The 288,358-nt window shown below is 41.9% G+C and overlaps 5 protein-coding genes across 15 annotated transcripts; 2 read left to right on the top strand and 3 right to left on the bottom strand.

Annotated features, from left to right (window-relative positions):
• Positions 1-61,157: 61,157 nt before the first annotated feature.
• gnpda1 (glucosamine-6-phosphate deaminase 1) lies at positions 61,158-80,594 on the bottom strand. Of its 3 annotated transcripts, XM_041192895.1 has the most exons (8): positions 80,525-80,594; positions 77,627-77,724; positions 76,154-76,303; positions 74,212-74,313; positions 70,031-70,213; positions 65,237-65,421; positions 64,249-64,423; positions 61,158-62,572 (listed from the first exon to the last, which is right to left on the bottom strand). In XM_041192895.1, exons 3-8 carry the CDS (start codon positions 76,275-76,277, stop codon positions 62,478-62,480), a joined length of 864 nt encoding a protein of 287 aa, XP_041048829.1. In that variant the 5' UTR covers positions 76,278-76,303; positions 77,627-77,724; positions 80,525-80,594; the 3' UTR covers positions 61,158-62,477. The 3 variants fall into 3 exon arrangements, with proteins under 3 accessions (XP_041048829.1, XP_041048830.1, XP_041048831.1); XM_041192896.1 differs by lacking the exon at positions 77,627-77,724 and having other exon boundaries at positions 80,525-80,591; XM_041192897.1 differs by lacking the exons at positions 77,627-77,724; positions 80,525-80,594 and having other exon boundaries at positions 74,212-74,335; positions 76,154-76,276.
• Positions 80,595-101,627: 21,033 nt separating this feature from the next.
• On the bottom strand, positions 101,628-140,673 carry LOC121281083 (E3 ubiquitin-protein ligase RNF14-like). 6 transcript variants are annotated; one of them, XM_041193733.1, is made up of 9 exons: positions 140,561-140,673; positions 136,950-137,110; positions 132,073-132,234; positions 131,802-131,950; positions 122,234-122,752; positions 118,898-119,126; positions 110,329-110,501; positions 108,086-108,216; positions 101,628-105,969 (listed from the first exon to the last, which is right to left on the bottom strand). In XM_041193733.1, the coding sequence occupies exons 3-9, from the start codon at positions 132,224-132,226 to the stop codon at positions 105,897-105,899; spliced, it is 1,428 nt and encodes a 475-aa protein (XP_041049667.1). In that variant the 5' UTR covers positions 132,227-132,234; positions 136,950-137,110; positions 140,561-140,673; the 3' UTR covers positions 101,628-105,896. The 6 variants fall into 6 exon arrangements, with proteins under 6 accessions (XP_041049667.1, XP_041049666.1, XP_041049668.1 ...); XM_041193732.1 differs by lacking the exon at positions 140,561-140,673 and adding an exon at positions 140,256-140,405; XM_041193734.1 differs by lacking the exon at positions 136,950-137,110 and having other exon boundaries at positions 140,561-140,660.
• An 85-nt stretch (positions 140,674-140,758) lies between these two features.
• LOC121280855 (heat shock 70 kDa protein 4-like) lies at positions 140,759-206,885 on the top strand. Its single transcript, XM_041193152.1, has 19 exons — positions 140,759-141,160; positions 158,517-158,574; positions 163,949-164,089; positions 164,998-165,120; positions 165,224-165,323; positions 166,864-166,997; positions 169,245-169,489; positions 171,982-172,058; positions 175,393-175,544; positions 180,274-180,380; positions 184,287-184,420; positions 186,189-186,382; positions 187,000-187,101; positions 192,553-192,708; positions 194,164-194,289; positions 198,230-198,337; positions 201,291-201,410; positions 202,950-203,111; positions 204,345-206,885. Exons 1-19 carry the CDS (start codon positions 141,054-141,056, stop codon positions 204,546-204,548), a joined length of 2,550 nt encoding a protein of 849 aa, XP_041049086.1. The 5' UTR covers positions 140,759-141,053; the 3' UTR covers positions 204,549-206,885.
• Positions 206,886-211,858: 4,973 nt separating this feature from the next.
• On the bottom strand, positions 211,859-222,510 carry ccng1 (cyclin G1). 4 transcript variants are annotated; one of them, XM_041193995.1, is made up of 7 exons: positions 222,436-222,510; positions 220,658-220,930; positions 219,271-219,524; positions 218,357-218,435; positions 218,176-218,274; positions 216,689-216,887; positions 211,859-215,407 (listed from the first exon to the last, which is right to left on the bottom strand). In XM_041193995.1, exons 2-6 carry the CDS (start codon positions 220,928-220,930, stop codon positions 216,690-216,692), a joined length of 903 nt encoding a protein of 300 aa, XP_041049929.1. In that variant the 5' UTR covers positions 222,436-222,510; the 3' UTR covers positions 211,859-215,407; position 216,689. The 4 variants fall into 4 exon arrangements, with proteins under 4 accessions (XP_041049929.1, XP_041049928.1, XP_041049931.1 ...); XM_041193994.1 differs by lacking the exon at positions 222,436-222,510 and adding an exon at positions 221,836-221,947; XM_041193997.1 differs by lacking the exon at positions 222,436-222,510 and adding an exon at positions 221,857-221,869.
• Positions 222,511-241,297: 18,787 nt separating this feature from the next.
• On the top strand, positions 241,298-283,625 carry LOC121281313 (cyclin-I-like). Its single transcript, XM_041194200.1, has 7 exons — positions 241,298-241,629; positions 254,990-255,146; positions 267,062-267,196; positions 272,034-272,108; positions 278,259-278,399; positions 279,412-279,642; positions 282,907-283,625. Exons 2-7 carry the CDS (start codon positions 255,033-255,035, stop codon positions 283,306-283,308), a joined length of 1,098 nt encoding a protein of 365 aa, XP_041050134.1. The 5' UTR covers positions 241,298-241,629; positions 254,990-255,032; the 3' UTR covers positions 283,309-283,625.
• Positions 283,626-288,358: the final 4,733 nt, after the last annotated feature.

Genomic DNA, 288,358 nt, shown 5'->3' with positions numbered 1-288,358 from the left:
ATCTTCAAGAAGACCTTCCGTGCTTTTGTTCATGGTGAAAGGCAAAAAAAAGCAAAATTTAGGACATTGAAAATTGTTTTCTTTGGTGCAAAGGTATTTTTTTCTAGTGTTTCTGTGTCTTGATTTTTACCTTTTGAGTGTTTTCAGGATTTATTTTGTTCTTTTCCCATTGTATGGACTTTTCTGGTCATTTTGTTTTGCTATTTTAATCTTCCCTATTTTTAGGCAGCACCTCTTGTTCTTTGGTGTGGTTTAGTTTGGATCAATTGTTTCATCTGATTTGTTTTCTGTTGAAAAGCAGCTTCAGTGGGGGGAAAAGCACAATGGGAGTTGGTGCTAAGCAGGGGAGAGCAGGCACTGCTGGCACCGAGCAGAGGGGAGCAGTGGTAATTGGCATCCGGCAGAGAAGAATAACAGGAGCTCATATTCAGCAGGTTACAGTGGGTAAAACAGGAAATAAATAAATATTTGACATGGAACAAGTAAGAAATGGGAAATTAAATGAATAGGGATAAACAATACTAGAAATCATAAAAGGGAAGAGTAACAGTAAAAACCCAAATTTGAAAAAAAATGACTGCTGAAAGGACTTGGAAAGAATGTGCATAGAGACGGTAGTTTCATTTTTAAAGGGTTGTTGCTTGAGCAGAGAAGACAATATAGGGAAGTCAAGAGAATCTTTCTATGTGAGATCAAAGGAGATCTTTACAATCCTGATCAATAACACTAGTGTTACATTCAGGAGACAAGTTAAAAATCTATCCTATAGAAGGCACAATAGGGTAAATTGTATGTGATCTTTGAGAAACTGTTTAATAGTCCATGGAATTCAGCAGCAAGGGCAGAATTTTCACCTCACCAGGCGGGCACATGCCCAACCCGCTCAAGTGCGAAATGACGTGCTTTGACATCGGATGAGCGTCCCGATGCCAACAAACAGTCGGGCGATAGTTTGGTCAGTTGGCGCACACGAGAATTGGCAGCACACCCACCGACAACTAAAAGGCCTGTTAAGGCCATTAAAGTATCAATTTAAGTTAAATTTTTCACTGCCCGTCCAACCTTACGGTTGCCAGGTAGGCGTAAAGGCCAAGCGGCCTTTTCAATTTTTTGGAAACCTCATCCACGGGCGGGATGAGATTTTCAACATCAAATAAAAATAAAATAAAATGCTTTAAATTTCACTTATAACGTGCCCCTATTCATGTGACAGAGTCAGATGAGTGGGGACATGTTTTATAACATTTCTCACATCTTTATTTTCAAACTCTTCATCTCCCTGAGGCAGCTGTACCAACAAGAGCTAAATTCTCCCTCAAGATTTTCTTCGGCAACATACTCTTCGGCCACATTGTTGGGCAGGCTCGGCAGGGGCAGGCAGGAGCAGCCGGCCAGCCAACCGCCGCCCATGATCGAGGCTGGAAGGCGATTTCACGCTGGCGGGCCAATTCGGGACCACCCAGCGTGTAAGGCGAGCAGCGCGCTCAACACTGCCTGTGCGGGGGAAGAGGGAGGAGAGTGAGTGGGACAAGCGCAAACATCGCGCATGAGCGCAAGTGCACACTTGAGAATCTCCATGAGGTACAGAACTGCCTCAGGGAGATGAAGCTTTTTCAAAAAAAAAAGATGTGAGAAATGTCATAAAATATGTCCCCTCATGTGACTCTGTACATGAATAGGGACATGTGTGAAGTGAAACTTAAACCAGTTTATTTTATTTTTATTTGATGTTGGAAACCTTATCCTGCCAGTGGATGAGGTTTCCAAAAAATGTAAAGGCCACTTGGCCTTTATGCCTACCTGACAACCATAAGGTTGGATGGGCAGCAAAAAATGTAACTTAATTTATCATTTAAAGGCCTTTAATTATCGGCAGGCACACTGCCGATTCCAGTGCGCACCCACCGACCAGACTATGGTACAACTGTGCGTTGACACTGGGACACTCACCCGACATCAACAGGCGTCAATTCACACTCGAGCAGGTTGGCCACACACCCACCAAGGTGAAAATTCTGCCCTCTAAGCTTAGCAGTCAAAGGCACCGATCTCATTGTTGGTAATTTCTTTCATGTTTCACCAGAGTGAGCATGGTGGCCAATCAGATGGGGGACAGCCAGTATTTTCCAGCAATTTGATGAATAGGTTAAACACAGTGGCAATGTAAAGACTTAAAATGGGCTTTTATGCAAAGTTTAAATATGGCACTGATCTAAAGTGCTACTTCCACCAGACCTATCTCTTCTCGGTGGAATTGGTCAGCTTGCTTTGTCTGAAACCACACTGTTAAGCCATTACTAATCTGAGCACAGGTTTGCTGAGCTTGTTTTCTAGACGCAGACAGGCCTATGTGCAAGCTAATGCAATGATTTGCTTATAATCATGTGAGTAAGTAAATAATCTATGAGCAATAATCTTGCCAATACCTGGTCAAAGCCATGTTATGTTTAAATAACACAGACTGGGTGACCGCTTTGCAGAACACCTTCGGTCTGTCCGCAAGCATGACCCAGACCTTCCTGACACTTGCCATTTCAACACACCACCCTGCTCTCATGCCCACGTGTCTGTCCTTGGCCTGCTGCAGTGTTCCAGTGAAGCCCAACTGAAACTGGAGGAACAGCACCTCATCTTCCGACGAGGCACTTTTACAGCCTTCCGGACTTAACATTGAGTTTAGCAATTTCAGACCATGAACTCTCTCCTCCATCCCCACCCGCTTTTTCATCCCCTTTTTTCAATATTCTTTTTCATTTTTATTTTTTATCCATTAATTTTTAATTTTATTTATTTTCATTTTTATTCATTGTTTTATCCCCACTTTTTATCTTATTTGCAATCTTTTTTCCCACCACCGTCCCCTCCCCCCACCCCACCACAAGGGCCATCTGTCACTTGCTCATGTTGTTCTTTCCAGAGTGCTTACCCTTGTCCTGCTAGTGTCACATTCTGCTTTCTGACCTTAATGCCACCACCTCCTATAGCCAGTACCACTACCATGGACACCCCTTTGTCTTTTTGCCCATGATATCTCTGGCAATCTCTCCTTTGCCTCCACCCATCACTGGCCTTCTATCCAGCTTCACCTGCTCCATCCCCCTTAAACAGTATAAATTTCAACACATGTTTGCTTCTCTTTAGCTCTGCAGAGGAGTCATACGGACTCGAAACCTTAACTCTGTTTTTTTTCTTTCCACAGATATTGTGAGACCTGCTGGATACTCGTTACTCTTTCGATATACCCTGAGTCTCACACACACACACCCCAAAAAAACTAAAAATAGGGAAACTCTGCCAAAGGTTAAAAGTAAATGGCTCAAGGGAAAAGGAAAGATGGTGGAATCATTGAAATAGCACCTGGGTTACACGTTTGGCCTCTTAGCATTGATTTGTGAAACAGTCAGTGACTCTTGCACTGCTTCTCAGGTGGACTCAAGGCACATTTGCAGGTACACAATTCCAACACATAGAGCAACCTAGGAGCAGTTATATTCACTTCTTGCTGTGGACTGGTTCTGGATTGCAAAAAGGCTGCTATCTTCATTTCACAAGCAGTTGGTCCTTCTTCTCCTCAAAGCAAAACCAAAACCAACTTCTAAACACAGTTCTCCAGGGATTTTTTTTTTCAGAGCCATAAACTGTCATGTGACCCCTTTATACACACGCCACCAGGGTCAAGAGTTTTCCCGCCTCTTTAAAACTGCTTAATTACCTTTCCTTGTACATAGATGTCTCTTCCAAGAAAGCAATCAGAGTTTTTGCATTAACCCTTTAAAGAACAGTGTCTTTTAAAACACAAATTCCTCCAGGATGTCCTTAGTCCTTGAGGATGAAGCATTTTCTGTGAGTAAAGTGTTCATCTCAGTGATCATCACTCACTTACTCCATAATTTCACATTCTTTTGTACCATTCAAGGATCCCAATGAAATATCTACTCTGAGACAATGCTGCATATGTCCAAGAAAATCTGGGCCAATCTCTCTTAATTTTAATTTTTCCATCCATGTGTAATATAAATCAAATAATTCTGCCAAAAGATTAAATGTCAGAAATATTTTAACTGTTAATCAGCTCCATCTTATAACATATATTCTATTCTTTTAAAAGGCAGGTAGAAAAAATGTGTGTGTTTTATTTAAGTTTAGAAACCATGGCTACAGCAACATTTGATGGGTGCTGCACATGGATTGAAGCTCTTAATAATGCTCACTTCTATTGTGACTTCAAGCTCTTGAATCACTCAACTAAACCCAACTCACTAAATAACTGTCCGAATTCTACGTGTAGTTTAAATTCCTTATTTTACATTTGAGGCTACATGTGATAACCACAAGTACAGCTAATACACTGTTTATCAAGGTGACTGATGTAATCCTGGGAATGAAGCACTCTCCCAACCAATGTTAACACCAGAAAGTCCTAGATCAGCATCAATATGAGTTAAAGTAAAGAGAAGGTGGAAATAAAATGGCACTGAGCAAGGAAAAGCCATTTAGCCCATCAAAAAAGTTTCTTCCTTAAACCCCCCAAGCTCTCCCATTCACTCAACTAAACACACTTAATGTCAAATATTGCTGAAAGCAGAGTCATTTGTCGAAGCTTTTCGTCTTGTACTCATCAGGACAATTTGCAGGAAAATATCAATGACAGGGGAAATAACCTACTTATATTATATGAGAAGAGAGTGCTAATTAGTTGGCAAGTGGACTTTGATTGGTAGAGGCATTGCCATGGAGACTGCACCAGTTGATGGTGACTGACAGTTAACTGACAAGCATTGTTTGAAATTTAAGCCAGGCAGCTTAACTCTGATTGGTCAAGATAGTGCCCTGGAATATGAATAGCTGTCATTTATTTTGTTTAGCACTCTCTTCTCACACAGTATAAATATATTGTTTCCCCTGACATTGGTGTTTTCTTATGAATTATCCTGATGAGTGCAAGATGAAAAGCTTCAACAAATGTCTCTTTTTTCAACAATACTCAAGTTCTGTACTACCAAACAACACTTAATCTCCCTAAGTAAGCACTGAAAAGATTCTTCCAGCTTCCCAAAATGTAATTCAAGAAAAATCCCCAATATCTAATCTATATTGCAAGGACACAAGAAAAGCAAATATCATCCAGTCCTTTGACAGATAATTATCCAGTAACCCCAGAGGTAATTAAGAAAAATTCCAAAATATATATCCGTCCATTTCCATTATGTGAATTTCCATTACATAAACCTGATCAGTTGCCCTCCACGGTTGTCAGGCACAGCTCCTACGGCAGAGGAACCATCAAGCATGATGGAGTATTTCATCTCAGTTGTCCCAAAACCCCTCAATCTTATTTCCAAAGAGATTCTTCTACTTGGCCTACTGTAAGGTTTAGCTCATAGCATCAGGAAAGCACTCACCACAATACCAGTGTGACATTTTCATTTCCCACACCAGCCACCCTTAAGGATTGTCTGAGTAAGATTACCAATTTATGTAATTAGTGTTGAATTATGAGTAGTTAGTGCTGTGAACAAGAACACAGAACATGCTTCTATTTAATCAGCACAGACTTATTGTGCATGCTATTCATTACACTATGTCCTCAACCATTCTGTTCCTGCACCAATTACCTAACTCAGTGCATCGGTTGCGAATCAGGGAGACTCACTCAAAAAGGCCACAGTAGGTCAGAAAGAAAAATGAGAATTACATTCTGCTGCTGTGGAGGAGGGTTAAGGTCCTTTTGTTGGGGCAATGTAGAAGCTTTACTCTGAATCTAAACTGTGCCTACAGCTTAATTGGTGTGCTTGATGTAATGCTGGGTGCAGAATTAATCCCTAACACTCCCAAACCTTATCTTGATTGGCATCAGAAGAAAATCACAAGCATTTTTAAAAATAAATGAAAAGTCAGGGTATTAGCATTAGGAAATCAAGATATTGCCTGATATGGGCCTAAACCAAACAGTCAATTTTCACTAAATATATATGCTGAGGTCAGATTATCCTGAAACTAGGCGACAAAATTGGAATAATCAATAATCTCTAATTATCAACATCGGATCGGACATCAAATTGGGTAATCTGGGTCACAAACTAGTCCAGATAAAAATTTGAATTGATTAACTGGAGCAAATCTGATCAGCAATTTCGATGTCATTCGAATCTTCATGAAATCAGAGCCATTGACACGGTTTACTTCAGAGACGATGTTGGTATTGCAGATGTACAAAGTGAACGTGTAGCAGGCGACAGACACTACGATCACAGTGGATAATGACTGAGTTAAGTCAAAATGGTTTGTTTGAATAGATTAGACAACCATGATGCAATACTGCCATCTATAGGCAAATAGATGTATCCATCCCTGTCGGTGTACAGACTGATCCACATCTGCGACCAGTTTGAACTGGCCTCAGGAGCCAAGGTAAATCATGGGAAGAGCGAGACTATGTTCTTTGGGAACTGGGCTGACCGATCCTTTGTCCCCTTCACTGTCAGGGCTGACGGCCTGAAGGTGGTGGGGATATGGTTCAGAGGGACCAGGGCACGCGTTAGAAACTGGAAGGAGCGAGTGTCTATGTGAAAAGGAAACTGGGCATGTGGGAGCGACGCTCCCTCTCCATTGCGGGTAAGAACCTGGTCATCAGGTGTGAGGCACTCTCGCTGTTGCTGTACGTGGCGCAGGTCTGGCCCATTCCACACTCATGTGTGGTGGCGATCATCCGAGCCATCTTCCGCTTTATCTGGAGGTCGAAATGGGTCGTGTCCGCAAGGACACGATGTACAAGCCTCTAGATAAAGGGGGAAAAAACGTGCCCAACATCGCCCTCATACTGATGGCCACCTTTGTGTGTGGCTGCATCAAGCGGTGCGTAAACCCTCAGTACGCAAACACTAAGTGTCACAACATGCTGATGTTCTACCTGTCCCCAGTGTTATGAAGGATGGGTCTGGCCATGCTGCTGCGGAATGCTCCAAGTAGTTGGACCGTGTCGTAACACCTGTCCCTTGTGGAAAAATGTATGCAGAGAAACACCTTTGACCACAAGTCCATCAGGCAGTGATCGGCACGTAACGTCTTAAAGGCCCTGAGGGAAAAGGAGAGGGTGAATCCTGTGGGATGGTTCCCCGAGCAGACTGTCAAAGTCATTTGGCAGAATGCCTCATCGCCAGAACTTTCCAACAAGCACCAAGACGTAGCTTGGCTGGTGGTAAGAAAGGCCCTCCCCGTCAAATCCTTCCAACCTGCCAGGAGTCTCACCCTCTCTGCATGTTGCCCTCGAGGTGGCTGTGGTGGGGAAGAGACCGTTGTTCACCTCCTTGTAGATTGTGTCTTTGCGAAGAAGGTCTGGAGAGAGATGCAGTGGTTTCTGTCGAGGTTCATCCCGAGCAGTTCTGTGACACAGGACTCTGTGCTCTACCGGCTGTTCCCAAGGACACACATCGAGACAAACATCAACTGCAGCTGGAGGATCATCAACTCGGTAAAAGACGCTCTTTGGTCTGTCCATAACTTGTTGGTCTTCCAGCGCAAAGAGTTGTCCCCGACCGAGTGTTGCAGACTGGCACATTCCAAGGTCCAGGACTACGTGCTGAGGGACACACTAAAGCTTGGGGCAGCTGCCGCAAAGGCACAATGGGGAAAGGTCGCTGTCTAAGACCTTTCTGCCACAGTGCACCGAGGGACTGGGAACTGTTGAGAGCCCCTCGGGCTGTACAGCTCAAAATGAATGTCTGCCAATGATCGTAATATTCATTGTTAGTACTGATACACCTTGTGATTCATGTTGTAAAAGTTGAACCTGATTGTATTTTTACGATAACAAAAACAAAAAACAAAAACAAAAAACAAAAAACAAAAAAAACCAAAAAAAAACAAAAACAAAAAACAAAAACAAAAAACAAAAAAAACAAAAACAAAAAAACCAAAAAAACTTCTTTGGGCAGGAGTCCTCTCCCCATTCAACGGATCCTTTCACCCACCTCCAATATTCTCCCTCCACCTGGACCCCTCCCTCTGGATTCTTACCTTCTCTTGATCTTTTCATTGAGAACTGTCGGCGTGACATTAGTCGTCTCAATTTCTCTGCTCCTCTCACCCATTCTAATCTTTCTCTCGCTAAACTTACTGCACTCCGTTCTCTCAGGTCCAACCCTGACATCGTCATCAAACCCGCTGACAAGGGTGATGCTGTTGTTGTCTGGCACACTGACCTCTACCTCACGGAGGCTGAGCGTCAACTCACAGACATTTCCTCCAACCTCTCCCGGACCATGACCCCACCACTGAACATCAAGCCATTGTTTCCAGGACTGTCACTGACCTCATCTCCTCTGGGGATCTTCCTCCCACAGCTTCCAACCTGATAGTCGCCCAACCTCGGACGGTCCGCTTCTACCTCCAACCCAAAATCCACAAGCAGAACTGTCCCGGTAGACCGATCGTGTCAGCTTGCTCCTGCCCCACAGAACCCATTTCTCATTATCTTGACTCCCTTCTCTCTCCCCTTGTCCAGTCCCTCCCCACCTACATCCATGATTCCTCTGACACCTTACGTTACATCAACAATTTCCAGTTCCCTGGCCCCAACCGCTTCCTCTTCACCATAGACGTCCAATCCCTCTACACCTCCATCCCCCACCAGGATGGTCTGAGGGCCCTTAGCTTCTTCCTCGAACAGAGGCCCGAACAATCCCCATCCACCACTGCTCTCCTCCGTCTGGCTGAACTTGTTCTCACACTGAACAATTTCTCCTTCAACTCCTCTCACTTCCTCCAAATAAAAGGTGTGGCTATGGGCACCCGCATGGGCCCCAGCTATGCCTGTCTCTTTATGGGGTATGTGGAACATTCCTTGTTCCAGTCCTACTCCGGCCCCCTTCCACAACTCTTTCTCCGGTACATCGATGATTACTTCGGTGCTGCTTCGTGCTCTCGTCAGGACTTGGAAAAATTTATTAATTTTGCTTCCAATCTCCACCCTTCCATCATTTTCACGTGGTCCATCTCTGACACTTCCCTTCCCTTCCTTGACCTCGCTGTCTCAATCTCTGGTGATAGACTGTCCACCAATATCCATTACAAGCCTACCGACTCCCACAGCTACCATGACTACAGCTCCTCACACCCCGCTTCCTGTAAGGACTCCATCCCATTCTCTCAGTTCCTTCGCCTCCGTCGCATCTGTTCCGATGATGCTACCTTCAAAAACAGTTCCGCTGACATGTCCTCCTTCTTCCTTAACCGAGGTTTTCCACCCACGGTCGTTGACAGGGCCCTCGATCGTGTCTGGACCAACTCCCGCGCATCCGCCCTCATGCCTTCTCCTCCCTCCCAGAAACATGATAGGGTCCCCCTTGTCCTCACTTATCACCCCACCAGCCTCCGCATTCAAAGGATCATCCTCTGTCATTTCCGCCAACTCCAGCATGATGCCACCACCAAACACATCTTCCCTTCACCCCCACTGTCGGCATTCCATAGGGATCGTTCCCTCCGGGACACCCTGGTCCACTCCTCCATCACCCCCTACTCCCCAACCCCCACCTATGGCACCACCCCATGCCCACACAAAAGATGTAACACCTGCCCCTTCACTTCCACTCTCCTCACCGTCCAAGGGCCCAAACACTCCTTTCAAGTGAAGCAACATTTCACTTGCATTTCCCCCAACTTAGTCTACTGCATTCGTTGCTCCCAATGCGGTCTCCTCTACATTGGAGAGACCAAATGTAAACTGGGCGACCGCTTTGCAGAACACCTGCGGTCTGTCCGCAAGAATGACCCAAACCTCCCTGTCGCTTGCCATTTCAACACTCCACCCTGCTCTCTTGCCCACATGTCTGTCCTTGGCTTGCTGCATTGTTCCAGTGAAGCCTAGCGCAAACTGGAGGAACAACACCTCATCTTCCGACTAGGCACTTTACAGCCTTCCGGACTGAATATTGAATTCAACAACTTTAGGTCTTGACCTCCCCCCTCCATCCCACCCCCTTTCTGTTTCTTCCCCCTTCTTTTTGTTTTTTTCCAATAAATTATATAGATTTTTCTTTTTCCCACCTATTTCCATTATTTTAAAATATTTTTAAATCTTTTATGCTCCCCCCACCCCCACTAGAGCTATACCTTGAGTGCCCTACCATCCATTCTTAATTAGCACATTCGTTTAGATAATATCACCAACTTCGACACCTATGTGTTCTTTTGTTCTGTTGTCTGTGACATCTTTTGATGATCTGCTTCTATCACTGCTTTTGCCTACAACCACACCACCCCCCCCTCCACTTCTCTCCCCCCACCCAACCCCACCCCCCCCCCCACCACCTTAAACCAGCTTATATTTCACCCCTTCCTGGGATTCGCCTAGTTCTGTCGAAGGGTCACGAGGACTCGAAACGTCAACTCTTTTCTTCTCCGCCGATGCTGCCAGAACTGCTGAGTTTTTCCAGGTAATTCTGTTTTTGTTTTGTATTTTTACGATGGTGATTTTGAAATGGTTCAAAATGTTGTTGAAGATTTATGAATAAAGTATATTTTTGCAAAAAAAAAGATGCATCCATTTAGGTCATACATAGGGCTGGATTTAACGTAACGCATTGCCACAGGAAACATGGCCACTGAGCTCCGTTAATTATGGGACAGGCCCGACATCAGTCTCTGGACGGTGGAAAAACCTGCCCCAATTAAATCAGAGGGCAGAAGGAATGGATGCTGGATTCCTGGGACACCCCCTGTGAGATGTCATTTGGGCTCATTTTAGTGGTGGCTCAAGGATTAAGTGGGGGCCACACAGCTTTCCTGTGCCCTCAGAAGGCCACCCAGCAGACCCCTGCAGCCACCTGAGTGGCTCCCGCCCTATAACCAAGGAGCCTGGCATCAGGCAGAGGGGTAGCTGTTGAAAGCCACACCCTGCCTTTGCCTTCGGCCACCCTCCCGCCTTCCTCTCCCTCTACTCCCCATCCCATTATCCCTACACCGCCTTCACTCACTTTTGATCTGGGATCGCCCACAATGATCCTGGGCCTCTGGTGGGTGTATTGCCTTCAGGTGCCACCTCTCCTGCTGGTGCCAGCAGCATGAGAAACTGCCGACCGGTGATTGGCCGGTATCTCTCAGTGGGTGGGACTTCCCCCACTGGAGACCTCAATTGTGGGGAAGGCCCGTTGGTGGCCATTTAAGTGTATAAAAGGCAATTGATTCCATCAGGCCTCCCCAGGGAACTGACAGTGGTTCTCTGCCAGTTCTCCGACTGGTTGGGTGATACCGACTTCAGCCCAACAGAGTACCAGCTAGTGAATGAATGCTTAAGAATACTGTCTGGGGGAGGAGTGGCTCATTGTCAATGCTACTCCCTTCTCATTCTAGCTTGTTGCTGCTGTAAAGCTCAATTCTGTCAAGGAATCTTCCGATAAAGTATTCTTCCAAGGAGCTTAGGTCCAGCATTTTATGGAAATCTATGTGTTTCAATGAAGCCTGGCCAAGGGAACCTTATGGAGCATGTCCATTACACGTAGTCTGTGTAACTACAAAGTGGCTAAGGTCTCAGTTTACATAGAAACATAGAAAATAGGAGCAGGAGGAGGCCATTTGGCCCTTCGAGCCTGCTCAGCTATTTATTATGATCATGGCTGATCATTCAACTCAATAGCCTGCTCCCGCTTTCTCCCCGTACCCTTTGAACTCTTTCGCCCTAAGAGCTATATCTAACTCCTTCTTGAAAACATTCAATGTTTTGGCCTCAACTACTTTCTGTGGTAGCGAATTCCACAGGCTCACCACTCTCTGGGTGAAGAAATTTCTCCTCATCTCAGTCCTAAATAGTCTACCTCATATCCTCAGACTGTGACCCTTGGTTCTGGAATCCCCCACCATCAGGAACATCCTCCCTGCATCTACCCTGTCTAGCCCTGGTAGAATTTTATAGGTTTGTATGAGATACCCCCTCATTCTTCTGAACTCCAGCGAATGTAATCCTAACCAACTCAATCTCTCCTCATATGTCAGTCCCACCATCCCAGGAATCAGTCTGGTAAACCTTTTCTGCACTGCCTTTATAACAAGAACATCCTTCCTCAGATAAGGAATCAAAACTGCACACAATATTCCAGGTGTGGTCTCACCAAGGCCCTGTATAATTGCAGCAAGACATGCCTACTCCTGTACTCAAATCTTCAAATGGTATGAAGGCCAACATACCATTTGCCTTCTTTACCGCCTGCTGCATCTGCATGCTTACCTTCAGCGACTGGTGTCCAAGCTCTCATTCTTCTTGTGGAACCCTAGATAAATAAGAGAATGAAAGTTACTGAACTTGGAGCAGCACCACAGCAAACTCCCTGTCCACAGACGCACAATCTCAGCCTGCTTTAGAAATTGAGGCACGAGGCAATTTCCACCTTCCTAATCCAGAGTGCTAAGACTAACTGTAGTGCAGTTACCACATCCCTGAGACTGGCTGGTGCAAAACAGACTGGGCCTCAAACCTAGAGCTTCCTACTCTGAATGGCTCAAAGCTAATCATTATGGAGCCATTAGGGGAGCCATTCTGTTTATATTTTCAAACAGGCTTTGACTTCTGGGTTACAACACCCAGAACATTATTAGGCAAATCATATTAGGGCATATCTGGTCTGTAGTTTTCTTATCAATAATATTCTTGTCAAAATTTTCAAATATTTCCACAATATATTCTCGTGGGTCCAGCATCACCAGACCATTGTGTGCAAGCTACGGTGACAGCCAATGCCCCTGTGGTAGCACTCCTGCTTAGAGTTCCTCTCCGAAGGCTTGAGTATGTAATTTAGGCTGACACTTCAGTACAGTACAGTACCGAGGGAGCACTGGGCTTTCGAAAGGTGGCACCTTTCAGATGAGATGTTTAAAGCAAGGTCCGTCTGCCCTCTCACATGACGTAAAATATCATGACGTTATTTCAAAGAAGAACAGGGGAGATCTCCTGGTGTCCTGGCCGATATTGATCCCTCAAGCAACATTCATAAAATAGATTTTCTGGACATTATTGTGTTGCAGTTTGTGGAAGCTTGCTGTGAGCAAATTGTCTGCAATGCTGCTTGCATTACAATAGTGATTGCACTTCCAATTTACTTCGTTGGCTGTAAAGCACTTAGGGACATCATGAGGTCATGAAAGGAGCTGCAAGAATACAAGTATTTTTTTCTTTTTAATATCATATATATTTATTTTCTTTTTTTATGGAACGTGACTGAAAAATATCCTCTTGAGGTGAGGCACAACTTCAGATGAACAACTGGCGCATTTTTCATAAAAGACATGAACAAATTGTATAGAGATTTCACAGTTAGAACAGTCACCACCTAACAGCATTATGGAAAAATAATAAAATCACAACTTAATGCAGGGTCACTTTTTTAGCTAAACTATTCAAAGCTAGCTGGCCCAGATTAGACTAAAATGTAGTTTCTGCCTGCTAGTGCATAGTTCACTTATTGATTCTAAGAGACAGAAAGTCTTTTGAGATGAGGGCGTCAGTCCACCAAACTGTCATTTAAAACCATCATGTTGTGTGAAAGATTACTTTTCTTAATCACGTCCAGTTATGAGAATGGAATAGAATGATGCCTGGCCTCTCAGATCATTCAAGGGAGCCATCTTCCATGAATTGCTTGTGATTGCACATAAAGATCCAGCCCTTGTTTGCTGAATAATACTCCAAATCACTAAAGTAACCAGCAAGGTTTTAAACTGCTGGCTATTAAGTATTGAGGCACTAATGTTCACAGCACAGAGGCAGAACATTCATCCAACTGTGCCTGGCCAACTCTTTTGTTGGAGCAATCCAAAATGAAGTCAACAATCCCACTGTCTCCCCATATCTTGTGTCCCCCTTGTATTTTCCACTGCTTCAAATATTTATCGAAGTTTTCCATAAAAGATAAAAGGCTCTTGTTTCAACTACTCCAATGTTGCAGAAAATATTCAGTTTAATATTACAGAAATATTCTAAACAACTAAATAAATCTAAAACAAAAAGGGAGAACTCCACATCATGAAGACAGACTGTAACAATCCAACAAATGTTTTATAACTGCAAGTTAATCTCCTTTGGCACTGCTCACAGACACATAGACAGGCAAAATGATAAAAATAGGGCAGGAAACAGCAAGGTCCTTCTGGAAGTACTCGTGGCAGTAAGGGAGAAAACTTAGCCTAGCTGGAGACCAGTTTGCTTGGTGAGATGGACTAGAGTCAGAGCTGGAATACTCCTGGTAAGTTTCATGGAGTGGAACATCAGAGCGGTCATGCGCTTCAATGAGAAGGAAGAGACAGATTGGAGTTGCACAAGAGCTGGAGGACTCTGAAATAGAGAGGAGAAGAAGCTCTTGAGAAAGCAGAGGTGGTGATGGGAAACATCTTTGGGTGAGATGAATTAACGAAACCCGGTGACTTCTTTTAAATTCAAAGTAAATGCTTTCTGCCTCTATAAAGTTTCTACCATCTTGTAACTACAATGCTGGGATTTTCTGCAGGAGCCTGTTAAAAGAAAAATCACATTAGTCATGTTGAGTTATTATTTCTATATAAAAGCCGGGACTGATACAGTTAATAAAAAGTCCATTTCTATTAGAGGCGTATAATTGACTCAATCCCATATGCCAGTCAAAAGATAAATTTCCAGCAAGAAAAACAAACCATTTTATATTCACAGTGAACCTTACTGCAAGGGTTTTTAAATGATGAGATTAAAACACAATGATCCTCAAAATCTGGTAGAGCACATTTCACAACAGCTGAGCGAACATGATCCAATACTCTGCTATTACAGAAGGAAGAAAGATCCTTGCTAATAAATAGAAAGAGCACACGTTAGAACAAAAGATGAAGGTTTTCATATTCATGTCCATTTGCAAAGAATACCTCTGTCAATTCTGAGAACACAGTAATAATAATTACATAATTGTCAGATTAATGAATCAATATGAAACTCTTTCCCTCCATGAATCTAACCCACAGGATTGGATTAGAATTGTGCAGTGCTCATGTTGGAAATACAAGGTTATGATCCAACAATATAGTTTTGCTGTTACCAGTTACCTTCCATGTTGAGTCGCAGTAAATATTTGCTAAAACTTTGCAACAGTAATTTATCCCAAGAGGCCTTTCACATTTTATAATTGTTTTGCATTCTTCATGTGATTGGTGAAATGGATTCTATCATTTAAAGAAAACTGCTCTGCTGTAACGGCCTAATATTTTTCATAATCAACTACAGGCTTCCATACAGAGTGGGCCATAAGGTTTTCCCCCCACTGAGGTCAAGTCACAATTCATCTTCCATTAAGATGAGTCACAGATTAATGGCCAATGAAATTCAATAATATCTGAACTCCAATCAAGGACAAGTTATGGTTGAACTCCCATTGAGATCTTTGATTCCCACCAACATCAGATCAGTCACACTCCCAGTCTTGGGATCAGTTCAGCTCCCATCAAGGCTGGGTTAACGCCCATCAAGATCAAGTCACAGTTTAGTTTCTGCAGTGTGTTGCTAAGGTAACAGGAAGGTCTGTTCTGCTGTTGCTTTGGAGCCCATACTGTGAAACAGTTTAAACGATTCAGTTGGGATGATGTTGGTTACAGAACGTGTCTGTTAAAAAAAGTCTTCACAGTCTCCCATATGTTAACAGCGAGTTTTTATCAACCACTTGTAACTATATACAACCATACAGTAAAAGGTAGAGGCATGGAGCTATCTCCATCCTAGGTCTTGTCACATCTCAGGCCAACACCAGACTAACCCTAGGGGGAGGATTTCACTTTTGTCAGGTGGGCATGGTGGGCGGGTCTGGGGGCATACAGGAAAAGGTCTGCCACCCATGATCGGCACACTGGCTGGCCAATTAACGGCCAGCCAGCGTGAAGCGTGCGCTGCAATGCTCAGCGCTGCCAGGGTGGGCGTGGGAGGAGGGCGAGAGTGGAGGTCTGCGCTTGTGTGTGGGAATACACGCTGAAAGCTCCCTGAGGACGCAGAGCTGCCTCAAGGAGCTGAGGAATTGGAGGAACAAAAAATTAAGATTGAAAAGATGACATAAACATGTCCCCACATGTGACTCAGCCACATGAAGAGGGGCATGTTTAACATGAAGTTGCAAAAGTTTTTCCACTTTTTTTATTTGCCATTGGAAACCTCATCCTGCCCTTCGGTGAAGTTTCATCAAAAATGCAAAGGCTGTCTGGTCTAATCACCCACTCGCCAACTGAATGGTTGAGTGGGCAGCGAAAAATACAAATTAATTACCTTCTAAAGGGCATTACCAGGCATCCTAAATGTCAGCGAGCTGCTGCCGGCCATCATGCGCACCCGCTGACTGAAAGATCGCGAGAGTGCACAAAGACATCAGGACGCTCGCCCAATGTCATCGTGCATGATTTTGCACCTGCCTGACTAAAATAAAGTTCTGCCCTAGGTCCAGGTCATGTGTCTTCTTACATCACTGTGTGGGCATTACTGCACTCAGTCCCACATTAACCCTGTATGTACCAGACACTTCTACTACAGACTCCTGAATGTTTGCATATGTATCAACGTGCAACTTTGACTAGAAGATTCCGTAAAAATTCTTCAGTCAGCATCTGCAGAACAGACTGCAGAGGCAGGCTGCACAGTTATCCATAATGAAATAGAATTAAATTAAAAACCTTTTGTGATTTCATTTTATTGAAAGAGTTGAAGGAGATTTTATTTATAAATCTTTTTATCTTATGTGAAGCTGTTTTTGGCAATAAGAAATGTGTTGGTATGTTTGGGATTCAAATACATACCTATCTCCACCAAGATTGGATCCCAGCTTGATTTCCATGCAAATCAAGTCAAGATATTTCAAAAACTGTTCTTCATGTTCTCTGGCATTGGCAGATGTATAAACTAAACAGATATTTTACAAAATTTTAGTGGAAACCTTGAAATTAATTCTACTGCTTTCTTGCTTGTGTCACATCTCATTAAATGGCCCAAATGTCCGGGCTAAGATATTAGGCTATATGGGCTGTATTTAATGGAAGCACTGGGGGTCTTGACCACTGGCTGGAAAGCCAGCAGGACCCCCACATTGTCCCTTTTAGGAATGGCCTGCCGAATTACGTGCCTCTCAGGCACTTAATTGGAGAGCGGTGGGCCTTCCCCGCGATAAAGAACCTTCGGGCCAGAAGTCCTGCCCGCTAAGAGCTACCAACCAATCAGAGGCTGGCAGCCCTATCGAACAGCAGCGCCACCAGGAAGGCAGTGGCTGCTGCTGATACAACACGCACCTGAGGACTAGTGTCACCACTGGATCCCAGGTAACAGGTGAGTGATGGTAGTTGGGGGGGCATGGAGTGAGGGTCACGAGGGACGGGGGGGGGATGGGGATATGGAGCAAGGGCAGGGATTTGGCTTTTCCCGGGTCCCTCGATCAGGCATGGGTTTGCTTGACATGCTGCCCCCATAGCATGTCCCCCTCATGCCACTGGTTTGATAATCTTTTAAATGAAAACCAAATCAACAAAATTGGGATAAATCAGGCACAGCCCCTAATTCAGGTCAGCTGTAAAACCAAGAACAAAGTTTAAAGGAAACTTACAAACTTTAAATCAAAATGTGATTAAAGGGGTCAACAAAACACCCCAGTCCCCGCGGTGCCCACCGAGCACGGAAGGCCTCGAGAGTGCCAGCAGACACCGCGTGCTCCTTCTCCAGGGACATCCGGCAGCGAACGTAGCCACAGAAGAGGGACAAACAATCGGGTGGGACTCCCCCGTCGATCGCCCGCTGCCTGGACCTGTTAATGGCCAACTTGGCCAGGCCCAGGAGCAGGTTCACGAGGAGGTCCTCCTCCTTCCCGACCCCCTTCCGCACCGGGTGCCCATAGATCAGGAGCGTGGGGCTGAAATGCAAACAAAACATCAATAAAAGGTTTTTCAAATAACTAAAAAGCCACTGGTTTGATTACCGGTGGCATCAGGATGAGGCCCTTAAGTAGGCATTAATTGCCACTTAAGGGCCTCAATTAACAGGACAGGAAAGGGCTTCCTACCATGGACTTAACTGGGTGGAGACTGGAAGGCAGCAGGATCTCCATCCACCGTACTCCTGCCTGTTTAAATGTGCCCCTGCCCCCCACCCTCCACTCCAGCAAATTGGCCACAGACGTGGGCATTATATTCCATCCCATGCCTGATGTTTTCTATTATTTGGGAGTCAATACAGTAAATCAATTTAAAAGATTCCTGAATGTATATAGGCATGTCAATATTTAACTGACCAGAACGTTCACATACTTTTATCCTAAATTATATAAGCAATAACACACCATCTAATAAGGATTACACAAACCACTTTCACACATGGCTATTTCCATGTCAACTTTAAATCTTTTGCATAAATAAGAGCTATTTGATGAGGCTTTGGAAAGAGAAACAGCAACATGAAAGAGAAATGTGTTTGTGTCGCTTTGATGGACACAACGTAGAGATCTAAACACGAGCCGAAACTAACAGCTGAATCAAAGACTCGGTGAAATTGGATTCGCAGCATGAAATGATTCATACAGGTTAGTGTTGCAACCTTAGCTTCTACAGACCACGTGATTTAAATTCCAAAGTTCACTAATCCAGTAGTATAATTCCATTGGCAAGAACAAAAGCAAATTCTGCTCTGCATTTTCATCTACTTTTCATCATTCTACATTAGTAATATACAGAACAATCATCGTGTCTGCAGTGATATTATTTAAAAACTCCTTATTATAGAATAGAGGTTCTGACATTAACCCATCATTTGTCATAATTGGTACTTGCATCCTGTGCAGGTAATTAATCACAGCCAGAATGCACAATTAAAAAGTCACCAGTTAAAACAAATTATTGAGGGGCCAACCTGACAAAAAAAAATCACCTTCTAGCTGGTGTGGCAATAATTTGTGCTCTCTATAGAAGGAATTCTAACTCTTGGAAATAATGTGGATCAGCTACCATTATTCACCTTGCCCAAATTTCCTTTCCACTGACTTCAATCAGTCTTAATCCTGAAGGCAATGTCTCTTGCTGGGATTCAGTCCCATAAGCTTTGGCTGCCCTGTGATACCTCACCCAAGTGACTGTAATACTAGATAGGGGTGTCAGCCAAGTAGCAAACTATGGAGGGTACCGCAGTCAAGCCTGATCCCGTCCTCACTTGATACTTGCACGCATGCACATCCCAACAGGGTGATTGAATGACAATTAGATCTGAGAAGCTTCATTGAAGCTTCAACAACTACCATTTATATAACTCTTTTAACATAGAAAAAATTCCCCAAAGCAATTCACAGAGCCACTGGGTGGAATCCTGTCAGATTTGCACTAAGTGCAGTAGCGTGTGGGTAAAACAACAGTTTACCCGCCAGCTGCAATGTCAACTTTTCACGCTGTATCATCCCAAACCCGTCGCGTTAATTATACATTCCCAAGAAACCTGTCATTTCCAAGACGGACAGGCTCTCAGTCCCTCGCCATGCCATCACCTCACCACTTCGTCATGCCAGGCACTACGTTTGGAGTACTGCCGCACTCAGTGTTTGCAGCCCAGGACTGTAGCAAAGAAGACATGGCCCTGAAAGGCAAGAAGACTGCAGCACTCGAGCGCCTTTTGGACACCATGGAAGCCCACTGTGATGTCCTCTACCTCCGCTTTGGCCGCAGGAGGGGCAGCTACATTACCACACCGGCTTGGTAGGCGATGGCAGTGGTGATCAGTGCTATTGTTGCGCAGAAGAGGTTGGCCATCCAATGCAGGTGGAGGATGAATGATCTCATCCAGGCAGCCAGGGTACGGCAACCATCTCATCACTCTAAACTCACACACTCAAGCCCATCACACATTTATTGGCATCTCATTCACTGCCAACTCAAGGGACATCACCGCTAACTCTCATACACACACCCTCACATCTCCATCTGGCCTCATCTCCTCTGGAGACTCCCTCCTCAGACCTCACCATCTTGAGGCCACTTGCACAACTCAACATGTGCCCCCACACATACTTTGGGACACCCTCCTTCCCCAGTACAGCTCTCATCCTGCAGCCTCTTCCCTTGCCTGAAGCCATTTCTTCCTCTTCCCCAAGCAAGCCCTGGACCTGCAGCTGTTGAAAGCTTAAGTTTAAAACACTAATCTCAGATGCACATATGGCTGATCTGGTAGGTAGACCCCTACCCATGAGCCCCCCAAAAAGTGTCTGTGAAGCCTGGCATTGGTGACTGCGCGTGCTGATCGAAACAAGGTAGGCAAACAAATCTTAAAGTCCCATGCGAAACACAGCCTGCTAAGTGCACATGTGAAAACTGAAACACGTCGGCATGTTTTCCCGCCGACATGGGCAGACGATCCAGCGGGGTTGGAGGTGGGGAATGAGTCTAGCAGGCTGGCCTTATAATGATATGCTGATGTATTACAATGAGGTTCCCGGCGTCTGATGCCAGGGAACACAGCGCGCCATCAGCAGGCAGAGTGGACAAACCCAAACTGGTTTCACAATGTCGTGAAACCAATTTTTGGCCTTCTTGGTATATCGTCTGCTCACGCCACCGAATAAACCGACTCCAGTAGGTATGGAAACTCCCAACCATTATCAAAGAAAAAAGCACGCTAAGCTAAAGCTAGAGGCATTAGAAGGGATGGCCAAAAGCTTGACCAAAACGATTAATTTTAAGGAATGTCTTAAAGAAGGAAAGGGAGGTGGAGAGGTTCAGGGAGGAACTACCCAAATGTGGGTTTTAGGCTAATAAAGGCAGAATTTCCTCTGTTGTGGCTACAAATGGGGATAGACAAGTGATCAGAGGAATGGAGAGTTTAGAAGGGATGTAGACATAGAATAGGGTAATTGCATGAAGGGATTTAATCACAAGAATGAAAATTTATTTATAGCTATAGTGTGTTGTTCTTTTTAGATGACCAAACTTGTTTGGTACAGCATGAGCAGTGTACCAGTGTGTCATGCGAGATTTAAGGTTCGTGGCCCGGATTGTAGTCCTGAGTATTTTTGATCAAGTGTTTTACGCTGACGATGACAGGATGCATGATGGGGAAACAAGAATCCAAAGGAGCCTTCTTATTTGTGAATGTTTTTTTTTAACTGAAGATAGCATTTCACGTTCAGTTTGAAGGTGAGAAGTGTGCATCTAAGATTAGTGTTTTAAACTTAACATCAGTACAAGGGCATGAAAACAGAGCTGGCCAAAGTGAACTGGGAAGTGAAAAGATCAGACAGCAGAGCAGCAATGACAGATATTCAAGAAGCTACTTCATCATATTCAGCAAAGAGACATTACTGTGAGACAGAAAGACTCCTGGAGAAGGATGCACCATCCGTGGTTAACTAAGCAAGTTAAAGGTAGTATCAAAGTGAAAGAAAATACATAGTGGCAGATTAGGAGATTGGGCAGATTTTTAACACTAACAAAGAATAATTTAAAAATAGTAAGAACAGAGCAATTTAAGTATGAGAAAACGCTAGCTTGAGATATAAAAACCAAATAGTAAGAGTTTATAACAGTGTTTAAAAAAGAAAAGAGTAGCTTCAGTGAATGTTGGTCCTTTAGAGGGTGAGACAGTGTACTAATAACTGGAAACAAGAAAATGGTGGAAGCACTGAACAAATATTTTGTGTCAGTCTTCATTGTAGAAGACACAAAAACCATTCCAAAAGTACTTGATAAACAAGGTGTAAAAGGGACAGAGGAACTTAAAGTAATCAGAATAACCAGGGAAAAGGTACTGGGAAAGCTATCAGAACTAAAGGCTGACCAGTCCCCAGGACCTCACAACCCGTAACCTAGGGCCTTAAAAGAAGGGGCTGCAGAAAATGTTGATGCATTGGTTGTGATCTTCCAAAATTCCCTAGATTCTAGAAAGTTCCCGGCAGACTGGAATATAGCTAATGTAACACCTCTGTACAAGACAGAAGGGAGACAGAAAGCAGGAAACTATAGGCCAGTTGGCCTAATATCTGTCATATAGAAAATGCTAGAAGATGGGTATCCCTTTTAGAGCCCAGATCTATTGAAGTTGAGGCTGCCAACAGTAACTGCCATACTTCAAGTTCAACTCCTATGAGCAGCTAGTGCTCATTGCTCATGTGCCAGGAAACCACTGGAAAAGCAACAACAGCAGTCTCACAAACAAAATCATCACTTGTCTAAGCAATATTTCCACTGTGGTAGTACTTATCCACACCAGACAGGATGCACCACTGCTGAAAAACAGTGTAAAGTTTGTGGAAACCTCAACCACTTTGCTCACATTGTCGCTCATCAGGAAAATCAACTGTTAAGATGAATACTGCCAGAAGAGCACCACTTACAAATGTGGCTCACCAATCTAGAGGTGAATGTCTTTGAATACACTTTTGTGCTCTCTTCCAGACACAGCAACCAGCCACATGTGACAGTGACCACTGGCTGCTACAAGAACATCTGTCAATGTCATGGGAGATAAAATATTCAGCAAACTTCAGGACTGTCCCATCTCCACAAAACAGAGAATACGAAAATATTCCCCGACAACAGTGACACACCGCTGAAAGTTCCTGGCACTTTTAAAACACCAGTCACATTCAAAGACACTAGAATTAATGTTGTATTCTATGTCATATCTGAAGAATGTGACACATATGATTTATAACAGGAGAAGGCCATTCGGCCACACAAGCCTGCTCTGCCATTTGACAAGATCATGGCTGATCTGATTGTGGCCTCAACTCTACTTTCATGTTTACCCCTATAACCTTTCATGCCCTCGACAATCAGGAATTTCGGTAACTCATGCTTAAAAATATTTAATGACCCTGCCTCCGCTGCTCTCTGGGGGAGAGAATTCCACACGCTAATAACACGCTGAAAGAAAATAAATTCTATTGATCTCCATCTTAAATAGGAGATCCCAACTGTTTAAACTGTGTTCCCTAGTCTTAGTCTCTCCCATAAGGAGAAACATCCTTTCAGCAGCCATCCTGTCAAATCCCCTCAGGATGGTATATGTTTCAAAAGATCATATGTCATTCTCCAAAACTCCAACAGATACAGACCCAGCTTATCTAACTTTTCCTCATAAAATAACCCCTTCATCCCAGGAATCAGATGAGTGAACACTCTCTGAATTGCTTCTAATGCAATATCTTTTCTTAAGTAAGGATACTGAAGTTATACACAGTACTCTAGATGTGGTCTCACCAAAGCCCAGTACAACTGCAGCAAAACTTCCCTATTTTTATATTCCATTTGTAATGAACTCTGATACTTACCTTGAGTTTAGATCAGGAGTTTGGGGTTCAGGAACTACAGTTTTCGGCGAGCCTCGAGACTTCCGCACGTGCACCAATGCTGCAATTCCTCCATTTTCATGTCTTCAGTCCGGGAACCAGCCTTGCTCACTTGCGCAGAAGAGAAAGAAGAAAAGTGAAATAGTGCAGAACTGTAGGTCAGGTCACCTGAAGAGTAGCACCATTGCAGAGAATGTGTCCCAGGGAGCAGGTCTTGCGGAAAGGGACAGGCAGAATGCCTCAAATGAGAAGATAGTGGGCAGGAACGGGTCCCAGAAGATGGTCCCACATAAATGATAAGGACAGAGATCAGAATCAGATACTGTTAAAAAAAAAGTTGAGAAAAAGCAATAGGCTCCAAATCCAAGAAGGAGAGCTGCGGGGAGCAGATCTGAAGAAAAGTGAGCTCGAAAGAAATCTAAAGATCCAAGATGGCAGCCAAAGGTTGTTGACTCTGTGCTGTGGGCCATAAGGGCAAAGGTATCCTTTGGAGCAGTGTTCTGCTTGGCATGGCCAAAGGACCGAAAGTGTGCTTAGAAGATGAAGCTTAAGTATATGCAGACATCCAGGAGAAAAGAATCTCAGAAGGCAAGATTGAAACCCTGGAGGTGAATTCTGATTGAAGCCGCCCGAATGAATTTGATGTGTGGGAGAGCATTCCCAGGCTAGTTTCAAGCATGGAGATTGGAAACCCTCATGAGAAAGATAGGGTTTCCGTGAGACCATTTGGTTCAAAGTGTAACAAGCATCTGGGTGCGTTGTTGAGAAATTCATGGAATCTGTTTTGGTGGCATTTACTTTGGAGTGTGGCGTGTCCAGCTACATTTTGCCAGTTGGTTCACATGTACCGCATACTTACCCTGAATATTATGGTATATGATAGATATGGTCAATTGTTTTATCCTTTAGAATGTGTATGTGTTTGTAAAGAGATAGCTGAGGTGAAGGAATAGTGAATATTTGAATCATTTTCTTGTGTTTATATTGAGATTTTTCCAGCCTTTTTGTCTGGTGCAATACAATTCATTTTTCTTATTTAATAAATGTTTTATTCTTTGTGTTAAAAGCTCGTAAGCAGACTCCTGTGTACTTGTTCAGTAACTTGTTCCATGGTTTCTAAAAAAAATCTAAGTTAGGATCTATCAAGCCAGGTTTCACTGTGGGATCTGACTTGTCCAGATTTAACATCAGTTGGGATTGTAACATATTCCCCAATAAATGACAACATTCTATTTGCCTTCACTTGCTGTAATTGCATACTAACATTTGAGGTTCATGTACAAGGACACCCAGATCCGTCTGTACCACCTATGGAGAGCTTTTTGAGCTGTAGCTGCTGAGCTGGGGGGTGGAGCTGTTTGAGCTGTTGGACTGTTGAGCTGGAGCTATAAGATGTAGCAGCTGGATCTATAGCTGGAGCTGTGGCTGAGACAGAATGCAGTTTGAACCAACCATCCAGTCAAGCCAGAAAAGTCTTGGGCTGTAAAAAGCAGTTTTATTCTGAAGTTTGGATTTCACAGCAGAATGGAAGAGAGTTACAGGTCATATGGTATGCCTTTATTGAAGGTACAGCAGTTTGCCTTACTGGAATTTTTTAAGTTAACCATCTATAAGGGAATGTTGCCTAGAAGGTGTTTATCTGTGGGTCTGACTAAGTAGAGAGTCTTTTGGGGGAAATGTTTTGGCAGACTAAATTTAACTGTGTATCTGTAATCTTGAGTGCTTAAGTTTTCTTTTAGTCTTGTTAATCAAACTTTTACTTTTAATTTTTAAAACCCTAAAAGTATTACTGGACTCCTTACTGCTGAGTTCCCTTCTCATTTTCAGAATACAAAAATAAAAGCTATGGCTTATAAGCCAAGTTTCCCTCTGGGAGTTGGTTTGCACAGCGGTTAACATCGGCTATGGTTATAATACAAGTTATAAATATAGATTGTAAATAGTTGAGTCCCCAACACTGATCCCTGTGCATTCCACTAGTTACAGCTTGCCAATCTGAAAATAATCTCTCTGCTTCCTGTTAGCTAACCAATCCTCTATCCCTGCTAATACATTACACCCTACAAAATGAGCTCTTATTTTGCATAGTAGCCTTTGATGTGACACCTTATCAAATGCCTTTTGGAAATCTATGTACACAACGTCTACAGGTTCCCCTTTATTCATGCTGCTTGTAACTTCCTCAAAGAGCTCTAGTCAAACATGATTTCCCTTTCACAAAGCCACGTTGACTCTGCCTGATTGCATTAAGATTTTCAAAGTGCCCTGCTATTACCTCTTTAATAATAGATTCTAGCATTTTCCCAATGACAGATGTTACGCTAACTGACCTGTAGTTCCTGCTTTCTGTCTCCCTCCTTTCTTCAATAGAGTATTTACATCTGTTATATTCCAATCTGATGGAACCTTTTCAGAATCCAGGGAATTTTGGAAAATTACAACCAATGTATCTGTTATCTCAGCAGCACTTTTTTTAAGACCCTACGGTGCATGCCATCAGGTCCTGGGGACTTGTCAGACTTTAGTTCTAATAGTATTCTCAGTATCCTTTCCCTGGTGATTGTAATTGTTTTAAAGTTCCTTGCTTCCTTTCACCTCTTGATTTACAAGTATTTCTGGGATGTTATGTGTCTTCTACAATGAAGACAGACACAAACAGCAAGATTTCCTGGCCCTGCCCACCGCCAGAATCGACCAGTCTCGCTGAAAGTAAATGGACTTTTAGTTGGGTCGCTGAATCTCCCACGGCAGGTCCCACCATGACAATGCTGGAAAATCCCAGCCAAAATAACTGTTAAATGCTTCTACCATTTCTTTATTTCCCTTTATTAAATCCCCAGACTCATTCTCTAGAGGACCGATACTCACTTTAGTTACTCTTTTTCATTTGAATACTTGTAGAAGCCCTTACTGTCTGTTTTTAATATTTGTAGTTAGCTTTCTCTCATACTCCAATTACTCCCTCCTCATTTTTCAGTCATTCTTTGCTGATTTTTAAATTCTGCCCAATCCTCTGACCTACCACTGATCTTCACAGAATTGTATGTTTTTTCTTTCAATTTGATACAATCCTTAACTTCCTTTGTTCACCACAAATGTTGCAGCCTTCTCATCCAGTCTTCCTTTCTCACTGGAATGTATTTTTGCTGGGTTTATGAAATATCTCCTTAAATGTCTGCAACTGCAACACTAGTGGTCTACCCCTTAACCTAATTTCCTAGTTCACTTTAGCCAGCTGTCTTCATACCTTGAAATTGCCTCTATTTAAGTTTAAAACACTAGTCTTAGAACCACACGTCTGACCTTTAAACTGAATGTGAAATTCAGTCATGTTATGATCACTGTTACCTAGAGGCCCTTTTACTAATAGGTCATTAAATAATTATGTTTCATTGCACATAACCAGGATAAAACTAGCCTGCTCTCTGGTTCATCCTAGAATGTGCTGCTCTAAGAAATTGTCCCCAATACACTCTATGAACTCATCTTCCAGGCTACATTTGCCAATCTGATTTGACCAATCTATTTGTAAATTAAAATCATCCATGATTATTGCAGTAACTTTCTTACATACCCCCATTATTTCTTCCTGTATACTCCATCTTAGCTACTGTTAGGAGGCCTATATTCTACCCCCACAAGTGACTTCTTACCTTCACTATTTCTTTCCAAACTGAATCCACATCTAGGTTTTTAGAACTAAATTGATCTCTCACTATTGTACTAGTATCATCCTTAATTAACAGAACTACCCCACCACCTTTTCCTAGCTTCCTATCCTTCAGAAATGTCAAGTACCCTTGAATATTCATGTCCCAGCCTTGGTCACCTTGCAGCCAAATCAATGTAATGGCTACCAGATCATACATATTTATTTCTATTTGCGCTGACAATTCATCCATTTTGTTGCAAATGCTACACACGTTCAGATAAAGAGCTTTTAGTTCTGTCTGTTTATTATTTTTGAAAACTCTGGCCTTATCTGCTGGTGCACTCTTACATTTGTGCACTCTGCCCCTTCCATGCTCTGGTTATCGTTACCCTTATTGCTACTGGATTTAACACCATCAGGACTACACAACTCCACTGAAGCTGCAACTCAATGATTTTACAACCAAAACTGCATGAAAGAGACTACCTCTACTACATGTGAGGGTAAACATGCTCAACAGTTTCTACACAACAACAGGTCTGCACATGATTGCAGTCACAAATCCAGTTCCTACACTTCCAACAACATTCCTGAACTGTAAGCTGACTGCTTCACAGTATCAGCAAACCGAAAGGTGTTACATGCAAGCTGCATGTAGACCTTAATGTGCCTCCAGTCACACATCAACATAGATGAATACTGTTTCATATAAGAACGCAGATGTGGAAGGAACTTCAGTGCTTACTTAACCTTGACATTATTGAGAAAGTTCAGGATGAGATTGGCCCTTGGGTCTCATCCATATAAGTCTACAAAAAATCCAAGAGCAAGTTGACATGCGATAGTCAAACCAAGCCATACAACAAGAAAGACACTTGACACCAACAATAGACCATATCATAGAGGAAGTAAATGCTACAAGACGCATCACTAAACTTGACCTCAATGCAGGCTACCATCAAATCGAGCTTACAGAAGAATTGAGGTATCTTGCAGTATTCTCCACACACACTGGACTACAAGAGGCTGACCTTTGGAATTAACTCAGCACCTGAGGTATTTCAGGTGATTCAATCTGCACTTAAACGACTTGAAGGCACGCTGAACATCATTGACGACATTCTCATCCAGAGTGACATTAAAATTGAACTTTAGACACATTTACATACAAGCCTACAATGTCTTACAGAATGTAACTTCACCTGTTCAATGAAAACAGAAACAAATCCTTCAGTCAAGTGTTCAACAATGAAGGTGTATCATCTGATCCACAGAAAGTTGAAGTCATTGCAAATGCTGCAGATCCTATGAACATGCAGGAAGTCCAGAGTCTGGTCAGGCTCCTCACATACTGTAGTCATTTCATTCCTGACCTCACTACACTGTCTGTCCCCCCTATGCAATCTGACAAGAAATACCATGAAGTAGAAGTGGACTAAATCACATAAAGCTGTACATTTGATCCAATAGTCAAAAAGTTGCACAATTGCCTACTTCGACCCAAGACATATACCCAGCTCATCGTGAATGCAAGCCCAGTTGGCTTAAGTGCATTTCTCATACAGAAGGACAAGACAGGTCACCTATCAATGGTCAGGAGGGCAAGTAGATCACTTATGCCTGTTGAATAATGTTATTCACAAACAAAGAGAGAAGCACTCTCTATCACGTACAGTATTTTATACTTTCATCTCCACTTATATGGAAGCAAGTTTGAAGTGATAGATGATCATAAGTCACTAGTAAGTCTGTTCAACAATCCCATAGCAAGCCACCTGCTCAAATGGAGATTTGGATATACAAAATACAAAAGCATGCACTCTTTGTTGAGAATCAGCGAGGCAAGCTCAGCCCAGCAGGCTATCTTTTGCACGATCCTTTGCCGACAATCGATCCTACTCGTCACAAAGCAAAGGTTGCCGAGCAACACCTCAACTATATCAGCATAAATGCAGTGCCAAAGTCACTAAAATTAACTGGCATTAAAGCTGCAACAAAGCAAGGTGAAGTGGTGCAGCTATAGAATCACAAAACTGGAAAGATGCGATTGAGAGAGCATCTATAAACAAAATCGCTTGTACACTACAAGGTCTTTATAATGTTCAAAATGAACTCACAGTTGTAATCATGTCTGGTCTTGTGTTACACAGCAATTGTATGTGATTCCACACTCATTGAGAGAACATGTTGCAGAAATAACAAATGACGGACAGCAGGGAATAGTCAAAACGAAGTAACTCCTTCGAAAAAAGGTATGGTTCCAGGAATTGACCACATAGTGGAGCACAAAATCAATCAGTGTTTTCCACATCAGGCAACCACAATGTCAAATCTTCAGAATCCACTCAACATGGCAGCTACGGGCCCATGGATTGAAGTTAAAGTTGATTTTGCAGATTTGCTCACTGGCAAACACCTGCTTGTTGCCACTAACAACTACAGCAGATTCCCAGTCATAGAAATAGTCACTGCTACCTCAGCTAAAGTAGTCATCTCAAAGCTTGACCAGATTTTTGCTTTGTTTGGAGTCCCTCAAACAGCGAGACGCGATAAAACACCATTCACAAGTGTTGAGTCCGATTCAGGCATCAACATTTCAGATGAAGAACATAATTTAACTTAAGTAAAATGAGACAACACCTGAAGTCACACATTGATATCCTACTCGTGAACAGCAACGTCCACCATACTTAAGCGATTATTTTACAAGGAAAGCTACTTTCAGCCGGTGAACAAATCTTTCATCTCATTATACACAACTGAGTACAAAGTCTGCACCACGTTGTTAAATTCATACAAAAAGACTGTAAGACTGCAAGACTATAAGCTTACAAGCAAATTCTTATCAACCTCAGATTGGCTTTCAACATTAAACACTCAACTAATCATATAGCTGAACAGGACACGTAGCACTTAGCTCAAAAGACTCATGGACACATAAATTGAAAATTGCTCATGTGAAAAACTTAATATGACTAATATTTTCTTTTGCTCCGAAGGACAGTCATACGGGGCTCAAAGCATTAACTCTGTTTCTCTCTCCACAAATGCTGCCAGGCCTGCTGAGTTTTTCCAGCATTTTCTGTTTTTATTTCAGGTTTCCAGCGTCTGCAGTATTTTGCTTTCATAATATTGTCTTTTGATGTATTTGCACGTGTGAGTTCCATGTTTAAGCAGAACAATGAAAGTAAAAATGCATGCAAGAAGTAATGTTTGCATACTTAATAGTGAAAGTTTGGCATAAGTCTGGCTTCAAATTAGCTAAAAGAAAGAAAGAGGTGGAAAAGATTATTGACATAATAAGATCAGTGTTACTGGTGAAGATGAATGTTTAAGTTATGTTTAAGTTTATTGTTTACATTTTTGAAAATGAACCATTGAAACACGATGTGAAACAAATTGCTCTTTCTCATTTGGGACTGATGTAGTGCATTGTTCATTTGAGGTTATCATACTTGTTTGGTAGAGCATGTGTGGTGCACTGGTGCATCATGCCAAAATAAGGGTTCATGTTGCAACAGTGGTTCACATTGTAGTCCTGAGTATTTTTGATCCAGAGTTTTACAATGGCCATAATAAAAGCAAAATACTGTGAATGCCAGAAATCTGAAACACAAACAGAAAATGCTGAAAAAACTTAGCAGGTCTGACAAGTAACTGTGGAGAGAAAAACAAAGTTAACGTTTTGAGTCCACATGACTCGAAAGAAGGGTCATATGGACTCGAAATGTTAACTGTATTTCTTGCTGAGTTTTTCCAGCATTTTCTATTCTTTACGATGGCCATTTAACTTTCACTTTTAATTTCCATCCCTGCACATCGTCATTCCTCAGAGAAATCTATCTGAATCCTTCCATCAAATTTCAGCCTGTAGCTCACTTTTGTCTACATAATGGCAGAGGCTGCATTTAAAATAAATTGTTCTCTTACAGATAGGATGCTGTAGAAATTAAAACCCTTACAAAGGTTTCAGCCAGTACTTCATTTCTGGCTATCCATTATTGAATATAACAAGATTAAACTGATCAATAATTTAAGCTAACCAACATCTATTAATTCAAAGGATTGCCAATTAACTGTTGATTCACAAAGTCTCTTTGTAATTTAATTAAATATTGATAAGAAACTTAATGCCACTGCCTGATGAATTCAACAGAATACTAGAAAGGAATATTTTCATGTAATAATTTCCCTTAATTTCATGTTCTTTGTGCTCATAATATAACCTTTACTTTTCTAACTTGAACCAGTGTCAAACTTGCTTTGGCGTGGGCAATATTCATCTACAGTTGGATTCAAACAGTACATTCTTGACCACAACCCTTAACACAGGCAGAACAGGACTCGTAGCAAAAGCACAGCCAATATCAACAATCGCCAATTATCTTTGTGCAATATCTATTAATTTTTCCAGAGAATTCCACAAGTGCATTTAAATTTATATTTTTTATCAAATATTCATGATGATTATTTCATTTCCCTTCTGAATTTTGACCTTTCTCAAAGCACATATGCACAAGTGTAAAAAGATTGATTTGCAGTAAATGTATAATTCTCACCACTGTAAATGCAAATCCATTAGTGATTCATCTACCTACTAAGCCCAGCTGGTTTATGTAATATAACATCTTCAAAGAGTCCTAAACTGCTCATGTTGTTGCAAACAGGATGTTTCTGAGTGCATTAGTTACAGTATTGTAACATAAATTATATGGGCTCTTCTTAAAAGAGAAATACATTATATCTTTCGCATTTTCTTTTACTATAACATTATGAATGCTCTCCTGCATTACAATGATGACCATTCTTCAAAAGTATCTCATTGGATGCAGTGCACTTTGGATCTCTCAAGATCACGAAAGGCACTTTCTTGCTCATTCATGTACAATTAAAATTATTTTTGTACGTGGTTTTTGGAGAAACTGACTGTACAATATTATGGTGTTGTTAGGTTTGTTCATTCAGCCACTCACTGAGTTAACATTTTCTTCCACTTCCTCATAGTGAAACATCCCTTGTTGGGTGGCTAGAGCATCACACCTGTTTGTTTACCAGCCCTCTCGATATGGCTCAAAGGGCTTGGTCTGGGGAAGGATTGGAGAGGAGAAGAGAAAGCAGGAATATTACCTCTCAAACTGTGGCCAGAATACTGCCGTCGGCGTGCGGGAGCAGGCCCAACACGCTGACGTGTAAAGTGATGCAAGATGACGTCGGGCGTGCGTCCCAAGGTCATCACGTGTCATTTTGAGATTGCATTCGGCGAGCATGCACCGGAGGCAGCTGTGTGCCCGCTGAACTGTCAAAGGCCTATTAAGGCCATTAGGAAAGTAATTTAACTCATTAACAGCGCTGCCCGTCCAACCTTAACGTCGGCGGGCAGGCAACAAGCCTAAGCGGCTGTCGCCTTTTTCAGGAAACCTCATCCTCGGGCGGGGTGAGGTTTCCTGAAGGTTTAATAAAATCAATAAATAAATTTTGTGGAATGCACAAACATGTCGCAGCTCATGTGACACTGTCACGTGAGGGGACATGTTTAAATAATTTTTAAAATCATTTATTCAAAAGTTTCATTACCAACTTAATCTCCCTGAGGCAGCTCCGTGCCTCAGGGAGATTGCTGCGCTCTTTCTCGTGCATGTGCAAAAGAGCACAGGACCCAACTCTCCCTCCTCCCGCTGCCCGCACAGGTAGCGCTGAGCACTACCGGCCACGTAATACACTGGGTGGGCCTTAATTTGCCCACCCACGTAAAATGGTGGTGCTCAGCTGATCGCAGGCAGCGAACGGCTCCGCTGCCGCTCCCGCCCGCTCCTGCCCAGCCCGCCCAACATGGGCAAGATGCAGCCCTATATATTTATGCTAATCACCTCCCTCATTCCTGTCACTGGATCAGCTATGCCAACACAGAAGAATTCCTGAATTCTGTTCAACTGGTGCCCCAAAAACAAGGCTTAGAACATAAGCAGATGGGAATGTGGAAATACAGATTACTTAGCAACATGCATTTAAGGAAATAATAACCAAATAAGGTACTCATCTTCTTAGGCAGTCCCTCAGGATCAAGGATGACTTGCTTCCACTCTGATTCAATGGGCTCTGAAATGGCTGATAAGTCCAATGAGCAATCTGCACATCTACCGCATACAGGGCAGTTTGTCTTAGAAGAATTAGGTAGATGAATTGTTTGGAGGTTTGTATGCTACCTCCAACACTTCGATTTCACCTCTGCACATTCCCAACAACGTTTCTCGATGTGTTCATTGCCATCCCGCATAAGGCTTCTCCTTTTTTGTCGGTCACCAGCCAGGGTCTCCCATGAGTCAGTGGGTATGTTTCACCCCTTCAGAAATGCTTTGATTAAATCCCTAAAGTTTTTGTTGTCCTCCTGGGAGTCTCCTGCCGTGACCAAGTTCCAAGTAGAGCAATTGTTTCGGAGGTCTGGTGTCAAGCATACGAACAACATGTCCAATGAAGTGGAGCTGGTTTTGAGTGATTAGTGCCTTGATGCTGGGCAAGTTGGCTTGGGAGAGTGCACTGCTGTTGGACCACCTTTCTTGCACTGGATTTGGATGATATTGTGAAGGCAAAGCTGGAGGTACTTCTCAAGTGCTTTGATGTGCCCATTGAAGGTTGTCCAAGTCTCCAAAGCATTTAGGAATGCAGGGATCACTGCTGCCCAGTGAACCATGATCTTAGCCTCAGGTTTGACATGCTAGTCCTCAAATATTCTTTTCCTCAGTTGGCCGAAGGTGAGCTGGCAATTAGGGGCCATGATGAATTTTGCCAGGTAAGGTACTAAAATTAGGATGGTGTGCGAAATTGCAACATCTGAATGGAGTGAGTTTGATTAGTCTCTTAGTCTTGCCTGTGTTTCATATGTTTGTAGAAGAGATAGGAACTGAGCTGCGTGTCAGAATTGAGATTGTATCTTAAGGTGATAGTTTCCTACCCCCAACACCCAATGTACTCTGATGTTCAGCAGTCCCAGACTTGTCCCAATTTCCTATCCTGAGCTATTTGTATGGGCTTAACCTCTGCAGGCTTAACGTCTGGTAGGACCTAAGGTCTGTGGAATGGACAAAAAATGAGGTCAGTCATGTCTCTTGACCATGTATTTGTGTGTCGAAAGTCAGATATCCAAAACTCAGTATGCCAATAGAAAATCCCAAGTGGACTTCAGTGTCCTGGGGGGCAGTTTTAAATGTTCTAAAGAGGCCTACCTGAAATTAGCCCCCTTTACTATATCTCACTGGACCACGTTGAGCAAATACTGAGCTGACTGGAGACGTCTGCAGAATCATTTTGCATATGATCCAATGAAGCAGCCAGCGGAGGTGTTTATCCCTTCAGTCTAGAATGGTTTGATCCCAGAGGAGAAAGGGAGATGTTGTGTTCCCAGGTGGCTCATTAAAACATTTTCTTAACAAAAATGGCAAAAAACATTTTGCATCCTGATGGAGGTTCTATGCTTTAGGCGAATTGGGGTCACAGATTGTAGAAATATAACAAAAACAGCATGAAATAATTAGTACTGCTTTTTAATCAGAGCAGTCGGAGATATACTCAAGATACTGCTAATACGTAACGATCCGTGACAAAAGCAGACATTCATTGGATTCCTATAATAGAAAAAAATGCTTTGAAATAGGAAAAGAAAAATCCTAATAAAAGTTTGATATGTATCCAAGACTGAATTGAAAGATTGAAAAATATTTACATTGCTTATCATCTTATTTGTAGTCATTACGACTATTTAAGTGTTAAATCTACAATAATTACAGTTACCACACAACCATTAGAATGTCATTTTCCACTTTTGCTTATGTTAATTTACTGCTGATGATAAACTAAGCTATCAAATTAAACACATTTTTCAATTAATTATTCTAAGCAGCTTACATACTGAAAAAAAGGCCCTTGGCCCCTATGTACAGTCTGTGCTCAAATCCCAGGAATGTTAAGCAGAAGGGCAAAAGAATAGAGAAAGAGATGACCAATGTGTTTACAAACTTCAAGGTGTTAACTCCAAGGCTGTTCATGAACACCAGAGCTTGAAGAAAGGAAGATGCCACACAACTGATTGTGTTATTTTGCCAATAAAAACTGGAAAATGAAACTGCTTCCACAGGGAGTGTTTTGGTAATTGAATTAGCTTTGGTAATTGAATTAGTTTTGGTAATTGAATTAGTTCTACTGTTACAGAATGTTTACATTGCAGGGCAGATTTGGTAACTGTGGGACAGCTATTTGCATAGGATTTAAATAAGTTCATTTACTTAGAAATCACCAGGGTGACCTTACAGCAAATGCACATTTGCAAATCTTGTACATGAATGGCCATCTCATACAAATTCTTCCTAGGACCTCCCCCAAAGTCAGCAAGACAGGAAGTGCCCTAAACATCAGAGGAGAAACAACAGGCCTGATGTAAATACTGCCATGGGGAACCAGTTAGAGTTACCTACATCACCAATTTTCTTTCAGAGGGACACATTCAAAACCCCATTCAAATGCAGTCGTGCCTGGTTGCTTATGCTAGTGATAGCACTAATGGTCTTCTCACCACTGAAGATAATGCTATTATTTTAATGGTGCATAATCTTGTAGCGCATTTTCAATTCCTTCATTGCAATGAGCTTACAGACTCAACTGTATTGCTTTGTGGAGGCAACAAGTGGAGATAAAGGACTGCAGTGGAAGTCAATCTCAACACCGTCTTCAGCATTTACTTCTGATCATTTGAGAGAACACTGCAGGAGACCTAGGTCTTAACCTCTGGATTACCCTCCTTACACTTCTCAGCATCTCTACCTAACTTTCTTCCTTAGGGACACTCTGTAAAACCGACCTCTTTGATCAAGCTTTTGATCATCTGTCCTAATATCTCCTATGTGTGTTGGTGTTGTACTTTGTTTCATAATGCTCCTGTGAAGTGCCTTGGGACTTGCTATATGTTGAGAAATAAATGCAGGTTCCCCAACCCAACCTCATATCTTCGATTGACACTTGACTAGATACAGGTGGGCTGACTGGAATAGGCAAGGGAAAAATAGAGGCATAAACTGCAAAGTAATTATTAATAAAAAGCAGGCACCCCTGTCAGAAGTTGGGAATCATTAGGACTCTACTCAGAGAAAAACCTAAAATAAAATGGAAACAATGAATAAATACCGTTCTGATGGATAATCTGAGCCGCCACCCTGCAAGCAATATGATCGGAAAAACATCAATGTGTGCTGTCAGCACTTTTTCTCTGTGTGATCACACCCTTTTAAAGCTACTTCCACAAAATATTGGTTCAGTAGGTCATACTGACAGAGTTAACAATTTATGGATGCCAAAGTGCTGCTGCCTCCATGAAAAAAGTGTTTGCAAAACCTTTTCCTCATTTAGCAAGGATGTGACATTAACATCTCAATGACTTAATAATGCATTTTACACTAAGTTGTATCATTGGGTTGTGTGCTTACCAAGCAATAAAGTGAACCAAACCCCTCCCCACGTTTATTCTCATGTTTGCAGTATTATATTGTCTTTTGTACATGTGCTGTGATGATGTCATCACTCTAATGTACACAATGTTATAATATTATCTCTTATGTATGTATTGTGAATCACGCTCAAGTGTTAAGGGATATGGAGTGGACAATAGTATAGTGGATAAGTTAGTGGACTAATAATCTAGCAAAAATAACTTCAAATCCTGCTCGGTCAGTTTTAGAATCTTTAAAAAGTCTGGAAGTAAAAAACTGCTACCAATAAATTGTGAGCATGTAACAGCCGGATTATTCTAAAAACCTAATTGGTTCACTAGTGTCCTTTAGGGAAGGAATCTTGCTGCCCTTAGTCAACCTGGTCTATATGCACTCCAGTCCCAAACCAATTTGGTTGACTCTTAGCTGCTCTCTGAAGTGGCTTAGTAAGCCAATCAATTATATCAAATTGCTCAGAAGCGGTCTACTACCACCTTCTGAGGACAACTAGGGATGGGCAATAAATGTCAGCTTTGCCACCGACACCCACATCCCAAGAATCAATAAAGAAAATTAGTGCAATCATTCCCTTCGGCATTGTCATGATGCTGTTTTTTCATGATTGATTTAAGGAGTTTCCTATTCAAACCCAACAGGAAAAACAATGTCAAAGTTGCCTCAATATTCTTAGGATTTTTTCTATTCCTGTTTATCTTTTAACGTTTCTGTTTTACGTTTTAATTTATTTGTATAACTCCAAGCTTTAAGAATATTTGCCCGAAAAGTATTGTTCCATTGTGAGAATGGATCATTTTTTTGATTTAACAAACCCATTGCTGGTTAACTAATGGATTTTGGTTCGGTTCTACCTTGGTTTGGTTGTCAGCACTCTCACCTCTAAGTCAGAAGGCTATAGTTTGAAGGCACACTCCAGGTGATGATCTAGACAGATCCTCCGTTGCATCACTGAAGGACAGCAGCGCTGCTGCAAGTTCCATTCTTAGCCTGAGATATTAGCCAGAGGCCCTCTCAATTCTGGTTGCTCTGCTTTGAGAATGACAGAAAGTGCTCCAGGCATTGTGGCCAAAATTTCTCCCTCAGTACTAATAACAGATTGACTGATCAGGTGACCATTTCATTACTGTTTGTGTGATCTTGTTGTATGTAAAATAGCAGCCACATTTGCCTACAGCAAGAGTCACGACTCTTTAAACCTTTCTTTGTTTTCTAATGTATTTTTCTAATGCATCACGTCATGGATCTTTGAAAGATTCCCACTTAGCCTCAACATTGTGCAGAACTTCATGCCTGAGGTAGCCTTTCACTGAGAGCTTACATAAGACAGCTACCATCCACCAATAGACAGCTCTATAGCCTGGGCAAACTTCCACCAATGTATAGCTATCTATTCCTGAGACAGACTCACTAAAACTACTTGAAGATTAGTTAGCATCTGTCAACATGTAACTGTTCAGCTTTCCAAACAGGAACTGTAGCATCTCCTGGCACTTTAAAACTCCTGATTAACACCAGTTATAATGAAAACTCCAGCTTTGTCATATTTTTGGAAATAGTGCAAATCACTGCCATAGTCGAAAAAGATAAGGTGTAAATGCATGAGAATGCCTGGGTGATATCATAATCTACTTACAGTACAAGCAGCAATTTGGAACTTGAAGCTGGCTCAAAACTACGTTGCTTAAAGAGGAACTGTAACTTATAGAGCTGTTACCTGATTATAAATGTTAAGAAGGGACTACATCTGTAAACTTGAATTATTAGCATCAACGTTTCTTCCTCTCTCCCCAATGTGCCACCCACCAACCCCTTCACCCCCAATCCCCCTTCCTCCCCCACCATAAACCCCACCACTATCCCTCCCCCCCAAATTCCTAACAACATTTCTGGATAAAGGAATGCCGGGACAGAAATTTTGTTGTAGAGCTTCTATTCTGCTGTGACATAATGAAGTTCCATTCCAATTCGACCATGAAAGGGAGAGTGCAGCACACTTACAACCACCGACCTATGAAGATATTACCGGTCCAGAACTTTACCATTGAAATGGAAGAGTATCTCTTTTTCAGTTATTTCAAATTATACAGCAATTGAGTGGAATGCATTTCTCCTTTAATTGGCTATTACAATTGCGAAAGAGTCAAAAACAGAAAATTCATGATCAATGCTTGTTAAATCTTGATTTGCATATGTAGGTGTTTCAGTTTGTTGCCTTTCAAATTTACATTTTATCAATAAAATGTTTAGACACTTTCCAGTCCTTAAGTAACACGGTTGTTGAAAATCTAAGCTTCTTTGATGGGCAATAAAAATAAAACATGCCAATAGGAATCCTGTGGCAAGAAATTAAAATTAAAAGAAATGCATTAAATGTCAATTTTAAAAATATTTAAAGAACTTAAAGGATGCATTTAACTGTAGCTCTACAGTCCTGGACCTGTATGATAGGTCCAGCCTTTCAATACACAGAAAATTCAGATTCTCCTTGAGAATGCCTGGTTCTGATCTGAATTCTCAAAACCAGGGGAGATTTTATACACTAATATTTCACAGCTCACCATCAAAAGTTAAATATTTTCAGAGCATTGAGGAGTGAGTGTCCGCATACTGAGTGCATTTTTAAAAAGCTCTATGTATATTGTAAGGACTTTCACATGTGCTGGAGCAGTTTTCAGACTAATGAGCCTCAATGACGGCAGCGCCCAGCACACATGTGCAAAAGACAAGGCAGAAGCCTTTACCACCATCTTCAGCAAGAAGTGCCGAGTGAATGATCCATCTCGGCCATCTGCTGAGGCCTCTGCCATCACAAAAGCAAGTCTTCAGCTAATTCACTTTACGCCATGTGATACCAAGAAATGGCTGAGTGCACTGGATACTCCAAAGGCTATAGGCCTCAAAAACATCCAGACTACAGCACTGAAGACTTGTTGGTGACAATTTTCAACTACCTGTGCATTTTTTTTTGCATCAAAAGCAACTTGCTGTGCGTTAGACCATTCCATTTCACATCTTTCTTCAACAATTCATGTATTGGAGATAACACTGTTGCAAGCTCAGGCAGAAATCGCGAATAGTATTGGACCATGCATCGAAAAGATCTAAGCTAATCTTTTGGTTTCACAGCCTTGACTCTACCTTCTCTTTCCTTGATTGTAGTCCCTTTTCATTGATTTTCAGGACAAGGAACACAACCTTAGCTTACACAAAAGCACACTTGCTTATTTTTCTTATTAATTTACAGGACGTGGGCATCGCTGGCTGGGCCAGCATTTATTGCCTGTCCCTAAAAGCACTTGAGAAGGTGATGGTGAGCTGCCTTCTTGAACTGCTTCAGTCCCTGTGGTGTAGGAGCACCCACAATACTGTTAGGGAGGGAATTCCAGGATTTTGACCCAGCGACCGTGAAGGGACGGCGATTTAGTTCCAAGTCAGAATGGTGAGTGGCTTGGAGAGGAACTTTCAGGTTGTGGTATTCCCACGTGTGTGTTGCCCTTGTCTTTCTAGATGGTAGCAGTCGTGGGTTTGGAAGGTGCTGCCTGAGGAGCCTTGGTGAGTTCCTGCAGTGCATCTTTTAGATGGTACACACTGCTGCCACTGTTCGTCGGTGGTGGAGGGAGTGAATGTTTGTGGAACGGGTGCCAATCAAAGGGGCTGTTTTGTCCTGGATGATGTTGAACTTCTTGAGTATTGTTGGAGCTGCACTCATCCAGGCAAGTAGAGAGTATTCCACCACACTCCCGGCTTGTGTCCTGTAGAGGGTGGACAGGCTTTGGGGAGGCAGGAGGTGAGCTATTCACCACAGAACTTCTAGCCTCTGACCTGCTCTTGTAGCCACAACATTTATATGGCTAGTCCAGTTCAGCTTCCAGTCAATGGTAACCCCCAGGATGAGATATTGGGGGATCCAGTGATGGTAATGCCATTGAATGTCAAGGGGTGAAGGTTAGATTCCCTTTTGTTGAAGATGGTCATTGCCTGGCACTTGTGTGATATGATTGTTACTTGCCACTTGTCAGCCCAAGCTTGGATATTGTCCAGGTCTTGCTGCATTTGGACATGGACTGCTTCAGTATCTGAGGAGTCGTGAATGGTGCTGAACATTGTGCAATCATCAGCAAACATCCCCACTTCTAACCTTATGATGGAAGGAAAGTCATTGATGAAGCAGCTGAAGATGGTTGAGCCGAAGACACTACCTTGAGGAATTCCTGCAGTGATGTCCTGGAACTGAGATGATTGACCTCCAACAACCACAACCATCTTCCTTTGAGCTAGGTATGACTCCAACCAGCAATTCCCATTGATTACGGTTTTGCTAGGGCTCCTTGATGCCACACTCAGTCAAGTGTGGCCTTGATGTCAAGGGCAGTCACTCTCACCTCACCTCTAGTGTTCAGCTCATTTGTCCATGTTTGAACTAAGGCTGTAATGAGGTCAGAAACTGGGTCACCCTGGTGGAACACAAACTGAGTGTCAGTGAGCAGGTTATTGCTAAGCGAAGGCTGCTTGATATCACTGTTGATGATTCCTTCCATCACTTTCGTGATGATCTGATGTAGACTGAAGGGGCGGTAATTGGCTGCATTGGATTTGTCCTGCTTTTTGTGTACAGGACATACCTGGACAATTTTTCACACTGCCAGATAGATGCCAGTGTTCTAGCTGTACTGGAACAACTAGGCTAGAGGTGCGGCAAGTTCTGGAGCACAAGTCTTCAATACTGTTGCCGGATTATTGTCAGGGCCCATGGCCTTTGCAGTATCCAGTGCCTTCAGCCGTTTCTTGATATCATGTGGAGTGAATCGAATTGGCTGAAGACTGGCATCTGTGATGCTCGGGACCTCCGGAGGAGGCTGAGATAGATCATCTGCTCAGCACTACTGGCTGAAGATTGTTGCGAGTGCTTCAGCCTTATCTTTTGCACTGCTGTGCTGGGCTCCTCCATCATTGAGGATGGGAATATTTGTGGAGCCTCCTCCTCCAGTGAGTTGCTTAAATGTCCACCACCATTCACGAATGGATGTGACAGGACTGCAGAGCTTAAATCTGATCTGTTGGTTGTGGATTCGCTTACCTCTGTCTATCACTTGCTGCTTATGCTGTTCGCCACGCAAGTAGTCCTGTGTTATAACTTCACCATGTTGAAACCTCATTTTTAGGTAGGCCTGGTGCTGTACCTGGCATGCCCTCCTGCACTTTTCATTGAACCAGCTTTGATTCCCTGGCTTGATTGTAATGGTAGAGTGGGGGATTTGCCAGGCCATTAGATGACACATTGTGATTGAGTACAATTCTGCTGCTGATGGCCCACAGCGCCTCATGGTTGCTCAGTTTTGAGTTGCTAGATCTGTTTGAAATCTATCCCATTTAGCATGGGGGTACTGCCACACAACGTAATGGAGGGTATCCTCAATGTGAAGGCGGAACATCGTCTCCACAAGGACTGTTCAGTGGTCACTCCTACCGATACTGTCTTGGACAGATGCATCTGCGGCAGGCAGGTTGGTGAGGATGAGGTCAAATATGTTTTTCCATCTTGTTGGTTCCCTCACCACCTGCCACAGACCCAGTCTAGCAGCTATGTCCTTTAGGACTGAGCCAGCTCAGTTAATGGTAGTGCTGCCGAGCCACTCTTGGTGATGGATGTTGAAGTCCCCACCCAGAGTACATTCTGTGCACTTACCACCTTCAGTGCTTCCTCCAAGTGGTGTTCAACATGGAGGTGCATTGATTCATCAGCTGAGGGAGGGCGGTACATAGTAATCAGCAGGAGGCTTCCTCGCCCATGTTTGACCTGATGCCATGATACCTCATGGGAACCAGGGTCGATGTTGAGGACTCCAAGGGCAACTCCCTCCCAACTGTACACCACTATGCCGCCACCTCTGCTAAATCTGTCCTGCTGGTGGGTCAGGGCATATCCAGGGATGGTGATGATGGTGTCTGGGACATTACCTGTAAGATATGATTCTGTGAATATGACAATGTGATCACTAAGCCTTTTTAGAACACTTGAAGGCCATCTTCTTTGTTGCAATCAATATATCATCCTGATTCCACAAGCAATACGACAGTCCTTGCAAAATTTTATGCTTTATAGTTCTGAAGATTTTTGAAGGAGACGTCACACCATATGGCAGATTTATGTACAAGTATAACTTCATGTGTGTCTTTATCAAAGATCCTGTTGACTCTCCCAATCTACACCAAGCATGGAGCAAATTCAGTTTTGTGAATATCTTTGGCCTGTTAACTCTCCAAACAAATCTTGAGAGGTCAGGTAATGGATACTGCTCATTATCCACTGCCGCATTGATTGTGACTTCATAATCCCTGCATAGAATACGGTTTTGTTTGACTTGGACATTACTACAATTGGGGTTGCCTAATCACTGTGATCTGTTTTCACAAACACAACATCTCTATCTACTTCTTTAATTCTTCCTCAATGTGGGTTCTGAGACTTTAAGGAACTGGCCTAGCCTTGCAATATATTGGCTTTGTATAAAGCCTAATTTGGAAGTGTGATTCCAATTATACCTTCATAAATGTCTTTGGAAATATAGCTACAGCTATTCAATAGCTGATTAAGTTTATTGGTCAACTTAACTTGAAAAATATGCATCCAGACCGACTTCAGCTCATAAAGCAAGTCTTTGCATGTTAACATTGGTTTGCTGACATTTCTCACTAAAACAATGGCCAATTTGAAGGGCTTGCCCTTATATTGGAATTGCAACCCATTTGTCCACATGTTTCTAACACTACACCAGAGTGGGTTTTCAATTGAACTGTGCTCTCAGTTATAGGTCTGTCACTGAATTTGCTCTTGTACATGTCTCTACTCAGGTTTGAGCAATCTGCAGCCGGATTGTTGTGCATGTTGATGTATTGATTTACCAACAGCAATGTACATGGATCTCTGTCATTTGAGTGATTGTGAGTGACAGAAATACCATACATCCCTACTCCTTGTCCCTTAAGCACTCTGAATTCATTTCACGATTGTGAACTCCAGGCTTATGATGTTGCTGTTTTTCAATACCATTGGAATGAGTTCTCTTTCCTGCTTTGGCTTTCCCTCTGCAAGCAGTTGTAATATGCTCTGCCTTCTGACAATTAAAGCATTTGTCATTTCTGTATGGACATGCTTGTGAAATATGGTTGCCATTACAGCGATAGCAAGCCACTAAACCTCTCTCAACAGCATTCCTCTGATCAGATCTCCTGGCTTTAGACTTGGCAGAAGCCTTCTGACAGCGGACAGAAGTTGTATTAGTCACTTGCTTTAGACACATTGTGGTGCTACCCAGTCCAACACCAGGAGACTTAGGAACAGGCTTCGATCTTTTATGCAAGCATATGCAGGAAGAGTCAGCCTCAGGCAGTCCAAGACTGAACTCTGCAGATTACAGCAAAATCACCCTTTTATACACAGTTAGTCACATACACATACAATCATATGCTAAACAGATGTCCATTTCCTGTGTGTACACGTACTAGGCATTGTTCTCATCAATGCAAGACCTCCAATATCTTGCTGATTGTGGAGTCTAGGGCCACATCCAGACTCAACACCCACTCCCTGGCCTTGCCCTTTGTCCTAGCAGCTTATTTGTCTCATTCCTTACTCTGTCTAGAGTACATTAACAAATATTCAGTTCTGCTCTTTTTTGCTTATATTTTATTTTTACTAAAAGACACTTCTAACTAAAGTCGTTTAACTCTTTCGAATAATATTCCCAAGAATTCTTTGATATCATCTCCATGGTAAACGCAATCTTACACGCTAGTTCAAATAAAAGATTTTCTGTGTTTAGTAAGTTCAGCTGCATTCTTTCATCTATCATTCAACACACAAATCTGTCTCATAATCTGTGCCCTAAGAATGTACCAAAGTTGCAATGTAATGGTAAATCCTTCAGTTCCACAATGTGCTCGCCAAACGCTTCACTACTTTTCCAGTTTCTTGTTCCAAATTTGTAGCTTTCTGCTATCTCTAGTGGTTTAGGAGTAAAATTTCCCTCCAGCTTGGTGATAATTATTTTGAATGGCACAACTTTTGCCTTGTTGAGAGCAAATTTGTTGGTGTGACATACATTTGCAGGCCAATCTCTGTTTGCAAAATTGCTTTCTTCCACACAAGAATTGCCGTATTCTCAGTCTGGGCTTCTTCACTTTCACCTTTGAGTTATAACGTATTACTAGTACTGAAGAACATGTCCGCCCTTACAATGTATGAATGGAAAGGTTCTCAAACTCTATCATACATTCCTAACCTTCCAATGTATCCCATGGGTGCAGCCATCTTTGCCCTGTTTTCAGATGTAACAGTGATCCAGTAAACCCTTCACCGTGGCTGTGCATAACAGTGATACGGAAGCTAAATCAGCTTAATCTGAATAAACTCACAAAAGCCAGTGCAGTCAGTAGTTGAATCAGATGGACACTGGGAGGTTGCAGAAACAATGGGCCTGAGCTTCTTAGGAGCGGCAGTCAGAATCGGATTGTCATTCCGTTCCCATTTCCTTACCCAAGATGTTTTTCGATCCCATCTCGCCTGACCTTCTGACTCAGGCCGGGCGAGATCTGGGCACTGCAGCTCTGCTGGACCCAAGGAGGCCACGCACCCCCTCTCACAGCACAGGCTGCCATTAACCAGGTCAGTTAAAGGTCCAGCCAAGCATAAAGGTCCATGACAGGCCAGGGAGAAGGTACGTGTATAAGGTAAGTGGGTAGGATTTGGCAGGGGGGTGATTTTGGTGGGCAGAGGGTCAGGTCCGTCCACCGGGGCGGGGATGGTGGGTTGGGCCGGGCTTTGGGATTGCAGGTCAGGCCTTGGGGGCTGGGGGGAGGGGGGAGGGTAGTGGGGAGAGTTGGCTCAGGTTGGCCTTTGTGTGGGAAGGGCGATTGAGAGTCAGTCGGATCTGGTTGGGATGTGGGGAAGAGTCCCCGTGGTGGTGGTGGGGAATCCCACTGTTGGGGGGTGGGGAGGGGGGGGTGGGGGAGTGGTCAGGAGGGCAGGGGAATCCAGTGGGGGAAGTAGTTGGGGAGGGTGTGTGCTGGGGGAAGTCTCCTGCGGGGGTCAGGCAGGCATGGGGAATCCCATGGTCTGTGCAACAGTTACCCAGGAGTTAGAAGAGGTTTTAATTCTTCTAACTTTTTCTGGGTAACTATTGATGGAATAAATTGGAACTATCCGAAGTTTGCGATTTAAATCGCATTTTTGGATGGTTCCCAGTGCAGAGCAATTGCCCAGGGGAAGATTACATTTCCAGGCAATTACCATGCAAACTTTACTGGGGAACTTCCAGGGAGTGGTTCCCCAGTGCACCTTTGGGGTACCGCACCCCCCCCCCCCCCCCCCCCCCCCCCCAATACAATGCCCTGGAGCTCAGAAGTTATGGTCCAATGAAACTCTGCACAATCTCTTCGAAAACTTTCACCATCCTAGCAAGTAGGTCATTGGGAGCTGATATATTTTGTTCCTCATGGTCTCTCCTGTCATTTGCTGCAAAATGTTTCGCACTGGTAAACTATTTTGTTGCCAAAATCTGTTATATATTGCGAGGAACTTGTAAAGAGAGACAGACACCAAGACAGCCAGAACACATATTCTAATGATGTAATCACACACTGGACATCCTCATTACATAGGAATACATTGCATTTTACATCACTCCAATCTGCCAGCCATGGCTCGGTTGGCAGGAAACTCATCTCTACATCAGAAGGTTGTGGGTTCAATCCACACTTCACAACTTGAGCACAAAAATCAAGGCCGAAACTCTAGTGCAGTACTGAGGGAGTGTTGGAGGTGGTTTGTTTTGGATGAGACATTAAATTGAGGCCCTGTCTGCTCTCTCAAGCAGACATAAAAAGTCCCATGACACCATTTCAAAGAAGACCAGTGAAGTTAGCCTTCAATTAGCATCACAAAAACAGATTAACTGGTCATAAGCACATTGCTGTTTGTGGGAGTTTCCTGTGGATAAGTTGACCACTGCACTTCCTACATTACAACAGTGACTGCACTTCAAGGAGGCTTAATTAACTTTGATAAAAACAAAAAACTGCAGATGCTGGAAATCCAAAACAAAAACAGAATTACCTGGAAAAACTCAGCAGGTCTGGCAGCATCGGCGGAGAAGAAAAGAGTCGATGTTTCGAGTCCTCATGAAGGGTCATGAGGACTCGAAAAGTCGACTCTTTTCTTCTCCGCCGATGCTACAAGACCTGCTGAGTTTTTCCAGGTAATTCTGTTTTAATTAACTTTGATATGGTCATGAAAAGTGCCTCATAAATGCAGATTTCTCTTTATTTCAATCTCTACCATTCTAATGCTTTCCAAACCCTCTTTGCTGAATAAATCAATTGAAAGTTCCTCACAAGATGCATTGTTTTGTGTCTGGGAGCATGCCACCCATTACTCTGGGTGTAATCCTGTATCCTCCTATTGTTTTTGAGTTTTGTGTTTAAGCTAAGGGAGGTCTAATGGCACAGTGATAGTGTCTGAAGCTCTGGGTTCAAGTCCCACTTCAGGGCTTGATGGCCATGGAAGGTCAATGCATAATGTATCCAAACTGGTTGATTATCAGCCTGTAAATCCTTCCAACATGCCTGATGGCTGGCAGTAAAGTGCGGGAGAGTTTCCTGGTCAGATATACTGCAGAAGGCAACGGCATACCACTTTGCCAAGGATAATCGTGGGCCAATCCAATGGAAGTCCATGGTTGCCAATGCCTGGGTATGGTACCTGAAGGACGAAGATTTAAAGTAAAAGTGCTGGTTATTGCCACAGGAAGGAACAGATGGCAATTTGGTCAATGTAAATTCCTTTCCAGGGTTGGATGCAATTTGCATAACTTGTTATTTTCACCATTTATACTTGCTACTTCTTTAAAAATATTTATGTGTGAATGCAGGATTTTTCACCTTCTTTAACTGCTTCTGCCTTCCTTTTAATGTACATTTTTATGCCATGTTACTTTACTGCGATATCTTTGCCTTACATTTGCACTTTTCTATAAGTCCTTGCAACTTCTTCAGAAGCTACAATCAGGTATGCCGAGTGGCCAAGACCACACTTACGTTTTCATTTCCAACGACTTATGTAACACTTGGCGCTTCTTTTGTATAATTGCAGCCTTCCATCCCAATCAAAAATCTGCTTGCGCCCCCAATGATGGAGGTTGCCAGCACTTGGATCACAAAAATGTGTTCGCCACAAGTGAGTTAAACTTTCCAATGTTTAGAAATGGATAAGTGGTTTGTTTACTGTATTAAAAGATTGCTACTGCAGCTGTGTTGCAATTGGCTGCAAGTTCATTGTTACTAAGGTAGCATAGGTTTCAGAATTGCACTTTGCTGTAATTTTGTTACCAATTTGTTAGCAACAACAACAAAAAACACATTTAGCCAATTTTTCTATACAAGAAGAATGTTGCACCAATTTTTGCTGAACTATGGCTCATTTTGGAGACTGTACCCACTTAAACCTGAGATAAGTTCCAATTTGATTCAATTGATGCCCATTATAATTAATTGGAAGAAGAGGCTTTCATCCCATCAGTCTGAATTGATTCAAACAAATCCTGGTAGATTTTTTTTTATTCTGTCAAGCTTTAAGGCACTTAAATGCTCAATTAAATGTGCAAAGTATTGTGTAGTTTTAATTTTGTGAGCCTCATATTGTGACTCATTGTAATGTCCTTTTCTCACAGCATTATTCTATGGAGGATGGACTGAGATTTCCAGATTAAGACTGCCATCTAGTGGTCAGGCCATACATTTCAGCAAATAAATAGAATTTCTTTATCCAGATGGGCTGGAATTATTTCTATTTGGGTTTCTAATATTATCTGCAAGAGCTACAAGCAGGAAGGTCATCCGACAAAGGACAACAAGCAGGCTAAGTTCTGCAACCTGTGTAGAGGGGCAGGCAACCTCTACATGGCCTGCCCAAACGCTGCCTCAGTTGTGCCCAGACAGCGAGAATCAAGGAAGGAGAGACATGCTGATGGAATGATGAATGGGATTACCATCATAGAGACCTGCAACCCTCCAGCCACCAAGCCCTACAATGAGCAGAATGGGACAATGACTTGCTCCGAGAGGGACAAAAGGGAGGAAATGAATGAAGCAGCAGACTGCCAAACACCAACACTGTCCACCAAACCTCCCATTGCTCAGCAGACAGAATCAGTGGAGGAGCAAACAGCAGTGGGGCAACCAGGGGAGTGGCAGCTGGTGGGGAAGACCAAAATGAAGGAGCCAAGAAGGAACCAACCCATTTCCCAGACCAGCAGCACGAGGCAACTACCATCTGACACAGACGACAAGGGCTGATGCTCTTCAGACAAAGAAGAATGAGGGCGGCACCTACAGAAGAAATGGCAAAAGCTCTAGAGAGCTAGAAGAGGAGATACCCAAGCTCCAAAACATTGGAGATGGCGAAGAGGCCAGCTCACCCCAACCTCAAACGGAGAGCAGAGTGCGCTCCAGCTCCAGGAAGCTGGGAGCAGTGAACAATGCAGTGCATCCCAGCTCCAGGAAGCCAGGAGCAGGGAAGAGCTCATTGCATCCCAGCTCCAGGAAGCCAGGAGCAGGGAAGAGCTCATTGCATCCCAGCTCCAGGAAGCCAGGAGCAGTGAACAACGTAGTGCATCCCAGCTGCGGGAAGCCGGAAGCAGTGAAGCATTCAGTGCAGCATCTGCAGGAAGCTGACAATACCCTCAAGGGAAACAGATGGGAAAGATTTCTTCAACAGGGAAGTGTCCAAACTTTGTTCTTTGCATAAACCTTCCAATGTCACAGGGGTGGAACAATTCTAACGGGGTGGGCCAGGTCAGTTTTCTCAGCCCATCACAGGTGAGACAATTAGTGTACACTGTGGGTGTATAGGAGCAGACCCAAGGACTGTCGAAGGCAACAGGTCTGGTAAAGATAAAACATTTTAAAATGTTAATAAAGATCGCTTCCATTGACATGCGTAGTGTTAAATCTACTGGCATATGCATCAACCTTGGATTCCCTTGCCAAGGTTACAGCTGACCTGCTGTTTTTACAGGAGTATGTGGTATTGCACCTTGTCTCCTACAGGCAATGGTTGTGATGATGGTCCCATGGGCCACCGATCTTGTTGAGAAGAAATGATTCACGTTCCTCCAGCTTGGATAGTCTGCTGCCGGGAGGCAACTTTGCCATCTTCGAAGTTAAGGTGGTAGTGGGCGGACACCTCCTCATAGCAGGCGTAAAGTATAAAAATGGTCCGCTCTGGTTAATTAACGTGCCCCCAGGCTCAAAACAGCGAGCAGCATGTCATCCTTCAGCAGCTCCCACTGCTGCTGGTGACGTCCATGTCAGTTGTCCTGGCCAGTGACTGGCTGGACGATCCGGCAGGGACAAAAGCAAACTGGACACCACATCCAGACTCCTGGTGTAAACAATAAAAGATGTCAAGCTGCGCGATGTCTTCAGCAATCCTGCAGATGGAGTGCAGCGTAGATACACCTGGTTCCAGCCAGGTGGGTCAGTCCGTTCCAGGATAGACTTCCTGGGCAACATTCTCCCCTCGTTGGCGGGGTGGGGGGGGGGATTGGGGCGTGGGAGGAGGATGTACAGGAGCGGGCGTGGACAGGCAGCCCTCCAATTGGCGCCCCCAATCGGGGGTGTGCCACCATTTTAGGCCCGCCCAGCGTGACGTCCACACGGAAGCGTTATGCGCTCCCTGTGCAGTGGGGGAGTATGGCAAATGTGGAAGTGCGCTCTTTCACACGTGTGCGAAGGAGAGCTCCGATCTTCCTGAGACTAAGTGCTGCCTCAGGGAGATCAGTTCCCAAAGTGAAAAAATTATTCTGTCAAAAATTTCATTTACCACCCATCTCCCCTCATGTGACAATGTCACATGAGTTGGGACATGGACATAACTTTAAGTAAAAGTGAATGTTAATTTTTTAATTCAGTTATGGGCAGGTCCGCTAATTGGTTTAATTATTTTCCCAATGGCCTCAATAGGCCATTGACAGGGGGGCAGGTACACAGCTGGCTCGGCTGCTCCCCCGCCGACCTGAAAATGCAAATGACGCGGGGTGACATCGGGAGTTCCACCCAACGTCACTCTGTGTCATTTTACGCGTTGGCGAGCAGGCCCCGCCCCCCGCTCTCCGACACAAAGATCTAGGCCCCTGTTTATATCCCGCACTTCCACGACCAGGACCACTGACATCAAGCCAGTGTTCTTCTCTGTTCACTGCCTCCTACTAGCCTACTATCACTTACAGGAAGACCTGAGGGTTGGCGGGAGACATGGAAGCTGAACGTGAGTTTGTTAACCCCAGAAAACACCGAGAAACTCAAAAGGGATTAAAAAGGTTGGTGAACCATGAGTCCCCGGTGCACTGGTGGGTAGTAATCAATGCCAACATCAAGAGGTTCTTCATTCCAATGGAGAGGGAGTGTTGCTCCCACATCTCTATGGTAAAACAAAAACTGGAGATGTGGGAGCAACACTCCCTCTCCATTGAGAGTAAGAATTTGGTCACCAGGTTGAAGCACTCCTGGTGTTGCTGTACGTGGCGCAGATTTAGCCTTTCCTCACTCTTGCGCCATGGCAATCACCCAAGTCATCTTCCACCTTATCTGGAGGTCAAAAATGGATCGTGTTCACAGGGACAGGATGTACAAACTTCTGGATAAAGGGGGAAAAAGTTTACCTAACATCACCATCACCTTTGTGTGTGGCTGCATCAAGCTGTGCATGGACCCTTGGTATGCAAACATCAAGTATCACTACTTGCTGAGGTTCTACCTGTTCCCAGTGTTGCCAAGGATAGCCACATTGCCCAGAAATGCTCCAAGCAGTTGGACAGTGCCATACCACCTATCCCTCATGGAAAAGCTTATGAGGAAAAACACCTTTGACCACAAGTCCATCAGGTAGTGGTCTGCATGGAATGTCCCAGAGGCCCTATGGGAAAAGGAGGTGGTAGATCCTGTCAGATGGTTCCCTGAGCATTCTGTCTAAGTTATTTGGCAGAATGCCTCATCGCCAGAGCTTCAAAGGAGCACCAAGATGTAGTATGGCTGCTGGTGAGAAAGACTTTCCCCATCAGATTCTTCCGACATGCCTGGAGTCCCATCCTGAGGTGGCTGAGGTGGGGAAGAGGCTGTTGTCCACCTCCTTCTGGGATGTGCTTTTGAGAAGAAAGTATGAAGAGAGATGCAGTGTTTTTTGTTGAGGTTCATCCCAAGCAGCTCTGTGACACTGGACTCTGCTTTAAAGGCTGTTCCCAGGGTCACACTCCAAGATAAACATCAACTGCAGCTGGAGGACCATCAACTCGATGAAAGATGCTCTTTGGTCTGCAAGAGACTTGCTGGTCTTCCAGTGCAAAGAGTTGTTCTCGAATGAGTGTTGCAGTTTGGCACATTCCAAGGTCCAGGACGATGTGCTGAAGGCTACACCAAAGGTTGGGGCAGCCACTGCAGAGGCAGAATGAGGAAAAGTTGCTGTCTAAAGCCTTTCAGCCACAGTACACCAAGGAGCTAGAAACTGTGTAGAACCCTTCGGCTGCATACCTGACAAGGAATGTATATGGTAAATATCAAGAGTATTGAAATTTTATTGAGGCACCTCTGTCAACAATCTGTCAGAGTGGAACATGCTCTATGGAGACAAGTTGAATTCTATTGCATGTTCAGTAATTTTCAAGTCAAAATGTTTTGTAATGTACTTTTATATATTTTATGCATAAAGTATACATTTGGAAAAAGCTCTAGGAAACACAAGACTGATCTGTGAATGAATTTGTTTCACTAGCTGCTCTTACTCTGGTAAACTCGCTGTGCTTGTTTGTCAAGGTAATAAGCACTTGTTAAAACCACAGATAAGAATGGTGGATTGATGACAGAGGTGCTTTTATTCATTAGTCTAATTGTTTGAAATGAAGACAGCAAAACAAAGCTAGCTTGTTATCAATCGGTAACTTTAACAATGGTTGATCACCAAAATTATACTCAGGAGTTGAAGCCCAAGAGAGGAGGACCCTGGGACAGGCAGTCAGCAACACCTAGAGGAGAGTGTGAGAGGAGAACCCCGAGCCAGGCAGCCAGCAGTACCTAGCACCTAATATCTCAGGGAAACATAGGTTCATTGGTTGGCGAGAAACTGCTGTTAGGCACAGTCATCAAATAGCTGAGAATTAGAAAAATACATTCTTTTTAAAAGGGGCTACTTACATGTAAGTAAGAAACACAAGCAATGGGGAAATAAAGTTGTCGAGGCCAGATAAAATAAAGTAGCAAAAGTAAACCTAAGTAAAATAAAGTTAGCACAAGGGAAGTAAATTGAAGCCATGGCAGGACAGCTCGGTCATGTGGAATGTGTGTCTTGTAATATATGGGAAGTTGTGGACGTTATCTGTGTCCTTGTCGGCCACATGTGCAGGAAGTGTCACCAGCTGCGGAACCTTGAGCTCTGGAGTCACTGTGGCACATCCGCAAGGCTGAGTGCTATGTGGATAGCACGTTCAGAGAGGTGGTCACACCCCAGCTTAGGAGCCTGAAGGCAGAGAGGAAATGGGTGACCACCAGGCAGTCCAAGAAAATTAGGCAGGTAGTGCAGGAGTCCTTTGGGGTCCTGCTCGCCAATCAGTTTTCTGCTTTGGATACTGGTGAGAGCGTTGGTTCCTCGGTGAAGCGTAGTCAGGGCCAAGTCTGTGGCACCACAGGCAGCTCTGCTGTACAGGAGGGGCAAAAGAAGAAGGGAAGAGCAGCAGTAATAAGGGATTAATTAGTTAGGGGAACAGACAGGCGTTTCTGTGGCTGTAGATGTGACTCCAGGATGATATGTCGCACCCATGTTTCCAGGGTCAAGGAGTGGCTGGAGGACATTCTTCTGGGGGAGGGTGATCAGCCAGAGGTCGTGGTCCACATTGGTACAAAGACTTAGGTAGGAAAGTGGATAAAGTCCTGAAAGCAGACTTTAGGAAGCTAGGAAGGGGATTGAAAAGCAGGACACCTAAAGCACTAATCACAGGATTACTCCTGGTCCCACGTGCAAGCGAGTTTGGAAATAGGAGAATTGAGTGACTAAACAATTGGCTGGAAAGCTAATGTAGGAGGGAGGGAATCAGATTTCTGACGCATTGGGACTGGTTCTAGGGATGGTGTGATCTGTACAAGTTGGACAGTCTACACCTGAACAAGTCTAGAGTGAATATCCTCTCAGGGAGATTTGCCAGTGCTGTTGGGGGAATTTAAACTAGATTGGCAGGGGGATGGGAACCTGAGGGCAAATGCAGAGCAGGAAACGGGAGTTGGAGAATTAGTGAGTGACTCTCAGCACAGGAATTTGGCATTGTTAAAAGGTATATATGTAAATCCAAGAAGCATAGTAAATAAAGCCGATGAGTTGAGGGCACAGATAGACACATGGCAGCATGATATCATCGCTATAATGGAAACTTGGCTTACAGAGGGGCAAAAATTACAGCTGAACATGCCTGGGTATAGAGTTTTCAGGCAGGATAGAGAGGGGGATAAAGAAGGTGGGAGTGTAGCATTATTGGTTAAAGAAACAATTACACCTGTGAGGAGGGATGATATACCAAATGAAGCATCAAACGAGGCCATATGGGTTGAGCTCAGAAATAAAAAAGGGGCAGCCACACTGGTAGGAATGTAGTATAAACTCCCAAATAGTGGAAGGGAATTTGAAGAGCAAATATGTAGACAGACTTCTGAGTTCAAAAACAATAAGGCAGTATTAGTTGGGGACTTCAACCACCCTAATATCAATTGGGATACACAGCAAGCCCAAAATTCTTGAACAGTATTCAAGAGAACTTTTTTAGCCAGCACATAACAAGCCCATCAAGAGGGGGCGCAATTCTAGATTTAGACTTAGGAAATGAAGCTGGGCAAGTAGAGGAAGTAGCAGTGGGGGACCATTTCGGAGATAGTGACCATAATATAGTTAGATTTAGCATCATTATGGAAAAGGTCCAGATAGAACAGGAGCAAAAGCTCTAAATTGGGAGAAGACAAATTTGACAAAGCTGGGAGGTAAGCTGGTGAAAATGGACTGGATACAGCTACTAATAGGGAAAACAATGTCCAATCAGTAGGAGGCATTCAAAGGCAAGATTCTACAGGCACAGTGTAGACATGCTCCCACAGAGAATAAGGGTGGTCCTGCCAAGTCTAGAGCCCCCTGGTTATCCAGAAGCATAGAGGCCAAGATAAAGTAGAAAAAGAAAGCTTATGACAGTCACAAAAGACTTAACACTGTAGAAAGCCTAGGGGAGTATAGGAAGTACAGGGGTGAAGTAAAAGTGGAAATTAGAAAAGCAAAGAAAGGATACAAAAAAATATTGGCAGGTAAAATCAAAGAAAACCCTAAGATGTTTTACCGATACATTAAAAACAAGTGAATAACTAATGAAAAGGTAGGGCCTATCAGAGATGTACATGGTAACGTGTGGGTTGATGTAGATGTGGGCAGGGTACTTTGTCTCTGTCTTCACTAAGGAGAGGGATGATGCAGACATTCTTGTTAAAGAGGCAGAGTGTGAAATATTAGATACAATAAGCATAATGAGAGAGGAAGTACTGGAGGGACTGGTATCCTTGAAGGTGGATACATCACCAGGGTCAGATGGATTCCTCACTGGATAAAGGTAAGGTCCCAGCGGTTTGGAGGTCTGTGAACATTGTACCATTATCGCGAGCAATATGCCAGAAAATTATAGACCGGTCCGTCTGACTTCAGTGGTGGGCAAATTCTTGGAAACAATTCTAAGAGACAGGATAAGCTATTACTTAGAAAGGCACAGATTGATCAAGGATGGTCAGCATGGTTTTGTTAGGGGAAGATCGTGCCTTAACTTGATAGAATTATTTGATGAAGTAACAAGGAGGATTAATGAGGGTAGTGGAGTGGATGTTGTCTATGTGGATTTCAGTAAGGCATTTGACAAGGTCCAACATGGCAGACTGGTCAGGAAACTGATATCTCATGGGATACAGGGAAAGGTGGCAGGTTGGATCCACAATCCGCTCAGTGACAGAAAACAAACAATATTCGTCGATGGATGTTTTTGCGAATGGAAAATGGTTCCCAGTAGCATTCCACAGGGCTCAGTGTTGGGGCCCTTGCTGTTTGTTGTATATATTAATGATTTAGACTTAAATATGGGAGGCACGATTGGGAAATTTGCAGATGACACAAAAATTGGCCATGTAATTGATAGTGAAGAGAATAGCTGTTGACTCCAGAATTATATCAATGGTTAGATTGAATGGGCGGAGAAGTGGCAAATGGAATTCAATCTGGAAAAGTGTGAGGCAATGCATTTAGGGAGGGCAAACAAAGCAAGGGAATACTCAATAAACGGGAAGTTATTGAGAGGGGTTAAGGAAGTGTGAGTAATTGGACGACATGTTCATAGATCCTTGAAGCTGGCAGGACAGGTGGACAAGGTGGTCAAGAAAGCATATGGAATGCTTTCCTTTATTGGGCGAGGTATTGAATACAAAAGTAGGGATGTAATGCAGGAACTGTATAAAACCCTGGTTAGGCCACAGCTGGAATTGTGTGCTCAGTTCTGATCACCACATTACAGGAAGGTTATGATTGCTCTGGAGAGAGTGCAGAAGAGATCTACAAGAATGTTGCCAGGGCTTGAAAATTGCAGCTATGCGGAGAGTTTAGATAGGCTAAGGGGTGATCTAATTGAGGTGTACAAAATTATGAGGGGCCTAGATAGGGTAGAAAGGAAAGACTTGTTTCCTCTAGCTGAGGAGTCAATTACCAGGGGGCATAGATAAAAGGTACAAGGATCAGAGGGGGCATGTGGGCACTTGAAATTCACTGCCTAAGTTGGTGGTTGGGGCTGAAACGCTCAAATCATTTAAAGGTACCTGGATCTGCATGTGAAGTGCTGTAACCTTCAAGGCTACAGACCAGGTGCTGGAAAGCGGGATTAAAATGAGCAGCTAGCTTCCTTTTTCTCTTTTTGTCCGGCACAGACACGATGGGCTGAATTCCCTCTTTCTGCACCATAACCTTTCTGTGGTTCTATGGTCCTAAGATCAGTCATGATCGTATTGAATGGAGGAGCAGTCTCGACAGGCAGTATGGTCTACCCCTATTTCTTGTGTTAATGCTGCAAGGCATGAGAGCTATGCATAGTGGCCAGTGAACCATGAGCTCTGCTGACCAGAGCGAAGATCAGGATCAACTCTATGGGGAGTGTATCCACTTTGAGCACAATCAGGAAAATGGGCACTGTTTCTCTGAATTGAACGTATGATTCAAGTTTTCAACCAAACTCACTTGCATACCGTCAACCGCAAGATTTCGTGTGAATCAGCACAACAGAGCAGCGTGACCTGGTGTGATCAACAAGTGACACTGAGAACAGAGACATTCGCAACTCAAATATCTGGGGAAGGATCGTACAAAAAGTCAGTTTGAAAATTTTACCTTCAGTGTGGTGTTCAAGATTAAAAGATAAGAGGACAGGCCTTTCTTTTTGGAGAAAAATGTCAATGTGGCTTAAATTATCTGATGAATTGATTTATTTAATGCACAGCAGTACTGAGTGATTTAAATCTGAGTATTGTATCAATTGATTTGGGAAAGTGCTTTGATCTGATTAATTGATTGATTGAAATTCAGTTTTAATTTTAATTTAAATCATAAGTTTTAAAAGCAATGATGAGTGTTTTGAGTTTGTGCACATTGATTTTAAACACTGCATTCATCCAATTGATTGATTTAAATAAAATTTAATTTAAATCATGCAAAAGTTTTAAGAGCAGTGATGACAATGTTCAATCTGAGCAAGTTCTCTCTGCCTGTAGCTGACTGATTCAAAGATGTTGATGAATGGCCACAAGTGGCATTTCAGACCTTTGTATGGAATCTCCAGGCTGTCTCGATGAGGCTGAGGTAGAATGAGGGAGCCTGAGCGCATGTCTGGATTGCAGCCCGGCACCTGGAGGGAGGCGGAAGAGGTGCTGAATGGGTCCACATTGATCACCAGAATGATAGACCATTATCGGAAGCTGACAAGATCAGGAAAAGTGGGGAATCTGTCAGGCTCAGGTGAAGCAGGGCCCAGCAGTCTGTAGTTGAGAACTGAACCCCCCTCTACCAATCTGTATTCAGCAGCAGCTCACTGGAATTGCTCACCATACAGTTTTAGATTGATAAGGTGAATAGCGACTGTCAGGTAAATTGTAAATTGTATGGGGACTATTACACAGCCTTGCTAGACCCCCGGTCTGGATTTTGAAGCCTTATGTTTCTGATCTCCTACTCAAGACAGTTTCAGTCACATCATCATGAAGTGGTTGCAGGATTGTGATGATTTCTTGGACATCCAAATCTCTGGAGCACAATCCACAGAGCCTCGTGATTTACTGAGTCAAAGGCTGTAGTCAGTTCAATCAACTGCCCTCTGGTGCGAGTGTTAAATAATGCCTAGATGAAAAGTTAATTAACCTTGGTTGCCTTTGTGCCAAAACTAAACTGACCACTAATGACATAGCTGATCTACAGTGTGTGGTTGACTGCAGTGTCATTGCCCATTTTGCACCAGATTTCCGAGCCATTCTTGATCTCTTCATCATACAAGAAACTCAGCCTGTCCTTGGAAGTTACCAAAACCAAGCTCATATATCAACCCACACCTGGTCAGTCAAATATTCCACCTCCCATATATGTTGAAGGATAGACTCTGGAATATGTTGAGCACTTCCCATACCTCAGCAGCCACCTCTCTTAAAAGGTCACCATTGAAGAGGAGATCCAAGACTGGATTAGCTAAGCCAGCTCATTCCTCTACAAACTACAACAAAGACCTCTGCAAGTCAATTAAAGTTCTTGTATACAAAACAGTTGTCACTAACTCCTGTACTGCAGTGAGACCTGGACTGTGTATCAGTGGCACATAGGAACACTAGGGAAATTCCATCAGCAATGCCTCCGCCACATCCTCCGGATTCAATAGGAGGACCGTCGAATAAAACCTAGTGGCCTTCTTTAAGTCAACTCCACAAGCGTTCAGCCAAAACTCCTGCAATATTAACTACGATGGACTGGATACTGTGTCTGGGTGTCTGAAAAGCATCTCTCCCACCAGGTCTTCCTTCTCAACTCTCAAATGGTCAGCCTTCCAGGAGAGGACAAAGAAAACACTTCAAGAATACTCTGAATCTCTCCTTGAAGCACAGCATTGACACTGATGACTGGGAGGAGCTTGCTACCAATCATTCAATATGGCAACAATTTGTCCATCAAGCTGCATGATGCTTTGAGTCACAACATCTCAATGATGAGGCAGAGAAGAGGCAGAGAAGCAAACGAAACAAATCCTGCAGTCCAAATCCCACTAACTTGTGGGACCTCCTGTCCATGTGCCAAAGATCTATAGGTCAAGAAAAAGGCTGTTTGGTCACATGAAAAACCATGGCAGAAACTCGTGGCCCTCTGTGGACATCATTCTCGACTCGGGGAACAGCCGATGATAATTTTCAGATTATGCCCTATGGTGAGGGACTGATTGAAAGCCAGGCTTCTCCTTGGGAGTAAACCCTCAACTCCACCCTAAGCAGAGATAATTTCAAGCAACTCTCAACAGTCTGACACCAAGACGTGCAATGGTTAAGCATGCTCAAAGAGTACTTGTATGCTACTAAAGCTCCCTGGCATCTGACTCCAGCAACATGGTGATGGTGCAAAACTTGGAGGTGTAAATATATCTGCCTCTCTGCTAAGACCAGCCAGAAGTCTGACATAGTGCAGTGAGTCAGCAGAGCCTGACATGATGTCTGCAGAGATGAGAAGATATCTGGTGAGAGCACCAGTGGGGTATCATTTCGATGTTCTCCATCAAGAACACATGACTGACCTAGCCTCAGAGTCTGCTACAGAGATTTGTGAGTCCAGGAGCTTATCTCGCAATTTCACCAATTGGCTAAGGCCATGGGTTACCCAGCAGGTTCCCTGCAAGAGGGAAAAAGTCAAGGCCCCCCCAACTCAATGGAGCTTCAGGCTTCTGCAGTTTAGGCCTTAGGAGGCCAGCTGGAGGTTGTCATAGGCCCTCATTGCAGCTGCCAACACCCCACCCAACACCGTAATTGGTGAGCATGCAGTGAACTCCAGACTGGTGAGGTGGCTCATAGGGTCCATGTGGCCGATTATTCCGCCTCTTTGGGACTAGCCCAATTCTACCCAAGAACCTGAAGAGGTGCTAAAGGATCCAATGGCTCCTATTATCTGCTTGGTGGAGACACAGGCCTCATGAAATTTCACCTGTCTCCGCAAGAAGGTAGGACTCACTTCCAATTAACCAACCATTAGATTGATCCCCTTCCTCAAATATATGAGCTACATCTAAGTTTCATTTAATAAACGCATCATGTACTGACCCAATGTGCATGGTATCCACGTGTAAGGTTTTCAGACGGACATCGCACATTATCTGAACATGAAGGGAATGGAATCCCTCTCTGTTCAGGTAACTCTGAATCCTCACTGGTGACCTTCAGGTCACATGAATGCCAGCGCCTTTTGAGAAAATAACAAATTTTTAAATGGCACCTTTAACCTAATAAAAGTAACAGAATAAACATAATGTAGGGCATTTCACAGTGCTGATACAAAGTAAAATTTGACATCCAGTCACAGAAGCCGGTATTAAGGCACTTGGCCAAAAGCATGGTCAGAGGTAGGGTGTAAGGAGTGTCTTAAAGAAGAAAAGAGACATAGAGGTGCAACACGCCTCAATGTGTCCTTTGGAGGTTGCCAGGAGAGGCACAGAGAGAAGCCACAGACTTATTTAAAGAGAGACAAGCCTGGAGTGGAGGCAGCAGAACGGTAAGGTCGAAGAGTGCTAATGAGTTGGGGTAAGGAATGAAATGAGGTACGATGATAGGAGGAGCCTAGAAAGGGTAAAGAGGAAACTGAAAGAGAGAAAATAAAAGGGAAATAATTATTGGGCTCGGGTCTGGATTGGCAGCCAATACATGCACACCAATGGACATGGGGAAAACTTAAGTAATGCTACCAGAATTCATATATTCTAGTAACAGACAGGGAAAAGAGAGTCTATGGTTAAAGTCAGAGGCCTCAAAGTGGGATCGAGTTTGCACAGATGGGGTGGAGATAGTATGGAATATCAATAAACTGTTCAAGCTCAGAGACAGTTGTGGCAGACATTTGAACTCTAGAAGCTATTTGAAGAGTAAAGTATTAGGGGACATATAGAGATATTACTAGTTTTGTTTGCTAACATGCCGGTGAAACGTCATGGAACATTTTACTACATTGGAGGTGCCACATAAATACAAATTATTGCAACATGGTCATTTTTTTCCCAGAAACATCATTTTCTAAAGTGTTCTGTAATTCTGGATCCTAGTGTCCTTAATACTTGCATCTGGAAGGCTTTGGTCTCACTGACCATTAATTGGTTCAAAATATAGATTAGGTGAAATGCTAAGTTAGAGCTGCTTTTTAAAATAGTGTACAATACACTGATGTCCATGTTGTATTTTTTAAAAAAGACCATCCATTAATTCAAGGAACAATAACACCCAAGAGGTTCTGCATTGTAAGTACGGGATAAAGAGACTTCACTGGTGAATGGTTCAGCACAAAATGATTACACAAGTAAATAACAGTGGAAAGTAACAGACCTATTTTCAAGTTGAAAGGCAATATTTTTATTGTTCTCCAAAAAAATGAAAATATGACTTCAGTAACTGGCTTTAATTGATACATTAAATCAACTTGGTTTGTCCATTTTTGTTTGTAAATTGGTTAACTTTCCAAGTTTGTTTACAACAAAGAACTGAAGAACTTATCCCTGCAGCAAAAATGCCAGACTATTAGTAGACTGTATCCTGTTCAAAATACCTTAACAGTATAATATAATCCCTTTAACACATTAAACTCTAGGAACAAAAATCAAATGCCCAATAATAGCTGAGAGAGGAAGGCTCCCCATTCCATTGAATATTCTATTGTGGTTAAATATTCTTCTGTTTAAACTTGGGAACTTCCTGACACAAAACATTCTGCAAATGAGCACAAAAGTAAGCTCAGAAAAGAGAAGTCTCAACAGGCAGGTTAAATGTTATTACTTTACATGAAAACTTGTGAATATAAGGAACAAAGTAGTGAGGAGAAGCAATGAAGCTATGTAGTATGAGTAAATGCTAGAGGACGGGTATGGGGCAGAAATAGCAACCGAAACATGAGAAATAGGGTCATGTATAATGGTTTTCAAAACATCAAGACTGGCCAGATGGTCTGCAGTTGTGCCTTTCAGTCCTGTACATTAAACATACCATACGCAGTGCATCAGAAGTTATTAAAAAGACTGGATAATCTCAAGCTTGCACAGTGACTTTGAATGAAAATGTAAAACCTTTTGAAATAGGTGCAGAGTAATTTTACAAATAGAGTCAACATATATTAAAATAGAAACAATAACACTATTCAGGCCACCATAGGGAAGTCCTCAGTACAACAGGATGACTTCTGCACAAAGTTTTAGTTTTAAAAAAATTTGCCATGGCTTTATCCTATTTAGGTGGTTTCTCATATTTGGATCATAAAAGAAAGGTTTTTTTTAAATTCCAAAAAAAAATTTCAAAACATACTAAATAGGGAGTAGTCAGGTCTGAACTGCAGGTTACAAGTGTCCACAATCCAAAAATGAAGCATTTTAAAAGTATACATTTTCATACATGTCAAGAATATTCTTCTCATCACCACCCTCTTTCTTGAAATCCTTACGCTTAGATCAGCAAAGTTTAGAGGAACTGGGCTCATTTCTCAGTTGACTTAAGATTCTCTCCCTTTCTGCCCACTCCATAAAAATAACAGAAGTTTTCATTTGAGAACACAAGTATGAGGAAGTATCGTAAAGATTTCATAACCAGTCGGGCTAAGTTTCCTTCAGGCATTAATTCAGAAGAAGTGATTCACATGGAAAGTCCTGCAGCTCACGGTCCTCATTCTGCACAATTAGTATTCGTCATCTTCACTGCACCAGTTTGTTTTATACTGTATACTGGATCTACAAGCTTATTGTGAATATGCAATAAACCTGGAAAAGAAATAGAAGCAAAACTAGAGGGATATAGGAGCAAGACAGAAAAATTTAGCCGACAATTTGCATTTATACAGCACCTTTAATGTAGTAAAACATCCCAAGGCATTTCACAGAAGCATTAGCAAACAAAGTTTGTCAACAAGTCACATAAGGAGATATTATGATAGGTGATTAACAGTTTGATGAAAAGGGTGTGTTTTAATGAGCATTTTAAAAAGGACAGTGAAGCAGAGGTGGAGACGTTTTGAGTTTTGGGCCTCGGCAGCTGGAGGTACAGCTGGCAATGGTGGAGTGTTGAAAAGCAGGGATGCAGAAGAGGCTAGAATTGCAGGAGCAGAGATCTCAGAGCATTGTGGAGCTGGCGGTAAATACAGAGATAGGGACAGGCAAGGCAATGAAAAGGTTTGAAAACAAGGGTGAGAATTTTAAAATTGAGGTGTTGCCAAACAGAGTACGAGGATGATGGGCGAACTGGACTTTAGTGCTAGTTAAAGTACAGGCAGCAGAGTTTTGGATGACCTCAAATTTATAGGGGTCAAGATGGGAGGCCAGCCAGAATAGCATTGGAACAGTCGAGTCAAGAGGTAACAATGACATGTATAGATACAACCGTACAGAAAATGCAAAAAAAAAACTAATCATGACGATTAAACTACAACTCCGAGAAAATAACCCATTTACTATAGTTTAATTGTAAACCTCTGTTATTCCAAGTGTCACTTTTAATTTTAACCAGGACTTTTTCCTGCTATATCCCTCTCCCCATAGAAGCAATTCACAAGCAATTAACCAATAATTTCACAACTGAAGTCATGTGGTTAGGCTGAACAAACATCTTCCACAGCAACAAAACCTTCCATTTCCATTTTTCAAGATTACTGATTATAAATGAAGGAACTGAATCCTCAAACATTGACTTCCCAGCCTTAAAGGATATGAACATTTTTTTTTATTCATTCATGGGATGTGGCCTTCACTGGCTGGCGAGCATTTATTGCCCTTGTTCAGAGGGCATTTAAGAGTCAACCACATTGCTGTGGGTCTAGAGTCACATATAGGCCAGACCAGGTAAGGACAGCAGGTTTCCTTCCCTAAAGGACATTAGTGAACCAGGTGGGTTTTACAACAATCAGCAATGGTTTCATGGTCATCATCAGACTTTTAATTCCTGATTTTTATTGAATTCAAATTTCACCATCTGCCATGGTGGGATTTCAACCTGCATCAGCAAAGTATTACCCTGGGTCTCTAGAATACTAGTCTAGTGACAACACCACTATGCCACCACCTCCCCCAATTAAAAACAAGAGGCCACAGATTTAAAGTGATTTGCAAAAGTAGCAAGTGTGACGTGAGGAAAAAGCTTTTTCACACAACGAATGGTTCAGGTCTGGAATGCACTGCCTGGAAGTGTGGTGGAGGCAGGTTCAATCAAGGCATTCAAGAGGGCACTAGATGATTATTTGAATTGAACCAATGGGCAGGGTATGGGGAAAAAGGCAGGGCAATGGCACTAGATCATAATGCTCTTTTGAAGAACTGGTACGCAAATGATTGGCCGAATGGCCTCCTTCTATGCCATTAAAATTCGGTGATTCTGGAGGTTATTACGATTGATTACCTTCACTGAACTTCACCAAAGGCTGAAAACTCTAGTAAGGATCAACTACCTTTAAAATATTGGACTGTTTTTACACGGAGTTCCAAGGTGGCATCTTCATCGCACACAAAGATTGTTTTTGGATGCTGCTGGAAAGCAGAGACAGTCCACATGTGGTTTACACCATCTTCTACTGCTTTACACAGAGCCAAAGCTTTATGCGCTCCTGTGATAAGAATCATCACCTACAAAAATGAAAGGAAATTCATTGAGCACCTACCATAAGTTAACAGTGACCATTACAGAAGGCTAGAAGTGAGCCTTTAAAAATTATTACATTGATCTTTTTGTAAGGAAAGAACAGGAGGTAACAAAAGGAGGGCTAAGGTTGGAGGAGAGCCATAGAAATAATGCAGGACAATGATGTTGTATTGGAATTCAAATGCAATGCAGTTTAGTAGGACCCTTTTCTCTATCGCTTGCACACATGCTGCATTGTGACTGGACCAATGCCTACTGAGTTAAAAAAAATTCAAATATTAACTCCAAAGACAAATTTCTTTCATGTAAAATCCACGTGGACAACAAAAGATTCAGAGGGAAGGTGAGAATTTTTGTACAGAATAAATGCAGTAAGTTGCTATGCGTCCAAAGCAGGACCAATAAAATTTTCAAAAAGAAAACAGATATACACTTGAAAATTAATAACAATGCAGGATTATTGCTCAAGAGCTTGGGTTTGGGACAAACTGGATTTCTCTTTCAGAGTACAAATAGGCCAAGTAACCTCCTTCTGTACAGAGATATTCTATGATTTGAGAAAAAATAATCCAGTTCTGTATTTGTAGCAGGTCTTCAAAGCTGCAATACCAACTGACCAATCTTATTCAGAGGGGAAGCAAGGAGTGAGGGTGATAAACAAGTAACTCTCAAGCAGTGCAAAACACATAGCCATACACGGGAGGCAAACTTGGCGCAGTGAATACATTGTTCCAAAGGGTTGCTTTCAAAACTAAAAAAAAAATAGGAACCATGCAAGTTAACTGACATTTCTTTACCTCTCTAGCATCCATTACAGTCCCCACCCCAACAGTCAAAGCCATGGTAGGGACTTTAGACAAATCTCCACCGAAGAATCTAGCATTGGCCAATATTGTATCCATTGCCAATGTCTTCACTCTAGTGCGAGACACCAGACTGGAGCCTGGTTCATTGAAAGCAATGTGACCATCTGAACCAATGCCTATTCAAAGCCAAAGAAAAAAGTATGAACAAAATGTAATAATAATATTTCAACAGAGTTTAATGGCAGCATCATCCAGGGTCAATCCTGTATATCAGGGATTTGGGACAATTTTAAACCAAGCACAAAACTGGTCCCAAATTCAGTTTGCTTCAAAGTGAGGTTATAAAGATAGAGAAGTGTAGAGAAATAGCAATGCCATACTGCTCCAGTAGAAAGACTCGAATACTGCTCATAATAAAAGGAAGAATTACACTGCATCCAAATAATGTTTACCCTGGATATTCAGAGCAGATAAATATTTAATCACCCCAATACAGACATTTTCCCTTTGACAATCACAAGAACACCTTAAACTATTTTAAAAATATAAAAAACAGATTTATAGGTATCATTTAAGTAACACCAGCTTCAGGAACAAGATATTAATTCTATATAGGAGTTATCTGAATCTCTGTAGTATAATGAAAAGGTTAAGTTCACAGACACGGAGTGCAATTGGTACAAAGTGGTATTACTGTGAGTTTGGTGAGTAAGGGAGTTAGGAGAGAAGAGCAGGGAGCTGCTCTTTTCTTTCTCTTTCTCTATCTTTCTCAGCCTCCAGGAGACCAGGAGTTGAAAAGCTAGACGAGAAAGCTGAGTTTGAAAAAATCCAAGACTGACATCACAGGAGAAACAAAGTCAATGGTTCATGAGAAACTGATGTTAGGGAATGTCTTTAAGTAGCTGAAGGTTAGAAAAATGCATTATTTTTAAAAGCACTAACTACTTAGATTTTAGTAAGAAACACAAGAAATAAAGAAGTTAAGTTATGGTCAGGTAAAATAAAGTAGTATAAATAAACCAAATTGAAAATAAAGTTAACATAAGGGAAGTAAGTTGAAGCCATGGCAGGACAGCTCGGTCATGTAGAATGTATATTGTGTAATGTGTGGGAAGTTGTGGATGCTACCAGTGTCCTAGACGACCACATGTGCAGGAACTTGAATTCTGGGTGTCAGAGCTCGAGCAGCAGCAGGAGTCACTGTGGCGCATCCACGAGGCTGAGAGCTACATGCATAGCACGTTCAGAGGTGATCACACCATGGCTTAGAAGCCTGGATGCAGAAAGGGGATGGGTGACCGCCAGGCAGTCCAAGAGAACTAGGCAGATAGTGCAGGAGTCCCCTGGGGTCCCGCTCATCAATTAGTTTTCCGTTTTGGATACTGGTAGGGGCATTGCTTCCTCAGAGTGCGGTCAGAGCCAAATTTGTGGTATTACAGGCAGCCCTACTGTACAGGAGGGGAGAAAGAAGAAAGGAAGAGCAGTGTGATAGGGGATTCATGAATTAGGGAAACAGACAGGCGTTTCTGTGGCTGTAGATGTGACTCCAGAGTGGTATGTTGCACACATGGTGCCAGGGTACAGGATGTCATGGAGCAGCTGCAGGATATTCTTCTGAAAGAGAGTGATCAGCCAGAGGCCATGGTCCACGTTGGCACCAGTGACTTAGGTAGGAAAGGGGATGAGATCCTGAAAGCAGAATTTAGGGATCTAAGAAGGAGATTGAAAAGCAGGACCTCTAAAGCAGTAATCTCAGGATTACTCCCAATCCCACACGCAAGTGAGATTAGAAATAGGAGAACTGAGCGATTAAACACGGGCCTGCAAAGCTGGTGCAGGAGGTAGGGCATCAGATTTCTGAGGCATTGAGATAAGTTCTGGGGAAGGTGGGATCTGTACAAGCCAGACAGCCTACACTTGAACAGGACTGGGACAAATATCCTTGCAGGGAGATTTGCCCGTGCTTTTGGAGGGTGGTTTAAACTAGATTGGGGGGATGGGAACCTGAGGGCAAATACAGAGCAGGGCACGGGAGATGGAAATTTAGTGCGTGACTCTGAAAGACAGAAGAAAAATAGGTTAAAAAGTGTACAGCACAGAAACCTGGCAGTGTTAAAAGGTATATATGTAAATTCTAAGAGTATAGGAAATAAAGCCAATGAGCTGAGAACACTGCCTGATATCATGGTAGCATGACATCATCGCTATAATGGAAACTTGGCTTAAAGAGGAAAAAATGGCAGCTCAACACCCCTGGATATAGAGTTTTCAGGCAGGATAGAGAGGGCGATAAAAAGGTGGGGATGTAGCATTCTTGGCTAAAGAACCAATTCCAGATGGGAGGAGGGATGATATACAAAATGAGTCGTCAAATGAGGCCATATGGGTTGAGCTCAGAAATAAAGGGGCAGCCACACTGCTAGAAGTGTACTATAGATCCCCAAATAGTGGAAGGGAGTTAGAAGAGCAAATTTTAGGCAAATTGCTGAGTTCAAGAACAATAGGGAAGTAATAGATGGAGGTTTCAACTACGCTGATATCAATTGAGATATGAACAGTGTGAAAGGCACAAAATTCTTCAACTGCATTCAAGAGAGCTTTTTTTAGCCAGCACGTAACAAGCATCAAGAGGGGGTGCAATTCTAGATTTAGTCTTAGGAAATGAAGCAGGGCAATGGATGAAGTAGTAATGGGGGACCATTTTAGAGATAGTGACCAAAATACAGTTACATATAGCATCATTATGGACAAGGACAAAGACAGAACAGGAGTAAAACTTCTACATTGAGGGAAGACATATTTTACAAAGCCGAGGAGGTAAGCTGGTGAATGTAGACTGGATACAGCTACTAGTAATCAAAACATTGTCAAATCAGTAGGAGGCATTCAAAGGTGAGATTCAACAGGCACAGTGTAGGCATGCCCCACAAAGAAAAAGGGTGGTTCTGCCAAATCTGGAGCCCCTGGTTATCTGGAAGCGTACAGGCCAAGATAAAGCAGAAAAAGAAAGCATATGACAGTCACAAAAGCTTAATACTGTAAAAAGCCCAGAGGAGTATAGGAAGTACAGGGGTGAAGTAAAAAATGATATTAGGAAAGCAAAGAGAGGATACAATAAAACATTGGCAGGTAAATTCAAAGAAAACCCAAAGATATTTTACCTGTACATTACGAGCAAGAGAATAACTAAGGAAAGAGTAGGGCCTATCAGAGATCTACAAGGTAATTTATAGGTTGATGCTGAAGATGCGGGCAGGGTCCTGAAGGAGTACTTTGTCTCTGTCTTTATTAAGGAGGGGGATAATGCAGACATTCTAGTTAAAAAGGAGTGGGAGAAGCATAGTGAGAGAGGGAGTACTGGCGGGACTGACATCCTTGAAGTTGGATAAATCACCAGGGCCAGATGGATTATACCCTGGGCTGTTAAAGGAAGCCAAGAAGGAAACAGTGGATGCTCTGAGATCATTTTCCAATCATCACTAGATACAGGTGAGGTACAGAAGATTGGAGGTCTGCGAACGTTGTACCATTATTTAATAAAGGTGCGAGGGCTAGGCCAAAAAATGATAGGCTGGTCAGTATAAATTCAGTGATGGGCAAATTATTGGCATCAACTCTGAGAGACAGGATAAACTGTCACTTGGAAAGGTAGGGATTGATCAGGGATAGTCAGCATGGTTTTGTTAGGGGAAGGTTGTGTCTTACTAACTTAACGGAATTTTTTGAGGAAGTAACAAGGAGGATTGATGAGAGTCGTGCATTGAATGTTGTCTACATTGATTTTAATAAGGCATTTGACAAGGTCTCACATGGCAGACTGATCAGAAAAGTGAGGTCCCATGGGATACAGGGGAAGGTGGCAAGTTGGCTGCAACAGGACAGGAAACAAAGGGTAATTGTCAATGGATGTCATTACAAATGGAAAGCGGTTTCCATTGGCGCTCCACAGAGCTCAGTGTTGCTGTTTGTCATATATATTAAGATTTGGATTTAAGTGTGGGAGGCATGATCAGTAAATTTGCAAATGACACAAAGATTGGATGTGTAACTGATAGTGAAGAGGATAGCTGTTGTCTCCGGAATGATATCAATAGTTTGAGTGGGCAGAAAATTGGCAAATTGAATTAAATCCAGGAAAGTGTGAGTTAATGAACTTGGGAAGGGCAAACAAAGCTAGGGAATACTCAATAAATGGGAGGTTATTGAAAGGGGATAAGGAAGTGAGATAACTTGGAGTGCACATCCAGAGGTCCTTGAAGGTGGCAGGACAGGTGGATAAGGTGGTAAAGAAAGCACGTGGAATTCTTTCCTTTATTGGACGAGGAATTGAATACAAAAACAGGGATGTAATGGTAGAACTGTGTAAAATGCTCATTAAGCCACAGCTGGATTTTTGTGTACAGTTCTGGTCACCACATTACAGGACGGACATAATTGATCTGGAGAGTACAAAAGGAGATTTACAAGATTTAAGGTGGTTGGTAGAAGGATTAGCGGGGACATGAGGAAAAACATTTTCACCCAGAGGGTAGTGGGCGTTTGGAATCCATTGCCTGAATTGGTGGTTGAGGCTGAAACATTCAACTCATTCATAAAGGTATCTGGATCTGCACCTGAAAACATGTAACCTGCAAGGCTACAGACCAGGTGCTGGAAAGTGGGATTAAAATGAGTGGTTAGTTTCTTTTCTTTCTCTTTTGTGGTTGGCACAGATACACAAGGCTGAATGGCCTCGTTCTGCACTGTAACTTTTCTATGGTTCTATGGTTCTATATTGTACAGTACCACCAACGAATAGCTCGATTCCTCCTGCTGCTTTAATTTTCTCCTCAAAAGCATCACACTCTGCCTCCAGGTCAGGAGCATTTCCATCTAGAATGTGCATATTTTCAGCCAATATGTCAATGTGTTTAAAGAAATTGTTCCACATGAAGGAGTGATAGCTCTCAGGATGGTCCTTTGGAAGACCTGCAAATAAAGTGCAACACATGCATAGTCACTAAGTATAACCACTGATCAAATGCACTGGCCCAAAATTCTAACATTCATGAGCATGATCCTTCCATTGTTACTCCCACATTAAAAAAGAACACAAGTAAACATTATGGAGTGCCCTGGAATTTTGCAATATCTCAAAGCTGATTTCAACACCAAGACCAATTAAATTCTGCCACGAGAAAACGCATCTGTCCAGCAATAGAGGTGTTCAGATTTGTTAGTCACAGCAATGTTATTCCTAAGTCAGCCTTACTGAGCAGTTTCAATGCAACTTGGGGGCAACTTTTAATCTCCATCCCTCCCCTTTCAGAAGTGCCTGGCCTCTGCTGAGACATTGTCGTCAGCGGTCCCTCAGAATCAAGGATGACGTCCATCAAGCTTGGTGAGACTTCAGATGACTGAGGAGCCCAATTCTGGATCCACGTGTTCTTCCGCAGTGCGGGCATGGTGCTGCACAGGGGAGTGGAAATTGCAGCCCCAGGTTCCGCCCCGCTGTCAAGTCGCTGAGCCTCAAAGTGGCTTGCACCTTGATGGACCAAGCGGTGCCATGCTGAGTGATCAACAGCATTCTCCTCTCAATCAGTGGCGTTAATGCCTCCATGCTTTAGGGTGACCTTGGGCGTATCCTTATGCCTTTTCCTTTGAGTGTTGGCCAACAGAGAGCTGTGAGAAGAGAACCTGCTGTTCAAACCAAGCTCTTCAAACTTGGTTGCTTCCAGGCAAAAACAAGCCTTACCACCATGGACATCCACGACCTTCAGTTTGTAGATGGCTGCTGCGTGATGGCTCACTCTGTACAGGGAATGTAAAGGACACTAGACCTCTTCAACACCTTGTATAAGAGGCTTGGCCTGTTCTTAAACATCGCCAAGATAAAGGTCCTTCACCAGCCTTCCCTGGGCCAGTGAGCATCACCCGTGCCATCCCTAAAGATGGGAGTATGTGCAATGGTTTGAAGGCAGTTTTTTGGGCATCTGGACGCAATGGCCCATCCATCGGAGTTGATTCTGCAGGAGCAGGGCTTCAATGCTGGTAGACACAGCTTCATGGAGGACGCTCGTGTTGGTCTGGCGGTCCTCCCATTTGATCCCAGGATTCAATACAAGCACCGCTGATGGAAGCTCTCAAGGATCTTGTTGTGGTTTCGGTAGACAGCCCATGTTTCGCTGCAGTTAAAGAGGGTGGTCAACACAACAGCCTTATAAACCAGAATCTTTGTTGACTTGCAATGATCCCGGTGTCAAAGACACATTGGCGTCACTTGAAGAAGGCAGCACTGGCACAGTTAACTCAGTGTTCGACTTCCTCATCGATGGTAGTCCCTTAGGAGAGGTGGCTGCCAATATAAGGGAAATATTGCACATACTCCCATCTTTAGGGATGGCACGGGTGATGCTCACTGGCCCAGGGAAGGCTGGTGAAGGACCTTTATCTTGGCGATGTTTAAGAACAGGCCAAGCCTCTGATACAAGGTGTTGAAGAGGTCTAGTGTCCTTTACATTCCCTGTACAGAGTGAGCCATCACGCAGCAGCCATCCACAAACTGAAGGTCGTGGATGTCCATGGTGGTAAGGCTTGTTTTTGCCTGGAAGCAACCAAGTTTGAAGAGCTTCCTGTGCAGGTGAAACAGACTGCTGACACCTGGTGGTAGCTCAACTCGGATGAGGTGGACGACGACAGTCAGATAAATGGTGAACAAGGTCGGGGCGATCACACTACCTTGTTTAACCGTAGTCCGGATGTGAAAAGTGTCAGTTTCAGATCCTCCACTCAGGACTCCATAGAGCTTCACGAATTAAAGAATCAAACGCCTTGGTCAGGTTGATGAAGGCAAGGAGCAATTCTTGATTTTGCTCCCGACATTTTTACTGGATCTGTCTAGCCACAAAGACCATTTCCAAAGTACCCGGGATAGCTGGAAGTCACACTAAAGCAAAGCGAGTAACACAGATAGGACCAAGCTATATCCCAGTGTCTGTGGCACTGCATGTTGACAACTCTGCCATGCTATCATTGTGACCAATTTTATTAGGTTTGTACATGCTTCAGCATTTCCCGCTATATGTAAAAAAATTTACACAATAAAGGTAAAGTTGACCTTCTACAGACTAATCCTGAACCTTAGTTTTCCACAAGATTTGTTACCCTTCAGATTGGAATTTACAAATTTTCCATATCAAATTCATGGAAATCATTCCCTAAATTCAGCATGAACAAAACTGCAAAATGGTGACAGACATTTTATCATTGACATTGATATGTATCCAGTTTACAGTGTACTGCATTATTAATACAGTATTTATTACACAAGACCTTTTGAGTTCCTGAACATTGGACCTTCTACAGCTGACTGAAAGCCAAATGTAAAATTGCTGTGAAGACTTATTTTTAGCAGGATCTGGTGGCACTGGCAGATAATAATCCAATTCCCTTTTAAATGCCTTGATTAGACCCTCCTCCATTACACTCCCAGGCAGTGCATTCCAAATCTTAACCATTCACTATGTGAAAACATTTCTCCTCATGTCTCCATTGCTTCTTTTGCTAATGACGTTAAACCTGCACCCTTACATTCTCAAACCTTCCACCAGTGGGAACAGTTTCTCACTATCTACTTTGTCCAGCCCCCTCATGATTTTGACCACCTCTAACAAATGTCTACTCTTCTCCAAGCAAAACAGTCTCAACTTCTCCAATTTATCCAAGTTCTTCATCGCTAAAATCATTCTCGTGAATCTTTTCTGCACTCTCTCTAATACCTTGACATTTTTCCTAAAGTGTGGCACCCAGAACTGGATGCAACACTCCAGCTGAGGCTGAACCAGTGCTTTATAGTTTGTATTCTATGCCCCTATTAATAAAGCCTAGGATACTGTATTCTTTATTAACTGCTATCTCAATCTGTCCTGCCACCTTCAATGACTTATACACATATACACCCAGGTCTCTTTACTCCTGCACCCACTTTAGAATTGTACACTTCATTTTGTATTGTATCTCCACGTTCTTCCTACCAAAATGAATCACTTCGCACTTCTCTGCATTGAATTTCATCTGCCATTTGACTACCCACTCCACCAACACGTCAATGACGTGAAATCTGCACCCTTACCTGCTCAAACCTTCCACCAATGGGAACAGTTTCTCACTATCTACACACGTCCACTTTCTTTTGAAGCTTACACTATCCTCCTCACAGTTCACAATGCTTCTGAGTTTCGTATCATCTGTAAATTTTGAAACAATGCCCTGTGCACCAAGGTCTAAATATTAAGATTAGAAAGAGCAAGGGTCCCAGCACCAACCCCTGGGATACTCCACTACAAACCTTCCTCCAGTCCAAAAAACATCCATTAACCAACTACACTGTTTCCTCTCACTCAGCCAATTTTGTATCCATGTTGCTCCTGCCCCTTTTATTCCACGAGCTATAACTTTGCTCACAAGTCTATTGTGTGGCCTGTATCAAACGTCTTTTGAAAGTCCATGTACATCACATCAAAAGCATTATCTTCATCAACCCTCTCTTTTAACTCTTCAAAAAATTCTGACAAATCCATGCTGGCTTTCTTTAATTAACTCCCATTTTCCTAAGTAACTATTCATTTTTTTCCTGAATTATTGTTTCTGGAAGCTTCCCCACCATTTAAGTTGAACTGACTGGCCTGTAGTTGGTGGGCTTATATTAACACCACTTCTGGAACAAGGGGGTAACATTTGCAATTCTCCAGTCCTCTGGCACCATCCCCGAGTCTAAGAAAGGCTGGAAAATTATAGCCAGCCTCCTCAATTTCCACTCTCACTTCCATCGGATCCTTGGATGCATCTCATCCGGTCCTGGTGCTTTATCAACATATTACATTAAATAAATACAGATAATGAATAACTTTTGGTTTCAGGACCAAAGTCAGTTTGTTCAGAATTTTTTTTAAATACATAAATTAAAAGTTGTACTGCACTGCACTCACCCACATATTCATCCATGTTGAACGTCTTCACATATTTGAAAGACAGATCTCCATTCTTATAATACTCAATTAGCTTTTTATAGCTTCCCAACGGAGTGCCTCCTGCGGGAATATATTTAAAAAACTACTGCACATGAATTCTGCAGGGTTATACAGCAACAAAACAAACTAAATTCAACAACCACATTTATTGTCGTCTCACCCAATATTACGGAACACTCACACAGATCAGTTACTTAATCAGAGGTGAGCTTTGAAAGAAGAACTCATGTTTTTTCCAGTCTTTCATTGGATGTAGGTATCGCTGACAAGGCCAGCATTTGTTGCCCATCCCTAATTGCCCTTGAGTGGCTTGCTAGGCCATTCCAGAGGACAGTTAAAAGTCAACCACATTACAAGGCATCTGGAGTCACATGTAGGTCTGACCAGGTAAGGATGACAGATTTCCTTCCCTAAAGGACATCTGTGAACCAGATGGGTTTTTACAGCAATCGATGATAGTTTCAATGTCACCATTATTGAAGCTAGCTTTCAATTCCAGATTTTATTACTTGAATTTAAATTCCACTAGCTGCCTTGTCCGCAGAGCATTAGACTGGGCCTCTGGATTAATAGGCCAGTGATATTACCACTATGCCACCATCTCCCCCAAATGGCAATGGATATGGATACAGACTTGTGTACATTTTGTAAAATATACACCATCCCTTATCGTTAAGCTTCATTTACAGAACTTTAGAACTTAAAAAGTAACACCAGTACACAGACTAGAACCTCTGGTTAGAGACAACAGGGGTATGGATTTTCAGTGCGGGGTCAGGAACCCGATGCCTGGGTAAATTCCGAGCTGCGTCGCTCTTGCAACGTGATTTTTAAATGTAAATGGCCTATTTGGGCAGGAGGCCACCGGGGGACAGGAGCTGCCTGCCTGGCACCTGTGGGAAAGACAGGAAGCATCCCATGTTGGTGGCTGCCGCTGCCTCACCGATCAGACCAGGCAGCTCCTGGGAAGGTGGGAAGGCCATGGAGGTGAAACAAGGCAGACAGTGGCCTTGCGCAACAAGGTAGGATCAGTACTTGGCCCCATGGGTTTGTCTCAAAGACAATTACAAAGAAATACATTTGAGCCCTTTGGCAAACCCAACAGTTGTGTACTGATGGGTCACCGTAAAAATATATGGAAACTGCATTTGCGAACAGGACCTTAAGGACTCTTAATTGGCAGTGAGCTGCTGTCTCTCTCATTCGCCCTTCCAAAATTTAAGACTGACCTGGAGGCATTGGGATCCCGAGATGACCTCCAACACCACGATTTTCAAAGTGCACCTGCACTGATGCTGACCCGGTGGCCCTTTGAAAATTCCCATCCTGGGAGTGTGACTGCTCTAGTGACTTGTGAAACAAGATGGTTTAAAAACTGCACTTGAAACCAGAAGAAGATAGGACTGAAGTCAGAAAGCAAGTTCCTAAGTAAGTATCACAGGATGGCACATGAAGATGCAATGTGCTGTACTACTTGCAGGCTTCTGGCCAAAAGTACCACTTATGATTGTTGTTTTTTTGTAATAGAGGGAAGAAAAGAGAGAAATATTGCACAACTGTTTGTATTATTCTGTGCTGACTGGCTGCAACAGAACATCAGAATACAAACATTTGAACTCAGAAATCAGCCTTCAAAGCCAAATAAGATTGATGGAATAACAAGACATCTGGATGATGAGTGTTTTTTTTAAAACATTGTCAATAATACAACACAAAACCACCCATAATTGAGCACTAATTTGGCAGCACCACAGAGAAAACCATAATTTTCTGAGTCAATGGGCATTGCTAAACATTTACCTGGGCACTAAATTTGACCCTGAAAGTTTTAACCGGGCTAAATAATCAACAGTACAGACTCAGTTCATAACAAATGTCTTCCATTGTTCTTGTTACATACCAGTTGGCAAACCCAGGGTGAAGTACCTGCCTGGACCAGGGTTGAACTTAATGATCCGATTCCTGATGTATTTTGCAGCCCATTCACCGACTTTTACGTGGTCCTCCAATATAATCAACTTCATCGCTGTTTCTCATATACTCAAGGAAACTATAAAAGAAAAACAAAGCACTTAGCACTAAATCTTTAAACATGCGATGCTGCCTTAATGAGGTATCTGGGTTAGGCCTAGATCCTGCAGCAAGTCCAAAGGCTCCAGTGCCCTGTTGGCCACAGTATAATATATTCCTTAAAATATGTAAACGACAGAGACATTATTTTAAGCTCATTAGCTGGACAAAGTGTCTGAAAATATTTTCCCCCCTTTAAAAATGGACATTCATAAACTAAAAGTCATTCACATATTGTGTGGATGGAGAATATTATTTTTGTTAAACAACAGTAGAATGCATCTAAAAGTTATTATGCAATGGAATGTTTGCTGAACATAATTTAAAGGCAGTTCATTATTTCTGCCGTGTCCATCATTTTATTCACAACCGCAAGGGTTTAGGGTTATTAGCCAGTTCTGTTGTTTTTTCAAATCACATACAGCCTTCAAAGTCTAAGTGGTTCCACCTGGAAGGGCACCAAATATAAGTGTTTTCTCTAAGAGAAGAAAGCCACCCATATTCATCCTGAACCAACAGGGAGGGTTAACTAACTATTGTAAATCTTTGATTTGTACAATATCAGTAAAAATCAACTTCCAATTTTGGTTTCCTCCCCTTCCACTGTGAGGTTTTATTGTAAATTAATTATTTAATCAATTAGTAGATAATAGGCTGTCTTATATGATGACAGTCCAAAAACTTACAGAGAAAATAAATGAGTTAGCAGGAAAGGAGTGAATTTTATTCTACTTAGTTGATGTTATTCCTGCTGGTTAACATGAAATATACTGCTCCCCTTTCCTGATAGGGGCAGCATTGAGTGAGTGGGGATATAATCACCGCATCAAACAGCCCTGCTGCTTCCAACCCACTTGTACCAAGTTCTGATCCCTTGGCTCAATGGATCAACAATGATGACTGCAGAGGACACAATTATTTCAAATAATAGTGAAGGCTGCAACTGTACAGACAATAAAATTAGGGATGGCCAATAAATGCTGGCCTTGCCAGCAATGCTCATAACCTGAGAATGAAATGAAGTACCATTCAATGGGTCACACTAGCAAGAGTAATTTTGAATGGCATTCGCCCAAAGATTTAGGCTGAAACTTTGTGATCCATGACTTTATCCTGGCTATGTGCCATCACAGCACGTAGCTACATCGATACATCTTCTGCCTAAGTGTCAGGAATAATCACAAACCACATACAATTCTGTCTGCCATTGGGCTGAAGAATGTTTGTGTATCAAGCTGAACATACATGTCTCTGAATAAAAAAGATGCGAGTATTGAAATTCTGCCACTCAAAAATACCTTACCTCATATGGACTGACACACTGTACCTTCACACTAACCCTAGAATTGGGTTTAGCTGAAGGAGTCATGTAAAGGAAGACAAGAGACGGGTCATCAGAGTCTGTTGACAGGAAACAATTAAATGGATAAAAAAAGCAATAACTTATATTAATATAGTATTCTAATGTATTGAAATGTCCCAAGGCACTTCACAGGGACATTATAAAATAAAGTATTACAAGGAGATTTTAAGTCAGATGAATGAAAGCTTGGTCAAAGAGGTAGGTTTTAAGGATGTTCTTAAAGAAAGAAAGCGAGGCAGAGAGGTTTAGGGGCGTAAAGAGGGAATTACAAAGCTTGGAGCCTAGGCAACTGAAGGCACGGCCACCAATGGGAATGCATAAGAGGCCAGAATTGGAGGAGCACAGATATCTCGGAGAGATGTGGGGCTGGAGGAGATTACAGGTACACGTTTTTAAAACTGGGTGCTAGCCAGAATTTAGCACTCTTTCTTTTAAATTCCTAAATTTGATTCCCTATGAAACCTACTGTTGAAAATGGTGCCAAAAAAACGAGTAGGAAGTTGCACGCAAAACAAGAAAATCTGATGAAAATTAGCAGAAAGATTCTTTCCTGTGAGAACACTGGAAAGTAAACTTCACATAAACAAACACAAGGGAAATTAATATCCATAAGAGTAACAGGAATCATAGATTAATAGGGCTCTGAACCTGAAAAAAAAACTACATAAAAAGGTGTTTAAAAATGTTTAGCACTGCTTTTAAACAAACAAAAATCAACCATTGATGAATAAACCAAACTGCTCCCTCTGTGGGATTAAGCAAAGAATTGCTGTTGGCAATGGCACAACAGATCTAAAGAGGATGTTCAAGAGAGCACCTGTACACAGTATGCCATGACCAAATTTGGTTTTGGGTGGGGATGGGGGTGTGGAGAGCAGAAGACAACAAAAACAAAAGCCAAGAAAGGAGGTTGTTCCTTCAGAAGTACTTGTCTGCAGGTATCATCTGAAAGCAGTGTGACCTAGCAGCAGTGAAGTACACTCCCAAAACAAGAAATAAAACAAGAGCACTGCATATCCATACTTCAAAAAAAAGACACAGAAGTGCGTGTGAATTCTTAGTGACAGCAAAGAATTTGCTCTTTATTAATTTCAAAAATGTAAACCAGTGGTGTCCAAACTTTAGCCCATTAGCCAGAGGTGGAATCTAAACGTTGGCAATCCAGGCTACAAGGCCCAGGATACTCAAGCTCATTTGCAACTCCACTTCTTTGTTGTTAGTCCATTTATATTGTCTCGGCTGTTCTTAGTGCTGTCGGCTGGTTAATCCAAAAGCACAAGACCTTAACATGAGCAACTTGAGGTATATGTAAATGAATGAGAACAATGATTAATCTTTATATGTCTACCCTTAGGCTGGATGGTACAAACCCTCGTGACCCAGGAAGTAAAAAGCCTGTGCACTACTGCAATGGACGGTCTAGTAAACACCTCGAAATTCTTTAAACTCGCCTTTCACACCAGGTACAATTATGCTGCAGTAGGCTTGGATGCAAAGCAAGATGGGGCACACGTGACACTCACACTCCAAAAACTTAAGAGGGGAACTCGGGCTTTGAGCATAGTCACTACTTCCCACCAGCCACAGAAAGGAGCTCCTGACTCCATCCTTGGGGGCACATCGCTACGAGGATGCCTTTTGTGTCTCTGCGATGTCCAGGGACCGGCGAGCCTGTACCTGTGCAAATAAAAGTCTTTACTCTTGAAAATGTATCCTCTTGCCTGTGCGTGGAAGCATCTCACCAGTCCCCACATCCCCTGCGAGCTCACCAGCTCTGCACCTTCTGTGCTTCCCGCCTTTGGTACAGTAAAGACACAATGTAGCAAGCAGGGTGTGTGCAAGCAGGGTGTGTGCAAACACCACGTTTCATTGATGCCCTGGACGGGCCGTACTGATCCTGCAAGTTCCCTCCAGGGCCGGGTGCCCTCCACCTCTGCTTGTCCCAAATCCGCTAAAATCGCCTCGTTACAATGAGGATGCTGTGAGTACACTCTAACCCGCGGAGCTACCTTTACACCCCAAAGCAAAGCGGACAGCGCCTGGCTGCAGGCACACAACACATTGCTGCGGGGTGGGTGTTGCAACACGAGACATTTCACGGGTTTGCAGTTTCGACCTGAGTTGACAGACTTTGCATGTGGAATGCAATACATATCCTACTGGTTCAGGCTGGAAGTTGCAGGACCCACGAAGAATCCGAGTCTAAAAAGTGGCAAAGTATCCTCTGAATAATGATGGGCAATCAAGATGAAGTGAAAAGCAACAGTTAATGCTCTACATAAACCACCGCCACGAACCTCAACAGATACATTTTCTCAAAGGTATCGTTAAAAATTACAGCAGGTATAAGTGGCAGACGTTTGGATTTCTCGCTCTTGCAGGATAGGGGCAACGGAAGGTTAAGCAGGACGATAATGTTGTCGCATTGCTTGGGGTGGGGGCGGTGCGACCTCGCTTTACAACACAAACTGAACAATTCATTAAACTTCTGTAGCCCGAAAATAAACCCTGGTGCAGCTAAGCCGGCTCTCTCACCATGAGCGCCAGGCGAGCGAACGCAAGTCAAATTCAATCCAGTAAAATCCCAAGCAAGGATTCTGGCCAAAATATGAACCTGAGGATGATTCGACAGTTTGCTGGGTTACCGCGGAAAAAGGAGCCACTCTAACAGCTCAAGGGGATGCAGATAGTGTACCCACCGTCTTCCTGACTCCCCAAGACTTCCAGTCACCATGTAACTTACTCACCCAGGACAGGGAAATCACCCTAGACTCACATTTATATTTGCAGCGTGTCCGCAGATTTTATTTTAAAAGAGCACCTCCAGCAAATGCTTACCTTCTTCATTAAACGGTGCTACCTTATTCTCACCCTAGCGCGGAGAGATCAGTCATATGATTTTGCTGCCGGTCAGATGATCGGAAGAGAATTAAAAAAAAAGAGGGAAATCAAATCTTCGATACGACCGTAGGAAAAAGCACCGACTCTTCCTGAAGTTTGACGCAAAGCTCCACACAATGAATATTCCAAATCTGTAACAGAGTGCTATCAATGGTCACGAAAACGTACGGTAGTTATTGAGCTTTGTGTTTATTTATCTCGTTGCAAAATAAGTCGGATTTTAAAAAATGGGTTTGCAATACGTCTCATTGTTAAAAAAGGACTCCCAAGAATCCCTGACATTGACCCTGTGATCTGAACTCCTAATTCAAATCAGCTCTCACAAGAAAGTTTTTAACCTCAAATTCAGGTTAATCACTATGCAAAATGCTGCAGCATGGGTAACAGAAAGTTCTGTGGTAACGTACTTAAGCAACGAATTTTAAACAGTGCAATAATGATACATGTAGTCAAAATATGGATTTAGAAATAGGGGATATTTGTGGGGTCTTTTTTCAGTTCCATTCCTTGATATGGTGACTTACAAGGCAGAGCTGCACAGTTGTTGAGCCCTCTACACCTTACCTAAGTGGCTATTCTTCAATTGACTGTTCTCCGGCAGTCTCCTAAACAGTCATTGTTAATAGCTAAGGCCAATCTTTACATCACATGGTCACTGAATCACTTGGGAGACGACGCTACTGTTGGACCAGCTTTCCTGCCACTGGGATTTGAAGAGTCTTGCGAAGGCACCGCTCATGGTACTTCAGTGATCTGAGTAGCCAGCTCTAAGTTGTACAAGTCTACGAAGTGCACAGGAGCACAGTGATCACTGCTGTTAGAAGAATAAAAGTAAGGGCACCTTACTCATTACCGTAATCTCAAGTTTGAAACAAGTACTCTTCTTCAGTCAGCTGAATGCTGAGATATCACATCCAAGGCGATAATGGATTTTCTCATCTATGTCTACTTTTGTTGAGAGGAGGCTCACAAGTAATTGAAAATGATCCACGTTTTCCAGGATCTCGCCATTGATCTTAATCAATGGAAGGAAGTGTTTTGCAGTGAGAGCTGGTTAGAAGAGAATCTAAGTTTTCCGGGTACTTAGTGAAAAGACCAATTTCTCATGGACTTCAGAGAAGGAGTCAATAATGACCTGGAGCGCTGTTTCTGAGTGAGTGCGCACACAAGCATTATCTGCATAGTGGAGCTCAATGACGGAAGTTTTGCTTTATTTGTTCATGGGATGTGGACTTTGGCTGGGCTAACATTTATTGTCCATCTGTAATTGCCCTTGAGGAGGTGATGGTGAGCTGCCTTCTTGAACCACTGCGGTTCTGTGTTGTAGGTACACCCACAGTGCTGTTACGGAGGGAGTTCCAGGATTTTGACCCAGCAACAGTGAAGAAATGGCGATATATGTATATAAAATTATGAGGGGCATAGATAGGGTAGACAGGAAGGAACTTTTCCCCTTGGTGGAGGGATCAATAACTAGGGGGCATAGATTTAAGATAAGGGACAGGAGGTTCAGAGGGGATGTGAGGAAGAATTTTTTCACCCAGAGGGTGGTGAGAATCTAGAATTCACTACCTGAAAGGGTGGTAGAGGTAGAAACCCTCAAAACATTTAAGAAGTATTTAGATGTGCACTTGCGATGCCATGACATACAAAGCTATGGACCTAGTGTTGAAAAATGGGATTAGAATGGTTAGGTACTTGTTTGAACGGTGCAGACTCGATGGGCTGAAGGGCCTTTTTCTGTGCCGTAGATCTCTATAACTCTATATTTCCAAGTCAGGATGGTGAGTGGCTTGGAGGGGGACTTCCAGCTTGTGGTGTTCCCATGTGTCTGCTGCCTTTGTCCTTCTAGATGGTAGCAGTCATGGGTTTGGAAGGTGCTGTCTAAGGAGTTTTGACGAGTTTCTGCTGTGCATTGTAGATCATACACACTGTTGCCACTGTGTGTTGGTGGTGGAGGGAGTGAATGTTTTGGATGAGGTGCCAATTAAGTAGGCTACTTTGTCCTGGATGTGTCAAGCTTCTTGAGTGTTGTTGGAGCTGCACACATCTAGGCAAGTGGAGAGTATTCCATCAGGCTTCTGACTTGTACCTTGTAGATAGTGGACAGGCTTTGGGAGTCAGGAGGTGAGTTACTCGTCGCATGATTCCTAGCCTCTGACCTGCTCTTATAGCCACAGTATTTATGTGGCTAGTCCAGTTTAGTTTCTCATCAATGGTATACCCCAGGATGTTGATAGTAGAAGATTCAGCAATGGTAATTCCATTGAATAACAAGGGCGATGGTTAGCTTATCTCTTGTTGGAGATGGTCACTGCCTGGCACTTGAATGGCATGAATGTTACTTGCCATTTGTCAGTCCAAGCCTGGATATTGTCCAGGTCTTGCTGCATTTGGACATGGACTGCTTCAATACCTGAGGAGTCGCAAATGTTGCTGAACATTGTGCAATCATCAGTGAACATCCCACTTCTGACTTTATGCTGGAAGGAAGGTCACTGATGAAGCAGTTGAAAATGGTTGGGCCTAGGACACTATCCTGAGGAACTCCTGCAGTGATGTCCTGGAACTGAGATGATTGACCTCCAACAACCACAAGCATCTTCCTTTGTGCTAGGTATGTCTACAACCAGAAGAGAGTTTCCCCCCTGATTCCTATTGACTCAGTTTTGCTAGAGCTCTTTGAAGCCACACTCACTCAAATGCTGCCTTGATATCAAGGGCAGTCACTCTCATCTCACCTCGGGAGTTCAGCTCTTTTGTCCATGTGTGAACCAGGCTGCAATGAGGGCAGTAACTGAGTAAACCTGGCAGGACCAAAACTGAGTGTCAGTGAGCAGGTTATTGCTAAGCAAGTGCCGCTTGATAGCATTGTTGATGACCCCTTCCATTACATTACCGATGATCGAGAGTTGACTGACAGGGCGGTAATTAGCCAGATCGGATTTGTCCTGCTTTTTGTGCACAGGTCATACCTAGGCAATTTTCCACATTGCCAGGTAGATGCCACTGTTGTAGCTGTCCTGGAACAGCCTGGCTAGGGGTGTTGCAAGCTCTGGAGCACAAGTCTTCAGTACTGTTGCCGGAATATTGTCAGAGCCCAAAGACTTTACAGCCCAGTGCCTTCAGCCATTTCTTGATATCACATGGAGTGAGTCCACGAGATATCAAGTTGGAGTGATTTTGGTTTTGGATTGAAGACAGCATAAGTTGAACAGTTTCCTGTCTGTTCAAGATGCCTAGCATTGAGGCAGTCTTCGCTCAAAACCAGCTCCATGGGGCAGGACGTGCCATTCATATTCCTGACACCAGACTGCCAAGGCAATTCTCTATTCAGAACTTGCTTACAGCAGGAGGCTGCCAGGAGGACGGCAGAAACATTTTAGGGATACCTTCAAAGTATTCCTGAAGAGGCCAAACATCCTTGTCGACTCAGAAAAGTTCCTGGTTTGTCACCAACCAAAATGGAGATGGTTCATTCAGGAAGACACGGAACACACCAAGAGACTTCGTCGGGAATAAGAGACATCGGAAAAAGAGCACAATCCTTCAAACATATCATCTCTCCGACCCTCCAAACACCACCTGCTCCCGCATGTGACAGAGTCTGCAGATTGCACATTGGACTTAACAGGACCAGGAGTGATGTCCTAGGGGGAATATTTGCTACAGTGGTTGGGGAGGATCTAAACTAAAATGGCAGCGGGATGGGAACCTATGCAAGGAGTCAGAGGAGGGGGAATCAAGGACAAAAACAAAAGACAGAAAAGGAATAAGAAAAACAATAGGCAGAGAAATCAAGGGCAAGAATCAAACAGGGCCTCAGTGAAAAATAGTGGGAATGGGACAAGTAATGTCAAAAAGACAAGCCTTAAGGCTTTGTGTCTTAACGCATGAAGCGTTCACAAGAAAGTGGATGAATTAGAAAGAGCATCAGATCCAAGGAAGAGGCATACAAATTGGCCAGAAAAACAACAGACGTGAGGATTGGGAGCAGTTTAGAATTCAGCAAAGGAGAACCAGGGGATTGATTAAGAAGGGGAAAATAGAGTATGAGAGTAAGCTTGCAGGGAACATAAAAACTGACTGTAAAAGTTTCTGTAGGTATGTGAAGAGAAAAAGATTGGTGAAGACAAATGTAGGTCTCTTACAGTCAGAAACAGGGAAATTTATAATGGGGAACAAAGAAATGGCTGACTGACTAAATACATACTTTTGTTTTGTCTTCACAAAGGAGGACACAAATAACATACCAGAAATGTTGGGGAACACAGGGTTTAGTGAGAGGGAGGAACTGAAAGAAATCTGTATTAGTAGGGAAATGGTGTTGGGGAAATTGATGGGATTGAAGGCTGAGAAATCCCCAGGGCCTGATAATCTACATCCCAGAGTGCTGAAGGAAATGGCCCTAGAAATAGTGGATGCATTGGTGGTCATCTTCCAAGATTCTACAGACTCTGGAACAGTTCCTACAGATTGGAGGGTAGCTAATGTAACCACACTGTTTAAAAATAGAGGTAGAGAGAAAACAGGGAATTATAGACCAGTCAACCTGACGTCGGTAGTAGGGAAAATTCTAGAGTCCATTATAAAAGATTTAATAGCTGAGCATTTGGAAAACAGTGGCAGAATCGGACAGAGTCAGCATGGATTTACGAAAGGGAAATCATGCTTGACAAATCTACTGGAATTTTTCGAGGATGTAACTAGTAGAGTTGATGAGGGGGAGCCAGTGGATGTGGTTTATTTGGACTTTCAGAAGGCTTTCGACAAAGTCCCACATAAGAGATTAGCGTGTAAAATTGAAGCGCATGGGATTGGGGGTAGTGTATTGAGATGGATAGAAAGCTGGTTGGCAGACAGGAAACAGTAGGAATAAACAGGTATTTTTCTGAATGGCAGGCAGTGACAAGTGGAGTACCGTAGGGATCGGTGCTGGGACCCCAGCTATTCACAATATACATTAATGATTTAGCTGACGGAACTAAATGTAATATCTCCAAATTTGCAGATGACACAAAGCTGGTTGGGAGGGTGAGCTGTGAGGAGGATGCAGAGATGCTTCAGTGTGATTTGGACAAGCTGAGTGAGTGGGCAAATGCATGGCAGATGCAGTATAATGTGGATAAATGTGAGGTTATCCACTTTGGTAGCAAAAACAGGAAGGCAGATTATTATCTGAATGGCTATAAATTGAGAGAGAGAGGAATGGGCAACAAGACCTGGGTGTCCTCATACACCAGTCACTGAAGGTAAGCATGCCAATGCAGCAGGCGGTAAAGAAGGCAAATGGTATGTTGGTCTTCATAGCGAGAGGATTCAAGTACAGGAGCAGGGATGTCTTGCTGCAATTATATAGGGCCTTGGTGAGACCACACCTGGAATATTGTGTGCAGTTTTGGTCTCCTTATCTGAGGAAGAATGTTCTTGCTATAGAGGCAGTGCAGCGAATGTTTACCAGACTGATTCCTGCGATGGCGGGACTGACATATGAGGAGAGATTGAGTCGGTTAGGATTATATTCGCTGGAGTTCAGGAGAATGAGGGGGGATCTCATAGAAACCTAGCAAATTCTAACAGGACTTGACAGGATAGATGCAGGAAGGATGTTCCCAATGGTGGGGGAGTCCAGAACCAGGGGTCACAGTCTGAGAATATTGGATAGACCATTTAGGTCTGAGATGAGGAGAAATTTCTTCACCCAGAGAGTGTGAGCCTGTGGAATTCACTACCACAGAAAGTAGTTGAGGCCAAAACATTGTATGTTTTCAAGAAGGAGTTAGATATAACTCTTGGGGCAAAAGGGATCAAAGGATATGGGGAGAAAGCGGGAGCGGCCTATTGAGTTGGATGATCAGCCATGATCATGATGAATGGTGGAGCAGGCTTAAAGGGCCGAATGGCCCACTTCTCTTATTTTCTATGTTCTTATGCCATCCCAGAGTCCATCGAATTGGAGTGGAAGCAAGTCACCCTCCATCCTGAGGGACTACCTTAGAAGAAGACTGAAATATCAGACAATTTTGTCCTTCCCTAATCTGAGGACATTGAGATCAACTGTAGTGTCATTATAGCACCCTTGTCAAGGTCAGTTAACTCAGCAGCGGACAGTGGACTCTGTCATCTGGTCCATCTGAACCGACTGACCATCACTCGCTTCACTCCTCCAAGTCAGCACTCAGCCGCTGCAGGAAAGCGGCCACTGGGAGTAGATGATGTCCTTCCACTGACTGGAACTTGTACCCAGGACTTAAGCGGCAACTTGATTGAAACATATAAGATTCTCAGAGGACTTGACAGGGTGAATATCGAAAGAATATTTCCTCTTGTGGAAGAATCTAGAACTCAGGGTCACTGTTTCAAAATAAGGAGTCGCTCATTTAAGTCACAGGTGAGGAAAAAAGTTTTCTCTCAGCAGGTTGTGAGACTTTAGAATTCTCTTCCTCAAAAGGTGGTTGAGGCAGCGCCCTTGAAAATCTTTAAGGCAGATATAGATAGATTCTTTATAAACAAGAGGTGAAAGGTTTTCGGGGTAGGCAGGAATATGAGGTTAAGATCAGATCAGCCATGATCTTATTGAATGGCAGAGCATGCTTGAGGGGTCGAGTGCCTAATTTTTATGTTCGTATGTTTTCTAATCTGCATGGCTCAGTCACTTACTATTAATTTTTCTAAGATATTCTAAATGGTGGCCTAATTTTCTCTCCTTAAGAGCAAAAATAGTTTAATGAGGAGCTGGCATATTTGTTCCCTGTCCCATTTTAGAATAGGTATCCATCAGGTTAGTTTTATCTCTAAAGGGTACGAAGGTTAAACTAACTGCTACATATCTGTTGACTCATTGTAGATAAACAAGAGCATTCTGTAGGGGTTACGTTTGGCCCATTCAAGAAATGGCTAACATGGTAAGAAGAGGATTGAGCTAGGAACGGGGGAATGCTAATTTATGTCATCCGAATGCCGAGCTAGGAACTGCAAAGTTGCAGGACAAAGATAGGTGACAGAGGATCCCGAGAGGAAACTGGGGACAACCCTTCAAAGCCACCTTAAAACAATTGGTGGGAACCATGATACCCCTAAAACCTCTCCAATAGCTCCATCATTTCTGCCAGTGGCATTCTACTATTCCATTGTGATTATTTTTCTACTGTATCTACCTTTCAAAAGCATAGTGAAACGCATATATTGCTGACTGTCTTAAGCTAAGTGTCCTGATGGTTCAAGACATTGATGCACTGGCACATGCCATAACTGAACTGGAGAATTTGAGCTTGATCCTGCATATCCTCACATGGTCAACAGTCAATACCATCTGTTGCACCAGAGAGAGGAAACAGAAGCAAGAAAACCTCTTGCATCATCTAGAAGACAGTACAAGTGCAATCTTCACAAGAGGCTAAGGGCAGGTCTGCCTTCATTATTATGTAATAATTTATAGTAGCCTGAAAAATGGGGAGCAAAATGTAACTTTATAATTAAGATTCTTGCATCACTTAAATATGTGCATCAAACATAATGTATATGACAAGTGTCCATATCATACAAACATATGAATTAGGAGCAGGAGTAGGCCACTCAGCCCCTCGAACTCAAGCCTGCATCACCATTCAGTAAGATCATGGCTGATCTGAATGCAACCTCAACCCCCATTCCTGCCTACTCCCAATAACCTTTCACCCCCTTGCTAATCAGGAATCTATCTAGCTCTGCCTTAAAAATATTCAAAGACTCTGCTTCCACTGCCTTTTGAGGAAGAGAGTTGCAAAGACTCACAAGTCACTGAAAGAAAAAAATCTATCCTCATCTCTGTCTTAAATGAGCGACCCCTTATTTTTAAACAGTGACCCCTAGTTCTAGATTCTCCCACAAGAGGAAACATCCTCTCCACATCCACCCTGTCAAGACCCCTCAGGATCTTAAAGGTTTCAATAAATTTGCCACTTATTCTTCTAAATTCCAGTGGATACAAGCCTAACCTGTCCAGCCTTTCCTCATAAGACAACCTACCCATTCCTTGTATTAGTCTGGTAAACCTTCTCTGAACTGCTTCTAACGCATTTACAGCTTTTTTTAAATAAGGAGACCAGTACTGTACACAATACTCCAGATGTGGTCTCACTGATGCCCTGCACAACTGAAGCATAGCCTCCCTATTTTTTAAATCAATTCCCCTCACAATAAATGATAACATTCTATTAGCTTTCCAAATTACCTGCTGTACCTGCATACTAACCTCTTGTGATTTATGCACTAGGACACAAAGGTTCCTCTGAATCTCAGAGCTCTGTAATCCCTCACCATTTAGAAAATGAGTTTTGTTTTTATTCTTCCTGCCAAAATGAATGATTTCACATTTGCCCACATTATACTCCATTTGCCAGATCTTTGCCCACTCACTTAACCTATCTATGTCACTTTGTACCCTCCATATATCCTCTTCACAATTTAATTTCCTACCTATCTTTGTGTCGTCAGCAAATTTAGCCACCATTCCTTTGGTCCCTTCATCCAAGTCATTTATATAAATGGTAAAAAGTTGAGGCCCCAGCACTGGTCCCTGTGGCACACCACTGGTCACATCCTGCCAACCAGAAAAAGACCCAACTTATGCCAAGTCTTTGCTTCCTGTTAGCCTTCTGGAAATCTAGGTATAGTACATCCACTGGTTCCCCTTTATCCACAACACATGTGGCTCCTTCAAAGAACTCCAATAAATTAGTTAAACATGATTCACTTTTTATAAAACCTTGTTGACTCTGCCTGATTACCTTGAATTTTTCTAAGTGCCCTGCTATAACAACTTTAATAATAGCTTCTAACATTTTCCCTACGACAGATGTTAGGCTAACTGACCTGTAGTTTTCTGCTTTCTGTCTCCCTCCCTTTTTGAATAAAGGAGTTATATTTGCTACTTTCCAATCTAATGGAAAATTAAAACCAGTACATCAACCATCCTACTAGCCACTTCTTTCAAGACCTTAGGGTGAAGTCCAAGCAGACATGGTGATTTGTCAGCCCGCAGCCCCAACAATTTGCTCAGTACCACTTCCCTTGTGAGTATAATTTTCTTGTGTTCCTCCCTCCCTTCCATTTTCTGATTTACAGCTATTTCCAAGTTGTTACTTGTGTTCTCTATAGTGAAGACCAAAGCAAAATACCTGTTTAATTTGTATGACCCTTCTTCAGAGCTCTGAATAAGGATCATATGGACTCGAAACACTAACTCCGTTTCTCTCTCCACTGATGCTGCTAGACCTGCTGAGTTTTTCCAGCATTTTCTGTTTTTGTTTCAGATTTCCAGCATCTGCAGTATTTTGACTTTATCTACCTGTTCAATTCATCCACCATCTCCCTACTTTCCATTATCAATCCCCAGACCACTCTCTATAGGACCAATGCTCACTTTGTTAACTCTTTTTTTATTTAAATATCTATAGAAACTCTTACTATCCATCCTTATGTTACTAGCTAGTTTTCTCTCATACTCTAATTTTTCCCTCCTTGTTAATCTTTTTGTCATTCTTTGCTGTTCCTTATATTCTTTCCAAGCTTCTTTGCAGTATTATATGCTACATGTCTTTGCGGAATTATATGCTTTGTCTTTAAGTTTGATACTGTCTTTAACTTTTTTAGTTAACCACAGATAGTGGCCCTCCCCTTGGAATTTTTCTTTCTTATTGGGATGTATATGTTCCATGTATTCTGAAATATCTCTTTAAATGCCTACCACTGAACTTTTGTTGACACATCCCTTAACCTCATTTGCCAGTTTGCTTTAACTAGCTCTGCTTTCATGCCCTCATAATTGCCCTTATTTATGTTTAAAATACTAGTCTTGGGCACACTTGTTTCTCCCTCAAAATGAATGTAAAATTCAATCATATTATGATTGCTGCTACCTAGGGGTGCCTTCACAAGGAGATTATCAATTAACCTTATCTCGTTGCTCAATGCCAGGTCTAGTATAGCCTGCTCTCTGGTTGGCTCCAGAACATGCTGTTCTAAGAAACTATCCCAAAAACATTCTGTGAACTCTTCATCTACGCTACCTTTGCTATCTGATGTCTATATGTAGATTAAAATCCCCCATAATCATTGCTGTGCCTTTCTGGCAAGCTCCCATTATCTCTTTTTTTACACTCTGAACTACTGTGTAGTTACAATTAGGAGGCCTGCACACCACTCCCACAAGTGACTTCTTGCCTTTATCATTTCTCATCTCAACCCAAACCGTTTCTACATCTTGGTTTTCTGAACTTAGGTCATCCCTCTCTAATGTGATAATACCACCATTAATTAACAGAGCCACCCCTCCACTTTGCCTAACGTACTGTCCTTCCTATTTGCCACGTACCTTTCAATATTCAGGTCCCAGTCTATGCCATCCAGTAGTCATGTCTCTGTAATGGCTATCAGGTACCTCGTACCTATTGGACAAGGTCAAGAGCTGAGGCTCCTCTGTTCCTGAACATAGGATCCCTCTACCTGCCTCACTTGCAGTCACACCCTGCTGACCCTGACCACTGACTGGACTTGAGGTACTTAATCTACCGGGTGTGACCGCCTCCTGATACAAAGCATCCAGATAACTCTCCCCCTCCTGGATAGTGCAAATAGAAATAAGTAAGTACAATCAGTTCACCTGTTTTGTTTTGAATGCTACGTGTATCTAGATACAGAGCCTTTAGTTTTGTCCTTTTATTGTTTTTGTAGCGCCTAGCCTTATCTGCTGATTTACTCTTAGAATTGTGCTCTCTGACCCTTCCTGTCACAGTCTGTTTATCATTTCCCATATTAATGCCTGTCTGTCTTGCCTTATCTCTACTCTGGTTTACCACATCTTCCCAAATTTGATCCCTTGCCTCCACTGTTCAGCATCATGAATCATCCATCACACTTTAGTAAGTCAATAATCTCTTCCCATTTAATATCTCCTTATGTGAGCTGGTGTCAATTTTTTTTTGTTGGTTGCTGGAGGAACTCCGGCTCACCATTGATGAGCTGGAGTCCAAGCTCCGGACGCTGAGGCACATCCAGGAGGGGGAGAGTTATCTGGACGCTTTGTATCAGGAGGCGGTCACACCCGGTAGATTAAGTACCTCAAGTCCAGTCAGTGGTCAGGGTCAGCAGGATGTGACTGCAAGTGAGGCAGGTAGAGGGGTCCTGTGTTCAGGAACAGAGGAGCCTCAGCTCTTGACCTTGTCCAATAGGTACGAAGTACTTGCTCCCTGTGTGGATGAGGAAGAGGGCTGTAGGGAGGATGAACCAGCTGACCAGGGCACCGTGGCACAGGAGGCCATTCAAGAGGGGGGAGCAAAAAGACAAGTGGTAGTTGTAGGGGATTCTATAATTAGGGGAATTGATAGCTTCCTTTGTAAGAAGGATCGAGATCCCGGATGGTATGTTGCCTGCCCGGTGCCAGGGTGAGGGACATCTCTGGCCGGCTTAAAAGGATATTGGAGAGGGAAGGGGAGGATCCAGTTGTTGTGGTCCACGTCGGGACAAATAACATAGGTAAGACTAGGAAAGAGGACCTGTTTGGGGATTATCAGGAACTAGGAACTAAATTAAAGAACAGGTCCTCAAGGGTTATAATCTCCGGATTACTACCCGAGCCACGTGCGAATTGGCATAGGGACGCGAGAATAAGGGAAGTAAACATGTGGCTAAAGGAGTGGTGTGGGAAAGAGGGGTTCCGTTTCATGGGGCACTGGCATCAGTATTGGAACAGGAGGGATCTGTACCGTTGGGATGGCAGGATTGTTCTTTGAGGAGAGATTGAGGACACTGGGCCTATATTCTCTAGAATTTAGAAGAGTGAGAAGTGATCTCATTGAAGTGTACAAAGTTCTTACAGGGCTCGACAGGGTAGATGCACAAATTCCCTGGCTGGAAGATCTAGTACCAGGGAACGCAGTCTCAGAATAAGGGGCAGGTCATTTAAGACTGAGATGAGGCGGAATTTCTTCACTCAGAGGTTGGTGAATCTTTAGAATTCTCCACCATAGAGGGCTGTGGAGGCTCATTCATTTAGTTCAAGACAAAGATCGATACATTTCTCAATATTAAGGGAAATGGGTACAATGCGGAAAAATAGCATTGAGATCAGCCAAGATCTAGTTGAATGGCGGAACATGCTCGAGGGGCCGAATGACATACTCCTCCTCGTATTTCCTATGTTCCTAGAACATCTCATATTTACTTTGATTAAATATTTTGTGAAGCAACTAAAGAATCAATGGTTCTGTATTGTCCATACGATTAAGTTTTCAAGTAAAGCTGCATTTCACATTATCTCTCCCTCTTTCAACTATTAATGAATTAATTATACGCACTCTCTCAATAACAATACCAGTTACACTACTGGCATTACACCTCATTATAAAGATCCAAGTGATAGTTCTCTATAGCATAAATCCCATCATAATACATAGTATCTTTGCCTTTTACATGCAACAGTAGCTGAAAGAAGAAACATAGTTTTGTCCAAAAAAGGTACTTAGTGCAATCTTGAGCTATAAAATGCATATTGCAACCTCCAGCATATTGTAAAGATGGGTTTCGACTTTTCTGAAGATAAAACTTGAACAAGTTCCAAAGGTTCATGAAAATGCTGCAATAGGAGGTGAGGCCAAGCCATTCTAATATTATTCATTTAATTAGATAGTATGCCTAAACCAGAACAGTTTAAAACATTATCACAGCAGGTACTTCAAGTCTGCAATTCTCCACTGGACAAGTTCATAATTTTGGCTGTTTCATTAAGGATAGGCACACAAAAAATGATTCCGCAGGAAAGGAGGCTACAGGAAGGTGTGTTTTTTCATATTTGGACTTCTGGTCTTTGTCTTTTATCCCTGGCACTCTATTTCTGTAATTGGCAGGAAGTTAAGATGAAAAAGCAAAGGTCATTGGGATCAGTGTTTAGCACGAGGTTAAACTGTGAAAATGTGATTATCTTTTACCAGGTGGATTTTGAAACAAATATCTTTGATTTTCCTTTCAACAAAGCGAGCGAGAAAGAACTCATCTTGTTGAATTTTTAAATTATCTTTCTTCTCATCTTTATCTTTTTGTGGCTCATTCCACTCTGGTCATAAAGGAATGTTTTCTGTAATAACGGAAGCTTTGAGTGAAAGCTCCAAAATTCTGTACTAAAACTCTTTTAGGAAATTGATTAGTCAGTGGTATGATTTCCTTTTTTAGTGATCTGATTGGCCACTGGTAATTCTGTGCCCCTTTCCACCAATTAATAGTGGCTATGCCAAGCCTGACAAGTTTAGAAGTCATTACTAATTAAAAGCTGATTTGTTGTGGGTTTTTTCACTCATTCAATAACTGCAAGGTTTGTTCTGACATTGCTAATATTCGCTTATTTTAATTACCTATAAATTTATGCTTCAGTGTTGAACTCCATTCATTGACAAACTTAGCCATTTTTCTCTTTCATCTAAGTTTGGAATTCTAGCATGAATTTATCAGACACAACAGCATATCTTAGTGTGGCTTCTAGGTTTTTGTCCAGCTGGTGCGAGCAGTACTTTGACTTCATCAGAGTTAAAATGTTTGTACATTTTAATGCACTTTAATCTGTGTATTCGTAATATTTGTTCAATTATTTTATAAACCTTTCAGGAAACTTCATCCCTCCTGTGGATGAGGTTTCCTGAAAAACGCAAAGGCTGCTTGGGCTCTTCACCTGCCCGCCAACCTTAAGGTTGGATTGGAAGAGTTGTTAACAAGTTTAATTGCTTTGTTAATAACCTAAATAGGCCGTTGACAGTTCGGCGGGCATGCCGAACGAAATATCGAAATGATGCGCGATGACATCGGGACACACGCCCGACGTCATCACGCATCATTTTACACTTCAGTGTTCGGGCCCGCCCCCACATGCTAACGGCAATATTCTATCCCAAGTTTTAGCGCATCCCTCAGCACATAATCCTGGACCTTGGAATGTGTCAGTTTGCAACACCTGTTTGTGGACAACTCTTTTGCACTGGAAGACCAAGAAATTGTAGGCAGACCAAGAAGCATCTTTCACCAAGTTACTCCAGCAACAATTGATATTTGTCTCAAAGTGCGTCCCTGGGAACAGCCCATGGAGCACATGGTCCTGCATCACGGAGCTAATCAGGATGAACCTCGACAAAACCCACTGTATCTATTTCCAGACCTTCATTTCAGAAAGAGGTGGGCGACAATCTCTTCCCCACTGCAACCGCCTCAAGGGTAGCATGCAGAGGTGGTGAGACTCCAATATATGTTTTTGACTCCCGAAGTAACAAACACAAATAAAAGACATGCAGCTGGAGTAAGTATTTGGAACACAATACAGAACATATAGGCCTCCTTCAAGTCATCATGACTGATGTTCTCTCCCAATCACTAGTTTCTGCCTTTGGCTCTTTTACTATATTAGGCACCTGCCGTTGTGGGAGATCAGCTACTATATGGTGTACAGAGTTTGGCATTCAAAGTGATCTCAGGAAAGGTTTGAAAGTTCATGCTTTACATTGTTCTGATGTTCCTTAATGCATAATAACAAATTCAGTTATTCTCACTGCTCTTGAAAATGATTAAATTTAAGGGTTTCATCCTTAATATTTTCCAATACTACACCAAAGTGGAGAATATTTAAGAGGCCATGTCTGATAAATTGAATTTTTTGAGAGTTGACTAAAGTAGTGGACATGGGAATGTCTCTATATGTTATTTATATGGGCTTCCAGAAGCTGTTTGATAAAGTTCCTCCTAACAGACTGTTGGCTAAAGCAGAAGGCAAATTATTGATTTGATTAGGAAGTTGGTTGACTGGCAGGAGAGTAGGAGGTCTTGTGATGGAGTGGTAGAGTTCCCTGCCTCTGAACTAGAGCTTCGGGTTGAAGTCCCATTTCAGGACTCTATGCCATAGAAGGAGCATTCATAATGTGGCCAAACAGGCTGACTATTGGCCTGTAAATCCTTCCAACATGCCTGATGGCAGGCAGGAAGAGCTGCAAAGTTTCCTGGTCAACTATAATGCAGAAGGCAGCGGCAAACCACTGCAGTACTTTGCCAAGTATAATCATGGACCAATCCAAAGGAGGTCCATGGTCACCTATGCCCTTTTAGGGCATGGTACGTGAAGGAGGAGGCAGGACAATAGGGATGATGGATAGGTACTTTAATTGGCAGGTTGCAACTGGTAGATCTGTGTTGAGGCCTTGAATATTCACCGCATTTATTAACAACTTAGATAATAGGATGGAAAGCCATGTATCCACTTCTGCTGATGACACAGGTAACATTGTAAGCCGTTTAGTTGGCAGCATAAAATTGTAAGGAGATATTAATTAAGTGAATGAGCAAAACCAAGGCAAATGAATTCAACGTAGGCAAATGTTAGGTCACCCATTTTGAATCTAAAAAGAATAGAACAGTACTTTCTAATTGGTGAAAAGCTCTAAACAATGGAAGTCCAAAGAGACTTGGGGATCCATGTACATAGATTGTTAAAATGCCATGTACAGGTGCAGAAATGGGTAATGGAATGCTGGCCTTTACATCTAAAGGACTAGAATACAAGAGGATGCAAGTAATGCTTCAGCTATACAAAGCCCTGGTTAGACTCCATTTGTGGTCTGGGCACCATACTGTAGTAGTAGGGTATGATACATACAGCATTAATGTGGGACTGAGTACAGTACTGCCCACACAATGATGTAACAAGGCACATGTCCCAGAGCCAGGGTCAGTCTAGAGATGGACAGGGATTTGTAAAGAGTTAGGATGAAGACAGCTCATTATCTGTACCCTCTACTGTATATATGTCATGGTTATGAGTTGTTAATAAAGGCTTGCTGCTAATATACTCAAGTCAACGAAGCCTACTTCATGGTGTCCAATGCATGATTCTTCACAGTGGCAGCGTCTGGATCAAAAACACTTATCCTCACAAGAATTCAGAAAAACTGATAAAGGACACCTTCAAAGGATTCTGAAGTGAAACAAAATCCCAACTGAAGCTGGAGAAAATTCACCAGAAAGAAAAAGCTCCAGAGAGAGAGGAGCCTGAAGCAAAAAGGTATAAGTTTTACTCCAGCTTAAGACTCCATTGAATTTCCATTGGAAGTCCAGCTTCAGCTCTCAGCCTGCAAGGTTGAGTTTTTTCTTAAATTTCCAGGCCTGAGAAACCCCTTTTTATTCATTCAGTCAGAGGCGCCATTTCAAAGAAAGCCATCATTAATCCCAATCCCGAACTCCAAGTCTTGCCATGTGGCTCTCAAGTTCGGCAGAGAAAAAAATAATAATTTTGTCTACTTCAGGTACCTCGCGACCTTCCGATTTCCTAAACAGCAAGCCTGTGGATCTATTCCGGGTCCCGACTCACACTATACCATTAATTAAGTTGAGTCGGCGGCCAGCTCTTAACCCTGTATGTACCCACGCAGCCATTGCACACCCTTTGCCTTCGGGCAAAGGTGCACTACAGCCATTCTGGAAAGCCCACCAAAAACCAGCAAGCATGGGAAGATCCATTGTTTGGCAATGAAGGCGACACCATCTTGGAAGCCTGTAATCTCTTAAATCTGTACCCACACTTTTAAAATCTTCAAAATGAATCACAAATCCAACTCACCAAATCGGTTTGGACCAACACAAGGGCCAAATCCAACAGGGCATTTGGCATCCTTGAGAAGCAATTTTTCACATTACTTGAGTACATCAGGCCTCAGTAAAAAATCGGAGGAACACCAGATTAATGCATTTTTTACTGATTTGGTGATCTTGTAAATCACGTCCTGATGCAAGGCATTAATGAATCCGAAACCAGCCTCGGGGAACTGTTAACAGCCTTTGAAGAATATTTTAATCTTCAGCCTGAGGAGAGTTCAGAGCTTAAAAATAGGCATAAGAAATTCCCTGGAAAATGGCCGACAGGCAAAAGACAGCAAAAAGGGTACAATTCTAAATGGGGTGCAGAGGCAGAGAAACCTGGAGCTATATCATTGAAGGTGTCAGGGTAGGTTGAGAAAGCAGTTATTGAAGCTTATGGGATCCTGGACTTTATAAATAGGAGCACCAAGAACAAGAACCAAGAAGTTATGATAAACCTCTATATAATACTGGTTCGGCTTCAACTGGCATATTGTGTCTAGTTCCGGGCACCGCACTTTAGGAAAGATATGAAGGCATTAGAGAGGGTACATAAAAGATTTATGAAAATGGTTCCAAGGATGAGGAATTTCAGTTATATTGATAGATTGGAGGAGAAGATTAAGAGATTTGATAAAGGTATTCACAATGATTGGTCTGGACAGATTGTATAGGGAGAAACTCCCGTTGGCAGAAGGATCAAGAACAAGAGGACACTGATTTCAGGTGATTAGCAAAAGAAGCAACAGCAACATTAGGAAAACATTTTTTATGCAGCAAGTGGTTAGGATCTGGAATGTACAGCCTGCGAGTGTGGTAGAAGCAGATTCATCATGGCTTTCAAAAGGGAATTGGATAATTATCTGAATAAAAAGCAAATGCAGGGCTGCAGGGAAAAGGCAAAGGAGTGGGATTAGGTGAGTTGCACTTGCAGAGAGCCAACACATACATGATAGGCTGAATGGCCTCCTGGACTGTAACCATTGTATGATTCTATAACGCAGGCATATGTAGTTAGATTGCAAATCAGATCTCATTAAATGACGGAACAGGTTCGAGGGGGCTAAGTGGCCTTCTGTTCCAAGTACCATACTCCCAGGGGATTCCTGCATTGCCTGCCTTTTCCTGCTCATCCACCTGCTGGTCACCCACCCTCTCTCCCCTGAACTCCCTTTAGCTGCAGGGTGAGCAACTCCTGAATTTGCTATCCACTAAATTACTCAGCTTCCTCCAGCACTGCAGTGACACAGTCACTCTTTAAGGTGTTGGCGGCACTTTGTGCATGTGGCTTTCTCGGACCCACTCAATATTTTGCCGTTCCCACTTGGCAGAGGAAGTTCAGACAATGGGCCCCAGCTGTACAGCCATGTTAGCTAACAGTTATGTAAAACTGCTGGTTTAGTTTTAAAACTACTTAACTGTTTAGCTAACACTTGTTATGATCTGGTTAGGAACTGTTAATGGTTAAAAAAGAAATTTGAACACCCAGCAATGAGCCGACAGATTTAACATTTTTTTAAAAAAACAAACTTTACTGCATATCAAAACAAATTAAACTAAGTGAGCACTAGTAAAGTAACACTACAGGTGGAATTTTATGGCCCCAACACCAGGGCAAGAGTGCAAGTTTGTACTGGAAAAGCTCAGAGCTGCCTCAGGAAGATGAAGAGTTCTGAAAACTAACAATTAAGATTTTTGAAATGGTAAATAAACATGTCCCCTCGTGTGACTCTCATATGAGCACGGACATGTTAAACATGTATTAAAAGTTTAAATTTTTTAAAAACTCATTGGTTGAAACCTCATCCTGTCAGTGGATGAGGTTTTGCCAAAAATGCAACGGCCACTTGGCCTTTTCACCTGCCCGCCAACGAAAAGAAATCCCATGGGAGGTCAATGTGGGTCTGTACAACAGTTACCCAGAAGCTAGAAGTGGTTTCAATTCTTCTAACTTTTTCTGGCCAACTATTGGTGCAAGACATTCTTGGATGGTTCCCAGTACAGGGCAATTGCCCATTGGGCCTCCAAGCGATACTGTGATTATTTAGTTATTTACTGTTTTGCCTTGATTTAAATTACTTAGCAACTCCTTCCCTCAACTTTATTGAATGCCCACTGTTTTACAAGAGTGTTACATTTCAACTTTATAATATACTATCTATAATATTTGAAGACTATTTAGCTGTTGTCACCAGATTTAAGATATTCCCAGCGCTGTGTAGGGTCCTACACAAATTTGTTGCTGTTCATGAATATGGAATTTAAAACAATCAACTGAAATGTCCACTTGCAAACTTATCTGTGTCACAATGTGATACGTAGAGTATGGGACAAAGAAGCACTTTCCACATACACAGATCTGAGTTGTTTGTGGCTGAGGTTAAGGTGTGCAAGGGATGGCCAGAGTTAGATTTGATGGTCCAGGAATATGTTGAGGTGGATTGGGAAGGACTCTGGTCAGGTAGTGCAGTCATTCTTGATTGTGGCACAGTATTCCACAACAAATCCAATGATTTTCATCTACAGAGACAGTGTGCTGCAAGAAGAACACTGACATTTTAAAACATGGTGGTAATTAAAATTAAAATGGTTAGTGCTTAAAAAAATTGACAAGCACTGCAAGATAAGGATCTCCTGAAATTGTTTAGGGTAGCTAAGTTCATGTGAAAGCAAACTGTAGTGGTGTATGAGACCACTAGAAATGAATGAGGAGCGCATACGTGAAGATGAAACAAGTGGAAAGGATTTTATTAGAGCCAGTCAGCAATTGGAAGCTTATGGAAAGATATAGATACGCAGGGCTGAATTTTCCCCCCTGTTGGGGGGGGGGGTGCGGGAGTTGATGGGCAGGCACTTGTGGGCATGCTTCTGATCGGTGCCCCCAATTAGAGGCACAGTGCCATTTTACATGGGCAGGCCAATTAAGGCCCGCCTAGCGTGACGTCTGCAGGGAAGTGTTATGCGCACCCTGTGCGGGATTCCTAAAATCGAGAGTGCGCGCATGCACACGAAAGAGCACAGTCATCTCCCTGAGGCTAAGTACAGCCACAGGGAGATCGGCTCTACGTGCAAAAATATCAAAAATAAAATTTCCCTTAGTGTCACATGAGTTGGGACATGTTCATAATTTCCAACAAAACTTTATTAAAATTTTTTAACCCTACATGAAACCTCATCCCACTTGTGGATGAGGTTTCATGTTTTTTCTACTTACCACCGGGGCTCCTGGCCTGCCCCCCAACCTTAAGGTTGGACGGGCGAGTTCACTAATTACTTTAATTGATCTGTCAATGGCCTCAATTCGCCATTGACAGGTCAGCGGGTGCGCAGCTGATTTTGCTGCGCCCCCACCTTCCTGAAAATTTAAATGGGGCGAGGTGACATCAGGAGTTCCGCCCAACGTCATCCTGCGTCGGCAAGCGGGGCCTGCCCGCCGATGGTAAAATCCTGCCCATAGTATGAGTTAGCAAGGTAGTGATGGTGAGAAACAGCAGAAGGGAACGAGAGGAAAACAGTACAGGTCCTTGGAATAATACGTGACGAGACAATGAGAATGGCTGGTGAGTTGCAGGAGTTAGTAAGAGGTCACTGGATGGAGTGAAACAGAAGTCTGTGACAGAGAGCGGGAGGAAGTGGGTAGGAAAGAGAGATGAAGAAAAATCCTTCCCCTCCATCCACCAGGTTTTAAAAAGGTAGCATTGAGCTGGAAAAGCCTGGTTAGGTATTTATGAACTTTTAAAAGGCACAATACTTTCAAAAGCAATTTAAAACTGGTCCCTATCCAGGAAAGGCAGGATTTCCCATTTTTTTTTAGTGGGACAGAAAGAAGGGGCCCTGCTACATAGATAATCCTGTATCAGATATTAGAGGCCAAGTCAGTCTTGGGAAATAAGCACAGCACCTTCACTGGTGGGAGGTTGTAATTACAGTACAAGTTCACACTGGCAGTTTACATTATAAAATTAGATATTGGAATTTATTGAAAGACTATACAAGATTTTTAATACATTATTAGTCTATCTCCTTACGGCATTGCACATAGTAAGTCAAAACCAAGTGTGGTCTTCAGTGAAGTAACATATACTTGAACCCTCCCACAAGCAGGAGCACTGCAACTGTGCCACTGGGTGGGACGAAGGTGTGATCATTGTGACAAGTTTACATAGCTTCTCACCATTATAAACTTGGAGGTAATTTATAATGCACAATGTTGACAGGAAATGTATATAAACATGAGTTTTAAAAATATATTATGGATCTAGTTCAGAGCGATACAACTTTCTATTGTGGCAATCTTATGGAAAAACCCCTTTCCACTTTATGATAAGCTAATCAGCCATTTCAAAATCAAATCCAAAATATTCGTAAAATTTACCAAAGAATAAAGCCTAAGCCAATACATCCATCAATTGTTTATTCAACAGAACTGTTAACCTTCATCATATCCTTTTATACAAGAAGAAATTCAATTTTAAACATCTTATATATATATTCTTGCAGTACTGTCTGAACACTATTTCACAGCAGTAATGCTTTTTGTTGTAAAACAATATCTTTCTTTGAGGATTGTATTTTTAAAAAATGCTAATCCTGAAATTATGCCCACTTGAATGAACTTAAAATCAATTGCAAAAAACTGTAACATTTCCCAGTAACATTTTTCTTGTGAGCTGATCTAATTTTAACCTCAGTCGTCTTGTGTAATAGAGCTTGCCACGAAAAGTAGAACTACATGTGTAAAAGCAGCTGTTTTAATGGAAGACCTGAATTGTATCGGGAATGCAATAAGAAAGTTCTTAGTGAATGGTTAGAGGAAAAGTTTATTTAAAAAAAAAAACCACAGGGACCACAGTATTTACCAAAGATTGTACCAATCTTAGGGTTAAATGGCATCTTAAATTGAGGGTGCTTCCACCATTTCAGCTTTGCAAGTAACCAATAACCAGTATTGTGCATGTTCTTCCTCCCAGTAACTTAACAAACCTCAGTAATTGTAATCGAAACATAATGCATCAGTTTGGATGTCACTGCACATTAACTACAAAGGATGCCTTATCAAATTAGGCCTAAATGACCTACATTGTAAAATGATAGATATGTTCCATTGGTAAAATCCTAAGCAAATGCAGAGGTCACTGAGTTGGCCGGGGAGGGGTAGCGTGCAAGAAAAATACTAAATGTTCAAATAAGTTCAATACATTTTATTGCATTGTCGAATCCCTGAAAGCTCAGGTGCTTTATCATGTCCTAGGGTAACAAGATACGATTAATAAAACGCAGTAAAATCTGTCGAGTGACTTCCTTCAGGATGGACTTTTAAGCAGGAGAATTTTTAATACAAATCCAGAATTGTCATTAAATCAAAGTAAGGGTGTTAAGAGGGCAAATGGGTCACAAACATGTGGTGCCATCAATCATAACCCACAGTAGTTTGTGTTTACTATGCTTTATCTTTTTCAAAAAGTATACCAATTTACAAAGTGATCAGAGATGTACTTTTCAATAGCTACTCCTATAAATAAAGCTGCAAACAAGAAACTTTAAAAATAACTTGCTGACTAAAAAAAGGCAACTTGAAGCTCTATAGATATTTCCTTTATCACAGAAAAACTCATTGTTGAATGTTAACTTCCAAAATTCACTGCCGCTGCATTAACATTCAGTATACATCATTTTTTATGTCATATCATTGATATGAGACAGTAAGCTGCACTGCATGACATCATATTAATCAAAAACAATAAGTTAACTGAGGTTTAATGCACCCAATGAATATCTAGTGGAAGAAAACCATTTTTCAAAATTACATCCAGTAGGCATGTGGTTAACTGTAAAGATAACTGCAAACATTTTAGTGTTATTCAGAAGATTACCAGAAGTCACAAAAACATTTTATTGAATTATTTCTTGAATTTCAAAGAATATTTCTTCTCCATGACACTTTAAATGAGTCTTACATAAGGGAATATGATGGCAAAACAGATTAAGATTGCACAGTTTAATTGAAAGAAATACTTTCCTTGTAAGAGTTAATAGACTGACTTTATGCAAGAATATCTAGGAAGCACAACAGAAATGCAGCCCAAAGAGCAGTCACCTTGTGCACAAAAATGCAGCAATTTAAAAAAAAGTGTTCATAATATGATGAGCTGATCATTTCAGGCTGATCCACAATTGCAATCATTCATTTTTAAACCAACAATTCTATTGTTCCTTTCCACCATCCACTTGCCGAGGAGAGGGACTAGCAGACTTGCTTCTGGACCTTTGATTACATCACTTGAGCCAGCAAGGCCAACAGGCTTGGCAGGCTGCAGGACCATACAACAATTTTACTCCCTTCATGGACAAAAACTCCAATCTGTTCAGGATCTAGTTCCCTTTCTTCAACTGACCAGCATCCTGACAATGCTGTAGTATCATATTTGCACTGAATTTCTTGAATCAGCACAGGATTGTTTCATTAAAGCATATAACAAATGGGTCATCAGAAAACAAAGGGAAAACCCAGGGACTTCTGCAGAAGCATGTGTATCAAAACACAGCAGAAAGATTGTTGATTTGTGAGTCCTAAAATCCAGTTCAAGCAGGCTGAGGTAAATTGCTACTTTAAGAGACTCAAAACCTAATTCATCCAAAAGAGATCAAATTGAGAGAATTTAAAAAATCAAAATTCTTTCAAAATCTACAAGACATAATTATGAGCAATCATTAACATGGATATCCATTTTTATTAATTATTTCTTGACTGTTTAAACAGAGTTGAATTTGCTTGGAGGAGATTGTTAGCCTGTTATAAGCATTAATAGCCATTTATGAAATTTAATGTGACTTCTTGGTTCTATAGATGTCTTTATTTTTAAAGAAAACTGTCACTGTATACTCCAATATATTAAAAATCTGTGGTCTTCCGTATTTTATTTCTAAGCTCTACTATAAGCAGCTTTTAAGTGTGAAGGGCAAGAGAGTGTGAAGAAACTATTCTTGTTCACATTCCTGTCTACAATGTTCAAATTACAACTACAATTAATAAGTAGTCCTAGTCTACAAATTCTTGTACATTATTCTTGAAATAGGTACAGGTATCTCCAAGAACACCTTCTTACAGTGATTCTCTGTTAGTCCCCATTACCATGGGACATAACATGTGCATGTTTAGAGGAAATAAAGTAAGAAGTGCTCCAGTGACTGGCAGGGTTTTAGGGTGAAGTGATCAAGATGCACACAGAGAAATAGCAGGATGAAGGCTTCACATTTACCCCACAAAAAAGATGCTGAGGCACTCCAGAAGTAAAGTGCATATGAATGAGTTGCCAAATAGAGCAAAAAATGATTTCCTTTTCATGAAGGGGGTTGTGGTGGTGGGATGGCAGGCAAGAGAAAGCAGAATAAAATATGGGCCAAGCTTAATTACAGGAACTTTAATGCTACCTTTTAGCTTCAAACTCTAAAATGTCTGTTTCTTCCTGTTTTAATGTGTAATAAATATTGATTTAGTCACTTGGCTTGGGCAAGTGAAGGCACCAAATAGCTGCAGCTTTTGCAGTTTTTTGCATCAGATGATGAGTGTTGCCTTAAATATTGAATGAAATCCAAAAAGCTGTAGGGCTCTGGGTGGCTGCTCCATTATTACCATCTCGCACTTTCTTGCATAGTACAAATATAAACTTTTATATGCCTCTTTTCTCTCTAACTACCCGTCATCACCGTCCCCCTACGACTCAAACCACATCCATATTGCTGAAACCTGAATGTAAAAACATTAGGTAAATACCGCGGATGCTGAAAATCTGCACTAAAAACAGAACATGCTGGAAATACTGTTTCTCTGCGCGTAGCTAACTGATCAGCTGAGTTGCTGTTTCAGGTTCTGATGATAGTTCATCTACTTGAAACATTAACTGTCTCTCGATCCAGAGATACTGCCCAATCTACTCAGTATTTCTGGCATTTTCTCTTAATGTAAAAAAAAAAAATCAGGATTGCAATAAAACCCGTGTCCATTCCAGTGTCAAAACTGAAAATACCTCAATAAAAGCTCCACACAGTTTGAGCTGTTGCATCAAATAGGGAAACTACATTCAGAAATGATAGCAAATGTTGACTTACATAACTCCATGATTAAGTGGCCCATCAGGATAAAAAGTTTGGACATCAATATCCTAGCGAATAGGTTAAGAGCCACAGTAAGAGGCCCACAAACAATTGCTACTGCGGATGTGATCTGAATGTCCAAAATTTGTGGAAGGTGGCGAGGTGGTGGTGGAGAAACATTTTTATAAATTGAAAAATAAAGATAGCATTGATATTTCTCTATCGTCAACTATTTTTGAAACTGGCTCCCAAAGACAAGGGTTTTCAATTTTACTCAACTACGTAAATACTTTCCTCTGAATGCTGTCCAAGTTAAATAAAACATGATCTTCCTCTCAATTTTGTCAGCTTAATTTGCTCAAATATATTGTGTGTGTATAAATGTTTAAAGCTGAAAACAAACATCCCTAGAATACTATATATTCTGAGGCATATGTCTCATCATGGCCAACGATAAGTGCTAAAATCATCGCCAGGGGTTGTTTCAACTATGATTGATGACACTGAAGATAATAGCTGCATGGTTAACACACAAGCTTTACGTAATGATGATTCAGCAGCTTCAGAAAACAGCTTAAACAATTCCATCGTCATCTTCATCACTCAAGAAATCCTCTTCTGCTTCAAACTCAATACCTTGGAAAAGTCTGCAAAATAACAAGTATTATTACAAAGGGCACCTTATTGAATTTCTTTTGAAGCTTGACCTACCTGTATCGTTACTTCAATTTAGTGTGTGTGAACCATAACTGCAAGAATTATCACAGCAACTTTCGTGATGTAGGACAGGACTCAAATGCAGGCCCAAGGCAGAATGCTGTAAGAGTCTTCTGAGAAATCAGCTCTGGTAGTCAAATAGACAATGATTTTCGAAAAAAAACTTTTGTCATCAAGCAAAATCAACTGATAATGCAAAGGAAGTTTTATGTCTCAAGTACTTTATCCAGAGAGGAAAATTGTAAATAGAACATGGGAAATATTTTGACACATCTGTGGGATGCAAGCAGAGACTGGTTTCTGGGAAATTACATCTAATCAAAGCACACAAATGCTACCTTCAAACATGTCTCTGAAGAATGTTTTCCAAATTCCTTTCAACATGTGGAAGTTCATCATCCACCCCACTATAAACCCATGAAAATATAATTTATAATCAACACATTCTGAAAAAAGAAAAAACTCGTCAGACTCACCCATTTTATTTTTCTATTGCAACAGGACTTTCATTTTCTCTTCTGGGTAGCTTTGCCCTGTCTACTACTGTTTCTTTTGTCTAGCCTTGGCCCCCGACATTTCTTGGGCCTCTACGTGCACATCATAATACAGGATTCCACAGATTCACTGCTCATTTTCATATCTGCATGTATAATCTGTTAATCCCTCCTCTACATTGTCAGATTCTCCATGTAGAACACTCCACACATGCAGTAAAATTCCATATCACTATTTCACTAGGCACACCACAGGACACTGATGTACAAATATTTTCATTTTGCGCCAACTTCACCACTGCTTTCACAAGTATTAACTGTTAAATTACTGGGGACTTTGTGACTGCATTTTATGTTTAATTCTTATTTCAAAGAAATTAGAGCTTCTCTATGCCATTCTGTCACCTTTCCTATCCTTCTCCCAAAGTGTCAGTGAGCACCCCTCCTCCTGTGTGAAATGCCATGGAACCTTCTTCTAAATCAATAGATGCTGCATCATTGCAAGTTATTGTTTCTGTCCCTAACCTTCACGGGATGCTTTCATATCGACAGCTTGGCTACTGTTCTGGTTGCTCTATTTTCAGCTGATCAGCCACCACAAAAATCCTGTTTGGCTGCACTCTATATACATAGCTTTGCATCCACCAATGCTACTAGATCCAGCTCCAAGTTTCATGTTCTCAAATCGCAGGTTCACAGTAATTCCAAATTGACACCACTATCCATGCTTGGACATCCAAGCCCCTGAAGTCCTCCTTCTTTCTAGTCCATCCACCTTAGAATCTTTCTACTTGCTACTCATCCAAGTGCTTCCACTGAATAGCATATCTCTGCACTTATCATAAGCAATTCCAAAATGCAATAAATTATATATTACATAATGTAATAGCCTGTTATAAAATGGGTACACCCTGCAAAACAATAAACACCAGATTTACTGTTTTCTTTTTCAATTCTTGTTACAATGCAGCTTGAACTTATATTAAAAACAAAAACAGAATTACCTGGAAAAACTCAGCAGGTCTGGCAGCATCGGCGGAGAAGAAAAGAGTTGACGTTTCGAGTCCTCATGACCCTTCGACATGAGGACTCGAAACGTCAACTCTTTTCTTCTCCGCCGATGCTGCCAGACCTGCTGAGTTTTTCCAGGTAATTATGTTTTTGTTTTGGATTTCCAGCATCCGCAGTTTTTTTGTTTTTATCTTTGAACTTATATTAACCTATTATTCACTGATTTCATGGTTATATTTGTTACATAAGCAATCATGTGGCAAACAGAAAAAGTAAATAAATAAGTTAATGTAGGTTGAAGCTGTGTTACAGCAAGGAATTTAATTTTAAAAATACCAGCACATTTGGTGAATTACAAGACTTGCTGCAGTTTGCATCATTTTGTGGTCGAGTCAATCTGCACTGTCTGAACAAATACAGTCACTGTTCAGTATCACATGCAGCAAGCCACCAGATAAAGATAAACATGAAAGCCTTAACATTATAAGCAATCTAATGTTTAAGAATACATCAAGGCAAAACTATTAAAAAAGAAACTCACTCATTGAAGCAGGGTGACGAGGAATCACTGAAGTGACTATATGGATTTACTTTCGAAAGTGGGCATATGCAAAGCCAACAGAAATACTGCTTACAGCCAGTGCAAGTCATCTTATTGCATCCATTCACCTTCTGGAAAGGAACATAAATAAGATCCTACTGCAGCAGCCCAATGACAAAACATTCCATGATAAGCTATTTTATACAGGGCCTTGGTGAGACCACATCTGGAGTATTATGTGCAGTTTTGGTCATCTTACCTAAGAAACGATATTCTTGTCAAAGAGGGAGTGCAACAAAGGTTCACCAGACTGATTCCTGGTATGACAGGATTGTCGTATGAAGAGAGATTGGGCTGAATAGGCCTGTATTCACTCGAGTTTAGAAGAATGAGAGGGGTTCTTATTGAAACGTATAAATTTCTGACAGGGCTGGACAGACTGGATGCAAGGATGATGTTTCCGCTGGCTGAGTGTTCTAAAACAAGGTCACAATCTCAGGATAGGGGGTAGGCCATTTAGGACTAAGATGAGGAGAAACTTCTTCACCAGAAGGTGGTGAACCTGTGGAATTGTCTACCACAGAAGGCTGTGGAGGCCAAGTCACTGAATATACTTAAGGAAAAAGATTTCTGGACTCTAAAGGCATCGAGGACTATGGGGAGAGAGGAGTATGGCGTTGAGATAGAGGATCAGCCATGATCATGCTGAATGGTGGAGCAAGCTTGAAGGGCCGAATGACCTACTCCTGCTTCTATTTTCCTACGTTTCTATTTTATTCTACAATGCTATCGACAATACCTTGACTGAGGTTTCAATTCTGTTAGTCTGTTTGTGTGTCCTAACATCTGTTAGTTGTTAGAACACACAAACAAAGAGGAGTAGACCATTCAGCCCCTCAAGCCTGCTCCACCATTTAATAAGATCATGGCTGATTTAATAGTAATCTGAAATCTGCATCCCATCTACCTCTGATAACCTATCATCCCCTTTCTTACCAAGAATCTATCCACCTCTGCCTTAAAAATATTCAGAGACTCTGCTTCCACTACCTTTTCAGGAAGAGAGTTCCAAAGACTCATGACCCTCTGAAATAAAAAAATTCTCATCTGTTTTAAATGAGTGACCCCTTATTTTTAAACAGTGACCCCTAGTTCTAGATTCTCCCACAAGAGGAAACATCCTCTCCACACCCACTCTGTCAAGACCCCTTAGGATCTTATATTCTAAACTCCAATGGATACAAGCCTAGTCTGTCCAACATTTCCTCAAGACAACCCATCCATTCCAGGTATTAGTCTTCTAAACCTTCTCTGAACTGCTTCCGACGCATTAGAACTGTAGCAGCAGAATTGATCATCATGAAGCTCCAACAACATTTGAAGTTTATAGACATAGGAATGATATAAAACATGATTTCTGTATAAGAATTTGTATTTATATATCATCCCATGACATCCCCAAGCACTTTACAGCCAAAAATGTACTTTAAGTGGTCACTGCTGGAAAGCAGAGAATTTTGTTCCTTTATGGAGTGCCAACAAATGATGCCAAGCAGGTTTTATTATCCACCTAGTTCCCAATCTCAACTTTGTCACTGCACAATAATGATAAATATGGTTCAGCCATTTTTTTTCCTTCCAGCCTTAAAGGGAAATGATATCCTTGGGCTACTCCACCATACTTTAGTAGCTGATTCACTGCTGTCTTAGTACCAAAGCATAGGTATCATGCTTACACGGGCATTCAAGTAGACGTATCTGCCCCTGGGGATTTCTGAAAATGGATTTCTAACAATGATCATCCGCAGTTTTTTGTTTTTATGATCAGAAAATGTTTAGCTTACATAGTAAAAAAAAATGCACAAAATTTAATTTTTCTATTTTTCCCAATTTCTTTTTACCAAACAATGTAATCAAAGGAAAATACATAACAAAGAAGAAAAAAAATTACCCAACCGGGCTAGGCATTCAAACCATGACTATTCATGACACAGCAAATTAAAACGAAAACCGTGAATTCCATGAACAAGAACCTTAGAAATATATACACTGTACATGAAAACCATTTAAAACAAGTGCGAAAACTATCAACTTACATCAATTTCTGACAAGAATTTTTAAAATTCTAAAGACAAACTGCAAACTGAAGTTCGTAAAGATATAAGGTCCAGTGATAATCATCACATACTGTGATAGTTGTAAAATTTTGAATTCAGTGTGTGCCTTCAGGCTGGTCAACTAACCTGTATGTTTGTGCCACAGCGGGGACATGGCTTTGAGTTCTTTTCAAGCCATTCCTGACTGCAGAACTCCTCCACTGCTTTCTGAAGCACTCGGCGGCCATAAGACTTTTCCAAATGCTGTTTGCCAGATTCATCGGCCTTCAAATACTCATCACGCAGCGCAGCAAGTTTTTCTGAAAAAATTCCCAAGGAAGACTGAGAAACAAAGTAACTAGCTAGCTCACAAACAACAGATTTCTTTCCTCGTACTTCCTGCCAGTCTAACAAAAGTTCAAGTGTGAATGACAGTGGAATTAAAATTCTAGCATGTCCTAGTGGTTAAGTCTATTGCTCTAGTATTTCAGTTACCAGAATGAACATTATGTAGAAAACCATTTAAATTGACAAATCACACAATTAAGCAGTCAACTCAAACAATGCAATCATTTATTCCAGTCTTCTCCCGTAATCTAAGATTGTGCATGTGGCCTTCTTACAGATCATCCTTACTAAATTGCACACTTGATGAACAATTTACCTCTTCCATGTTCTGTTAGGTTTGTAAATGAATCTTTCAGAGCTAATGTACCTCAGCAAAATTAAGGCTCTTTAAACAGTATAGTTTATTGAAAATGATTAAATCAAACTCAAATCAATAGCATTTCTAAAAAAAATCAATTTCAACCTTAATATTTAACTGTTTATATATTAGGTAACTACCAATATTTCATATCTAGTTCCACATGACACCTAGATGACTGAAGTTGATCACCTAAGTTACTATTTTCCATCCCAATCCAAACCTAAAAAGTACTGTTTCATTCTTTCACCCCCAAAAACAATGCATCTGTACTTGCCCTGCTAACTGAAGTTTTCCTTCCCCACCCTTCTGTTGGGGTTGTGTTGGCCTTAGTCCGTGTGGATTTCGGCCCGCTGACCCTGATGCAGCTACAAGCCAATATCTGAAGCCTTTTGCCCTGACTGTTGATTGATTTTTTTCCACTATTCCCACTTTTGCAGTGCTGGAGGCAAGTTGTAGAAGAGACAAAAAAAAAGGACGGAGTTTGGTGGAAGGGAGGCAATTTAATCGGGTGGGGATCCCACCACATTCCCACCCATTTAAGGGCCTCATCCTGCTGCCATTGATATTCACCCTGTGGCAGCCAGGGATTCACCATGCATGGGAAGCCCAAAAGTAAACACTGGTCTGGGTAGCTTGCGGAGTTCCGGGGGGGAGCTCATTCAAAGGCTGAATGCACCTGATGAAGGTACCTGCCATCAGGAAGGGACCCACTGAGAACCACCCCCCCTCCGCTTGCTGCCGAGCTTCCTCCCGTCATCACTCACCCGTGCCTAGGTCTATTGGCAAATCTGGGCTTCAGGTTGGTGTGGTACCAGCACAACTGCCAATGAAGACCTGCTGGTCTTTGATTGGCCAAGGTTTCTGCACGCCCTCACCCCACACCTCCCAGGTCCTTGATCCTGTGGAAAGGCCACCACTGTCCAGTTAAATGCCTCATTGACGCTTAATGAGGGGGGCCTTCCTGAAAAGATGCAACATTGGGCTCTTGCTTGCTCTCCAACCAGCGGGCAAGACTCCAGTCGCCTTCATTAATTATCACCCAAAGTTTCCATTAGTTAATCCAGCACAATTTGCTGGAAATTGACACAGAATTGCAAGTGCAAATTACATCTTTTGCACTGGTTTAAAATATGTGCTGGAAGCTGGGTTACCATTCCTAAAAATATCAAGGATTTTTTAATGCTAGGGAACAAAATAAATAATTAGGGCAGGATTTTACGTCCATCAGGCGGGCGCGTGCCCAATCTGATCAGGTGTAAAATCTCACGCAATCTTTCAGTCAGTGGGCATGCAAGAGAGTCAGCAGCGCGCCTGCCAACAATTAAGAGGCCTATTGAGGCTCTTACAGTATTAATTAATTTGTATTTTTCACTGCCCCCTCAACCGTTTGGTTGGCAGGCGGGCGAATAGGCCAGGTGGCCTTTGAATTTTTTATGAAACCTCATCCACGGGCAGGATGAGGTTTCCACCAGTAATTAAAAAAAACGCAAAAAAACTTTTCCACTTCATTTTAAACATGTTCCTCTTCATGTGACGGAGTCACATGTGGGGACATGTTTATATCATTTATTAAAGCTTTATTTTCCTTTGCACAAATCTTCAGCTCCCTGAGGCAAATCCGTGTCCTCAGGGAGCTGCCCTGCGCATGCGCAGCCTTCTGCACTTGCCCTGCGCATGCGCAGCCTTCTGCACTTGCCCTGCGCATGCGCAGCCTTCTGCACTTGCCCTGCGCATGCGCAGCCTTCTGCACTTGCCCTGCGCATGCGCAGCCTTCTGCACTTGCCCTGCGCATGCGCAGCCTTCTGCACTTGCCCTGCGCATGCGCAGCTTCTGCACTTGCCCTGCGCATGCGCAGCCTTCTGCACTTGCCCTGCGCATGCGCAGCCTTCTGCACTTGCCCTGCGCATGCGCAGCCTTCTGCACTTTGCCCTGCGCATGCGCAGCCTTCTGCACTTGCCCTGCGCATGCGCAGCCTTCTGCACTTGCCCTGCGCATGCGCAGCCTTCTGCACTTGCCCTGCGCATGCGCAGCCTTCTGCACTTGCCCTGCGCATGCGCAGCCTTCTGCACTTGCCCTGCGCATGCGCAGCCTTCTGCACTTGCCCTGCGCATGCGCAGCCTTCTGCACTTGCCCTGCGCATGCGCAGCCTTCTGCACTTGCCCTGCGCATGCGCAGCCTTCTGCACTTGCCCTGCGCATGCGCAGCCTTCTGCACTTGCCCTGCGCATGCGCAGCCTTCTGCACTTGCCCTGCGCATGCGCAGCCTTCTGCACTTGCCCTGCGCATGCGCAGCCTTCTGCACTTGCCCTGCGCATGCGCAGCCTTCTGCACTTGCCCTGCGCATGCGCAGCCTTCTGCACTTGCCCTGCGCATGCGCAGCCTTCTGCACTTGCCCTGCGCATGCGCAGCCTTCTGCACTTGCCCTGCGCATGCGCAGCCTTCTGCACTTGCCCTGCGCATGCGCAGCCTTCTGCACTTGCCCTGCGCATGCGCAGCCTTCTGCACTTGCCCTGCGCATGCGCAGCCTTCTGCACTTGCCCTGCGCATGCGCAGCCTTCTGCACTTGCCCTGCGCATGCGCAGCCTTCTGCACTTGCCCTGCGCATGCGCAGCCTTCTGCACTTGCCCTGCGCATGCGCAGCCTTCTGCACTTGCCCTGCGCATGCGCAGCCTTCTGCACTTGCCCTGCGCATGCGCAGCCTTCTGCACTTGCCCTGCGCATGCGCAGCCTTCTGCACTTGCCCTGCGCATGCGCAGCCTTCTGCACTTGCCCTGCGCATGCGCAGCCTTCTGCACTTGCCCTGCGCATGCGCAGCCTTCTGCACTTGCCCTGCGCATGCGCAGCCTTCTGCACTTGCCCTGCGCATGCGCAGCCTTCTGCACTTGCCCTGCGCATGCGCAGCCTTCTGCACTTGCCCTGCGCATGCGCAGCCTTCTGCACTTGCCCTGCGCATGCGCAGCCTTCTGCACTTGCCCTGCGCATGCGCAGCCTTCTGCACTTGCCCTGCGCATGCGCAGCCTTCTGCACTTGCCCTGCGCATGCGCAGCCTTCTGCACTTGCCCTGCGCATGCGCAGCCTTCTGCACTTGCCCTGCGCATGCGCAGCCTTCTGCACTTGCCCTGCGCATGCGCAGCCTTCTGCACTTGCCCTGCGCATGCGCAGCCTTCTGCACTTGCCCTGCGCATGCGCAGCCTTCTGCACTTGCCCTGCGCATGCGCAGCCTTCTGCACTTGCCCTGCGCATGCGCAGCCTTCTGCACTTGCCCTGCGCATGCGCAGCCTTCTGCACTTGCCCTGCGCATGCGCAGCCTTCTGCACTTGCCCTGCGCATGCGCAGCCTTCTGCACTTGCCCTGCGCATGCGCAGCCTTCTGCACTTGCCCTGCGCATGCGCAGCCTTCTGCACTTGCCCTGCGCATGCGCAGCCTTCTGCACTTGCCCTGCGCATGCGCAGCCTTCTGCACTTGCCCTGCGCATGCGCAGCCTTCTGCACTTGCCCTGCGCATGCGCAGCCTTCTGCACTTGCCCTGCGCATGCGCAGCCTTCTGCACTTGCCCTGCGCATGCGCAGCCTTCTGCACTTGCCCTGCGCATGCGCAGCCTTCTGCACTTGCCCTGCGCATGCGCAGCCTTCTGCACTTGCCCTGCGCATGCGCAGCCTTCTGCACTTGCCCTGCGCATGCGCAGCCTTCTGCACTTGCCCTGCGCATGCGCAGCCTTCTGCACTTGCCCTGCGCATGCGCAGCCTTCTGCACTTGCCCTGCGCATGCGCAGCCTTCTGCACTTGCCCTGCGCATGCGCAGCCTTCTGCACTTGCCCTGCGCATGCGCAGCCTTCTGCACTTGCCCTGCGCATGCGCAGCCTTCTGCACTTGCCCTGCGCATGCGCAGCCTTCTGCACTTGCCCTGCGCATGCGCAGCCTTCTGCACTTGCCCTGCGCATGCGCAGCCTTCTGCACTTGCCCTGCGCATGCGCAGCCTTCTGCACTTGCCCTGCGCATGCGCAGCCTTCTGCACTTGCCCTGCGCATGCGCAGCCTTCTGCACTTGCCCTGCGCATGCGCAGCCTTCTGCACTTGCCCTGCGCATGCGCAGCCTTCTGCACTTGCCCTGCGCATGCGCAGCCTTCTGCACTTGCCCTGCGCATGCGCAGCCTTCTGCACTTGCCCTGCGCATGCGCAGCCTTCTGCACTTGCCCTGCGCATGCGCAGCCTTCTGCACTTGCCCTGCGCATGCGCAGCCTTCTGCACTTGCCCTGCGCATGCGCAGCCTTCTGCACTTGCCCTGCGCATGCGCAGCCTTCTGCACTTGCCCTGCGCATGCGCAGCCTTCTGCACTTGCCCTGCGCATGCGCAGCCTTCTGCACTTGCCCTGCGCATGCGCAGCCTTCTGCACTTGCCCTGCGCATGCGCAGCCTTCTGCACTTGCCCTGCGCATGCGCAGCCTTCTGCACTTGCCCTGCGCATGCGCAGCCTTCTGCACTTGCCCTGCGCATGCGCAGCCTTCTGCACTTGCCCTGCGCATGCGCAGCCTTCTGCACTTGCCCTGCGCATGCGCAGCCTTCTGCACTTGCCCTGCGCATGCGCAGCCTTCTGCACTTGCCCTGCGCATGCGCAGCCTTCTGCACTTGCCCTGCGCATGCGCAGCCTTCTGCACTTGCCCTGCGCATGCGCAGCCTTCTGCACTTGCCCTGCGCATGCGCAGCCTTCTGCACTTGCCCTGCGCATGCGCAGCCTTCTGCACTTGCCCTGCGCATGCGCAGCCTTCTGCACTTGCCCTGCGCATGCGCAGCCTTCTGCACTTGCCCTGCGCATGCGCAGCCTTCTGCACTTGCCCTGCGCATGCGCAGCCTTCTGCACTTGCCCTGCGCATGCGCAGCCTTCTGCACTTGCCCTGCGCATGCGCAGCCTTCTGCACTTGCCCTGCGCATGCGCAGCCTTCTGCACTTGCCCTGCGCATGCGCAGCCTTCTGCACTTGCCCTGCGCATGCGCAGCCTTCTGCACTTGCCCTGCGCATGCGCAGCCTTCTGCACTTGCCCTGCGCATGCGCAGCCTTCTGCACTTGCCCTGCGCATGCGCAGCCTTCTGCACTTGCCCTGCGCATGCGCAGCCTTCTGCACTTGCCCTGCGCATGCGCAGCCTTCTGCACTTGCCCTGCGCATGCGCAGCCTTCTGCACTTGCCCTGCGCATGCGCAGCCTTCTGCACTTGCCCTGCGCATGCGCAGCCTTCTGCACTTGCCCTGCGCATGCGCAGCCTTCTGCACTTGCCCTGCGCATGCGCAGCCTTCTGCACTTGCCCTGCGCATGCGCAGCCTTCTGCACTTGCCCTGCGCATGCGCAGCCTTCTGCACTTGCCCTGCGCATGCGCAGCCTTCTGCACTTGCCCTGCGCATGCGCAGCCTTCTGCACTTGCCCTGCGCATGCGCAGCCTTCTGCACTTGCCCTGCGCATGCGCAGCCTTCTGCACTTGCCCTGCGCATGCGCAGCCTTCTGCACTTGCCCTGCGCATGCGCAGCCTTCTGCACTTGCCCTGCGCATGCGCAGCCTTCTGCACTTGCCCTGCGCATGCGCAGCCTTCTGCACTTGCCCTGCGCATGCGCAGCCTTCTGCACTTGCCCTGCGCATGCGCAGCCTTCTGCACTTGCCCTGCGCATGCGCAGCCTTCTGCACTTGCCCTGCGCATGCGCAGCCTTCTGCACTTGCCCTGCGCATGCGCAGCCTTCTGCACTTGCCCTGCGCATGCGCAGCCTTCTGCACTTGCCCTGCGCATGCGCAGCCTTCTGCACTTGCCCTGCGCATGCGCAGCCTTCTGCACTTGCCCTGCGCATGCGCAGCCTTCTGCACTTGCCCTGCGCATGCGCAGCCTTCTGCACTTGCCCTGCGCATGCGCAGCCTTCTGCACTTGCCCTGCGCATGCGCAGCCTTCTGCACTTGCCCTGCGCATGCGCAGCCTTCTGCACTTGCCCTGCGCATGCGCAGCCTTCTGCACTTGCCCTGCGCATGCGCAGCCTTCTGCACTTGCCCTGCGCATGCGCAGCCTTCTGCACTTGCCCTGCGCATGCGCAGCCTTCTGCACTTGCCCTGCGCATGCGCAGCCTTCTGCACTTGCCCTGCGCATGCGCAGCCTTCTGCACTTGCCCTGCGCATGCGCAGCCTTCTGCACTTGCCCTGCGCATGCGCAGCCTTCTGCACTTGCCCTGCGCATGCGCAGCCTTCTGCACTTGCCCTGCGCATGCGCAGCCTTCTGCACTTGCCCTGCGCATGCGCAGCCTTCTGCACTTGCCCTGCGCATGCGCAGCCTTCTGCACTTGCCCTGCGCATGCGCAGCCTTCTGCACTTGCCCTCCTCCCGCCCCTACCCCAACAACGCTAAGCATTTCAACGCACCTTTCATGCTGGCTAGCCGTTAATTGGCCAGCCAGCGTGAAATTGTGAGCGACAGTACATTTCATGGCTGCGCCCGGGCCCGCCAGCCACGCCCGCCCAAGGGAAAATCCTGCCCTTATTTTCACAAACTTTGCCTGATTGCACTGTGTCATGGAAGATTTTACATTTGTGACAGATCAAACGAGTTTAAACAAAGACTTGAAACATGACTTCAGTTCAGAAAACTAGCAAATTTGCATATGGATTGCGATTGCAATCAAAGCAGAACTTCTTGCCCACTGTTTTAATTGTTGGTAGGTATTCGTTTAGGGAAGAAACTGTTCACAATCACAGATGCTACAAACCATATCTATGCTTTTTGTCATAAGTTTGACCCATATAACTAGAAAGAAAATTTACTTATAAATCGCAATTTCGGGGCTTCATGATGCCCTGAAGCACATCAGAGCTTCTGAAGCATAGGCAATGCTGTTTTGTAAGTAAACATAGCAGCCAATTTGCTGTCTGTGGGATCCTACTGTGTGCAGTGAGATAAATGGTCCATTTAATCTATTTTTGGAGATGTTGATTGTTTGCACTGAATTAACTGCAGTATTAACAGCATATGTGAAGCTACAAAAATGTTCCAACATCCTTCCACAACCCAGCTCTTTGTCTCCACTCAACTATAGTGGTTAGCTAAAACATTTATATATGATTATTTGTATTATTAAAAATTCAGACAATGAACTTGCCAAATAAAGAAATTAGTAATTAGATGTTAAATAATGCAGATTTTGTAGAGGTTGGAATTCTCAATGGCTGCACTCAAGACCAGCAAACTTACCCCACAATTCAAAAATATCTGAAATAAAAGCTATGTTTCTATGAATAGCACTATATAAATTCAAGTTTATTTGCACTTTTGCACTTCCTCTCAAATCCTTGACTTCCGTCATCATATTTTATGTCAACTCTTTCCCCATTATAAATTCTGATTCCCACATATATAACTGGTTTGCTAAAATAAATTCTTCATGCAGTAATTACAGAATTTGGCTGCTGAAAGGCTTTGTGTCAACCTGTAGATCCTTCCGAAAATTTTCCGAGCTTCCATCCACCATCCTGTGTTCTCCATGTGCATTTTAGTTTTTTCGTCCCAATGTGTGTGTTTTATCTCCCATCTGTCTTTTATCCCACATCAAACCCAACTAGTCCATGGGCAGTATTGATGGTAACCTACAATTCCCCAGTGTCACAGAGTTAAAATTATCATCCTTATGTTTAACATCATGGTCTCAGTTCCCCCTCACTCCTCCCAATCCCTGCAACTTCCTCCACCACCTTCCCCTTTCTGAACTTTCTTTTCCTCCAAGGGAAAGGCATGGGGCAGTGGGGGCAGGGGAAACAATTTAATTTTGTTGCCTTCAAGACAGAAAGCAGCCAGGAGTTAAGGGGATACAGACAGGAGAGTGCTTTGTTTCCCCATCCCACAATAACCCATGTACACTTCAGAATATCAGTCACCATCCACCCATTAAAACATTTCCAAAATAGTGCCTGTTTACATAAATCCAACAGGACATAGACCAGCATAGTGCATTATAACTATTCTTAACCTTTTTTAAAGTGAAAACATGGCCTTACCTGCTTTTAATCTACATGGGGAAATTCCATGATAAGCCATTTCACATAATGCACAAAAAGCATAACGACATCCTGGACAGATGCCCATGGTGTTTCCAGGCTCAAGCATCACCACTGACTTGCAAACAGTACGAGGACAATACACTACATCTGTCATTAGGTCCAATGTAGACTGAAGGAGAAGGCGGTCGTACCGTGCAAATGTCTCCTCCCTGACCAGCTCTTTGACCTATAAAGATGCAATATTTTCAAATGCTTAATTTAGATTCCAGAAATTGAAAAATCTAATGAAACAAGTTTTATTTATTATTTTTTCTATCTTCTCAATGGATAAGACTTCTAAAATGGACAAGATGATTCAACCGTTTCTTAGATAATGAGATTCCTGCAGATTATTTTTTTCTAATTTTCTAAAAACGCTGCTTAGATGAAATTTGGAAGAATTAACCAGTATTTCAAAATACAAACGTTGACAGTCAAATGCTAATATTCCAATAAATTGCTAATGTTCCAATATTAATGGAATAATCAGCCTGAATATAGAATTTCTGACAAAGTAGCAATGTTTCCATGTGGAAAGAATAAAATATTTCTTTCTCTTTTTGTAGTCTGATCTAGCTCTTCAGCCAGTATTTGGGAGTGGTGATGAATGCAGTAAAAGGAGATAACTAAATATGAATTAGATTAGCAAGATGGTCATAATTAAATTTTAATTTTGTCCATAAGAGAGCTGTAGATAACTGGTTAACCATTCAGCCCAAATGGTTCCTAGCCCACCTGCTTGCTGACTTGCACACCAAAGCTCTTGTTATCCATCCAGTGCTTGACAGATCACCTGCCCCGAGTACACACTGATCTGTCTGCTGGTCAAGCTCAGTTGGAACTAAATTGCAATTGAAACTTTCCAAGATTTGTCAGTCAGCCCAAAGGTGGTCACAGGTTTGAGGAATGTTGTGCAGAAGAGAGCTGGATGTCATGGAAGCTGACCCAATAGCAAAGAATAAAGTACTTAGGGCAGCATATAGACGAAGACAGGAGGAGAGAAGGGAGCCAAAGACTGATCCTTTCAGAATGCTGGAGGTGACCATGAAGGAGTGCCAAGATAAATTTTGCTGGAGATGTGTTAGGGAAAAGTGGAGTGGAATCACACAAGAGTAATCCCACAGAGCTGAACAAAAGAGAAAAGGCCACAGGAGGATGGTGTGGTTGACTGTGTCAAATGCTGCAGAGGCCATGAGTACAGTAAGGATAAATGTTATCTGTGAGTCACAAGGGAAGTGATTTGTAACTTGTGCTAGAGTTGACTTGGTGCTATGCGCAGGGTGAAAGCTGAACTAAGGGAGTTAAACAAGGAGGTTGAAGGATGCACAGAGTGCTGGGAAGTAAACGTAACTTGGAAAGAATAGTGAAGATACAGGTGAAGAGGAAGCATAGTAAGAAAAATTGTATTTTCAGCAATACATCTAACCTTGATTTGATATTTTTATACTAATGAAAGAAAATTACAATTAACTTTAGTGCTTTTAAATATGTTTTTTTTCCTGTTCTGTGTGTCAGTGCATCTCTAGCACTGGTTGAGGGATGCAGGGAAAGGGAGGAAAATGAGACTTGGCTTACTCTGTAAATCGCCAACCTATGAAATGTTAAAAAATTCTAGAAAACATGTTGGGATTTATAGCCTAACTTATTGACTTTCAACAGATTGAGATATCTCTAGAAAGCCCATGAGCTCTTTTTAAGCACAAAAGTGTTGTTTAGGTACATACTTTTGGGTTTAGATCTTATAATCTTTTTAAATTTGTCTCAATTTAGGAACAAAGTTAAATGGCAGACAAAAGCAGCAAAAATATTTTGAGCAATTGAATTGGTTTCTCTTCTTTCTTTCATTGGTAAATATTACTGATGGCCAATAATTAAAAAAACTTTACGTCTGCAGTAATTCATTGGTTGTTTGTTTTTTTTTACCCAATTTCACTGTTTAATTCAAAAGTTTCCTTTCATTCATTTGAATCTGCAAGATGCCAGTGGAGCGTATGAGCACAGAAATTTACACAAGTTTCAATAGTATTGGACAAGTACGAGGTGAACAGCGACAGTGATTCAAAGCGTGGTCCAGAGTAGTCAGAACCTTTTTATCAGTTATGTTCAAGAGTCCCAAACAATATGTTGCCTCCTTAGTGCTATGGTGCAAGATGTCATGAAACAGGTTGAGAATTCTGGAAAGGGAGACAGAGCAGACAAAACAATAACAAAGTGCACTTGAGTTAGTGTGAAACAGGTCAAGAAGGTAGGCACTGGCTTGAATAACAAGACCTCAAGGTTGATAATCCACCGGACTGTTTCTATTCCATGGATAAATTAAGGAAAGGCAACATATAGCTGCAGAGTTGGTCCAACAAGAAGGTTGATATTCTCAGGTCATTGTAGGGATTTCTGGAACAAAGTATGTTTATGCAGAAGAGATGACTCACCTGAAATGAAATAACACCTTTCCACTGTCCTTGCAGAAAAGGTAAATAGAGCAGTGGGGGACAATTTAAACTAATGTGGCAGAAGGGTGCGGAAAAACTTAGAAATTTGAGACTAGAGAAAAAAAGTGACTGTGAAGTGGCACGAACAATCAAAAAAATTAAACAAGCAAACTAGGAAGAAGAATGGAGTCTGGATTGAGTCATATGTATGTGCATTCATAAGACTACTTCCTGGATCATAATGTTGTTAATCCGGCAAGGAAAGAACCTTGATTTCATTCTGGGAAATGAAGATCTTAGGACACAATCTGTTCTACCCACCAGTGCCTTTCCAATATTCTTCCAGTACAATGGGTCATGCCACTGCCCTGTGTTTCAAGTTCCCATATAGCAAACCATTTCTCTCATATCCCAGTAACTGAGGATTGATTACTTTCATAAGCTCTTTGTAGTGTTGTACTAGATATTTACCAACCCATATTTATCTCTTCAACTAGATGTTCAGTTATGAGTTGTAGCTAACTACTGAAGACAGAATTTGAGTCAATGAGCACAAGTTCAAAACACAGTTTAGAGCTGTGATGTGTGATAGCTGAGATGTTACAAATGAAATATAATGACTGAAGATCAACATTTGGAAATGCATGTGCACAAAGGATAGACACGTTATGAACTTCATAGCAGTTGGGGAGGGGGGGGGGGCGGTGGGGTCAGTCAATTCCTGGCTCATTTTAAGGCTAAATGCTATGAGTTAAGATGCTAGCAACCAGACCACTTTCATGTTTCTGCTCAATAGATTCATACTGAAGAAATAAATTGATCAATGAACAGTTAATTATGTAGCTTAAAATTCAAAAGACCTTACTTGAGCTGGTGTGGCAACAGAAGTACACTTTGGCTCAGGACAGTTAAGGCACTGAACATTCCCATCGCGGATCTGTATCTCAAAATATTCTTTCAAACAACCCTTACAGTATACATGCATACACTCCTTGAAGTACATGCAGTCAATGCCCAGTTTTTCATAAAAGCATACACTGCAGGTGAATATCTTGCTATGAAAGGCTTTCTGTTGCTGATTCTGATCAAAGTCCAAAATTTCACGCAAAACACAAGACCATGACTCCACATCCTGGATAGCTCTCGGGTCAAGAGGAAACTCTTTCAAGTTCTTCAGTTTGTTCTGTGATCCAAATTCTTTATCTTTATTATTATTAGAAGTGTCATCAGATTTCTCATCAATGTTTCTTTGGATTTCTAATGGAGACTTGATTAGTAAAAAGGAGAGTGTCTCTTCTTTTAAGAATTGCATCCATGAAAATAGCACTACACAATTGCCATTGTCTTTCCAAATTCTATCCAAGCAAGCACAAAGTGCAGAGAGCTGTTGGGAGACAAATAAACAGGTTATCAAGCAACATAAGGAACAAAATAATGGCCCGAATTGAGGTCAGCAATGAAGCAAGATGCTCAGCGCTGACCTCAAAAGATAGCTGTTAATAAAGATTAAAACTAGTTTGTAAACCTTCGAGCCTGCTCCATTATTGAACAAGTTCATGGCTAATCATCTACTCCAGCTCCATCTTCTCATACTATTTGCATATCTCATAATACTCAAAAATCTATCAACTTCTGTTTTGAATATATTCAATGACTGAGCAACCAGAGTTTTCTGGGGGTAAAGATTTACAAAGATTCACAACCTTTTACATGAAGAAATTTCTCCTCATCTCAGTCCTAAATGGCTAACTCCTTATTCTGAGTCTGTGACCCTGTGTTCTAGATCTGCCAACCAGGAGGTGAAATATTTTCTCAGGGTCTAGTCTATCAAACATTTTATTTAAAATGGATTTTTTAAAAATCATCATTATGGAAAAATTTGACATTCTACAAATGTAAAATTAGCTTTTCAGGGCCAGTGAGTATATTTAGCAGTAATCATGAAATTAGCACACCTTCAAGATCCCAGTTACACTTCCTTGAGCAAAGTGTAAATTGCAGCAATACTAACAGCATGAGTGGAAGCTGTTCATAGCTTCATAGATTTCCCAATGATTGCAAATTTGCAGAGGTTGGGGGAGGGCCTCACAAGCACACCCTCTGGAGAACCACTGACAGGAACATCTTGATATCCATGTTATTTTGTGCATGTGCTGATATTAGAAGATTTAGCAGATGCCATCACTTTCTAAATTGTAACGATGGTGAGTAAGGTTCTGTTGTCGTTACTACTTAAAAAATGCAGGCTGCAGAATTAACATTAGAATTACAACAAGACAAAAGCAAATCTTTCTCTGCATACATACCAATGCACTACAAGGCAAAAGGATACATTTTGGTGAATCCCTAACATAATACTTTCATGTATTATTAAATCCATTTAGGGGTTCTCTGGATTACACAGAAATTCCAGCATAGAAACATGCTGATAAAAACAAAAAAACTGCGGATGCTGGAAATCCAAAACAAAAACAGAATTACCTGGAAAAACTCAGCAGGTCTGGCAGCATCGGCGGAGAAGAAAAGAGTTGACGTTTCGAGTCCTCATGACCCTTTGACAGAACTTGAGTTTGAGTCCAAGAAAGAGTTGAAATATAAGCTGGTTTAAGGTGTGTGTGTGGGGGGCGGAGAGATAGAGAGAGAGAGAGGTGGGGGTGTGGTTGTAGGGACAAACAAGCAGTGATAGAAGCAGATCATCAAAAGATGTCAACGACAATAGTACAATAGAACACATAGGTGTTAAAGTTAAAGTTGGTGATATTATCTAAACGAATGTGCTAATTAAGAATGGATGGTAGGGCACTCAAGGTATAGCTCTAGTGGGGTTTTTTTTATATAATGGAAATAGGTGGGAAAAGGAAAATCTTTATAATTTATTGGAAAAAAAAAGGGAAGGGGGAAACAGAAAGGGGGTGGGGATGGGGGAGGGAGCTCACGACCTAAAGTTGTTGAATTCAATATTCAGTCCAGAAGGCTGTAAAGTCCCTAGTCGGAAGATGAGGTGTTGTTCCTCCAGTTTACGTTGGGCTTCACTGGAACAATGCAGCAAGCCAAGGACAGACATGTGGGCAAGAGAGCACGGTGGAGTGTTAAAATGGCAAGCGACAGGGAGGTTTGGGTCATTCTTACGGACAGACCGCAGGTATTCTGCAAAGCGGTCGCCCAGTTTACGTTTGGTCTCTCCAATGTAGAGGAGACCACATTGGGAGCAACGAATGCAGTAGACTAAGTTGGGGGAAATGCAAGTGAAATGCTGCTTCACTTGAAAGGAGTGTTTGGGTCCTTGGACGGTGAGGAGAGAGGAAGTGAAGGGGCAGGTGTTGCATCTTTTGCGTGGGCATGGGGTGGTGCCATAGGAGGGGGTTGAGGAGTAGGGGTGATGGAGGAGTGGACCAGGGTGTCCCGGAGGGAGCGATCCCTACGGAATGCCGATAAGGGGGGTAAAGGGAAGATGTGTTTGGTGGTGACATCATGTTGGAGTTGGCGGAAATGGCGGAGGATGATCCTTTGAATGCGGAGGCTGGTGGAGTGATAAGTGAGGACAAGGGGGACCCTATCATGTTTCTGGGAGGGAGGAGAAGGCGTGAGGGCGGATGCCCTTTCTGTTTCCCCCTTCCTTTTTTTTTCCAATAAATTATAAAGATTTTCCTTTTCCCACCTATTTCCATTATGTAAAAAAAAAACCCCACTAGAGCTATACCTTGAGTGCCCTACCATCCATTCTTAATTAGCACATTCGTTTAGATAATATCACCAACTTTAACTTTAACAATTATGTGTTCTATTGTACTATTGTCGTTGACATCTTTTGATGATCTGCTTCTATCACTGCTTGTTTGTCCCTACAACCACACCCCCACCTCTCTCTCTCTCTCTCTATCTCTATCTCTCCGCCCCCCACACACATACCTTAAGCCAGCTTATATTTCAACTCTTTCTTGGACTCAAACTCAAGTTCTGTCGAAGGGTCATGAGGACTCGAAACGTCAACTCTTTTCTTCTCCGCCGATGCTGCCAGACCTGCTGAGTTTTTCCAGGTAATTCTGTTTTTGTTTTAGAAACATGCTGTTTATCCTCCACACAAGTATACCCATGTATCTCCCTTTCCTTTAACAAACTATCCAATTTATTCCTAAAAATTGATAATCACAAACTTACATACTGCATTCCACAGCCTTACAATTCTGTGTAAAAAAAATGGTTTCTCCTGCTCAGTCTTAAATCTCATGTTTAAGAAGAGTAAGTTAAGAAAGTGTATAGGACACTTGGCTTTGAATGTAAAATCAAGGAAGTCAGGCTAAAATCTTTACAAATCACTGATTAGGCCTCAGCTGGAGCATTGTGTACATATCTTGGGCACCACACTTTGGAAAGGATGTTAAGGCCCTGGAGAGGGTACAGAGGAGATTTGTCAAGATGATACCAGGGATGAGGAACTTCAGTTACGTGGAGAGATTGGAGGAGTTATGATTGTAAAAAACAAAAAAACTGCGGATGCTGGAAATCCAAAACAAAAACAGAATTACCTGGAAAAACTCAGCAGGTCTGGCAGCATCGGCGGAGAAGAAAAGAGTTGACGTTTCGAGTCCTCGTGACCCTTCGACAGAACTTGCGTTCGAGTCCAAGAAAGAGTTGAAATATAAGCTGGTTTAAGGTGTGTGTGTGGGGGGGCGGAGAGATAGAGAGACAAAGAGGTGGAGGGGGGGGGTGGGGGTGTGTGGCTGTAGGGACAAACAAGCAGTGATAGAAGCAGATCATCAAAAGATGTCAACGACAATAGTACAATAGAACACATAGGTGTTAAAATTAAAGTTGGTGATATTATCTAAACGGATGTGCTAATTAAGAATGGATGGTAGGGCACTCAAGGTATAGCTCTAGTGGGTTTTTTTTATATAATGGAAATAGGTGGGAAAAGGAAAATCTTCATAATTTATTGGAAAAAAAAGGGGAAGGGGGAAACAGAAAGGGGGTGGGGATGGGGGAGGGAGCTTACGACCTAAAGTTGTTGAATTCAATATTCAGTCCAGAAGGCTGTAAAGTCCCTAGTCGGAAGATGAGGTGTTGTTCCTCCAGTTTGCATTGGGCTTCACTGGAACAATGCCCCACAGAACTCATTTCTCGTTATCTTGACTCCCTTCTCTCTCCCCTTGTCCAGTCCCTTCCCACCTACATCCGTGATTCCTCTGACACCTTACGTCACATCAACAATTTCCAGTTCCCTGGCCCCAACCGCTTCCTCTTCACCATGGACGTCCAATCCCTCTACACCTCCATCCCCCACCAGGATGGTCTGAGGGCCCTTAGCTTCTTCCTCGAACAGAGGCCCGAACAATCCCCATCCACCACTACTCTCCTCCGTCTGGCTGAACTTGTTCTCACACTGAACAATTTCTCCTTCAACTCCTCTCACTTCCTCCAAATAAAAGGTGTGGCTATGGGTACCCGCATGGGCCCCAGCTATGCCTGTCTCTTTATGGGGTATGTGGAACATTCCTTGTTGCAGTCCTACTCCGGCCCCCTTCCACAACTCTTTCTCCGGTACATCGATGATTACTTCGGTGCCGCTTCATGCTCTCGTCAGGACTTGGAAAAATTTATTAATTTTGCTTCCAATCTCCACCCCTCTATCATTTTCACATGGTCCATCTCTGACACTTCCCTTCCCTTCCTTGACCCCTCTGTCTCAATCTCTGGTGATAGACTGTCCACCAATATCCATTACAAACCCACCGACTCCCACAGCTATCTCAACTACAGCTCCTCACACCCCGCTTCCTGTAAGGACTCCATCCCATTCTCTCAGTTCCTTCGCCTCCGTCGCATCTGTTCCGATGATGCTACATTCAAAAACAGTTCCTCTGACATGTCCTCCTTCTTCCTTAACCGAGGTTTTCCACCCACGGTCGTTGACAGGGCCCTCAACCGTGTCCGGCCCATCTCCCGCGCATCCGCCCTCACACCTTCTCCTCCCTCCCAGAAACATGATAGGGTCCCCCTTGTCCTCACTTATCACCCCACCAGCCTCCGCATTCAAAGGATCATCCTCCGCCATTTCCAGCATGATGTCACCACCAAACACATCTTCCCTTCACCCCCCTTATCGGCATTCCGTAGGGATCGCTCCCTCCGGGACACCCTGGTCCACTCCTCCATCACCCCTACTCCTCAACCCCCTCCTATGGCACCACCCCATGCCCACGCAAAAAATGCAATACCTGCCCCTTCACTTCCTCTCTCCTCACCGTCCAAGGACCCAAACACTCCTTTCAAGTGAAGCAGCATTTCACTTGCATTTCCCCCAACTTAGTCTACTGCATCCGTTGCTCCCAATGTGGTCTCCTCTACATTGGAGAGACCAAACGTAAACTGGGCGACCGCTTTGCAGAACACCTGCGGTCTGTCCGCAAGAATGACCCAAACCTCCCTGTCGCTTGCCATTTTAACACTCCACCCTGCTCTCTTGCCCACATGTCTGTCCTTGGCTTGCTGCATTGTTCCAGTGAAGCCCAACGCAAACTGGAGGAACAACACCTCATCTTCCGACTAGGGACTTTACAGCCTTCTGGACTGAATATTGAATCCAACAACTTTAGGTCGTAAGCTCTCTCCCCCATCCCCACCCCCTTTCTGTTTCCCCCTTCCCCTTTTTTTTCCAATAAATTATAAAGATTTTCCTTTTCCCACCTATTTCCATTATATAAAAAAAAACCCACTAGAGCTATACCTTGAGTGCCCTACCATCCATTCTTAATTAGCACATTCGTTTAGATAATATCACCAACTTTAATTTTAACACCTATGTGTTCTATTGTACTATTGTCGTTGACATCTTTTGATGATCTGCTTCTATCACTGCTTGTTTGTCCCTACAACCACACCCCCCCACCCCCCCTCCACCTCTTTGTCTCTCTATCTCTCCGCCCCCCACACACACACCTTAAACCAGCTTATATTTCAACTCTTTCTTGGACTCGAACGCAAGTTCTGTCGAAGGGTCATGAGGACTCGAAACGTCAACTCTTTTCTTCTCCGCCGATGCTGCCAGACCTGCTGAGTTTTTCCAGGTAATTCTGTTTTTGAGTTATGATTGTTCTCGTTAGAACAGAGAAGAAGGAGGAGACACCTAATAGATGTATTCCAAATTTTGAGTGATTTGATAGAGCAAGTAGGGACAAGTAGGTCAGTAACCAGAAGTCATAGATTTAAAATAATTGTCTAAAGAATTAGAGGGAAATGAGAAGAAATATTTTCACACAGTTATGATCTAGAACACTACCTGAAAGGGTAGGGGAATCAGATTAGTCAGAAATGTTCAAAAGGCAATCGGTTATACATTTGAAGAGAGCCACTCTGAAGGATTGAGAGGAAAAAGATTGAACTAAATTGCACAGCTTTATCAAAGAGTCAGTACATGCACATTTGAAACAAATGGCTCCCTTTTGTGCCACGTAGCATTCTTTTGTATATCCTTTTTTCTAGACCCATAATCACTGGAAACACTTTTCCTTACCTATTCTGTTCTACCTAGGCATAACTTTAAATACCTCCAGCAAATCACTCCATAATCACCTCTGTTCTACTGAAAATAAACCCAATGGAACTCTGATTGGAGTGCTGGCTTCTACTCTCTACAGAATTTTAAAAACGCATATTAGAGTTTATGGATATCTATATTCTTGCTCCTTAGTGCCTCAGATTCAATAAGTATTTCTCATTTACAACACTAGCTCATTTTTGAATAGTATTTTGATACCCTGTGATTTAATGGAAATATTTTTGTTTTCCCCCTGTTTCTATATTTTTTTTCCTTTCATCCTCTTCCAAAGCTAGTAACTCCTTTTTAGCTACAATTTCATTGTTTAGGTCACCCTCATGACCATTGTTCACATACAAGTATAAAACCTGCATTTCATGTCTACTTCCCGCTCATGGTGGATGAGCAGCAAAGGAATTGAGAAGGAAAGAATCACAATTGAGCCTAATTCTGCCGTTATTGATGTCCAGCGGATATTGAAGAGAAATCAGGAGCAGAGATTGACGCTGATATTTCCTTCCATAAACCGGGGATGGCAACGCCTACTGTAGCAAGCCATTATTACCATGAGATCATCAGTTCAACAGGTACAGTACTTGGAATTGAACCTGTGACTATCTTGATTTTTATGGCTTTAATAACATATAGCATTAATGAAGTAAGTGATGAAGCTGAGGCAGCTGGGGGCAGGGATGAGAGAGCAGAGACAAAGGCTCCTTTCTGCCAATCGAAAATAAAGGCAGAGCCTCAAGACAAAACAAAGAATGAAACTACATCAAGCTATTAAAGTTACTGATGGAGCTCTTCTATTCAACTTACTAAATTTAAGAAATCTGCAGGAGACCTTTTTATGCTGCGTTTCCGCACCCACTCCACCCCACCCCCCCAAACACCCTTTATCTGGTTATAAATGGAATGTTTCAATTGTGTCATGGATTAATTCTCAGGCAGACAAATTACATCATCCATTCATTTTCTAATCTCATGCAGTGGAATAGTTCATACCAAAACAGCATGAACATCATAACATTGGCAATAAATTTGGAAAGAAAATCCAGTAATTTTATTTGGGAAATAAAAGAATATTTAGAGAATTTTTAAGAGAAACATTGGCTGTCCATAAGACCATAAGATGTAGGAGCAGTAGGCCATTCGGCCCACTGAGTCTGCTCCACCATTCAATGAGACCATGGCTGATCTGATAATCCTCAATGCCACTTTCCTGCCTGTTACCCATAACCCTCGATTCCCTTACTGATTAAAAATCTATCTAACTCAGCCTTGAATAGCTTAACAACCCAGCCTCTACAGCCCTCCGCAGTAAAGAACTCCACAGATTCACTACCCTCTGAGAGAAGAAATTCCTCCTCATCTCTGTTTTAAATGGACAACCCCTTACTCGGATTATGGCCTTTGGTCCTAGATTCTCCCACAAGGGGAAACAACCTCTCAGCATTTACTTTGTCAAGCCCCCTAAGAATCTTATATGTTTCAATAAGGTCGGCTCTCATCCTTCTAACCTTCAATGAGTTTAGGCCCAACCTACTCAACCTATCCTCATAAGAAAATCCTTCCATATCCGGGATCAACCTAGTGAACCTCCTTGCCTCCAATGCCAGTATATCTCCTTAGATAAGGGGACCAAAATTGTTCACAGTATTCTAGGTATGGCCTAACTAGTGCCTTCTATAGTTTTAACTTTTATAGTTTTAATTATACTTGGAGAAACGCAGTTGGACTAGCCATATAAATACTTTGGCTATTAGAGTGGGTCAGAGGCTAGGAATCCTGCAGCAAGTATTTCACCTCCTGACTCCCCAAAGCATGTCCACCATCTGCAAGACACAAGTTAGGAGCGTGATGTTATACTCTCCATTTGCCTGCATGAGTGCAGTTCCCATAACAGTCAAGAAGCTTGACACCATCCAGGACAAAGCAGCCTGCTTGATTGGCACCACATCCACAAACATGCACTCCCTCCACCGCCGACACACAGTGGCAGCAGTGTGTGCCATCTACAAATGCACTGCAGGAACTCACCAAGGCTCCTTAGACAGCACCTCCCAAATCCACAACCACTACCATCTAGAAGGACAAGGGCTGCAGACACATGGGAACACCACCACCTGGAAGTTCCCCTCCAAGCCACTCACCATCCTGACTCGGAAATACATCACTGTTCCTTCACTTTTTTTTTTTAAATTCATTCACGGGATATGGGCTTCGCTGGCTGGGCCAGCATTTATTGTCCATCACTAGTTGCCCTTGAGAAGGTGGTAGTGAGCACTGGTGCTACACTGTTGCTGGGTGAAAATCCTAGAACTCCCTCCCTAACACCACAGGACTGCAGCAGTTCAAGGCGGCAACTCACCATCATCTCAAGGGCAATTAGGGATGGATGATAAATGCTGGCCTAGCCAGCAACGCCCACATCCCATGAATGAATAGAAAAAAAGAATGGAGGGAGAAATGGAAAATTAAGAATTTTCTACTTAAAAGAACTGGTGGCTTTTACTTCACATTCTAAACATCAGAAGAATTCACTTGAGCATTAGTACAGGGGATAGTAAGGTGGGTGGCCATCACAGTGAATCTCTCCACAAAAAAAGTAATATTTAAGTTCAACTACTTACCGTAACATCTTTTGCAATACATAGCATTGACATTTAATTTAAAAAGTAACATAAATACATTACTGTAGTTCCAGAAAAACAAGATTCTTTGTAAATAAAATGACAAAGTGAAAATAAACTTTGCTTCCATTTTAATTTCCCCACACGAGTGTCGAAATATACTTTGTTGTCTTCCGAGTTGTTGTTTTAACTGTACCCTTCTAATAACCCTCCCCATTTCTTTAAATGTTCTATTTTATTAAAAACAAGAATCAGTCACAAACCTGAGTTTGGAAAAGCCACTTGCAGCTCAAGGTATATTTAGGAGCTGAACACGATGGATAATCTGGTGGAAGTTCGAAGTTCAACAAAAGAGGAGGCAGGAAAGAAACTACGTATTCAATCAGATCCTTTTTATTCTGCTTTTCATCACCTGAGTTAAGAAAAGTTAATTATCATTTTCAGGATTAACTTTGGTTGTAATTTTGCTAATCCATTATGTATTTCAAACATACAATTACAGATAGGGACTTTTAAAACGTTATTTCAACTTACCATAAACAATTACTTTGAAGTTTGGTGGCAACTCCAAACAAATGCTCATTTCTCCACCCGGAACAGATTCTGCACGTTTAAATTCGTCCTCCTCATAAATACTAGCAAGAGCCAGCAGCTCATCTTCTTGCTCTTCTTTATCCCTGGTGGACATCTAGATTCCTGGGAATTGAGTAAGTTTTTAAAAATGTTGACTGTTGCCAATTAGCTCCTTGTGAGTTGCAAGTAGCTACCTTAAGATCATATTTTCAACCCATTCTCACTTTTAGTTCATGCGGAATTGCTAATTGAAAGGATAAGACAGATTTGGTTGGAGAGTTAAGAGAAAACTTCCCAAGAAACAAATCAAGCACATTTGTGCGGGAAAACAGTGCTAGTAAAAACCCCTCTTGGTGAGATGACATCACAATCAAGTTGTTGCCCCTCCCCCCAAAAAAAGGATTTTCATAGGTTAAGTGAGTGAGTAAGAAGGTGATAGATGGAGTATAATGTGGCAAAATGTGAGGTTATTGACTTAGGCAGGAAGAACATAAAAGCTGTTTTTTTTTTTAATGGTGAGAAAACTGCCAAATGTTGATGTTCAGTATTGACCCTTTTTACAAGAGGGCTGAAGTACAGAGCAAGGAAGTCTTGCTGCAATTTTAATGGGCTTTGGTGAGACCACACCAGGTGTACTGTGTATAGTTTGGGTCTCCACACCCAAGGAAGGGTATAATTACCACGGATGGGGTGCAACAAAGGTACACTAGAGTTGTTCCTGGGATGAGAGAATTGTCCTATTATGAGAAATTGAGTAGAACAAGCCTACATTTTCTGGAGAGTTTAGGAAAATGGGAGATGAGCTATTGAAACATAACATTCTCAGAAGGCTTGAGAGGCTAGATGCTGAGAGGCTGCATACCCTGGCTGGAGCATCTAGAACTATGAGGGCATAATCTTAAAATAGAGGATCAGTTATTTAGGACTCAGATGAGGAATAATTTCTTCAGTCAGAGGGTTGTGAATTTTTGGAAGTCTACCCCAGAGGGCTGAGAATGCTCAGTTGTCAACTATATTCAAGGCTGAGAACGATAGATTTTTAGACTTTAAGGAAATCAAGGGATATGGGAATCGGGTGGAAAAGTAGAGTTTAGTTCAAAGATAATCCAGTTTCTTATTAAATGGCAGAACAGACCCTAAGGGCTATACGGCTTGCTCCTATTTCTTAGGTTCTTAGAACTTCTACAAAAATAAAACGTATAGAGACAATTTCCAAACAGATCTACCATAATTCATTCATGCAGCAAACAAAAAATAAAAGTCAACACTTTTGCTGATTTTGCACAAATATCAATTGAATCCTAGATCAGCAATCCTATACAAGCAAAGTGAATAGGAATGATTTTGGTTCTTTGGAATTCTATACAATGGGAAGTGAAAAACACAGCAGTTTCAGCACAGTGTTCCTTAATAGTGTGGGCAGAGGTTTGAATCTAACTTTGCTTGCTGGGTAGAAGGCTATTAGAAAGGAGATTGTCCAATCTTAATTTGGTCCTAATGGATATGTGTAGATATCAAAATAACAAATAGTGCAGTTTTAATTGCTTATTTCACCAAGAAAATCTGACAGGTTGGCTGCTGGACAAAATTAAACCAGATTGGCTTACTAGGTGATGCTCTATATTTAGTTTGTAGAGAAATATTTACTCTATTTCCAATATAAGTTATCTGATGTGGCTTTATGATGGCTTTGTTGAACAATATAAATCATGCACACTTTTAACCAGGGTGTCCATTCTGTTAGCCAATCTCAATCCTGGTGTCAGAGATGTTACAATTCTTCTCGACACCCATGTGGTAGGGAGTGGAATGGAAAAAGCACCAGCCCAGGTTTTCACTCTTCGTTTTTACGCCCAACAATCCCAAAAGGAAGAGGGTAGACTGACATCAATTTTGATGCCACTGCACAACACTCCCCACACCACAACCTCACCATCCCAAGCCAACACCAGCATTTGTAATTAAACATCACATATAAACAAGTACTGGTCACTTCAACATCTTGCTAGAGTTAGACTGGCACACATTCGGATAGATTTCTGTTCCAGCATTAATGCCTAATTCTGACATGGTAGCAAACTGAAATAGTGTTCCACCCTGCATCATTGACATCTTTTTCTCTAATGTGCACACATTATATTGTATACATGCAAATCTAAAGCTAAACCAGTGGGAAAAATTGGTCCAATGGAATTGTGTAATCAGAAATGAGTTTAATCCACTGAAATTTTAGGCTTTCGTCAAGTGCATATTTATTGCCTGTACGAGCCATTAACAATGCTGCCTGTATGAGCTTTTGTTAGCCATTAAAATGTTAATAGGCAGATATGGTTCAGAAAAATTCTACTGAATCAATTATCATCACATCTTTATGTTTGAAATCTAATGAAGCTGCTTCATCAGTCAAATTGGTAAATATATTTGCCAATGCTGAACAATGCCAGTTAAAACCTGTTATAGAGGGAAAGATTGCAGATGATTTTCACTGAATGATTATGGCTAGCACAACAAATTTGCACCTGAGACAGGTTATTTTCCTGCCTAAACAAAAACAAAAACAGCATTACCTGGAAAAACTCAGCAGGTCTGGCAGCATCGGCGGAGAAGAAAAGAGTTGACGTTTCGAGCTGTCCACCATCTGCAAGGCACAAGTCAGGAATGTGATGGAATACTTGCCTGGATAAGTGCAGCTCCCACAACACTGAAGAAGCTTGACATCACCCAGGACAAAACTCTTTTCTTCTCCGCCGATGCTGCCAGACCTGCTGAGTTTTTCCAGGTAATTCTGTTTTTGTTTTAGATTTCCAGCATCCGCAGTTTTTTTGTTTTTATTTTCCTGCCTACATGCACAGCTCTTTATGTCCAGAAGCAGTCTGCGTAAAAATGCAGCAAGACCTGGACAATACCCAGGCTTGAGCTGACAAGTGGCAAGTAACATTCACGTCAAACAAGTCCCACGCAATGACTATCTCCAGCAAGAGAGAATCTAACCACCCCTTGACATTCAATGGAATTACCATCACTGAATACCCCACTATTAACATCCTGGGGGTTACCATTGACCAGAAACTGAACTGGTCTAGACATATAAATACTGTGGCAATAAGACCAGGTCAGAGGCTAGGAATCCTACACGAGTAACTCACTTCCTGACTCCACCAAGCCTGTCCACCATCTGCAAGGCACAAGTCAGGAATGTGATGGAATACTTGCCTGGATAAGTGCAGCTCCCACAACACTGAAGAAGCTTGACATCACCCAGGACAAAACAGCCCGCATAATTGGCACCCCATCCACAAACATTCACTCCCCCCACGACCAATACACAATGGCAGCAGTGTGCACCATCTACAAGATGCACTGCAGGGACTCAGCAAGGCTCCTTGGACAGCACCTTCCAAACCCATGACCACTATCACCTCGAAGGACAAGGGCAGCAGACACATGGGAATATTACCACCTGGAAATTCCCCTCCAAGCCACTCACCATCCTGACTTGGAAACGTATCGCCGTTCCTTCACTGTCAGTTGGTCAAAATCCTGGAACGCTCTCCCTAACAGCACTGTGGTGTACCTACATCACATGGACTGCTGTGGTTCACGAAGGCAGCTCACCACCACCTTCAAGAGCAATTAGGGATGGGCAATAAATGTTGGTTTAGCCAGCGATACCCACATCCCATAAATTAATGAAAAACTATTGGGAGTGAGGTCAGATGACATGCAATCTATTTAAATATATGAATGTGTGTTTATTTTTCAGAGTATTTCAAAATGCATTGCTTTTGAGTAGCTGTCACTCCCCATAAAGAACATGTGGCAGAACTGCAAATGGTGTAAGAGAATCTGAAAGTAACAAAGATAAAGAATAGAAAGATAGTCAATGGATTATATATAAAATTGAGATTCTATTACTATCAGAAGTTCATTTTGATTTTAATTACATGTGACAGTAAAACAACACAATTTTAAATGTAATAATGCCCCTGTTTTATGGAGTTGTGTATTCACAGGATATGAACTTTGGCAGGGTTGGCTCAAAAGGTCAGGGAACTGTGGGAAGGATCTCATACTGCTGGAAACACTATATAACTGAATATTGAGATCATTTGGACAGGTCCTGGGATTAATGAGAAGGAAGGATCTGTGAGGGCAGGATCAATTCTAAAGGGTGAGAGAGCATGGAGAAGAGTTCAGTTGGACTGAGGAGGAATGGAGTTGAGAATTTTGGATAGTAAATATTCCAGAATCAGGGTTGCTAGGATCTAGCAGCATTTGAGGGTATTGTGTAACAGCTTTATGAAGGAGGACCACCAAGAGAGTTAGATTTGAAATTCATTTGATTTTGTTTCTTTTTTTTTTTACAGGCCGTCGGACAACAACCCATGCCCCAGTTCCTTTCAGCCTACTTTCCCAAATGTTCCATAGTCCTCATTGTGTCATCAGGCACCCAACCTTCCCCTACCACTTATTTCATTGGCAGCTGGTTCCTGTCTTTATGCTTTGCCTTAAATACAAATATTGCATCATTAGTGAGATTGCTGGCTTCTACAGTTTTTAATACATAAATTTAATCAAATGTTACTTCATAAAACTCAACGTCCTTTGTTCATCTAGTTTTAAACAAAGGAAAGTTCCTAAACATGAAAAAGGTTCACAAGAAAGATTTTACTGACTAATTGTGAAAAGAGAAATCTATGCACCCAACAAACTTCGGTGACACCTAGAAAGAAAAACAGAAAATACAGCTTTTGTTATTTTCAGCTGTTAATAGGGCTTCTTTGTTTGACTGAGCATTTCACAACAGGAAACTTGTTCATATATTAAATGAGGCCTACCTGAAATAAATCTTTGAGAAGTCAATCTTCAGTGCAATTAACAGTCTTTTGGAAAAAGCAACAATGCTCTCCCAGGATGAGGGGACCCACACTTCTACTCCTGATCATGCACCGACTGCATGCCAGGGAATTTTTGCTAGTGACATCAGCTCTGAATACACCTAAGAACATAAGAAAACATTCTGCCATTCAACAAGGTTGTGGCTGATCTGATGTTGGCCTCATTTCCACTTTCCTCCTTGTCCTCATTTGATTCCACTATTGTTCAAGATTCTGTCTACCTCAACCTTGAATTTATTCAATGACCCATCCTCAATAGCTGAGGTAAAGAATTCCTAATATCAATGGCCCTCCAAGATTAAAAAATCTTTCTCATTTCTGCCTTAAATGGGTGACCCCTTAATCAGAAATTATGCCCTCTAGTTTTAGATTCTCCCACAAGGGGAAATATCCTCTCTGGATCTTCCTTGTCAAGTCCCCTCAGAATCTTACATGTTTCAATAAAGTCATTCTTCTAAATTCCAATGGGTATAGGCCCAACCAGTTCAACTTTTCTATGTATAACAACCACTTCATCTGAGGAATCAGCCTAGTGAACGTTCTCTAAACTGCTTCCAATGCAAGTATATCCCTCCTTAAATAAGGAGACCAAAACTACACACCATTCTATATATGGTCTCACCAACACCCTGTACATCTGTAGCAAGACTTTTCATGCTCCTCCCCACCCCCCCCCCCCCCCCCCCCCCGCCCCCTGCTTTTGCAATAAAGGCCAACATTCCATTTGCCTTCCTAATTACTTGCTGTATGTGCATGCCAACATTTTGTCTTTTATGTACAAGGATACTCAGATCCCTCTGTACTGCAGCATTCTATAGCCTCCCTTCATTTAAATAATATTCTCCTTTTTTATTCTTTCCAAAGCAGATAACCTTCCATTTTCCCACATTATACTCCATCTGCCAATTTTTTGCCCACTCGCTTAAATCACCTATATCCCTTCGCAGACTCCTTACAACTTGCTTTCCTGTCTATCTTTTATCACCAGCAGATTGGGCTAGAATACACTCAATCCCTTATCCAAGTCATTACAGATAGATCTCCATAGAGACCAATAACTTTTAAAAGGAGAAATTTAAACTTCCAGTTGCAGTATTAGCTGAAAGGGTATCATGTCAAGAATTTACATTTAAAAAACTTTTACTGTATCAAATGACTAAAAAACACTTCTCACTAAACATAATTTTGTGTAGGCAACTTATACTTTAAACAATACAAATAAAGTTACTTGTTACTTATCACTCTCCCCAGAATATCAAGTCTCATAGCAAACAGTTCACAGTTGCTCCCAGCTTCTAGTAGGTTTCTTCCTTTGTACTTTCCCAGCTGAGTAACTTCTATTTCTAGAACTGTCTCTCACTGTAAGGGTACACAGCAATTTCTTCTTCTAGAAGAATCTTCCAGCATCTTTTAATTTCTCAGCAACTCTGTCTTCAAACCAAGCATGGGCTCCTACCCACATTCTATTGTTCACCACTCAATCAACATTTTCTCTGCTTAGGGTGCAGGCCAAGCTAATTCTATCTTTTCTTATTCTCTATTTCTCAGTTGGCCGTAGACCACACAAGATGAAACCGCAACCCACTCTGTGATATTTCTGGGTTTATAGGGAAGCTTGTAACCTGATCTCAAAATGGCTTCCTCACCCTCTTCCCCATGGCAATGGGAAACAAATTAGCTTTGTATTTAAGTAGAAATGTTAATTAATCATCTCTAATCCTAACTCCCTTTCATCGTGAAAGGAAAGAGATAGTTGTGCTGTAAACTATTTTCAACTTAATAGCTATAACATCTTTCTGGGGCTTTGGGAGATGCAGGGTTTTCTATTGTAGATTTATGTACAGCTGTCATTGTCCCCAGGTGTAAATACCTTGCACCTTCCTCCTGGGTCTTCTTCTCATTTCTAACATTTAAACCACTTGGGCTTACTGTCAAGCAGACGCCAGAAAAAGTCACATGACCCCTTTCATTTACTCGAAATTTAAAGGCACAGTCCCAAACTATAACACTCTTACAAACCAAAATATTTTTTTCTTAAAACATAATAGTCTTCTACGCCTCACAACTGTAACAATGGTAATTGATGGATACCCCAGCAATGATCTTCGTGGGACCCCACTAGTTACAGTCTGATAAGCTGAAAATGATAAATTTATGCCAATGCTATTTTCGGTTAGTTAACTAATCTTCAGTCCACACTAATATATTACCCACAACACCAGGAACTCTTAACTTGTGCAGTACTTTTTATGTGGCACCTTACTGAATGCCTTTGAAAATCCAAAAGCACTATGTTTATTTGTTCCCCTTTAGCCAGGTCTTCAAAGAACCTGAATAGATTCGTCATTCATGATTTCCCTTTCATAAAACCATGTTGACTCTATTTGATTGTATTAAGGGTTTCCAAATGTTCTGCTACCACCTCCTTAATAATGGATTCCAGCATTTTCCCAATAACAGACGTTAGGCTAATTGGCATATAGTTTCCTCCTTTCCGGAATAGGGGCAGCTTTATGTAGTATTCAAATCCAATGGATTTTGCAAAATGCTTGGTATTTTAGAAGATTACAACCATTATATCCACTATCGCTATAGCCACTTATTTTAAGATCCAAAGAATGCAGGTTATCAGGTCTAGGACACTTATCAGCCTTTAGTCCTATAAAGGCTGACACATTCAATCACAGATCTGATTGAAAGCTTTGTGCAACATCTCTGAAGTAAATTACCAGCCCAAGCATAGGCTTTTGCGACAGGCTTGAAGATAACTCTTTAACGAAATTAAGACATAAATTTACTTCAATTACTTAACTGTGAAAATATAATTTTAAAAGAATATTTTGAACAGTATTTCAGTTACTGAAAACAAATAGCAGACAACTGATGAATATTAAGTCCTTCAAGAGCACTTTAGCAGACTTTGAGGACGGAACAAGCTGTGAGCATAAAAAGGGAACCAGTAGATGTGATGTATTTGTGTTGGGCCTTTTCACTGCTAAATTATAAATGCACACACAAGTGCAACCAAAACCTATGACAACCAGGAAGTAAACAGATGGTGCACAAATAAAGGTTCGTATTACTCTAACAAACAACAAAAAAAAACCACACAGGGTCATTGAACTCAATTCCAAAACACCAGCAAAAATCCAGGAATCTTTACAAAATGTGACGATAATTCAATAATCCTGGTACGTCCATGGCAGCACCTCACCGTGATTATAAACAGTACACCACCAGACTCACCATAGCAACCTCCCTGCAAGATCGCCCAATACACGCCATCCGATTTTTGGACATTTACTTTCCTAATAAGGAGCCTCCCCTCACATTTTCGTCGCCTCCCGTTGTGTCCCAGCCATCTACTGCTGCCGCCTCACGTGTTGCCAGGTGGAACTCACCAGAGGCTGATACTAACCCAAAATAACTCCCCCCCACTTCACGCGGCCTTCTCAAACGCACCACAGCACCTCCCCTCATCGCAAACATAATCCCTGAATGCTTTATATTCACACGGGAGACAAAATAGCACCAAATATCGGTCTTATTACCGGCATAGATAGGACCGAACTGTGCACCAAACCACCACTTCGCTTCCAAATCCCTTCCCCACCACCACCACCGGCTCAGCCCTCTTGACGTAGACCACACAAACCTCCCCCCCTTTCCACTGACGTGTAGGGAGAACGCCGTTATACGTCATCACGCAACAAAGCTCTACGTCATTGTCGTCAACCTGTGACGCCTGAAAGAGCCCAGAGACCGGCATGAGGGGCTAATTCTCGCGATATTGGAGCCGGCCAGCGGTGCACGAGAATCTATCGCAGTGAGGGAGAGAGCTGAAGAGCAGCGGCGGCGGTTTGTGCTCTTCGTTCACAGGGAGAATAGGAGGAAAAAATATATAAAGATCAGTATCAAAGAGATAAGGCATATTTGTTGGACGTCAGTTACGTTTAGGGGAAAAGAGGTTGCGGGTAAAGAAACAGTCAGGGCAGGCTAAGTGTGTAATCGAGTTTATCCGCAGTCTGCGCTTTTATACTGGAGATGTCGGTGGTCGGCTTTGATGTTGGTTTCCAGAGCTGTTATGTGGCTGTGGCGAGGGGCGGCGGCATCGAGACGGCCGCCAACGAATATAGCGACAGAAGTACCCCGTAAGTAGCAGCCGAGACGCCGGCCCCCTGTGTGTGTTCTCATTTTTTTCGGCCAGGTGCAGTGAATGTGCCGGTTGCTTCGAGGCCTAGCTTCCATCCGCCCCACCCCCCTCTCGCTCAGCCACGCGCGTAGCTGGCCAGGGGAGGAGGCACTGACTGACTGACATCTTACTCATTGCCCCATGCCCTTCGCCTTCTAGAATTTTCTTTCCAACTTCCTTTGATCAATTGTACTAATATTGTTTCTATTTTTTAAAAAATATATATATTAGAGGCATCCGGCTTATTTATAGAAAGCACGGTTGTATTTCAAATCAACAGACTTTTTAAAATTATTGCAAGTTTAAAAGTGAGTTGTACTCTTAAGATTGTTGCGATATATCTCACCTGCATTGACAATATACTAAGGCTTTTTCGTGCGTATGCGTGTGTGTGTGTGTGTGTATGGGGGGGGGGGGGTGTTGGTGGTGCCGATTGGGACCTGTTTTTTTTCTCCAAATCAAGCATTTTGATTTTTTTCCCCCGTACCCTCGAACAGATACTCCACAAATGTATTTTTTATATGTTTCCAGTTGCTGTCCAGTCCACATTCTCATTGAGTTGCAGTAATGCACTACTTAGTGTAATTCTATGTAATGGCATTTTGTGTGCTGGGAAGGTAATGTAGCATATAAGATTAATGACGGTTTCAACAGCATTTAGCAAATCCTACTTCGGAATCATTGGCCTGATCTCTCTTCCCCCAGTGAAAAGTCATTGCCCAAAGATGCTGCCTTACCTGAGTATGTCTGGCAATTTTTGTTTTATTTCAAATTTTAAGGGTCCACAGTATTTTACTTTTGACTTGTAAGCTAGGCAGAAAAAGATGACACCTTTTCTCCCTCTCTTCCTACCTTGCTTACTACCTTCCTTGCCATCCCTCAAAGGATGAGATGAAGATGTACAATATTTTATTGTTGCTCTAGTATAGCATTGTACTACTACATTTCTTCTAAAACCATTTTTCAACTTATATTTGTGAAAATCAGTAGTTTTCCTCAGACTTTCACTCTTGCATACTACACATCAGCCCTCACGCTAAACCAACCTGTCAGATATTGCAGTACTCCCGCTAAGAAACTGCAGCTCACTGCATGCATTAATTGACATGACATGAAGGAGTTAATCAATATTACATTAGCTATCCAACATTCTGTCTTCTAATGTGGTTTTCTTTTTAACCAGGTTTTGCCTGTCTGGTCTGCAGTCAATCTAAGTTACACAATTTGCTTGTGTTGGCTTTACCCATACCATTCATCTTTTAAAGACACAGATTTTCTTTTCGCCAGTCAAATTTAATTTTATGGGTTTTTCTTCGTAACTTCTCTCTCATCATTGGTCTTGTGCCATGCTGTAAGATGTTTTCAGTCTGTCTTTGCCTTTGTCAGCTATTTCATGAGCTGTCCAATTTAGTAGACATTCCAGTGTTTTTTTTTCCCTACAGCACTGTAAATTGGTCCTTCTCAAGTACGTGAAAGGTCTTAAGAAATCTGATTTTGCCACTCTTTCAGGTAGTGCATTTTAAATCCTAACAATTTTGTGGTGGGTAGGGTGAGGTTCAAGGGGCAGGAAGAGGACAGCCTTTTTAAATCTAGGACTGACTGACTTGCCAGAGGAAGTACTTTTCTCCATATGTTTTATGCATCTTTTTGAAAAGTGGCTAATTAAGATTGCATGCAATAGGGTCAATAATGTGCATTTATAAACACCTTGTTTTCAAATATCATTTTGGTGGCATGGAATGTGCAAGCGAGGACTGGGAAAGTAGGTGGAGATACATGGCACAAAACCCTGACTCTTCAGCATTTACTCTGTGCAAACCAGAAGGCTATTCAAATCCAGCTCGCCACTATATAGTAAGCAATGATATCACAATAGGACTTTGGGGAGATTAGTCATGAAAACTTGACCTACAGGACTTTTGAGAGAGATTTTTGTTTGCTAGTCAAAAGCAATACAAATTTCTATGGGTTTTCCTCTGTGTTTTTGAAGGAGGATAAAAGGACAGATTCAACTGAGATATGCTTGCACCTGCTGTTAACCCACACAATCATGCCTACAAAGCCAGTCACTTCTACCTGGGTGACTGCTTCATCTGTAAAGCATTAATGGATTGTCATCTGGAATTTGACCTGCAGCCAACCATCTCCATAATAGAGTTGGCTCTGGCAATGAAGGCCACTGTAATGCTAAACATCAATGTTTCAGACTCTATCCAAGCTAACACAGGACGTAATTCAATTCACAGTCTACAGGTGCAACAAGTAGGTCACTCTTGTTTTATCTTGTAGCGCCTACATCATGGAAAATTGACAATGAGAGGGCACTGCAAATTTCCTACATCATCAGACTTCCCAAGGCATTATTAATGGTGCCAGTGCGGCTACTCAGACCCCTACACACAAATGTAGTGGCCTTCATAAACTGCAAAGACTTGCATTCCATCAATGCACAGATGGTTCGTGCACATAAACACAGGATCATGCAGGTCAATGCCAACTTCCCAGGTAGTGGTTATAATTTTCTTTTCAGATAATCCTCCGCCTGGGCTGTTTGAAAGAGAAAACAGAGCAGAAGAATGATTCTTCAAAGAATAAGGCCACTCTTTGGAACTTCAGTTTGCGACACTATTGCAATAGTCACAAACATGCATTCAGCTGACAGGAAAATTGAACATATAAGTTACAGAGATCCTATAGCAGCACATCAGATCTGACAGAGTTTGGTTCCATATTATAATACAGCCCACAAGGGTTTCCAAGTTGCCTGCTGCATGCTACCCAAACTGATCAACCAGATGAGATAGAGAAAACCCATCGTCACCCTAGAACAAAACAAGACCCTGCCAATTTGACGGACAGTGTCTCCGCTGAAGCAACTTTGCATCAAGACTCATTCTAATGCTGCCCAGCAGAATTTGCAAAATGGCCTCCTCAAACTTAAGGACTTAAAGGTTTTGTGGCCCTTTTCCTGTCCTGGCTTGCTCCTCTTGTCTTCCTTGCCACCATATACTGTTAGCAGAGAATTAATGTTCAGATGTTGAAATCTGAAGATGACTCAGTGATGTCCAAGTGCCCATCCTGATTCCTATTATGGGTGAGTAAATGATTTGCATCATTCAATTATTTTTATTAGGAGCTTGTTTTCTGAACTCACCTTTAGAGATTGGAAACAATAATTTGATGTCTGTCTTCATGCCAAAAAAGAGCAACTCTCCTTTAATCCCAGCCAAGATCTCAGTTTAAGCATATAATCATGGCTGACCCTAAATGGCTGGTAGGCTCAACTGTTCCTAATCTTTGCCAATGCAATGCTCTCACAGCTGCACTCAAATGTCAAGTCGGGCATCTACTCCTGCGTTCCAGAAGTGTCCTTATTCTTGGGTTATACTGATTAATCATGTCTTTTTGTGATCGTTCCCAGTCTTTGATATAAAGTAGCAATAAGATAAAATGACTGGATTTTGTGCATGATCTAATCGCATTCTTTATACTTATACTGCCTTATATTTATCCGTGGCAGAGATCCATCTGCCATTCCATAACTTGTCCCATCAAATGCACCAGTCTTAATTTATTCATGGTATTAAGTTTTGTGACATTGCTGGATATACTCTTTTGTGATGCAAAACCGAGAGATTCTGTCCTTACTAACTAAAGTGCTTTTTGTTACTTAATGACACACATTACTTTTTCAACTTCCCTCTGGAGCAAGGGTGGAATGTAAGGATGGAAAGTCATCTGATGGTCGCTGCCTACCATCTGTTTTTCAATGTGTTAATAATTCATATTTGCCTACACTGGAAACATGGGTGGTTGTTTTGGTCCCTACCTGTACTGTAAGTGTGCTTTCCAAAAGAAAATTCTCTCTACATAAAAGTAGTCCCACCATGTATTTTTTTCTGTAGTGGCTGTGATTTTAAACATTGTACTTCCTTTGTACAGTATTTCATAATGTTCACTGCTACCTCCATGTCGGTTCTTAAATGCCAGTTCTTCATTTTGGACTCCCTCTGCTAAAGTTTCTGGAGCTCACACATTCCTAATATCTTTAATTTTGCTTGATTCTTTCAAAACTTTGGAACACATTGCCTCAGAAAGCTGTGGAGGCAGGGTCATTGAATATTTTTAAGGCATAGATATATTCTTGTGAGGCAAGGGAATCAGAGGTTATCGCGGTAAATGGGAATGTGGAATTTGAAACACAAACAGATCAGCCATGATCTTGTTGAGAGAGCAGGCTCAAGGGGCTGAATGGCTTGCTTGCCCCTATTTCACATGTTTGGTTTTTTTAAAAAAATGAAATCCCCAGGAACTTTTCTTACATTGCTGCTAAATTAATGTATAAGGTGATTACATTTGAATTTGTGCTTGACAACTCACATACCAGGAAAAGGCTATACTGAGGAATACTTAAATGTAGGTATTGTTGGATTATGGAATAAGGAAATATTAGTGAAAATTAGAAGCATTATCTAATGGTTGGAATCATCAGTCTCAGTCTGGAGAAAAACCATTTGCAGTTATTTTTGCATAATTTTTTTTTACAGATAATGTAAGTAGAGATTAAAATAAATATTCATTCTGTTACATAAACATGTGCTGAATTAAGATATTGGTGCTTACTATCCTTTAAGCAAGTGCATCAAACCTCCCTGCCAGATTTATCTAGGATAAATGTAGATGAGTTTTTGATATTAAGCTAGTGATCTTAACATTACCTGAGCAGAAGTGAATTATGGTGACTATTTTGTGACATTTTAAACCTAATATGGGTCTTCTGTCATCCATATTCAGTAGCACAGTATGTAAATTTTATATGTTCCAACTGTATTAGCAGCTAAGTGAGGAGAAAACAACATGAGCATAAGGCATAGGAGCAGGAGTAGACTGTTCAGCCTATTGAGCCTACTCTGCCATTCAATAAGACCATGGCTGATCTGATTGCTGTCTCAACTCCGTTTTCCTACCTGTCCCCCATAACCCTTCACTCTCCCGTTTATCAAAAATCTATATGTCAGTGCTGAACAAATTCAATGACTCAAACTCCAGTGCTTTCTGGGGGGAAAAAATTCCACAGACTAATGACCCTCAGGAAGAACATGGTTTCCTCAACACTTTTTTAGGGAGACCTCTTATTTTTAAACTGTCTCCTAGTTCTAGTCTTCTCCACAAGAGAAAACATCAAGTCAAAACATTATTATTGCTCCTCAGTTGACCCCTGTCCATATATACAAGAGTGAAAATTATTCATTTCTATATTCGTCAGGACAGACATAACCAAATAATCTGTAACATTTTTCCCATGCGACTTCTTTTGGTGTCTCTTTATCTGTATATGATCCACAGATGAATGGCCCTCCAGTGGTGATACTGAGCTCAGTTCTTGTAGTATTGGTAGGTCAGCAGAGTTCTGTTGCCACGTAGTCTTACTAGGTTATCTGCTTAAAGTAGTTCATTGGAATTTTTTTTTCCTCTGTCCAAATCAACACAATTGTTTTGGAAACAGTTCATCAAACATTATCCATCATATATTTAGTCTATGGTTGCATTAGTCTTTCATCTTTTAAAGCTGGTATTTAAAGGTATTCAGTTATTGGAAAATGCTCAGCATTCCATTGATTCTTGTTTAAGAATTAGCCATGATTAAACCCTAAAGTGTCTTTTCAAGCTCTCAAGCTTAGAAATAAAAAAGTAATTTTAGATTAGCCAATGTACATGCCACGTCGTCTAAAGCAGATTGGAAAGATCATAACATCAAAGAATGGTTACAGCACAGAAGACCATTAGGCCCATCATATCTATGCCACTCTCTGCAAGAGCAATACAGCTGGTGTCTCCCATCCTTTCCTGCTAGCTGTGTAAATTGGCTCTCTTCAGAAGTTTATCCAGTTTGCTTTTGAAAGTGCAGTTGAATCATCTTCCACCACACTGAGGCAGTTCATTCCAGATCCTAGTCACAGGCTGCCTAAAAAAAGTTTTTCCTCATCTCACCATTGGCTCATTTGACATTCACCTTATATCAGTATCTTCAGGTTCTCAACCCTTCCACAAATGGAAATAGTTTCTCTCCATCTTCTGTGTCTAGACCCCTCATGATTTTTAACACCTCTCAAATCTTCTCATTCCTAGGAGAGCTTCTCTAATCTGTCCAAACCTTTTTTTTTTTTGCACCCTCAAATCTTCACATCCTTCCTAAAGTACAGTTCTCAGAATTGTACACTTTCTACTCCATTTGAGGCCAAATGCTGTTTTATGAAGGTTCATTATAACTTCCTTGCTTTTGTCCTTTCTGCTTTTTTAACCAGTTTCTCAACCTGCCCTACCAGCTTCAAAGATTTGTGTACATATACCCCCATGTCTCGCTGCTCCGGCAACTCATTTAGAATTGTAGTCTTTATTTTTTATATTGTCTCTCTTTGTTCTTCCTTCCATATTTATATGCTTTGGAAAACTTTTGGATTTCCTTTTTGTTAACTTGTCAGTTTCTGCTCATACTCTCTCTTTGCTGCTTTTTTTCACTTTTCTATCTTCAGTCTTGCTATTCATCAGAACTAATTCTGAAGAGTCATATTCGACTCAGAATCTGCTAACTCTGTTTCTCTGTTATGTGACAGCCTTTTGGTAAAGCTGAGTTATTTAAAAATCCCAGGGGGAAACTTTAAACAACTGTCATAACCTGTATTTTTAAGTGATATGTTTGAGATGCAACTCTAAATTCAGGAATCTGACCACCAGTTCTCAAGAGGCTTTATATTAAACTAAGTGAAACATTTTGTTAAATTTATTCAAGTTTAAAAAAATACACATGGCTACAAATTATTTCTATTATAACTTTTAACAAATTCCCAAACTAATCTCCATTGAGGCAACAGCAACCCATAGACTTAACCAGACACCAGGCAAAGCATTTTCACCATATGAATTCAAAATGAAGTTATTTTCACTTTGGTTCCTGTGGAGACAGTTGTAGGCTAAAAGCTACTTTGATCTTACATTGCCTCTGCTCTGCACACACACAACTGCTGAAGTTATACCTAGAGCACAACTCACTGAATATAAATTATCATTGTATCGCCAGCTTCTTTGACCTCCCTTTTCTAACAAAACCCTTTTCATAGTACCAATTTTATTCGTAACATAAACATATTGCTTGGTCTCTGCTAGCTAGGTGCCAGATTTCACTCGCCTTCTTGAATGGTCTATTCAAAAAATGTAAATGCACCCTACATCTCTTACATCTCAAAACTAGTACACATCAAAGCAACCAGACTAGCTGGATTTAATATAATTAAGGCACACCCACAGACTAAACCTCTATTTTAAAAGAAAAATATTTCCCAATAATATGCACATTAATAGCTTCATGATACTCTGCACAGATGCTACCAGGCCGGCAGCACTTTACTTTTATTTATTTATATATGGTTTCAGTAGAGTTGAGTTTCTTAAGACGTTCACTTAGTGTTCAATTGATTCCCAGTTTACAGTTAATGTACAGTTTATTTGCCTCCAGATAGGCCCTTAATGCTGACTCTTCAGCTTTTCTCCATTTTAAGTTTATTCAATCTGAGTGTTAAAGTAACACCTTACAGTTACAAAAATGCAATAGTTACTTTCAAGGTCAAAAATCACTGAAAGATTGACTTAGATTGATTGGCCATTATCCAAAACCACACAGCAATGTCCTTTGATTTCCCACTGTGCTTATCTGGCAAGCAGGTTGAGCGCAGATAATTCTCGATTTGGAGTGTTTAATCTAATGGGGAATATTATCATACCCTTTATTTTGGAAAAGGCATTGTTTTATTTTAAAGGGAAATGCCACCTTGATTTTCTTCCCCTCCCATTCTGTTTTAAATGAGCCCTATCTATTTCCATTACTCACTTGCAGACTAAATCCATCCTGTTGTGTTTCAAGCCATATTATGCTTTAATATATACAAGTCCCAACATTGCATTTTTCTCCATCATTTGTTTTGCTTCAGGAACCATATTCTGGGAATAGGATATCGCTGCAGTACTGCTGTAAATTCTCTGAAAAGTTTACCTTCGTAGCGTAACTACTGCTTTACAAGTTAGCTACAAAGTCTTCAAACCTAGAATGTACTGCATGAAGAAAAAAGGTAGCAGTGTGCATTGTAACTTTTGCTCTTTATGCACCATTGCACTTGGTTCAGGACACTCAAAAGGTATCGTGATATATTGTTAAAATGAATACCAATAAGTTACAGTTTCCATCTATTTAAGACTTTTCTTGCCACTCTTTCCAATCTGATCATTTCTGCCACTAATGCTGTCTGCTCAAGATTTGGAGTCCATCTGAAGATGGCCGAGACAGGGTTAATAATCTGCTAGTTTGAGGAATACTGTCGATTTCTGCTGGTCATGAACAATATTACTATTATTATTGCTCTCGGATCTCTACAAGATCATGGCTTGGGGCAGAAATTCTATCTTTTGGCTGTTTGGCAGGAAGGTTAACACTGGGGAGGCAATGGCATAGTGGTATTGTTGCTGGATGAATAATGCTCTGGAGACCCAGGTTCACGGCAGCTGGCAGAATTTGAATTCAATAAAAATCTGGAATTAGAAGTCTGACGATCATGAAACCATTGTCGATATTATAAAAACCCATCTGGTTCACTAATGTCCTTTTAGGGAAGGAAATCTGCTGTTCTTACCTGGTCTGGCCTACAGGTGATTCCAGACCCACAGCAGCAGTCTTAAAAAAAAAAATGAAAATCTCAAAAACTAAATGAAACCAGATGGGCGTCGACCTAGGCACCAGAAACAACAATGGCACACTTGGCCCTGCCGACCCTGCAAATTCCTCCTCGTGCCAAAATTGGGAGAGCTGCTTCAGCTCTCACCACTGTCCTGTCCCACCGACAAACAGACCCAGCAGAAGTGGCAGCACAGTGGTATACAGTCGGGAGAGAGTTGCCTTGGAAGTCGCAACATTGACTCTGGCCCCCATGAAGCCTCAGGGCATCAAGTCAAACATGGGCAGGGAAACCTCCTGCTAATTACCATGTACTGCCCTCCCTCAGCTGATGAATCAGTATTCCTCCATGTTGAACATCACTTGGAGGAAGCACTGAGGCTGGCAAGAGCACAGAATGTCCATTACCAAGATTGGCTCAGTAGCACATCTACTGGCCAAGTCCAAAAGGACATAGATGCTAGACTAGGTCTGCGGCAGATGGTGAGGGAACCAACAAGTGGGTAAAACATACATGATCTCATCCTCACCAACCTGCCTGCCTCAGATGCATCTGCCCATGACAGTATCGGTAGGAGTGACCACTGCACAGTCATTGCGAAGACAAAGTTCCGCCTTCACATGGAGCGAAGTTCTACCTTCATATTGAGGATATCCTTCATCGTGTTGTGTGGCACCACCACCGTGTTAAATGGGATAGATTGTGAACAGATCGAGACTGGGCATACATGAGGCACAGTGGACCACCATCAGCAGAATTGTACTCAAAATCTATAACCTCGTGTCCTGGCATATCCCCCACTTTACCATTACCACCAAGCCAGGGGATCAACCCTGGTTCAATGAAGAGTGCAGGAGGGCATGCCAGGAGCAGCACCAGGCATACCTGGTGTTGCTATAACAGGACTACTTGCATGCCAAACAGCATAAGCAGCAAGTAATAGACAGAGCTAAGCGATCCCACAGCCAATGGATCAGATCTAAGCTCTGCAGTCCTGCCACATCCAGTCATGAATGGTGGTAGAGAATTAAACAACTCACTGGAGGAGGAGGTTCCACAAACATCCCCATCCTCAATGATGGGGGAGCCTAGCACATCAGTGCAAAAGATAAGGCTGAAGCATTTGCAAAAATCTTCAGCCAGAAGTGCCGTGTGGATGATCCATCTCGGCCGCCTCTGGAGGTCCCCAGCATCACTGCCAGTCTTTAGCCAATTCAATTCACTCCAGGCGATATCAAGAAATGGCCGAAGGCGTTGGATATTGCAAAGGCTACGGGCCCTGACAATATCCTGGTAATAATACTGAAGATTTGTGCTCCAGAACTTGCTGTGTGCCTAGCCAAACTGCTCCAGTACAGCTAGAACACTGGTGTCTAGCCAGCTACAACACTGGCATCTACCCAGCTCTGTGGAAAATTGCTCAGGTATGTCCTGTACACACAAAGCAGGACACATCCAACCTGGCCAATTACCACCCCGTCCTGTCAGTGCACTCTTGATCATCAGTAAAGTAATGGAAGGGGTCATCAACAGCGCTGTCGAGCGGCACTTGTTCAGCAATAACCTGCTCACTGACCACCCAATTTGGGTTCCACCAGGGCCATTCGGCTCCTGACCTCATTGCAGCCTTGGTTCAAACATGGACGAAAGAGCTGAACTCTCGAGGTGATGCGAGTGACTGCCCTTGACGTCAAGGCCACATTTGACCCAGTGTGGCATCAAGTAGCCCTAGTAAAACTGGAGTGAATGGGACTGAGCGGGAAAACTCGCCACTGGCAAGAGTCATGCCTAGCACAAAGGAAGATGTTGGAAATCCGTCATCTTGGCTCCAGGACATCACTGCAGGAGTTCCTCAGGGTAGTATCCTTGGCCCAGCCATCTTCAGCTGCTTCATCAATGACCTTCCGTCATCATCATAAGGTCAGAAGTGGGGATGTTCACTGTGCAATCATCAATGTTCACCATATGCGACTTCTCAGACACTAATGCAGTCCATGTCCAAATGCAGCAAGACCTGGACAATATCCAGGCTTGGGCTGACAAGCGCTAAGTAACATTAGCGCCACACAAGTATCAGACAATGACCATCTCCAATAAGACACTCAGTGGTATTACCATCACTGAGTCCCCCACTATCAACATCCTGGGGGTTGCCATTGACCAGAAATTGAAACTGGACTAGCCATTTCAATACTGTGGCTGCAAGAACAGGTCGGAGGCTAAGAATCCTGCTACAAGTAACTGACCTCCTGACTCCCCGAACCCTGTCCACCATCTACAAGGCTCAAGTCAGGAGTGTGATGGAATACTCCCCATTTGCCTGGATGAGTGCAGTCCCACAACACTCAAGAAGCTTGACACCGTCTAGGACAAAGCAGCCAGTTTGATTGGCGCCACATCCACAAACATTCACTCCCTCCACCACCAACGAGCAGCAGCAGTGTGTCTGTGAGATGCACTGAGGAATTCATCAAGGCTCCTTAGACAGCACCTTGCAAGCCCATGACCACTACCATCTAGAAGGACAAGGGCAGCAGATAGATGGGAATACCACCACCTGGAAGTTCCCCCACACAGATTCATTGATGATTACAGCACAGAAGGAGGCCATTGTGTCTGCAGCGGTCAGCAAAGATCTGACTACTCTCATCCCATTTACTAGCACTTGGCCCATAGCCCTGGAGGCTATGGCAACGCTCTTGAATATCTAAATGTTTCTTAAATGTTACGAGAGTTTCTGACTCAACTCCTTTTCTGGCAGAGAGTTCCAGACTCCCACCACCCTCCTGGGTGAAAATATTTCTCCTCAACTCCCCTCATATAGTCATAAAGGTGTACAGCACAGCCCATCGTGTCCATGCCGGCCATCAAGCATCTATCTATTCTAATCCCATTTTCCAGCACTTGGCCCATAGCCCTGCATACTGTGGTCTTTCAAGTGCTCATCTAAATAATACTTTAAATGTTGTGACGGTTCCTGCCTCTACCACCCCCTCGGGTAGTGTGTTCCAGATTCCAACCAACCTCTGGGTGAAAAATATTTTCCTCAAATCCCCTCTAAATCTCCTGCCCCTTAACTTAAATCTATGCCCCCCTGGTCATTGACACCTCCATTAAGGGGAAAAGTTTCTTCCTATTTACCCTATCTATGCCCCTCAATTTTGTATACCTCTATCAAGTCCCCCCTCAGCCGCCTTTGCAACCCTGGCTTATCCAGTCTCCCTCTTCATAGCTGAAATGCTTCAGCCTTGGCAGCATCTTGGTGAGTCTCCTCTGCACCCCCCCCCCCCAGTGCAATTATATCCTTCTTATAGTGTGGCAACCAGAACTGCACACAGTACTCCAGCTGTAGCCTAACTGGCGTTTTATACAACTCCAACATAACCTCCCTGCTCTAATATTCTATGCCTCAGCTAAAAAGGGCAAGTATTCCATATGCCTTAAGCTACTTTATCTACCTGTGCTGCCTTCAGGAATCTATGGACATGTACACCAAGAACTCTCAGATCCTCTGTACTTCCTAGGGTCCTTCTGTTCATTGTGTATTCCGTTGCCATGTTAGTCCTCCCAAAATGCATCACCTCACACTTCTCAGGGTTAAATTCCATTTGCCTCTTATCTGCTCATCTATATCGCCCTGTAATCTAAGGCTTTCCTCCTCACCAATTTTCGCGTCATCTGCAAACTTATTGATCATACCTCCTATATTCATGTGTAAATCACTAATGTACACTACAAACAGTAAGGGTCCCAGCACCGATCCCTGTGGTACGCTATTCGTCACAAGCTTTCAATCGCAAAAAAAACCTTCGACCATCACCCTCTGCCTCCTGCCACTAAGCCAATTTTGAATCCAATTTGCCAAATTGCCCTGAATCCCATGGGCTCCCACCTTCTTGACCCTTCTCCCATGCAGGACCTTGTCAAAAGCCTTATTGAAGCCCATGTAGACTACATCAATTGCACTACCCTCATCTATACAACCATTCACCTCCTCAAAATTCATTCAAGCTTGTTAGACATGATCTCCCCCTGACAAAGCCATGCTGACTATACCTGATTAATCCCTGCCTCTCCAAGTGGAGATTAATCCTGTCCCTCAGAATTTTTTCCAATAGTTTCCCCACCACTGATGTTAGACTCACTAGCCTGTAATTACCTGGTTTATCCCTACTACCCTTCTTGAATAATGGTACCACACTCACTGTCCTCCAGTCCTCTGGCACCTCTCCTGTGGCTAGAGAGGATTTGAAAATTAGTGTCAGAGCCCCTGCAATCTCCTCCCTTGCCTCACGTAGCCTGGTATACATCTCATCTGGGCCTGGGGATTTATCCACATTTAAGCCTAATAAAACCACTAATAATACCTCCTTTTCAGTGTTAATTTGTTCAAGTATATCACAGTCCCCGTCTCTGATTTCTACACTTATGTTGTCCTTCCCCATGAAAAGTAATAATTTAAAACCTCACCTACGTCCTCCAGCTCCACGCACAGATTGCCACTTTGGGCCCCACTCTCCCTGGTTATCCTCTCGTCCTTAATGTATTTATAAAATGCCTTGGGATTTTCCTTTTATCTTGCCTGCCAGTGCTTTTTCATGCCCCCTTTTTGCTCTCCTAATTACTTTAAGTACACCCCTACACTTTCTATACTATTCTCAGGCTTCTGTTGTTTTCAGCCCTCTGTATCTGCTGTGAGCCTCCTTTTTTTTCCCTTATCCAATCCGCTATATCCCTTGACATCCAGGGTTCCCTGGACTTGTTGGCCCTACCCTTCACCTTTTATGGGAACATGTTGGCCCCGGACATGCTCTCTTTCCTTTTTTGAATGACTCCCATTGGTCTGATGTAGGCGTTCCTACAAGCAGCTGCTTCCAGTCCACTTTGGCCAGATTCTGTCTTGTCTTATATTGAAATCTCCCTACCTGCAATTCAGGACCTTTGTTTCCGGTCCATCATTGTCCTTTTCCATAACTACCTTAAATCTTAGACTTATGGTCATTATCCCCAAAATGCTCCCTGACTTCTAGCACTTGTCCAGCTTGATTCCCTAAGATCACCCTTCTTAGCTTTCTACCTCTTACCTTAAATCTATGCACCCCCCCCCCCCCCCCACCCCGGTTATTGACCCCTCTACTAATGGAAAAAGTGCCTTCCCATCCACTCTATCTATACCCCTCATAATCTTATACACCTCTATCAGGTCCCCTCTCAACCTTTGCTACTCAAAGGAAAACAACCCCAGCCTATCCAATCTTTCCTCATAGCACAGACCCTCCAGCCCAGGCAGCATCCTGGTAAAACTTGCTTTGGCTAATAAAGGCAAGTATCCCATATGTTGCCTTAACCGCCTTATCTACCTGTGCTGCTGCCTTCAGGGATCTGTGGATATGCACACCGAGGTCTCTCTGATCTTCGGTACTTTCCAGGGTCCTACCATTCATAGTGTAATTCCTTGACTTTTAGCCCTCCCCAAGTGCATAACCTCTCACTTTTCCAGGTTGAATTCCATTTGCCGCTACTCTGCCCACCTGACCAGTCCATTGATATCCTCCTGCAGTTTACGGCTACCCGCCTCGCTATTTACCACCATACTAATTTTCATGTCATCCACGAACTTCTTGATCATACCCAATACATTTAAGTCCAAGTCATTTATATACTGCACAAAGTCACTCACCATCTTGACTTGGAAATATGTCGCTGTTCTTTCACTGTCGCTGGGTCAAGATCATGGAACTCCCTCCTTAACAGCACTGTGGGTATACCTAGACCACATGGACTGCAGTGGTTCAAGAAGGCAGCCTTCTCATGGACAACTAGGGATGGGCATTAAATGCTGGCCCAGCCAGCGAAGCCCACATCCCGTGAATGAATAAAAAAGACACACTTGAAATTCAGCACTGTGCGCTGATGGAATCGGTGCAGAATATTGTTACCTCTAGTAACTGGCACCTGAAACTCCATATTGTATACAGAAATGCATATTAAATACTTAACCATAATTTGCTGAATGTCAGTTCAGTAAATTTATAGTTAATGCAAGTTGTTAAGCTATCCAGAATCTCGAGCTGTTTTTAGTCTTTTTTTAATTGGAATTGCTGGACACTGGCATCTGCAAAATGGCTTCTGCTGTGAGAGATAAATCTGACTCCATTGGCCTGTTGGCAGCCACTGGGCCTGTCTACTACAGATAAGGAGCTGGAATTTTCATGGTAAATGCCAAAATCAGATTTGCTGACACATTACCAGGTAACAGCTCAATACTCTTTTTTCAGCCTTTCTGTGCTATCACTAACCAGTGGGGCCCAATATAGTGCATCTGTGTTATCTTTATTCTTTCCTGGGATGTGGGCATGGCTGATGAGGCCAGTTTTTGTTGCCCATCCCTAATTGTGAAGGTTGCTATCTTGAATCGCTGCAGTTCATCTGGTATAACTACAGTTGGTGCTTTTAGGGAGTTCCAGGTTTTTGACACAATGATAATGAAGGAACAGTGAAATAGTTCCAAGTCAGGATGGTGTGTGCCTTGAGGGGAACTTGTAGATGATGTTCATGTGATTCTGCTGTCTTTGTCCTTCTAGGTGTTAGAGATCACAGGTTTGGAGGTAATACACACTGCTGTCAATGTGGGACAGTAGTGGAGGGAGTGAATATTTTAAGTGATGGATGGTGTGCTGGTTAAGCAGGTTGCTTTGTCCTGGATGGTGTCCAGCTTTGAGCGATGTTGGAGCTGTACTCCTGGGATCAGTGAGCCTATCGGCAGCAAACGTGGCAAAGAAACAACCAGTGATTGAAGGAGCTTCTTGCAGAATCTGTTACTTTATCATAATCGAGGTGACTTTTCTCTTGTCGGCCCTGTGATTGTTTTTTTGGGGGGGCTCTCAGGTGTGAATTTGCTCGCCACCTTTCTCCACAACTGCCCACACACACACACACCCCTCCTATTTTGAAACTTGCAGAGATGTCCTGGGGCTGAGATGATGGGTCTCCAACAACCACAACCATCTTGTTTTGCACTGGGTATGACTCCAACCAGAGAAGAGTTTTCCCCCTGGTTCCAGTTGACTTCAATTTTGCTAGGGCTGCTTGCTGCCTTGATGTCGAGGGCAGTTGCCTTCATCTTGCCTCTTGAATTTAGCTTTTTCTGTCCATGTTTGAACCAAGGCTGAAAGTGAAGTCAGGAGCCAATTGACCCTGATGGAACCCAAACTGACCATTGCTGAGCAGGTTTTTGCTGTGTAAGTGCCACTTGATAGGACTGTCGATGACACCTTCTATCACTTTGCAGATGATTGAAAGTAGACTGGGGTGTGAATTGTCCAGTTTGAATTTGTCCTTTTTGTGGACTGGGCAAGTTCCTACTTTCAGGTAGATGCCAGTATTGTAGCTTGGTTAGTGTGTGGCTATTTCTAGAGCTCAGGTCTTCAGTGTTACCAACAAATCAAATTGGCAAACGTAGCCTTGACGGTGAGTTCATGGGATTGTGTTCAAAACAGTTTCTTGGAATACATTCTGGAAACAACAAACTCTTTTAGACCAGTAATGTGTAATGAGACAGGATTAATTAATGATCTCATAGAAAAGGATCCTTTTAAGCAAAAATGTTGATAACACGATAGAATTTCAGATTCAGTTTGAATGTTAGAAACTTGAGTCTGAAATTAGTATTTTAAACTTCAACTAAGCAAGGGTAAGAAGACAGTTGGCTAAAGTGAAATATGGTGGGTGGGATAGGTTAAAAGGTAAGACAATAGAGAAGCAGTGACAGGCGTTTAAGTCGATGTTTCATAACTATTAACAAAGATGTTTTCCATCGAGAAGGATTTACTATCTGTGGCTAGCCAAGGAAATTAAGGATGGTATCAAATTGAAAGAAAAGAAGTTCAGTGCTGCAAAGATCACTGGTAGGCTAGGAGATCTGGAACATTTTAGAAACTAGCTAATCATGACTAAAACTAAAATAGAGGATGAAATTAAAATGAATAAACCAGCAAAAAATATAAAAACAAGTACATGTATAGAAAAAAGGAAGAAAGTAAAGATTGGTCCCTTAAGAGATGAGACTGGGGAATGAATAATGGGAAACAAGGAAATGGCAGATACTTTGAACAAATATCTTGTATCTGTGTTCACAGTAGAAGACTCAAAAAGCATCCCAAGATCTTAAATCAAGAGGCAAAAGGGAGGGGCCCCAAGGGTCAGTGTGGGACCCTTGTTTTTCCTGATATATACCTTGGCGAAATTTTAAAATTTGTGGATGATACAAAACTTGGAAAAATTGTGAATTGAGGAGGATAGTTGGTGGAATGGGCAGAAAAGTGGCAGATGAATTTTAGTGCAGAGAAGTGTGAGATGATTAATTTTGGTAGAAGAATCCTGGAGAGATGATATAAAGGACACAACTCTGAAGTGGGTGCAAGGGCAGAGGCTGCAGATGCTTCAGCCATGCCTTTTGCACGCTTCCCCATGAGGATGGGGATCATTGTGGAGCCGCCTTCTCCCGCTAGTATGCAAATCAACACAAACACAGTATAAGTTGGCATCCAGGAATAGTTAAATTATAACACTCTCTTTGCTTTAAAATTGCAGGTCTTGTGTGTCAATGGGACCCAGAAATCGTTCAGTTGGAGCTGCTGCCAAAAGCCAGGTAGGAAGAGCTCGGTGCCTCCTTCTTTACAAAGAGTTTAAAAAATTCCAAGAGAAAGTGCTTTTAGCATATAATTGCAGCATAACTAATGTAGCTGTTGTCCTGGGTGTATATGTCAACCAGTGTTGTAAGTAATATTGTGATTCTCCCTCCCCATGCAAACCCCCTGCCCCTGTCCCAAATCCAAGAGAATTAAGTGGAGATTACTGTGAAATCTATCAAGGATCGTCTTCCCTTGTAAAAGTTTTCTATCCAAATCTATGAGATGACATTAAAGGGTGATAAAGTATCCTGAATCTTTGGGTCATCTGAGAGCCACAATTAATGATATAAGAAGAGTCATGATCTTGTGTTCTGATAGCAGGGAGAACATGCAGTTTGTATGAACCGCACTCAGCATTTTCTGAAGCCACTGATCCTAATTCCTGGTTGATTTGAACCAGGTAGGTTTAACCATAAGTGTTGACCTTCACACCGGCAGACATGTGCTACCAGACAAAGGTACCATCAACTGTTGTAAAAACCTGTCTAGCTTACTGATGTCCTTTAGGGAAATCCTTACCTGGTCTGGCATATATTTGACTTCAGACCCTCAGCAATGTGGTTGACTCTTAACTGCTCCCTGAAATGACCCACCAAGCCATTCAGCTCAAGAGCAATTAGGGATGGGCAACAAATGCTGGCCTCACCAGCAACACCCATATCCCATAAAAAAAGAAAAATTAGAGAAGCAAGCCAACTGGCAAAACATAATGGACAACACGAGCAGAAAAGTACTCTGAAATGTTGCATTAGTTGTAATTCAAATATACAGTTGCACATTAATTTAACTGTACATTGCCATTCTATTTTTGATTAGAACTTATTTACCTTTTGCATATGGTAAACATCTGCTTAAAAACAGACCCATAGAAATCAGAGAAGAAGGTAACAATACAGAGTGGCATTTAACCATAAGAATTAGGAGCAGGCATCGGCCATTCACCCCTTTGAGCCTGCTCCGCCATTCAAGAATATCAAAGGTTGTGGCCTGACCTCCCCTTTTCTGCCTTGCCCCCATAACCCTTGACTCCCTTTACAACCAAAAATCTTCTAATTCAACTTTGAATATATTCAATGACCTAGCCTGCACTGCTCTCTGTGGAAGAGAATCCCAAAGACTAACTATCTGTCAGATGAAATTCCTCCTTCTTAGTCTTAAATAGGCGATCTTTTATCTTGAATGTGTGACCCCCCTAGTTCTAGATTCCCCCACAAGAGAAACACCCTCCTAGCATCTACCCTCAGATGCTTATATGTTTTAATAAGATCATCTCTTGTTCTTCTAGACTCCAAAGAGCAAAGGCCTAACGCAAGTAATAGGAGCAGTAGACCGTATGCCTGCTCTATCATTCAATACAATCATGGTTGATCTTGGGCTTCAACTCCATTTTCCTGCCCACTCCCAAATCCCTTAATTTCCTGTGAGACTAAAAACCTGTCTATCCCAGCCTTAAATGTGTTCAACAATGAAGCATCCATAACCCTCTGGGGGAGAGAATCTCAAAGATTCACAACCCTTTGAGTGAAGTCATTTCTCCTCATCTCAGTTCTAAATGATTGGCTCATTCATCCTGAGACCCTGTCCCTGTGTTTTAGACTCCCTAACAGGTGGAAACAATCTCTAAACATCAAACCCCCTCAGAATGTTGTAGGTTTCAATGAGATTGCCTCTCATTCTTCTAAACTCCAAAGAATATAAGCCCAATTTAGTCTTTCAACCTTACATCACCTGCTCAACCTTTCCTCACAAGAGAAACCCCTCATCCCAGGTATTAGCTGAGTGAACGTGATCCTAATGCAAGTATATCCCTCCTTAAGGAAAGAGACCAAAATTGTATAAAGTACTCAAGGTGTGGTCTCACCAGTGCCCTGTACAGTTGTGGCAAGATTTCCCTACTTTTATACTTCATCCCCTTTGCAATAAAGGTCAACATTCTCTTTGTCTTTCTAATTGCTTGCAGTACCTGCAAGCTGATTTTTTTTTGTGTGTGATTCATGTACAAGGACATCCAGATCTCTCTGAACTTCAGCATTCTGCAGTGTCTCTCCCATTTTAAATAATATTCTGCTTCTCTATTTTTCCTGCCTAGTGGACAACCCCACATCTTCCCACATTATAATCCTGTCAATGTTTTGCCCACTCACTTATCTATATCCCTTTTGCGATCTGTTTGTATTCTCCTCACAACTTGCTTTCTACCTAACTTGCTGTATCAATACAGTCGGTCCTTTCATCCAAGTCATCAATATAGATTGTAAATAGCTGAGGCCCCAGCACCAATCTCTGCGGCAATCCACCTCGTTCTAGTTACAGCTTACCAACCTGAAAATTACCCACTTATTCCAACACGTTTCCTGTTAGTTAGCCAATCCTCTTTCAATGCTAATATATCATTTCCAGCACCAATGAGCTCTTATCTTGTGCATTACCCTTTCATGTGGCACCCTATTGACTGCCTTTTGGAAATCCAAATCTACTGGTTTCTTTTTATCCATGCTTGTTACATCGTCAAGTAAATCTGCTAAATTTATCAAACATTATTTCCCTTTCTGCCTGATTACATTGAGGTTTTGAAAGGGTCCTGGTACTTTTTTTGTTCTTTCATGGGATTTGGATCTCGCTGACAGTGCCAGCATTTGTTGCCATCCCTAAATGCACTTAAACTGGGTGGCTTGTTGGGCCATTTCAGAGGGCAGTTAAGAGTCACGGCATTGCTGTGGGTCTGGAGTCACATGTAGGCCAGACAGAGGAAGGGTGACAGATTTCTTTCCATAAAGGACATTAGTAAACTGAGACTAGCTTTATATTCCCAATTTATTAATCTAATTCAAATTCTGCCAGCTGCGGTGATGGGATTTGAGCCCATAACACTAGCCTGTGCCTCTGGATTACTAGTCCAGTGACATTAGCACTACACAACCGTCTCCCCCATCTCTTAATCGTGGATTCCAGCATTTTCCCAATGACAGATGTTAGACTAACTGGCCTACAATTTCTTGATTTCTGTCTCCCTCCTTTCTTGAATTGTGGTTTTACTTTTGCAGCTTTCCAATCCACTGGGATTTCTCTAGAATCTAGATCATTTTGGAAGATTACAATCGATATGTCTACTACATCTGCAGGCACTTCCTTTTAAGACCCTAGGATGCATCGGGCCTACAGGATTTGTCAGTCCTTAGTTCATTTAGTTTCTCTAGTGATTGTTTTAAGTTCCTCCCTTCCTTTGCTTCTTGATTTCCTGCAATTCTTGAGATACTTCGTGTCTTCTACTGTGAAGACAAATACAAAATACTTAATCAAGGTTTGAGTATTGCTGTAAGGAGACATGCTGTTGAAGTTTTTTGTCTTGCACTCATCAGGACAGAAGCAAGAAAACCAAATTTCAAAGAGAGCAACATTTATACTACATGAGCAAAGAATATTGATTGGTTGGTATTGACTTTGGTCGAGGCATTGTCAATGAAAATGCATTAGGGAACAGCTATCCTCCAAGCTTTTGATTAAATTCAAAAAAGGCAAGTCGATTCTGGTTGAGTCGTTGCCTTGTGAAATGCTCCAGAGAACAGTTTCAATTAAACAAAATCATGCAAGACAAAAGCTGCAATGCCTGGGCAGACACAATGTGTCCATCCACGTCCCTACATGGTCTTTTTCCTCCCTATCTCTGTAATATCCTCCGACACCAGTGATAGCTGTGCTCCTCTAATTCTGGCCCCTTGAGTATTCCTGATTTTAATTGCTCCAACATTGATGGGTCATGCCTTTATCTACCTAGGCCCCTCTAAATCTCTCGGTCTCTCTAGCTCTCTTTCTCTTTAAAGATGCTCCTTAAACCAACCTCTGAACAAGCTTTCAGGCAATTCTCTAATATTGTCCTCTGTGGCTTGGTGTCAAATTTTGCTTTATTAAGCTTCTGTGAAGCACTGTAGAATATTTTATTACACTAAAAATATAAATACTGCTGGTAGTATTATTTGTGGTGTCCCCTGCACCATCAGCGCAAGACAGTTAGTTCAATGTTTTATCCAAAACTTAGCATCTCTGCCAATGAAGCATTGAGTGCTCCATGAGAAAACTTAAAATGGGCCTTGAAGTCACAGCTGTGATGTAAGACTACTATCAAATGTGTAAAATTGAGACAAGTCTGGTGATCAGAGGTGCTGAGCTGGACAAAAAAATTAATATTCAGTATTTTGTCCTAAATTGGTGTCTCTGCATAGCCATAATTTTAAATCAAGAAAGCAGAGGAGTCTTACCCTGACTCTTTAAACTTCAGCCCTACTTCCAAGTTGCAACCAGCTACTAGACTGAATGAGATAATTGTCAAAGGCAGGAGTCAGGATCTGCAAAATCATGCAAGTTGCTATTGAGGGAGCAATTGTCCCAGGTCTTCCCCAAGTTATGTTTGTTATTACAGAAAAATCTGAGTGATAATGAAAGAGGCAAACTGCAAAGATTATGGGCACCCCGTTTCAAATTCTGACTTTTAAGTTCTAATATAGCTGAGTGAGGTGCCAAACTATCTATCAATAAATATTGATATTCATTATTCAAATATTCATTCGCTCCTACTTGCTAATTGAAACTGTCTTGTCATCTATTTATATCCAGATGATTTTTATAAAATTATTACTTTAACATCCTCCCTTCTCCTTTTCAAAAATGAGGCTCATTCACAAAATTGCTATGAATACTGATAAATTATGCTGATTTTGGGCCTAACTTTGTGCTATTTTCTTTAAAACATTGTTTTAAAATTCAGAGCCACTATTACTGCAAGATGCAGTATTTCACTAAGTCTCTGGTCATTGGCATTTCATAAAATGTTGACAATCACACTTAGGTAAGTGCATCGTCAGGTATCCTGGTGAGCCCCATGGGTCAGGAAAGTTGCACTTCAAGCTCTGCACTGTGCTGCAGTGGCAGAAGGGAATTTATAATTGGGCGTCAGCACCCGTTTTAAGAGAGAAAAAGTCAAGAATCCGACTTCTGTTAGCTGTCTGCCTCCAAGTGTGTCTGTGTGCTGATAGGCACTGATGGATTTGTGTACACAATTACCCTGGATATTTTGATCCTTTCAACTAATTGCACTGCATTTTGAAATTGTAAAACAACTAACTGTCCATTCCTTTACAAGAATTAATGTAACTAGCATTAGAAATACCTGATACTGTACAAAATCTTAAACATAGTTTATGATGAAATTGGAACCAGACCAAGTTGCACCTCATGTATAAAAACAAGAATTTGTTGAAGATTCATTCAAGAATTTTAAAAGTAGCAATAATTGTTAAAGTATTGAGAGTCAAGTTTTAACTTTTTTTTTAATAGCTGGTGTCCAATGTGAAAAACACTTTACAAGGATTTAAAAGGTTCCATGGCCGGGCTTTCACAGACCCATTTGTAAGAGCTGAACAATCCAAGCTTGGATATGAACTTGTCCAGATGTCAAATGGTACTACAGGTGTTAAGGTTAGTGTTATTTATTTCTATAGTAACTGAAGTGCATGCTTTGCCATTAGAATGGAAATAAGGAAGTTGATGTCACTAGACAATACCTTGTATGTTGTCATGGCTACATATAGGTGAGGTTTGATCACCGAAAAGAGTTTAAAAGAAAAGCTCCTTTTTTCAATTTTCTATTTTGCCTAATCTATTCAGGTCATATGTTAATTTTTCAAAATAGAACTGAAATACCTTCAATAAAACAAGACAAGCGATTGCTGTCACTGGTTCAAATGTAATAGTTTTTATCCAGTGAAAGTTAAACATAACGTTTTCTTAGGGATAGTTAGTGAAAGCTTGCTCAAAATGCCTCCTCTACATGTGCATGCAGTCTAATAAGCACACAAAATATTCACAGCAGTAATCATCTGGTGGCTCAACTAGTTAAGGCATTGATTAACTGAGCAGTATAGACCAGGAATGTCCCAAGTTAAATCATCAGTCTGCCAAGTTAGTTGATTTAGACAAGACTGCAGTAGGGATACCATTGCTGACCTTGATGCTTTGAAAGGGAGAAATCAGTGATTTGTTCTTGGGTGACCTGATGGAATTGCATGTTTTAACATCAGGTAGGACTCCAGGCAAAAAAACCTCGCATGAAAAATGGCCACCTACCTTGGACATCATTGGCGGCCTGGTACCAAGAAATGGCTGCTGGGTTTCCCTGCGTTCTAATAACGACTGTTTGAAAAGTACTTCACTGGCTATGAAGTGCTTTTGGGCTTTATGAAATGCCAACATTTTAAGTGCAAACCCTTTTTTCCCTCTGTCAGTTGTTTTCCTGACACCTATAAGAACAGCAAATGCTTCCAATCAAGAATTTTGCTAAGGTAATAATTTTTAAAAAATTCTTGTTTTCATTTTTGTTTTAAAAGGTTTTGTACATGGAAGAGGAGCGATGCTTTAGTGTAGAGCAAGTGGCAGGAATGTTGATGACTAAACTGAAAGAAACAGCTGAAACTGCACTGAAGAAACCAGTCCTGGATTGTGTAATATCAGTAAGTGGTCAAAGTACTATTAATTTTGTGCAATATAATATGTAGTAGTTTGTTTTGGACAGGTGCCCATTTCTTTCGTTGATCTTCTGTGTACTTTCTATAGGTTCCATGTTTCTACACAGATGCTGAGAGGAGGTCAGTAATGGATGCTGCACAGATTGCAGGGCTCAACTGTTTACGGCTTATTAATGAAACCACTTCAGGTAATGGATAAATGCTTTTTGGGTATGAAGAAACATTTTTTTATTATTATGGAAGACAGTACTGGATTAATCATATACTAGCTGCTGATCTGCACTAAAACAAAAGTATATTGCTGCAGTTTGAGGAGAAATGTAAACTGGTCTGTTCTGTTAGTGAGAATAGGATTCAAACCGTTGGCCTGCCTAACATGTAGAATTACTAACCCATTGCAACCTGTACAAATAATAACGAATGCCAGAGAGTAACACAGCATTCATCTAGCTCTTGTTAAATAATATAAATAACAATCTTACATTGCATTTTCAAGTTTATTAAGGAGCATAATGTTTCACATGCAATCAAGAAATTCTTGAAATGTTGTGTAGGCTAAGAGCAATCATTTTAGCATGTAGCAAGGTTGCACAACAACAATGAGATGATTATTTAATCTGATTTTGGTGGCCGAGGAAAGAATTGGTCAGTAGAGCAGAGCTCCAGCAGTGACATGTGGAGTCTTTAAAATTGACTGGTCTAGTGTCTCAACTGAGGGATAACACTATTTGGCATGTAGCGTTCCCTCAGTACTGCTTTGGATGTTAGTTTTGGTTCTGTGCCCTAGATTGGAACTTGCACCCACAACTCAAATCTTTGGCATTTCATTCCTCGGTTGACTTCCAGTAACCTTCTTGATGGCGATGGACTGTTAATTATAAGTTATCCATGACTTTAATCTGTCTATCGCAAGAGAGAAGCTGTCTCTGTGTAGGTTAATATGAGTAGGATTGTTTCAGTAAATAAAAACAAAAAACTGCGGATGTTGGAAATCCAAAACAAAAACAGAATTACCTGGAAAAACTCAGCAGGTCTGGCAGCATCGGCGGAGAAGAAAAGAGTTGACGTTTTGAGTACTCATGACCCTTCGACAGGGTTCTGACTAGTATTCCAGAGACCCAGGGTAATGCTCTGAGTCTCCCATCACGGCAGATAATGAAATTTGAATTCAATAAAAATCTGGACGTATAAGTCTGATGATGGCCATGAAACCATTGCTGATTGTTGGAAAAACCCATCTGGTTCACTAATGTCCTTTAGGAAGGAAACCTGCTGTCCTTACCTGGTCTGGCTCCACAGCAATGTGGTTGACTCTTAATTGCCCTTGGTGCAATTAGAGATGGGCAATAAATGCTGGCCTAGTTATCAATGCCCATGTCTCATGAATGAATTTTTAAAAATATAGAGAATAGGGAACAGCAGCAGACTAGGCAACGACAGATCCTATTGCAAAATCCACATTTGTGTGCAGTTTCCAGTAATGATCATTGATTTGGAGATCAAGAAATATTTCCCTCCTTAGCCTGAGAGCACTGTGTCCAATGGTAACACTAGTCTGAATTGTCTTTTCCAGCATTTTTCAATTTATGCTTCTGAAGGGGAAATGTGGCCATATACTCTCACGCTTCAGTATATTTTAATGTTATTGTTTTGTTGATTTTCCATGCTGTATTTAAAATTTACTTCCTTTGATTATTGTGGAGTTACAGCTATTTTTTTTATATGCAGTTGCACTTGCTTATGGGATATATAAACAAGACCTGCCAGCCCCTGAGGAGAAACCAAGGAACGTTGTTTTTGTTGATTTGGGACATTCAGCATTTCAGGTTTCAGCCTGTGCATTCAATAAGGGAAAACTAAAGGTAAGATGAGGCAGAATTTTAAAGCATGTGAAGTCTCTTTTGATATTTGTGGAACAAGTTTAAGCAATGCAAGTACTCAAAATCTACGACTTAGTGAGGGCTTCTTGAATAAAAGAGAAGCTGCTTCATTTTGGTCTTAATTCTGTTGCATAAAGATTGTGCTCTCAGAAATAATCAACCTTTTAAGGCGGTTCTAGTCTGAATTTAGTCATTACTTTAACTTAAGTAAAGCTCTAAAGGTCATTTCTTGCTTCATTGACTAGCATAGTGCAGTGATGTAGATGTTCTATGGTTGAAAAGTGATTCCAGTGTCGTCTTTATCTCAGCATTGTACTGGTGATCTAAAGGAAATATTGTAAGTTTAAATAGTGACTAAATTCAGGCTAAAACCACTTCATTAAACAATCTTATTTATTTATGCAATAGAATAATTTGAAAAGGCCACTGCAGAACTGTCATTATATGCTGGTTGGTTTATTTCATGTTTTCCCTTTTCCTTTTTCACATGGATATGCATAAACGTTGTTTCTGGAACTATTTAGCAACTATAATCAATACATCTATCTCTGCATTTCAAGCAGTGTATCACCAAGATCAATATCATTGGCTATTTGGCAGTCCACAACGGAAATGAGGGCCTACATTTTTTTTATCACCATGGCTCCCACAAATTATTAATTCTTGTAACAAAGCGTACACCAATCAATGATTAAACTCTTTAACAGCTGCAGTCTTTGCGCCTGTGCTGTGATTGGTTTAGAATCATGGTTTGTGGCCTGTGTAAAATATTAACAGAATCTTGCAGTTTATGTAACTGTATGGTGTACTGGAATTATGGCCACAATCTTATCCTGTGGTTTCACATGAACTTCTAATCTACACTGTTTTTCTTAAAACAGCATTGCACAGTGCCAAATGTTCCAGTTCTTTAAGTGTTTGTAGCAAAACCACTCACCATGTTGACAAGTTAGACATGCAATGTCTGTACTGGTTATGATTTCTTTTCTCCAACACACAGCCACATATAAAAGCAAAATAAATGAAGGTGTGTTTGTTTGATCAATGTCAAATTTCATTAGTTATATTTTGGCAGTCACCAAAATTGGTGTAATAAAGAATGACCACGGAGGTAAGAAAGTTAATCCGTTTGCCGGCATGTACTGTCACAACTCAGTGCGCTGTAATAACAAGTCCCACTGTTCCCTGAGCTATGACAAATGTGAAAAGGTTGACCAAACCACCAAATTGCACCAATTCTACCTTACTGTTTAATTTAGGTTAACAGAATATGAGCACCAGGTTTGTAAACTTAAAAAGTAAATAATTGTTTATTGAACAAACTGTCATTAACCAGTGGCAAAAGAAAGAAATATGAACTGTTAATTTCTAACTCTATAACCTAAACCCTACCCCTCCTTTAAAAAAAACAGTTCAGTAGCACCAATTCCAGAGTACAGGATTCGATGGGTTGATTTTGATCGATGTCTTCCACATTCCTTTTAGTTCGTATTGATGAAACGAGATGGTCTTCCAGCACTTTCAGAATTTAGTTCACTGGTTGAGCACTTACCTTTCAATATCTCTAACAGTGATTTTCTCCTTTGCCCCTTGACAGGGTTTTTCCGCAAGAGAGCAGGTTATAGAGATATGAGGAGAAAAAGTCAGCTAGCTATTATTGTGGGATTACTGGAATTTCCCACACAGGAGAAAGAGATTTTAGGTCTTGTTCCTTTTTGGGCTAGGAGTTATTCTGCTAAACTGCCCTCGCACGAACCCTGGTCACCTGGTCAGGAGTCAATTAAAACGGTGTTGCTTGGCAGCTCCAATGGTCTAGGACCCCTTTCTGGCACCATCCTGTCTTTCATTCTGTTCCAGGACTGCAACATTGTATATATCTCTCGTCCTGTTCCAGTGGACATGTCTTTCACGTGCAGCCATTGTAATTTCAATCCACAGTCCAACAGAAAATAAAAAGATATGTTCCTTACAAAGCACCTTCTTCTTCCAAATTACTCCAAACATGTTCTGGCATTAAAACCTAATATTCTAATTGGTTATTTCTTGGTATAAAAATATGCAGTAGGTCACTCAGCATCTCTGGAAAGATAGATTATGATGTTTTGAGTGTCCAATCTTTGTTAGAACATATGAAGGTACACGTCTTAAAATCTTGTTTTTATTTCATATTTCCAGCATGTACAATGTTTTTTCTCCTTGCCGTTTAACTGTAGATTTATGTTGTCCTAGGTCCTTGCTAGTGCTTTCGACCCATACTTGGGTGGAAAAAACTTTGATGAGATTCTGGTAAATCATTTCTGTGAAGAATTCAGTAAGAAGTACAAACTAGATGTTAAATCAAAGATCCGAGCCGTAATGCGGCTTTTCCAGGAATGTGAAAAGCTGAAGAAACTTATGAGTGCCAATGCATCTGACATACCAATGAATATTGAGTGTTTCATGAATGACATTGATGTTTCTGGATCACTGAACAGGTACAAAATAATGTTGAAGTTTCAGGATCCTTGTCCTGGTGGAGAATAAAATTTCCACTGTATTTTAGAGTAGAGACAGTCACCTATTTTTGCAAATATTAAATATACCTGTTGATTTATGATACACATGATACAATGAATAACTGGGGTTTTCATAAATGTTGAGATGAAACAGTTTTGCAAAGTTGAAAATTTTTCATGTGCATAAAGCCAAATATATTTTGAAGGACAATCTCAGACTTGCTGCTACTGAGTTGCTTATTTAATTATGACAAAATAATGCTGAATTCAAATTTTTATATATAATTCTTCAGGCTGTGGGCATTGTAAGGCTAACATTTATTACCCATCCCTAGTTGCCTTTAGATGGTGGTGGTGGGCCTTCTCGAAACACAGGAGTCCATGTGGAAGTTGTCAAGGAAACTGGACTTTTTTAATTCATTCACGGAATGTGGGCTTTGCTGGCTGGGCCAGCATTTATTGCCCATCCCTAGCTGCACTTAAGGTGGTGAGCTGCCTCCTTGAACCACTGCAGTCCATGTAGTGTAGGTACACCCACAGTGCTGTTAGGGGGGAGGAGGGAGTTCCAGGATTTTGACCCAGTGACAGTGAAGGAACGGTGATATATTTCCAAGTTAGGATGGTGAGTGGCTTGGAGGGAAACTTCCAGGTGGTGGTGTTCCCATCTATCTGTTGCCCTTGCTCTTCTAGATGGCAGTGGTTGTAAGGTGCTGTCTAAGGAGCCTTGGTGAATTCCTGCAGTGCGTTTTGTAGATGGTGTATACTGCTGCTATTGTGCGTCGATGGTGCATGTTTATGTGATGGTGCCAATCAAGCAGGTTGCTTTGCATGGACAGTGTCAAGCTTCTTGAGTATTGTGGGAGCTGGCAAGTGGGGAGTATTCCATCACACTCTCGACTTGTGCTTTGTAGATGGTGGACAGGCTTTGGAGAGTCAGGAGGTGAGTTACTTGTCACAGAATTCCTAGCCTCTGACCTGTTGTAGCCACAGTATTTATATGGCTAGTCCAGTTTGGTTTCTAGTCAATGGTAAACCCCTGCCCCCCCAGGATGTTGGCAGTGGAAGGGTTCAATGATGGTAATGCCATTGAACGTCATGGAGTGATGGTTAGATTCTCTCTTGTTGGAGATGGTCATTGCCCGGCACTTGTGTGGCATGAAAGTTGCTTGCCATTTGTCGGCCAAAGCCTGGATATTGTCCAGGTCTTGCTGCATTTGGACGTGAACTGCTTCAGTATCTGAGGCATCGCAAATGGTGCTGAACATTGTGCAAACATCTCCACTTCTGACTTTCTGATGGAAGTAAGGTCATTGATGAAGCAGCTGAAGATGGTTGGACACTACCCTGAGGAACAGCTGCAGTGGAACTGAAATGATTGACCTCCAGCAACCACAGCCATCGTCCTTTGTGCTATGTATGAATCCAACCAGTGGAGAGTTTTCCCCCTGATTCTCATTGACTCCAGTTTTGCCAGGCTCCTTGCTGCCACACTTGGTCAAATGCTGCCTTAATGTCAAGGGCAGTCACTCTCTCCTCACCTCAGGTGTTTGAACCATGGCTGTTATGGGGTCAAGAGCTGAGTGGCCCGGGCGGTACCCAAACTTGGCATCAATGAGCAGGTTATTGCTAAGCAAGTGCCGCTTGATAGCACTGTTGATGATCCTTTACTGATGATTGAGCGTAGGCCGATGGGGCAGTAATTAGCTGGGTTGGATTTGTCCTGCATTTTGTGCACAGGACATACCTGGGGAATTTTCCAAATTGCTGGGTGGATGCCAGTGTTGTAGCTGTACTGGAACAGCTTGTCTTTTCCGGCACTTAGACCGGTGGTCCGTCTGGTTTCATTCCTTTTTTTTGTAAATTTGATATCCCCACCAGTTTGATACAACTGAGTGGCTTGCTAGGCCATTACAGAGACCATTTAAGAGTCAGCCTATGGGCCTGGAGTCACATGTAGGCCAGACCAGGTAAAGATGGCAGACAGTGAACCAGATGGGTCTTTACCCATCTTTACAATAATCAACAATGGTTTCATGGTCATTATTAGACTTTTAATTCCAGATTTTTATTGAATCCTCTGCCATTTGCCATGGTGGGATTCAATCCCAGACCCCCAGAGCATTACCCTGGTCTCTGGATTACTAGTCCAGCAACAGTACCTCTACACCATCCCACTGATTTAACCTGACCAGGTTATCGTCCTTTGTGCTATGTATGAATCCAACCAGTGGAGAGTTTTCCTTATCACCTTGAGTAACTGCTTAGTCAGCTCTGCTCTAGTTTGCTCTTTTAATATTAGTGGTTTCACAGTAGAAACAATCTACAAATGAAGGTTACAAAGTGCAGGGGACTAAAGTGATTTTTCTATAATCTCTTGAAAGTGGGTGGATAGTTCACTTTTTTTACATGCTGGAGAGCAGTGTAACATTTTCTCAAATATTAAAACTTTTCTATTTTGTCTCATTTTAAAGGGCCCAGTTTGAAGAGATGTGCAGTACACTTTTGTCCAGAGTGGAGGCTCCTCTTCGCAGTATTATTGAACAAACCAGTGAGTAAACAAATTAATTCAGATTGATTTATCTTTTGAATTTTCTCAATTCAGTTTTTCTAATTATAAAATCATAGTTATTACAGTACAGCGAGAGACCATTCAGCTGATACAAAAGCAAAGTATAGCAGATGCTTGAAATCTGAAGTAAAAACATAAAATGCTGGAAATACTGAGGTCAGGCAGCATCTGTGGAGAGAAACCTTCAGCTCATCACATCTTATTCTTTTAACTCTAATCCCACTTCCTTAACCTTTCCTGTAACTTTTATATTCCTTTCCATAAGGAATACTTATCCATAAATACTTATCCAACAGTGGCAGAATCGGACAGAGTCAGCATGGATTTATGAAAGGGAAATCATGCTTAACAAATCTACTAGAATTTTTCGAGAATGTAACTAGTAGAGTTGATGAGGGGGAGCCAGTGGATGTGGTTTATTTGGACTTTCTGAAGGCTTTTGACAAAGTCCCACCTAAGAGATTAGCGTGTAAAATTAAAGCGCATGGGATTGGGGGTAATGTATTGAGATGGATAGAAAACTGGTTGGCAGACAGGAAACAAAGAGTAGGAATAAACGGGTCCTTTTCCAAATGGCAGGCAGTGACCAGTGGGGTACCGCAGGGATCGGTGCTGGGACCCCAGCTATTCACAATATAAATTATTAAGATGACAGAACTAAATGTAATACCTCCAAATTTGCAGATGACACAAAGCTGGGTGGGAGGGTGAGATGTGAGGAAGATGCAGAGATGCTTCAGTGTGATTTGGACAAGCTGAATGAGTGGGCAGATGCAGTATAATGTGGATAAATGTGAGGTTATCCACTTTGGGAGCAAAAACAGGAAGGCAGATTATTATCTGAGTGGCTATAAATTGAGAGAGGGGAATGTGCAACGAGACCTGGGTGTCCTCATACACCAGTCACTGAAGGTAAGCATGCAGGTTCAGCAGGCGGTAAAGAAGGCAAATGGCATGTTAGCCTTCGTAGCAAGAGGATTCGAGCACAGGAGCAGGGATGTCTTGCTGCAATTATATAGGGCCTTGGTGAGACCACACCTGGAATGTTGTGTGCAGTTTTGGCCTCCTTATCTGAGGAAGGATGCTCTTGCTATAGAGGGAGTGCAGCGAAAGTTTACCAGACTGATTCCTGGGATGGCGAGACTGACACATGAGGAGAGATTGAGTCGGTTAGGATTATATTCACCTAGAGTTCAGAAGAATGAGGGGGATCTCATAGAAGCCTATAAAATTCTAACAGGGCTAGACAGGGTAGATGCAGGAAGAATGTTCCTGATGGTGGGGGAATCCAGAGCCAGAGGTCACAACCTGAGGATACGGGGAAGTCTATTTAGCACTGAGATGAGGCGAAATTGCTTCACCAGAGAGTGGTGAGCCTGTGGATTCGTTACCACAAAGTAGTTGAGGCCAAAACAGTGTATTTTTTCAAGAAGGAGTTAGATATAGCTCTTGGGGCGAAAGGGATCAGAGGATATGGGGAGAAAGCAGGAGCAGGCTTTGAGTTGGATGATCAACCATGATCATGATGAATGGCAGAGCAGGCTCGAAGGGCCAAATGGCCTGCTGCTGCTCCTATTTTCTATGTTATGTATAGAATGGGTCAGCCCCCATCTAAAGTAGCGCATTCTGTTTTGGACACCTGCGGAAAGCCATACAGGGGGTGCAGTGCATGTTCATCAGAATGATCAGTTGGGAAAAAGAGAAAATCATTCAGCTCCTGAAGTCTACTTTGCCATTCAGTTGGATCACAGCAGGTTTGCATTTCATTCTATTTACTCAACTTTGCTTCATATTCCTGGATACCCCTGACCTAAACAGAAATTTTCTTTAATTACATGGACAGATTATATTTTTCTTCATGTAGGATCGCAGTATAAACCTTTCTCCGATCAAAACTTTTCAACTTTGTTAAATTGTGAGAAAGGGTTGCATAAAAATCAGCTTGTCTTCCAATGCATATAAAGGATTGAACAAGGGAACCAAAAGAAATACTTAAAAGTGAAATGGATTTGGTAGGGTAGATGCAGAGAATTTTTCTCTGGGTGGGGGAATCAAGAGCAAAGGGACATAATCTTGAAATTATAGCTAGACCACTCCAGGAGCATAATTAGGGAGCACTTTTCCACACAAGGTAATAAAAATGTGGAGCATTCTCCCAAAAGTGGATGCTAGGACGATTGAAATTTTTCAGGACTGCAATAACGTAGTTTTTGGGTAAGGATATTGAGGGACATAGAGCAAAGGTGAGTAAATAGAGTTGAGATGGTGATGATCTGGGATCTAATTGAATTAGAGAGCAGGCACAAGGAGTTGAATGTCATCCTCCTGCCCAACACTCCTATTAAATAGTGTAGTCTCTGTCTTACTAACTACCTGTGCTAAAACACTCAATGTTCTGATAAGAAATCCATGAAAATGTTTCTTTTAATTTACTGTTGCAATCTAATAGCTCTTAACATTGCTTTCTAGATGGCTCAATTTAAAGTAGACAAAAAAATGAAAATGTTAGGTTTGATCCCCAGTCAAAGCTGAGTCTGCTGACCTTGACTAAAATGGTGCTAAATTGATGTTAGTACCTCTGGGATGGGGAAGACAAAGGTTAAGATTCCTGTTGGATGTGCATGTGCATAAATATGGACATTGAATTCAATCACATGTCAAATCAACAATGCAGTCAAATAGCTGCTGGCTCCTACTGCCCTGACTTGTGCGCACACAATGATGACTTGAGCAAAGTACCAGAGGGCCTCCAGTGTATATGGAATTGGACCCTAGAAAAACGACAACAACTTGGACTAAAAAGGAGGGGGAAACCTTTTTAAAATATCTTGACTAGCTTTGTTTCTTTTATACATTTCTGTTTCCATTAGATGTAGACGTCTGCCCTGTATAGAAGCTGCCCTGTTTTTGCTATTGCTATTCTAATTACATATGTCATGTATGTATTTCTGAAATAAATCCTGAAGCCTATTCACCAAAAAAGCCAACTTAATGAAAATGATATTTTTTAGTTAAAAAAACCTAAAGTAATGGAAGTGTTCTCCTGCAATGATTCTGTCACACCACAGTACTTAACATCATAATCCAGTCTTGGAAATGTGAATTCTGAGATTTTTTACATTTTTAGCATGGATTATTTTATAAGTTTGAGTATAGACTTATTCTATTTCTATATTAATGGGTATTCTAAAAAAGAAGACCTTTCATGATTGAACATTTTATCTTTCTCCATTTCTCACCCTGCTTTTGTACCATAAATATTGTAAAAATGCTACCATGTCCCTTCAGTAACAAATGTTTCTCCTCCCTTTAGAACTTAAGCGAGAGGATATTTATGCTGTTGAGATTGTGGGTGGAGCAACTCGTATTCCTGCTGTTAAAGAAAGAATTACCAAATTCTTTGGTAAAACCCTGAGTACAACTTTAAATGCAGATGAGGCTGTAGCACGTGGTTGTGCTTTGCAGGTGAGAAGTATATATCATTTGTGGTTCAAAGCATGTACATAGTTCATTTTCTCTCAAACGTCCTGTCACTGAGAATTTATTTTGTATCAAAGAAATACTGAGCTGAGATATCATTTAGTACAGATCGAGCTACAAACAACTTCTCTGGATTGGTATGTACGTAGGATAAGATGGGAAGAGGCTCAAGTGGAGCATAAACACTGGCATTGACCTGTGTTTAACTAGTTTTTAACTAATCATTTTTAATTAGGCACAAGAAACTTCAACGAAACTCAGTGTGTCTGCTGCCATTAATTTTAACATGAAGTGTAACCAAAGGTGTTCTATAAATGAAAATTATAAGTACCATTGTTGAGTGATATTGAAGGGTGGGGTACCTTGTGAAGACTAATTTAACTTAGTTTCTCAAGACTTAAATGTACAAAAATAAAACTTTTGTAAACGTTCTAGGGTCTAACATGTAAGCAATGTGCTTTGCTAATGAATTGGGAGGGTTAAGTTTTATGCCCAGATTTCCCCACATAACGAGCTGGATTTTATATGCCCCTTGCTGGGCATGTATCTGGTGAGAGGGCATATAAAATAGGGCAGGGTGCCCAAGTCCACCACCTTCGCACCCACCTCAGCTCATCACCATGATATGGTAGGTGGGCAGGTGTCCAAATTGGCAGCCTGCCCACCATGTTTAAAAACAAAATAATTAAGGGTCAGCTGAACTTGTTAATGAGCCATCTAGACCCATTACATGCTGCCCACGTCATAATATGGTTGGTATGCAGGTGGGAGTGGGCAGGCCTTTTTCCAAGTTGAGTGGGGAGGGGGGTTTGGAGGCATCCTTTGCGCATGGGAGGGAGCCCCCTGCCTCTCCCTTCCTTCCTTCCTACCTTCCTGCTCTCCAAAACCCACACCCCACCCTCCCTAAGCTGGCCAAATTCTCCCTGGCCAATACACCGAACTACCTCACTCGGGGATCCATTGGGTCACCTTCTTGGGACTGGTTGCAGTCCCAGCAGCGCTCACTACTGAGCTTTTGGAGCTGCTGGCCAATCTGATTGGCCGGCAACTCCTGAGGGCAGAAGTCCCACTGTTTAGCCAGTTTAGCTCGCCCTAGCTACAGGCTTCCATCTTGCTGCCTTTTCGAGGAGAGGGTGATATGTCTAGAACAGAGAATTTAAAATAAAAATGCCCTGCCTTTAATGAAGTTCTTTGTTCCACTCAACAAATATGAGAAAGGTAGAAACTGATTGAGACCAGTCAGTTGGCAAAGAAATTGATTGATCTATGATTTATGGTGAAATGCAGCTCCTTAAGCTTTGCTGAGCTGATCAACAAACCTTTTAAAATTCAAATCAGTCTCTCAGAAAAACCTAACAACCCAATAAAATGAAATTATTGGGCTGTTTTTTGAAGTAGTGTTGCAGGGGTGGGATTTCATAAATTGGAGGAATTAGAGCATGAGCCTTCTGATATACGCAAGGTTCAGGGAAAATCTCTTTAGTTATACTGAAATCAGAAAGAAAAAATAATTCTTCATTCTCTCAACAAGTGCGTTTCCTGTATAAATTTCAATATAGCTTGCTGAGTTTTGGCAGCATTCTTGACCATTGGCTTTTTCCCAAACTGAGTATTTGTAGTTGCATTTCTTGGGCCAAAATGAAAGCATTACAATGTGTTTTACATTACTTGACAACCTGCTTGGTGCATTGCAGCATTCTTGGTCTCTGGTACCATTGGTGAATTAATTCAGAATCTAAAGCTAAATATAAATCCTCAGGCTCAAATTTGGATTTCAAAGTGTTGTTCACGTGTCTGTTTCCAATCATGTATTGTTGCCAAAGCACCGACCCTCTTGTCACCTCTACTTAATGTGTCAGAAATGAAGGTTTTTAGTTATTTAGCAAACTGTGTTCACATTTAAAATTGAATATTGTCAGTTTTTCCTCCCCTCTTGGATATTCCTCAAAATTGTTGTATGCAATGTGTATTGACAAAAAGTGAAATGAATTGCTGCACCTTGCTTGCAATTATTCATTTCCATTTAGTTGTAAATCGGGAATTTGAGATTATTAGATCCTCAGTTTAAATTGAGTGAGGCTTTTTTTAATTAACTCTTTACAGAATCTAATTGGAATACAAATTCTAAACTTAGTACAGAAAAATAAATCTAAATCCAAGTGCATTAAATGTTCTATTTCTGACAGGAATTACATCTATGCCTGGTTATTCAGTTCTAATTTCAATCCTTTAAATCATCAGTAACATAGCTAGTTTTGTTAATCTAATTTAAATAATTTGTGATTAAAAGTATACAATATCTTCTACAGGCAGTCTGATTTTTAAAATGGCTGTTTTTGTAATTAATTTTCAGCTATATTAAACAAACTGCACCAAGCTATCACTCTTAATGTAATTTTGAAAAAAATAATCTTAAAATGCTTCCCGATTGTGCCAGGTCATGACAGATTTTGCATTCTGTAAGACCCTGTTTGAGCAGAAACATGAGGAAGAAACACTTCTCAGAACTAGTGCAGCTTGCACTGTCATCAATTGAACTCAAAGCAGAAACTTTACCCCATAATTCATGCTGAGGTCCATAGTCTTCACTGTATCCAGTGCCTGCAACTATTTCTTGATGTCCAATGGAGTGTATCTGATTGACTTAAAGCTGTTTTTTGTGATAATGGGGTCCTGTTCAGTACTGCTTTGTTCCTGGTCTTTAAACTATCAAATCTGCCACTTGTGAATTTTGTCTTGATTAAACAACAGAATATATTGTTATTTTTTAAAAGCCCTATAAATGTAAGGTTTTTTTCAATCAGTGTTACTCATAGGAAATAGGAGCAGGAGTAGGCCACTCTGCCCCTTGAGCCTGCTTCGCCATTCAATTAGATTATAGCTGATCTTCTATCTCAATGTTATTTGTCTGCACTATCCCCATACTCTTGATGTCTTTACTATCTAGAAATCTTTTGATCTCTGTCTTGAACATAATCTATGACTGAGTCTCAACTGCCCTCTAGGGTAGAGAATTCCAGAGATTTATCACCCTCTGACTGAAGAAATTCTTCCTCATCTCAGTCCTAAATGGCCTAACTCAGGGGACACATCCTGCCAGGTGAAACATCCTTTCCTGCATGTACCTTGTTGAGCCCCCAAAGGATTTTTTGTTCCAATAAGGTCACTTCTCACACGTCTAAATTGTAAAGAATGCAGGTCCCATCCCCTTAATATCTCCTTTGTAGGACAATCCCAGGAATTAATCTGGTCAACCTTCGTTGTTATCCATCCATGGCAAGTATATCCTTCCTTGGGTAAAGAGACCAAACTGTACACCATGTACCAGATGTGGTGTCTCAATTGCAGTGAGACATCTTTACTCCAATCTTCTTGCAATAAAGGCCAGCATACCATTTTCCTTCCTAAATGCTTACTGAACCTGCCTGTTAGCTTTCGGTGACTTATGAACAAAGACACTCAGGTCCCTTTGGTCATTCACACTTGCTAATCTCTTGCCATTTAAGAAATGCTCTGCATTTCCATTTTTCCTTCCAAAGTGGATAACTTCACATTTTTTCACATTATATTTCATCCACCATGTTGGCATACTCAGCTGAGTAATTGTCATTTCAGCCTAATGTTAAGAACCATGAAAATGTATATCATTCATTTCATGAAATGCAAAAGGTGGTAATGCTGCCTTAACACCAGCAAAGACATTCAATTTTTTTAAGCTGGTGGGAAAATGGCTGATCCTATCTAAATAGTCCAGCTAAGGAGCTTTCTACTTTCTAGTTTATATGTAATTCCCTCGGTCATTGGGAAGCCAGATACATACTTGTGAACTGTAATGTTATTTGTGAACTGCAATTTTAAAACTATTTACGAAGGATTATGTCACTGATGTAAATCAAAACTATATTGATATAAAACAAGCAATTATGCATATGCATCATTTTAATGTTTTGTTTAATAGCCTTTGCAAAGTTTCTACAGCTTTCAAGAATTACTACAATTATATTCCGAAGCGCAGACTGCCTAAGTGTGATGTTGGATGTGCTATGGAAGAAATCATAGGCAAGAGTTCTTGTCTTCCTGCTTTGTGGCACAGAACATAACATCATTATGCTGCAGAAAAAGGCATTTTTCAACTGTCTTTATGCTTATGCCATGATTAATGTGCTAGTCTAAAGAGATCCATAAAGACTAGATTTATGTGGCATTTGTTCTGAGTATTTTTTATTCTTTCATAAGATGTGTCGCTGGATAGGCCAGTTTTTGTTGCTCATCCCTAACTGATGATAGTGAACTGCAGCCTTGAACTGCTGCATTCAATGTGATGTAGGTACACCTACAGTACTGTCAGGAAGGGAATTCCAGGATTTTGATCCAGTGACAGTGAAGGAACAGCATTATAGTTCCAAATCAAGATGGTGTGTGGCTTGAAAGAGAACCTGCAGGCGGTGGTGTTCCCATACATCATCTGCCCTTGACCTTCTAGGTGGTAAAGGACGTGGGTTTGAAAGGTGCTGTCAAAGGAGCCTTGGTGACTTGGCTGCAGTGCCTCTTGTATATGGTACAAACTGCTGCCACTGTGCTGGAGGGAGTGAATGTTTAAGGTGGTGGATGTGGTGCGAATCAAGTGGACTGTTTTGTCCTAAATCAGAACCTACTACTTTTGAGATAAAACTGTCTTTGTCTTTGTCCTTCAATTTTCTCTCTTTTTTTCTAGTGTGCTATTCTTTCACCTGCATTCAAAGTGAGGGAATTTTCAATCACAGACTTGGTTCCATTTCCAATTTCCATGAGGTGGAATTCTCCTGCTGAAGAAGGACTTGGGTGAGCATTCATTTCCAGCTTCTAAATCAGTTTGCATCTTGTGTCTAGGGAGCCTGAAGTTACAAGTCTCTTCAGCCTCCCACATGCAATTTTCAGGAGCTTTGGTATCACACGCAAAGAAAACAAAGTAGAGCAATAATCATCTAAAATTCACAGTTTATATTGCTTAAATGCTTGATATCTGCTGATAGTGTTAGTGACATCATGGCCAAATACTAATATGGCCACAGTTCTCATGAATTCCCTTTATTGGGAATTCTTCAGTAGGAGCAGAATCGGCTTGCCTCTGGCTCCTGAGGTGGAATGTCTGACCCTTGCTCTCGTGACTCACAGGTGATGTACCAGAGGGCCGTCATCAATCTTGGAGCCATATCTTAACACTAAAGTCCCAGAGGACAAAAGTGAAGAAAATAGGGTGCCGAAGTTGCCCTGTAATCTCTTGTACATAGGAAATGGACTTGTGGTCTGTGCATTTTTTTAATTGGTTTCTGCTTTTTATGAATTCCTGAATTTCTGCACAAGTGCTATATACTCCTGCTCTTCTGCAAAACCACTTGCTATTCCAGAATAATCTCAGAAAAGAGAAAACTCCCAACCCCTCTGCGCTATCAGTACCCTTTCAAACCCTCCCCATTGACCTTTTCAGCCTCACAACAAGTACAAGGAGCTCATGTCATCAAAGTTGTGACCATCAATTCAACTCTACTGCATACCACCTCCTTTCCTTTCCCTTGCCAGTAATGCCAAACTTTACAAAAGAGTTAATAAATCAAATTTCTGGAAATACCCGGGTCTGGCAGCATCTGTGAAGGATGGAAGAGTTAATGGTAATTAACTCTGTTTCTCTTTCTACAGATGCTGCCAAACCTCCTGAGTATTTCCATCATTTGCTGTTTTTATTTCAAATTTTCAGTATCTGCAGTATTTTGATATTGTGTTCTCAAAAAGGTTTTCATTTTCCTAGTCTAGAACCCACATCTGTACCTTGTTTCTCTCTTAGCATTCCTCAGTGTCTTCTACAGGCTTATCGTTGTCAATAAGATACAACTAGATGCTTTTCCCACTAATCTGCTTAAAATCTAACTTCCCTTCTGTCCTATGTACCTCAAACTGATATCCCAACCCTGTACAGCTCCTTAGAAAGTGAGTCTGGGGAATTAATAATGGAAGGTAAGGAGATGCCAGATGAATTGAACAGGTATTTTGCATTGGTCGTCACAATAGAGGGTGCAAGTTACATCGCTGAAATAGCTGTAAATCAGGAAATGGGTAGGAGGGAGGAACTCAGGAAAATTAAAGGAAATCAGGCAGAGTCAACATGGTTTTGTGAAGGGTAAATCATGTTTAACCAACTTATTGGAGTTCTTTGAAGGATTCACATATGCGGTGGATAAAGGGGAACTGGTGGATGTACTGTAGATTTCCAGAAGGCACTTGATAAGGTGCCACATCAAAGGTTATTAAAATTACCTAAATGGTAAAATATTGCAGAGATCCGAGGGATCTGGGTGTCCTTGCGTATGAATCACAAAAGGCTAGTATGCAGATACAGCAAGGAATTAGGAAAGCTAATAGAATGTTATCATTTATTGCAAGTGGAATTGAATACAAAAGTAGGGAGGTTATACTTCAATTGTACAGGGCATTGGTGAGACCACATCTAGAGTATTGTGTACAGTATTGGTCTTATTTAATGAACAATGTAAATGTATCAAACAGTTCAGAGAAGGTTTACTAGGCTAATACCAGGAATGTACCGGTTGTCTTATGAGGAAAGGCTGGACAGATTAGGCTTGTATCTACTGGAGTTTGGCAGACTGAGGTGACTTTATTGAAACATAAGACCCTGAGGGATCTTGGCAGCGTGGATGTAGAGAGGATGTTTCCTCTTGTGGGAGAATCTAGAGCTAGTGGTCATTGCTTAAAAGTAAGGGCTCGCTCATTTAAGACATAGACAAGGAAAAAAGATTTCTCGCGGAGGATTGAGAGTCTTTGGAACTCTCTTCTTCAAAAGGTGGTGGAAGGAGAGTCTTTGAATATTTTTAAGGCAGAGCTAGATAGAGAAATAGGTAAATTCTTGATTTAACAAGGAGGTGAAAGGTTATTCAGGGTAAGTGGGAGGTTACAATCAGATCAGCCATGGTCTTATTGAATGGCAGAGCAGGCTTGAACAGCCGAATGGCCTACTGCTGCCCCATGTCCTTATGTGTTCTTTCCATCACAAAGCTCACCTACTTCTACTGTAGCGTTACTACTGCCTCAGCCTATCTACTACACGACTATAATCCATGTGTTTGTCATCACCAGATTCAATTATTCCAATGCTCTCCTGGCTACCCTCCATGATTTGTTGACTTCATCTCATCTGAAACTCTGCTGCTCGTGTCCATTCTGACTAACTTATCACCCCTTTGCTCACTGACCAAGCTTTACTGCTGGTCCCCCCAACTCCTCCAATCTAACATTCGCATCTTCCTGTTGCAATCTCATGACCATTCTTCCCTGCAGGCTCTCCCACCTTCCCCCCCGCCACCACCGGCCATCTCTTGTAGTCTTCTCCAGCCTGACAACCCTCCTGAAAGCTCTTTGTTCCTCCATACCCAGCCTCTCACCCCTTCTCTTTTCCTCATAGCATTGGAAGCTGCGCCTTCAGTCATCTAGGTTCTACACTGGAATTTCCTCCTTATGTCTACCTATGAACACATGAATTATGAAAAGGAGTGTAGGCCATTCGGCCCCTCGAGCCTGCTCTGCCATTTGATAGGATCATGTCTGATCTGATTGTGGTCTCAACTCCTTTTCTTCCTACTCCTATTACCTTTGACTCCCTTGTCAGTCAAGAATCTATCTAATTCTACCTTAAAAATATTCAATGGCCCTGCTCCCACCACTCTGGGGAAGGGAGTTTTACAGACATACAACCCTTAGAGATAAAAATAATAAATTCTCCTCCTCCTTCGTCTTTTATGGGAGACCCTTTTATTTTTAAACCGTGTTCCTTAGTTCTGGGGTTTCCCACAAGAGGAAACCTCTTTTCAGCATCCATCCTGTCAAGTCCCCTCAGGATCTCTTATGTTTTTATAAGACTACCTCTATCTTCTAAACCGATGGATATAAGCCCAGCTTGTCCAACCTTTCCTCGTAGAATAACCCACCTCATCCCAGAAACCAGTCGAGTAAACCTTCTCTGAACTGCTAATGTAATTATATCCTTTTTTAAATAAGGAGACCAAAACTGTATGCAATACTCTAGATATGGTTTCACCAATACTCTATACAACTGTAGCAAAACATACCTACTTTTATATTCCATTCCCCTTGCAATAGGTGACAATGTTTCATTTGTCTTCCTAATCGCTTGCTGTACCTACATACTAACTTTTTGTGATTCATGTACCAGGACACCCAGATCCCTCCATAACTTGAGTTCTGCTTTATTCCCCCTACCAGAGTGGCCAAATTCATATTTTCTCTCAATATACTCCATCTGCCAAGTTTTTGCCCACTCGCTTAACCTACCTATATCCCTTATGTCCTCTTCTTCCCCCTCACCTTTCGAGACATTCATTAAAAACCCACCTGTGAAGGTCCACTTGGTTCAGTGTCATTCTTTTTTTTTTACATGACTACTTCTGAAGTATCTTGGGATGTTTTTCAACATAAAGGCTCAATGCAAGCTAATATTTGATCTAGTTTTCCTCACTCTTTCTTGCGTAAAGTTAACCAATGAGCAAACAAATTCTAGATCTAAAGTACATTAATGTGGATGAAATAAACCTTTTGTTGTTGGACTTCTGTAATTAAATATTTATACTATTGTTACTCTTAATTTTCCTCAGATTAATGGCTTGTGTGGAGAATGATTAGTATATTTAGTTTTTAACTTATTCTAACTTTATTTTTTAGTGATTGTGAGGTGTTCCCCAAGAACCATGCAGCACCATTCTCCAAAGTTCTTACTTTCTATAGAAAAGAATCCTTCAATCTTGAAGCAATTTACAGTTGCCCCAAGGAGTTACCTTATCCTGACCCAAAAATTGGTGAGAAGTAGTAAATACTTGTTCTCTCTAAATACTGTTTTCGTGTTGAGAGGAAAGTTTGCACATTTTAAATGCAGTTCTTTGGGAGATGTTAAAACTAGGTTGGAGTTTATTGATGTCATTCCTACGAGGCTAGGATGGTTATAGGGAGTCTTTTAAAGATCTCTCCAAGCTGAAGTTTCATCCCTTTCCATACTCTTCCTCATACTTCTAATGAAATTGATTTGAGAACACGAGCTTTGCATTTCACTTTTCAACCACTTCCCTGTGGGAGGATTTAAATAATTGCTAGAGTGAAGTATTGAGTTAAGCTAATGTGAGTGAACAAAGGGCTAAAATCCAGCTTATGGCCATGTGTAGAACATAGAGGGTGAAGATGACAAGCAGTCTATTAGAAAGCTGTATGTTCTTCTCTGTTGAAACAAAGGGATAGATCATAAACTTGTCCCTATGAATCATCCAGGATCATGGAGCTGCTATAACACCATTCACTTTGAAAACAGCTGTAGTTAGATATCTTGGGAGGGAGAGGGTGCAGAATGGTGTGGCAGAGGGAAAAACCCGGAGAATAGATGTATCAGGCTGAATTGGTGGTTCTACAGGCCAACTTCCAAGCAGGGCAAGAGTAAGCCTACGACTGTCACACCTTTTGTTTCAGGAAGCCACAATAAGAATGAAGAGATGTATATTCGAAATCGATTGGTAATGTTAGTTGAGACAAGTAAGTCTCAGATCAGCCTGATCTGAGGATTAAGGAACCACCCAGGCCCAGAGTGTGCCTTAGGCTTATTCAGTGATGAAAGCTGACCAAAATGAAGTGTTAATGTAGGCGAATAACTAGGCTAGTGTTTATTTTTATTGTCTACAAAGAGGTATTGAATGTACATTGTGTTTAAAGTGACATTTACAATAGATGCTGTTATGTTCATTTATTCCCTAAATACTCTAGTGAGCGGATTGAGATTATTAATCAATCCATCTGGAGCATACAAGTGCGTGTGAGGACACTTGCAAGAATTGTCATATCCAATTAGTGGGCACAGTAGAATAAGGATTTTGTTACTGGGCAAGTAATTCAAAAGCCTGGACCAATGATCTGAGACATGAGTTTAGAATCCAACATTGCAACTGTGGAATTTAAATTTATGTAATTAAATCTGGAATAACTTGTCTGGAACAAAAAGCTAATAATAGTAATAATGACCACGAAACTAGCAGTTGTCCTAAAAATGCATCTGGTTCACCACTCCTTCAGGGAAGGAAATCTGCATAATGGTCTGTCCTATGTTGTGGATCTGAAGTCACATAAATGTGCTTGACCCTTGACTGAAGTCAGCGGCTGCTCTGAAGTAGCCAAGCAACACACTCGGTTGTATTCAAACAATCGAATCATCACCAGTACCATCTTGAGGACAATAGGGATGGGCAGTAAATGCTGATGACTCTGCCAGCAACGTCCACATCCTGCAATGAGATTTTTAAAAATCCAGTTCATATAACAACTGTTAGCCCTCTCCAGATTATGCATCATACATCTAGACATTCAATAGCAAAAAAAAGCTCCTGATTGTGAGGAATTTGAGTGCTTACAGAAGAGACCAGTGAGTCTAACCAGAGACTAGCTAAGGTAGACTTGAAATTTGTATTTCCTATGAAAATACCAGTAGTTCTGAAGCCATTGCATATGGCATTAATATGAAGATTTTTATGTTGATGTGTGCATGTTGATGTACAAGTTTTTAGTAGATAATTTTCATTTATTATTTAGGTCACTTTACTATTCAGAAAGTGGTTCCTCAAACTGATGGGTCCAGTTCTAAGGTGAAAGTGAAAGTGAGGGTTAACATTCATGGTGTCTTCAGTGTATCCAGTGCCTCGTTGGTGGAAGTGCAGAAATGTGAAGAGACAGATGATGTTCCAATGGAAACTGATCAATCCCAGACTAACCTAAAAGAAGAGGAGGTATACTTAGCTTGTTTTGTCTTTCTTTTACTGAATGGTTTTATGAACATTGTTTATGTCTAGTGTTTCTTGAATTCTTGACTGCTATGCAATTTGACAAGTGAAACCATTTGTCATAAAAGGATTTGTCCTGATGGTAATATTGAAAGTATCATTTCAGCAGTAGTGTTAAGACATTTAGTTTGAAATTAAGTACTGATTTATAACCCTTCCCCACCCCTCCCCCCAACCAAACAACCTGTCTATCCCTGAAAGTTACTGTGTATCTTCCCTACCTGAAAGAATGGACATCTTGGCTTGTGTCCATTGGTGAATTGATTGTTTAACACTGATTTTCCTTCCTCTCCTGGAGGAATGTAACTGATCTGTACTGTAATTGCACACAGCAAAACTTTGGGAGCTTTTGTGTGGACTAAAATGGATACAGATAAATATCCTGCACCATAACTAGTACTGAGTTTTAGCAAGTGATGTGCTCACTGTTGAGGCTTAAGGATTGGCATTTAGATCCTACTGCTTCTAATTCTGCCACCCCTTGAAAGAACAACTACTAGTCTACATCGTATTGTGTTTATAAAATGACGGAATGCGGAGCTGAATTTTTTTTCTTTTCTCAGAGTAAGATGCAGATTGACCAGCAGGAAGAACCAGCTCATGGGGATGGTAATCACCCACCAGGATCAGCAGAGAGTCAAAAAAATGAAATTGATGAAATGGAGGTAATTTTTGTGATTCCGTTTTTTGTGATTTTAAATTAGAATGTCATTATGCATTATCCCAGTGATTATTAAAGGGTCAATGGACTCTTCAGAGCATGCATTAAGATGATAAATCTCTGTACTTAATTTTCTAAAGAAAATTATAGAAAACTACTAATCACAAGTGACTGACCATTTTTATCATGTTGAAGATGGTAATGAGTCTCCTTGAAGTGCTGCAGTCTATGGTGTAGGTACTCCTACAGTGCTGTTGTGCAGGGACTTGCAGAATTTTACACAGCAACATGATGGCAGGGTGATATGTCAAAGTCAGGAGGTATCATTTGGAAGGGAACTTGCAGGTAATGGTGTTCCCATGCACCTGCTGTCAAAGGAGCCTTGGCAAGTTGCTACAATGCATTTTGTAGATGGTGCACACTGCACCCATGGGGTGCAGATGGTTTAGCGGGGTGGGGTGGTGGGATTGCCAATCATGTGCTTTGTCCTGGATGGTGTTGAGCTATTTGAGTTGATGGAGCTGCAAGGTGAAAATATTCCATCACTTTCATGATTTGTGGTTTTCAGGTGGTGGAAAGGCTTTGGTGAGTTTCTGACCTCTTGCATCGGCAGTGTTTTGTGTGGCTACTGCAATTAAGTTTCTGGTTAGTGATGACTCCCCACCTTCAGGATATTGGTAGGTAGGGGATTTGATGAAGGTAATACTGTTGAATGTGAAAAGGAAGTTGTTAAACACTCTTATCAAAGATAGTCATTGCCTGACACTTGTGTTGCGCAATGTTACTTGCCATTCATCAAGGCCTGAACGTGCCCTGGTCTTGCTGCATGTGGTCTCAGACTCCTTCATTTTTAGAGCAGTTGCAAATGGAACTGAATACTGCAATTGTCAGTGAACGTTCTCACTTCTGACCTTGTGATGGAGGGAACGATGAAAGAACTGAAGCTGGTTGGGCCTAGGATACTGCCCTAAGGAACTACAGCAGTGATTCCTGGAGCTGAGATGATTGGCCTCCAACTACCATACTCATTTTCTTTTGTGTTAGGGATGATTCCAACGACTGGAGAGTTTTTTCCCTGATTCCCATTGAGTTGTTTTACTAGGGCTCCTTGATGCACATTTGGTTAAATGCTATTTTGATGTAAAAGGCAATCACTCTTGCCTCACCTCTAGAATTCTGCCGCCTTGTCCTTTCATGGACCAAGGCTATGATAGGGACTGGAGCCAACTGGCTGACTCTGGCAAAATCCAGACGGAGCATCGGTGATTAAGTGCAGTTTGATAGCACTGTCAATGACACCTTTCTTTACTTTGCTGTTGATTTGAGTAGACAGATAGGATGATAATTGGCTGGATTAGATTTGTCCTCCTTGTGGGTGGGATGTACCTGAACAGTTTTACGTTTCGTAAGGTAGGTGCCAATGTTGTAACTGCACTGTACAACTTTGCGAGGGACTTACCTAGTTCTGTGTTGGGATCCATAAACTTTATACCTGGTATGTTTATGTGTCTATTAATATCACTTGAAGTGAATCGAATTGGCTGAATACTGTGATGCTACAGAGCTCAGAATGAGACTGAATGGGTCATCCACTCAGCATTTCTGCCTAAAGGTGGTTGCAAGCACTTCAACCTGGCCTATTGCTTGGTGGGCTCCCCCATCAAAGATTATAGTGATGCTTGCAGAGCCGCCTCCTGTTTGTGAATATTGGTGGATAGGTAAACAACTGAATGCCGCAGGACTGCTCAGCTTTGATGTGATTGTTGGCTGTGGGACCGTTTGACTCTCTAGCATACTGCTTTTGTTTGGCATGCTTGTGGTGTAACAGAACCAGATTAGCATCTTTTATATTCCTAGATGCTTCTAGTCTGGTGCTGCTCCTGGCATGCTCTCCTACACTATTCATTGAACCAAGGTTGATCCCCTGGCTTGATGGTAATGATAAGAGTGAGGAATATGCCTGGCCTTGCCTTGGAATACAGTACTGCTGCTGACAGCCACAGTCCAATTCTGAACTGCTGAACCTGTTCTGAATCGATGCCAGTTAGTGCAATGGTAGTGCCGGCAATTCAGTGGAAGGTGTCCACAGTGTGAAAACAGGGCTGCTTCATCAGAGGACTGTGCAGTAGTCACTCCTACCAATACTGTCATGAATGCATCTATGACAGTTGGACAGGTAAGGATGCGATCAGTTAGGTTTGTCCTTTTTTGGTTCTTTCACCACCTGCTGTAGGTCCAGTCCGGCAACAATGTCCTTCAGAATTCAACCACTCGGTCAGCAATGGTTCCATTGAGCTTCTTTTGATGCTGGACACTGGAGTCCCCTGCCCAGAATATGTTCTCTCCTTCCGGTGCTTTTTCCCCTGTGGTGTTCATCAGCTGAAGGAGGGTGATAATCAACAGGATGTTTCCTTTCCCATATTTGACCAGAATTTGACACCAAATCACAACAAAGAAGTTGAGGGATGGTTGACCAAAAGCAAGGTGAAAGAAGTAGGTTATAAAGAAGGGTGGCACTGTGTCAGGAGAGGTTTAGGGAGAGAATGCTAGAGGATGGGGCACCATGGCAGAATGCATGGATGCCAAAGGTGGGACAAAGAAAATCTGGAATGTGCATGACCAGAAGTGGAAAAATGTAGTTTTTGGAGGGCTGTAGGCAATATTCTACTAAACTGTTCACAACCGTAAAGCAATTGGAAGACACTCTGCAGGCTATACATTGGTTTGTTCCCTGTAAGATGCTACGTGGCCATGCAAAAAAGTAAAGGTACTGTGCATAGAAATAAACAGGTCACACAAGAGAGCATTGGTTGTAGAGCTCAAGGAGATTAGAGATAGGGAGGTGTGAAGTCATTGAACGCAAAATAAGAATTTTAAAATTGAGGAATTGTTAATTCATCACCACCGACTTCTCTCAACATCTCTTTCTTCCCCCGCCTGCTATAAGTCCATATCTTCTTCCTTATCCTTTCCTCGTCTATCACCAGCTTAGGGCTGGGTGATGAACCGGTAGACCAGAGTCTCCAAGGACAGATTTCACAATTTCATATTTGATGACATTGTGCTTCCTGTTGATTGAGCAGGGCATGCGCTGTAGCATGGACTTGTCCTGCAATACATGTGACAATTTCGGCCTTATGATCAGCACAAAGAAAACTGAAGCAAAGTCCAATATCTCCTAACCAAGATTTCAGTCCGTGACCCGAATCTGTCAGTAGTGGATCAGTTCACTTGTCTTGGCAGCACACTTCCTTGAGCCATCTATATTGACAACGAGATGTGCAAGAATTGCAAAAGGAAGTTTTAGCCTTTGGCAGACTTCGAACATAAGCCTGGGAACAAAAACGAGGAAGTTTGCCTACCAAACAAGAGTCTATACAGCAATAGTCCAGTCCGCTCTGCTTTACGCATGCGAGACTTTGACTGAGTACCAGCCTCGTGCCAAGAAGCTCAGCCACTTTCACTTGAGCTGCCTTCAGAAGCTGCTGACGATCATATGGCTCAACAAATACCAGATATTCAGATGCTCAGTGCCCAAGCTGACATAAGACCATAATACATAGGAGCAGAAATTAGGCCAATCGGCCCATCGAGTCTGCTCCGCCATTCAATCATGGCTGATAAGTTTCTCAACCCCATTCTCCTGCCTTCTCCTGTAACCTTTGATCCCCTTACCAGTCAAGAACCTATCTATCTCGGTCTTAATACACTCAATGACCTGGCCTCCACAGCCTTCTGTGGCATGAATTCCATAGATTCACCACTCTCTGGCTAAAGAAGTTTCTCCCCATCTCTATTCTAAAAGGTCTCCCCTTTACTCTGAGGCTGTGCCCTCGGGTCCTAGTCTCTCCTACTAATGGAAACATCTTCCCCACGTCCACTCTATCCAGGCCTTTCAGTATTCTGTAAGTTTCAAGCAGATTCCCCCCTCGTCCTTCTAAACTCCATTGAGTTTAAACCCAGAGTCCACAAACGTTCCTCATACGTTAAGCCTTTCATTCTTGGCATCGTTCTCGTGAACCTCCTCTGGACCCTCTCCAGGGCCAGCACATCTTTCCTGAGATACGGGGCCCAAAATTGCTCTCAATATTCTAAATGTGGTCTGACCAGAGCCTTATAAAGCCTCAGCAGCACATCCCTGCTTTTATCTTGTAATCTTCTTGAAATAAATGACAACATTGCATTAGCCTTCCTAACTACTGACTCAACCTGCAAGTTAACCTTAAGAGAATCCTGGAATAGGACTACCAAGTCCCTTTGCACTCTAGATTTCTGAATTGACACGCCAAGCATCCACACTACATCGAGACAGTCATAACTGAGTTGGGCTGGTCATGTAGCCAGAATGCTGACACTCGCTTACCAAAGCAATTCTGCTGTGGAGAGCTTAAGTCTGAAGTGCGTGCTCATGGCAGTCAAAGGAAGTGCTATAAGGACACCCTGAAAGCTTCATTTTAGAGTGAAATGTGTGTCCTGGGAGAAGCTTGCTTGCGATTGCAACAGTTGGCACAGCCAAATTTAAAAAAAAAAGACTGCCTACTTCAATAAGAGGCAGAGAGAGAACTCTAAGATATCCCAAGCTACCAAACCATCCCAAAACTCTAGTCAGCAATATCCTGTTGTATTTGCAGCAGAATCTTTTAGACAGTTTGGCCTTAGCAATCATCTAGGAACCAATGGAACCTTACCAAACACCCCAGGTGATGAATGTGGTCATCTTCACCTCAAAGGGCTAACCCGACCACCAACTTTGTTTCTCCCTGTTCACCGACTTACCTTCACCCATCTACCACCTTTCCCTTTCTTATCCCAAAACTGTTTGGTAACAGTTGGAGAACTCACATTTATAATGGAATTGTTTAAAAATTTATAATGGGCAGAGAAAGTTGATGTGTTATTTTTTAAATTATATTCAAGATGACAATATCAAATGCATATTTAAAAAAAAACAACTGAATGCATGAAATGGGGGACTAAAATTAGTCCACACAGCTTAATCCTCAATGTGCCTTCAAATGCAGTAGAGTTAGAAGTAAAACATATGAAATAGGAGCGGGAGTAGACCAGATGCTGCTGCCACCACTCCCCACTCCATTCAGTGCAATCATGGCTGATCTTGGGCCTCAGCTCCACTTTTTCACCCCTTCCCCATATCCTTGATTTCCTGAGAGACCAAGAATGAATAAGCTAAAGGTGGAGATAGAAACAATGATGGGGCCTCCACAACGCTCTGGGGTAGGGAATTCCGAAGATTCCCAACTCTTTGATGAAAATTCTGCTTATCTCAGTACTAAATGACCAGCCCTTTATCCTGAAACTGTGACCCTGACTTCTAGATTTCCCAGCCGGGGAAACTATTTCTGTGTCGACCTTGTCATTGAATATGATATTACGAGAAGCTGTTTTCTTATAATTAACACAAAACTCTGATTAATTGCTGCACTTTTCTTTTTAGACCTGTGAAACTGCTTCAAAGGAAGATAAAAATAGAGACCAGCCTCCCCAGGCAAAGAAGGCAAAGGTCAAAACAAAAACTGTGGACCTACCCATAGAGAGCAATCTGCAATGGCAATTGGATCAGCAGCTGCTGAATATATTCACTGAAACTGAGGTAGGAAATAGAATGGAGTCTTTACTCAAAAATGTAACAGGTAACTCTAGAAACCAGAACAAAAACAGAATTACCTGGAAAAACTCAGCAGGTCTGGCAGCATCGGTGGAGAAGAAAAGAGTTGACGTTTCGAGTCCTCATGACCCTTCAGCAGGACTCGAAACATCAACTCTTTTCTTCTCCGCCGATGCTGCCAGACCTGCTGAGTTTTTCCAGGTAATTCTGTTTTTATTTTGGATTTCCAACATCCTCAGTTTTTTGATTTTATCTAGAAAACAGAAGTATAATACTATAACAGTCACTTGATAGTACAAAACTTCAATGTTGCTGTAAAGAGTGGCTGAAACTTTTCATTTTGTCCTTGTCACGACTCACTGGGGATAGTGCATTATAATATCAGGCCCACTGTTCCCCGAGCCGCAACAAATCTGAAAAGTTTGACGAAACCACCAGATTGCCCCAATTCTACCTAACTGTTTAATTTAGGTTAACAGAATACGAGCACCAGATGTGTAAACTTAATAAATAATTGTTTATTGAACAAACTGTTATTAACCAGTGGAAAAAGAAAGAAATATGAACTATTTTCCACACGTAGGAGAGAGAGAGATTTTAGGTCTTGTCCTTTTTAGGCTAGTAGCTATTCAGCTGCCCTGCTCTTCACACAAACTCTGTTCAGGAGGTTAAAATGCTGTAGTCAGGCAGCCCCCATGGTCCAGGACCCCTTTCTGGCACCATCTTGTCTTTCATGGCGCATACTGTTCCAGTCTGCAACATTGTATATATGCCTCCACTTGTTCTAGTGGACATGTCTTTCAAACTGCAGCCATTGTAATTCTAACCCACAGTCCAACAGAAATAAAAACATATGTTCTGTGCATCCTCATCAGGACAAACGCAAGAATGCCAGATTTGAATCAGCACCCTTTGCTCCTGTAGTATAAATTGTTGTGGTAGTTTGAAGTTTCGCATTCTTGCGTTTGTCCTGATGAGTGCAAGACGTAAAGTTTTGGCTACATGTCTCTTTTTTCAGCAATATAATAACTCTCTCAGATTTCAAAAGCGAAGGCCAACTTTATTGTATTCTTAGTAAGAGTAGACAAGAGTTAAAAGAGTAGTTGGAAAACATTTGGATTTTCAAAGATCTTCAATAGATATATAGAAGAAACATGATTCGGGTCAGCGTGCATGGAGTAAGGTGACAGGGAGCAGAATGAATAGCAAGCTGGCTACAAAACAGAGACTGGGACTTCAACACATTTCCATATTTGTTTTCATTGATCCCTTATCTATTTTGTGATTAGTGTTGCAGAAGGTTTTAAAAAATCAGCTAAACAGAGTTCCTGTGGTGGTTTTTGAGTGTCTTGAGAAATGCAGTTTTATTTCAACTTAATAGATGTTTATGCAATTTTGAAATCATTGAAGTATTTTAATAGTTTTTATCCTTCCATTTAGGGTAAAATGGTTATGCAAGATAAACTTGAAAAAGAAAGAAATGATGCAAAGAATGCACTGGAGGAATATGTGTATGAAAGTAGGGACAAACTCTGTGGAATATATGAAAAGTTTGTCAGTAATGAGGTAAGTATTTGATTCAGTGCTAAGTTATATGTACATAATGAGGAATAAATGGTGAGAGTTCTACAATTTTCCTCCTCCTCCAGGTACCATTCCCTAAGATGGCGTTGGCATCCATGGACTTCCATTGGACTGGTCCATGATTATGCTTGGCAAAGTACTGCAGTGGTTTACCGTTGCCTTCTGCAGTATGGCTGACGAGGAAATACTCCCACTCTTACCAGGTGCCGTCGGGCATTTTGGAAGAATTTACAGGCTGACAAATCAAACAATTTGGCCATGTGATGAACACATCTTCCATAGCCATAAAGTCGTGAAGCTCCACCACCACCACACGCCACCACCCCCCACCCCCCACAGCTTTACCAGGGTATTTTCGGCTATTCTTTGTCTCGGGTCCTGCTTGGAAGCCAAGACTATTGCAGGAAAATAAGTTAGAATAAATAAAGATAATAGAAATAATTAACTAGTATACTGTTAACCTAGGTTTCCTTGTTTCCTTATTGCCATGTTCCAAATTGGTCCTTAATGCCCTGAAATTCATCACCAAAATATATCTGTACCCTTTTTAGTTTTGCTATTTTTATCCTAAGATGGGAGAAGTTATTTTCCCAACTGAAGGAAAGAAAAAATATCATTGTAAAAAAAAAAAGTTAGAGAAAATATCTACGTTTGTCTACACAGCTTAGATATTTTCTAGGTTTGTTCCACTCTGGGCTAACTTGATATTTTATATTGCATTTTGTCCTTGGGTCAATGAGTCTGCCATTTGTTTGGGTTAATTACAGTCATTTGAGTTGGATGTGTTTTCTTCATTTACAGGATGTGGGTGTTGCTGGCTAGGCCAGCATTCATTGCTCACCCCTAATTGCTCATGAGAAGGTGGTGGTGAGCTGTCTTCTTGAATTGCTGCAGCCCATGTGGTGTAGGTACACCCACAGCACTGTTAGGGAGGGAGTTCCAGGATTTTGAGCCAGTGACCGTGAAGGAACGGCAATTACAATTCCAAGTCAAGATGGTGTGTGGCTTGGGGGGAACTTGCAGGTGGTGGTTTTCCCATGTATCTTGTTCTTCTAAATGGTGACAGTGGTGGGTTTGGAAGTTGCTGCCTAAGGAACCTTGGTGAGTTTCTGAAGTGCATTTTGTAGATGGTGTACACTGCTGCCACTGTTCATTGATGGTGTCAAGCTTCTTGAGTGTTGTTGGGACTGCACTCATCCAGGCAAGTGAAGAGTATTCCATCACACGCCTGACCTGTGCCTTGTAGAAGGTGGACATTTGGGGAGTCAGGAGGTGAGTTACTTGCTGCAGGATTCCTAGCCTCTGACCTGCTCTTGTAGCCATTGAATGTCATGGGGCAATGGTTAGATTCTCTCTTGTTGGAGATATTCATTGCCTAGCACTTGTGTGCAGTGATGTCCTGGAACTGAGATGATTGACCTCCAATAACTACAATCACCTTCCTTTGTGCTAGGTATGACTCCAACCAGTGGCAGGTTTTCTCCCTGATTCCCATTGATTCCAGTTTTGACAGGGCTCCTTGACACCATACTCTTGTAAAATGCTGCCTTGATGTCAAGGGCAGTCACTCTCACCTCATCTCTGGAGTTCAGCTCTTTTGTCCATGTTTGAATCAAGGCTGTAACAAGGTCAAGCTGATTGACCCTGGCAGAATTCAAACTGAGCATCTGTTAGCAGGTTATCACTAAACAAATGCTGCTTGATAGCACTGTTGATGACGCTTTCTATCACTTTACTGATGATCAAGAGTAGACTGAGGCAGTAATTGGCCAGGTTGGATTTGTCCTGCTTTTTACGTTCAGGACATACCTGGGCAATTTTTCCACATTGCCAGGTAGATGCCAGTGTTCTGATATACACTGCATTGGCAGAATCATACCTGCACGTGAATCTGTAGTTGCTCTGCTTGGGGGGGGAAAAAAAAATTTTTTTTTTGTTTGTTTGTAGCAATTTGTGTGCTCTGAATTAACAGGTGTTTCTAAAATAAAATCCATCAATACTTGGATAGCACTCAATTTAAACTTTTAATTAGGAGTCCCAAATTCTTCTCTTGCTCATGTTCAGAGGGTTTGAAGTGTAGGCTTGCCGAACTGAAAGGCCATGGAGAGAAGGATCACTTCCTGAATCACTTAAATGTGTCTACTGGTAGGTCAATTGAGGGGCTATAACAACTGAATGCAGAAAGTATGCTAAACATTTCAAACAAATTCGATATGGTCTCATAAGCATCACAGCAAGTTATGTATGGTTAGGTCCACGTACTGAGTAAATATGCAAGGGCTTGTGAGATGTTGATTTATGTGGTTTGTAAGTTTGTTTTTATGGTTTGGAGGGAAATGTTTTCAATTAAAAGGAACCCAGGACTTCTAAATTATTGCGTACAATTGAGGGAAAATGTAACATTTGGGTTTTATGTTTGCAAATTATGTAAATTTGTGGCGATGAAGATGAAGTTTTTATTTTAATCTTAATGGTTTTTATTTTGCAACTTTAAATGAAGAAGTGACAATGACAGTGTGGTACTGGATCATTTGCACCTGAGCTTTGTTGAAAATTATTGGATGTTACCTGCTGCTTCAGAGACCACAACCATATTTTTTAACTCCTTTCTGTTGCAATATCCATTTTCGCTTTCCATATTACAAGATCCGACTTAACTTATTGTCAAACTGGGGGGACTGGGAACTATGAGTCTCAGGCTCTGCGCCTGGGAGTAGGCTGGAGCTCTTCAGGCAGAGGACAAGGGCGCATTGCACCTGGGTGAAAGGAAAAGAAAAGGAAAGTGGCATGAAAACCGGATCAGATGACCCAGGAGCAGGTCGCTATATCAGTAAAGAGAGCCCCATACGAGGCAGGGAGGGGTCCCAGGCAGAGGAACAGAGAAAAGAGACTCCAAGTAGTAAAGGGTTCCAGTTGGCAGACTTTTAAATAGAGAGCGCTCAGGAGAAGCCCTGGAGATTGAAAAAGGAAGCAGAATGTTGATGATTCTATGCTGTGGGCCGTTGGGGCAAATGTATTCCTTTGGACGAGTAGTGTTCTGCTCGGCAGAGCTGAAATTGTGCTTGTGTTGGAGTGCAAAGTCAGGAACCCAGGGAAACGGAGTCTCGATGAGATTGAAACCCTGCAAGGTGAGCTGTTGTTGAGGCACTGAGTCTGAGTGACTTTTGGAGAGAATTCGAAGAAAAGGACTGAAATCCCTCATGAGTGTGAAAGTTTCAACGCGATTGGTTGACTCAGTGTCTACTGACATCTGGGCGGATTGCTGAGAAATCTCTTTGCCGCATTTGCTATTTAATGTGTAGTGAGTGTTAGACCACAGTTTGCCTGTTCATTTACATGTACCTCATTTACCCTGAATGTTAGAGTATAAAGGTAGATGTATTTTTTTTTTTATCCTTCTGACCTTGTATAAGCAAGTTTATTTGTCCAAAAACCGTGGATTCTTGTGACTTTATTCTCTTAGGTGTCTTGAATCTCAAACTTTTGTCTACTTTCAACAAAAAGTTATTGGTTCCTAACTGGATCATACCAAAAGCTTGGTCCAGAATCATCATATGTAACAGTGTCAGGATGGATTATGAAAATGTGCATTAGTAAAATTCCAAAGCACCTAGAAATATACTTTTGTATTTAGTGAATGTCTACCTGCATTAATATTTGTGACCCCTTATTTTTCAGTGATAACTTGAAAGAAAAATATTGTTTCAACTGCAGGCTGCCAAATTAATTTGTATTACATTTGCAATATCTGATGGTTGTATTACATTTGCAATATCTGATGGTTGTATTACATTTGCAATATCTGATGGTTGTATTACATTTGCAATATCTGATGGGGCATTAAGTCCTATCTTTGAATTGAGAGTAACGTGTAGATTTTTTTACTGTTCAGATCAATACAAAGTTTTCTTTTTACTCCTAGGAACAAAGCAAATTAAGCCTTCTGCTAGAAGACACAGAAAACTGGTTGTATGAAGATGGTGAGGATCAGGGAAAACAAGTGTATATAGATAAATTGACCGAATTGAAGGTAAATGCTTAGTGAATCACTTTTTGGGAGATGCATTTGTACGAAATACATAAATATTTCTCAAACATGCATTGAATTAAAATTTGGTACTGCATTCCTGAAGCTAAGCTTTTCCTCTACTTTGTGCTATAAATTTGTAGGAGTAGCTGGTAAAACTATTAATTTTGTTAATTAATCAGTATCCATACTATACATTAATTTCTGCTTGACCCAAAGTGTACTGTAACATGCAAAAGCATTCACCTAAAGGCAAGCTCTAGACAAAAATCTTAAAAGCAGGGGCCTTAAAAACAAAATCAGCAGCTCCTTTTGTTGTTGTTTTTTCCCACTGGGCTAGGAGTTGGCATTTAAACATCTGGAAATGTCAAGCTACCAAGTGTGCAAAGTCAGTGCAATACAATATAGAACCTTTTTAATGTACTGAAACGTCCCAGTGCAATGCAAACCATAAGTGAAGTATTTACAAGAGAGCAGCTAAGCAGGGAGATCATTGAAATTGATGGTGAATAAAAAAGGGGGTCCTAGAATACACATTCCAGTTCCGCTCAAAGCAACAAGGCATCTAACTGCAATCTCCAGAGCCCCGTGCAAATTGGCAGTTTGAAATAAATAATGTCTCCATCAGAACATGTTATGGTTAAAGTGCTACAGGTGTCAAACACTTGTCATGGAAATTAGCTGTTGCTGGAGTCTGACTGCCAGCACCCACAATCTTGCTGCCAATTGTCTACAGGCCCTGGCAATCTACCTGTCAGTGACCAAAAGTAATTGCCTCTACATTAATAAGCTACCATAGCTGTGCTCTCTGCTTTGGGGACACTAGCTAAAATGTGAACAGGGACAGCAGCACTGTTACTGGAAATTAAAGTCTACTGCCCTTGCCTTTGCTGACTACTGCTTCGAGGCTGGCATAAAGATTGTTAATGTATTGCTCATACTTGGATAAAATAGATCACTGATGTTAGCCAAGCTGACAGTAACTTTGATCTCTTATTCCAGTGGATAGCAGTCGCACCATGACATTGCTCAATTCCTTCACAATGCTGCATTTCCTAAAGGATAGCTGTGCTTACTGGCAGCCATATGATTAAATAGGTATTAGGCTGCTGCTGCTATCCACTGCAACTCTGGCAGTGCTGCCTACTGAAGCTGACTGCATCTCTGGGGTGTGTTTAGCTATGCTGGTGCTTCTCAACATGAGAGATGGAGGCTGCTTTGAGCTGCCAACTGATTTGGCCACAAATAGAATGGTAGCTCCAAACAGTACCTTGTAAAAGCATTGCAAATTGATTTTTTTAAATATATTTATTTTTGGGATGTGAGTGTCTCTAATAAGGCCAGCATTTATTGTCCATTCTTAATTGCCCTCGAGCCGGTGGTAGTGAGCTGCTTTGTGTGTGTGAATAAATTTGTAGATGTGGCACGTCATAACATTCAAGGCTATGGGCCAAGTGCTGGTAAATGGAGGTAGGTAGGTCAGGTGTTTCTCAGGTGTCGGTGCAGAATCAATGGGCCAAAGGGCCTCTTCTGCACTGTATGATTGTGTCATATGCCATTGAGTAGGAAGTGTCAGGATGGTGGTGAAAAAAGGACACTGAACAGTAGATGATACTGACCAGAGCTTGGGCAGTTTCATCTTTTTGTACTGAATTCATGCTGTTGCATCCATGAGGGGAGTCAAGAGCTTGTCATCTTTTGACTGTACAGTTGGTATAGGTCTGTTCCTTTGTATTAAGAGACACCTTACCTTGTAAGCAAAGAAGCAGTCTGGTAATGCAAATTGAAGAAACATGTCATCTATCTACCCTCATGCTTTCTCTGAGCCCATTTTGTCTGTGAGATTTACCTTCTGTGCTTTCAACCCTGTTTCCCTGTACTGGTAACTGCCCAATTTACAGACATTGTGGATGGTCCCCTCTCCAAGTACTGTCCCTGTCACTTTTGAAACCATTGTCATCAGCTACCTGCTCAAAAAACCACCTTTGCAAACTGCCACATTTCCAATCTGTCTCCTATCTGAGTCCTCCAAGCCTCTCTGCCCACCTTCTAACAGTTCCATGTTTGAATCTCTCCAGTCAGCTTTCTGTCCCTGTCAAAGCACTGAAATTGACTTAATTAAAGTCTCAAATGACCATAAGGCACTATCCCTCCTTGTATTTCCTGATCCTTCTGCAGCCATTGAAATAGTCAACCCCCACCATCCTAATACAGTAGCTATATTGCCCAACTGAATGGATCAGCCCTTGCTTGATCTCGCTTTTTGCCTATCCAGCCATAGCCAGAGCTGCTTCAGCAGTGGGTTCTATTCCTGCCCTTGCATTGTTCCTTCTGGAGTTCCCTAAAAAATCTATTCTGGACCCTCCTTCTTAGTTATCTACATGCTCCTCCTTGGTGGCATCATTCAAGCAAGAGGCACCAGGTTCCATGTGTATGCTGTAGTTCTCTGGCACTGCTCTCAACCCCTGCCCTGCCTCTGTTGTCAGATTGCAGGTGCAACATGCAGTCTTGAAAGAGCTACAATTTCCTCCAATACTACATTGGGAAGACCAAAACTGTTGTCAAAGAGCTGCAGCAATATTGGAATTCCCAGTTCCATGGTCACTCTCACAATTTTGGACGGAAAATGGAGAGAGCTCCCAGCAAAAATAAAATGCATACTTAGGTGGTTGCTCTGTATGGTTAGTAATCATGATCCAGAAGTTGCAGCACAATGCTATGTGACAAGTGGGCTAAATTTTTCACCACAGCTTTTGAATTTGCAAACATTGCAGAACATGAAATCAGGTTGTGACTTGCCCAAATTTTTAAAGACTCTTTTTCAGCACACAGAAGTATCTTTCAGCCCATCAGACTGGTATTGATTCAAAGCAACAGGGAAAGTTGACCAGTTTCTGTATCCCTGTCCCCTCTTTTATTTCTTTGCACACATATGTGTTTCAATTTCTCGTTACAGAAATTTGGTCAGCCGATTCGAGACCGCTACCAAGAGTTTGAGGATCGCCCACGAGCCTTTGATGAACTGGGGAGACAGATGCAACAATACATGAAGATAATAAACTCCTATAGAAATAAAGTATGTAGGCAAGAACATTTGTCATCAAAAATCATACCCAATGAAATGTATATGATGAATACTTATAGCCCAATTAGTTCATAATATTTGTAATAGTAGTGCTGTTTAATCTTCATTTTGGTTTTACAGAATTAATAGCGTACTAAATCTTTTAAAGGATAACAGGTAGAATTGCAATAGATGAAGTTCAAATGTCATACTTTTCAGTGAAGCAGAAGAAATTTGTAGCTTACTTTGAGTTCAAAGTTTATCTCACTATAGCTTTGGTTTTACATGAACATGAGTGCATCTTCCCATTGTACATGGAAATTTAATTGAAACAATTCTTTTTTTCACTTTAACATTTTTGCACTGGCAGCGGTTATCTACATGCTCCATGTTGTTGGTAGGTTGTGTTTACACACAGATGGATTAACAATTTGTTAAATTCAGTTACAAAGAAGTTGTGCCCCCTGTAGAATGTAGCAATAACTGAAAAGCCACGGTATCAAACATTTTTGAGAGCTGGACAGAATATTTAGCAAAAGGGCATGTAACAAAATGTGTTTCAAATCTCTGCCTCTTATCAGTATTTTTTGTCCCTATCTATAGAACTGCATTATTGAATCTGAACAACAGACAAGGCACTCGACTAGCTTTGAAACTTGACTGCGAATTTTCCCTGTTCATCGCAGCATAATTCATTCTTTAATCCAGCGATGTTAAATCCATGAGCTGTACTGAATTTTAAAAATTGCTCTTACCTCTGATTCATCATCTAAGACTTAGAAGGTTGCTGATCTGCACTAATAATGTTGACACCAGCTGCCTTTATTGTCATTCAGAATGGCAGCTCTGGAAGAAGAGTTAGCAAGAACAGAAATGCTTGATTTCTTGAAAAAATTCTCCAAAGAAAAGTGGGAATAGAGTATTTGTTTTTTAATTGAAACCTTATGCCCTCCTTGTATTGTTCCTTTCCAGCAAATTAATTTAAAACCAATTGCAGTATCACAATAACTTCTGTCTCTGGCTATTCCTCAAATCTCCCAATGCAAATCCTGCAGCCTTTTTAAACTTTCAGCAGCTTCTGTATCCATTTTTTTAAGCTTTACTAGTGACAAAGGGCTTCAAAATGATGTGTCTGTCTATTGAAATTTGGAACCAATTTGATCCTCTGTATTGGATTACCAACTCTACTACCTGCAGTACTCTTTAGCACTGTTGATATTTGACCAATCTGCCAGCTCAGCTCACAAATACAACCTGGAAGCATAGCCTTGTCAATGGTTGAAACGTTTTAGAAAAAATGTTCAAATGTTTTTAAAGCTCTGGAAGAGAGATGTGACACCCAAATTAACCAGAACAAACTAATCACAATGCAGGAGTTAAGTGTAGCAGACAGAAATAAATGTGTTTTCTCCTTCCGATTTAAACATTAATCTATCGCAGATGATGTGGATCTTCAAATGTGATAACATTACTTCAAGGATAGCTGGCTCAATTAAACTTGTTATATCAGTGAATCTCTAATTTTAGTGATTTTCATTTCCACCTCTACAGGAAGAACAGTATGATCATCTGGATCCAGCAGACATGGAGAAAGTGGGAAAGCATGTGCAAGAAGCAATGGAATGGATGAACAGTAAAATGAATTTGCAGAGCAAACAGTCTTTAACACAAGCTCCACTTGTAAAATGTGCAGAAATCCGAGCCAAAGTTAAGGTAAGAAAATCCTTCCAAGCTGTTTAATGAAATTACTGTGGATTTGATTCTTATGTGATTAGAGCCCTCACAGCTTCTTAACATTGACTTAGCTATATTGTTTGAGCTGGTACTATTCCAGGCCCCTGGAGGCCTCTAGAAATGTGTGAATAGTTTGGTTACTTGGGAGAGAAGGAAAGAAAAGGAAGAAACATTGTTATTACTGAATATTAATCTATTCTCAATAGATTTTTTCCTTCTCTGGAACCATGTTACTTTTGCCAGCCATATAAATTGGGATGATGCTTGAGAACTTTTATTTTTGCATAATCATTCTATTCTTTGTGAACTGTATCTTAGATTATATGGGTAAATACAACATTCAGTGAAGCCAGTTTGCCTGTTACCTAAGTTACTTGTGTTTTCTGTTTAATGTGGTTCAAATGGGATTTCTGCTGTAAAATGTTGCCTCCCCCTTTAATCCTGAGAGCTAACATCAATCTATCACTCTGGAATAAAGGTTAGGTTGTCATTTTAATACTAGCTTTGAAAAAGTGTTGCAAAGGATGGACAAATCAAACCAGTGCCTTCACGATTGTCACATAGAATCCTCCCAAGTATATTTACCTTATTAATTTTATTGGCATTGCTAGGGAAATGAATACATGATCTGATTGAAAGGTAAAAGCAAAACTATCTGAAGGGATAGAACATACAACAGGTACTGTAATGGTTGGTTTTGATTAGAGTGCAGGAAAATATAATGTAGGCTTTTATTCAATTATTTTGAATGATTGGGTTGTTAATGGACTTTCTTAAATTGGTAGAGAAAGTTGATGCTCAAGGCTTCAAAATATAACAGCTTTGTGGAGATAGAAAGTTTAGTCAAATGAGTAGGTTTGAAGGAGCCTCAAAGGAGGAAAGAGAGGGAAGGATTTGTTTCGGGGTTTGTGGGGGGAGTTCTAAGAGAATTGGAAGTGGCAAATGGACAAAATAGGTCACTTACTGTTTTGTGGTCCAAAGGAATTTGGGAACAAGTGTGTCTAGCAATGCATTGAGTAAGCATGGCTTCCTGGTTTTTTTATTGTCTTATGGAATAGAGCAAGAAATTCCAAGTTTTTTTTTCTGAAATTGGCCTTTTTTTTTCCCTCATTCAGCCCCCCTGGTGTTTGCTGTGGTTTCCTTTCTCACCTTACTTTTCATATTTGTTAAAATGCTGCCAGCACCCTTAATAGTTTTCACTTTCTGTTTCAGGAATTGATCAACTTTTGTAACCCCATTGTTAGCAAGCCAAAGCCTAAAGTAGAACCCCCAAAAGAGAGAGAGGCAGAAAAGAATGGACCAGTGAATGGACAAACAAGTGCTGACTCGGAGGGCTGTACACCTGCTACCACTGAGAGTGCCCAGAAAAATGCAGAACAACACCAGCAAACTCTACCAGAAATGGACATTGAGTAATGGGTGCAACAGTCACCTACCCAAACTGTTATGTAAAATTTAAAGTCATGGACTCTGCAGGGCAGCTTTTTTCACCTTTTTTTATGGTGAATGGAGTAACCTGAACCTGGTATTCTTGAATCTCTCTGGCAAATTTGGTAGTTTTTTTTTTAAACTCCTTCCCTAACTTTGCAATGGGACAGGTATTAACTAATACAACTGGGGCTTGAATTAAGTGTTTTTGTTACAAAAATAGCTTTGATTTTGTTTGTGGCTTTGTTTCACTGAAAATGTTTTTTTTTTGTTGTTTTCTGTTAGCCCCCCTGTCCACCCCAAAGGTGGCGATGCTGATACTGCTGGACTCGGTTGTGTACTTTGCTAGCAAGCTTTCTGCTGGTAATTAGAATGCCAGGTAGCAACATGCCTACCAGTATTTCGCTAAGTTGCTGATCTGCTTGAGTGCTGTGTTGTTTCATGTTTTTGTTTTATTGGCTTGCTTTGATTGTTATTGACAGCTGTTAGAATTAAAGCTACATTGCCTTTTTTTTTAAAGAATCCCAATCTTTAAAGATTGCACGTATCATTTTTCCCTTTAGAATGCTACCATCAGTTTCCACCTATGCACATATTACTTGTACAACAGTCAAAAGTGTTGAAGTCAAAATTAGTTTGGATCATATGTTAAAGGGAGACTGTTTCAGGTTCAGTATTCTGAAAAACAATTAAATCCTATGTTTGGACAACAAAGATGCTGCCTGTCCAAATATTTGACAACAGATATTGATTCACTTATAAGGCAGAGTGTGTGTATATAATATATATTATATATAATATATACACATATATACAATGTTACTGTACAATGCTTTCAATTACATTTCTTTGATCTGTTCACTGGTTACTTCCCTTTAATTCGTATATTAAATTTAAATTGTTTGAATTTACTTGTGTAAGGTAATTTTTTATGATGTTGGATGTAAATACAAGTTTTGGGAGGAGTGGAGAGAAGCCAAGAAAATTCTACGTTGCACTCATATATTGCAATGCAATGTTGACTTCTTGAAGGACAGCAACTTAAGAACTGACAGCATGGTCAGGCTTGTATTGCAAAAAGTTCAGAAATAAATACTACAACGAACTTTATAGTTCATTAAAGGGGAATGCCACATTGCATTTTACTTAATTTCAGCGATCTATTACCTACCAAGTGTTCTGAATCGTGAATTCAAGAGAACCAGATTGTGATATAATATTTGTTTGTTAAAAACCATATTCAAAAGTATGAGCACAGCACAATGGGAAAAGCAGTGGTCTTTTGAAGCATTGGGGGAATACTACTGATTATTCTTGTAGTTAATTTTGGGAAGGATAATTTGGTGACCAATCTTCATTTTTCTGTAGCTGGGTCATTAAATTTTGAGTGCATTTTTGAATTCCAAGGGTGGGATTTTCTGCACACACCCAGGATTGTCCCATCCCACTGCAAGTCAATGGACTTCTAGCTGGGGCGCTACTTCACCCACGGCGGGTTCCACCTGTGGCGGGACCGGAAAATCCCGGCCTATGTTTCCATGTATTTGCTTATGCGAGAATGCCCAGAAACAGTACATAACTGAGTTACAAGAAGTTTCCCAGAATGCATTTTGGTGCAGGTAGGTATTATTGAAACTTAGGCAGCTGCAAAGAATTGGAGAGACATAACCAGAATAAGTAGCCAAGTTATTTTCTTTTCCCTCTCCTGTAATTCTACTGTATTGTTTTTCTGCATGGAATGAAGGTTGGCGTTTGCTTCAGTGTCATTAAGCTTTTGTCAGTTTTCATAATATTGTAACTGGGTATGATCAGTTTTCCCGAGAAAAGACTAAATGGTTATGGCAGAGGAAAGAATGTAAGGAGGGCAGTGCTGTGCATATTGAACTAATGTGGATATGCCAATCTGTTTTCTTGTTATTTTAAAAAAAATGTGCCCTTTCTCCTAACACATTTCATCTCTCAACAGCCTTGTATACCATACACAGGTTACTTGATTTTTTAAAAAGTTGGTGTGTAAAGTACCATGTATGATATAAACCAATTAGGATATCCCTGTTTGCTCAGAAATTAGTCAAGTCTGTCCAGTTTCCAGTTCTTGTTGCTTAATTATTGCATACTGAGTTATGAAGCTGCACCTCAATATAACAGGTAGTGGTAATTCATTATAGTCATAAAACTGTATAATTTCAAGAACTCTGGTCTTGCAAACACTGTCCATTGACATACTATGTCAAGGCTTGCGAGTTGCTATTTCCACTGTATATTTATACTCTTGCTATTTCACTGAACAGAGTGTGAAATACCAATAAAAAGAAATTGAAAGAATAATGTGTGCATTTTTTTTTCCCCAAAACAAAGGCTGTTAAGTTTTGTGGGCCTTGATGGTTTCAAGTAGGTTTGGAGGAAGGATTACCTCAGAAATCCAGTTACTCTTTCCTTCAAAGAAACTGGCTCAGTTGGTAACTCATGTATAATTGAGCCCTTCAAAGTACTGCAGTTGACCTTGCGTCCCTGGATAGGAGGGGGACAAAGTGAGCCAAATTGAAATAGTTTAGATGTGGTGTTTTCCCTCAACTGACTGCCTACCTTTGTAAATAAAGTGCCTTTGTAGTCTGGGAAGAAATCTGAAAAGACATCCTCAACATGAAAGAATGAAGCTGCCTCAAGTTGAAATGTCGGATCACTGGGTTGAATAGCAATAAGCATAGGCAACAAAATGCCTTGGTTATGGTAATCCTCACTTCATTGCAGTAATGTGAGGTGCCTAGTATCCCAACTGTCAGAATTAAGAACTCATCACAAACTCAATAGAAAAACATGATGAATTCACAAGAGACAGTGACAGCAGTTGGACAGATATGAGCAGATCCAGAACTTGAATTTGTGAAGATCATTTCTCATGCCTGACTAATTTAGTTGCAATGTTTACATAGTCCCAACATGATAGATTTGGGCTTGTCTATAGAAATTATCTTGATGTTCAGAAGGCATTTTAAGGTTTAGTGCAAAAAGTGGTTGGTGAAGATGAAAGTGCACAGACTTGGTAAACTTGTGATCTGTGTTGGCAATTAATCTGAATAAAGAAGTGTGTTATGTTCTCCAATTGTTGTTTCCCACATTACGTGACTACACTTTAAAAGTACTTAAATACATACAAACATATGAATCAGGAGTAGGCCACTTGGTCCCTCGAGCCTGCTCCACCATTCAATAGCCTCAACTCCACATTCTTGCCTACCTCCTGATAACCTTTCAGCCTCTTGTAAAGAATCTATCTAGGTCTGCCTTAAAAATATTCAAAGACTCTGCTTCTGCTGCCCTTTGAGACTGAGGTTCAAGTCTTTGGAACTCCTTAACTGATGCCTCTCTTGTACAGAGCCTTTGTCAGATGACATACCAAACCTCAGGAAGGATATATTGATCTTGGAGGGTGTACAATGCAGATTTAGCAGAATTATAAACTCTAAAGATTAGGTATTGAGGGCATGTTGTATAAACTTGGTTTATATGCTTGAGTGGTGAGGTAAATAGAGTTTGAACAGAACTCTGCATGAAAGGCCAAAGTCAGGAATGTGAAGATCAGGTTAGAGAGGTTAACCGATTGCAAGAAGTGAAGCAATTGAAGGGATTTAGATACTAGGATAAGAAATTTTAAATTTGAGGTGTTGTGAGCCAGTTTAGATCAGTGAGTTTGGAGTGATGGTGTGGCACAGGAATCTCCTCAAGTGTGTTGAGTGTGAATCTCACTGCATCAGCACAGCTACAGCTGAAACTCTTGTCCATGGATTTGTCATCATGATTATTCCAATGCACACCTAGATGGCTTCCCATTTTCCATAAACTTCAGTTCACCCCAAATTCTTACTGGCTGCTAGTCACAAAGATGGGTTGAGGGGACTGCTTCCTTCCTGAGTCCCTATCAATCAGTGCTGCCCCCACCACAATTTTGCCTCTGTTGGTTGACTTGCCAACAAATCAGCACTTCTTTTCCCATGCAGTATAAATTGTTCCCTTTTGAAATTTGGCATTTTTGCATCTATCCTAATGGGTGCAAAGCAAAAAGCTTTGACAGCATGTCTTTTTTTCAGTAATAATGGTTAGCCTATTTGTTCTCGATGTGTTGATTGACCTGCTGCACATTTATGTTTTCGTTTCATTTGCAGGGTAGATAGAATGTCTTTTTGGCTTGATGCAGCATCCAGTTAGTGGAAAGCAGCACTTATGTTGCCACTGCACATTAACAGCGTGAAATGACAAGCTTCACCTGTTGCTCAAATTTGAGATATCCTTCCAGGGTAATTTTGAAGTAGACTAGGCACTTTTCATGTCTGAAAGTGGCAGCCTTAAGTCCATTCAAGCAATGATCTGGTCAGGCCAACCATTAAAAACATCTTAGCAAGCCAAAAGGATGTCCTGCCTACTGTACAAATGAGTAATGTGCTATATGAATTTGTGCGAATGATTCCCAGTACATTCCAGCTACTGGCAGATCATATCAAATGGCACATCCCTTTGGCTGCTCACAATACCAAGTTCTCTAACACCAAGTGACTATAGGTCAATATTTCAGTCTATGGCCTGAGCAGAAGCCTTTTAAAAACAATCTATTGTTTTGGAATATGCTGACAGACCTATTTGTGCCCAGAATTTTGTGCTCAATTCTGATTTTCAACGGTTGCATTATTTTGATTTCTCCTTTAATTAACTTGCCATTTTACCCTTAAAACAATAAGCCTTAACTTAATGCCAGATGTATTAATTTTCATAATCATTTATATGGCACTTTATCAATGACTTTCTGAAAATCCATATAACTGATATTCCCTTAAGCACTCAGGAATCTCCTTGAAGAATTTGGATTATATTCATGACAGACTAGTGATGTGCTGTGTTATCAGAGCTTGATTGGCCCATAGCTTTCAAAATATTCTTTGTCTATTGACTCAAGGCAAACAAAGCACGTGTGTATGTCTAATTTTCACAGCTAGTTTCTCCTAGAATATGTTATGAGACATTGGCAGAGGTCCTACATCAAGTATGGCTGACCAGGAGACTCCACCTGCCATAGGTGTATTGGCAAGATTTACATGTTAATTATCAACCTGCTTGGCCATGTTATGAACACCTTCTGGTCCAGAGATAGGGGTACTCCCACTGTACCCATCTAGAATGTTCAACAGTTCACTAATCTCTTCATATCTACAACAGCATCAACAACTTGCTTCATTGAATCAGAAAAAAAAGACCTCAGTTGAAGTGGGTCTTTGCAGCTTATAATAAACTATCAGGTATTAGTTCTCAGGAGCATTTACATTACACCCCTCAACATTCATGCAGCCTTCGGGGAAAAGCAGTAAAGATGATTGGAGTAGGCTTTCTATAAACGAATGTGAACAATGCTGTGAAGTAATAGCTAGATCTAATAGACTATTGGGGTATATTCATGGGACAATTGGTTAAAAGGCAAGGCAATCTATTTTGATTTCAGAAGAGCTTGGTAATGCCTCACTTGGAATACTGTCCAGTTTTGGCCTTCTCACATGCTGGGCAATATGGAGGCATGGAAAGAATGCAGAGGAGAGTCACCAGACCAATTCCCAGTATAAAGCATCTTAATTATCAAAATTGAGACTATATTCTTCAGAAGCGTAAATCCTGGGGGTGAAGATCTGACTTCAGCTTGATGAAGAATGGATTAGATTATGTCCCAATTTACAGTTTGTCCCAAGAAGGGGGTTTGGAAATCACAATTAAGCTGTAGTCATCTTGAAGGGTTGGAGGGGACTTTTTCCCCAGATTTGTGACACAAGATGGAAAAAAAGTGGCTTTACCCATCCATAATTTGTAATTGGGTTGCTTATTGTTTGTACATCTTGGCATTTAATTTCCTGTTGAACTTAGATTTTTCAAAAACCAATACAAGTAGGAAAAGAGTCAATTAGCTTATCTACAGTATAAAGGCACTTTGAATCAATTTCTGGACTTGGCTGACAAATGGCTATTCTCTATGTATTAGACTCACAAACCCAAGGAAGATGGACTTTTCCCTTTTTGATATGACATTTTCCATATTTTACTGTGTTTCAGGAACTTTCCAATGTTTGACATTTCCTTTTCTCTGAAGTATAAGCACATTTTCCTGTTTATTTATTTCTATCAACTACTATCAATTCAATAAATTTACATTAGATGTGAGGAGCCAGTCCTGTGGGTTTTAAATTCATAAGCCTTGATTATTCCACTTAGCACCTTCCAAACCCAAGACCACCACCATCTAGAAGGATAAAGACAGATGATAGATGGGAATGCCACCACCTAGAAGTTCCCCTCCAAGTCACTCACCGTCCGGACTCAAATCACTGTTCCTTCCCTGTTGCTGGGTCAAAGTCCTGAGACTCCCTAACAGCACTGTGGGTGTACCTACACCACATGGACTGCACTGCAGAGGTTCAAGAAAGTAGTTAACCAGCACCTTCAAGGGCAATTAGGGATGCACAATAAATGCTAGCCCAACCAGTGAAGCTCACATCCCATGAATGAATATTAAATAAAATGGAGGAATAAAAGAGAATTCTAGTTTGAAAAAGTTACACTTTCAGAAGGAATCTTAACCATGTCTCAGTTTCAACTAACATCTGCTCAAAAGGCAGAAGGAATTAAATCATTGCAAGTGGGTTGGAGTCAAAAGTTAGGGAGCACATGAGCAAGAGTGCACAAGCAAGAAAGATGGTTAGGGTTATTCCTAGGACCCACACCAACTGTAGACAAAAAGTACATTTGAGATTTAGAGAGGTAAGATCAAAGGCCCTTTCTTGCTCACAAGGAATCCATCACATATCAAAATATCTTACCTAGGCCTCTTGTGGCCTGGATACCTGCTGCCTTACTGAAGCACTTGAGACTGTTGGAATACATGTTATCTTAACAAGGACTTCATCTAAACAAGCTACCCCCTGTAATCAAAGTGTCTACAATACTGGTACAGCTACAAAATACAGTCCTAAAAAAAAAAGCTGGAAGGAGGCAGCAGAAATACATGCTCTTCCCAAATAGAAGACTATTGTTCTTTCAGGTGAACAACTCAGCACAGTTGAAATAAAAGTTAACCAAACTTGAAAAGTTGATGACAATTTTAGTGTATACTCAATAAAGGTCATTCTAAAAAGATTGACCACGGGGGTTTGGACCAATTTTCCAAACATTTTATCAAGTTTATAAATCAACAGTCTTAAAGCACTTGTCCAACAGCCAATGGTTTCACACAAAATATATCTGGAGGCACAAGCAAGTTCTTCACATTTGTTTTTTTAAAAAACGACAAAAATTTATTGAAAAACAAACCAGAGATTCTCATAGGCATTGAAGTAATCATCTTTACACAAAACACTTTTGCTTGCATTGCAACCAAATGTTTCCAGAATAAATATCGTATTGCAACCAAATGTTTCCAGAATATAAATATCACGGTGTTTTACGTTAAATATAGAAGAATAATCAAGTCGGTTGTTTAGAAACTGTCCCACTCCCACCATAGGCTTAACTAAACTAGTCATATTGCACTGCACCAGTGAAAATCAATTCATTGCCTATAATGAATAAGCCTAATTTAAATAAATTAAATAACCATTGCACACTAGAAATAAAAAATCCAATTCTAAGCAAGAATGCAAGTCTTTTAAAACAAATACTAAAAAGTGACTTTGAAATTTCACTTGGAGGGTCCTGAAATGAATTCACAATGTAGAAATTGTAACATGTCATCTGAATTTCCAAGTAGTTAGATTTGAATATTTTGTTTTCTTTTTATTTCAAACATACTTCGTTTATTACCATTTTCAGTAATTTTAAAACCAAGTCAAGCCAAATGGAAACAAAGCATTCAGAAGCATTTCCTTCACAAAATGCATTTAGCAATACTGCAATGGCATTTCATGATCCCAAACTGAATCACAATTTAATAACTTCAAAAAGCATGTTTATTATACAAGCGTCTTGTATCTGATCAAAAAGACTACACTTTTCACCTCCCATAATAATGCAAGGATCTAGTTTTCTTGGCTGCTGCTAACCAGGTGATCAACAAGCTCAAATCCTCAGTGCAGAACATGCTCCATTCATAAAATGCAATAAAGGGTTAGGTTGGGTTAATGCAGCAAACCAAGAAAAGAATTTTAATAAGTTTCCAAGAAGTTTAGAGTTTAAGCAAAGATTAACTGTGGACACTTCCAAGTGATTTGATGTGGATCTTAACTTAGGCATTTTTATGAAATTATACTATTTTATGAAATTTTTGACCTAGTAGCTTTCCAACATTGCTAGCATATAGGAATCTGCCTTTCAAGCTGTGTTTCGATAATGCACTAGATCCACACTACATTTAGGTTTTTTTTTTGCTTTTTATTGATTAAAAAGTGCCAAACAATCTTGCTGCTAGAAAGTGTATTCCAAGCATTGTTTCATTAAAAATGGATTTCCACTCGACTAGTTTTATGGCACATAAAACTTTGAGTTAGATATAAACTCAACATCTGGTTCTACTAAAATCCATGCTCAAAAGCCTCATCTGCAGCATAACCAAGTTTCTAATCACTTTCTCAAACGATTTTTCCAAAACTTCCTAAAGTTAGTTTCTCCTACTGGCAAAACCCCAGTGCAATATTTTCATGAATAAGGGAGCTACAATAAGCTTCGATGTAGCTGGGAACTATGCAATGCATAGATTGCTGGTGAAGCATGGCCATTAATACTTTTCACTATACAACTGTCTGTATCAGCTTTACACATTTGTGACAGTTACACTCTTCTAGGACCAAAGCCTCCAAGTAGAAACACAAAATATCAATTTCAGTATGAGTTTGAAGGATTAAAACTTAAGTACTGTATTTCTGTAAAATCAAATAAAAACCTAACTCTCCACCAGTCTTTAAATAAAAAATACTGCTCCTAATCTAGAAATTAAAGTGTATCAAACTAGAGCACTGTGCAAGTTTAAGTTTGTAGGGTTTAGGAACTTTTACTAGATAAAAAAAAAAAGCAAGTAATTTCCATTATTACGGAGATAAAGTGAATTATCCAATTCTGTCCTCCTTGATAAGTTCAAATCAAAAGGTTACAATGTTGGAAATGGGCACTAACGTAACAGTAATATTATTTGGAATCTACTAAGACAAATGATTAGATGAGTGGATTACTAATGGTTCCATCTGGTGTATTACCTGGATACACTCTACAACTCAATTTACTGATAAAGGTTAGGCAGAGCAGATAACTGAACACAACATTTAAATTTATAGGGGAATTAATGGATTTCCTTTATCAACCAAAGGGTCAGGGTATAACAAATAAGATCTACATCACCATGAAATGGTAAATGATACATGTACAGTGGTGTACCCAAGTCTCCAGAATGTACCAAAGCACTTTCAGCCAAATAATTACTTTTCCCTTCCCCTACCAGAAGAGGTAGCTTAGTTGGTAGCACTGTCACCACTCAGTCAGGAGGTTGAGAGTTAAAATCCCACAGTGGTGGCTCAGGTAAAAAAAAATCTATGCTGAGGGAGGTGCCCTCTTTCAGAGGTGTTAAACTGAGTCCCCCCGTCAACCCATTCAGTTGGATGTGAAAGAGCCTATGGCACTATCTTGAAGAGGAGCAGTGGAGTTATCTCCAGTGTTTTTTTGATTAATATTTATTCCTCAATTAACTTTGAAGAAAAATTATCTAGTCATTATCATATTGCTGTTTGTGGAAGTTTGCGGTGCACAAATGGACTGCCATGTTACCTACACTGCATTGGTGAATATGCTTAAAGTGTTTCACTAGTGATACCAGGTCCCTCAATTGGTTAGAGTGCCTGAGAATGAGGAATCTCCCCCACCCCTAACTGTGAATGAGGGACCCTCCACCCCTATGAGGCTGCAGACAAACCAAACTGGGATTGGTTGCCAAGAGATAATTGCTGTCAACTGGCTCATTAGTGAGCCCAATTGGAATCTTGCTGCCAGTGGCCATGTTGGGCCCTTCCTGCCCTAACTTAGTTGAGTCAGTTTTCCCTCCCTGAAGTTGGGAACTATTGGATGTAGCTACTCTTGTCCTATTCTGCACCCCACCCACCATCATACCCACTCCAGTGAGCTCAAATAAATTACAACCATAGCTTTTGAGGCTACAGAAACTGAAGAGAAAAATGAAGGGAGAGAGTTATCAAACTGTAGGCTCCTCTCAGACAGCGTTCTGGCAAAAAGACTAGGCTATTATAATCTGATAAGATAAGCCTGCAAAAACAGCCTCAATAGAATAACTTCAAATAAATCATTTTCCAGTCCACTTATGGGATATGTCTGCATCTAATTGCAATTCTTTTAATTTGAGGAGAGAGGAAGAGAGAAGGTCATGATTGTTAAGTGACCTGTAGGCTAATGGAATTTACTTCAGGGAAGAATCAATAAACTTCATTTCCCTAATGAATGTGACATGCACATTTAGATCTAGAGTAATTAAAAACCTCATGGAGGTTTTAAATTAAGCCAATAAGATTGAAAAGGATGATTGTGTATCAAGTCAATATTTGACCAAACCCTTTATTACAGTTTTTGACAGTTGAAAATACCTGTATGCAAAAAGTTGGATACCATATTGATCACAGCTCAGAATTTAAAAACGTTTAGAAATGCAATAGTAAAAAATAGTTGCCAGTATTATTTTTCAGAATTACATCCTACACACTACTTCACTGCAAGCTGTAGCTCTTAGAGAGGATACTTCTTGTGAAGATGAGCAAATTTAGTTAACTGTTGAGGCACTTCAGCTGATGAACATCATTCCTTTTGGTGCATGATGTATTAAGGTTCTGCAGGAAGGAAAAGAATGAAAAACAACTATTAGGATTTGTCCTTCAAAATTGATGGCTCATAAATTAAGTCCATGTCCTCATATCTGAAGATTTTACAACATAGACCAGCCAAAGCATTCCTACGTTTCAGTACATAAGCAATAGTATATTAAGTATTAAAACGTGATCCAAGTTTAGAATAAGGCACTACTAGGTTTAGTACAGGTTTAAAAAAAAAGTCTTGCTTTAGATATTCTAGGCAACAAATGAATGCCTCACTAGCAATATCCACATCCCATTACAGAATTTAAAAATATTCTTTAAAAGATACTGCAGCAATGATCAAAGCACTTCAAGTTTAGGGATATACAGAACTTGTACTTAAAATTTGATGGCATAATCCAAAAATTGTATCCCCAACTTTGTGAACCAGATATTTATATCTTTCATTTGCCTCCCCAGATGTGATCCAAAAAAGTTCTGATAGAATGAAGCCAAATACACATTGTTAAGCTGCTTTACTTCACAGCAGGTGAAGATGCCAGAGCAACATTTATGACCAGATAGCTTGACCCAATAATTAAGATGGTATGCTTTCCCCACAGTGGGTTGTTTTACTTGACTTGAATAAAGTAACTCCTAGCAACCCTCCTTCATGCTAAAAATCTGAGTCTAGCCTTCACAAGACCCAACTATGTGTATCTCCTTTTCTGTAAATTCTCTACTAACCACCTTAAATAAGGCCTGCCAAATAATCCTGCAGTGAGGTGTTCATTGATTACTGAGACAAGCTATTAAATTGCTTATTGGTTTACTGTTTGTGGGGAAAATTAGAATTTAATAACTCAAGCTCTTCATTTTTAAAAAAGTATTATGAATATACCTTGCTCCAAGAACCCAAAATTTAAAAGTAACTCCCCACCCCCACTTCCTATGCTTTCAGTGGAAAATAATACCAAAATTAGGGTATAATCCCCATCTATTCATGAAAATATTCAGGAGCTATTTTGTTGTGGAATATATACTATTTGTCTGCCATAATTAAAAGAAGTGCATTTCTAATTTGGTCATTTCTGTACACCTATTAAATATATGGTGCAACAGAGACAGAAGAGCACGAGAACACAGACTGGCAGCAGAGTCAGGTCATAGTAACATGAGCAGGGGGGTGGGAATACACACATTTATGGTGTGAAGGGATAGAAGGAAGAAAAAAAAGTTTGCAATTTGGTTCTAAAATCAAAAATTCAATTACAAGTTGAATTGATAATTGCATAAAAGGATTACAGGTGTCCATACCTCACTCGGTACATGTGGCAGCTTCAGGAATCGTCGGGAGAGGAGTTACACGATGGGAATGGTGAAGCTGCCTAGATGTGCGTCTTGATACAATCCACATGAGCTTTTTGTTGCTAGGTCTGGAGCACCTAGATGATGAATAATCTGCTAAACATTCTGCAACATGACCTCTCCAATGGAACAAATCATGGTCACTTATCTGTGGGAAATCAGAAAATACTTGTAAAACTAGAATTTTTCCCAAAAAGGGGAGGGACACAACAGTCAAATCTCTCTACGAGTGTTTTAATCTATTATAATGTTCAAGAAGAACTACTAATGCTAAATCAGTGAAAGGTACCATTGGAACCAGCCAAAGAGAACAACATCATTGATCTTACAGGTAATCCAGAAGTAACTATATAAAAAAAGAGAATCCTGATCATGTAATGTGGAAATAAGAGGTGGCAATTTATTGGGACTTCAGGATAGGAAAGAAGGGTTTACTGGATTTTCAGGGTTCCAGCTTCTGGATGCAAAGGATGGCAAATTGATGCCTTTAATAGTCCAGATATGCATTACACAAGGAAGCAACCATCACAAAGCCAAAAGATATATCCAGACACTGGGTTGAAATTCATCTCGAGTTAATTCACAACAGTGCAATAACAAATAGACAGCCTGTTTTACAAACATCATCTTGCATTTACATAGCACCTTTAAACACATTCAAATATCCTGAGGCTCTTTCCAGGGATGTTATCAAACAAAGTTTGACACTGAGCCACAAATAAATTTGGATACAAGACCAAAGGTTTGGTCATAGAGGTAGATTTTAAAGGAGAATCTTAAAACAGAAGAGAGAGCAGCAGAGACAATGAGGTGGGAATTCCAGAGCTTAGGGCCAAGGCAGCTGAAGGCATGGTCACCAATGGTGGAGCAATGAAAATTGGAGATGCTCAAGAGGCCAGAACTGGAAGAATGCAGATGTCTCAGAGGATAAATAAGTCTGGAGAAGATTGAAGGGATAGTGAGTGAGGTGCAAGATCCTGAAGGGATTTCAAGAACCAGGACGAGAATTTTAAAGTCAATGCATTGAAGGCCGGAAGCCCAAGTTAAATTAACCAAAATGGTAAATTGTAAGACAGGCTGCTGATTCACGACTGTGATGCCAATCTTGCGTTTTGGCCCAAGAGGAACTTCACCCCCACTATCTGAACCCAAATTAATTTCCCACAATATTGTTCAACTAAAAATGCAAACCCTCATTAGAAAGAATTACTCCAGTTCCACGCTTTTACAGTAATTAAAAATCTTTGATGAAAAGAATTTTGCCAAATCCCAAGTCCCTTGGCATAGTTCCTCTTAAAAAAGTACTCACAATAGACTTTTCTATTTAAATCCTCAACCTATTAATTTGGAAGGAGCTCTCTCAGCTGTTTTACTTTAACGACAAGGTAAATCTGCAGCCTAGCGTCAGCATTTTGATGTAACACGACACCACTCACTTTGGAATGTTGCTGTAGACTCTCTATGGCCTCTGTTAATTCATGCAACTTCTGTGTTTGGACCTCTAGAGCAAGGATCGACAGTGCCAATGTGGACGCCTGAAATAAAAGTATATTTATTTATTAATTAAAAAAATAAACAATTTTAAAATTTAGAACATTCACTAGTGTCTAAACTTACTTTCGTCTTGGAGAAGACGAAACGACAATTACAGGCTTTAAGCTGGGATTCGAGTCGCTCAAGGTTCAGCATCTTTTTCCTAAAAGGAAATTCAATGTCAGACAAGATTCTATTCTATGCCTTTATACACAAGTGAGCCAATTTTCATCAATCCAAATTGCATGCAACATCAACAAGGACTGTCTGCTTAATTAAAATTTGATTTAAACTTTGCCTTGTGTACAATACTCACAACCAACATAACCCACAAACCAGAACAAGGAAGTAAACGGTAGACAAGCCACCACAACAAAGTGTGCAAGAGCCACCTCTGCAACTGGGCAGATTACATTGCTACCCTACCCCCCAACCCCATTGGGAGGAGAAGTCTGACTGTCCCTCAGTGGAATCATTAGAATTATATGAGCTTCTCTCCACAACAGGATGAGCAAGATCAGAAACTGTGTGCAGTGTGAATGGTGCTCAAGGTTATTGACTAATCCATGTTGCAGCAATGTTGGGATTTCAACATCCCAAATAACTTCTGCATTTAGATCTTTATTCTATCCAAACACTTGCCCATTTATTTTCAGCAAGATATTTTCACAGCAAATCCCTCACCTATATAATACAGTCCAGTTAAAGGAATGAGCTTTCAGATCCCCACCCCATTCACAACTTTGGCACAGAATTGCTAATATGGGGCATTACTATTTTCTACATAAACTGTCCACACAAGTACTTAAGACATATGAACTACAACTTTAATTATCAATCCAAGTGACTGTATTAAAAGTATCTCATTTACAGTAGCAAAGAAATACTTAACTTGTACTTACCACAGCAAGTAAACTGGCCCTAGGCTGACAGTTCTAACACAACATACAAAATAACAACCCAGAACAAAATCAAACTAACACTGAAGTCAGCCATACCTTTCAGATGAAGAACAGTTCAGAATGAGTTTGTGATATAGTCGCAGAAAGCTCAAAACAGTCGGACCTTTCACCCTCCAGTGCAGCTTTTCCAGTATAATATTCTCCATCCTCATCATATCTGAAACAGTGAATCTATATTGACCAATTCGAATCAGGTCACTGGCAAGTGGAATACTGTGCTCTTCTTCAGTCACCTTCACAGCGAGGTAAAAACAGCAAAGGCCGACACAGCATAAATGTTTCGGCTGCACCTGGAAACAAAGAATATACTTTGCTAATCAACTGCATTTACTTGAGCACAAAAAGTACAGAGGGAGTACTGCACTGGCAGGGGTACATCCTTCAGATGAGACATTAAACTCAGGTCCTATCTGCCTGCTCAGGTGGCTGTAAAAGATCCCACAAAACTATTTCAGAGAACAACATGCGAGTTATCCCTGGAGTCCTGGCCAATATTTATCCTTTTATAATCAACATTAAAAAAAAAAAGCAGAATATCTGGCTGTTAGCACATTGCTGTTTGTGGAAGTATGTTGATGGGTTTCCCTACATTACAAAAGTTTTTCACTGGATGTCTTGAAGCACTTTACAGCCAGTGGTCATAAAAAGCACTATATAAATATAAGTCTTGTTTTTTTGCAAAAAAAGTCAAGCATGGTGCAAACTCTCAAGAATTTACAAGTACTGTATCAAAACCATCCAAGACAATTCAAAAAGACAAATATGTCCCAAGTTACAATAATCTATGATTTTCCTAACAATGTAACTTTGCATTTAAGCAATTAAACTATACAAAACCATCCACGTGAAATACATGAAAAAATCTTAGTACAGCCCTGATTAACATTACCCATGCTTCCAACTATCTGTATATGACCAATGGGCCTATAATTTATCCGTGTTTTAACATCCAAATATTCACGTATATAGTCAAATATCTTGTGCAATAACTTGCACTTCCTGCATTCTTCCTCATCATATTTCACTGATAGCATCAAAAACACTACCCTGACTCGACAGAAATACCACACAAGACCCACTAATGTGAATTTTTTTAAGATTACAGTGATACAATATTTCCAGTCCAGGCCAGCAGAATCACATGCACATGGGCCAGGCATCCCCAGAAAATTGGGCATACATGTATCCAGTCAGCATCAAAGCCAAGTTGATAACTCAGACCTGTGTAGAAAGCTAATGCAATCTGCAGTTAAGCTCAAACTGAACTCTAATTCTCTATTCCTGGATTAGATTGAGTTTCCCATGTAACAGAAGGTAATACAGTGGATCTGCAGTGTCAATATGGCTTGACTGCAGAGGATTATAACAGTCATAAAATGTTTTTCCTCATGAATTAGGTGAAGAAAAATAACAGTCATCTCACCTTCATCAACCCTAGGAATCTATCAAGCAAACTGGCAGCCAGGACAAATGCATCAGTACTAAAGCCAAAGAACTGGGACAGACTGAGGAGATCCTTGACTTCAAGCTCTCTCAGCCGCACAGTCATCCGAATTCCATTTTCATGTGCTGATTCGATGACCTTCAAACCACTTATCCTTGGTTGATATTTTGGTTCTTGTTCCAATTGTACATTTAGCAGGTTCACATGGGCCAGGATTTCACTGCTTGCTCCTTGTGTGTCAATTCCAATCATCTGAAACAGAAGGAAAATAACAATATTTTGTTACTTAATAGCTCTGAACCTCTGACTAAATACTACAGTACTATACTGTGATAAAGAGAAATTTCAATTTTACACCAAAATGAGGTCAGAGATCCCTTCTTGACAACTGGATTTGCCATGAATTTAGATATAGGATGGCTTAACCTGTTCTCCAAAAGCAGAGTTTCCCTTAGCAAGGGGGGGAAAAGCTCACGATTTCAAAATTCAAAAGCACCTTGCACAAATTGGCACCCATGGGCTAAAAGTGGCTTTCAAAGACCAGACAACTCAGTCAAATATGCACACTTTTTTTAAATTGATTGATTTGTCCTATTTGAATTTTGTAGGTCTGGAGATTTGGAAAAGCCTGCCCTTAGTATTGTTCTCATCTGTGATTAAATCCTAAATCAGAACAACAAGCTCTATTTGTATTGAGTTCAAACATGCAAATGATGGGATCAAATGTTTAAAATTCCATCCCCTCCCCCATCCTGAAGCTTCATGGTAGAAATCCACGAAGCCAAGAAGACAAAGCTTGAAACTCCATAACAGCTAACAGCAGTTAATTCTTTAATCTGAACAGTTCAAAAGAATTGAAAATATAAGATACTAAAACTAAACAACATCAGATTACGGAAAAAGAATTCGCATTTTGACCTCAATCCCTCTTGATTCAGAAAAAAGGTATATCTACCCTAATTATTAACCTGCCCCCCCCCCCCAAGAGATTGTTGCATATTTTAACATTTGCAGTACTCTGGCAAGTTACTTTGACTAACATTCTAGTCAGGTTACATACAAAGGTTACAGACTAAGCTAGCTGAATGTAACAAGCTACCGGGCCGCAGAAATTCTGCTGAGCACACCAGCTCCTCCCTCATTTTTGTCGGCCTTACCAATCAGCAGTTCAGGGTCACCAATCAGCAGTTCAGGGTCACCCCCCACCCCCCGACATGAAGGGGAATACAGCCGACAAGCCGACAGTCTCAGCACCTCGCACACTCGGAAGGAACATGTTCGGACTTGCCCCACTCCCTTCTTCAGGCCGGCTGGGTGAGGGGAGGGGGGGGGGGGGGGGCGGTAATCGGTTCGCTTTGCAGCTGCTTCATACAAACGAGCGGCAATCTGGCAGGATCAGCAGACACCGTGTCGTTCAGCAGTGGCACTGGGCGTTTCATTGACGTTTTAATGGCATCAGCAGTTCCATTGTAACTCAGACAAACTGCAACGCAGCCTGCACAGTGCAGAACGCACAGCAAACTGAACTTCAATATCATTCTCCATAAACCACTAATGTAATTCATAATTGTAAGGCGAATACAAAAACATAAACCAACATACATAATTTAAATAGACATAACATTGAACAAATATCCCTTTCTCTACCAAACATTAGTACTGTAGATTACCAAAGCGTCTTCCACTCAGTAAGATATTTTAAACATTATATTAACTTTACTCGAATTATTTTTTTCAATCCATAATTAAAACATCACCTTGCTTTATCGGTTCAGCGATTCTCTGGCGTCCCGGAGCAATTGCCTTCTTTTAAAGCCATAATCATGTCCCGCCCTTTCTCCAAGTCAATTGGTCTGGATTGCCCAGCTCACGCTTTCTTCACTTCCATTCGTCAGCTCCGAAGTCCATCAAATTGCCTTTTACTTTGTCCTGTCCATTTCCAGATCGGCAAGGTTGCAGCTGGCCGAAAATATAAGAGGAACGACAGTCCGGGTCGGGGAGACAGCGGGTTGGGGAATAGGCCTAATTTCAGTTTTATTATTGCCTTTACGAGCCTTTTCTGCATCATGAGTAAACCTCCTTACTCCATTACAGTTCGTAATTTTAACATTGATGCAACAATGAAACGTCCGTCCACAGCTTGCCTTTAACCGGCTCAATCCTTCCCAGAACGAGGAAAAGATGGTTATTTATAGAATTTGTTCTGTGTATAGACACAAGTGGATTTTTTCCATTAACTTTGTAAAACTAATTCAAGTATTTATAATGTATTGTACTTTTTTTGAAAAAATATATTTTATTTATAAAATATCTAAAAGAACATTACAAAACATTTAAAATGGCTATCACAGAAAGTGCAATGATATTCAAATTATCTACATTGATCATGTTGCAACTGTATCCCTCTCCGCAGATGCTGTCAGACCTGCTGAGTTTTTCCAGGTATTTTTGTTTTTAATCATGTTGCACTCTGAAGTGCTTCAATACAATTGTGATACATGTAATATTAACTTGTATCCTTCCAGGAATATTTAGTACTGTTCCCAGTCCCGCCCTTCTTTGAGCCAGATCTCTGTTCTCGCCACAATATCATATTTCCATGTGGATACCTGCGCACAACTCACCAATCTTATTTACCACACACTGCACATTCACATATATGTACTGTAGCCCTAACTTAGGCTTTATTTTCCCCCTTATGCTGAAACCACCTTACTATTTCCTACTCTAGTACTGTGTCTCCCTGTATTCTTTGCACCTCGATAGTCCCCTCCAGTGTTACCTGCTGTTTCATACATCCCTGCCAATTAGTTTAAACCCTCTCCAATGGCACTAGTAAATCTGTTTAGGTGTAACCTGTTCGACCTGTACAGGACCCATCTGCCCCAAAGTTGATCTGACTGTTTCAAGAATCTACAGCCCATCGTCCTGCACCATCTCTCCAGCCATGCATTCATCTGTTCTATCCTCCTATTTCTATTCTCATTGTGCATGGTACTGGGAGATCACCACTTTTGAGGCCCTGCTTGCTAATTTCCTACCAAACTCCCTAAATTCTGACTGCAGGTGTTCAGGAAAGAAAGGATAGGAGGCAATATTGAGTAAGCAGAACATTGCAGACAATGTCTCAGAGGGGTCAAGAACAGAATCTATTTGGCTAAAGTTAAGCAACAAATAAGGTGCAATTACATTGCTTGGTGTAGTCTATAGGCCACCAACTAGTGGGAAAGAGGTGGAGGAACAAATTTGCAAGGAAATTACAGAGAAGTACAAGAATTATAGAATAGTTATAATGGGCGATTTCAATTATCCAAATATAGACTGAAATAGTAGTAGTGTAAAAGGGAGAGAGGGGCATAAGTTCCTAGAGTGTGTTCAGGAGAATTTTCTACAGCAGTATGTTTCCAGCCCAATGAGAAAAGAGGCACTCTGGATCTGGTTCTTACGAATGAAGTGTGCCAAGGGGATCAAATGTCAGTAGGTGGACATTTAGGGACAGTGTTTATTGTAGCACAAGGTTAAGTTGGCTATGGAAAAGGACAAATAACAATCCAGAGTAAGAATAATTAACTGGGGTAAAGCCACTTTAGTGGGGTAAGAGTCGATCTGGCCCAAATAAATCAAAGATTAGCAGACAAAACCATAATTGAACAAAGGGGTGCCTTTAAAGATGAGATAGTTCAGGAACAGTCGAAGTGTATTCCCACAAAGAAGAAAGGTAGGGCTAACAAATATATGAATGGTGAAGGAGATAGAGCTTAAAATGAAGCAGATGTCAGGTGGATAATACAATTGAGAAGCAGGCAATAGGAGGCTCAGAGGGGAATTTAAAGAGCAAGTAAGAGAAGCAAAGAAAGAGTATGAGAAGGGACTGACAGATAACATAAACAGAATCCAAAATTCTTCTATAGACATATAAAAAGTAGAAGGGTAGTAAGAGGAGTGGGGCCGATTAGGAACGAAAAAGGCAGTTTACACATGGAGGCAGGGGAAATGGCTGAGGTATCAAATGAATACTTTGCATCTGCCTTTACTAAGGAAAAAGATGCTGCCTAGATCATTGGGAAAGAGGACGCAGTTCAGATATTTCAAGGGTTTAAAATTGATAAGAAGAAGATGTTAGATAGGCTGCCTGTGATTGAAGTTGATAAGGCACCAAGACTGGATGAGATGAGGATAATGAAGAAAGCCAGAGTGGAAATTGTGATGGCACTGGCCATAATTTTTCAATCTTCCTTAGACTCGGGGTGGTGCCAGAGGACTGGAGAATTGCAAATGTTACATCTTATTTGAAAAAGGTATAAAGATAAGCCCAGCAACTACAGGCCAGTGAGTTTAACCTTGATAATGGGGAAGCTTTTAGAAACGATAATTTGAGATAAAATTAACAGTGACACACACAGATATAGGTTTATTAAGAAAAGCCAACATGAAGTTGTTAAGGGCAAATCGTGCTTAACTAAATTGCTTGAGTTTTTTGATGAGGTAACAGAGGGTTGATGAGGATAATGCTGTTGATGTAGTGTAAATGGAGGTTTTCCAGAAGGCATTTGATAAAGTGCCGCACAATAGATTTATCAGCAAAGTTAGAGTTTATGGAATAAAATGGACTGTAGCAGCATGGATCTGAAATTGGTGAATGGGCAGGAAACAAAGAGTAGTGGTGAACAGTTGTTCTTCAGAGTAAAGGAAGGTTTGTAATGGAGTTCACCAGGGATCAGTGTTTGGACCCCTGCTATTCCAGATGTACATAATATATAGTAAAATATATTTGGGGGAGATAGTGGTAATATCACTGGCCTAATAATACAGAGGCCCAGTTAATGTTCTGGGGGTGTAAGTTCAAATCCTACCTTGGCAGCAGGTAGAATTTACTTTCAATTTTAAATCTGAAATATATAGCTAGTTTAAGTAACGGTGACCATGGCAATTATCATCAATTGTTATAAAAACCCATTTGGTTCACTGATGTCCTTTTGGGAAGGAAATCTGCCATTCCTACCTGGACTGACCTGCATGTGATTCCAGACCCAAAGCAATTTGGTTGACTCTTAACTGCCCTCAGTTCAAGGGTAGTCAGGGATGGGCAACAAATGCTGATCTTGCCAGTGATGCCCACATCTCATGAAAGAATAAAGAAAAAAAGTATTGATCTTGGTGTAGAGGGTGCAATTTCAAAATTTACAGATTATATGAAACTTGGGAGTATTGTAAACCGTAAGGAGGATAGTGTAGAACTTCAAAAGGACATAGACATATTGATAGAATGAGCGGACAAGTGGCAGATGTAATTTAATGCATAGAAGTGTGAAGTTATTAATTTTGGTAGGAAGAATGCAGAGTGACAATATAAAATTCTAAAAGGGGTGCAGAGCTTAGGGATCTAGGTGTATATGTGCATAAATTATTGAAGGTGAAAGGACAGGTTGAGAGAGTGATTAATAAAGCATTGGGAATCCTGGGCATTATCAACAGAGGCATAGAGTACAAAAGCAAGGAGGTTATGTTAAACCTGTACAAAACACTGGTTCAGATTCAACTGGAGCATTGCAACCAGTTCTTTGCACATCACTTTAGGAAGGCAAAGGAGGTGAAGACATTGGAGAGGGTGCAGAAAAGATTCATGATAATGGTTCCAGGTATGAGGAAGTGTAATTACGTTGAAAGATTGGAGGAGTTGGGACTGTTTCCCTTGGAGAACAGAAGGTGGCGAGGAGATTTGATAAAAGTATTTAAAATCATGAGGACTCTGGACAGAGTAGATGGGGAGAAACTTTTCCCATTGGTGGAAGGACCAAGGAGTAGAGGGCATAGATTTAAGATAATTGATAAAAGAAGCAATGGCAATGTGAGAAAAATCTTTTTCATGCGTTGAGAGGTTAGGAATGCAATGCCTGAGAGTTTGGTAGAGGTAGGATCTACTGAGACTTTCAAAATGGAATTCCATCATTATCTGAAAAGGAAGAATTTGCAGAACTACATAATATAGGCAAGGGAGTGGCATGAGCTACATTGCTCCTTCAGAGGGCCAGACAGAGAAGATGGGCTGAATTGCCTCCTTCTGTGCTATAACCATTCCATGATTCTGTTTTTCTTCAATTTTCACAGATCCGAAGCTCCAAAAAACCTGAAAATGTATTCACTTTTTTTTAAACATTCGCAGAGTACACAAATACACATTGATTAAAGTTGCCAAGAATGTAAATGAATTGGAAAGTGAGATAGTTACAGCAGAGGAATAGAGCTGAGCTGTGTAGGTAATGGGTTGCTTTAAATGGAATGCCTATCATTTCATTAACCAAATGAAGGTCAGATTTTATTAATTGTTTGCCCATCCAATGAAGACAATGGCTGCATGGAACAAAAAAAAATCCTTTCAATGGTCATTGATGTCTGCCAGCTGCGCAGATGAATCAGATCAGGCAAACCACAGCAATAAATTTAATGCCACTGCTGGCTGGATTTAAATCTCAATTGTTTAAACCCTTTACAGCGAATGCAATGCTTTAAATGACTCCACACGCTCAATCTATTAGTCCAGCTAATACTTAACTACGAAGTGAGTGTACAGAAGTTCTCAGCGCTTTGCGTATGTGTCCAGCCTCCAAAAATCAGAAAGGAATTACTCTGAAGAAGCTTGACATTGGGTATTTTCATTCATACATTGCATTGGGGGATTTAGCCTTTGAAATTTTGCTCCACCATATGAGCATAATATATAAAATTCTTCAATCTCTTATTCAAGCAAAGTTTTTAACCTGTTTATCCTACAGCATAATTTCAAGCCCTTAATATTTCCCTCATCCATGGCCAGAATTTTACATTAAATGAGCGGGCCCGGCCCAAAATCACGTGAAATAGCGCAAGAAAACATCGGGTGTGCATTTCGATGTCTTCACACTCGCCTGTAACATGACAGTCGGCAGGCGGGCGCAGGGGTCGGAAACATGCTCGCCAACAATTAAACAGGCAATTAAACGCATTAACAACCCATTTGATTCAAATTTTATGTTGCCTACGCGATTTAGCACTTGTCACATGGGCAATGTGGTCAATCCGTTTTTTCTCATTTTTCATCCAAGGGCAGGATAAAAGGAGACTGGAGCTTTGACTGTGTGTGTTGTTAAGAGTTTGCTGTTGCTGCTTTAGTGCTGAGATTTCATACCTTTTCCTGTGGTTTCTGCTGAAGTTAGCTTTGTTTTGAGGACTCTTTTGTTTTGTCGACTCTCTTGGAGGATTTTTGCTGAGTGCACCCTTTAGTGCATGGGACAGAGTCATCTGTATTTCAGCAGGTGGGGATTGTTTACTCCCTGTGAGGACCTCCTCTGAAGAGAGGGATAGAGGAATGTCCGAGGCATTGTTCCAGGGAGAGACCTAAGACCATAAGATATAGCAGCAGAAGTAGGCCAGTCAGCCCATTCAGTCTACTCTGCCATTCTATGAAATCATGGCTGATCTGATAATCCTCAACTCCACTTTCCTGTCTTTTCCCCATAACCCTCGATTCCCTTACTGATTAAAAACCGGTCTATCTCAGCTTTGAATACACTTAACGACCCAGCCTCTACAGTCCTCTGCCATAAAGAATTCCACAGATTGACTACCCTCTGAGAGAAGAAATTCCTCCTCACCCCTGTTTTAAATGGGTGCCCCCTTACTCTGAGATTATGCCCTCTGGTCCTAGTCTCTCCCACAAGGGAAAACAACCTCTCAGCATCTACTCTGTCAAGCCCCCTAAGATTCTTATATCTTTCAATAAGGTCACCTCTCATTCTTCTAAATTCCATTGAGTACAGGACCAACCTACCCAACCTCTCCTCATAAGAAAACCCCTCCATCCCCAGGATCAACCTAGTGAACCTTCTCTGGACTGCCTCTAATGCCAATAAATCTTTCCTTAGATAAGGGGACCAAAACTGTTCACAGTATTATAGGTGTGGTCTAAGTAGTGCCTTGTATTGTTTTAGCAAGATGTCCCTATTTTTATACTCCATTCCCTTTGAAATAAAGGCCAACATTCCATTTGCCTTCCCTATTACCTTGAACTTGTATGTTAGCTTTTTGGAATTCATGCACAAGGACCCCCAAATCCCTCTGTGCTGCAGCCTTTTGCTGTCTTTCTCCATTTAAATAATATTCAGCCCCTCTTCTTCCTGCCAAAGTGCATAACCTCACATTTTCCCACATTATGTTTCATCGGCCAAGTTTTTGCCAACTCGCTTAACCTGTCTATATCCCTCTGTAGACTCCTTGCGTCATCCTCACCACTTGCCTTCCCACCTATTTTGTGTCATCTTCAAACTTGGTGATAGTACATTCACTTCCCTCATCCAAGTTATTAATATATATTCTAAATAATTGAGACTCCAGCACTGATCCCTGTGGCACTCGACTAGTTACAGGTTGCCATCCTGAAAATGCCCCCTTTATTCCCACTCTATCTTCTATTAGTTAGCCAATCCTCTATCCATGCTAATATACTACCCCCAACACCATGGGCTCTTATTAAGTAGCCTTATGTGCTGTACCTTAAATGCCTTTTGGAAATCCAAATATATTACGTCTACTGGTCCCCCTTTACCTATCCTGTTTGTTACCTTCTCAAAGAATTCTAATAAATTTGTTACTTGTGGGAGGAGAGGCACAGACACAGGGGTTGCAGGGCCAGCGAGGCAGAAGGCACTGCAGAAGATGCCACTATCCTGTTGCCAGTGTATATAGGCAGCAATCTAGCTACGTCAACATGTCTGAAGTCCAGTGCTGCAGGAGGATCCATTTCTTTAGGGCCACTGTGACATTGATATGCCAGATGATTGGGCAGAAGATTGCCTCCAATTGTGTGAGTGGGCACCCAATGCTATTGGCTCTGAAGGTCACAGTAGCCCTCAATTTTTTTGCATCCAGTTCTTTCCAGAGGTCAGTCGGGATCTGTATGGAGTGTGTCTATCAGCTGTCCACAGTTAAGTCAAGCTGGTCACTGACACTCTCTTCAGATGGGCAATGACATTTATTATTACTGGATGGACGAAGTCAGCCAAGCTGAGCAAGCCAGAGGCTTTGCAGCAATTGCAGGGTTCCTCCATATCCAGGGTACCATAGACAGCATTCAGATGGCCAACAAGGTGCCAGCGGGTCAGCTGGGTGCCTTTGTGAACAGAAAAGGCTTCAGCTCTATAACCATGCAGATAGTATGTGACCACAAGGCACAGATTCTGCAAGCCTGTGCAAGATACCCTGGCAGCTCCCAGGATGCAAACATTCTGTGACACTCCTAGGTGGCAAGCCTGTTCATGGCTCCAGCTCAGCTGGATGGTTGACTGCTGGGTGACAAAGGCCATCCCTTGAAAAGGTGGCTCATGACGCCGCTCCGATACTCACGGGCAGAAGTGGAAGGGACGTGCAGTAGGAGTCACGTCTCCATGAGAACGGTGGTTGAAAGGACCATTTGGCTGCTGAAGATGAGGTTCCACTGCCTGACCGATCAGGAGGTGCACTGCAATATCTTCCAGAGCGCATGTCACTTAGTCATTGTATGCTACACTCTGCACAAATGGGCATTGGCAAGGGGGGAACCACTGGAGGATGAGGATGGTGGCGCAGTTTCACAGGCCTCAGATGATGACTCTATTGATGGATCTGATGAGGAGCCCTGACAAGCACAGGATGAGGGTGTGGAGGTAGAGTTGAGGAACCTTCAGGGAGGCTTTGGTTCAACATACCTTCAGCTAGGCTGCCAAGGCATAGCTTCAATCTCATGGCAAGAGCGCCGCCTCCTTACCACACATTTCTGAGGAGGCAATCCCATGACCCCAGTGTCCCTTCACATCCCCTGCAATAAGGTTTGCTGCCCCTGACGTCTATCATAAGGCATTGATGAGCCCTGCACCTATGGAAAACATGAAGAACACTCAGGGCATTGAAACAAAATCTAGATTTATAGCTTTTTCAGAGATGCAAAAAGGAACATAACATAATTTTGTTGCTACTGTCACACAAATACGATTCATAACATTGATGAAATGAAAGAATGTCACCTGTGAAAACCCCATCCTGTGCTCACGGTGCCTAAAACGTACACTGGAGAGTGCTGCATCTTGGAGCCCCTCCCACTGGCAATGGTATTAGAGGCAGATTGCTGATTGCTGTTGTGTCAGCCCTGATGACTGTTCTCGGGTGGTGCTCTGGCCGGTGGGGCCTGAGCAGACTCCACCTGGGAAGGTATGACCAGTGACATGACTGGTCATTCCTCATTCATTGCAGGCTCGTTAGATGCCACGGTCACTGACGGAGGGGCAAAGGAGCTGCCACCCTTGTCTGGAGCACCATGAGAGGAACCCACAGAGACAATAGGTAGCTTGGCCGCCAGCATGAGGTACATTTGGACCTCCCCACTCACCATTGACGGACGAGCACCTACCAGATAGACTATATGCTTCATCAATCTCTCTCACTGACAGTGACCTCCTGAGTTCGCTACCTGTGTGTGGGCTTGCAGGTCGCGAACCCAGCTGCCTCTCCATGTGATTCACCACTCTCTCAATCGAGGAGGCTGTGCGCTCAGTGCTCAAGATCAATGCAGTACTCAGGCTTCTCTTGGATTCTTCCATGACATAGACCATGGCACACAAACCCTCAGGGATCTCTGCCAGATCCTCCCACTCATCCCGCTAGACATCCAGCATCTGCCACCTGATGAATGACTCCAGAGGCTCAGCATCATCTTGGTCTCTATTTCCAACAGCTGGCACCCCGGGCACTCTCTGCCTCACCTGCTCCTCATGCGTGTGTGCCATTCCCACCCCACAGTGAACTATCATCTGAGCCAACAAACTAATGCCCACCAATTTGCTTGTATCTGCACTGGTGCCTGGTAGCGAGAGAGGACATGACGCTGGTGGATCTGCCTGGGGCTCCTCCTCAGGTGTCAAGGGAGGGTCTTCGGGGTCCTGGCAGCCTCTGGAGGATGGATCATCTGAGGGAGAAAGACAATATGTCGGAATTATCAATCATCACATAGTTAATGTGCATGTTAGTTGGGTGGGTGAGATAACTGCATCATGATGGCATCATGATTACTGGATCACTGGGGACTTGTGCTTAGAAGACCTCATTTGAGATTAGACAACCCTACGTTGTTTGCACTCTCCACCAGTCTCGCATCTGCCCACTGGACTCTTACCTTCCTCCAACAATCCTGCCACTGCGCAACCTGAGGACCTTGCTCCTTGCTGGCACTCTAGCTCGGGGCACCTATCTCCAATTTGGTCAGTATGAGTATGTTGACCACCCCACCACCCATTCACCTGTGCTCCACAGCATTATGGCTTCTCTTCTACTGTATGGAACAAAGTGCACTCATTAGTCACCCCCTACATTCAACACCATAGTGAAATGGATTTGCCCAGTTCATGAAATGGGTTCATGAAGTGGGCAATTTCAGAAATTGGGTGTAACAAAAACTTCTGAAGGGAACTTAATTTTCAGCATGGTTTTACGTTTGAAAATTACCATCAGCTTTAGTTCCATTCCTTTGGCCATGCACACTAGTACTGCAGACTTCTCATGCCTAGCGGTTTTCAATGGAACTGTTTTAGAACACAGTTCGGTTCCTGTGCATATCAAAATTAATGCTCGTTTCATCCATTTTGCCAATGTGACATAATGGGTACTTGTGTTTTTGCCACTGTCTGATGATGAATTGCTGCAAATTAGTCATTTTGACATTGAAATCTTTTGGTAGTCTCTGAGCGATTTTAATTTTCGGCCACAACACTAGACATTTTTGTTCAATAAAATGGCTACACCAACTGGCTGTTACTCTGAAATCTTTGCTGGACTCAAGGCTTGATTTGGTCCACTTAACATATTGCATTTCTGGTGATGATGTAGCTATCCTGTTAATTTTTGAGGACCCATTCCAAAACATGATTATGATAATGCTAAAGTGATTCAGAACAAATTAAATGAACTCTTTGTTTTGGATGCTGAAGACAATGAATTTGATCGTTTTGTCATGGATAGAATGTGTTTGCTTTCTTACTGCCCATAAACAGCATGTCTTGTATGGAAAGAGGTGGGTTCTTTCTTAGCTTTGGAGAGTGTGTTCCAGTTAAATGATTCAGCAGAAAGCTTTGATGATTCTAAAATAAAGAAGGTTATTTACTGTTACACAAGATCCAATGTCACACATACTCAATCTCACTCATGCATCCAACCACACAAAAAATGGATACAGATAAAGATCATGCACTTTTACAGATTAGTTATCTCAGTCTCTGATTTACGATCTTTGGAAAGTAGCTGCTTGGTGGATAACTGGTAAGTGATTTTAGTTATTCTAATAGTTATAAATAGTTTTTAAAGTTACAGTATAGCAAATCAGCACCAAATGGAATGTACATCCTGCAGTATGTGGGAAGTCATGGATGCACCATGCATCCTAGATGAACACATCTGCAGGGAGTGTCACTGGCTGCAGAAGCTTGAGCTCTGGGCTTTGGAACTCTATCGGTGGTTAGAGTCACTGTGGTGCACTTGCAAGGCAAAGAACTATGTGGAAAGCTCATCTAGGGAGTTGGTCCCACCACAGGTTAGGACCATACAGGCAGAGAGGGAATGGTTGACTGTGAGGCAGTCTAAGAAAACAAGGCTTTTAGTGCAGGAGTCCCCTGATGCAACCTTTTCTGCTAATTGGTTTTCCATTTTGATGCAGGCAATGGTTCCTCAGGAGAGTGCAGCTAGAGCCAAGTCCATGGCACCATGGCTGGCTCAGCTGCACAGGAGAGGAGGAAGAAGAGTAGAAGAGCAATAGTGTTAGGGGATTCGATAGTCAGGGGATCAGACAGGCACATCTGTGGTAGTAAATGTGACTTCAACATGGTGGGTTACCTCCCTGGTGCCAGAGTCAAGGATGTCACGGAGCGGCTGCAGGACATCCTCCTGGAGGAGGGTGAACAGCCAGAGGTCATAGTCCACATTTGTACCAATGACATAGGTAGGAAGAGGGATGAGGTCCTGAAAGCGTGTTTTAGGGAGTTAGGCTGGAAATTAAAAAGCAGGACCTCAGGATCAGTAATCTCAGGATTACTCCCTGTGCCACGTGCTAGTGAGCATAGGAATAGCAGGACTGAACATATGGCTGGAGAATTGGTGTAGGAGGGAAGGAATCAAATTCTGAAGCACTGGGACCAGTTCTGGGGCAGGTGGGACCTGTACAAGATAGATGAGCTGCACCTTAACTGAACCAGATCTAATGTCCTCACAGGGAAATTTGCTAGTGCTGTTGGGGTGGGTTTAAGCTAGCTTGTCATGGTGATGGGAACTTAATGGGGTAGATCAAATTTGAAGGAAACAAAGCTGGTAACAGGAAGTAGAAAAGCCACAAGTGAAATTAGAAGGCAGACGAAACTAAGAATCAACTAAGCTTAGAATGTGGAATAATGTCTAAAAGACAAAGTTAAGGGCACTCTACCTGAATGCACACAACATTCGCAACAAGGTAGATGACTTAAAGGCACAAGTAGAGGTAAATGGTATGACCTAATTGCCATTACAGAAACAAAGCTGGAAACTAAACATTCAAAGATATTCAACTGAGTTAGGAAGGACAGGCAAAAAGGAAAAGGAGGTGGTGTTGTGCTGATAAGGGATCAGGTACATTAGTAAGGGAAGAATCTCAGGTCAGAAGAACAAAATGTGGAATCTGTTTGGGTGGAGCTAAGGGGCAGCAAACATTGGTAGGAGTTGTTTATAGGCCATCAAACAGTAGTGGTAGTGTGCGGCGTGGCATTTATCAGGAGATTAGAGAAGCATGTAGCATGAGTAATACAGTAATCATGAGTGACTTCAATCTGTATATGGGCTGGGTAAACCTAATGAGCACTAATGCTGTGGAGGACAAGTTTCTGGAGTATGTTAGGAATGGTTTTCTAGAGCAGTGTGTTGAGGAACCGAATAGAGAACAGGTTATTTTAGATCTAGTATTACGTAACGAGAGAGGGCTAATTAATAATCTTCTTGTAAAAAAACCTTTAGAGATGAGTGACCACAATATGATGGAATTTTACATTATGTTTGAAAGTGAGTTAGTTCCAATCTGAAGCCAGGGTGTTAAATTTGATCAAAGGGAATTGTGAAGGCATGAGGGGCAAATTGGCTGAGGTGGATTGGGAAAATTCATTAAAAGGTATGACAGTATATAGGCAATGAAAAAGAAAAGGCCCATAAAGTTGCCAGAAATAGTAATAAGCCTGAAGATTTAGAATACAGCAAAGGAAGAGGAGAGTATGAATGTAAACTACAAAAAACATAAAAATGGACTGTATAAGCTTCTATAGGTAAGTAAAAAGGAAACATTTGGCTAAGACAAATGTGGGTCTATTCCAGGCAGAGTGAGGAGAATTTATAATGGGGAATAGAGAAATGACAGGGAAGTTAAATGATTACTTTGGCCCGGATTTTCTGGCCCCACCTGTCACCTGGATCTTCCGGTCCGCTGAAAGTCAATGGACTTCTGGTTGACCCGCCGCATACCCCATGGCGTGTCCCATCATGCTGGAACCAGAAAATCCCAGCCTTTGTGTCTGTCCTCATTGAGGAAGATACAAGAAACTTCCCAGAATCAGAGACCCATGGGACTAGGGAGAATAAGGTATTGATGGAAATTAGTATTAATACGAATGTTGTATTGGAGAAATTCATGAGACTGATAAGTCCTTGATATTCTACATTCCAGAATGTTGAAAGAGGTAGCTTTGGAGATAGTGGATGCGTTGGTAATCATCTTCCAAAATGCTATAGATTCTGGAACGGTTCCTGCAGGTGGGAAGGTAGCAAATGTCATCCAACTATTTAAGAAAGGAGGGAGAAAAAAAACGGGGAACTACAGACCTGTTAGTCTTGCATCAGCAGTAGGGAAAATGCTAGAATCTATTATAAAGGATGTGATAAATGAACATTTGGATAATAAAGATCTGATTGGGCATAGTCAACATGGATTTATGAATGAGAAATCATGTTTGATGAACCTGTTGAGGATGATACTAACAGAATTGATAAAGGGGAGTCAGTGGACGTAGTATACTTGGGTTTTCAGAAGGCTTTTGATCATGTCCCCCACAGGAGGTTGGTTAGCAAAATTAAAGCACATGGGATAGGAAGTAATATACTGGCATGGATTAAGGATTGATTAACAGGCAGAAAACAGAGAATAGGAATAAACGGGTCATTCTCACGGGTCATTCTCACGTTGGCAGACTGTGACTAGTGGGTACCACAAGGATCAGTACTCGAGCCCCAGCTGTTCAAAATATATATCAATAATTTGCCTGTGGGGACCAAATGTAATATTTCCAAGTTTGTGGATAGCATAAAGCTAGGTGGGAATGTGTGTTCTGAGGAAGATGCAAAGTGGCTTCAAGAGGATTTGGACAGACTTAGTGAATGGACAAGAACATGGCAGATGGAATATAATGTGGAAAAATGTGAGGTTATCCACTTTGGTAGGAGGAACAGATGTGCAGAGTAATTCTTAAATAGTAAGAGATTAGAAAGTGTAAATGTACAAAGGGACCTGGGTGTCCTCATCAATAAGTCACCGAAAGCTAACACACAGGGGCAGCAAGCAATTAGGAAGGCTAATGGTATGTTAGCCTTTATCACAAGAGGATTTGAATACAAGAGTAGAGGACTCTTGCTTCAATTGTATAGAACCTCAGTTAAGCCGCACCTGGAGTACTACGTGCAGCTTTGGTCCCCTTTCCTTAGGAAGGATATCATTGCCATAGAGGGAGTGCAACGAAGGTTCACCGGACTTGCTCCTGAGAAGAAGGGACTATCCTATAAAGAGAGATTGGGGAAACTGGGCCTGTATTCTCTAAAGTTTCAAAGAATGAGAGGTAATCTCATTGAAACCTACAAAATACTTGAAGGGATAGACAGTGAAGGTGCAGATAAGATGTTGCCTCTGGCTGTGCAGTCTAGGAGCAGGGGACACAATTTCAAAATAAGGGGCGAGTCACTTAGGGTTGAGATGAGGAGAATTTTTTTACTCAGAGGGTTGAAAATCTTAAGAATTCTCTACCCCAGAGCACTGTGGAATCTCAGTCATTGAATATGTTTAAATCAGAGATTGACAGATTTCCAAATACCAATGAGATAAAGGGGTATGGGGATAGTTTGGGAAAAAGGTATTGAAGTGGATGAAAGCCATTATTGTATTGACTGGTGGAGCAGGTTCAATGGACTGAATGGCCTACTCCTGCTCCTATGTTCCTATATGGCAGACCTGTGGTCTTTTGAATGGTCTTGATGATTTAAAGTTGGAGTAAGGGTCTTGTAAAGCTAACGGTTCATTGCAGGTTGTGAGATTTCTTGTAGTCGAATATCTAGGGGATTGGTTCTCAGGTGATTTGTGAAAACTGGAACAGGTTATTTATTCTGGCTGCCTGATGTCTTGCAGCTTGTTTCCAAGTCTGGTTCGCAGGCTGGCTGAGCTGCTGCTTCTGATGGCTTTGGTGGAATTGCCTGCACAAAGCTCCTGGCTGATCTTTTACACAGACAAAGAAAACATGACTGTCTCCATGTGGCTTTTCAAATGTTCAATGTCTTTTCCAAATAAGGTGTGGTGTTCATGTTGATTCCACATCGTTCGCTGTGTGTTTGAAACAGTCAGTGTCTTTCTTTTAGAAGGACCCATTCAAGTCAGGTAATATCCTTTTGATTGGTTTCCGGGAAGGGCATCAACTTACATCAGTCTGGAATGTTCTTTGGTTCCCTCTTGAGACAGGAGGGTGGTTCTAATACATAAAAGAAGTCAGGTGACCTTGGGCTGCCATCTTTTCCAACCTTTATGTCAAGTTTTTTATAATATGAACTTAGTTTGAAGTACAGAATATGACATGCAGGTACTGGGCATTACAGTTTTTACAACATTTTGATTGCAGTTAAAGGTATCCTTGTAGAATTAATTAATTCAATAAAACATGTCACATTGATTTAATTTGAATAACCAGTGTTATTTTTTCACATTTCACAATGGCAACCACCCACATTAACAACAACGGTTCACATTTATTACTCATCTTATAAGTCGACCCCCATTTCTGGAAGGATACAAGATCAGACCAGTGGCCTATCCCTGGGCTCATGGTGAATTTGGTCTTGGGCATTTTCTTCAGGGAAGATTCCTTTCTCACACAGCTTTTCACTGTTACCAAATTCTCTTGCTGCGACTCAGTTACTTGGTGAGTTAGCAACGGTTATGATGTTTAGCTTGAAACAAGTTTCGTACTTTATTCTTTTTTCTGGGGGACCCATTCTTTTCCATCGTTTGCCATGCACAATCTACTCTGTGTGACATCTCTTAAACTACTGTGTATCTTCTTGGCAGCAGGCTCATATCGCCTGCTTGATCCCTTGTGCCGACTTATAAGGTGAGTAATACTTGCATTTCTGAGGTGCAAAACTGAGGTCAATTGTTAATGCAAGTATAGAAATTCTTGGCAGAAAGAGGGGGTTGACTTATATGCTGAGTATAGGCCTAAACCTGACTTTTTTGGTATTCAAATAAACAGGGTCATCTTATATGCCGTGTTGACTTTACACCGCAATCTACCCACAAAACAGATCCCTAGCCCATTGATTTGATCTCAGCATAGGTAGGGTGACAAATAGTAAATCAATCCTTTGGCGTTCCCACACCATAACTGGACTAAGGAGGAGGGAAATAATCAGCTAGTGCTCCAGCATCAAACCTGACCTAATGGAAGGCTGGAGACGGGAACAATCAACAAAGGTCACACATCATCATTATCATGAGAATATGTGTTTGTTATGTGCCAAGTGATAATCATATCGACTCATTTGTGACACCTCCCAATCAATCGAGAGGCCTGCACTCACTGATAAAGGCATCAACATTAAATTTTCTGTGCGGGAGTCCCTGCAAATATTGAAACAATGCCAGGGATTTCCTGATAGAATTGCCTATTGTCAGCTACACAAAAGAAAACAGTGTTATCATTGCACCAAGCATTTTTATTAACATATAGCAATAGAAATAGCATATTGTAAGCCAATTTATAGCAACGTGTAGAATTCTGATAACAGGGAGATATCTGATAATCTCACGGACTCCTGGGATCCCTTGTGGACCTTCTAAAATACAGGAAACTCAATTTGAAGAACTCAATTATGATGAATAGCTACCTGGGCCAGGTGCAAGAGAGAGGAACTAATGCTGATGGACCACTGTTTAGCACCTAATAGACAGGAGGAGAGACAACTGAAGGGGAATAAACACTGAAATAAGTAGAGTTGAGTTTAATATAGTGAAACATATTGGAAGTGCATTAAAGTGAATGGAGCTGTGTTCATCATAGTGAGCCAGAATTAAACAATCAAATGAACAAAGAAGTATTTATGATGCTGCAACGGTCTTTCAGTGCTTCTAAAATGGACAAAGCTGATTTGTTCCACTGAAATGAAGTAACAACTCCAAAAGATATTAAGGCAGCAGAAATAGAAATAATTCAGACAACCTGGGGTTGGTTTATTAAACTATGAAGGGAAATTGAGGAATTTTAATTTATTTTAAGAAAAGCAAAATATTATGAGGATGTAACTCAGGTTTTCAAATTAATGAACAGAATCAATAATGTGGATCCATTTCATGCAAAACCAGGATAGAATTTGGGGGTATGTTCATAAAGAGAGATAATATTGAAATATATTCACATCGTTTATTGCAATGAGAAATTGCAGCACACATTGAACTTTAGAAGCGTGAGTTTGATTGCTTTGCGCATTTATCATATTATAACAATGTGACAACAGCTTGAGACAAATTACAAAACTGATCACAAAGAAAATGTTTGGGTTGATTAGTCAGTTGGATTGTAACCCAATATCAAAATAAATAACAAAAACAGAATTACCTGGAAAAACTCAGCAGGTCTGGCAGCATCGGCGAAGAAAAAAAGACCCTTCGACCCGAAGGGTCATGAGGACTCAAAATGTCAACTCTTTTCTTCTCCGCCGATGCTGCCAGACCTGCTGAGTTTTTCCAGGTAATTCTGTTTTTGTTTTGGATTTCCAGATCCGCAGTTTTTTTGTTTGTATCAAAATAAATAATGCTGGATTAATATAGCAAATAACATTTATGCCAGGCAAAGACCATCTCGAAAAAGAGTGAATCTAACCACCTCCCCTTGACATTCAACAGGATTACCATCATTGAATCCCCCACCATTAATATCCTGAGGGGGAGAGATGTGACCATCAATAATCAGCCACTGAAACACTGTGGCTACAAGAGCAGATCAGAGGCTGGGAATCCTGGAGCAAGTATCTCACCTTCTAAATCCCCAAAGCCTGTCTACCATCGAGAAGGCACAAGTTACGAGTGTGATGGAATACTCTTCACTTCCCTGATGGATGCAGCTTCAACAACACTCAAGAAGATTGACACCATCCAGGACAAAGAAGCCTGCTTGATTGACACCAATTCATCATCTTAAATATTCCCTCCCTCTACCACCAGTGCACAGTGGCAGCAGTGTGTACCATATACAATATGCAAAGCAGGGCTTCACTACGATGTCATGGACAGCACCTTCCAAACCTGTAACTTTTACCACCTAGAAAGACAAGTAGGCACACGGAAACACCACCAAAGTTCCCTTTCAAGTCACACACCACCCTGATGTGGATATGAATTATCACTCCTTCATAATTATTTGGTCAAAATATTCAAACTATCTAGCAGCATCTTCTACCTTCACCACACAGACTGTGAGCATTTCAAGAAGACACCTCACCTTCCAGCGACAATTAAGGTGTGTAAGAAGTACAGGTCTACCAGCTGGGACAATAAAAAGGAAGCAAGCCATCTTGGAATAATTTTAAATTGGTCCCTGGAGGATGAAATGTCCATTCAAGGGATAGTGTTATGTATAACTGTTGCAGGAGATTTTTGATCATACTGAAAGTTAAATTGGAATCTCAAACTACGGATGCTGGAAATCCAAAACAAAAATAAAAATACCTGGAAAAACTCAGCAGGTCTGGCAGCATCTGCGGAGAGGAACACAGTTAACGTTTCAAGTCCGTATGACTCTTCAGCAGAACTAAGTAAAAAAAAAGTTATGTTTATTACAACAAAATAGATTATAACTGTGAACAAAGGGGGGTTATTTTGTTTACAGTTACAGACAATCTGCAAACCAATTTGGTGGCGTTTTTCTTTACAGTGTAACAGAAGAAAGTTTGACTGACCCAGACCCTGCCCAATTTCAGCGAGGCTGAAACTACATGAGATTTTGAGATCTGTAATTTAAGGGAGCATTTTATTAGCAGATAGTAACTATACCACATTACAACCATGGCGATTGTAATTAATTATTCACACTCTTCCAATTCATTATTTTCTGGTGGCTAGGAATTATCCAACGAAAATAATTGAAATATAACTCGGTACAGTTCAGCCGAAGGAACCCTAATCTCACAAAATGGATTGTACTTTGGAGCTGGTGTTCTTGTCGTGATAGTCAGCACGTAACTGCTTACGTTAAGAAACAAGGAGGGGTTGAGGGTTTTAAACAGACTCCAGCCTATGTCACAACAGAGGGCGGGTGTTGCATAGTTCCCGATCAGTCCTTTCTTCCTTTTCCGATCGAATGTATTGAATTATGTGGGTCCTTTTTGTGTGTATTTAATCCGTAATTCTTTGCTGTTACTTTTAAACACACCCGGACGATGGTCGCCTTTTTCGGGGACACATTATTCGCTTTTTATAACCCACAGTTGAAGTTTTTAGGCACGAAGACGGGGTTCAGCTCGTTCCTTTTGTTTTCTTGGAAGAGCTGAAAACGGAAGAGAGAAGATGCCGAACTGATATGGATTTGAGGGAGGCGAGAAACAGAACGCACATTCCGCTTTGTTTTGGGGAAGAGGTAAATTACTGAAGCTTTCTGTGTTTTAAGTATTTCTTCTGGTGCCTGAGCAGGATCCTGTACAAAGACTACCACAAAAGAGATAGGAATCACCAATGGCCCAAAGGACCTTAGCACCCTTTCAGTGGCTATCTATAATGTATAGATTACAGATAAAGTGTTTGACCCTGACGTACTTACTACAATATACAAGTGTATTTTATATATCATCCAAATTCAATTTCATTACCTTTCGTTTAAAACTTTGCTAAAAGTGAATTAAAGTACAGTGCCAAATATATGGGACTTTTTGTTCTAATATTCACAAGATATTGTTATGAGTAAAATTTTTAAAAATGTACATTGTTGTAGATGTTGATTAAAACCTTTTGTTAATAAGTTGGGCGGAAGGAAGGGGTTGAGCAGTCTTGGAGCTCCGTCGGTAATTTGTCAAAACCTTTAGTTCGAGCGGGTCTGTGTTTACTGTTTGAACGTCTAACTGTTCTCTGGTTTCTCGAGTTTAAAGTGATTTTTTTTTATTGGGCTAATAGTTTCTTTTTCCTGTTTAAGGGAGGTGGACACCATTTGCAGTTTACGTCCTTAGTTTGTATTAATATACCAATTTATAACAAAACGGCCGTTCAAACAGCAATGTACCAATCGCGAAAAAAAACTTTACATCCGGTCATTTGAACATATTCAATTATGCCATGATAATATTTCTCCTGTCCTATCTCATTAGGGTCAGACCCGGACTATAAACAACAGAATCTCACTTACACAACCTAAACATTTTCCAAGGGATGGGGTCTGGGCCAAGTTAGATAAGGAGGTTGCATTACTGCAGGGGCCACAGCGTAACATGGTTTACATTCAAATAAAATCAAAATACTGCAGATGCTGGAAATCTGAAATAAAAATAATAAAGTGCTGGAAAAACTCAGCAGGTCTGGCAGCGTCTGTGGAGAGAGAGACACAGACTTAACGTTTCCAGTCCAATAGGACGATTCTTCAGAAATGCAGGAAGGTAGAAATGTGATGGGGTTTATGCAGTTGGAAGTGGGAAGGGGACGACGAACAAAATAGAAGGTCTGTGATAGGGTAGAGGGCAGGAGAGCTAAAATGACAAAGATGCAACAAAAGGGAAAGGGAATTGTAATGGTTGTGGTAAACATTTAGGTCCTAAAAATAAGGGCAGGAGTAGGCTGTTTGACCCCTGGACCCTGCTGCACCATTCAATAAGATCATGGCAGATTTAATTGGGGCTTTAACTCCACTTTCCTGAGTGAGTGTGAATGGCAGAATAATGAACAGCTCTGTCCAAAAGCACAGCTACCTTGACTGCACTTAATCACACCTCGCCTCCTGTAAGGACCACATTCCATTCTCCCAGTTTCTCTGTCTCTGTTAGGTCTGTTCTGATGGTGCTGCCTTCCACACCAATGCTTCTGAGATGTCTTTTTCCTCAACTGAGAATTCCCCTAACTGTGGTTAACAGGGCCCTCACTGTGTCCACCCCATTTCCCACACTTCCCGTGAGAAGGTGGTGGTGAACTGTCTTCTTGAGCCACTTGGACTCCCTGTGTCCTCACTTTCCACCCAACCAGTCTCCACATTGGAAGAATCACCCTTCACTATTTCTACCACCTCCAGCAATATGCCGCATCAAACACATCTTCCCTTCTCCTGTTGGTCTTCCAAAAGGACTGTTCCCTCTGTAACACCCTAGTCCACTCCTCAATCACCCTCAACACCTCATCTCCTTTTACCACCTCCCTTCTCACCATCCAAGGCCCAAACGCACCTTCCAGGTGAATCAGTGATTTCCTTGTACGTCTTTCAATTTAGTATACTGTATATGGCACTCACAATGCGGTGTCCTCTACATTGGGGAAACCAAATGCAAATGTAATGACTGCTTTTCAGAATACCTTCCCTCAGTCTGCAAGCACAATTCCAAGCTTCTGGTTACTTACCATTTTAATTCACCATCTTGTTTTCATGCGCACATTTCTGTCCTTGGCCTGCTGCAGAGTTCCAGTGAAGCTCAACACAAGTGTGAGAAACCACACCTCGTTTTCCAGTTAGACACTTTACAGCCTTCTGGACTCAACACTGAGTTCAACAATTTCACACCATGAACTCGGCCCCCCCATTTTGATTCTTTTTTTTTGCCATGTGCTGGTCTGAATCTTGTTGTTCATGTTTCTGCTATCAGATAGAGCTGTTTGTTATTCTGCCACTTGACATTCACACTGGACAAATGCTTTGTTTCTTTACTGCAATCATCACCAGCTGCTTTGCCTTTTGTTCTATGACATCTTAGTGATTTAATATTGTCCACCCTCTACCCGATCCCAGATGTTCCCTTTTGTTCTTTCTCTCTACCGGCCCCCCACAACCTTTTTTTAGGCTGTCTTTGCTTCCAGTACTGTCCATGCGCATTTCTAGTGTTTTACTCCGTGATGTCATTGTGATCGATGGAGTAGGCCGTGGCCAGGAGCACAGATGTTTATCAAAAAGTTATTAAAGGTAATGATTAAAAAAAACCTCACCTTTTCTGAGTCAGTGAGGCAGAGGGGAGGGATGGAGCCATGGATTGGGATGGGGAGGGAGGGGAGGCTTCTGATGTACCCAGTGACGGCCACAATTCTGGATTACGACCCCCAAATCCCACATTTGCAGCTCCGGGGTTTCTTCCGGTTGGATCTTAATTGTGATCCTGAAGCCGTTCACCCAGTTTCTGATCCCCATGGTGGGCAGGCAGTTGGGTGCAGCCTCCCTGCAGTTTCTGAATTTCCCGGTCTGGAAACCCAGCCTGTCACCGGGAAGAAACCCTAGAGCTGTAAATGCAGGAAGTGGAGATTGTAATACGGAATTGTGGCCTGGCGTCCCTGGCGCTGTGTCGCCTGCAATTTAGGTCATTGGTTTTCTGCTCATGCGCGGGCAAGTCTGCATGTGCAGATGAGTATCAGTGGCCATCTTGTGTTGGCAGGAAACAGTTTTTTTATTCGTTAATATAATACAGGTGTCACTAACTAGGCTAGCATTTATTGCCTATCCCTAATTGCCCTTGAGAAGGTGCTGCTGAGCCACTGCCTTCATCCACTGCAGTCCATGTATTGTAGGAACACCCACAGTGCTGCTAGGGAGGGTCTTCCAGGATTTTGAACCAACAACTGTGAAGGAACGGTGATATAATTCAAATCCGGATGGTTTGTGGCTTAGAGGGCAACTTACAGATTGTGGTGTTCCCCTGCATCTGCTGCCTTTGTCCTTCTAGATGGTGGAGGTTGTGGGTTTGGAAGGTACTGTCAATGGAGCCTTGGTGAGTTGCTGCAGTGTATCTTGCAGATGGTACAAACTGCTGCCACTGTTCTCAGCGGTGGAGGGAATGAATGTTAAAGGTAGTGGATGGGGTGCCAATCAAGCGGTCTGTTTTTTCCTGGTTCGTGAGTGATGTTGGAGCTGCACTCATCCATACGTGGAGAGAATTCCTTCACAACTCTGACTTAAGCATTGTGGATGGTGGACAGAATTTGGAGAGTCAGGAAGTGAGTTGCTTTCTGCAGAATTCCCAGCCTCTAACCTGCTTTTGTAATTACAGTATTTATATGACTGGTCCAGTTCACTTTCTGGACAATGGTAACACCACACCACTCCCCACCCCCAGTATGTTGATAGAGGGAGATTCAGTGATGGTAATTCAAATGAATGTCAAGGGGAGATGGTTAGATTCTCTCTTTTTTGAGGTGGTCATTGCCTGGCATTTGTGTGGAGCGAATGTTACTTGCCACTTATCAGCCCAAATCTGAATGTTGTCCAGGCCTTGCTACAAATGGACATGGACTGCTTCAGTGTACCTGAGGAGTTGCTAATGATGTTGAACATTGTGCAATCATCAGCGAACACCGCCACTGGTGATGAAGATATTTGGGCCTAGGATACTATCCTGAGGAACTCCTCCAGCTGTCTCACAGACTAGTCAAGCAACAGCCTGACATAGTCATCCTCACGGAATCATACCTTACAGATAATGTCCCAGACACCACCATCACCATCCCTGTGTATGTCCTGTCCCACCGGCATCACAGACCCAGCAGAGGTGGTGGCACAGTGGTATACAGTCAGGAGGGAGTTGCCCTGGGAGTCCTCAACATTGACTCTGGACCCCATGAAGTCCCATGGCATCAGGTCAAACATGGGTAAGGAAACCTCCTGCTGATCATCACGTACTGCCCTCCCTCAGCTGACGAATCAGTGTTCCTCCATGTTGAACATCACTTGGAGGAAGCACTGAGGGTGGCAAGGGTGTAAAATATTCTCTGAGTGGGGGACTTCAATGTCCATCACCAAGAGTGGCTGGGTAGCACCACTACTGACTGAGCTGGCTGAGTCCTAAGTGACATAGCTGCTAAACTGGGTCTGCGGCAGGTGGCAAGGGAAGCAACAAAAGGGAAAAACATACTTGACTTCATCCTCACCAACATGCCTGTCGCAGATGCATCTGTCCATGACAGTTATCAATACGAGTAACTGCCACACAGTCATTGTGGAGACAAAGTCCCGCCTTCACATCGAAGATACCCTCCATCGTGTTGTGTGGCACTACCACCATGTTAAATGGGATAAGAACAGATCTAGCAACTCAAGACTGGGCATCCATGAGGCACCGTGGGCCATCAGCAGCAGCAGAATTGTATTCAAACACAATCTGTAGCCTCATGGCCCGGTATATCCCCCACTCTACCATTATCATCAAGCCAGGGGATCAACCCCAGTTCAATGAAGAGTGCAGGAGGGCATGCCAGGAGCAGCACCAGGCATACCTAAAAATGAGGTATCAACCTGGTGAAGCTATAAAACAGGACTACTTGCGTGCCAAACTGCATAAGCAGCAAGTGATAGAGCTAAGCAATCCCTCAACCAACAGACCAGATGTAAGCTCTGCAGTTCTGCCACATCCAGTTATGAATGGTGGTGGACAATTAAAGAACTCACTGGAGGAGGTAGCTCCACAAATATCCCCATCCGCAATGATAGAGGAGCCCAGCACATCTGTGCAAAAGTAGCATTCACAACAATCTTCAGCCAGAAGTGCTGAGTGGATAATCCATCTCGCAGCACAGACGCCAGTCTTCAGCCAATTTGACTCACTCCACATGATATCAAGAAACAGCTGAAAGCACTGAATACTGCAAAGGCTATGGACCCTGACAACATTCCGGCAATAGTACTGAACACTTGTGTTCCGGAACTTGCCACGCCCCTAGCCAAGCTGTTCCAGTACAACAGCTACAACACTGGCTCTGAAAACATGCCGGCAATATGACTGGAGACTTGTGCCCCAGAGCTAGTCATACCCCTAGCTAAGCTGTTTCAGTACAGCCACAACACCGGCATCTATCCAGCAATATGGAAAATTGCCCGGCTATGTTTTGTCTACAAAAAGCAGGACAAATCCAACCCAGCCTATTACCGCCCTATCAATCTACTCTTGATCATCAGTAAAGTAATAGAAAGGGTCATCAACAGTGCTATCAAGCAACATATAAATACTGTGGCTACAAGAGCAGGTCAGAGGCTAGGAATCATGTGACAGGTAACTTGTCTCCTGACTCCCCAAGGCCTGTCCACCATCTACAAGGCACAAGTCAGGAGTGTGATGGAATACTCCCCACTTGCCTGGATGAGTGCAGTTCCTACAACACTGAAGAAGCTTGACACTGTCCAGCACAAAGCAGTCCACTTGATTGGCACCACATCCACAAACATTTACTCCATCCACCACCAACGCAGAGTAGCAGCAGTGTGTACCATCTACAAGATGCACTGCAGGAATTCACCAAAGCTCCTTAGACAGCACCTTCCAAACCCACCTAGAAAGACAAGGGCAGCAGATAGATGGGATCATCACCACCTGGAAATTCCCCTCCAAGTCACTCACCATCCTGGCTTGGAAATAAATTGCCGTTCCTGCACTGTCGCTGAGTCAAAATCCTGGAACTCCTTTCCTAACAGCACTGCGGGTGTACTTACACCACATGGACTGCAGTGCTTCAAGAAGGCAGCTCACCACCACCACCTCAAGGGCAACTAGGGATGGGCAATTAATGGTGGCCCAGCCAGCGAAGTCCACATCCCATAAGTGAATAAAAAAATAGCCATGATCCAGGACTGAGCTGATTGACCTCCAACAATCACAACCACCTTCCCTTGTGCTGAGTATGATTCCAACCAGTAGACGGTCCCCCCCCCCCCACCCCCGATTCCCATTGACACCAACTTTGCTAGGGCTCCTTGATGCCACACTCAGTCAAATGCTGCCTTGATGTTGAGGGCAGTCACTTTCATCTCACCCCTGGAGTTCAGCTCTCTTGTCCATGTTTGGACCAAGGTTGTAATGAGGCCTGGAGCTGATTGACCCTGGTGGAACCCAAACTGAGCACTAGTGAGCTGGTTATTGCTGAGTAACTGCTGCTTTATAGTACTTTCGATGACCTCTTCCATTACTTTACTGGTGATCGACAGTAGATCGATAGGGTGTTAATTGGCAGGGTTGGATTTGTCCTGCTTTTTGTGAACAAAACATACCTGGGCAATTTTCCACATTGAGTAGATGCCAGTGTTGTGGCTGTACTGAAACAGCTTAGCTAGGGGTATGACTAGCTCTGGAGCACATGTCTTCAGTCCTGTTGCTGGCATGTTTTCAGAGCCCATAACCTTTTCAGTATCCAGTGCTTTCAGCTGTTTTTTGATATCACGTGGAGTGAATGGAATTGGACGAAGACTGGCATCTGTGATGCTGGGGACCTCTGGCAGAGGCTGAGATGGATCACCTACTTGGCATTTGTGGCTGAAAATGGTTGCAAATGCTTCAGCCTTGTCTTTTGCAATGATGTGCTGGGCTCCTGCATCATTGGGGATGGGGATATTTGTGGGGCCCCTCCTGCAGTTAGTTGTTTAATTGTCCAGCATGATTCATGACTGGATGTGGCAGGACTGCAAAGCTTAGATCTGATCTGTTGGTTGTGGGATCACTTGGCTCTGTCTATTGCATGCTGCTTCTAATGCTTGGCATGCAAGTAGTCTTGTGTTGTAGCTTCACTGGGTTGAAAGCTCATTTTTAGGTATGTGTGGTACTGTTCCTGCCATGCCATCCTGCACTCTTCATTGAACCAGGGTTGATCCCCCAGCTTGATGGTGTTGCTAAGGTGGGGGATATGCCAGGCCACGAGGTTTCAGATTGTGGTTGAACACAATTTTGCGGTCCTGATGGCCCACAGTGCCTCACAGACGCCCAGTTTTGAGTTGTTAAATCTGTTAGAAGTCTATACCATTTAGCATGGTGGTAGTGGCACACACATGATGGAAAGTATCTTCAAAGTGAGGAAGGGCTTTCATTTCCACAAGGACTGTGTGGCGATCATTCCTACCAATACTGTCAAGCACAGATGCATCTGTGACAGGTAGATTGGTGAGGACAGGATCAAGTATGTTTTTCCCTCACCTGCTGCAGACCTAGTTTTAGCAGCTATGTGCTTTAGGACTTGGCCAGCCTGCGCAGTAGTGGTGTTACTGAGCCACTCTTGGTGATGGACATTGAAGTTCCCCACCCAGAGTACATTCTGTGCTCTTGCCCCTTAGTGCTTCCTCCCAAGTGGTGTTCAACATGGAGGAGTATGGATTCATCAGCTGATTGGGTTGTGAGTTTAGTTGGTAATCAGCAGGGGTTTTTCTTTGCCATGTTTGACCTAATGCCGTGAGACAATGTTGAGGACTTCCAGGGCAGCTTCCTCCCACAATGTATACCACACTGCTGCCACCTATGTTGGAGGACATACTTGGGGATGGTGGTGTCTGGGACATTGTCTGTTATGATTCTGTGAGTATGACTATGTCAGGCTGTTGCTTGACTAGCCTGTGGGATAGCTCTCCCAATTTTGACAAAGCCTCCAGATGTTTGTAAGGAGGACTTAGCAGGGTTGACAAGACTGGGTGTACTGTTGTTGTTTCTGGTACCTAGGTAGATGTCAGGTGGTCTGTCTGGTTTCATTCCTTATTGACTTTTCTGTAGTGGTCTGATGCAACTGAGTGGCTTGTTAGGCCATTTCAGAGGGATTTAAGAGTCAACCACATTGCTGTGGGGTCACATATAGGCCAGACTTGGCATTAGTGCATTTTTACAACAATTGACAATGGTTTCATGATCACATTACTGAAAATAGCTTTTAATTCCAGATTTATGAATTGAATTTAAATTCCATCAGCAGCCATGGTGAGATTTGAACCTATGTACCCAGAGCATGAGCCTATGCCTTGGATTACTGGCCCAGTGACATTACCACTTTACCACTGCCTCCTGCCACCACCATCCACCCTATCCTCAGCCCTGAAGAAGAGTCATATTCACCTTGAAATGTAAACCCTGTTTCTCTCTCTACAGATGCTTCCAGACCTGCTGAGTATTTCCTGCACTTACTGTTTATATTTATTTCCTTCTATTATTATCGCTTGCAACCAAAACACAAAGTCACCGTGACAGTGACAGACATGGTTGTACCATTATTTAGACAATGAGAAAACCTGCTTTATTGTTCAGTGCAAGGTTTCAATAAATACGCAGTTGGAATGAGCACTGGAGGTTTGGGAATTCCCCAGAGGAGGGGAAAACCAAGTATTTGAAAAGTTTAGGGGAATTCACAATTGTTTGCAGTTAAACATAACTAGAAGTAAAGAGTCGATAGTTAGTGGAGAATTTGGTCGGAGCAAACTTTGTGAGGTTCAGAAAGTCAATCACACTAGTTTGAAATTCTTAGTCTTTTAGGTCTACCTAAGCTCCCTGACTCAAACTTACAATTCCTATTTGGTTGCAGCAGTATTATGAATGAAGCCTAAAGACTTGAGTTTAGCCCAAAAGGGAAATGTTCGGAGTGGAGCTACTCAGAAAGACTGAAACCAAATCAGCAAGGAATTATGCTGAACTGGATTTCCCTCATTTAAACTTCCTATTTTGGATGGCATTGGACAGGATCAGGTGAAATGGCCCACCAGAAAAAAAGTTAAACCAAAATTCCCACCACCCCGCGGCTCTCCGAATGAGTGATTCACTTGGTGTCATTCTCCCACCTTCTCCCTGGAACCCTGCACATTCGTTCTTTTCAGATAGCATTCAAAATGGAATTAGACTGTTTCAATTGAACCTGCCTCCACTGCACTCTCAGACAGTGCATTTCAGACCCTAACCATTCACTGTGTAAAAAAGTTTTTTCTCATCTCTTTTGCCAAGCATTTTAAATCTGTGGCCCTTCGTTCTCGCTCCTTTCACGAGTCGGAACAGTTTCTCTCTTTCTACTCTGTCCATGCCCGTCATGATTTTTGAATACCTCTATCGGACCACCTATTGGTCTTCTTTTTTCTCCAAAGTAAACAGCCCTAACTTCTACAATCTGTCTTCATAACTGAAGTTGCTCATCCCTGGAACCATTCTTATGAGTCTTTTCTGCACTCTTTTCAATGCCTACACATCATCACCAGCATGCAATAGCTATCAATTCTACTACTTGGAAATAGGAACAGGTGGACTAGGCCTAAGCTTCTGTGCAATTCCCACCAGTAACTGCCCCAAATCAGGCAAGAACATTGTCACCATATAAGCAACAGTATGAGCAAAACTGTAGTATCTCTGAGGGAATGGAGAGGCCATTTTAAATGTTCTGACTGATGTTGAAGTGACTTGTGCCACCACCTCCCTGCAAACAACTAATTGAATAGTTCTTTTGTAAACAATGGATAAATGCATGATGGGTTAAATGGCTTCCTTCTGTGTTGGGAGGAGGCTATATCCTCAAGAGAGAAGATGTTCATTTTCTATATGTAAAGACTCAACTACAAATGGTTTACAGACTTTCTGGACTGAATTTTCTCAGTCCATTGGCGACAAGCTGGGAGGCGGGAGATCTGATAAAATGCTGGGGAGGAGCGATTGGAAGGGGAGCCTGAAATCTTCCAGCTGCTGTGCCATATTGCCAGCAGCGAGAAAGTTGGCAGCTGGCTAATTGAGCCTCATATATGACCAATCCTCAGTGAAAACTCCCTGATTGACTAACTGCTTCATTCAAAGTGGCTATATCTGGTTTGGCACTAGGCCGAGGTAAAATGCCATCATGTGCTGATGAGGATGTACGTGAGCTGTGGATATTGATAAGCCTGGCTGTTCATCTGAGTGGTTGGCCTCTTCTTCAAAATCATCCACCCCAGATTTCAAAATCATGGAATCTTGTATAGCCGTGTAAATATTTATAGGGCTCCTTGAAGAAATAGCAATTGCATAGCTGTTCTAGCCAGAACAATCTACATCAAGCAGAAGGGACATATGCTTACTCCTTGTCTAGCCTTTATCAATCTGCACCTTGTTTCCTACTGCCCCTGTGTAACTAATGATGGCTAGTTCAGGAAGTTTGAGGGAATTAGTGTTGGGATTGTTTGAATGGAAGTTCCACTCCTGCACCAACTCACTGGTAGTAGGGAAATTGAGCTCTCTGTGTCTAAATGCTTTCCTTATGTGCAGAGTATTATGCTTCTATACCAGAAGCCATTGGACACGGTGTACATTCTCTTTATTACCAGAATTGTTATCATTGTTTTTGTTTGTTTGAAAGTAAACTATTGTATAATCAGAAATGTTGGTTTATGATGATTGAGTAAATCGAATTCCATTTTGTTGTTATGTGGTATCCTGGATTTTCTTTTTATTGGGGATCCTGTTGTGGTTCCTGTGAAAACTACAAGCAATGGACTTGTAAGCTAAAATTCCATTGCTTACTTATTATTGTCTTTAATGTGCTGTGAAACTTCTCCAAGACTGTTCGAATATTTTGAGTATTTGACAAATCCCAGTCAGGAAGGGACCAAGACTCAAGATGGTGAGCTGAAATGTCCAAAAATAATCTGCAAATGGAACTGGAGATAATGATGATGGGAGAACCTATAGATAATTCCCAGGACAGAAAACATGTTTACCCATGCATAAATATGCACACTGTATTTGGAAGTTATGATTCTCAATTTTACAGAATGTGAGATGTCAAACACTCAATTGGATTACATATCCCCACTTCAGTCTTTACGTGAGATCAAATTAAAAATTTGCTTTCTTCACAACTTTCTTTTAATTTTAACCATGATTAGTCATTATTTGATATGGTTTTACTCATGCTTAAAGTGAAATGATGAAATAGCTCTGTGGAAATTTCTTTAGCACAACTGATGGCCTATGTGATGCAATATTCTTAAAAGTTGCAGAGCTAGTGAGGTAATAAATACATCAGGTGATTGTGTTGAGGGCATGGACTGATGAAAGAAATGGTAAAATAGATTAATGTTACTAATTATTTCACGAAAAATAAAAATGTGCCTTTAACAATCAAGCTACACTTTGAGAAGTTGTTGAATTCTATTTCATACAGTTTTGTGCAGACAGACTTTGTAAGATCTAGTACAAACCTATTGTGTGGGCATCAAAATACAGAACGCTTATTTTACATGGGACAGAATTTTACATCCTGCAGGCACGTACACGCCCAACCCCATTGGGTGTAAAATAGCGCGTGATGACATCGGGCAAGTATCCCGACGTCATGGCGCACTCGGTAAATATTTCGGTCAGCAGGCGCGCGCGAGAGTCGGCAGGGCACCCACCGACAATTAAGAGGCCTATTAAGCCTATTAATCAATTAATTAATTGCTATTTTTCTCTGCCCATCCAATGTTACGGTTGGCGGGCGAGCCGATTTGGCCAGGCGGCCTTTGGATTTTTGAGGAAACCTCATCCAAGGGCGGTTTGAGGTTTCTGACATTAATTTAAAAAAATTAAAATGGACAGATTTTTCAACATCTATATTTTCATGTGAATCTGATGTGTGGACATTTGTTTTCTATAGTTTCAAATCTTTAATGATTGGTTTTAAATTCTTCATCTCCCTGAGGCAGCTCTCTGCCTCCAGGGAGCTTTCATTGTGCGCTCCCCTGCGCCTGTGCTGACTTCAGTGCTCACCGTCCTCCTGCCCCCAAGCTTGCAATGCTGTGACTTTCAGTGCGCGTTTCAGAGACCGATCGTGGTCGGCAGATTCCTAGGCCCAACCATCACGCCCGCCCAACAACCCGAATGACTTAGTTGGAATCAATTTCTATTAATGCGTTTCTATAGTCTAACAGGTTAATTTAGCTTGTTGATAAAATTCCCTAATCTATTAGGCAGAGTGAGTGTTACGACATTCAGTCCTCTTGCCTGCCAATGGAAGAGCTGAGTATTAAATAGTTATAGAGAAGATCATCATCTTAGAAATTCCTTAAAAGGCAAGTGTTTAAATCGTTTTTTGAAATCTAAGAAATTGGAATGATTGTTCATCTCCCATATGTATTTGTATTAAAAAGTGTATTGGACTCCTTTTGAACCTGACACTCTTGTACCTGCTGTACATGAAAACCATCTTATTTATATTACTGTGGTGCAGGGTGCAAATTGGTTATGGAGGTGAGAATGGAAAAAGGGTGAGAGTTATGTTTCAAGCATGCAGAATTCAGGAATGAAGCCAATGATGCACTCAAGTGCCAACTGAATTCACCACCTCCAAATTATGTTTGAGATTGAATGAGGTAATCTGGGGCAGGCTTTTCCAACTCATCTAGGAACACTAATTGAGTCTAGATAATTCAATATGTCAAAGAAGGACATTGAGTATCAGTAGCCGAGAAATTACATTTATCACGCTAGAATATTGCAGCCTGGATGGTTAATGAACCACTGCACCTCAGGACCTCGTCTCGGGTTTGGAACTGGTATCTTTGCAAGGTCGCATATGAACAAGCACATTTTCTAAAGCAGCTTGTTGGTCAAAATGACGTCATAGAGTTTAAAAGATCAAAAAAATGTGGGAATGGTTCTCGGTGACAAAGTAGGACAAGTGAATGATCACCTGGGTAGCCAACACATAGGCTATAGCAGCCATACCCTGGTAAAAAAAGAAAAATAATTTAAAACTTGCCTTTGATTGCATTTCTGGTGATACTTAGCTCTGTATCTGAAATATGTTTTCAAAATCTTCTCTCATGCTGCAGAATAGTGAAAAATTAATTGTAATAATAATAATAATTGTGCCTGAAAAGCAAATGAACAATAATTCTGAACAACTGCAGAACCTCCTCTCCTGTTCCAGTCATCCTTTCCAGATGTGTGAAATCCTGGGATTGCTTAGTTATTCATAATCTGCCAGAGTTTTAGACCTGTGAAAGTTGATAGCTCTCTTACAGTTGGCCTGCCTAATATATAAATTTATCTTTCTTCTACAAAGTGTTTTAAACCTAATCTGTTTATTTCTAGGTAGCTGAGCCTGCCTGCCAAACTGGCCTTCCTTGGAAGTGCCATGAAATGTCCTCGGTCCTTAGATGGCCAGAGGCTTGCCTTCCTCCTCGATGATGCACTCTCTAAGGAGGCCAGATTATGGAAAGTGCCTCTTTTCAAGACTTGCAGCAATCAGGTAAAGTGCATTTTGCAATATCTTACCAGCAACAACAACTTATATTTTTTATAGTACATTTAATGTAGTAAAACATCCTAAGGCGCATCACAGGAGCATCAAATAAAATTTAACATTGAACCACATAAGGAGATCTCTTTTTAAGTTCACCCACAGGATGTGGGCATAGCTGGCTAGGCCAGCATTTATTGCTCTTGAGAAGGTGGCGGTGAGTTGTCGCCTGAACTGCTACAGTCCATGTGGTATAGGTACACCCACAGTGCTGTTAGGGAGAGAGTTTCAGGATTTTGACCTAGCAACAGGGAAGGAATGGCAATATATTTCCAAGTCAGGATAGTGAATGGTTTGGAGGGGAACTTCCAAATGGTGGTATTTCCATGTGGCTGTTGCCCTTGTCCTTCTCGGTTATAGTGGTTGTGGGTTTGGAAGTTGCAGTCTAAGGAGCCTTGGTGAATTCCTGCAGTACATCCTGTAGATCAGTGATGGACAACCTAGGCTAGTGAGTGGGCTACGTGAGTGCCCCTCCTTCATCTCAGTGGGCTGCAAGATTGAAATCAGGCATGTGCACTAATCACGACCCCCCATATATAAGATTAAATACATTTAATACACGGCGAATATTTCATAACGAGCTACATAAAATGCTTAATCATTAATTTTAATAGAATTGTCATCAACTTCAAATGGTAAAAACAAAAGAAATATTTACACTTGCCTTGCGTACGTTATACTCAGTGCAACTTCTGGTTAGATCTGTCTTCCACAATTCGCAGGCTGTCTTGATTGAACCATAACTAATGCTGTCTCCAGTGGCTACCTTCCTCAACTGCCAGTGGAACAAATCAGACCAGATTACCTTAAAGTTATTGCATTCACAGAATCAACATCACACTGCATGAATTAAAAACTCTCTTCCCAAATATACATTACAGTTTCACAAGGTCATAATTTTTGTTTCATGAGAAGCTACCTGCTTCAGCTAAGACTGCAATAAATTTCATAACCGGCAATCAGCTGGCAACACTGAAACCATTTGCTTCCACAAGTGCAGTACAATAGGGTAATAATTTATTGCTGATTAATTGAAGACACGTCCAAATGAAACAAAAACACTGAACGTTGCAAAATGTACGTCATAGCTCAGTTACTTGTTATTCATTGACTGAGAAGCCGATCCTTTCACTGCATAATGTTTTTGAATTCAATTTAACTCGGTTTCACTTATTATGAACAACACTCAGCACAGTGCAAGTGAAAACTCTCAACAGTGTTGTCTTCTGTTGAGCAGTGCTGTAAGCTGATGGTCACTGAGCTAAGCACAACAATGACAACTGCAGTTGAATTCTGTTTCCTGCGCGTGGGTAACAGTTGACAAGATGTCTCACAAGGCTTCACTCAGAACCTAGATGGGCCGCATGTGGGCAATGAGCCAGAGGTTGCCTACCACTGTTGTAGATGGTACACCCTTATGCGTTGGTGGTGGAGGGAGTGAATGTTTGTGGATAGGGTCCTGGATGGTGTTGAGCTTCTTGAGTGTTGTTGGAGCTGTACTCATCCAGGCTAGTGGCATCACACTCCTGACCTGTGCCTTGTAGATGGCGGACAGAATTTGGGGAGTGAAGAGGTGAGTTCCTTGCCACAGGATTCTTAGCCTCTGACCTGCTTTTTTAGCCACAGTATTTATATGACTAGTCCAGTTCAGTCTCTGGTCAATGGTAACCTCCCAGGATGTTGATAGTGGGGGATTCAGTGATGGTAATGCCATTGAACATCAAGGGATGATGGTTAGATTCTCTCTTGTTGGGGATGGTCATAGCCTGGCACTTGTGTGGCATGAATGTTACATACCACTTGTCAGTTCAAGCCTGGATATTGTCCAGCTCTTGCTGCATTTGGATATGGACTGCTTCAGTATCTGAGGAGTTGTGAATGGTGCTGAACACTGTGGAATTATCGGCGAACATCCCCACTTCTGACCTTATGATGGAAGGAAGGTCAGATGACCAAAAGCTTCATCATAGAGGTAGGTTTTGAGGAGCATCTTGAAAGAGAGATTGCGAGGTGGAAAGAATTAGGGAGGGAATTTCAGAGCTTAGTGGCCATGGCAGCTGAAGGCAAGGCCACCAATGGTGGAGAGATTAAAATTGGAAATGTTGAAGAGGCTAGAACTGGAGGAGCATAGATATCTCAGAGGGTTGTACAGCTGGAGTTGGTTTCAGTGAAAATGAGGTGGGGCAAGGCCAAGAAGCAATTTGGAAATGTGGATGAGGATCTTAGAATTGAGGTGCTGCTTAACCAGAAGCCAATGTATGTCAGTGAGCAGGGGTAATGGGTGAATGGGCCTTAGTGCCAGTTAGGCCAAAGGAAGCAGAGTTTTGGATGACCTCAAATTTATGGAGGGTAGATCGCAGGAGGCTGGCCAGCAGTACATTGGAATTGTCAATTCTATTGGTAACAAAGGCTTAGATGAGAATTTCAGCAGCTGATGAGCAGAGGCAGGAGTTGAGCCAGGCTATGTTATCAAGGTGGAAGTAGACAGTCATAGTGACAAGAGTGGATATGTGGTCGGAAGCTCATCTTGGGCTCAAATATGACGTTGATTGAGAACATTCTGGTTGGATCCCAGTTGACAGGGAGAGGAATCGAGTCAGTGACTAGGGAACAGAATTTGTGACTTTGGTCTTCCCAATTATTTAATTGGAGGAAATTTCCACTCATCCAGTACTGTCTGCCAATTTAGAGACAGTGAAGGGGTCAAGAGGCGGTGGTGACGTAGAGCTGGGTGTCGTCACCATACGTGTGGAAACTAATGCTGTGTTTCCATTTGGCATTCTGGAGAGGCAGTATGTAGGTGAGAAATAGGAGGGGGCCAAGGATAGGTCCTTGGGAGGTACTACACGTAATGCTGCAGGAATGAGAGTAGAAGCCATTGCAGGTGATTCTCTGGCTGTGACTGCATATTTTAAAAATAGCATCTATTATTTTGGCTATATGTTCAATATAATGGGCTTGAATTGAACTCATTCTAAACTCCACTTGCACAGAGTTAAAGTTAGGCTCAATGTACCCAAGCCCCTTTATCAACTATATTTGCTGTAAGCTGTGCTGTGTTACAATTTGTAAATTAATTTTCTATAATTTGACCCCTCTCACCACAGCCATAGAAGTTATGGCTCCAATATCACACAGCTATTTTTGTCCATTTCATTCAGGCTTGCCATCTTTCCCTCACATGGACAACGTTTTCACCAGGATGTTAGATAATTGGAATATATTACATTTAAATCACCATTTCCTGCACTGAAATGTGGCCAAATACTGTGGGCTGAGAAGTCAATCAATTCATAGCCATACCCACCATGACAGGACTGACCTGATTGGCAAAAAAAATTCCTGCTTGTGAAAAATTTCATAGGCTCTAATAGATAGAATATTGGATGATTTACATGACAGGATTGTCTCAGTTTCAAGAAATGTTCTGATTCAAATGGAGCATAATATTGGGTCTTTCAGATGAGGAGGCATTGTCTACCCTCACAGGTCAAAATGCTGGCACTCTCTCCCTAACAGCACTCTGGGTGTTTCCTTCTGGGCCTGTGCCACATGGACTGCAGCAGTTCAAGAAATTGGCTCACCACCCCTTTAGTGATGAGCAATAAATGATGGCCTTGTCAGCTGGACACAAAAGGTTCAGTGGCACACTTTCAAAGAAGAGCAAGTGAAATCCCTCCAGTGTCCTGGCCAATCTTTATCCTTTAATCAACATCACTAAAACAGATTCAAAAATAAAATACTGCAGATGCTGGAAATCTTAAACAGAAAATTATGGAAATATTCACCAGATTTATCATTACCTATAGAGAGAGAAACTGAGTTAATGTTTCAGGTCATGACCTTTCATCAGAACTGATAAAAGTTAGAAATGTAATAGATTTTAAGCAGGTGAAATGAGGAGGGTGGGAAAATAAAGGCAAAAGGAAAGATCTGCGATAGTGTGGAAGATGGGAGACATTAAATGACAAAGAGTTAGTGGGAATACCAAAAGGAAATGGGAATGGAACAAGTTTTTTTTTTAAAAAAGGATGGGTCCAGAGGAGGTGTAAATAGCAGAATAATCAACAGTTGCCACCAAAACGAGAAAAAAACAAAGTTAAGATCAAAACCTGGAAAGAAAAGGGGACAAAATTGCAGGGCAGAGATTATAGTCTGAAATTGTTGAACTCCGTGCTAAGTCCAGAAGGCTGTAAGGTGCCTGTAATCAAAAGATGAGGTGCCCTTCCTTGAGTTTACATTGAGCCTCACTGGATCACTGCAGTAGGCTGAGGACAGAGATGTCAGCATGACAGCAAGGTGATGAATTAAAATAGCAAGCCGCCGGAAGCTCGGGGTCATGCTTATGGATTGAACAGAGGTGTTCCCCAAAGTGGTCGCCCAATCTATGTTTGGTCTCCCCATTGTAGAGGAAACTGCTTTGTGGGCAATGAATACAGTAGACGAAAGTGAAAGATGTACATGTAAATCACTGCTTCACCTGAATGGAATGTTTGGGGCCTTGGACATTGAGCAGAGAGAAGGTAAAAGGGCAGGTGTTATATCTTCTGCGCTTGCATGGAAAGATGCTCTGGGAAAGGAAAGTGTGCAGGGGATGACAGAGGAGTGGACCTGTGTGTCATGAAGGGAATGGTCCCTTTGAAATGCTGACATGGGAGGGGATGATGCTTTTGGTGGTGGCCTCATGCTGGAGGTGTTGAAGGCTGATCTGTTGAATATGGAGGCTGGTGCAGTGCAAGTTGAGGACAAAGGGCATCCCATTGAGGTTCTAGGAGGGAGGGGAAGGGGTGAGAGTAGAAGTGTGGGAAATGAATCACACACAATTGAGGGCCCTGTCAACCATGGTGGGGGTGAGGAGGATAGGGGGAATCCTCAGTTGAAGAAAGAGGGCGACAGATCAGAAGTGCTGTTGTGGAAGCCTGAGTCATCAGAATACTTGGAGAAACTGGGAGAATTGAACCTTACACATGATGCAGGGTGTGCGGAAGTGTAGTTGAACTCGTTGTGGGAGTCTGTGGGCTTATAATGAACATTTGCTGATAGCCTATTACCGGAAATGGGGACAGAGAAGTCAAAGAATGGAAATGAAGAGTTGTAAATGGACCATGTGAAGGTGAGAGAAGGGTGGAAATTAGAGGTAAAGTCGATGAAATTTTCCAGTTTAAGGGCAGGGCAGGAGCTGGGGAGGATGAGTAGTACTGGAACATGGAATATTCCAGATACCTGACAAAAAGACAGGCATAGCTGGGGCTTACGCCAGGTACCCTTAGCAGCACCATTTATTTGGAGGCCGTGAGATGAGTTCAATGAGGGAGTAAGTTCAGCCAGGCAGAGGAGGGTGCTGGTGGATAAAAACTATTTGGATTTCTGTTCAAGAAGAAGTGGAGAGCCCTCAGACCTTCTTGGTGGGGTATGGGTGTGTAGAGAAATTGAACATTTATAGTGAAGAGGACAGGGTTAGGGCCAATAAATTGGAAACTGTTAAAGTGATGGAGGGCATCAGAAGAGTATTGGATCTAGATGGGGAGAGACTTGACAAGGGGAGAAAAAATAGGGTCAAGATAGGAAGAATTCTGTTCAGTGGGGCAAAGGACCAAAATGATAGGTCTACTAAGATAATCCTGTTTGTGGATCTTGGGAAGGAGGTAGAAGTGGGCTGTTCAGGGTTTGGGACTATGGGGTGTAAATCTGTGGAGGGAAGATCTCCTTAGGAGGTGAGGTCAGTGACAATCTGGGAAACAATGGCTTAATGCTCAGTGATAGTGATAGTTCAGGGCAGCAAGTGTCGGAGAGATGGCATTTAACCTCTGCTAGATATGCCAGATAACAACAGCACCACCCTTGTTGGCAGGTTTGATGACAATGTTAATGTTGGACCTGAGAGAATAGAGTGCAGCAAGTTCAGAGTTCAAGACAGGTTGGAATAAGTGAGGGGATCAGAGAAATTGAGATGGCTGATGTCATGCCAGCAGTTATCAATAAAAAGATCAAGAGAAGATAAGAGGCCCGTGGGAAGGGTCCAGGTGGAGGGAGAACACCAGATGAGGGTGGCTGGTCTGTTGAGTGGGTTGGGGGTGGGGCGGAATTTCTGGCCAAAAAGTGAGTATGGAGATGAAGGTGATGGAAGAAGAACTCCATGTCATGCAAAGTTCAATCTATTGAGCTGGGAGTGTGAGGGGATAAAGCTGAGTCATTTTGATAAGGACAGCTCATTCAGCATCAGAGAGGGTAAGGTCAGACGATATTGTGAATAGACAGCAAGAGGTGAGATTAGAGAAAGGGATAGGCTCAGAGAGAAGTAAAGGGGTAGAAAGATTTGGAGGGGTGTTGGTACCTATAAGTTGTTGTAGCTTGTGACCCTTAACACCTGAAAGGAAGAGGTCTTTTTGTTAAAGCTTCAGATGAAACAAAGGATGAAGTGAAGCTGCGAAGCAAGACAACTTTGTGATAGATTATGTGGCTTTGACAAGAGTATCTGGCCAGCAGTACACTGTGTTTTGTGGAAACACTCTCTGGCAAATTGACTGTACCATTTCCCACATTAAAACAGTGACTACACTTTTTAAAAACTACTTAATTGACCGTAAATTGCTTTGGGACATCAACACCTGTAGTGTTGAAAGATACTACATAATTTGAGTTCTCTTCTTTCTGAAAAGTGAACAATGAAGATTGATTTACGAATCAGAACCTTAGATCTAACAATGATAGACAGAATCCCTCATTAAACCTTCTACCAAAGCAAAAAATCTTTCTTGTAATGTAAACATGCTGAACTTTTTTTTGCTAAGTGCAGCACTCTAAAGCACTTGGTTACTACCTTTCATCATTTTCCCACCTGGCAGACGGAGTTAGAATTGGCCTTATGTGTCCAGAATTCTAAAAGACAATGGAATAAATATCTTCCATTTCCTGTGTGATCTACTTATGAAGCATCTCACCAGCCTGTGCATTTTACCCATTGCGCACAGTAATTCAGAACATCCGAGGATGTGGAAAGAGAACTGCAGTGTTGTGTTATTGTTTCTTATTATGGCAATGAATGACCTCCACCATCTTGCTCACTACATCTGGGTGAAGTGAGTTTAGTTCAAGTGGTACAATTTCCGCAACATTCTTTACTTTTCCCATGTTTCAAATGATGATGTTTCCTTTTTTCAGAGCACAGCCCCATTGATGTTGGACATTGTCAAAAAAAAATCAACAACCTGTAAATGCATCAGGGTTCTTCCAATCTTGCACTGCAACTTTGGTGAGATATCAATGGAACTTCCAGAGAAACAGTGTAGCTGTTCCCTTTCTGCTCTTTATACCACTTTGCTGTGGGTTACGCTGACCTCTTCAGGAACATTGATGTTCAGGGCCGTTGACGTTCACTCTTCCACACTGTCCAGTATATTGTGGAATCTCCCTCATGTGCATTCAGCAATTACTGGTGCTCCTAAATCACCTTTCTTTTAAAAGGCTAGGCCCCTGAACTCACCCCTTGGCAGTGCTATGACATAAGCTGGTCCTCCAGTGTGCTCCTTCCTTGGGCTTCCTTGCCATTTCCAACTGTTCTTACTCACTTGGGCAGTCTGCTAGATTTATGATGACAATGTATTTTTGAAATCTTGGACTGGAGTATGGGCCATATCTTGTGGTCAAAATGAAGGTGAATCTAATGGTGCTTGCTGATATTGATGCGCAAATGGTACAGATAATTCAGGCAAGGGGTAAATGTGTAGTTAAACACCAATATTCAAAAGATTCTGTCCGAGTTGCACACCTCTGCTTTAGCTTTGTGAAAACAGCATTTCACTGTCTGCCTCACCATCGACCTGCTTTAGATGGAATGAGGATGTGTATTTGTCTAGTGGATAGTAACCAATCTTGCTGCAAAATGTTAAGTCTTGCCATTGTAGCCATAAATACCCTTTTAAAGATGTGATCATTGTTAATTACTCCTAATTTGTTTGGCACTGAAAATTAACTATTTATGTGTGGTGTCTAATTGCTTCAGACATTAAGAGTTGTTAGAGATTTTAAAAATACCAACTTTGAAATTTTACTTTTTTTTTGTTTCTTTTTACAATCTTTCTTTCCCTTTTTTTTCTCATTTTGTACCTGATTTGTCACTAAATTCACTCACTCTAATTTACACTTGCTTCTCAGTCCGTGTGCTCTTTATTTCACAATGATTTCAGTTGGTTAGGAGAATACCCTGTTGGTTGCCCTGTTCACTTGGGTCAAAGATACTCTGTTTCCCTCCTTGCGATGTTATCAGCTCATACTTTCAGCAAATTATTGGGCATAATTGTTTTGAGCTGAAGGTTGCAGGGACAAGTCCAACTAATGACACTGTGCTGCAGCACAATCTGGGCCAATGTGTTCACTGTCAAAAGTTATTGAAGCAACGAATCACAGCTTTTTTTGACTTCTGCACTTTAAAAGAAAACTAGAAAGCACCAATGCAACTTAAAATTTGTGCAACATAGAAGTGGCTGAAGTATGGAATGGAGGCCCCAGATAGGACACCAGCATGATAGTAATAATTCCTGGGTACATTTGAGAGCCTCCATTATGGAAATGTCTCTAAACAAAGATTTGACTTTCAATTCATCGAACATCACACAATTTCCTATGGGGAGGTAAAGTCTAAAGGATATAGCTGGAAGACTGGGTCTGCAGCAGATGGTGAGCAACAAGAGGGAAAAAGATACTTGACCTTATCCTCACCAACCTGCCTGCCACAGATACATCTGTCCATGACAGTATCAGTAGGAGTGACCACCACACAGTCGTTGTGGAGACGAAGTCCCGCCTTCACATTGAGGATACCCTCCGTTGTGTTGTGTGGCACTACCACCATGCTAAATGGAATAGCTTGCAAACAGATCTAGCAACTCTGTAACCTCATGTCCTGGCATATCCCCTACTCTGCCCTCAAGTCAGGGGATCAACCCTGGTTCAATGAAGAGTGCAGGAGGGCATGCCATGAGCTGCACCAGGCATACCTAAAAATGAGGTGTCAACCTGGTGTTGCTATAACAGGACTACTTGCATGCCAAACAGCATAAGCAGCAAGTGATAGACAGAGCTAAGCAATCCCACAACCAACAGATCAAATCTAAAAACAAAAAAACTGCGGATGCTGGAAATCCAAAACAAAAACAGAATTACCTGGAAAAACTCAGCAGGTCTGGCAGCATCGGCGGAGAAGAAAAGAGTTGACGTTTCGAGTCCTCATTTTATCTCTGTGTTTAATTGACTGCCACTGCTCTTCAAGAAATGCCTACCTCCTTGAAGAAGTTCTGTTCCTCTCTGCGACAAGATTTCCGGATTTCTCTGTTGCCTTGCCGATCAAATCTAAGCTTTGCAGTCCTGCCAAATCCAGTTATGAATGGTGGTGGACAATTAAAGAACTCACTAGAGAAGGAGGCTCCATAAATATTCCCATCCTCAATGATGAAGAAGCACAGAACATCTGTGCAAAAGATGAGACTGAAGCATTTGCTATAATCTTCAGCCAGAAATGCCGAGTGGATGATCCATTTCGGCTTCCTCCAGAGGTCCCCAGTATCACAGATGCCAGTCTTCAGTCAATTTGATTCACTCCATGTGACATCAAGAAATGGCTGAAGGCACTGGATACTGCAAAGGCTATGGGGCCAGACAATATTCCGGCAATAGCACTGAAGACTTGCATTCCAGAACTTGCCACAACTCTAGCCAAGCTGTTCCAGAACAGCTACAACACTGGCATCTACGCAGCTATGTGGAAAATTGCCCAGGTATGTCCTGTACACAAAAAGCAGGACAAATCCAACCTGACCAATTACTGTCCCATCAGTCTACTCTCGATCATCAGTAAAGTAATGGAAGGGGTCATCAACAGTGCTATCAAGCGATACTTGCTTAGCAATAACCGGCTCACTGATGTCCGGTTTGGGTTCTGCCAGGGCCACTCAGCTCCTGACCTCATTACAGCCTTAGTTCAAATATGGACAAAAGAGACGAACCCCCAAGGTGAGGTGAGAGTGACTGCCCTTGACATCAAGGCCACATTTGACAAAGTGTAGCAATAAGGAGCAAAATTGGTGTCAATGGGAATCAGGGGAAAGCTCTCTGATGGTTGGCGTCATACCTAGCACAAGGAAAATGGTTGTGGTTGTTGGAGGTCAGTCATCTCAGTTCCAGGACATCACTGCAGGGGTTCCTCAAGGAAGTGTCTCGGCCCAACCATCTTCAGCTGCTTCATCAATGACCTTCTTTCCATCATAAGGTCAGAAGTGGGGACGTTCACTGATGGTTGCACACTGTTCAGCACTATTCGCAACTCCTCAGATACTGAAGCAATCCATGTTCAAATGCAGCAAGACCAACATCCAGGCTTGGGCTGACAAGTAACATTCATGCTACACAAGTGCCAGGCTATGCTCATCTCCAACAAGAGAGAATCCAACCATCACCCGGGATGTTCAAAGGCATTACCATCACTGAATCCCCCACTATCAACATCCTGGGGGTTACCATTGACCAGAAACTGAACTGGACTAGCTATGTAAATACTGTGACTACATGAGCAGGTCAGAGGCTAGGAATCGTGTGACAAGTTGCCCACCTCTTGTCTCCCCAAAGCCTATCCACCATCTACAAGGCACAAGTCAGGAGTGTGATGGAATACTCCTCACTTACCTGGATGAGTGCAGCTCCCACAACACTCGAAGCTTGACACCATCCAGGACAAAGCACCACATTCACAAATATTCACCTCCACTACTGATGCACAATAGCAGCAGTGTGTACCATTCACAAGGTGCACTGCAAGGATTCACCAAGGCTCCTGTTGACAGCACCTTCCAAACCCATGACCTCTACCATCTAGAAGGATAAGGGCTGCAGATAGATGGGAACACCACTACCTGGAAGTTCCCCTCCAAGTCACTCACCATCCTGACTTGGAAATATATCACTGTTCCTTCACTGTTGCTGGTTCAAAATCCTGGAACTCCCTTCCTAACAGCACTGTGGGTTTACCTACACCACATGGACTGCAGCAGTTCAAGAAGGCAGCTCACCACCACCTTCTCAAGGGCAACTAGGGATGGGCAATAAATGCTGGCCCAGCCAGCGAAGCCCACATCCCGTGAATTAATAATTTTTTAAAAAATTGTTGGATTTTTTTGTACTACCAATGAGTCCACATATTGCTACTAAGGTTTCTAAACTAGCTTGCTTCATGAATATATTTTTGGCAAAGGGTTTTTATATCTGGAGATGGACTGGAGCCACATCCCACTTTTGTTACTATAAGACCATAAATAAAATGCCAATTACTTGATCATTTCCAAGTGTGCTTCCGCTGATGGCAGGCACGCGATTAGATAGTACTAAAATTCTTTTTTATTATAATAGAAAGTTAAAATCTTGGAAAAGCAACAGCCAAAAGGGAAGTTGGTTCCCAAAGGAAGTGGTGTGTTCCAGTTCATAGCGACCTTTTTATAGTTCCAATTTCTAAAGGATGGTTGTGTAAAAGTTTGTTTTATGGAGATCAGGCTCAAAACCTCTCAGTTCCCAGTAGCTAGCTGACTCTACATGGGAGGCTTTATATCTGGCAGAGGTCTCCAGCAAGGCTGGCTGTTCCATATGCTGGAAGGCCTCACCCTGTAGCACAGTGATTGCAATCCTGGCTTCAGACAGACAAATATTCTATGGCATTCATGGAGCCATATTTAAAAGAAAACAAAATTCAGGAAGAGTTGGTGCCTTCTTAAGAGGGGTTGGGGAGGTGGGGGGGGGGAAAGAAAATTACCCAAACCAAACTTATTATGTTCGCTGCCTTGGGGTTTCCAAATTGATCATTATTCATTTCCTTTCTACAGGGCGCAACTATCACTCCATTGCAGCGTGAAAATGTGGTTCTGTGGCTCAGGGACTTGTGCTCAAAGTTTGGTTATTACCCTGAGACATTTTTTCTTGCTGTTAGTATTCTTGACCGACTCTTAGCAACTGTCAAGGTAAGATTTATTTGCCTAATATTTAGTTTTAGAAATTGCTTGCTTTCTTGAATTAAGTCAAACTGTAACAGTTAGTATGAGGGCAGCTACAGACCTGATAGTAGCAATAGGCTAAAGCTTGGAGGAAATCTTTGAAATAGGGATAAGAATGTGAAGCCCTTGTGTATAAATTTATTATAAGACAATGGGTTATTAATTTTCAGTCCATTTGCTGTTGAAGACCATTAGTTCTAGGGATAATTTTCATTGAAAAATGAACTCATCCCCACCAGAGTAGTATTTAAAAAAAAACAATTTACTACATGGCTTCCAGAGACTATAGCTGGGATTTTTCTGGCCCCGCCCACTGCCAGGATCTTCTGGTCCTGCCAAAAGTCAATGGAATTTGGCTGGCCCACCACACCCTCTGCGGTGAGTACTGCCATGCTGGGGCTGGAAATTCTGGGTCTATATAGTTGCCAAGAGAAAAGGGGGAATAATGGAGGGTCAGCTTGCTTCCTCTTTATTCCACTAATGCATTACTGAAAATTTCTGAAAATGTAGGAATCTAATCTTCCCAATGAGGAATTATGTGTGAGAAAAAAAGCAAAATATTCCAAGATGACAACACATCAACATTTGTACCAGAATTGTTTTTCCCAGTGACAGCCAGTGTCATTGTGTAAAAATTTCAATGATCATATGCTTCAGTAATAGAAATGATACATAAATGATCTTAAAGAGACAAACTTTAGCTCATAAATCTGTAAAGTAGGGTTTTCACACACACACACGTACACCAGTGATTTAATACAGTAGAAATGAAAATTGGGAGAGATGTGTTACAAAGGATGGCATTTAATCCAGGTGACAGGGTCTCACCTGTCGGGCCTTCCCCTGGATTGAGGACCCTGAGGTGGAAATCCCATGCCCAGAGAGTTGCCGGCTGATCAAAGACCGGCAGCTCCTCATTGCCATCAGCACCACAGGGAGCATTGGTAGCTGCTGGCAATGCATCCACCAGAGCCCCAGGCTCAACAAAGGACCTGAGGCCAAAGGTGAACGAGGGCGGGATGAGGGTTGGGGTTGTGGGCAAGGTGAGGAGGGGCCTTTCAGCAGTTCCCCTCCCCCACTTCCTAATGCTGGTTCCTTTGATCAGACAATCAGTGCCTTCAAAAAAGGGATCCACCCCTGGGGGTCTGCAAGCAAATCCGACATGAGTTTGGTTTTCAGGCTTCCCTTGTGACAACTCCCTACCTATTGCTGCTTGAATACCAGCAGTGATGGGATGAGTTCCATTAAGTGAGCATTAATTGTCGTCCATGAGCCTTCCCGTCCCGGACTTCACTGGGTGAAGTTGGGAAGGCGGTGGAGTCCCCAAATTACACTCTCCCAACTGATTAAATGTCCCCGCCTCAGCTTTGCCACTGGGAGGAATATTAAATTGTGTCTATAATATTTATAGGACAGAACCAGACTATTTGGCACAACATGTCAATACCAGTGTTCATGCTCTACGTGAGCCCCTACCATTCTTCTGCATCCAAACGCATTTATGATTTTCTATTCCTATCTCTCTCATATGTTTAACTAGCTTCTCTTTAAATGCATCTGTGCCAGTTTCACATTTTAACCACCCTCTGTGTAAAGAAGTTTCTCCTGTATTCCCTATTGAATTTATTTGTGACCATTATATATTTATGACCCCTGGTTCTTGCCTCACCCGCAAGTGGTAACATCTTCTCTACATCTACCCAAATTCTTTAATAATCTTAAAGCCCTCCACCAGGTCACGCTCAGTCTTCTCTCTTATAGAAAATGGTGTTCCAGCCTGTTCAATCCTTCCTGATGTGTACAATATCTCAGTTCTGATATCATTCTAACATTCTTTGTTTGTACTTTCTAAAGTACCTCTATGTCCGTTTTATAATCTGGAGACAGACTGTTTGTTTGCAGTACTCCCCAAATGTGGTCTGACCAAGCTATCATCCAAGTTTAACATAGTTGCTCTGTTTTTCATTTCTGCCCCTTTAGAATTGAACCCTAGTGCTTTGTTTGTTTTTTAATGGCCTTATTAATTTGTGCGATTTGTGTATCTGTATCCTCTGATGTCTCTGGTCCTCAACCCCTTTCAGTCATTTAGGCCTGAACTTTTGATCCTGGGTTGGGAGCAAAGTGTTGGTACAGTTCCCCGCTCCACAAACCTGACCCAAGGAAAAGTGTCCTGGCGGGTAATGCTGGTAAAAGTTTGGAGGCTGCCTGTTGTAAAGGCCTGAAGGCCTGTGTCAGTGCTCCACCACTTTGTTGAATATATCAAAAAATGAATACAACAAAATACAGCCCTCACCCCTCACACCCCTACATGCCCCATCCATTGCCATCTCTGACCTCCACCCCTCCATCCATGGCCCCTCAAACACTCCATGCCAACCTAGGTCCCTCTAGCCACCCCAGGGCCCTTTAAACCCCTATGTCAACTTAGTGCCAACCCATGCTGACCCATCACACTTTGTTGTTAAAGTTACTATGCCAGCTCACCCAGTATCCACCTTGGGCAGACCTCAGGACCTGTGCTGAGATTAAATAAAGTTCTTAGGTGTTTAGTGAGAAATTCACTATTTCAAAGCAAACCACTCTCATTGGTTTAAAAAAAAACTTTCACTACATTTAACTCCCTTCAGTCCCTTATGAAAGCAAACATTTGTATCCATTGTCCCACTTCAAAGAGTTCATAACTACTTGGAGGTGTCAATTAAACTGTGAACTGATGGGCACCCCAGTGTGATAATGATAAATTGTGAAGTCAGTCATGCAACACTATTCCTGTAATGATAACCCTTGGGGTTTATGTCAACAGAGTGAAGTAACAAGCATTTTTTTTAACACTGCAGAAAGCTTTTTCTAATATTTAAAAGGCAGAACATTTAAATGCATTGACAGCTTGATAGTTCTTTTGACAGTTTTCTTGACAGTTCTCTTAACAATTCCAGTGAGCTTATGCACTTTTTGCACACATTCCTGTCTACTTTAAAAAACCCCAAAGGGCACCATACCTCTCCAAAGAATTTCAACAGCTTTAGACCTTCTCCTACCAGGTCTTAAAATACATAAGTTGAGTTTTGGACATCCCACCAGCTAAAATCAGATCTGAATGAGGCAGTTTCACTTTAATTAATGTGCAGTTGCCTCTGTGATCTACAGATGTGCACCATCATTTCCTACCCGGGTTCCGGGGTGGGACTTCTGGATCTGGACCTCTGCTGCCGTTTTCACAAACACAGAGATCTCTACCTGCACAAAAGTTCTGGCCTTACTTTCCAAGGGGTTTGTGACCTCCTTATTCTTGCTACCAGCAAGTTCGACCGCATACTTGTCTATATTGAAGTTTGTTTGCCAATTTCATGCTCATTCTGAAAGTTAACTGGTGGCAGATCTTTTACTCTATTTCTACACAACCATTTTACACTAACCAAAATCAGAATTACTTCCAGTGAGTTTCCAGTTTCGGTAGATTATCATGGGGTCATATTAGTAGAAGTCAGACATGAACTCAAGTTTCGGAGGGAATAGAGAGAACCTGACTTTCTTATCCATTTATTGATGGCCTGGTTTAGAACAACATTTATGGGGACATTGGGGAAAGGCTTAACCTGTGTCCTTTTGAAATACATCACTAAAGTTATTTTATCATTCAGGTGAATGATGTCACTGCTGAGATGTGGAATGTTTGCATTTTGAGCTCCAAGTGTTTGCATCAGTCACTTTCAGGTCACCAGTACACAAGAAATAGAAGCAAGAATAGGCCATTTGGCCCCTCGAGCCTGCTCCGCCATTCAATAAGATCATGGCTGATCTAATTGTGGCCTTTACTCCACTTTCCTGCCTCCACCCCCCATAACCCTTGGTTGCTTTGTGAATCAAAAATCTGTCTAAAAAGTTAGATATAAAATATGTGGAGGGTAAAGTTTCCTGAACTCTGTCTTAATAATGTCTTAACCTCAGCCTCAGATGAGAAAGTCTGCTGCACCAGAGTTGCATTTTGAATCTTTGGAACTCTTTATCCCAGAGGATTGTAATTAGTCAGTCATTGTGATCAAGATGGAGATTGATAGATTCTTGGGCATTAAAGAAATGAAGAGGCATGGGGAACAGGCAGGAAAGTGGAGTTGAGGTAGAATAGCAGCCATGATGTTATTGAATTACAGAATAGGCTAGACGGGCCGCCTGGCCTACTCCTGCTCCTATTTTGTATGCTCTTATTTTAACTCTGAATCAGTCACCCTGACTGAATTAATAATTTAATGATCTGGGCCTGGGCTCGACTAAGGGTCTTATTGATTGTTCCTCAATTTTATTTCATATTACATCAGAAATTAATTAGATGTTATGTGCCTTGGGGCTTCCTGACGATTTGAAGTTTGCAATATAAATGCAAATTATTTTGTTTATTTTAAAGAATAGTAGAGAGTGTAGGCTTCTACCTTATTAGTTCTGGTTGTATTTAAACTCAGGTTCTGGAGGGGGAAGCATATCTCCTAATTGGCTAACTCTTCCAAAGGAGTGCATTTCAGGCTAATTAAGAAGGTGTCTGAATTCAGTGATGTAAAATTTCCAATAGACAATTTTGGAATTCAATACCAATCTCTGCACTGGAACATTACTGCTGGAATACTCTCTTTTAATGTTAACAAACTAGATTAAAGTTTATAATGAATCTCTTTCATCAGTTACGTTTCTGTTCATTAACAGTTTGCTTGTATCTATGTCACATTCGTTAGTAAATGATTACATTAAGTTGGAAGAGAATGGTGTTTATACATATTACCTCATTCTGTCTTTAAATGTATAATTTGTTTAGGCACAACCAAAGTACCTACGTTGCATTGCCATTTCCAGCTTGTTCATCGCAGCCAAAATCAATGAAGAAGATGAGGTTTGTTTTTCTTGTCGTCTTATAGGTTGTCCAGGTTTAGTATGCAAAAATGGAATTATTTCAAATCATTTGGTTTACGTGATTTTGAATTAAGTATATATCTAATATATATATAATATATAAATAATACTTATATAAATACCTCATCTGATTGCTTTCCTTCAATTCTGTCCCTTGCTGGCTCGAACAAAGGAAACCAAAGATGACTGTTAGCAAAGGAACACTTAAACAAATATATATAAATTCCTTTTTCAGCTATTTGAATGTATGGTTCTTTTAAATTAGTTAATGCCTTGGCTAACACAATGGACAGAGAAATATTGCATGAAGGCATAAGTATTCACCCATTCATATTGTCAATAATGATATCAAACTTAGGAATGATATAGGATATCATTCCATAGACGCTGGCTTCCCTCCAGTAATTAGTGTGATTTGTTAGTATTCACATGTGAGCCTAGGTAATGGGTGTTTGTATACTGTGCAACTGTATGGCCAGCACAACCCAACCTGACCCTTTCCTCACCCAGGGGATATCTCATAGCAAGGCTCATTGAATAAGGTAGGAAAGGGAATCCTGGCTGAATTTTCCTCTGGTCCAAAGGGCACTGAAACCAATTGGATCTACATGCTTCCCTCAGCTAAGATCAACTAATCACAGGATCGTTATGGTGCAGAAGGAAGCCATTTGGCCCATCATGTCTACACCGGTTCTCTGAACATTTTAACTTAGTGCCAATCTCCTAACTTTTCCCCGTTACCCTGCACATTGTTTCTATTTAGATGATCACCTAATGCCCTCTTAAATGTCTCAATTGAACCTGCCTCCACCACACTTCCAGGCAGTGCATTTCAAACCCAAAGATTTTTCACACCTCGCGTTTACTTCTTTTGCAAAACACTTTAAAACTGTGCCCTCTGGTTTGCGATCAGTTTACGAGCGAGAAGAGTTTATCCCTATCTACTCTGTCCAGGCCCCTCTTGATTTTGAAAACTTCTATCAAGTCTCTTCTTAAGTTTCTCCTCTCTTAAGGAAAACAGTCCCAATTTCTCCAGTCATTCCTTAATAACTGAAGTGTCTCATCCCCGGAACCATTCTCGTAAACCTCTTCTGCATTCTCTCCAATGCGTTCACCTCCTTCCTGTAGTGTGATGCCCAGAACTATACACAATATTCCAGCTGAGGCCTGACCAGTGTCTTGTATAAGTTCATCATAACCTCCTTGCTCTTGTAATCTATGCCCCTATTAATGAAGCCTAGAATACTGTATGCTTTAGAAAAAGGTTTCTCTACCTGTCCTGCCACCTTTAATGACTTATGTACATATACACCCAGGTCTCTATGCTCCTGTACACCATTTAGAATAGTATCCTTTATTTTATACTGTCTCTCCATGCTCTTTCTACCAAAGTGTATCACCTCATACTTCTCCGTATTGAGCTTCAACTGCCATCTGTCTGTCCACTCCACTAATGTGTCAATGTCCTTTTGAAGTTCTACGCTATCTTCATCACAGTTTACAATTCTCCAAAGGTTTATGTCATCTGCAAACTTTGGAATTGTCCCTATATTCTATCCCTCAATTTTGCATCCACGTTGCTACTGTCCCTCCTATTCCATGACCAACAACTTTCCTCACAAGCCTGTTGTGTGGCACTGTATGGAACATCTTTTGGAAGTCCATATACACCACATCAACGTCCTTGCTCTCATCAACCATCTCTGTTACTTCTTCGAAAAACTCCAGCAAGTTAGTTAGATACAATTTTCCTTAAACAAATCCATACTGACTCTTCCGAATCAATCCACATTTTTCCATGTGACTATTAATTCTGTCCCAAATAATTGTTTCCAGAAGTTTCCCCACCACCACAGATGCACCTCAGTGACTCCAGCTGCAGTGTCTCAGGGAGCTGAAGAAGTTGAGAAGCAAAAATAAAGATTAGGAGATTCTGAAAAACAAATGTCCCCACGTAGGACTCACACGCATGAACATATACATAAAAATGTTTTGACATTTTTATTTTTTTAAAATTAATGTCGGAAACCCGTGGATGAGGTTTCCTCAAAAATGCCAAGGCCACCTGGCCGATTCACCCACCCGCCAACTGTAACGTTGGACAGGCAGCGCAAAATCTCTCTGATGAATTAATGGCCATAATAAGCCTCTTAATTGCCGGTGGGCGTGCTGCTGACTCTCGCATGCACCCGCCGACCAAAATATCGTGCAATGATGTCAGGATGCTCACCCAACGTCATCACGCACTATTTTACGCCTGATTGGATCGGACGCCCACCTGCGGGATGTACAATTCTACCCCTTGTAACCAGGAATATTTAACACCCAGATCTGCTCTTCATTATAGACACAACATCATAATCCCACAAGGCAATCTGTGCCTGTAACTCCCCAAGTTTATTAACTATACCCAGTGCATTCACATAAATGCATTTTAACCCTGATTTAGACTTCATTACTTGCTCCCTTACTCCGACTCCATCCATTAACTTACTATTCTCTATTTTAGTGTTATTTGCCTCTCCCAGCATTCCGTGCACCCTGGTATTACTTTCTAATATTCTCTCTTGGTTCCCGCACTCCTGCTGAGTTAGTTTAAACCTTCTCCAACAGCACTAGCAGTACGACCTGCAAGGAACTCTTCAGATGTCCAACTTGTACAGGTGCCATATCCCCCAGAGCCAGTTATGGTATCCCAGGAATCTAAAGCCCTCCCTTCTGCACCATCTTTCCAGTCAGGCATTCATCTGTCTTATCTTCCTATTTCTGTACTCTCTTGCATGTGGCACTGAGAGTAATCCGGAGATTACTATTTTAGAGGTCCTGCTAGCTAATTTTCTACCTAGCTCCCTAAATTCCGACTGCAGGACCACAGCCCACTTCCTACCTACATTGTTAGTACCAGTGTGGGTCACAATCTCTGGCTGTTCGCCCTCTCCTACAAGAATGTCCTGCAGCCGTTCTGTGACATCATTGAGCCAAGCACCAGAGAGACAACAAACCAACCTGGAGTTATTTTGATGGCCACAGAAATGCCTGTCTGCTCCCCTAACTAAAGAATCCCCCTCAGTACTACCCTTCCGTTCCTCTTCCTCCCCTCCTGTACAGCTGGGCCTGGTGTGGTGTCACAGGCTTGACTCTTGCTGCAGTCTTCCAAGTATCTATCGTCCTCGCTGATATCCAGAATGGAAAACCTATTCGTGAGTGGGACCTCTAGGGACTCCTGCACTACCTGCCTGTTTCTCTTGGACTGGCTGGTGGTCACCCTTTCCCTATCTGCCTGCTTGTCCCTAACTTGTGGTGTGACCACCTCTCTGAACATGCTATCCACATAGTTCACTGCCTCACGGATGTACCTGAGTGTCTCCAGCCACTGCTAAAGCTCTGAAATGCGGAGCTCAAGCTTGTGCAGCCGGTGACATTTCCTGCACATGGGCTCGTCTGGGTCGCGAGGAGTGTCCACAACTCCCCACATGCCACAGGATGGGCATTCCGCTTGGCTGAGCTGACCTGCCATGCCGTAACTTTAACTTTTAAATCACTTTTTAAATTAAACTTCAGTTACTTTTACTTACTTTTAACTTACTTTAACCTTACTTCTGTACTATTAACTATAAACTGGATATTAGTAGAAAGTAGAAATTCTTCCCCCCACACACAAATCAGCTCCCTCTCCTCTGCCTATAAATTTTTACTTTCCCTGAGCTTGTTTAGAAATTTACATTTCTTTACTCACGCTGTTTTCAATCTCCTGACTGTCTCTCCACTCGTGCTGTTTTATCCCCCCGAACTCTCGGCTCTTCCATCCCCCCCTAACTCTCGCTGTCCTCACTCAACAAGGACAGCAGACTCCTGAGCTGTCCGGCTTGTCTACTGACCTTCAAAAGACAATTGTGTTTTTACTTGTAAAGGAAAGGTTTTCTGGGCTATGGGAAAGTGTGACTAATTGGAGCTGGTACAGGTTGGATGGGCTGATTGGTCTCCTGTGCTAGAAGGTCCTATGAGTCTGTAACCATGGAGTTGTAGAGCTATGGATATCCTATATGGAGCACAATATACCTGCATACAGTATAGAATTATTCTGTATTACTTGGTATAACATCTGTGTTTAAGCTCTGCAACAATGTTGTGTTTCTTTGGGTGACACCCTTTATTATATTGTATAATAATGCTTTTTTTAACCTGAGTATAATATATTCTTGTTAGTGGGTCGTAGCACGTTATAATTAAGCATTGTTTTACCTGTAGATAACACTTTATTGTGTCTGTATGTGTCTTTATTGATGCCATGCTCCGAGTTTGTGACATTGTTGATATCATCATGTTAATTCTATTCAGATAGCAATTCATGCATGACTATCAAAGAGTGATAATAAATGGGAGTCTGTAATCCAGGATTCACGTGTTTCCTAAAACAACTTTGCTACACTTTGCCCAGCTGACCATAATTCCGTCACTACTTTGATATTATTGACTAGTTTGCCAGTCAGGACTAGATGTGCCAGAGATGCTGTTGGCAATTCCTGTATTTGTGTTGGCTCCCCCCTCCTTGGATTTACCTAGCACATGTAAATATGCATGAATTTAACATGAATTGCATTCAGTCTATACCCAAGAATTTAAGATGTGTTATTGCTGGTCATTTGGATGGGTATTTCTAAATTCAGAAAGAAAAAGAAAAATTAAACATTGGTATTCTACTATATAGCCTGAAAGCCTGACAATTTGAGTACAGAGATAAGCTGCCTGTGCCGATGTAGGAGAGAAGGTGCAGATGGTTCTGTTCCCACGTACTTGCTACCATTGTTCTCCTAGGTGATTTGGGAGGTGCTGCCAAAGAAACTTTGGAGAATTGTTGCATTGCATCCTGTCACTAGTATATAGTGCAGCTTTAATACACCAGTGATGGAAGGAGTAAATGCCTAAGGTAGTGGGGCTGCCAAACAAACCAGTTGCAGGATGATGTCAAGTTTCTTGAGTGTTATTGCGGCTACAATCATCCAGGCAAGTGGAGAGCATTCCATCACACTCCTGACTTGTGCCTTGTAGATAGTGGAAAGAATTTGAGGAGCCATGAAGTAAGGTACTCACTGAGAAATACCCAATCTCTAACCTGTTGTAGTAACCATGGCATTTATGTGGCTGATCCAATTGAGTTTCTGGTCAATGGTAAACTAGATGTTGTTGGTGAGGGATTCAACAATGCGAATGCCACTGATTGTCATGAGGTTAGGCACCTGTTGGGAATGTTGATTATCTGGCATTAGTGTGTTACTTGTTACTTATCACCCTAAGCCTGGATGTTGTCCCGGTCTTGCTGCATGCAAGCATGGATTGCTTCATTTATCTGAAGAGTTGCGAATGGAACTAAATACTCTGCAATCATTAATGAACAACTCCACTTCTGACCTTATGATGGAAGGGAGATCATTTAAAAAAAAACTGAAGGTGGTTTGGCCTAGGACACAGTCTTGATGAAGTTGTGCAGCAATTTGGTGAGATGATTGGTCTCCAAGAGCCACAACCAGGTTCCTTTATGCCACGTACAACTCCAGGCACTGGAGAATTTACTCCAGTCACCCATGATTTTAGTTTGACTGGGACTCAAATGCTATCCTGATGTCCAGGACAGTCACCCTCACACCTCCTCTGGAAATCCACTCTCGGTCCAAATGTGGACAAAAGGATGTAATTAGCACGGAATCTGAGTGGCACAATCCAAAATGATCATCCGTGCACAGGTTACTGTTGAGTAAATGCTACTTGATAGCAATTAGGTTGTGTCTGAATTGAATTTCCTCCTAGAAACTACTAGGTTGATATGCTGGTGGTCGAAGACAGTCTTCAGAGGAGGGAACAAATTAAGATGAATTTTCCTAAAGTGTTTTCATATCAATATGCTACTGGACAAGTAATAGCTTGGCGTGTTGCAGCTCCAACACAAGAGTGCCATCCCAAGACTTACTTCCATTTAAAGCAATGTTTTCCCTTCCTTTAAACAAGAACATTGGATTAAAAGCAAGAGTCACACAATTGCTGCCTTTTTGAAATGATTTACTGAACTTGAGAAAGTCTACAAAAATGACATTCTGTGCAGAAACGGCACAATGATTTATCAATTATTTCATAGGTCACACTTCTGGTAAAGGACCTCGCAGCAAAGAGTGCCAGTGGCTGTTCTTCTAGTGAGGTGCTGAGGATGGAAAAAATCATATTGGATAAGCTGCAGTGGGACCTTTACACTGCCACACCTGCGGACTTTGTGAACATAGTAAGTATTCATCAGTCAGAGTTTCCAATTGTGAAAGTAGCGTGTTTAAACTGATAGATATTCAGATTGGTTCACTAGCATCAGCTTTTTATCAAACTTTGTTTTTTTTGCATTGTTGACACACATACCTGCGAAGCAGAAGCATTATCTACATGGATACTGGTTTCTAACAGGTCATTAGCAATAAGAATGGTTACAATTCACTGTCAGCAAGAGGGAGTTGTTGATAGGTTTCAAAGCTGCAGTTCATGTTGCCGTTTTAAACACTGAAGAGGCACTGTGGAGGGAGGCAGGGCAATAACTGCTTCTGCACATGCACTGGGCGATGTCAAATAGTGATAACAGACCCCAAAATAAAGTCAAGTTGTAAACAAAATCAAAAATTGAAATGTCTTACATTTTACTCACAACCCCAAACCAATTTTTCCCATTTCGAATGTAGCATGTTTTGGACACTGCGTCAGGTCATTTTTAATGATTAGGCAGAATCTTTTTAGGGTGGAACCTCCATTATCCACATTCCTATTATCCATGATAACTACTATCTGCCAACGTTTTTGTAGGACAAGATCTTGCATGAGATATTACTTCATTGCTCAGCTTCTTTCATTACTTGTCTTCACAAGTAAAACTACATAAGTTTCTTTTGCTTCTCTTAATGTAATTGTCTCCATTCCCATATCTGGGTTATTGCTGTGCCATACATGTACAACCAAAATTTGAGGACTCTTAACTATTCTTCATCTGCCATTATTCATTGGGGAATCTCCTTTGTTACGGTGGATATTGGAGGTTCCAGGGTATCTTTAATTCCCAGATCTCAACCGTTTACTGTCTCTACTTTTTTTTTTGTTTTAGACACTATGATAGCTGTTATATTCCTGTCCTGTAGACACATAGCAGGATAATCTGGGAGCAAGTTGATTAGATTGGTATTAGACACCAGGGGTAGATGATTTGGGCTGTTGGTTTGCATCCAGTGGCTAACCTAAACATTATTTCCATTGTCCAGTTCCACACCATGGTGATATCCAGCCGGCCCCATCTCCTTGACCGATGGCCTCAGATGAAGCCCTCTCTCCATGCCGCACTCTTGACCAGGCAGTTGCAGCACTGCATGGCTTGCCACCAGTTATTACAGTTCAGAGGCTCCACACTCGCCTTAGCAATCATCAGCTTGGAAGTAGAGAGACTGATTCCTGATTGGTTCGTTGTTACAACTGATCTGCTGAAAAAAGCACAGGTAGGAGCAAGTCTCGAGATTAATGATCTGCATATTTACATTAATATCTGTTTGGGAGAAATCCAGGCAAGAATTGCCTTTTTAAACTATCACATTAAGTGCTGGACCATTTTAATTTCATCTGTGACTAGCACTTTTATCCAAACGTTTTATTAGAAGTTCAAACAAATACTCGGGATACATTTGACTTGATCATCAGTATTTGACTTGATCATCAGTATTTGACTTCTTAAGGTAAGCAATATGCACACAGGCATAAATGATGGAAGCTGAAGGTCTGATTGTTTAGTGCTCACAATGATTAACTGCCCGTTCATATGGTGCTATCTCACCACATATTGGCAAGTGGACATCCTGTTCCTCGAATGATGAAGTCTCAGTACACATGAGCAGGTAAACAAGCAGCTTCCTTGAGACAGATGGTCCTATGTAATTCAGGCCAATAAACAAACCTCTTGCTCCCCCAACAATGCCATTAATACTGTGCATGCTGACAGATAAAATGTGGGCTGCTAGCTTTGTATTAATATTGACACACAAACCCCAATGCTGTGGGAATAAAAGCTGTCTGTAGACATCCTGGTTGGTAAAATCATTTTGATCTGAATTTGACTGATCTAAAGAGATTGACAACCATGGGCTGAATAATATGAGGGGAGCACATGGCTTGCTCCCCTGGAAACTAAGTCAGCATGGAGCCGACATGTTCCACACCGACCCACTCTGTAGCCATAAAACACTGTGGGGCAGCTAAACAAGGGCCAAATGGGACCTCTGCCCCTCATTGGGGAGGAAGTTCCACCCTCTGGAGCTGCTGGCCAATCGGATTGGCTGTCAGCTCCATCAGTCATGGCAGCACCAAGACTGCATCAATGACCGCTGCCAGGACTACAAGAGAAGAAGGAAGAATGTCCGTGGAAGACTTCTCAAGTAACTCTGGCGTCTTGTGCAGGGAGGGTTTGGACAGGTCAGGGAATGGGGGTGGAGGGGTGGCGGGGGTGATCTTTAGGAGGGAATGGGTATAAGGCAGTGGGCGGTTGGGAAGGAAGTGGGGTTTGATCTTAGGGAGGAATGCCCTTGATCGGCAAAGGGACCCCCACCCACCCTTCCTGCCCTTTGAAGAACTTTGTTAAAAGTTCAGGTTGCCTGCTCTCTCCAGACTGCCCACACTAAATGTTTTATGGCGTGGGCAGCATATTGTCAGGGTCATTTGGCTTGATAACAAGCCTAATTTACCCTTACCATTTAAATATGGCGGGTGGGCTGCCAATTTTGGCACCGGGCCACCGCACACCCCACTGTATTATGGGGGTGAGCTCAGGGGTGGGTGGGAAGGTGGTGGAATGGACACCTGTCCAATATAATTGCACCCCCACCCAAAGCACACCTACCAGGGGCATGTAAAATACTGCCCCATATTTCCCAATTTCTGTTTCCAATTCCTTTGTGCTTTTCACATGCCACGCAACACTAAACAAATGTGTAGCTAGAATCACACTGGTTACAATCAGCCCTTCATCTTCCAGCATTTATGGGTGTGTGCATATTGCTTATGTTAAGAAGATAAATACTGATGAACAGGATAAATGTACCCTGAATACTTGTTTGAACTTCTCGTGAAATATTTGGTTAAAAGTGCTAGGGCTAGAATTGTTCCCAACGTTCATTCAATCCTAAGGGCACAGCTTTAAGAACATCTTTGTATTAAATTGAGGCCTTCAGATCAATAAAATCTCAGCCTCCTGTTACCAAGTTCAACAAGTGCACCTGTGCTAAGTTGGAGATCTAGCTGTTTGTTGCCAGCAATATGAAAGCTCAATTTTGTATTATTTGAATATTGCTGAAAAAAGAGACATTCTGTCGAAGCTTTTCATCTTACACTCATCAAGACTGATGCAAGAAATTTGAAAGGGAACAACAATTTAACCTACATGAGAAAAGGGTGCTCATTGGCTGGCAAGTGGACTCTGGTCGAGGTGTTGCCATGAAGGATGTGCCAGGGAACAGTTATCCCCCAAACGTTTAAATTCAAAAAAGGCAAATGGACTCTAGTTGAGGCGTTGCCATGGGGAATGCACCAGGGAACAGCTGTCTCCCATATTTAATTAAAAAAGGTACAATATTGGGACATTTCCTTTCTGTTTGCAGAAGATACAGCCCTGTGTATGAATATATGTAGCTTCTAGCAAGCGAAAGTGAGCTACATTGCGAGCCCGATCTTAAATTGGTTTTTAGTGTAATTCTTAGATACTTGGGATTGTTTGGTAAGTGCCATCCAGTTGGGGAATTGCATCTAATGTTGGACATAATGTTCTGAGTTTTGCAAGACAAGCTGGTTGAGTACGATCAATAATTTGTCTGTTGCGAACACAGCCAACGGGATGTGATGTTTGATGAGATCCCCCTGTCATTGGGATGATTGGCCTACATACTTAGGATCATACCAGCACCAAATTTAATATTCCACATTATTCATTAATGTGGTAGGCAGAACACCTTTTTGGCTTGATGGCAGCATCCTGTTAGTGAAGAATACTATCTGTGTTGCTACTGCGTAGTAATAGCTGTGCAATGGCTAGCTTCAACTGTTGCTCAAACTTTTGAGACACCTTACCCTTCCAGGGTAACTTAAGGTAGACTGGGCACTTTCACACTAATTGGGCTCTCAATGTGGTTCACTTATGCTTGCTAGAAGCTACATATATTCATACACAGGGCACTGTCCTCTGCAAACATAACATGTCCAGGCATTGCGCCTTTTTCAATTAACAAGAGCATGGGAGACAATTGTTCCCTGGTGCATTCTTCATGGTAACATCTCAACCAGAGTCCACTTGCTAACCAATTAGCACACTTTTCTCAGGCAGTATAAATTGTTGTTGCCTTTGTATTTGGTATTCTTGCATCTGTCCTGATGCGTGTAAGATGAAATGCTTCAACAGCATGTCTCTTTTTTCAGTAATACTCAAGTTCTGTACTACAAAGTGACTATTTGTATTAATTTCTCTAATAATTAAACTTTTCTTGGCTTTTGAACCCTTTTTTAATAATAAATGTTGATAAACCTTCCAAACAGGATGGAATAATGAATAATGATATTGCTGATGTAATGTACATTTTTTTTCTCGTAATTATAAATGACCCAGTACACACAAATGAGTTGGTTTCAGCTAACATAAAGCAAAGGTTTGTGTTGCAAGAAGTAGCTCATCTGTCTAAACATCAAGGCTGATTTAAATTTGTTTAATTTTCTATTTCTTTCAGATTCACAGCTTGGACTTTGTCTACTGTAAGAACATTGTGGCACAACATTTATTGCCTCCATCAGTGGCCTTGGCCTCCAATACAGTTTACATCTTTGATCCTGTAAATTCAGGTCTTGTGAGGCACCAAAGGGGAAGAATGCTTTACATTTGTTCTGGGGAATATGATTCACAGTCTCAGTCACCCACCAGGGGAGAGCTGTGGTCTAGCCAACCAGCTCCAATCAGCAACAGTGCAGCTCCAGCAAAAACAACTGAGGCAGAAGCCAATGCTATTTACAATGGTTGTACTGCAGATGCAATGGGAATCGGTGGCCAGGGCATTGGGTCTGGCACAGCTGCACCACAGCTAACAGAAAACCTTTCTCCTTGTCCCCCACTACAACCAGTGGAGGATGTGTAAGAAGAATTCTTACACATCAGAAACTTCTTTAGCCAGAGAGTGGTGAATCTATGGAATTCATTGCCACAGAAGGCTGTGGAGGTCAGGTCATTGAGTGATTGGTGAAGGGATCAAAGGTTACGGGGAGAAGGCGGGAGAATGGGGTTGAGAAACTTATCAGCCATGATTGAATGGCGGAGCAGGCTTGATGGGCCAATTGGCCTAATTTCTGCTCCTATGTCTTATGGTCTAAGAAGCTAAAGTGGGAAGAGTCAAACAAACCGTAGATTCATTTTAAAAAGCCAAATTACATTAAAACCAGATATACATGATCAAGTTAAACAGAATTAAGATCCTATTTACATTTGAATCAATAATTTCAGGTTTAAATACAAGGGTAAACTGAATACTCCCCGTGATGAAGCTGCACCCAATAGGTGGCTCAGATGGCTTTAGCTGATTTGAAAATTAGGAAAAATTTCTTCTCATCACCACTGTTCTACAGTAACAGTACCAATTTCCTCCAAATGAAAATACAATTATATTTTGACTTCTTCTATCAAAAATTGGCAAAGTTGGTATTTCATATGCAGTGTCTTACACTTAAGCTACACTTAAAACCTCAGGTCAGGGGTACAGATGACCGTTAGAACATGCGTCTTTTCATGATGTGGCCACAGTGTTCAAACCTACATATTGATTGGTTGATCGGCAGGAAATCTTTGTCTTTCAGAAGTTATCAGCTTTTGACAACTTTCATCAAATTTAGAATATTTCCACTTCACCTAGTTTTTCATTCCTCCGTTTTTGCAAGCATTTTATGTTAATTGCTGTATGCCAGGGTGGGGGAATTCATATGGACTTCATTGCTGTCACACAACATTGGATTTAATGTTTCATGAGTGGGACATGTGTCTCCTGCAATCACAAGCAATATGTTTTCCACATTTCACAATTACTCGATATATGTTTAATATATTGACCAAGAGTTTTCACTTTGAGCGCAATCAGCGATCCATGCAAAAACTGCACTACTTTGGAAAGTAATTTATTTCCCCCTGTCAAGTTTCTGCTCAAATTCATTTATCTCTGTAATTTTTTTGTATTCATTCATGGGATGTGAGCATCGCTGGCTAGGCCAGCATTTATAGTCCATCCCTAGTTGCCCTTGAAAAAGTGGTGATGAGTTGCCTTCTTGAACCACTGCAGTACTCTATAGTGCTATTAGGCAGGGAGTTCCAGGATCTTGACCCAGTGATAGTGAAGGAACAACAATTTATTTCCACGTCAGAATGGTGAGTGGCTTGGAGGGGAACTTCCAGGTGATGGTGTTCCCATGTGTTAGCTGCCCTTGTCCTTCTAGCGGTTGTGGGTTTGGAAGGCGCTGTCTAAGGGGCCTTGGTGAGTTTTGCCATGAACTAGCACAATTTGCCAACATTTTAGAACGTAATGCTTTGAAAAACATGGGCATGAAAGAAAGATGTTCTTTAATATTACCAAGTGCAGATTTATTCATATAAGTAAAATGGGTTTATCACAAAAAACATTTTTTAATAAGAATAACCATTCCACCATCTTTGGGTAACCCAATTATTAAAAAGCTGAAATTGACTTTAAAAAGCTACACAGAACCTTTTCCTAGTTTCATTAGTGTTTACTAGTGATTTTAAAACCTTTCTATTAGTATCCTTACACCAAAAAACCCTTAATTTTAAGAGCCTTGATGGTCTACAAACGAGTGAAATTAGTAGTGATTAATTTGATCTCTGCATCTGGCACGTTTTTTGGGCGGAGCTGGCTTCCAGCTCAATGGTGTTTAACATAGTGCAAAAGATGGCAGAAACTATACATGCGCTGAATATAACCTGCATTTAAAGTTCTTTGATCTTTTGTGCTGTTTGGTCAATTGTGGGTGAATTCCACTGAAAGAAACAGCACAACCCGGTGGAAACCCCAGGCCACTGTTTTAAAAGAATGCAGTGCACTAGCTCCATCTGATGGCCGTTGTGCACAGAACATGCTTCATGTTTTCTGTTTTTTTTTCTCTTTGGCAACACCATCTTAGATTCATGGGATAACAGGCACCATTTGACCGTTCTTGGCTCATCCATCCAGAAATATCCTGAAAACCCTATGTTGCAGCATCCAGTTGTAACTGAAATGATTGCAGGACTTTCTATTCTATTACCCTATTAGAGTCTTTATTCTATGTGTTGATCACTCTTTGTAAGAAGAACCTGTGGACATCTGGTCTAAGTTTGCCTTCCTGTAGCTTAAAGCTATTTCTTATTGCTCTAATCACCCAATTAACTTTGGAAAAATAATGTGATCGTAGACATATGCTTCCAAGGCTGAAAATGCCCAGGTTTCTTCTGTTTTACCTCACAGTTTGGTCCTCTGACACTAAGGATCAAGCTCATGGATCGTCTATGCCCCCAGTGCTTGACCATCTTCTTTCTGTCTCAGTGTGTCAGAGCTAGACACAGTATTCAAGGTGTGGTCTGACCAGAGCACCATACAGTTCAATCATGATTTCCTCTTACCTGCATTTCATTGTTCTGGTTAAACCATTCTGCATATCGCTGACCTTCTTAGACTCCTAGGCTTCATTTAACTTCACCCATAGCTGTTTCAGCACCATTATTGGAATATATGTGCCACTTTTAAATTCAGATACAATTCCATCTGAAGTGGTGTCTCTGATATGTACATCACATTTGTAAAGGTACATTATAATTCACTATATAGTGAATAGCTCATAGGTCTGTTATGTGTCTGCTTCTTGAGGTGTTCCCAGAAACACCTGGTAGTTACTAGTGAAATTGCAATTTTAAATTAACCAAAGACAATTTGTTTTTTTATTTTTCTGGTGACCAAGTGCAAAATCTAATTCATGTTATGTAAAACTGTGAACTTTACCTTTTTTAATTTTTAACAAGGTAATGAGTAGGGGAGAAAGCCCCACAGCTACAATTTACTCAAACTGTATCATAAACTGTGAAGATGAAGCATCAATAGTCTAGGTTATCATAAACTTACGTTAGACTGGGTGTTTTAAAAATATAAAACAGGAATATTTCAAAAATGAAAATAGGAATTTTTAGAAAAAAAGTTGCAATTCTTCCAATTGAAATAGATTTCTCCTAAGTTCAGAAGGTTCTGGAGTTCAGCAAACACATTCACAGTAATTTATTAAAGGAGTCATGTGCTGTTGTTACAATGGCTAAAATGTTACTTTGTTTAGAGATGGTCTGGAAAATCTGTATTAAATTACTTACAATATTCATTTTATAGAACTTACTGGCCCTATTCCTTTCAGCTATTTTGAAATAATTTCCTCTAATAGCTGAGAAATCAACCCAAGTGTAGCATGGTAGTAATATTTATATAAAATATTACAAATGTTACATCTGCATGTACCTCCAGTAACTTCTACCATTTGGAACTCTTATGTCCATATCTACAATGGAACATCTATAATGACGGGTAAACTGTCACTGAAATAACATCCCACAAAATCTTTTGAGTACGACAGCCTGTGATGCAGGAGAAACTCAATTTTTTGTTAATAGCTAAATAGAAAAGTAAAATTAAAGAAATGGAACAATAGAGGGTTTCAAAAAAGCAACTGAATTATGTGTCCTGCTCCAGTCATTCACCTGAAGAGACTACATGTGGTCTCAACTTGTTGTGCAGAGTAACATAAGAGATCAACTAGTTTATTTTTACTAAAATGTAATAATTATAAGCTTACGGAAAATGCTCAAAAATGCTGCAGGTGCTTCAGGAATCTTTAGTGAAAGAGCACTAATCTGACGTTAAAGCATTTAGTCCTTTAAAATATTTCACAATGTAATTACTGGATATTTAGAGAAAGAAAACATTCTCTACAGGCAGCAAGAAAATTAATTTCCCCAGTGTATAACCTAACACTGACGATTGAAGCATCTCAAGTAGCTAATTTTTTTTAATTATTGTGCATTTGTGTGAATTGTATGGTTGCTTAATTAGTGACTCAAGCATGCGTGTTTGTGTGTGTGTGTGTGTGTGTGTGTGTGTGTTTGTAGGGGGGTGGTGGTGGTGTCAGGGAGTGTGTGCAATATTCGGGATGTGTGGAAGAATGGTAACTTGTTTTAAAGGCAGCTAATAAAAAATCCTACCACAGACAAAAACATTATTTCAAGTTAATTGTAAGCGCTTGTATTTCCTTTTTTTGAAAGGACATATCTTGGGTCGATGGGCGTCTGATGGTAATACCTGTCGAAGTGGGGGGAAAAAAAGGAAAAAAAACTAATTTATCTGGAATTAAATGAAATATATTTAATTGGAAAATATATTTTCTCTGTGGTGGGTTCAAAAATTCTTTAAAAAAATCAGCTTAGCATGCTTTAAATGCTGTGATATTATTGGTGCTATTTAAGCAGAACAATATTTTGTATTCTTGAAAAAACATTCTTCATTAGTTGTACCATTAGGGGTATAAAATCAACACTCTGTTAGTTGATATAATATTCTATTCACTATTCATATGTATTTTCTAAATTATGTAAACGCTGAGTAGTTGATACTGAGCAAGATACTGGAAGCCCAGCTGCCTCGCTCTGAACCCAGGACTGTCCCAGATGGCGCTGTTTTTAATTTGTACAAGATGTGAGGAGGCTTATCAAAAGCAAGAAAATAAAATTATTATTTTTGAGAAACATGTGTGTTTCAGTCCTGTTTATTTTGTCTTTATGATTTGTGTGTAGGCTCATATATCAGTAACACTTCACTAGTAGTCATGTGATGTGTAAATAATTCCAGTGTCAATCCCTCTTTATACAAAGAAGCAGTGTGGCTGTTACAGTTCATCGTGTCGCAAGTGTTTTCAGCTCTTCCTATTGCTGATGGGACATATTCTGAAAAAGATTGGATAATAGTTTCAGAATTCAATCCCTTCTAGTTTATTTAGAAACTGCAGCATGCACTCAGTAATTTAACTTTTGTTTTCACTGCGGCACACTTCAAAAGTACTTCATTAGTTGTAAAGTCCTTTGGGATGGCTGCCTTAGGTCACATTTAGAATTTACAT

This window comes from Carcharodon carcharias, chromosome 8, assembly GCF_017639515.1.
Source record: "Carcharodon carcharias isolate sCarCar2 chromosome 8, sCarCar2.pri, whole genome shotgun sequence".
NCBI classification, from domain to species: Eukaryota; Metazoa; Chordata; class Chondrichthyes; order Lamniformes; family Lamnidae; genus Carcharodon; species Carcharodon carcharias.
This window is presented reverse-complemented; position numbering and strand designations above follow the sequence as displayed.

Coding starts and splice junctions, on each gene's coding strand:
- LOC121280855 (XM_041193152.1), top strand. CDS start 141,054: ATGTCGGTGGTCGGCTTTGATGTTGGTTTCCAGAGCTGTTATGTGGCT. Junction 166,998..169,244: donor TCAATAAGGGAAAACTAAAG/GTAAGATGAGGC, acceptor ATGTTGTCCTAG/GTCCTTGCTAGTGCTTTCGA. Junction 192,709..194,163: donor ATATATTCACTGAAACTGAG/GTAGGAAATAGA, acceptor CCTTCCATTTAG/GGTAAAATGGTTATGCAAGA.
- ccng1 (XM_041193995.1), bottom strand. CDS start 220,930: ATGATTGGAATTGACACACAAGGAGCAAGCAGTGAAATCCTGGCCCAT. Junction 218,436..219,270: donor AACTGTTCTTCATCTGAAAG/GTATGGCTGACT, acceptor ATTTCCTTTTAG/GAAAAAGATGCTGAACCTTG. Junction 218,275..218,356: donor TCGTCTTCTCCAAGACGAAA/GTAAGTTTAGAC, acceptor CTTTTATTTCAG/GCGTCCACATTGGCACTGTC.
- gnpda1 (XM_041192895.1), bottom strand. CDS start 76,277: ATGAAGTTGATTATATTGGAGGACCACGTAAAAGTCGGTGAATGGGCT. Junction 74,314..76,153: donor CACCCTGGGTTTGCCAACTG/GTATGTAACAAG, acceptor ATATTCCCGCAG/GAGGCACTCCGTTGGGAAGC. Junction 62,573..64,248: donor AACAGTCCAATATTTTAAAG/GTAGTTGATCCT, acceptor TTTCTTTTCCAG/GTTTATTGCATATTCACAAT.
- LOC121281083 (XM_041193733.1), bottom strand. CDS start 132,226: ATGTCCACCAGGGATAAAGAAGAGCAAGAAGATGAGCTGCTGGCTCTT. Junction 131,951..132,072: donor CTTCAAAGTAATTGTTTATG/GTAAGTTGAAAT, acceptor TTCTTAACTCAG/GTGATGAAAAGCAGAATAAA. Junction 119,127..122,233: donor CTGTTGCCACACCAGCTCAA/GTAAGGTCTTTT, acceptor GCATCTTTATAG/GTCAAAGAGCTGGTCAGGGA.
- LOC121281313 (XM_041194200.1), top strand. CDS start 255,033: ATGAAATGTCCTCGGTCCTTAGATGGCCAGAGGCTTGCCTTCCTCCTC. Junction 255,147..267,061: donor TCAAGACTTGCAGCAATCAG/GTAAAGTGCATT, acceptor TCCTTTCTACAG/GGCGCAACTATCACTCCATT. Junction 279,643..282,906: donor ATCTGCTGAAAAAAGCACAG/GTAGGAGCAAGT, acceptor TATTTCTTTCAG/ATTCACAGCTTGGACTTTGT.